The following is a 205,070-nucleotide window of genomic DNA, read 5'->3' on the forward strand; positions in this document are numbered from 1 at the left end:
ACGCTGTGCCATTTTGAAGTCAAAAGAACAAATATGACAGTACAAAAATACAGACAGTCATTCAATTCAAAATCAAAGCACTTTCCGCACCCTGTTTGTTACATGAAGCAGTTCTCGATGAATGAGCAGATGAGCAGAGCCTCCTTATCACCAACGGATCGAGGACGTCATGGTGGAATGCGCGCGTCGACTACAAACTAACACGCAAGTAGCATCCATTGACGAAAAAGAGATTGCCCCACGTAAATCCACTTAAATTCCAAGCTGCGACAGTTCCACAGTTTGGAAATGTGGGAAGAAACTGGAGTACCCGGAGAAAACCCACCGAGGCGCAGGGAAGAACATGCAAAGTCCACCAAGGAAGGCTGCAGCCGGAAGCGAACTGCGCACCTCTGCACTGTGAGTCGGATGTGCTAGCCTAGCGGCTAGCCAGCGTTTGCTCTTATATCCCATAATATTATTGAGGATGAAGAAAAGCCAGTGCGCTACGGACAAATGTAGATTTGCAACAACTCGTGAAAAGCAATTGTGATTATTATGAACATGAGACATGAGATATTTGGTAGTAAAGGGACAACATTGATGTATTGACCTCAAGGAGGGACACCGTGAAAAGCCTTCAAAAACGATCCAAAGGCTCTCTTCTACAATTAATACCGTTTAAGATTCGATAAATATATTTTGTCTTCTTCCTGTAGTTGGCGCTATTCATTCGAGATATGAAAGAAAGTGGCACTCTGTTACATGGACACTATTGACTGTTGACCAACAGATGTCGCTGTTGCTCAATTATAAAACGATGACAACGGTAGGGAGACTTTCTCTCTTTTTTTTGTCCGTATTACCACAATTTAACTCCATTTCTTTTTATGAATTTGTAAAATACTCCATCCAAGAAGCAACTTTCATGAGTTGAATAAAAACAAAATACAATTCATGGGATTCAATGCGAATTGGCGGACTTGAGCCATTCTCGCTCGCCCTTGTCTTTATTAGAAAGGCAACGTTTTATTTTCATTGCACGGAATCTCCGTCAAAGTTTCATTCTTTGTTTAAACAAACGTAATGTTGTCAAATGCGACTCGTTATGTGAACCCAACATTGGAATATGGCATCAGACCCATCCAAAATTAGACCTTAAATCAAACCACTAAATAAAAAACTACAATAATTTAGTCAAGTACACATTTATCAGATTAGATTCGCCTTTATTATATACATTGTATATACATTGACATTTCCTTCAGCATGTCGTGTGTGTGTGCGTATGTATATATAATGTGTGTATGTATATGTATATATACGTGTATATATGTATATGTATATAAAGCACCAATATGCATATTACAAAAGTAGGTACGGTAATATTGTCTCAGTATGCCCCATTGATCAGGCGTCGTTCTGAAGCATTCCAACTATGAACTTGAAAAATCACTGATGCACGTAAATAAGAGCAGTGGCTTTGGTCAGAAAATTGTGTGTGTGGGGGGGGGGGGGGGGGGGGGGCGTGTTGGCTGATTAATGAGGTCAAACAACGTTCACTTCTACCCTTAAATTTGACATCATATCATGCATGAGGTTTCCCTTTAGCTCTTCTGCTTTGTTAGCATTTCAATGGCAGACGCACATTTGCTATTTGGGCCTTCAATGGCCAATTTCGCTATCAATACAACACAGAATAGCACGCAATCTATACATACATACATAGCCTAAGTCAAATCATCAAAAGCGCTTATTCTGCACACTGCCCCCTCACCCCCGGACCGTGTGCCCAACATAATAAACAATAGCCCGAAATGTGCAATGTTTTCAAGGAGTGTAGAAATCACGTGAAATAATCATCATCATCATCATCATCATAATAATACGTCAGCGCCAACAAAGATTTTCTTTTCATGACTGTATTGTATGTTAACATAGCATTCGTGTGGGGGCAGAATTTTTAGGGGATTTTTTTTAAGAGCACCAGTTGTCCAAAGGCCATCTGTTTGCCTGTGTGTGTGTGTGGGGGGGGGGGAGACCCTCTCAGCAAGGGGTCAAAAGTGGGAGGTCACGACCCCTCTGACCCCACGGGATCGGAGATCATCAATCAACCAGAGGCTGGACAGAGCAGCAGGAGGGACATGTCTCTCAGACACACACACACAGTAAAACATCGTCTCCAAAAAGCAACGACGCTAATTGAAAGTGAAGATCCCAAAAATCTACAGTTTACGGTCTAAAATGTGAAGAAGGTATGTGTGCAAGTATCTTTTTCAGAGTGCATCATTCACTGCCATTCCCAAATTCATTCGCAAATTGAAAATGTGGCATCGAGCGCCATTTCTGAAATTTGTCCGGATTCTGTTTTCTTTTCATGCTTGGGTGCAGATAAAGTGCTAGCCATGGCCTCTTGCGGTGGCCATTATGGAGACGAGAGACGCTCAGCGCCTTGATGACTTTTTTTTTTTTTTTTTTTGCGGAGACATTTTTGCGCATCATCTGGCAGCGTACGAGTTAACGTTTGCGCTTAAAAATGTGCTGAAGCCGCTGATGACTGAAGACGGGTCATTTTGACCCAAAGGAAGAAAATGAGGCCGATAAAGTGCAGTTGTGCCCGACTGGGATGACATGGAGCGCCGGGTCGACGCCCAACGAGCTTCCCCCCACTCGGAACCTTCGGGTCCACCGGGGCACATTTTTCACGGCCCGGCTGTCAGTGGGCCGTGATTGGTTGGCTGGCCGGACAGATAGCCGATAGCCTCTGATTAATAGTTGGGGCCCGAGAACCTCCTCATTGATCAACGGGACAGGCTGGAGGAGGAGGACGGCGATCGGGGGGGGGGAGAGAAAAAGCATGCCTGTCGCTCTGCAAGTGCTGGCTGATAACCCCGATGTCGTGCGTGCGTGCGTGCGTGCGTGCGTGCGTGCGTGCGTGCGTGTCCTTATTTACAAGTATAGATGAACTCATTTGCTGCCAGGGTTTTTGTCATTGTCACTGGAATTCCAGGACCCACACAATATTGACTTTTAGGACGACATCAACAATCAATGGAGCATAAGAAACTTGAGACTCTCTTCTTTCATCACTAATAAAATAGTTAATTGCTAAGTTATACGAGCTTGAAATGAGGGTGGCTGTCCAAAATCCAATGCATATTGGTTGATATAGCACTTTAACAATAGCTGAAAGACAAGGAACAAAGTGCTTACATGTTGTCATATTATTTCTATTGAGGTTTTTTTTGACTTCAGGATGGACTGGCTGCCTCTCCAGCAGCTCCTGTATTTTGTTTTTCTGCTTCTTTCTTTGCTTTCCTCTTCCTTTCATCACTTTGCTGCTGTGTTACTTCCGGGTAGAGTGAACGCTAGCGCGAATGGCTGCCACTGCTTACCCACACAAAAAAAAGTTCTTATCCCGTGACTTGAGAGTTTTGAAAGGCGCTTCGTATTATGATTTATTTAAAAAAGGGACATGCTGCCCCTTGCGGAAAATAAAATGAAAACATTGCCAGAGGTCAGCCCAGCACTTTATCGGTACCTAAGCATGAAAAAACAAATCCGGTAATGGCGCTCTACGTGATATTTTCAATTCCCGAATAATTTCATGAATGGCAGTAAATGAGTTAAAAATGCCCCCCCAAAAAACACCCTAAATGCTATTTTTGTTTAACTTGAAATGTTCTGACTTTTCCTGGATTCTCCCCAACTGTAGAAAAACGGAAATGTCTTTTTTTTTATTCCAATTTCCAACGAAGCTGTCCCCCCCCCCCCCTCCCCTCATCGCACCTCAAAGCTTCATGAAGGCGCCGAGCGTCTCTCGTCTCCGTAATGGCCGCCATCCATTCACATCTTCTGGCCGCCATTCGATGAGATGTAATGCGATTAGACTGTGGCTCTCTCTCTCTCTCTCTCCACAACATCGTGAGCAGATCTTATTAGCGACTTTGGATTGATGAAGCTTTCCACTTCTCTCCTTTCATCTTCCTGTCCTCCTCCGTTCCCTTTTCTGGATCTTTCCATCCATCATCGGCAGGGTTGTCTTGGGCGGAAGCGCATTATTAATCCCGCCGTCCCATCTTTCTTTCTTTCACTCCTCTGGACGGATGAGACGCTTAGGAAGGTGGAAGGCGAGACGAGGAGGCCGGGCCGGGCCGGGCGAGGCTGGGGAACCCCACATTGCTTTTCATCATGTTTCTGGAGCATTGTGGCAAGCATTTGGATGCAGATGGTTTTTTTTTTCTTCTTCTTCTTCCCCCCCCATCGTCAGCCATTTCTTTGATGGCACTAAGCATCTGTTTCAGTGAAGAGATTTAATTTATGATCGATACTGCCAGTGATGTATTGATCGAACAGTACTTTATCGTCCAGGTTGCACTTTGCAGCCGCGTTGACCCGCAACGCATTACTCCATCACCATATACACTAAAAAAAAAAAAAAAAGTGGATTGAATTGAATTAGCCTTTATTAGTATCGCAGTGGAGAAATTGACATTTTCACAGCAGCAAAGTGATGAAGGGAAAGAAAAACAAAACACAGGAGCTGCTGGAAAGGCAGCCACTCTCGCGGCGCCATCTTGAAGTCCAAAAAAAACCCACAAAAAAACCTAAATAACAAAATTCAGGTAACATCCGACTTACGACCGAGTTCCGTTCCGACCAAACGGTCGTAAGTCAAAATAGTGGAAATCCATTCATGGTGTTGAATAGAGACTTGGAGGCTAAAGGACCGGCAAACTCCCCCCGCCCCCCATCTGGTGCCATCGCACGGTCGATTGCTGTGCGAGCGTGAGATGCTGGCCGGCTGGCCAAAATACGCGTCGCCGGCCCGCTAGCGCGTTGCGGTGCCAGGCGTAGAATTCAAATGCTCAAAAATAGGCTCTGTACAGAGGAAAGAAAGAGAAGCTGCAAGACACTTTGGAATTATTTCATTCAAACAAATCCGAGACAAAATATCATTGGCATTAGTCTCTCATTCAGATATTTTGAGGCCAGCAGAGAAGGGCTCGCAGGCCCCGACTGCGGAAAGCGTATCCAAAGTGCGCCTTTGACTCAATCGAACGCATCGGGACGTTGAATAAGTGGCGACCTTTTAGCCGCAAGACTCCCACAATGACTTCCAACAAACAATCGGGGAAAAGGAATCCGCTTGGGAGCAACGTTATGGGGTAAAGCGTCCGTGGCTGCGCACTGACAGGTAGATGAAGGGGCGTGATGGATGCCCCCCTTTCTCTCTCTCTCTCACCGCCATCCATCACGGCGGCCGCTTGTAATTGCGCCTGCGTGGGGGCTGCCGGAAGGCGCCTTCATCCATCTCCTTAACAACAAACAGTCGCGCGGACGGACGGACGGACGGACAGAAGGGAGACAAGTCTGAGAGCGTAAATAAGAAAAGATGGACGGCGGAGGAAAAGGTCAGCGCTTGAAAACAGTTTGCGGCGCATCACAGGCTACTTCAGGAGAAAGTCGGGCCCCAAATGTGTGCCCGTGTCGCCGGATGAGCCCGAAAGTGGAGAGGCTCGTAAAAATGCACTTTGTGGCCCTCCTTCCGGCCTTCGACTGCCCCTTAACTTTCCCCTTGCGGCTTTGCTTCCGCCATCTTGTGACACGCGAGCGCCGCAAGTGTCCTCTGATGTTTTTGGCCGCTCGTTGTGGTTCAGAGGTCACGGCGGCCATTTTGTCCAATTGGCCTCCGGGGGGAGGCCCTTTCGGCGCTACCTCGGCCGGCCCGTCCGTTATTCGCCCTCCGAGACTAAACGCAGACGCTTCTTGACTCGCCGGCTTTGCCCTGATTGAATGGATTCACATTGTCATTTTTGTGTCGACAGAGGCGGGCGCTCGGACAGCCCTGCAATATCCTTTGAAGTCCAAACACTCTGAAATCATAGCATTCACTAGAGCAACCATCAAATCAAGTCCCATAGGTAAGCATTACTCTCTCTCTCTCTCTCTCTCTATCATTTCTTTAATATCTTTTTGTTTGTTCATGTATGTAATAATTTAGTTATTAATTTGTTTATTTCTTGATTTGGTCCTCAATTTGTTTTTAACCACAACACTAATATGACTGATCAAAAGGCAAATCTGACTTTTATTCGTTTATTTCATCGGATGCGAAGCCGGCACCGTAATTCAAACGTGTTAAGTTTCAACACAACCTCATCGACACGTGTTGTAGCAAAGGTGCTTGCGTCCTCGCGTTAGAATCTAAAAGCGGGGAGGTGTCGTCCCATCAAAAACATGTTTTGACTTTGGGGTGTTTGGAACGTTAACCCGAGCTTGGGATTGCTTTCAATGGTTTGTCAGTCAACGTGGAAAGACTCGTAGAAAGGCAGAAAGAAAAGCACGAAGATGATCACAAATGACGAGCGACGGAGTCCAACAAAGGGCACCGGAAGTCAATTAGTTTGATGCAAAGTCAACAACTTTTGGGTTCGTGGCGCCGTCTCGGTGGTCCGGGGGACTCTCGCCGACCCCCTCCAGGCTAAAAAAGAGCCGCGGGCCTTTTTCTCCAAGCCACCCCGCGCACGCTGGAAGTTCACGCCGCCCAACGAGCCTTGGTGGCCCGGCAGCCGATTGATGTGGAGACCGCCCCCCCCCCCCCTGCTGGCCCCTCGCAGCAGGAGCGGACAAAGAGCGACGTTTTGAAACATTATGATGTAATGACAAGTCATTAACAAAACGAGAGGTTTTTTTTTTAACGCGTGAAGGTGATATGCCCCCTTTCTTCGCACCCCCCCCCCATGTTAGTGAAAATAAAACAAACACCACGAAAGGGAGGATCAACATTTGCGCTTCGTCATAATTCTTTTCACTTCCTGATATAAGCGGACAATAAAACAATTTGAAAGCTATTACGAGTCTTTCAATTCCACGCCAGAGAGCACACTTTCACTTTAGTTACGACAGTCGATGTATTTAGCAATTAGCTTCCTCATTAGCCTTTAAATTAAATCGGCCCCCGAGCACTTCAAAACATGACAAATTGCATCATTTTTGAATGAATAGGATGGACCAATCACTTGTGAAATAAATAATAAGACGAGGAGTTCTTCTTCTGGACAGAACAGCACGGGGATGATTTAAAAGAGAGAAGGAGTTATCTTGCAGAAGACGCGATTTAAAAAAAGGAGCAAGGGGTCTTCTCTGGCGTGATAAGCAAGAGGAGGAGGAGGAGGAGGAGGAGTAAAGGGCGAAAAGGAAAGCAAAAAAGGCGGAGGGAGGGATTGGAGATGAGTGGGAGCAAGAGACCCCGTCGCGTTTTGACCCTCGGAAACCTTCCGCACACCGCCACCATCATCACGCCTTCTCCCTTCTCCTCCTTCTTCTTCTTCTTCTTCTTGAGACTGAAAACACAATCGCTCATTCCCCACCTTTGACATTTTGCAGCCTGCGTGGACAACCGAGCACAAGGACGGACGGACGGACGGACGCTGGCTGGCTGACTGGCTGGCTGGCTCGCCGACTCTCTTTGGAAGCTTGCCGGTCTCTCGTCGGAGCCTTCCCGGCGGCACCGAGCATCCCGATCGGCTTGTAGCGGCGGCGAGAGGCGCGCCAGGCGGAGGAGGACAAGAGCTCAGCCTCTGCGACCTGGACTTCCGAAGACCACAACCGCCGGTCGGCCGGCTAGTTACCTTCAGGTGGATGATTTAATAGCGCTTTTTTTTGCTCAATTCTCTCGCGGTAGCCTTTGATAGCATTTCAGCCATGGAGGCGTTTAATGCCACTGTGCACACTGTAAAGCGCCCTCCACCACCACCAGCCCTCGCCCCCCCCCCCCCCCGTGGGATGCTATGTCTTTATTGACGAGCTCAAAATGCCATGTTTTAAAACATACAGGCTGTAAAATGGAAATACACTGGAAACATCCGAGCCGTTGTCGATTGTTTTCCTATTTCTTCCAGTGGCAAAGAGGCTGAGCCTGCCGGACTGTAGCCGGGCTGCGTATCATCATCTTGGGGGAAGGACCGGCTGGCGAGTCGCATGGAGAAGAGGGTATGTCCATCAGCCTCGATTTGTCTGTCCTTTTGTGTGACTTGTATTTTATTTGCGGTCACTTGCACCAACATTCAGCATGACCGCATGTGAAAACTTCATGAAGAAACTACGTAGTTCCGACTATCTACCTCCACCTGAAGGTTACCGTAAATGTGACCTTTGGGCCATTATTTTTTAGTCTCTTTTCCCCATGCTTTCTTTTCGATCTATTTTGATGTCAATTATGTCTGCTAGTCTTCAGGCATACACTTTATTTTGCGTTTTAAGCTCTTGTAAAGCGTCTTTTAGTGCAATGAATAGCGCTTTCAAATTAAATGTACAGTAAAGTCTCGTTATATCGATATCGGATATATCGATAGTCCCGGTTATATCGATATTTTTTCGGACTCCCTTGAATATCGATATAACGAGACTTTACTGTATTATTATTGTTGTTATTATTATTGTAAATCAGTATGATAGTTAAACCACTGGAGGATTTTTTTTAAACTCAATCACTGCCAGACAATGTGCAAAAATGTGTCCACACCAGTGCCAGGGTTATTGGCATTGTTACTTGAATTCCTGGACCCGCAGAATATTATATTTTAGGGCTACATAAATATTCAGTAGAGCATTAGAAACCTTAGACTTTCTTCAGAAAAAATGATATGGATCTGGAGTTATATGAACTTCAAATGAAGGCGACTGTCCAAAATACAATGCAATACATCCATATTGCTTCTTATAGCGCTTTACCAATATCCCGGTTGTGATTTCCATAGCACTTGTATTTATTTATGTTTTTTTTATTTATTGATAATTTTATCTGCAGTTTTATTTATGTGCTTGTTTTGTGACTGTAAAGTGTCCTTGAGAGCTTTGAAAGTCACTTATAAATTCTATTATTATTAATATTGGTGTGAAGGGATTTGATTCTGTTTTTTTTGTTGGGGGTGAAGGTAGAAAGTTGTTTGTGCAACTTGGATGTTGCCAAAATGCCCGCAAGGCTTGTCGATGGTGTGGGTGGGAGGCGAGAAGGGCCGCTTGTTCAACTCGCTAAGTAGGTCACTTTTTTGGCTACACTGATTCCGAGGAGAAGTGAGGCTGCGGGCTGAGACCTCACAGAGGAGGGGGGCAATTAAACACGGACACACACACACACGGAACATCAAACAGATTTTTTTTTAATAACAAAGTGTCATCTAGTTTTTAAGATGGCCAGCGATCATCAGTTGAGATAAAGATGACCACAAGCGTTTTTTCTTTCAATGTTCACTTCCTCAAAAGATCTTCTTACTGAATGGATCATTCTTCTTCATTTTTTGGAGTGGTTGTTTATGAGTTTTTCTTTCGACACTGGTGTATATAACGCTTTGAACTCATTGCCTGCCAGATGGTGTGCAAAAATGCTAGCACTCCAGTGCCAGGGTTTTTGTCATTGTCATTCCAATTGGCGGAACCCACAAAATATTGAGTGTTAGGACGACATCAACATTCAATGCGGCGGAAAAAACCTGAGACTGTCTTCTGTCATCAGAAAAAAAGAGTTACGTAATTACGCAATGATATGGGTCTGTTATAGTTATAGGAGCTTGAAATGAGGACGGATGTCCAAAATACACTACAATATACCATATTGATTTATATAGCGCTTAAACAACAGCTGAAGATGGAAAAAAGTGGAAAAAAGGGAAATGCTGCCCCCTTGTGGAAAAGAAAAACATTGACAAAGGCCATGACCAGCGCTTTATCGGCACCTAAGCATGAAAAAACTAAACGCAAACAAAGGAATTATTTTGCCGCCGCCGGCTGGCCCCACCAGGACCGGCCAGGACCGGAGCATCATCTGTTAAAATACCCCAATGACATGTCGCCGTGAAAATGTTGTGTTGCCTCTCGAAGGCCCACTTGTCAACCGCCCGTCTTAAGAAGGAGGGAAATGTGCGGAATTTGTCGTCTGGGCTTTTTGCGCTTTGATCCGCTTGACGCGCCGAAACCTGATCATGCGGGCTCATGCGTCAAGAGAGACGGACAGACGGACGGGCAATGGGATAGCGCCGCGTGTGCGAATGGCCAAGGTCCATAAAAAGTAGAAGGTGTCCGGGAGGGAGGGAGGTTTCTGGTTTGTGCTTTCTGCTTTCTGGGATCCCTGATTTGATCAGCCGTTGAGGACGGCGCATTCCCAAAGTGGGCCCTATTTTGGGGAGGCCTTGCGGATGGGCCAGTCAAGACATTGCCGTGTGGCAAACGGGCGGGCAACTTGCACCTGTGCAGCTGCAGCCAATTTTCATGAGATGAAAATCATCATCATACATGCGATGAGGCCTGTTGGAACATGGCCGTCCGTCCATCCATCCATCCATCCATCCATCCATCCATCCATCCATCCATCCATCCATCCATCCCGTGCCGTGCCGTGCCGTTCACGCCATCTGCGTCTCACGTTGGCTCTCTTTGATTGTTCTTGCGTCGCAGTATGAAGATGCGCCGCACTACTCGGGGACGGAGGGCCTGTCGATTGGGGTCTACGGGGATGAGGTCCGAGCACTTGCGAGCCCTCAGTACGGAGCCCCCATCCCCGATTCCCTCAAACATCACAAGGACCAGATCTACGGGTGTGTGTGAAATTCAATCTTCCATCCGATCGAAACACTTGCTGTTAGCATTCCTCGCGCATTAGCGTCCCGTCTGTGTTTGCCTGCCCTGCGCGACATTGACAGCTGTCACTTTCATCCGCACGATTTCTCGCACCTCCCGTCCGTCTTTGCCGTTTGTCGACTGTCAGCGCGTTGACGTGCGAGTATGTTAAGTGTTTGTCCGTCCGTGCGTCCGTGTGCGCAGCCACCCGCTCTTCCCGCTGCTGGCTTTAGTTTTTGAAAAGTGCGAGCTGGCCACCTGCTCCCCGCGAGATTCCTCCTCCCTGTCGGCCACGTCGCACCTCCCCGGCATCGCAAGTCACGGCGACGTCTGCTCATCGGAATCTTTCAACGATGACATCGCTGCATTTGCCAAGCAGGTGAGAGACGCGCACCGACTTGAAAATACAGCTGACATCCCAGTTACGACCGCCTTCCGTTCCCGCAAAACGCTCGTAGGTCGAAATCCATTCAAAATCACCCACGTGACAATTACAAGACAGGATCATTAGTATACCATGTCAATCTGTCAACGGTTTTTTTTTTAATTGAATACTATTATATAGTTCATTTATAAATTGGGTCACTTTTAGTGTCATTTTTATCACATTCTATTTCGTATTATCCATTCTTATTACTGTATAACCGTAGCTGCAATGTATACAAAACTGTTGACTGTACAGTTGATTTCTAAATGTTATACTTAGCCTGCTCTTCATGCTAACGGCTAAGAAGAGGTAACCCGACACAACCGCTGGGACTCAGGCGGACGCTGAAGGAAAAAAACCAGTGTGCAGCACTACAGATGTTGCCGTATCACCACTGTATTGACTAGTCACGCAGTAGATTGCTGTGCGAGTGCGTGGCATGCTGGCTGGCCAAAATTGTCGTACGTGTTGAAGGCTGCTTGCGCCTTGTGGTGCCAGGCGTAAAATCAATCAATCAATCAATCAATAAATCTGGCGGTCGTGGTCGTAACTCAGATGTTACCCGTATGTCCAAACATGAGCCGCCAGTCGTCAACTTGGGCTCATTTTCATGCTTGGTTTTGCAGATTCGTTCACAGAAACCAATATTTTCTTCCAATCCTGAGCTGGACAACTTGGTAAGAACATTTTTTCATCGGTCGACGAAACATCCCACGATACGTTGCAGCTGTCGTCATCTTTGGTTTCTTTCTAGATGATTCAGGCCATCCAAGTGCTTCGCTTTCATTTACTGGAGTTGGAGAAGGTTGGTTGACGATCCATTTTTTTTTCACCCTCATCATTTAAGATGAGTGCAGAGCAAACATTTTAGGTGAACTCATTCAACTGTCAGACCGTGTGCAAAAATGTGTCCACTCCAGTGCCAGGGTTTTTGTCATCGTCACTTGAATTCCAGGACCCACAAAAATATTGACAACATTCAATACGGCGTTAGAAACCTTAGATTTTCTTCTTTCGTCAGAAAAAAAAGAGTTCATTCCTAAGTTATGAGTCTGGAGTTATAGGATCTTGAAATGAGGGCAGATGTCCAAACCACAATGCAATACAATAATATGCGGAACTTGACGTGGCTTGGAATTGAAGCGGATTTCAGGAGGAAATCTCCTTTTGTCACCGAATGATACAGCTTTGTGTTTACTTTCAAAACTTGTAGCAGACGTGCACGTTCCGCCACGATGTCTGTGATCCACTGGTGAAAATGAGGCTCTTCTCTTTCATCTAGAACTGCTTGTCAGTGTTTGTCTTGTACTCAAACGTCATAGGGTGCGCGGGGAAAGTGTGCACAACAGTGCGTGTCTTTAATGTTCCTGCGGTTTCCCATTTTTCTTTGCGTCGACTATTGCGCGACTATAAGCGCTTTGTTACAATCGAACGGTGTCAATGCGGACTTGAGCGTGGCTGAAAGTCGGATGTTCTTAAAGGTGCACGACTTGTGCGACAACTTTTGCCACCGTTACATCACCTGCCTGAAGGGCAAAATGCCCACCGACTTGGTCCTGGACGAGCGGGACGGAGGCTCCAAGTCTGACATGGAGGACTTTCACCGATCCTGCACCACTTTGGCGGAACAGGTGAGATGTGCATGACGCAAAGTGACAACAACAACAACAAAGACAGAAGGAAAGGGAAACAGGATTGAGGGGCTCAACGGCTCGGCCTTTCATTTCACCTCTCCTGCTCTATTTCTCTTTCTCTTTCTTTCTGTCTGTCTGTGCAGAATGCGCCGTGGTTACGAGAGCCAGATGAATGTGCCACCACCCCTTTGGGGACACCCGGGACCTGTGGTCTGCCTTCGCACAGCACGGCGGACAACTGTAGTGATATAAGTGCGACACCATTCCAAAAAATAAGCAATCAATAAGTCGTTAGCTCAAGTGTCAGCCGAGAGTGGACGGGGACGGAAGTTGGATGTTGTGCCGTGTCTTTTGTCTGAGTTGCAAGTGGGCCGGCCGAAGCCTCTTTGCCTCGGTGGCCTTTCCTCCCGCCTAGTTGGCTCCTTGCTGTGATTGCAGGCGACGGCCTGGACGCCGGCATCCTGGACGCCGGCATCCTGGACGCCGGCGTGGCCTCCCCCAGCACGGGAGAGGACGACGAGTGTGACCGAGAGAGGCCAAACAACAAGAAAAGAGGCATTTTCCCCAAAGTGGCCACAAACATCATGAGAGCGTGGCTCTTCCAGCATTTAACGGTACGCCATCTTCAAAATCAACCTTGTACTTACGCTTTATCATTTGGGGAAACCATTACAATGCTTCATCCCCACATATCACTTTTTTCTGATGAAAGAAGAGAGTCTAAGGTTTTTTACGCTGTATTGAATGTTGATGTAGTTATAAAAGTCCATATTGTGCGGGTCCTGGAATTGGAGTGACAATGACAAAAACCCTGGCACCGGAGCGGCAGGAAATTCTGGACCGGTCACTTCACTTCACTTCACTTCAATTCAATTCATTGAATTAATGAAGACTGGCTCATGATATGAATACGCTTGCCACTCTATCATTGTGCAAGTGAAATAAATGGGCTGAGTAATTGTCAGAGCAGGCTGTAAGATTGCTAATTAGCCACTAAATGAGGCAGGTCAAATGTTGCTTCCCTTCAATTGGGCCGCTACGCGCATTTGCGTCTCTGTGTGTGTGTGTGTGTGTGTGTGTGTGTGTGTGTGTGTGTGTGTGTGTGTGTGTGTGTGTGTGGTGTAATTGCCCCCCTCCTCTGTGAGGCTGCCCAGATTTGTATGTTTTCAAAGGGTGAAAATAGGAGATCCAAGTCACGAGGATTTTCCAGACTGTCAACTAGTGGTGGCTGTCAGGGCTCGCAAGGCCTTCTCTGCTGGCCTAAAAATAGAATCTGAACCACAGACTAATGTGAATTATAATTTGTCTATCCTGGTGATGTTTTTTAGCTGTGTTGTGTGTTCTTTGACAGCACCCGTACCCGTCGGAGGAGCAGAAGAAGCAGCTGTCACAAGACACGGGTCTGACCATCTTACAGGTCAACAACTGGTCAGTGTGCTGCCCCATTTGAATGCTGGCTGCGCTTTTTCAATCATCACTCACGGGTAACATCCGACTTGCGACCGACTTCTGTTCCCACCAAACGGTCATCAGTGGAAATCCATTCAAAATGTTGACTGGAGACTTGGAGGCTAACGGACTGCTAAAGTGTCCCCCAATTGTCCCACGCGTTGCCGGCCTGCTAGCGCCTAGAATGAGCATTTTTAAAATGCGGTCCGGAGGTCGTGGTCGTAAGTAGGGGTGGTCCTAAGTCGAGCCGGTCGTGAGTCGGATGCGACCTGGAAATGGATCGTCTTATCTTTCCGTAAGCCATAAAAGACACATTTGCCATCCGCGTGGGATGGCTTGTCGTTGCTCAGCCGAGGAGATTTGGTCAAATAGTGGACGGGAGCAGGAATGACATGACATGACATGACATGACATCCAAGTGCTCTCTTTTCATGAGAAGGCCACGAAATCTAAACATCTAGCAGATTGAAAAGGGAGATGAAATCTCCCCACTAAGCATTTTCTTCCAGGAGCGGCCGGCGCTGCAGTAAAATGGACTCACTGGACCCACTTCGTAAACTTGAAGAGCAAATCAATATCCAATATTCAAATTAGTCACCGCAAATCAGTCAAGGGCACGCGGAGAAAGAATTGAAATTCCAATTGGGAGATCATTCCATCCAAACTATTGCTATAGTCATACCGGCTATAGTCATTGGCCTTTTTTCCATGTTATTGTTAAAGCGCTAATATGTATGGATTGTATTTTTGTACAGCCGCCCCCATTTCAAGCTCAGATAACTCCAGATCCATATAATAGTTAGGAATTAACGGTATTTTTTCTGATGAAAGAAGAGAGTCTAAGGCTTGTGAATGTCTATGTGGTCCTAAAACTCACGATGGTGTGGGTCCTGGAATTGGAGTGAGAATGACAACAACCCTGGCCCGTTTTTGCGCGCGGTCTGGCAGCTACGACAAAACCTGTTGATGTATTCATGTGACTGCGCAGTCATTCACGCTCGCACTCTCACACGTGAGGTGATCAATGGGTTGTCACAAAACTGGCTCGGGTCCAACGTTGATTGATTTCAGCGTCCGTGGAGGTGAAGTGCTCGTAAAGGGCAAAGGTGAAGCCTTTCTCTCTCAGCGCTTTTCCTCCCCAAACGGACCCGCTACATACATATCTTTTTTTTTCTTTTTTCTCTCTCTGTTTCAGGTTCATCAACGCCAGGAGGAGGATCGTTCAGCCCATGATCGATCAGTCAAATCGCTCAGGTTAGCCTTTCAGACTTAGCTAGCGTCGGTCGTCCATTTTGGCCGCGGCCTGAATTTGTGGCTACTTTGGCTCAAGGCGCCCCCTACAGCCCGGAGGGAGCGGCGCTCGCGGGTTACGGACTTGATGGGCAAGCCCACCTCGGCCTCCGAGCGGCAGGTAAGCCAAAAGGCGGCAGACAAATTCAAACGCGAAAACATAAAGTCGCAATGAAAACATATTCTCTGGACTGGAGCACCTTTTGACCTTTTGACCTTTTGGGTTCGGCTGCTGAAAAATGTTTTATCGTCACCGCCCGACCACGATTTCTAAACGACAAAATTAGCGCCGATGTTCGTCGTTGAATGTGGTGAACAAACCACACTTGTTTGTTTGTTTTTTTTTTTTCATGCTCGGGTGCCGATAAAGTGCTGGCCAGACCTCTGGCCATGTTTTCCCGTTCCACCAGGAGGCAGCACTTCCCTTTTTTCCCATGTTAGAGCTGTGTTCCAGCTTGAGCTGTTGCTAACGTGCGATCTCAACCACTATTTTGTTTCCAGCTCTGATAACTCCAGAGCCATATCATTTAGGAATTAACTCTTTTAGCGTAAGGTTTCCTCCACCGTAATATTGTGTGGCTGCCAGAATTGGAGTGACAATGACAAAAACCCTGGCACTGCAATGGACACATTTTGTCACACCGTCCGGCAGTCAATGATTTAATGCGTGTGGATTGAATCAATATTTTCCAATCATATCAATGTCGACATTTTAACTCATTCGCTGCCATTCACCAATTTATTCGAGAATTGAAAATATGACATAGAGCGCCATTCCCAAATTTATTTGGATTCAGTTTTTTCAAGCTCGGGTGCCGATAAAGCGCTGGCCGTGGACTCTGGCAATGTTTTTTTTTTTCTATCCAGAAGGGGGCAGCATTTCCCTTGTGTCCATGTTAGCGCTTTGTTGCAGCTTGGGCTGTTGTTAAAGCGCTACACAAACCAATATGGATGTATTGCATTGTATTTTGGACATCCGCCCTCATTTCAATCTCGGCTAACTCCGGAGCTTTATCATTTAGGAATTAACTCTAGTTTGGTTTCCTCCGCTGTATTGAATGTTGATGCGTTCCGAAAAGTCCAAATTGCGTGGGTGCTGCAATGACAAAAATGCTGGCAGTGGAGTGTTGAAATGGTGATCCCTCGTGTCCCTTGTGTGCCTTGCGCGCAGGTCTTCAAGGGCTGCCATCTCCGCAGGGGGACTACTCGGGGTCTCTGTTATCCCAAGCGGTCTACCCGGCCCACCCGGGACCTCCCGTCCGCCCGCACGCGCACCCCGCCGAGACCCTCCTTGCGCAAGGACTGGACATCCATGCACACTAGCGCTCGAGGGGCTCCGTGGGAGAGATGACAACAACATCCTATTGAAAGAAGCAACCAGAAGACAGTCACCTCAATGTAGCTCACTCGCTCGCTCTCTCTTTCTCCTCCGGTTGAAGCCATAGCTGTCTCCAAGTAAAAGTGCTTCCTGGGCTCTCCCATCACCTCCGGTGTGAGGAGAGCAACGCTTTAAAGGTTCACATCTCGCCTCCGCGTCTTGTTGGACCACCAAAAGAACAAAAAAGAATGCAAGATTGACTATATTGGTGGGCAGACATGTTTTTACACGACAAAGACATGAAGCGGATGCGCCTCCATCTTGTCATCATGCCTTCTTCATCAAGCCGTGTCTTCCTGCACAAGTAACCGCCCACAAAACACACACACACACACACACACACTTTTGCCCACCCCCCAACTTTTTATTTAAGGCTTACCTGAGTTTTGATTCTATTTTTGTAATTGATGCAAAGTTTGCCGGACGCTTGTTTGAAAGCTTCGTGCTCCTCCTTTTAGCATGAAGCTAAACACAATGAATGACTTCCAGTCTGCCATAACACTTCCCTCCTTAAGATGCCAACAGATGTACCTTGCACACACACACACACACACACACACACCCTTTTCAAGCATTAGCATCCCTGTTGCGTGTCACAGCAGTGAAAAGGGAGCCGCAGCCAAAGGACTCGAACAAAACACCCGATGGACGCTGCTCTGCAGCAAAAAAGAAGATTTCGGAATGAATCATATGGTCAAAGAATTAAACATGTTTGTTTGTTTTTGTTTGTTTGTTTTGGTACCACTTGTGGATGGCTCATCTTTGTGTGCCAACTTCACCGATTCACTCATTGACTGGCAAGCGATGTGCCAAAATGTGTCCGCTCCAGTGCCAGGGTTTTTGTCATTGTCGCTCAAATTCCAGGAGCCACAGAAGATGGACTTTTAGGGCGACGTCAACATTCAGTGCAGCGCAAGAAAGCTTCCACTTTCTTCTTTCATCAGAAAAAATACCGTTAATTCCCAAGTGATATGGGTTTGGAGTTATCTGAGATTGAAATTGGGGCAGATGTACAAAATACAATGCAATGCATACATATTGGCTTAATAATAATCATAATAATAAGAATACATTGGATTTATAAGCGCCTTTCAAAACTCTCAAGGTCACTTTACAGTCACAGGATATTTTTTTTTCTGCGAGTGAGCAGCGGCGGCCACACGCGCCAGCGTTCACTCAACCCGGAAGTAAAAAAAATACATGAAAACAATAATAAGAAATAATGTTTTGTACAAAGTGCCAAAATGACTTGAAATAACAATTTCAGTTCTTGAAATTGCACTTGAGTGTTCAATGCACATAAAAAGAAAAAAGCATCTTTTGACTAAAGATGAACACAAGGTTGAAGATTAAAAGAAGAAGGCAATTGGAAGCTGAAGCTGGAACAGAGCGTTAACATGGGGGGAAAAAAAGAAATGTTGCCCCCTTGTGGAAAAGAACACAACACAATCACTTCCCGGTTGAGTGAACGCTGGCACGTGTGGCTGCCGCTGCTCACCCGCAGAAAAACTAATCCTGTGACTGTAAAGTGTCCTTGAGAGTTTTGAAAGGCGCTTAGAAATGAAATGTATTATTATTATTAATTGACAGAGGCCATGGCCAGAGCTTTACCGGCACCCAAGCATGAAAAACAACAAAACCCAAACAAATTCAGGAATGGCGCTCTTTGTCATATTTTCAATTCTCGATTAAATGTGTGTATTGCATTGTATTTTGGACAGCTGCCCTCATTGCAAGCTCCTATAACTCCAGACATATCATTTAGGAATTAACTGTATTTTTTATGATGAAAGAAGAGAGTGTGATATTTCAAACGCTGCATTGAATGTTGATGTCGTCCTAAAAGTCCATATTGTGCGGGTCCTGGAATTCAAGTGACAATGACAATGACAAAAACCCTGGCACTGGAGCGGACACATTTTGGCACATCGCCTGGCAGTGAAGTGAAGGAGTTCATTGGAAGATTTGTCTGTCTTTGAGTCCAAACAAAGTCGTCACCCTTACTCGCTCAAGAAATGTGCGTTCAGCCCCCCCAAAAAATAGCCTGCCCCCCCCGACCTCACCCTGCCCCTTAGAGGGGCTTGAAATAGCAGGGGGGGTGCGGGGGGTCAGGGGTTGCAGTTCAAATTGAGGTCAACAGGAAATGACTCTTCTTGCTGGTAGCGAGGTCGCGACCTTGGTGCCCCGACACCTCCCATTGGCACTGACTTTTTGACCACCTCACTGCCGCTTGTCCCAATCCAAAAGTTTTGAAAAGGTCAGATGGGTTCATGTCAAAAATCAAATACAAAAAAAAAGAAAAGATTGTCCCTAGTTTTAAAATACAACAGACAGCTTGCCCTGAAAATCAGCTCATTTTATGGATTCTTTTTCGTTTTTTGCACGTTTTGTCACAAAAATTATGCATGGTCGTTTTTTTCAGATAAAAACGCCTTACTATACATGGTGGTTTTTTTGGGGGGTAAAAATGCCTTACTTTACATGCTTGTTTTTTTTCGGCCAAAAATGCCTTACTATACACGCTCGTTTTTTTTTTTTTTTTTTTTTTTTTTGCTAAAAATGCCTTACTATACATGGTCGTTTTTTTATGCAAAAAGTGCCTTACTATACATGGTTGTTTTTTTCGGCTAAAAATGCCTTACTATACATGCTCGTTTTTTTTTCAGCAAAAAACGACTTACTATACATGGTTTTTTTTTCGGCTAAAAACGTCCTCCTATACATGGTCGTTTCTTTGGGGGAAAAAACGCCTTACTATACATGGTCGGTTTTTTTTTTCAGCAAAAAACGCCTTACTATACATGGTTGTTTTTTTCGGCTAAAAACGCCTTACTATAATTAATGGTCGTTTTTTTGAGCTAAAAACGCCTTACTATAGGGCTCCGCAACATTAACATCTATTAGAGGAACAAAAAAAACATACAGTGTTCATGGTCGGAAAGTCTTTCGGCGGACGATATTTTATGACGGACAACAACACAGGCGAACGATTTGAAACCTGTCACGACGGGGTAAAAAAACAATTTCGAGGTTTACAACAAATGTCATTTAGATCATTGTGCTTGAAAGGATTCCGTAAGCGAATAAATGTCTGACACGCCAGGTAGGATAGCCGTGATTTCAATATTGGTTCTTGATACTCAGCGTTGTTTCGCTCATTTAGCTAATTGGCGAAGTGTCATTCGAAACGAGTTTCGCTTGAATGTTTGCTTTGCGTTCTTAGAGCCTCCTAATAACAAAGAAGAGGAGGAAAGTACACCGGAATCAAAGGTAAAATAATACCGATAAAGTCACCAGCTCTACTGTTGACAGCTCTACTGACAGGCAAATCTTTACGAAAATTGCGAGAACAGGGGGGAGCCAACTTGTAAGTCATTCAAAACAAAACATACAAGATATAAAACAGAACGTGTCCATCTTCAATCGCCGTGTGATGAGGGGTTCAGGCTCCAACATCGTCTTTTTCCGATGATCTCGATATTATGTAACGGACCACATATACTGTACTACAAAAATACGTAGTATTTGTGTTTTTCTGGTAGGAGCAATCTGAAGATAGCAGTGAGGAGGAAGCGGCTGGAAACTCCGAGAGTATGTCATTCATGTTTATTTCCTGCCTGTCAAACGTCATTGTCGTGAATTTATGATTTATAAACCCACGGTGAACATTATTTTCTCATCAACTATTTCTTGGCAATATTAATCATTGTTTCGTTTTTCAGTAACTATAATATGATATTTTTTCTTTGGCACAACTTTTTTTCTTTGAAATATGTTCTACCAATTACATAACATGAAGGAAAGAGAACTCGAGTAAGCGCACAAAGAGTACCGAAGCGTGTATTTATGACCCATTATCCTTCCAGTGGATTTCTTGCGCAACTTGTTCTCCCGCACTTTGGGCATTGGATCCCCAGAACAAGTTTTGGATGAGTTGACCTTGGAAGGAGTAGCCAAATACATTCTGAGTGGCAAATGTGAGTCTCGGTTTCTGCACTTTGCTTTCCCCTCAACCCACTGTTATAAATAGACTGACCGAGAGGAACTTCTTACAGGTAAAAACATCATCTGCATGGCTGGAGCAGGTATATCCACATGTGAGTATCCGACACACGTGGAAAGATAACGTGTAGTCGTATTGACCGACTATGGTGAGAATGTCCTTTAACTGGCGAAATGTATACAACCGCAGCGGCTGGAATTCCGGATTTTCGCTCACCCGATACTGGGCTGTATGCAAACCTGCAGAAATATAACCTGCCCTACCCGGAAGCCATTTTCCAAATAGATTACTTCAAGGTCAATATGTTTGTTAATATCCCTCTCATATCCCAATCGTATTACAGTCTATGTATTGGAGCAATAGATGTAGGTCTTTACTGACCCAATGTCCATTTTTCATTCTAGAAACATCCAGAAGCTTTCTTTGCCTTGGCCAAGGAGCTTTATCCAGGACAGTTTAAGGTAGAGCATAATAATGTAGAACGCTACCGAGGAGGTCTCCACAAATAACAAGAATGTATTCGAAATGGAGGTCACCAATATTTTTGAAGCTTCGAGCTACTTCAGAATGAGAATCAGAAAGCCTTTAATAGTCCCACAATGGGAAATTGTTCCCAAAAGAAACTTCTGTTGAATGCAAAGATGTGGCTCCGCGCACCACCTTGGTGAGCCCTTTTTCAATGACTTCAAATAGCTCAGCAATGAAATGGATTTTTTGTTCTCTTTTTTTTTGTTTTGTTTTGAATTCACTTTTGTATTAGCCGACCACGTGTCACTACTTCATGAAGCTGCTAAAGGACAAAGGCCTCCTAAGACGCTGCTACACGCAGGCAAGAAAATCAAGTCGCTCCCAATCTTTGCTGAACAAACGTCATCTCTCACCCCCTATTGACGATTTGGTGATCATTTAGAATATTGATACCCTGGAGCGAGTCGCCGGGCTTGAGAGTGGAGATCTCATCGAAGCCCATGGAACCTTTTTCACGTCCCACTGCGTCAAATTCACTTGCCGCAAAGAATACAACTTGGACTGGATGAAAGGTGAAACCTTTTAACATGATCAGAATTCACATTTAGCCTTTGGAGAAACGTCACCATTGTTGGGCAGCTGAAACTTCTTTGTTTTGTTTGTAGACAAAATCTTTTGTGATGATATCCCCAAATGTGAAAAATGCAACAGTTTGGTCAAACCAGGTCAGTTCATAAGGTGAATTTGTTTGAAAAAAAAAGTTGATTCAGTGCTACACTTTGGATGGAATGCATGTTCAAGGCTTATAGAAGTAACCTGTAATGGTTTGTCCTGAAAAATAAACATTGAATAAAATATATGCTCTATCAAGATATGTACATGTACCACTGGAGAGAATACGACATATGTTACGACAAAAGCGTTTGTATGTACCGTTGTTTGTAACTGGAATGTTCGTAAGTAGGGGAGCATCTGTCCATTTCTCTCATGGCTTTATCTTTTCTTTGTACCAAGATATTATCTTTTTTGGAGAGAACCTTCCTGTCCGTTTCTTCACATCGATGAAGATGGTGAGCTAGCAAGTATACATATTGTACATAAAATGTGTAGCATTGTGTATGCGCTCATGGCTTTTTTTGCTACTGCAGGATTTCCCCCGTTGCGATCTTCTCGTCATCATGGGGACGTCTCTGCAGGTCCAGCCTTTTGCAAGTCTGATTAACAGGTACCAGGGTTCGTCTTACATCAACGCAGACTCGATCGAGGAACTTTAAGGCAATCGTACCGCAATTTTCCGCTGTATAAGGCGCACCCAAAGATTGAGCATTGATTTGCTTCAAAAGATCACCCTGCGCCTTATAAGCAGGTGCACCTTATACAGGAGATGGAAAAAGGTTGAAAATTCACCATTCGTCGGGGGTGCGTGCGCCTTATACACACGGAAATAAATACTGTATTTTCTCTGTATTTGTTGACTTTGGGGCAATCTCCCTTGCTTTGTTCTTACTCAGGGTTTCAAAAAGCTGCCCGAGGTTGCTCATCAACATGGAAAAAGCAGGCCAGGTGAGCTTAACAGCGTGTGTCCTGAGTTGATGTTTTTCCGGGGACAACGGAGACGACTCGGCGTGCTTTTTTTGTGTGCACAAAAGTCATGAACTGAGCACCGTTTGGAAATTGACAAGCGCAGTGGAGCTTAACTCGTGCGTGTTTATCTTCTCGTTTTAATTGTGCGTCTGCTATTTATTTTTATTTTTTCAACAAAGTGGGTTTTATTTTTTTGGTGCGTGTCTGTGCAGCAGGCCGATCCTGTTTTAGGTCTCCTGGGTTTTGGTGGAGGAATGGACTTTAACTCGGACACGGCTTATAGGTAATATGATTGTGCGTGTCACGAATGAGGATCAAGGAAAAATAGCTCACATTCAAAGCAATACGTCTATAAATGGCCATATATGTACTGTATGTAAATATGGTTTTGACAAAAAATTCAATCTGCAAGCCAAAAGAAAAGAGTAACCCGACGAAATTTGAATTTGGATCAAATTTACTTGGCTTAGATGTTTCATGAGCAAAAGTTCCCTTGCAAATTGCAAAAACGAGTCAGGATCACAACCATATCCGCAATAATTATGTCCCATACTATTATGGACTAATAATACTAAAAGTGTCATTGAAAATGTATTGGCTTAGTACATATTTGTTTTGCAGCAGTGAGAAACGGTGTGTGCAAGCCAGGACAGTTTTCTTCTTCCTGCATAAATATCATCTCTTAATATCTGCTGTCTAACACCACCGCCTTGACCTCTGAATCAAATGGCCACGTTGCGGCAAAACGCAGCAATCATTGAAATATGCCGACATCTGTCCACAAATTCAATTCATATAATCACTCAGAACTATTTATATTCATGAGCGCATTATATTCCCGTGTGTAAGGCGCACCGGAATATAATGCGCACACCCAACGAACGAATGGTGGATTTTCAAACGTTTTCCATATGCAGTATAAGACGCACCGGATTATAAGGCGCACTTTCAATGAATGAAAAGTTTCCCAAATACTATAATATAGAAATATATCAAAGTTTTCCAAATATAACGGCGCCGCATTATAAGGCGCTACGATAGAGGCTGCGGCGATGCATTACAAATGGAGGCAGTCGTTGGAAGACCTGTTGCGGCTCAATATGACTTCACCTATGAGGCGTATAAGGTCGTCTTTGGATGGAAGAAAATCAAGGCTTTTGGGTGCGCCACTCATACGCGGGAAAAAGGTCATGGATGGATTGGGCGAGTTCTGCCAATGATATATTGTGGCCTTTTCTCCCTCGCCAGAGATGTTGCTCATATCACGACATGCGATGATGGCTGTATGGCACTCGCTGACCTGCTGGGATGGAAGGTAAGGCCAAATAGCTTGCTGTCTTTTCAACTCTTGTATTTAGCATTTCAACTGCTGTGTCTTTCCTTTCCTTTTGCTCTTTTTTGATACTTGGCGCCTTTGACATAACATCCCGTAACGACTGTCCATTTTCGTGCCAGCAAAATAAACTTGTCTCTTGTTGACAGGCGGAGTTGGAAGAATTAGTCAAGCGAGAGCACGCCAGGATCGACGGTCAGGAAAAGGAAGTCAAGTAACGGTCAAGCGCTTCATCACTAATGTAAGGAATCAACTTTTTGGAAGTCTCTCTCTGTATTGTGATTGGGATATTTTTTTTCGTTTACAGCTGAAAGATCCACTGCAGACCACCACGCTTCTTGTATTCCTCTCACCTGCCACGCTTTTGAAAATACAGGTCACATCCGACTTACGACCAACTCGACTTGCGTCCACTTACGTCGTGCTTATGATCACGACCTCCATTGAAAAAAAATTAATTCTATGGCACCGCAACGCCTCGTACAATTTTGGCCGAGCCAGCCGGCGTGTCACTCTCGTACAGCAATCGACCGTGCGATGGTTTGCCAGTCATTTATCCTCCGAGTCTCTAGTCAACATTTTGAATGGATTTCCAATTTTGACTTACGACTGTTTGGTCGGAATGGAACTCGGTCGTAAGTCGGATGTTACCTGGATGTCTTTTTTTGTGTGTGTGTGTGTTTGCCCTGTTGTTTCACGTTTGTTTCTTTAATTTATGTAACCATCTAATATATATATAATGGATAATAAAGGCATAGTGAGTGAGACAAAAGCCGTCACTTCGGATGAGTTAACGCAGTCTTAACTAAAAAAAGGAATGAAAACAAAATAATTGGCAATAAATGTTATCTTTGTTTAGCGTTTCTTCTGTCATTGAATTGTCGGGGCTACTTTTGGCCGGGGGTGTCAAACTCATTTCACGTGGTGGGCCGCGTACGCCTTCGGGAGATGACCATTAAAATGATGGCGTTGTCTGCGTCAAACAAGCAAAATACTGCGTCGTGCCCGTTTTGGTGTAAAAAACAACAACGAAAAGGACTATTTGTAAAAAGTCATTGATCTTTGATGAACAATATACTCATCCACTTTGAGATGAAGCGAGATTTAGAAAGAAAGAGTCATCGAGTCTATGAGCAACGCGCAGTCGAGACTTCCCATGCTGGGCTAACCACGTGTAGACGGAGGCCACCTGAACCGTTTGACAGGTTACGCCCTCAACAGCGCCACACGCGGGGGGGATAAAACATTCAGCGGCAAGGTTCTTGGAAAACAAACAAACGACAACAAAGAGCTTCCCATTTTAGTCTCTGCTGAAATCAATTGTGCCACGCGGAAAGGAAGAAAGGAATGACGTCACGTGGACACTTTTGCAAAGATACAAGTGCGAGTATGTCCGTGTGGACGGAAATGGCCTAAAAACATGTAAGTGCAAGTTTTCCTCTCCCTAAAATCTGAAAGAAGTCGATAACCAAACGTTTTTTTGGACTTTGTTGGCCATTTATGTGCATTCCCCAGGCCATCCGTGCAGTTCCGTGCAGATATCGCCTTTATCTCCAGGGAAAGTCCCAATCCACTTAATTCATCCCGTGGAGAGGAAGCGCGGCAGGAGATTAACGCTTCTGCAAGTTGTCAGAAAGCCTGGTGTCCAGATGCATCCTGGGACAGAGCGAAGGCCCGATCAACGCTAGCTGGAACTCCCGCTGGGGTGAGATCGCAAATGAACTCTTGGCCTTCTTTCATACCTGAAAACATTCAGTCCGCTTTGACAACACGTTTGCCGCTGTCATTTGCAATCTTTTACATGACAGCAAAATGTGTTGTTTCACTTTATAAGGGCTAAAACATCTCTCGCGCTCTGAAATAGTTGGACATAGTGGCATCCTTGCATTTAAGGCCTACGCCTGACGTCCATAAACATTTCTTCGGGAACAGCGTCACAACTAAAAGACATTTCATTAAAAACAACAACATGTCGACATGACTTCAATATGTTGGACAAAACATACCGCGTCCATGTTCAGTTTCAGAAATCGGGCGATTTTCCTGCTGTTAAAATAACGTGAGCGTTACAAAAGTGTCCATTGAAAGTAATTAAAACACCAAAATGCTGTCATTGTTTATTGATACATTCAATTAGTATAAAAATGTAGCGATATTTTTTTTTACATTTTCTTTTATTTCCCCTTACAAATGAACGCTCTGTATTGTGTCAATAGTTGCTTTATTAAGTGAGTATTGTGGTAAAAATTGGGAGAATCCTACATGCAGACGCTCCCCCGACTTATGAACAACGCTACATATGAACATTTTTGTAGTATACATATGTCGTATTCTCTCCAGTTGTACATGTACATATCTCTATAGAGCATATATTTTATTCAATGTTTATTTTTCAGTACGAACCAACACAGGTTATCGATGAAAAGGTTTCTTCGGCCGTCATCTGTACTTCTACAGATGAGATTAAAAATGCTCTCAAAGTGCGAAACACGCACAGTAGTTCCTTTTTTTTCTTTTTCCGGTTGCCATTGCGTTACTTTTGGTGGTTGATAGCAGAAGTGCTATTGAATGTCGGCGAGAGAAGAGGAGCACATAACCGGGTACGTTTTGCCTCCGTGTTATCAGGAATGAATTTGTCTAACGTAAAAGGTGTCAAACGGATATGGGAAAGTGATGACGGTAGAGATGTTTTGTCTTCATGTTGGAGGAAACCTTGCGGTGTCTGTGAACGCATTCGCTACTTGGTTGCTTTGAGAGGAATCGTCTCTGTTCCTGTTCGCCGTGAGCGCAAAGCCACTTCCTGTCTGTGCGCAAAGAACTACAAGATGCAAGCGAGTGGACATCAAAATTGATCTTGCTTGCACACAGAGCACATCATGGGCCAATGCAGTGATACCTCAGCTTACCAACGCTTTAGCTCACCAATTTCTTGCCTTACGAACATTACATTTGCCAGAATATATCTTGGCATACGAACCGTTTTTTGGCGGACGAACCAAACCACACACGTGAACACCAAAACGCACGGTGGAACAGCGCCAAGGTGGCGGGCGGGCTAGTTTTCGGCAACACTTTCCTTTGAGTGCAGATGTGGTCTGTTATCGAGTGGAGTACTTTTGCTATTGTGGGAGCGAAAAAGACCCCACCGCAGGCTAGTGTTGAGCCCAAGAGGACACAAAAGAAAATGATGGTGGAGCAGGAGAAGCAGATCATCAAAAGGTCCACCATTGCTACCATCCATTGACAACGACCATCGCAAAGGTCAATAAAACAACTTCATTATACAGCACAGTTTATTTCTTTAATTACAATACAATAGCACATTTATTATACATAAAATAAGGTATATTTTGTGTCGTTTTAAGGCTTATTTAGTAGAAAATTATCTTTTTGGGGACCAGGGAACGGATTATTCTCATTTTTAATGGTTCCTTGTGGGAAATAAACTTTTTGCCTTACACACACTTTCTGGGAACCAATTAAGTTCGTAAGCTGACATATCACTGTATAGCTTTTAAATAAATGTTAGCATTTTCAGATTGTTGCCCTTTTATTGGATTCGCCTTTATTAGTCTCGCAATGGAGAAATTGACATTTCACGGCAGCAAAGCGATGAAAGGAAAGGAAGAAGTAGAAAAACTAAATACAGGAGCTGCTTTCGTGGCAGCCATCTTGAAGTCAAAAGAACAAAAAAGTAAATAACAAATACAGTGATAGCTCATCTTACAAACTTAAGTGATTCCCAGAAAGCGTGTGTAAGGCGCAAAGTTTGTCTGCCAAGCATTTATTTCCCATAAGAAACCATTAAAAAGGAGACTAATCCGTTCCCAAGTCCCCATAAAGGCCATTCCCCACTAAATAAGCCTTACAACGACACGAAATATACCTAATTTTATGTATAATAAATGTGCTATTGGATCGTAACGAAAGAAATAAACTGTACTATATAATAAATGTGTTTTATTGACCTTTGTGATGGTCGTTGATGTAGTCTTGATGATATCCGAATGATGTTGCAGTGCTTTCTCGGCGATAATACCCTCACTCACACTGTCCCCTGCTAGCTGCTTTTCGTTCATCCGAATCAACACAAGTTTTTCGCCGTGGCGCCTGGTGGTTTGGTTCGTCCGCAGAAAACTGGTTCGTATGCCAAGATGATATTCTCGCAAATTTAATGTTCGTCAAGTGAAAAGTTTGTTAGCTAAAGCTTTCGTAAGCCGAGGTATCACTGTCATCTCTCTCTTGGAATTTCTTGGAACAATTTGACACGTTTGAACTTATTGTTACAGTAAAGTTGTTTTTTAGCTATCCCAAATAAAAGTGTTTGGTTAGGCCTTTGCATTTCCCGCTTTCTTTTTCTGTCAAAGTCTCGTCTTGTTTTCCGGGACTTGGCTCGCGTGGTGTTTTTCTATTCTTTGAGCAGGCGAGCGCCTTTAACTTTCACTTGTAACTGAATTCGTGGCACCATTTGAATGAAATCTCTTCCAACTGCTTCGATTTTGTCGGCGTTAGGGATGTGTTGGCTCTCTGTCGAAGAACTCGTCATTGGATGGACAACATGGCCGAGCGCAACCAAGATCGTCTTTTTCAGCTTGAACCTCGTAAGTCATTTTGCATCCTGGCAATTCGTGTGAATTTCCCCCTTTTCTTCTGCCGCATTGTGCTGTATAACACTGTATAAATAGATAGCGCCAGCAATGTTGCCACCATATTGGATGTGGCAAAATGGAAGAATCGTTGAAATATGCACAGATCTGTCCACAAATTCAATTGATGTCATCATTCAGACCTATTTATATTAATGACCGTATTTTCCGGTGTATTAGGCGCACCCTCAATGAATGGTGGATTTTCAAACTTTTTCCATGCGCAGTATAAAGCGCACCTATATTAGCTGCATCTTCAATGAATGAAGATGCAGCCTTTCCAAATATAATCTATCAATCGATCAAGGTTTTGTACCAGGGTCATCTTTTGCATAAAATGAATGCTTTTATTCACCGGAGGGTAATTTCACATTTTTTTCCCGTCTCATATTACTTGGGTCCTGCAGAAACACGGCTCAGCACAGCGCCTGATCAAATGTCTGATGGAATGACGCATAGGAAGCCAAATGACACCATGTGCTCCGTACAGGTACTGTCGTGCTTCAAAGTATATTTAGGTAAGAAAAAAAAGCTCAGGTGATCTCCAAATGGCTAAACTATAAAAACCAAGTGCGTGTTTGAGCCTCAAAAAGTACATTTGTCGTGTCCCTTGACAACCGAATAGCGATGTTATTTTCTTTCCATCTGATCAATGTTCTTCATTAGTGTCGATTTGTGTTTCTCCAGTTGACCTCCACCAACGGCGCTTTGTGTGTCATCAATCCGCTGTATCTCCATGAACGTGGCGACGACTGGCTTTCCCGTCAGGCGACAGGTTTGCGGTCCGCCACGCCGCCGTCAAATCCCGGCCGAGAAGGACGCCTCAGTTCCGCGGGAACGTGGGCCGCAGGCAGCCTGTTGAACAAAGCGGCCATTTCCTTGGAACAGGAACCTTTCGTTGCCCATTCGGAATCTTCACCTTTGGTTCTTTGTCACTTTTAATAAATGTTCTTTTTTCTCCTGTGATTTGTAGACTATGCAAGTGGATAATCAGCTTTTTAACCAAACAGCCCATTTATGAAGATTAAAAAAAAAACAAACAGAAATAGCTTAAGCGTTTGGAGTGCAGTCATTTGCTCCAAAAGTCCTTTTTATGTCAATTGAAATAATGGAAATATGTTTGATGAATGAATGAATAGATAAATAAATAGATAGATAGATAGATTGATAGATAGATAGATAAATAAATGGATGGATAATAATAATACATTTCATTTATAAGCGCCTTTCATAGATAAATGGATGGATGGATAGATTCGATAGCTAACTAGATATAGATTTGACAACTAGCTAGCTAAATAGAAAGATAGATTCGATAGCTAGCTAACTAGCTATCTGATAGATATAGTTTTGACAGCCATCTAGCGACATAGCTAGATAGCTAAATAGATTGATAGATTCGATAGCTAGCTAACTATGTAGCTGATTGCTATAAATTTTCTAGCGAGCTAGATCGATGGATTTGATAGCTAGCTAACTAGCTAGCTGATAGATATAGATTTGACAGCTAGCTCGCTACATAGCTAGGTGGATAAATGGATAGATAGACAGATCAAATGCTATAGTCGTGCTCAAAATGCTGAACGGCTGCACGTGGAATCGAGCGGTTTTTGCAATCTCATTTTTTATTATTCCCCCAAAAGCCGAATATCCCGAAATATTTGTGAACGATGGCGTTTGTGTTTCACTCTCAGGATTTTCCCGAGCCGAATCAGAAGAGTCCTGCGCTTCAATTCCATCTGTCCAAGGTGAGGTTGTCCTCAGGCGTTCCGCGTCCAAGAGATCCAGCCCGGGGAGCTCGGCTGGTTCCGCCGAGCTGCCGAGCGGCGACAGCCCGAGCCCCCAGAGCCCCGGCCGGGTCTCCCGGATCGAGGACGGACGGTGGCCGCGACCGGATCACAGGCCCTACTCCTTGCTCCGGCCTCCGTCGCCCGAGCTCGAAGAAGAGCGGGAGGACCAACCGCCGAGCCCCACCGAGCGGAACCCGTCCGACAAAGTCCTGCACCGCCTGTCGGCGGCGGGCCAGGTTCTCGGCAGCCTGGTCTGCCGGAAGAAGTGGCTGACGCGCCGCGTGCTGGAGCTGAGCAAGAAGAAACGCGGCTTGTTCGCAGATGGCGTTCGAGAATTTGCGGAGGTGACGACGCGGAGAGCAAATGATCCCGGGACCTTAACGGGGTCCGAGTTCTTACAGGAAGTCAGGTCGTCGCTTACTTTACTGAGAGAGACTCTGTCGCACTACCCCGATATCCGAGCACATCTGGACAGTATGAGCGACCTGAGTGACTCCGATATCGGCGAGTGAGCTCGCAGCGGGACTTTCTTGACTCTCAATGGCTCTTTGCCGCGAAACCTAAACTCTCCGTCTCGATGTGTCTTTCTTCAGACTCCCGCGTGGAGATGTCAGTGCATAAGGTGACCCTGAAGCCCGCGTCGCCTTGCATTTACTCTCGCATTCAGATCTGGCGCAGCGACGACGGCAGTCTGCAACGCTTGGAGAGCAAACGCCGCGTCTTGGAAGACAAAGACGTGGAGGCGCTGGGAGGAGCGAGCGGAGTCGGAATCCCGGACTCCGTCGCCCTTGAGCGGATCCGGCAAAGGTGGTCCAGGATGCACCGGGCCTACTCCCCAAACAAGAAGGTCCAGATTCTGCTCAAAAACTGCAAGAGCATCTACCGTAGCATGAGTAGCGGCGCCGGCTCAGGTAGCTTGCCCGTTACGCTTCAGGGGGGAATAGCGTAGCCGCCGCCGGCCAACTTATCGCCCAGGGTTTGTTCCAGATGTGCCGTTTGGAGCTGATGATTTCCTCCCTTGCTTGACGTGGGTGCTTTTGCGCAGTCAACTGCTCCATTTGCAGATAGACACCGACTACATGATGGAGCTACTGGACCCCGCACAGCTGCAGGGCGAAGGTCTCAAACAAACAAACCAACTCACTAGCTAACTAACAATCTTATTAACTAGCTTACTCACTAACTAACTAACTAAACAATGAACTCACCAAGTAAGCAACTGGGTGATGAAGTAACCAAGTAAGCAATTAAGTAACAAAGTAATGAATGTCCGAAATGCAGAGAAGGTCGTACGCGTGACGTTGGATCTGTGAGGCAGACGTGGACACCGCGTCACTGTCATTCGTGCAATCCATTTCCAGCATATGATAAATGCGCATCGTATCAATGTCCCGATGGACAGGTGGCTATTACCTTACCAGCCTGTACGCCGCCCTCTACTACATCGGCAGCTTTGGGCCACGCCTGGCCGCCCGTCAGCTTAGCGCGGAAGCCCAACGCTCGCTCACGCAATGGCATCGCAGGCGCACCCTGAACGGCAAGCCGTCCCGACGGAGCATTCGCGGAAAGATCTCTCCCGAGACGGCGGCGTGCATTTCCGCCACGCAAACGTTGGACGTGGAAGGAAGTGGCAAAGATGAGCCGGAGACGGAAAGCCACGCGGAGGCTGAAGATGGACGCGTCGAATAAGGATCGGGCGTGAGATTCCAAAGGTCAGGCGGGTTTCACCAAACCGCTTCCGGATTGGCTTGAACGACGCCAAACCGCCACATTCAAATTTGCCCCCAACCGCTCATTTTGAAAACAAATATTTACTGCTGCGTATGTGTACATTGATCAATCACGATATAATCGACAGCGTGTGGGTGTATCCAATAAATGCTCATCAATTACAAACAAACACAACACATGTGGAATCGTCTTCATGACCGAGCCAATCAAATTTGCCGAACGACACATCTGGCTTTTTGCCTGCATGTTGATGTCAAGCATGGAAACAGCTGGCGCACACACACACACACACACACACACACACACACACACACACACACACACACACACACACACACACACACACACACACACACACACACACACACACACACACACACACACACACGCAGGTCCCAGGTTCAATATCCCCTGCAAATTTGCCCATAGTGGCACTTTGAAATGATTTCTTATTCTTATTACAAAACAACCATGTAAGGGGACATCGAAAAAAACAAAAACAAATAACCTTTGCGAGAACTCGCAATACTTTGCATTCTCTTGCAAAACTTTGCGAGACTTTCAGATTGGGGATCCGTATATTCTGTATTCTATAATAGAAGACATTTAGACGTCGGGAAATGCACTGGTGTAGCTCAGTGGTTACTTCCCCAAGAATCAATTCTAACTCAGAATTCGCATCTTCTCCATCCCTTCGTGGGATCGAACCACGGGCGCAGTCCAGTGTTTTGATGACAGCGGTTTTGCATTCTGTCGCCAAAATTTCTGTGTCACGTGACGTCGAAACAGCTAACGTTGGCTAAATGTTAATAATCTTCTTTTCCTTTCTGCTTTTCCCCTCAGGGGTCGCCACAGCGAATCAATGTCCTCCATCTATCCCGGTTTTGTGCATCCTCTTCTTAATAATAATAATAATAATAATAATAATAATCATCATCATCATCACAATCACAATGATAATCATAATCATATATTTGATTTCCTTCCAAAATATTTCTGGTCATTGACGAGTCTCCCATTTCATGTTCAATTTTCTACCCTCCGAGGAAAAGGGATTTGGAGTATTCTATAATAGACCAATTTCTGACGTGCTCCACCGCGCTGGTGTAGCTCAGTGGTTACTTCCTTGAGAATCAATTCTAACTCAGAATTCGCATCTTCTCCATCCCTTCGTGGGATCGAACCACGGGCGCAGTCCAGTGTTTTCTTTTTCTTGTCTGTCTGTCTTTCTTTCTTTCTTTCTTTCTTTCTTTCTTTCTTTCTTTCTTTCTTTCTTTCTTTCTTTCTTTCTTTCTTTCTTTCTTTCTTTCTTTCTTTCTTTCTTTCTTTCTTTCTTTCTTTCTTTCTTTCTGAGAGCCAAATAATCGTGGCCATCTATTATTGGGCGTTAAGTCTTGTTGCGCGTTGTTTCGCTCCGTCTTCGAACCTAAATATCGATTGACGGCCATTGAAATTCGAATCGCCATCTCAAGAGTTTTTGCGAACAGAGCACACGAGTTTACTTCAGCGGTACATAGTTCCGTCCACCGTCAAAATGTGATTGATTGATTCGACGGCGATGGGATGCGTTTTTCAAGACCCTTCGCGTCAGTCACTCAACAGTGACTCTTATTGGTGGTTGTTAAACAGCGCGCACGTCGACTTTTGTCGGGTGCGCAGGGGCAGTACTCTAAGTTACTTTAGAAATGATATGATCGTAAAACCGGTGATACGCTGACATTTCGTCACTTTGAAGCTTTTGCAAACATAATTTGCCACGATAACAGCGACGTGCGTATCGATGTTATCAATGCGGTACAATGAAATATGCGGGGGAGAGGGACGGTGGCAAGTAAACAACGTGACGTCAGACCTACGTCACTTCCCCTCGCGCATGCGTCTCGTCATCTTTTACGCTGTTGATAAATGTTGCGGGAGGATCCAGACCTCGGCGTAAGTAGATCTTTGTTCGTCACCAAAATGGAGCCGACTTTGCATAGTCTATCGATTTGATAAGGAAGGAACTCTAGGCCGTTGGCCGGAATCGCTGCCATGTCCATTTATTTTCCACCGGGAAGGTCAAATGTTTTGGTAAACATCCGCAAAGAACCGCTGGGGCCGAGCATTGTAGACATCGGTCGGGATGTCGTCCGGCTAGCTAAAAAGCCAAACTTCCGCTTGTGAGACAGAAAGGACAACATGAAGTATTCATCATGTCCGTGGATTTGTGTTTTTTTTTTTTTTTTTTTTCAAATAACATGAACGTAAAGTGTGTTTGTTTGGTTTTAATGCGGCAGTATTTTGATCTTCAATTGCCTTCAACCATATTCGAGCGCGAAATCGAGCCTTTTTCCGCTAGGGCGAAACAACACCGCGCGCTTGTTTGTTTGGTCGTTTTTGGATCACGTAACATGGCCACGCAGCCCATTTATTTGTTCAAGTTGCATTTGAAGTCATCTATCTGTGGCTTTGATGTCCAACTCACGAACGCTCTCCACAGTGTGGCTGTGGGAGCAAGTGAAGGCGGTCTCCTTGTCCAGGACTGTCGCCAGAAATGAAGAGGTGAGTGGCACGAGCGTTCCTTGAAAGAAAAACAAAGCACAACGTCTTGAATACACTTGAATACAAAGCTTCGCCTCCTCTTGCAGCCAACAAAAAAGCCCCGATGCAGATGGGAGTACGACTGCCAACGAAGAAGGTGAAAGAAAGCCGCCGTTCGCAAAATATTGAAGTGCAATACCGTCGTTTGAATCATTCGAGAGCTGACTGATATTTGAATGTGTAAATTGGCCATACCCAAAACTCACTTGTACTCTTTGGCATTTGACTCAGCATGATTCAAACTTGATCTTTGTTTTATTTTTATTTTTTGGTGCTTTCTACTATCTTTGTGACTGCTTTATTTCCTGCGTATGATAGTCGTCCATGTTAAGCGCTTTGTTACAACTTCAGCCGTCTCATTCAAGATGTATTGTATACCGTTTTTATTCAAAGATAAAAAAAAGACATTTTTTTAATGTGTATGTGTGTATATAATGTTCAGATTCGTGTATTTTTTTCAGCTGTTTCCTTTTTGTGGGCATGTCCTTCCACAGGCTCAGTCGCCACTGCAGAAGATCCAGCTGCTATTGCAGCGATCCAATCTGCCTCCACATTCACGGAACAACCCATCAAATATTTATTCAAGACAGAAGGAGGAGTTGGACAAGTAGGACGCCGTCTTGTCATCCTCATCAAAATCCGTATTGGTTGTGATACGCTCTTGTTTTAGAATGTTTGACGTGTCAAGGATACGTTAAGGATAGAACGGCGCCCCGGTCGTTTGTATTTGCTTCCGGCGTCTATGTGGGGTTTGTTGAAGGGTCGTGCGACACTTTTCTTTTTAGGTGACGTACAGAGTGATCCAGGTGTCCGACAGCCAGTTAGAAGGTCAGGCAGATGGAGGTGCCGCAGTGAGTCTGGTCGCCGGGTTCCCTGCAACCACTCCGGCTGTCACACAGGCGAGTCAAGCCACATGATGTGCCGAGCTGTATCCTACACACTTGTACGCAATGTACGGGGATCCCGGACGTCCGCCGTTTAGCGCCATTCCGCCAAAGTGGTACTTTCTATTTTCATATACAAGTTCTTTTATTTCCGCATACGACCGCTAAAACCTTTGTTTTGGAGGGCGACAGGAGGATCGCAATGCAAAGCGCTTGAGTCGGCCTGCGTTCGTCGTGTGTTCTGGTCCGGGGAACTGGGCCGTAAGTCGGACGTTCCCTGGATAGATGTCAATATTTCATTTTCCCTTGGCTGGCATTTAACAAGGCGTCGTCAGAGCGCCTTTTTGCATCAATATCGTTATTGTGTGGAGCATCCTTTGACCTCCGGCGAGCTTTTTTTTCTCTTCAAAGCAAGAGCAAAAAGGATTTTGCTCTGAATGCTCCACTTTATTGTCAATTGTGCCTTGTAATCAATGTGGCTCCGACCTTAGGCTGTGTTCTCCCAGTCAGAAGCGCTGGAAGGAGATGGCACCGCTGAGACACAATACACGTACTATCCTGCCAGCATCGCTGACGCCACAACGGGAACCATGGTGACCACGGTGCAGGCGTCTGACACATTGCTCAGCCAGACCACACCCACGGGTAGATGCCCCCCCCCCCCCCACCCCAAAAAAAGATCCAATCAAAGTTGACATGTAGCCTATTTTCCGGTGTATAAGGTGCACCCGCGAGCCTTGATTTTCTTCCAAAGATGACGCTGCGCCTTATGCGCCTAATATGTGAAGTCATATTGAGCCACAGCAGGTCTCACAGCTACTGTCGGCACCCCCTGACCCCTGTCGAAGAAGTATTGCATCAGTCATGCGGGGCGGGGCGCCTTATATTTGGAAAACTTTGATAGACTGTATTTCTATATTAGATTTGGAAAACGTTTTTCATTCATTGAAGGTGCGTCTTATAGTCCGGCGCGCCTTCTATATGGAAAAAAAGTTTGACAATACATATTTTGTTGCGGGAGCGCCTTCAACTCAGAATCGGAATCAGAAAGCTTTTATTGGTCCCACAATGGGGAAATTTGCAACTCCGGTACGCCTTATATTTGGAAAACTTTGGTCTATTTATATGTTTTTATATGTACAAAATGCGTTTCATTCATTGATGGTGCGCCTTGATGATACTCCCGTGCACCTTATACACCGGAAAAAAAACGTTCTTCCAAATTTTTCAAATGCAAAATTGCACCGGATCCATTCTTCTTGAATCATGTGACAGACATTTATGATGATGATGATTCTTTTGTCCAGGGCAGCTGTATGTGATGATGTCACCCCAGGAGGTTTTGACAGGATCCAGTCAAAGGACAATTGCGCCTCGCACTCAAGCATACATAGCGTGCGGATCTATTGCTATTTGCCACAATGAACGTGTCGTGAGACATCATCTTACGGTCCATCCGGTGTCGTTTTCTAGGAAACAAGAAGCTCCTCGCGGTTCCAGGGACGAGAAACGTCGTGCGCAGCACAACGAAGGTGACCGATTTGGACGGCCATTTTGTATACGAGCGGAAGTGGCTTTGATGGTGAAAACTTGCTTCCGTGTCCCCCCCCCCCCCAGTTGAGCGCAGACGTCGCGACAAAATCAATAACTGGATCGTGCAGCTGTCCAAGACAATACCCGACTGCAACATTGATTACACCAAGACGGGACAGGTGGGCGGCTTTCTGTTAAATCCTCGGCGTCACAAACGAGTCCCGTTTATGACACGATGAAGGTAACGCCGAATCACTCTCTTCCCACTTGCTCTTGAAGAGTAAAGGGGGAATCTTGTCCAAAGCCTGCGACTACATCAAGGAACTCCGACAGAGCAACCTGAAGTTGGGGGAAGATCTCAGCACCCTTGATCCACTTCGGATTGACAATCAGCTTCTGCGCCAAGAGGTCTTTTAGGGGAGGGAGACCATAGCGTTCGGCGGGATACCTCAGTTTACCAACGCTTTAGCTCGCAACCTTTTCTTCGCCTTACAAACATGAAATTCGCCAGAATATAGTCTCGCCTGACCAACTAGTTTTTGGCGGACCAACCAACCACCACGCTGGCGGCGGACCGGTTTTCGGCGGATGAACACCAAACCGCACGGTCAAACAGCGCCACGGTGGCTGGCGGACTAGTTTTCTTTGAGTGCAGACGCTGTTTGTTATCGAGTGGTGTACTTTTGCGATGATGGGAGTGAAAAAGACCCCACCGCAGGCGAGCGTTAAGCCCAAGAGGACGTGAAAGAAAATGACGGTCGAGCAGAAGAAGGAGATCATCGAAAAACACCAACCCGGTGTGTGACTTAGCGTCCCAGTACCAGTACGCTAAGTCGACCATTGCTACGTGTGGCTAAGGGTGTTTCTGTGCTGTCTCAGCAACGGTCTCGGGCAATAGAAGAGGTTGAAAAACTTCTGTTGATTTGTAATTTAAAACAGATTCTTTACTTACAGTGTATGTTTTGCTATTTGAAACACAATTACAATACACTGTCTGTAAGTAAAGAATCTGTTTTAAATTAGATATCAAGTAGACAGGATGAATTTAATCCAAGCATTCTGTTGATTTGGATTAGCAAGCACGGCAACTTCACTCGGATATCGTCCAACCATCACAAAGGTCAATAAAACGACTTTATTATACTGTACACTTTATTTCTTTGATTTCAATCCAAGGGCACATTTATTATACATAAAATAAGGGTTATTTTGTGTCGTTTTAAGGCTTGTTTCGTAGTAGATTCTGTTTTATGGGGAACTGTGAACGGATTATTATATTAATGGTTTCTTATGGGAAATAAATGTTTGGAAGACGAACTTTTGGCCTTACACACACTTTCTGGGAATCAATGCAGTTTGTAAGCTGAGGTATCACTATTCATTGGCCTTTACTGTGAAAAAAAAAACAACAAAGTTCCTACCTGTGCTAACTGGAAGGTGCTTGACTGTGGACATGTCTTTTTTTTTCTCTCAGGTAGAAGACTGGAAGTCCAAGAATCAGATCCTGAGGAATGTGCTACGTCAGCACGGAATTGCGGGATCCTCCAGTACGGACCCGCAGTGAAGAAAACAAAAGCCTTTGAGGAGCATCTTTTGGAAGGGCCACAACAGCACTTGAAATACTTTGACGGAGACCTTTGAGGCTTGTCGAGCACGCATGATCCATCCATCAGGAAGCACCTTTTACATACGTATTTTGAAGGCTTTCAAAGTCCTTATTTGATGCCAAACATCACTGCGTTTCATTTGAAAGCGGAATACCTCCCTCGGCAATCTGTTTCAAAAAGTCCCACGTGATGGCCGACTGCGCTGGCCTTTTCCACACTGCACTTAGCAACCCGCAACACGTCCCGCCTTGTTTTATGCGCTGCAAGGACGGAACGTCGGCTTGCGCCAAACGCTTGTCACACTCTCAAAATGAAGCTAGCAGAGCGCCAACAGCACTAATAGCCTAATTGTTACTTTTAAACGCTCAATGTTGCGACACAAGCACTTTGAAATAGGAAATCATAACAAGTGCGGTGCGAAAAGGTTTCCGTGATGTTCCAGTGGCCACGCGCACTTCTATGTCGTCATAGGAGGCTTTGCATTCAGACACGTTAGCAAAGTGGCTTCATTTGAAAATCCTCCAAAGCGTCCATGTTGCTGGAACGCCTGAACAGAATGTGGCGATGGAAAAGCGCTTCTGGTTGGAAAGTAGTTTGCAGAGTTGATTTCTTCTTCTCAATCACCACGCGCCTTCCGTCGCATGGCCAATTAGAAACCTGCCGCTGGTTTGAGGACAAAAGGCCAACGCTGCCCCCTCGTGGAAGGGAAACAACGTTGCCAGAGGTCTGACCGGCGCTTTATCAAATAACAAAACCCAAACACATTCTGGAATGTTGCTCCACTTTTCGATCCCCGAATAAATTTGGGAATGGCAGCGAACGAGTGAAGGTCATGTTACTTTTAAAAATGTAGCTTGTTTACAAATACAAGTCGGGAAAAAAGTGAATTGTGATGTACTTGTTAAGCCCCTCCCCCCCAACAAAAAAAAGCTCTGTGAAAACTTAACGTCGAAAAAAAATGTCTGCGCCGGAACATAATGTAAACGTTGTGTAACAACTTATTTCTCCAGTTTTCTCCCTCTTCTTGCGTGATCCACTGTCTTTTTTATCCGGATTGATTTGTGACGGCGATGTGAGTTTGGATGACTTTTTGCCCCGTCTTCATATTTGCATTCTTCTTTAACGCTGCCTGCCGTTTTTTTTCGCCTCACGTGGACTGTAAGCACATTGTAGCCATGTAACTAACAGAATACCTGCAAATGACGACACTTCAATCCGGATCAAGTAGGTGAGCAGCAATAAAGGTGTTTGCTATCTTACTTTCACTTTTGTGTGTTAGACCTGATTTCTAATCACCTTGTGTTCAATGGAGACAAAATATCCTGTGACGGGGAAGTGTCCTTGAGAGTTTTGAAAGACGCTTAGAAATGAAATGTATTGTTATTATTATAATTAATACTATAATTATATAAACAAGCTATCTAGATGCCTATCTAGCTGTTAGTTATCACTTAGCTAGCGAGCTAGCTTTCTATCTGTTTGAGTTACTTTGGGGTTGAGTGAACGCCGGCGCGTGCGGACGCCGCTGCTCACGCACAGAAAAACTTGGCCTATGCCTGTAAAGTGACCTTGAGAGTTGTGAAAGGTGCTTGGAAATGAAATGGATTATGATTATTATTATAATTCAATTCCACACCCAGTATTATATTTAGAAAAGATGTTTGGTTTTGTTGATTGGGTGGTGAAACTTACTTGAAAACATGTCCATATTTGCAAATTCTCTGCCATCCACGAATTTATTAGGAAATTAAAACCCAATTTGGCAAATGTTGTCTATGGCGCAAATGTGGTCCTGGTCCCCATTGAGCGCCCAAAAATGTGGGAGGACTGTATGTGTTAGACTTGATTTCTCATCATAATAATCAAATACTAGGTTCAAATGGAGACAAAATATCCCGTGACTGTAAAGTGTCCTTGAGAGTTTTGAAAGGCATGCCGATGGTCACGCCATTGATTATTTCCTTGTTGTTTTTGTTTGGACGAAAAACAACAAGGGACGAACGCTTTGACTTGTACATTTGAGCACATGTGGAGGGAGATCGATCGTTCGACAAGAGTTCCCGGACCGGAAGCAATGAAGCGAGCGTGAGTGTCAAATAAAGCCCGCCTCTTCCTGTGCGGGGGCGGGCCCTAAGTCAAAGTCTGCGGTTCGACCGGAAGTAGTCGCACTTTCGCCCGCAGTCCGCCTAAAACCTCCTCGTGGCGCCCGAAGCGTCCCGCGGCACTTCGGCGTCGAGTCGTCCGTCCGCAGTCGCACCGAGCAAACGCCAGCCGGCCGGCCAGCCAAATGATTTGTGTCTTGCTGGTTGCCGGCCACGGCACACGTTTACAGACCGAAATCAAGGTCAGCGGGCGTTTCTGTTTGATAAGAGGGACAAAGTTCGGATGGTCGACGCGGACGCGGTGCGCCGCACTTTTTTCACAAGCTTTGTGAGGAATACGAGCGGCGGCGACAACTGAAATGTCCAAGTAAAAAGTGTTGAGATCTTCAGCGATATGCATGTGGGAGAATAAAGAGTCGAGATGGTCCTCTTGTTTAGATCATACAAGTAGGATATTTATTTGCCGGAGCACGGAGAGCAGCCGCTGCGCTCTTCGTCGTACGACAAGTCATACACATACACTGGTTTTGTCGCTGTTAGGTGTGGGGGGGGGGGGGGGGGGGGACATGTATACTGTACAGTGGGACCTTGGCTTGCGCACTTAATTGGTTCCCAGACAGAGTGTGTAAGGCGAAAAGTGTGTATCCCAACAAAAACAGTGGCCACCATTTTCTTGTTAGGAAAATGACACATCACTCATTGTGGTAGCTCCTTGTGTCTCCCGAAAATCGAATGCCAAGGGAAAATTTTCATCAATGTAACGTTCGTAAACCGAAAAGGTTCGTAATAGGTATGTATATATATATATATATATATATAAGTGGCGCGCCGTGCATGTCATTCCGAGGCCTTCAGTAGTGCTATTTTGCTATTTTTGCTAGCTTCGGAGCTGTCCAACCTTAATGATGTCCAACTTTCCTCGAAAGGTCGCCATTGATATGTTGCTCTTCCTATCCACAACAAGGCCTGATTATTTGTGTTTCCTCAAGCAGAATGACGAGAGCGGCATGTACAGCCACCTAATTGGTGTGCCAAAACCCTTACTTCCTGGTATTGGAGGAAAGAAGATTTTGGACTTTTGGTGGAAAACCATCAACTTGTAAGTCTCGGTGTTTTCAGGTTGTATTTGCAGCCATTTTGTTGTTTAGCCGACGTGTTGCGAAACGCATCCGAGTCTGTTTTGTCCTCAGGCGTCAGTTATTCACCGAGGTGTATCTCGTCACCAATGCTGACAAGTGAGTCAAGCTGAAGCTCCAATTTACCTTCTTCAAGAAAGCAGAAAGAGGGAAAATGGAAGCCGCGCTATGCGATCCTATTGTTTGATGGTCTCCTCTGATCAGATACAAGCATTTTGAGCGCTGGGCCACGGCCAACGATTTCCCGGTGGAAAACATCATCAACGATGGCAGCACCACCGAGGAGGACTGTCTTGGCGCTGTGGCTGACCTGGAGCTGGCCATACGGAGTCGCAAGCTGCAGGATGACATCTTTGTGGTAACCGCTTTGTCTCCAGTGAAAGAAAGAAAGAAAGAAGTATCGCTTCTATGCGGGGGGCTTGATTTGTTTCTTGTGTTCGCGCAGATTGCCGGAGACATGTTGTGTGGCGACCAAAACTTTGATATCACTCAAGTGATCCGTTTCTTCCGTTCAAAGGTGAAAATCGCTTCTTTCCAGTTCTATAATTCAATATAGACGGGTCGCATCCGGGTTACGCCCGCGGTCCCTTCCGACGGAACGCTCGTGAGTCGAAATCCATTCAAAATGGCCGACGTGACGTTTACGCGACAGGATAGTCTACCACGTCAATCTGTTGTTTTTAAGCAACATTTACACTTCATTTATAAATTTTTCATTTTATATTTGATATTATTGATTTTTAGGACCTTCTTATCATTTTATATTTCATATTAGCGATGTATATTTTATATTGAGATTTTATAAAGTGGGTTCAGAATACAGCTGTTGAAAAATCACTCTACCTGCTAACGGCCAGAAGAGGTCGCCCAACACACACTCGGACTCGGGCGGACGCTGAAGGAAAATAGCAGCGGACAGTACTACAGGAGACGGTATCTGCACTGTAAAAGTACAGTGCTCTTGACTGTAGTCACGCAGGTGATTGCTGTGTGAGTGTGTGACATGCTGGCTGTCCAAAATTGTAGTACGCGTCAGCGGCCGCTTGCGCGTTGCGCTGCCAGGCGTAGAATAAAAAAAAAAAACAGGTCTGGCGGCCGTGGTCGTAAGTACGAGTGGTCGTCAATCGCGGCGGTCGTAACGCGGATGTTACCTGTATTGTATTGTATTGTATTGTGTTTTGGCAAGGCTGCATTGAGGGAACCGCATTTATGGCACTTTGTGTTTTTGCTGAAGCCTGGAGAACTACTTATCTACTATGAGATGGAGGAAAGTGAGAAAAGCGACACGCGGGGCATTGTGGAAGTCTGTCCTGATTCCCATCGGTAAGCAGAAATGTGACGTTTTTCTTTAGCGTCCAAAATTGAGACTGGCCTTGAAATTTGTCTTGCAGGATAACTGCTTTCTGGGAGAAACCCCAAGAAGGACTCACATCTTCCCGTCTGGCCAGTGTGGTATTTTACTGCATTCAGAAAGAGACTGTGGCCTCGCTGTCGCAGTTGGCGAGTCACATGGAAGCCACAGACGGCTCCTTTGGAAGATTCTGGGTTGGTAACCAAACACGGTGCTTTTTCACAACGGCCATTGCCAATCGATTGCCAATCGACTCAATCTGCCATTACTCCGCTCCCCCCCAAAAAAATAAAAATCAGTGGCAGGCCGTGGATTTCATCGCTATGTCGGTATCAATCCAAAAAGGTCTCATCCCATGACTGTAAAGTGTCCTTGAGAGTTTTGAAAGGCGCAAATGTATTATTATTATTTATTATCAACCCAGATTGAAAAAAGTCCACTAGAGGGTAGCATTAACCAGGAAATAACTGACCCACCAAGTCCATGTTGAAAATGGTTTGACAGTAAATGTGCAAGCAAATCTATTTCTTCTCCTCCTTCAGCCATTGTGGCTTGACAAAACTGCCATTAAATCAACACAATATATTTGCTTATGCAACTCACTACAATAAAGTATGCTAGCTCTGGCCAGTATGCGCTTGTCACTTAGCGGCTTTTGATCAGAGCAGTTTTCGCAAACTGCGATTGGCTATTGACGAGCCGAGGTAACTTTGGAACCAAAGTTTTTCATCGTCACACAAGCGCATGCTGATGAAAGCATTTTTCTTACCCCCATAGGAGCAAATAGTCAACCAGAATTTGCTTGATGTATTTGGAATGAAGCTCCCAACTGGATTCCAGCTAATTGGACAAGTGGTATGTCTGGATTTAGGATTTTACAGTATCATGTAACTCATTCACTGCCAGACGATGTGCAAAAATGCGTCCGCTCCAGTGCCAGGGTTTTTGTCATTGTCACTCCAATTCCAAGACCCACACAATATTAAGTTTTAGGACGACATCAACATTCAATGTGGCGTTACAAACCTTAGACTCTCTTCTTTCATCAGAAAAAAAGAGTTAATTCCTAAGCGATATGGGTCTGGAGTTATCTGAGCTTGAAATGGGGGCAGATGTCCAAAATACAATACGAGACATATTGGTTGATATAGCACTTTAAAACAGCTAAAGTTGGAACAAAGATGGAAAAAACGGAAATGCTGCCCCCTTGTGAAAGGGAAATAACATTGCCACAGGTCATGGCCAGCGCTTTATCGGCACCCAAAAAGAACAAAACAAATTGCGAAATGGCGTTCTACGTCATATTTTCAATTCCCAAATACATTTGTGAGTGGCAGTGAATGAGTTAATCCTCCATTTTTTTGACGCGTGTATGTTTGTGAACATCGCAGGGTCTCTCAGATTACACCAAATGGCTCACCCGATTCTCAAACAAGCAACAGGACAAATCTGACCGACCAATCAGATGTCGCTCTTTTTCCAGGTTTGTATCGTAAGAGCTCCTTTTGACAGTCCGATAGTTGACCTCTGGAGAAAGCGTACGACAGCGTGCCCAGAGAAGAAGTGTGGCATGGCACGAGGAGGTCTGGGGTGACGGAAAAGGACGTCAGAGCGGCGCAAGACATGTAGCATGACTGGAAGACAGTTGTGAGGTGCGCTGTCGGTGTGACGGAGGAATTCAAGGTGGAGGTGGGACTCAGCTCTGAGCCCCTTCTTAGTTGCTATGGTGATGGACAGGCTGACAGATGACGTTAGAAGAATCTCCTTGGACCGTGATGTTTGCAGATGACATTGTGATCGGTAGCGAGAACGGGGAACAGGTGGCGGAGAAACTAGAGATGTGGAGATATGCCCTGGAAAGGAAAGGAATGAAGATCAGTCGAAGCAAGACGGAATATATGTGTGTGAATGAGAGGGATCCAAGTGCAAGAGTGATGCTACAGGGAGAAGGGATAAAGAAGGTGCAGGATTTGAAGTACTTGGGGTCAACTGTCCAGAGCAATGGAGAGTGTGGAAAAGAGGTGAAGAAGCGTGTCCAGGCAGGCTGGAGAAAAATGTGATGTCAGGCTTTCAGCTAGGATGAAAGGAAAGGTGGTGAGAGCAGCCATGATGTTTGGACTGGAGACAGTGCCACTGAAGAAAGAAAAGAAAGGAAGCAGAGATGAAGATGTTGAGGTTTTCTTTGGGAGCGACCAGGTTGGATAGGATCAGGAAGGAGTACATTAGAGGGACAACTCATGTTAGAGGCTTTGGAGAGAAAGTCAGACTGAGATGGTTTGGACCAGATGTCCAGAGGAGAGAGAGCGACTATCTCGGCAGAAGGATGCTGAGCCTTGAACTGCCAGGCAGGAGACCCAAGAGGAGCTTTATGGATGTGGTCAGAGAGGACATGAAGGTAGCCGGTGATGCACAAAAGCGGCTTATTTTATTGTGGTCCTAACTTTGTCTACTAACGACAGGATTGGATTAATGGGAAATCCGTCCGACTGCTTTCATGGGAAAACCATCGCCATGACGATCACGAACTTCTGGGCCGAAGTCACCGTGACGAAAAGCCAAAGTTTGGTAACGGAATCCGGCACACGCATTCGACGCCCGATTGGCACTGCCGCAATAACGAGGACCTGTCTCGGATCTTGTAGGTTCTCGTTCCGCATCCTCTCAACGACCCCACCGAGTTTGGAAGCTTGCAAGATTTGTTCAGTATCAGTCGGAAAGAGGGGTGCGTAGCGAAGCATTGTCATCACATTGAAGACGCGAGCGCACGTTTCTGATAGCGGCGTCCATGTTGACTCCGCCGCAGTTACTTTGGGGGCCTGCGGCTGCTGCAAGCCACCTGTAAGAAATTCTACCACTTCTGCTGCCAACAAGGGTGAGTCACACTTTGGACTTTGGATAGTCTCACAGTGGACACATTGACGTGAAGAAGTAGAAAAACAACATACGGGAGCTGCTGGAAAGGCAAAACAACAACAAAAAAATAGCACAAACAAAATAACATGACAACACAAAGACGCAGTCATTTCATTTTAAGCACTTTCTGCACCCTCTTTGTTGTCTGAAGCAGTTGGAGATGAAAAAGGAGAGAATCAAAGCGTCCTTTTCACTAGTGGATCAGGGACGTCACGGTGAAATGTGCACGTCTGCTTCAAGCTAAATGTTAAAAGCAAACACAAAGTGGTATTATCCGTTGACCCCGAGAGACGGTCTCACATCTCCTGCGTCAATTCCAAGCCGCGACATGACATTCCTCCCAAATCAAAAACAGTGCTGGCATGTTGGCGCTGCTGAAAAGGCGCAAAGTCTCCTCCGTGATGAATGGCTACAAAAAATCCTCATCCATTTCGCACAAAGTGACGACGCCGCAACAAAGCACACGTTGACGGCTGCCATCTCGGACTTCCATTTGGATCTTGACAACATTTAAGAGGCCGTTCGTTGCTGCTCGCATCGATTGCCGCTTCCCGTGTTGCCATTTTGATTGTGTTTCGTCTTCACAGCATCGCGTTGACAAAGCAGAACTTCACGTTGAAGTACGACACAAATATTCCACGACAAGTGGTGAGCTTTTTCACTCACGTACACCCCAGGAGAAAAGGAGGCCAGATTAACTCATTGGCTGCTATTCCCCAATGTATTCATTCGGGAATTGAAACCATTCCCCAATTTTTTCGGCTATTGCATCGCATTTTGTAAATCCGCCCCCATTTCAAGTGCAGATAACTCCAGATCCACATCATTTAGGAATGAACTCTTTTTTTTTTCTGATAAAAGAAGAGAGTCTAAGTTTTCTTATGCTGCATTGAATGTTGATGTAGTCCTAAAAGTCCATATTCTCCTGGAATTGGAGGGACAATGACACAAACCCTGGCACTGGAGTGGACACATTTTTTGCACATCATCTGGCAGTCAATGAGTTAAGGTCGCTTGATTATTAGATGCTACCTATAAGGCAGGTATGATAGTGATAAACTACAGTGATGATGATCAATTTGTGTTATCTCTGTACAGTACGTGCATGTGACTGAAAATAATGATGAACCGGAACAACTTACCAGCACAACATTAGTTCGCTGACGAAGCTTTTCGGATGAAGAGCTATAAACATTTGCATGCGCCTGTGTGTGTGTGTGTATATATATATATATAATATATAAAACCTCAATCTATATAACCTTTATATATGTAACATGTAACCTCTAAAGATGGAGGACACTGATTTGCTGTGGCGGCCCCTCGAAGGGAAAATCCCAAAGGAAAAGAGGAAGAAGATATATATGACATGTATACAACGTAACAGCAGTGTGAATGTAGCCTGCAAGTAGAATCTAAACATCCTTTTTTGCCTTTTTTTAAGGGCCTTGCTGGAAGCAGGTGAATATTTTTCTTTCCTTTTCACTCATTCAAATGGCCTACGATGAATGTTTTTGTTTTTTTTTGGTTGCTTTTCAATGGAATGCACGTTGGTGAAAGTAACGTGGTGGTCTGCTCTGCTATATTGTGTGCAGTGCCATCGTCTCAGCCACCCTGAAGTGTCTGATGACATTTTACAACCTGACGGATGATGTAAGGAAATCAGGCGTTCGTTTGTTTGTTCGTTCACCTGACGCCGTCTCAGTGGACGGCCAGAACCCGTCTGTCCGTCCGTCCGTCTTCATGATCCATGTCTTTGAAAATATCAACGCTCAAAACACTGTCACATTCAGCTCACAGGAAGCATTTTGTTTGTCGATTGAAATGTCTTTTTGTTATTGGTCGTTGTATCATTTTGATGGCAGCTGTTTGTTACCGCCACATTGACGAAAAATAAAGTGATGGGAGTCAGCAAATGAGCAACGCGCTTTCCATTGCAGGATCTCCCGAAGCCGATCCGAGCCAACTTCATTCTTGGCGTGGAAACGGACGAACTCTTCATCACTGCGGGCCTTCAAGACAGAGTTGCGCAGGTCACTCACTTGTCGCGTAGACGCCGCCTGCGTCTCCGTCTCACTACTTTTTGGCTTCATCGCGTCTTTTGATTTGTCGTGCAGGTCTACGAAGGTTTGATTTTTATGGACTTCAGCAAGAAGCTCATGGAAGAGCAGGGTTACGGTATTCACGTCACAGTACAGTAATTACTGCTTGACACGCTAGCTAGCTAGCTAGCTATATATTGGATTGGATTAGCCTTTATTAGTCTCGCATTGGAGATATTGACATCTCTCAGCAGCAAAGTGAGGAAAGGAAGAAGTAGAAAAACAAAATACAGGAGCAGCTGTAAAGGCAGCCACTCTTGCGGCGCCATTTTGAAGTCAAAACTACACCAAAAAAACTAAATAAATAATATAACACAGACGGACGGTCCTTCAATTTTAAGCACTTTCTGTACCCTCTTTGTTGTATGAAGCAGTTCTAGTTGAAAGAGGAGACAATCAAAGCGTCCTTTTCACCAGTGGACCGGGGATGTCACGTGCACGTCTGCTGCAAGCTAAATGAAAGCTAACACGAAGCTGTAGCATCCATTGACCAAAAGAAACTGTCTCACATCTCCCATCCCATGTAAATCCGCTTCAATTCCAAGCCGCGACCGGTCCGCATATGCATCTTATATATGAAAACATGGTATTGGTATAATATATCAATATTTTTGCTGTGCTGTTTTTCAATTTTAGGGAACTACATCTCCATGGATATGAGTGGCCTCCCTCTATTCTGGTTGGCCTACTTGAGTGACCCGAGTGACTCGGGGCGTATTCATAACAACGTCCGACGGCGCTGGCTCAATGGTAGGCCACTATTCTTCGGGCCACCAGGGGGCAGCATTTGCCTTTTGTCCATGTTAGCACTTTGTTCCAGCTTCAGCTGTTGTTAAAGCGCGATATAAGTCGATATGTATGTACTGTTTTGTGTTGTATTTTGTGCAGCTGCCCCCGTTTCAAGCTCAGATAACTCCAGACTCCATACCCAACTTAGGACTTTTTTCCTCATGAAAGCAGAGCGTCTCAAGTTTCTAACGCTGCACTCAATGTTGACGTGGTCCTCAAACTCAATCTTGTGCGGGTCCCGTCATTGGAGTGAAAATGACAAAAACCCTGGCACTGGAGTGGACGCATTTTTGCACATGGCCTGAGTTCATGTCGCGCGACTTTCGTACCACTTGTCTTTCTGCAGGCGATCCTGTCGTGGTGGAAGCCATGCAGACTTTTGCTCAACTGACTGATGAAGCGAGGTAAATCCAATGACCGTGCCGTCCGTCACGGAGGCCCAGCGGACGAGGGCAGGGGTCGGCGACACGCCTAGTGGCCATCAATGATTTTTTTTTTCACATTATGATTCAGAATTGATCTTAGTCTTACACCCTGGTGCTTTCCACTATCTTTGTGACTGCTTTATTTTCCGGCATGCGATAGCTGTCCATGTTAAGCGCTTTGTTGCAGCCACAGCTGTGGTTAAAGCGCTATAGCAATCGATATCTATTGTATTGTATGATGGAAACATGTTTGTATTTTTTATTTCACCTTCGCAGCGGTTAACAGAAACACTCGTTGTGCTCTCTCAGGGCGGCTTTCACACAAAAAGATTGGAATCGTCTGGCGCAACTCATGGATCGCAACTTTGAGCTAAGGAGGTCATCTGTCTTCTCTCATACACGAGTCGGATTGCCAAAGACAGTATTAACTCATTCACTACCGTTCCCCAATTTATTCGGGAATTGAAAAGAGTGTCATAGAGCGTTATTGGCAATTTTTGATTTTTTTTTTTTTTTTGCGAGGGGTGCCGATAAAGCGCTGGTCAGACCTCTGGCAATGTTTTTCCCTTCCACGAGGGGGCAGCATTTGCCCTTTTGTCCATGTTAGCGCTTTGTGACGGCTTCAGCTATTGTTCAAGTGCTATATACTGTAAATCAACATGTATTGTATTTTGTACATCCGCCCCCATTTCAATCTCATACAACTCCAGACCCATATCACTTAGGAATTAAGTCTTTTTTTCTGATGAAAGAAGAGAGTCTAAGGTTTCTTACGCTGCATTGAATGTTGATGTAGTTCTAAAACGGAATATTCTGTGTGTCCTGGAATTGGAGTGACAATGACAAAAGCCCTGGCACTGAACTGGACACATTTTTGCACATCATCCGGCAGTGAATGAGTTAACATCAAACAATGCGTCTTTCCACAATATGGCTGCAGTTTTTTTTTTTTTTTATTGTGTGTTTTGGCAAATACCAGCAAGCACCGAAGCCCAACATGTGAATAATAATCATCTATTTGATATCTAAGCGCCTTTGAAAACTCTCAAGGTCACACTTTGCAGTCACAGTGAAGTGGCGAGGGACGACAAAAGATGTTTCTTCTCAGTATCCGTGACGATAAGCTGAAAAAGAGTGCTGCCTGTCGAGCCGCGTGAATGATGTTGAGACTCTATCTGTTGCAGGTCCGTGTACACCGACGAGTGCCTCGGTCCTGGCAACCTCAAGATGGCGGCGTTAGCCAAGCAGGTATCAAGACATTTCCTCTCGTCATTGCTACTCTTTTGATTGGATTCCATTTCACCTTCTTTCTTGTCATGCTTTGTTTTTCCCACAGTTTGGCTCAGCTGTGAAATTACCCGGCAGCGGAGGGGCCGTGGTGGGATTGTGTCTCCACCCAGAAAAAATGGTAACAGAATACTTGAAATGTTCACATTTAGTCGGGAATTGACATGGAAAACATTTCCGAATTGCTTTTGGTTTGTCATGCTTGGATGCCGATAAAGCGCTGGTCAGACCTCTGGCAATGTTTTTTCCCTTTCGCAAGGGGGCGATATTTGTGGGTTTTTTTTTTCCTGTTAGAGCAGGGGTCGGGAACCTATGGCTCTTTTGATGATTGCATATGGCTCGCCGATAAATATTACATATTATAATACATATTGTCGTTTTTTTCGTCGTTCATTTCCCGTTGGGGCTGCAGTTGGCCGAAAGCGCCATGTTGATTGGATGATAGTGGCCGTCATGTTGAAACAGGTAAACGCCCAACTAGTGCACTTCACGCCCAACTAGTGCACTTCAGCGTGAAAGCACCGGAGCATTAGAGGAGAGAAAATGTTCTGATTCTAATTTGCAATGAAACAATACCATCGACGAAACAGTCGAATGTCAGTGACATTTTAACAAGCCCCATGTTAACGTTAGCATCGACATACTTCTGCGAGAAGTAGATTGCAGATAGCAAGTGTGGAAGCTTATGAGCCGTGTGCAGGCTAGCTAGCTAGCAGTAACTTCGCCTCTGGACCGGCAAATTGAATTTCATTCCGATCGTTTTCCTGGATTTTTACCAAACACGAGGAACGGAAAACCACCCATGTTAACGGTGAGTACTATCACAAAGTTATTTTAAATAATACATTCTGATATTTTGTTGAAAAGTGGCCGCGCGCGCGTGTGTACGCGAGCGTTTGTACGTGCGCGCACGCGTGCGTGTGGCTCTCGCTGAAAAACATTTCTAAATATTTTACTTTTATGGCTCTCTTAGTCAAAAAGGTTCCCGACCCCTGTGTTTGAGCTTTGTTACAGCTGCTCTATAGAAAGCAACATGGTTGTGTTGCATTGTATTTTGGACAGCCGCCCCCATATCGAGGTCATATAACTCCAGACCCATGTCATTTAGGAATAAACTGATGAAAAAAGAAAGTCCAAGGCGTCTAACGCTGCATTGAATGGTAATGTCGTCCCAAAAGTCCATCTTCTGCGGCTCCTGGAATTGGAGTGACAATGACAAAAACCCTGGCACTGGAGTGGACACCTTTTGCTACATGGTCTGGTAGTCAATGAGTTAAGGTCACTTGATTATTAGATGGTATGATGGTGATCAACGACAGTGATAATGATCAATTTGTGTTATGTCACGACAGTACGTGCATGTGACTGAAAATAATGATCAATCGTCTGCCGCTCAATGAGTTAAAATGGTGCATTGGCCGCATTGGCTCAAATGCAATCTAGCCGTCCTTAAAAAATTAGTTGAGTCAAAACAAAAATGTAATATTGTACTCGATTAACTGCGTACTGGATGAAACAATCCATCAATATGCGTCTGCCTGATTTTTGTCTGTCCCGATGTCCAGGAGCCGATGAGACGAGCGTTCCAAGAGGCCGGCTGTGTTTTCTGCGTCCTCACGCCGTACGACCCGACTGCCGGCGCTCAACCGTGAGTGTTAAAATGCTAAAGGACAAACGGGGGGGATTGGATTATGATCACAACCGCTCTGCCTAATCAATCAATCAGTCTAGCTAGCTAGCTATCTCTCTGTTTGTCTGTCTCCATCCATCGATCAATCTCCATCTCTATATAGTGATGTCATTCTCCAAACATTTGGCCCTGACTGCGATGCTTGGTTGATAAGAAAGGGATGAAAATGAGTGTCTCAAACGGCCTTTTTTTCTCCGCTAAAAACGCCTTCCTATACATGTCACTTCTTGTTTTGGTTCACGAAAAAAAGTAGTAGTATTTTGGCAGGGTTTTTATTTTGTAAACATCACTCCTTTCTATTTGCCAACCACATGATGCAATTGGACATTTCACGCCAGCATTGAGCATTTTTGTCGTGGCTTATCTTATTAAGCTCACAACATTCACCACAAATAACTTCTGAATGTCTTAAAGTCCATTCAAAGTAGTTCCAAGCTATGGCCTGTAGCATTGTAAGCCTCAACCTTCAAACGCCGATTGAATGATTGAAGATGTCCTTTTCCTTTGCGAGGCGCTTTCTGGCTGCCTGAATGCAAAATGGATTTGATGGAGGCGGGCGTGTTTCCGTGGCGATGGTCCAAATGGGCGGGCGGGCGGCCGGCCATTATCTGGCATCGTTGAGCTGTCGGGCCACAGTCAGGATCTCCTTGGCGCCTTTACTTAAGAGCAAGTTGGCCAGATCGGCCCCCAGGCGCTCGGCGTTGTCCTGCGAGGCGCCGCAGATGTTGATGGCCGTCACCCCCACACGCTGGACGCGCTCGTCCACTTCTTCCTGCCGCTAGAAAAAGACACAGGCTAAATGCCGCACGCGGGTCTCGACTCGTCCGCTTCATTCATTTGGGGTGTCTTCGTGGAGGACAGAGCGGTGCGTCAAAACAACAAAATGTGTCGGGGCTTTTGTTTTTCTTGCCAGGGGGTGCTGATAAAGCGCTGGTCAGACCTCTGGCCATGTTTTTCCCTTCCGCAAGGGGGCAGCATTTGTCCAACCAATCCAATATGTATTGAATTGTGTACATCTGCCTGCCCTCATTTCAAGCTCAGATAACTCCAGACCCATTTTAGGAATGAACTGTTTTTTTTATTATTTCGTGGCTAAAAGTGCCTGACTACTTTTCTGATGAAAGAAGAGACTCGAAGGTTTCTTGCACCGACTGCATTGAATGTTGATGTAGTCCTAAAATTCTGTGGGTCCCGCAATTGGAATGAAAATGACAAAAACCCTGGCACTGGAGTGGACGCATTTTTGCACATCGTCCGGCGGTGAATGAGTTCATAAAGAATTACTTTTCAAATGTGACGAGTAGCGTGCGCTTGTTCCACGAATGAGGATTAAGCGTCAAAATAAGTGACATAAACGGCGACCGACACACTTTGATTGGTCAGCAGACAAAAAGTCAACGTGAGGCCAAAAGTACCTTTTGGCTAGAAGCAATGCTGGTCTGCATGGTGTCCTTGAGAAAGTCCGAACCGTCCAAGCTGTACACGGCCCCCGTCAAGTAGAGCTGTGGACACGTCACATCCCACATTTGACAACCAAACAAAGCTTACTTCCTTGAGAGCAAGGACAACCGACGCCCGCGGACGAGTGGTGTCCATCATTTGTCAAATGACTTGGACTGAGCGTATTTGACCAAGATTCCAGCTCGTATAGCTCGTTGTGACGTTTTATAGTCAGGAAATGTTGTTTTCCACTTGATGACCACGCCTGGCCTGACGTGACGTCACGCTACATTGGAGTCCAGACGGCTCCAATTGATAAGGGAGGACTCCTTTAATCGATGGCAAACATTTATGCTTTCCTCTTCACAACTATTGGAATCAGATTCATAAGTGGCTGAGTAACAAGAAAGCATCTTGTCCCAATCTGAAGCCATTGTTTTGATTCTCCAGCAAGGCGAGACGTCCTGGCGTGACGTCACGAACAAGGGGGCGGGACCTTCTGAAACTCACAATTTCTGAGGTCATTTTTAAATAGTTTTAAGTGGTTTTGATTGGTGTTTTGCATTTGCCTGCGTGTTTTGGCTATTTTAGATGCTAGAAAACGTTTTTCTGACGTCAGTTAGGAAACAAAAAAAAAGTGGTGTCGGTTGTCCTTTATAATGTAATGTATTAGTATTATCCCAAAAAAAGTGTATGTATTTTCCATGGTATACCTGCGAGTCTTTCACCTCTGTGTGCACAGCCACGGGAACGCTGCAGCCTCCCTCCTACAATTATACTTGGATCAGGTGCATGTTGGATGCATATATACATATACAGATAACATCCGAGTTACGACCATGACTGGCAGACCCTCTTGTTTTGGTTTTTGTATTCTACGCCTGGCAGCCGGCAACGCGTACTACAATTTTGACCGGCCCGCCTGTCACGCAAGCGCACAGCAATATACAGTCGTTATACAGTGCAGATTCCGCCGCCGCCTGTAGTACTTACTGTCCACTGCTTTTTTTTTTTTCCTTCGGCGTCCACCTGAGTCCGAGCGTGTGTGTCGGGCGACCTCTGCTGGCCGTTAGCGGGGAGAGCCATTTTTCAACAGTCATAAAAATGTCTAATATGAAATACGTCTGTGTAAGCCCTCAGTCGTAGAGGAATGGTCCATCGATGAAAAGGTTTCTTCAGCCGTCATCTGGACTTCTTTCGAAGGTGTCGGACGTTTTGCCTCTTATCCAAGAAACTTTGTCAGCAAACTAAAGTCTTACTGGTAGTTTAGGCCCTATATATATATATATATCCCTACTATCCAGACATGGCGGTGCCGGACTCTGCTATGATAGGTCCCTGCTCTCAGGTTGGGGGGAGCGGCCGCTCCACCGATAGTTCTGACTAACGACTGGCCCGATTGCCCTATTTGAACTGATATCACCTCATCAACATAACTAAGCAGGCTATTGTGTGAACGATCCAAATTGAACCTCACCCCACCAGACCGCTTTAATGAAGGATTTAGTTGCTTGCTGAAAATGGCTTCTTTGACTCTTTGACCTTTCAAAGCATCGATGTTCTTTGGCTCAGATTTGAACCTCAATGAGTGCCTGCTAGCTTTTAGGTGCAAATGTACTGCCCATTGAGGCCCACTAGTATTATCCCTGCCATGTTGATCAAGTCTTTTTTGGAGAGTTTGTTGAGTCTCCCCAATGTAAAAAAGTATACCATTTACAGTAAACACTTTGGTATAATAAAAATCCATCATACGAAATATAAAATGATGAAAATGAGAGTGAAAGTGATCAATGAACAGTTTGGCATCTAATAGTATTCAATGGAAAACGTTGCTTAAAAGCAAGAGATTGACGTTGTGTATGATCCTGTCGTTTCAATGTCACGTCGGCCATTTTGAATGGATTTCAACTTAACGAGCATTTTGTCACAACGGAAGCCGGTGGTCACTGGGATGTTAGCCGTATATATGCGTGTGTGTGTGTGTTGTCAAGGAGTTTGACTGGACGTTGGACAGAAACGGCGGCGTGCCTACCAGGCGCCTGAGAAAGGCTCTCTCGGCGATGCAACGCAGCACGGTGTCGGTGTGGTTGAGCACCGCCAACATCTCCAGGAGGTCTCGGTCTTTGGCTCGAACCTCCACGGCCAGAGCGCCCTGGTTGGGGTTGCGGCGTTGCAATCACAAAGGCAAAATTCATCTCCAAAGTCATCATTTGCTTCGCACCTGTCCGACGGCGTACATGCAATCGTCGGGCTCCAAGATCTAGCAGAGGAGAGAGCGGATGCCGATCGATTAGACGGACTTTTCCAAAGGCACACATTTGACATCTCCAAGAAAAGATCGATGAATATTTCTTCCGATCAAGCGGAATAGCGTGATTTGCCTGTCAATCGGCGGACGTCACTGACCCCCCCCACACACAAAAAAAGGGACTCCTCAATGGAGGTGCAATTTGTACCTGGCCGATTCGGTTTTCCCATCCCATCCTCTTCAGGCCAGCCGCAGCAAGGATGATGGCGGCAAAATCCTCCTTTTCGTCCAGTTTCTTCAACCTTGTGTTCAAGTTTCCACGCTGGAGACGACGAACGAACGAACGAAGGCTTCAGGAAAACAAAGACATTGACCAATGGCCACAAAGGCATTTTCCCGCCTATGACTTTAGCTGCACTCGATCCTCTTTTTGACTGACGCGGTCAACGACATCCTGACGGAGCGCCGTGTTTCTCGCTGTAGTTGTACTGGACGTGCGTGCGTGCGTGCGTGCGTGGACAATTGAAAAGAGGATACGATATCTTTCAACTCCAAGTGGGGAAATCTCCTCTTCAACTGAGCAGCGCGACGCAGTGAACTGGTGCCGATCACGCTGCAAAAAAAGCAGCGAGTTGTTGCCTTTTTTTTTTCCCCTCCGCGCGAGCGCACCACACGACGAAGCGGCTCAGCTGAGGTGTACCTTTTTTCCGGAAGAGTCTCGAGCGTTTTCCCCACGTGTTTTGGATGCAGGACGACGGCGTCGTGCGGGTTTTCTCTCCTGAAAGAAACAAAAAGAAAACAACCCTTCATTCGCCGACTGACAGACCGTGTGCAAAAAATGTCTTTGGCCGCTTTCATTCCTTTGCTGCGGTGAAATGTCCATTTCCCCACTGCCAGACTAAGAAAGGCAAATCCATCCATCCAGTGCCAGGGTTTTTGTCATTTTCACTCCAATTGCAGGACCCGCACAATATGGACTTTTAGGACTACTTTTTTTCATCAAAAAAGGAGTTATTTCCTAAATGATATGGCTCTGGAGTTATATCAGCTTGAAATGGGGGCAGCTGTACAAAATAGAATACAATACATACGATTTATCAGTTTTATTTGTAGTTCTTTTTTTAGATCACAATAAGGAAATCCTGTGATATTGAAACATTGCATTAAAACATTCCCCCCCAAAAAATACGCACACACACACGACGTACTATCACACAGGTGTCAAAGTCGAGGCCTGGGGGGCCAAATCTGGCTCGCCTCATGATTTTATTTGGCCCGCCAAAGCAAATCAAACTTGTGAAATTCCATGCACATCTATCGAGCTAGCTAGCAAGCGAACGAGCTAGCTAGCTGGCTCCCTTTCTATTCAGCTAGCTGGCTAATACCTTACAATGTAAGGTGTGAAAGTCATGGCCCGGGAGCCAAATCTGGGCCGCCACATCCTATTATTGGAAAGCTTGCTGAAGTCGGAAGCAACATGTCAAATTGTCCCGTGTCAGCTGCAGCCACCGTCATTATTTTTGACTTGCACTTTGAAAACTAGCTATTCATCAATCCAATGGCTCCCGCAAATTCATAACAGCGCCCGAGAGGAAAGCGCAACTTTGAGCCCCGTGCGCTAAAGGAAGAGGTGCTAACTCACTTGAGCACAGCCGCGATGGTGAATCCTGGAGGCAGCGCGGTGGGAAGGTCCTTCAGCGAATGGACCACCACATCCACACTGCGGGACACAGAAGGAGGCGGCCGTGTTAGCCGAGCTCCATCTCCTTGTGGAATCATGCAACCGCGTTAGCCGCGTTAGCCGAGCTCCATCTTGTGGAATCGTGCAATCATTCACCAGTGTCGGCAAGGCTTTGAAGACTTGTGCTTCATCTTAAGATGAAAGCGCTTCTCCTTCATCCACCACTTGCTCGGGAACTTCATTCAGACAGTAATAATCATAATTTGATTTATAAGCGCCTTTCAAAACTCTCAAGGTCACTTTACAGTCAGAGGATAAGCTATTTTGTGGGTGAGCACACGCCAGCGTTCACTCAACCCGGAATAGCTCAATTAGATAGAAGGCTAGCTAGGTAGCTAATAGATAGCTAGCTAGCCAGCTATATAGCTAATAGATAGCTAATGATCCAGCTAATAGATAGCAAGTAAAGTGCTAGCTAGGTAAATAGCTAGATAGCTAGCTAGCCGAATAGCTCGATAAATGACATCCGACCCGGGTTAAAATAGTTGAAGGGATTTATTGTTAGTGGAAAATGTGGATATGAATATTTTTGGTGGAAATGTGGCTCACAACTTTTTTTTCCTTCTTTTTTGCCAGGTGTCAATTGAACAAGCATTAAGGTGACGCCAGGGTTATGGAGGTGGGCGGCGTGGCTCACCTATTCTTCTGCAAAGCAGTCTCCAATTCTTTGGTGAACAAACTCTTCTCTCCAATCTGAAAAGAAACAACTTCTTCAAGGAAAAGCTTTCTTCAGCGTCATCTGGACTTCTTTCAATGTGCCCGACATTTTGCTCTTTGGCAGCGAACAAACCTTGTGCTGGTAAATTGTTCCGGTTCATCATTAAATTCAGTCACGCGCACGTACACAATTTAGTCATGATCACCGTCGTTGATCACGATCATACCCGCCTTATCGGTAGCATCGAATAATCAAGCCACCTTCACTCATTGATGCCAGACAATGTGCCAAAATGTGTCCACTCCAGTGCCGCGCCAGGGTTTTTGTCATTGTCCCTCCAATTCCAGGAGAATATGGACTTTTAGGACGACATCAACATTCAATGCAGCATAAGAAAACTCAGACTCTCTTCTTTCATCAGAAAAAAAGAGTTGAGTCCCAAGTGATATGGATCTGGAGTTAACTGAGCTTGAAATGGGGGCGGCTGTACAAAATGCAATCCATCCATATTGCTTGATATAGCGCTTCAACAACTGAAGCTGGAACAAAGCGCTAGCATGGAGAAAAAAGGGAAGTGCTGCCTCCTTGTGGAATGGAAAAAACACTGCCAGAGGTCTGACCAGCGCTTTATCGGCGCATTTTGGGAACCGATGGCATTGAGGACGTTTTGACGACAAGCCTTACCTTGGATAAAGCTGTGTCAAGGATTTTGTCCCCGATGGTTGACATTGCCACTGAAAGAGAGAAGAGAGGAGAGCAAGCGAGCAAGGAAGGAGAATCAGAAGGCCTTTAATAGTCCCACAATGGGGACATTTGCAATCTACAGCAGCAACATTGAATGGGGCAGCGGTGTCAAGATAAAAACAGAGTCTTCTATGCATAATAGAAACGTCAAAAGACTGAAATGTATCCAAATGTTTCCTACAAACAAGTGAGAATACGAGTGAGAAGTATGAAAATAGAGGTGAGAAGTGGCGCTTCTTACCAATTTCCAAAAGGATGTCAGGGTGAAGCTCCTTCAGTTTTTCTGCAACGCTGTCCGTTTGAATGCGAGCCAACTATCAAACACGATACTTGGTGTGACTTTTCAATGCAACGCGGGCTTTCTTTAGACTTGCGGGAAACAGAAAGAGTGACGAGTGCTGGCCGTCATATGACCATCGCGAGCAATCGTGCAAAAATTACATGACACACCTCCATTACCTTGATCATTCATTGACAGTACAGAAAAAGCACAATGATAAAGAAACATTGTTTCCGGAGTGTTTTTTGCATTACGTAGGACAAGGTGGCATGGAAAAGCACAACTGCGCATTCTACTCGTGTGATGGAGTCATCATTTTCCTAACACGATATATTGAATTGTGGAGATGTGGTTCAATATATGAGGCAATCCAGTACCTGACTCTTGCGTGTCCCGATTCGGATGAGACGGCTGACTTTTCCATCCCCGTTCTACAACATTAAAGAAAGAATATTAAAGAAGCCACACGCTTTCGCAGCTGTTGCATCAATACACCTCATGTAAAACCATCATCTGACTTCACCGTAGTATACTTGAATTGTCCTTCTTCCATAATTCTGCTTGCGGACTGGGGAACCTATTGCCTGCCTGCCTGCCCGCTCTGCTGGACCTGCACTAAAAGCCTCAAGATGGTGAAGAGTAAGTCGTCTTGTGAAGAAGCCAAGCCAAGCCAAGCCAAGCCCAGCCCCCGTTCACAGAACCTCCGCCCTGACGCATCCCTGTTGCCGAGAGATAAGGGCCGCTCCATTGAGTCCGTTAGACGATGCGGGGAGTGGCCGCGGTCGCTCCCGAGCGTTTTGATACTCCTCAACGGCTACAAGGTGACTGAATTTCGGAATGCTTGCCAAGAAGACAAGAGAGGTTCGTACAAACGAGTCGGCGAATCAGCTCATTCGTCAATGATTCCTTTGGAAACAAATCGAGCGTTCTCCCCACAAACGCTGGCTGTCCATCATTTAACGTCACAGAAAAGCAAAACTCAATGAGACAAAGTTGATTCGTTGGAGTACATCGCGATAGCTTCGTAGTCAACTAAACAATTCACCGTGCACACATCAAAGGTGGGTGTCGACTGTTTTACGTAAGTCAAGACATTGTTTTACTCTTATTGTTATTTCGTCCAAATACATACACGATATATTCAAACGTTCCAAAAACTTCATCGTCTGCAGTCCATGTTTTGACCGACCGCCCCTTTCGATGTCAAGGACCAATGCGTGTCACGTAAACGATGACAGACGTAACCATTGGCCAATTGGAACGCCGCCTCTCGATTTTATACGGAAACGCTACTTGCTCGCCCGAAATTCTTGTTTTGCTAGTTTGCATCTACTCAAAAGTAAGGGATGAGCGCTTGGCGATCGATATCAAACTTACCGAAGAGATCGCCTCTTCCGTCATGGTGACGGCCCGCTTATCCGTGTTGCTTTTCCAAAAATTGCGGCGCGTTTAGCTCTACGCGTCGTCATTTATGACAGGAAATCCTTGAAAAGCCCGGCGCCCATTTTGCATCGCTCCCCTCGACCGGGGAATGTGACGTGTGGAAGCGTCTCGAGGTCATTTCCGTGTTTCAGGTTTCACTCGGAAGGCATATGTGAATGCGCTATCAATACGTCGCCTTGCGTTGGCAATTTTTAAACCTTCCTAACTTTAATCCATTGGATTATTCTTTCCCCCGTTTTCTCTGCATCTGCAGTGAAAATGGTGAAAAAGGTTTACGGTTTAAAGCAATTGGGGCATAATTAGAACTGAATCGTGACAGGCACATACGTACACTCAAACAAGTTTCATATGAATCAGTATCTCAGTAACAGTGTAGGATGCCTCTCCGGTGACGTGTTTTCGGTAAAGGGGATCGGGCTTGAAGAAGCCGCTACTGCTGACTCACTTTGGATTGACCTACCTCGGAAATCAGATTTTTTTTTAATCCAATATCCACACACAAAGTATTGCCAAGAGTAATGTTACGGATCGAATAAAATAGGTTGTACATTTAATTTTCATGAAATAAATCTAATTTAGTTTGAGATGCAGGTGTTTGTTAGTGGGGTATGGAATGAACTGTACGTAACATTGAAACAATGCCAAACTACACCAGCCAAACTTTCAACAGTAGCCAAAATGGAACTGTATAGTGCCACTTAGCAGTTTTTTTTTGACAACGATACTCGTGCAGCGTGTTCTACCGTAAACAAATTCCTTGTGTGTTCTACATACTTGGCAATAAAGATGATTCTGATTCTGATTCTACACCAATCCCTCTCTCGTTCAATTATCACGGTTTTAATGTAAAAAAAAAATAACGTTCAGGAAAAAAAACGCCGAATGACCCCGAGGTTTTGTACATGGCTGTAGCTTGATTGGTTCCCAGCGCTGACGCCACCCGACGACAGTCCTGGTCCCCATTAACCGCGAAAAACGAGGGATTGCCGTAGTGTGCACCCAATGGCAACCTCAGCTAGAAACAGGAAGTGAAACTTCTTTCCAACAGACCGACATTTCCATGTTTTTGTTGTTGTAAAAACGGTCAGAAAGTTACCAGATTAAGAGCTGTTACAAGAGGCCATTTGATTATTTTTTTAAAATCAAAACCCAAAAAGAAATGTAATCACTTGATTTCTTTGTCATCGTAAGAATCACCAGACGCCAGCGTTTTGCCGTGTGGGTTGGGCTAGCAGCGCTGTACTTCCGGTGGAGACGTGGCTCTGCGCTGCTGCCATCTTGACGCCAAGCAAGCAAGCAGGGCAAGCAAGCAAGCTAACGAGCCAACATCTTCGAGCCAGCCGCACCGTCTCACCTTGCCGTTCCGAGTCATTCAAAGGGCTGAAGCAAACACGACAAAGAAGCAGAAGGCCTCGGCTCTATAGAAAGCCAAGCAAAAATGGTAAGTGACTATCATCTGATCCATCGAGTGAAATACGTTCAGTTGAAGGCCCAACGAACGAGCTTCATAACATCAGGCTAAGCAGCACTTGCCTATCTCAATGCCGAATTCTACAATACGCGTTGAGTGATTATCGTTGACGCCAATTTAGTCGGAGTCATTGAAGCGGGAGTGTTGTGACCGAAAGAGCCTCGCAGTTGTGTGCTGACGTGAACTAGCTCCCATCTGGCTTTAGCTTTAGCTTTAGCACCAGCCGTGCTAACGTTGCCTGCTGCCAGTGCGCAGGATCCTGTCAGAAAGCCTTTCGAGATCACGTCACGTCACGGCACTATCCAGTCAACAACACGCACACTGCCAATGCCTTCTATTGTCTTGTGATTTTAGTTTTTATTATATGTGTGTGTATTTATCGCGGTTTGGTACGTCCCCATTGAGCCATTAAACACCTCTAAACTTGAGGAGTGCATTTCCCGATGTGGGCAATAACCATTGGTATGTTCATTCCTCTTTGATTAGAATGATATATATATATATATATATATATATATATATATATATATATATATATATATATATATATATATATATATATATGTGTCAACGGACAGTTAGGACGGCGGAAAAAATCATTGGCACCGCCCTACCCACTCTCGAGGACTTGCATACTGCAAGAATCCAAACTAGGGCGCGGAAAATCCTACTGGACCCTCCGCACCCTGCCCACCACCTTTTCCAGCTACTCCCCTCAGGCAGGCGCTACCGATCCATGCGCACCAAATCCAGCAGACATTTAAACAGCTTCTTCCCCCAAGCCATTAACTCTTTGAACTCTTTCAACAGTAGCCAAAATGGAACTGTATAGTGCCACTTAGCAGTTTTTTTTTGACAACGATACTAGTGCAGCGTGTTCTACCGGAAACAAATTCCTTGTGTGTTCTACATACTTGGCAATAAAGATGATTCTGATTCTGATATACCTTTAACCATATCACGTTTCTCAATTATTTCTATTTATTGCAGTCGACTATCAAAGTCAAAGTCAGCTTTATTGTCAAATATGCTAATATGCATGACATACAGCACAGATGAAATTAATGTCCTCTCGGACCCAGCGTTCAAGGCACTAATAGCGTGGCTAAAAGGACATAGAAATGACAACAGACTATACATGTAATTTCTGAATGTAAAGTGAGGTAGTGTCGTAATGCAAAAACAAACAAGAGAAAGGGTTGAAGTGGTTGATTGCAGAACCTCACGGGAGTACGTATGCCGCGGTTGTAGCGAGGTAGACGGAGACGACAAACATTCTATCTTCCTTCATCTGATAGTTGTCCACGCTAAGCGCTTTGTTCCAGCTTCAGCTGTTGTTAAAGTGCTCTGTGAATGAATATGTTTCGCATTGTAAGTGTTGACGGCGTGTCATCACAATGCTCACCGTGTGATCTTCAGGTGCTGTTGGCAGCGGCGGTGTGCACCAAGGCCGGCAAGGCCATTGTGTCCCGGCAGTTTGTGGAAATGACGCGGACGCGAATCGAAGGGCTCCTCGCTGCATTTCCAAAACTGATGAACACGGGGAAGCAACACACCTTTGTGGAAACGGACAGCGTCCGTTATGTCTACCAGCCGCTGGAGAAGCTCTACATGGTCCTGATCACCACCAAGAACAGTAACATCCTCGAGGACCTTGAAACACTCAGACTCTTCTCTCGTGTGGTAAGACCAGGGCTGGCTGTTTGACGTCAGCTTCATATCAATACGTTGACGTTAGGTTGGATTAGCTTCGGTCGCAGTGGAGAAATGGACATTTCACAGCAGTGAAGAACTAGAAAAACAAAATACAGGAGCTGCTGTCAAAGCAGCCGCTCTCGCGGCGCCATCTTGAAGTCGAAACGACAACAACAAAAGCTAAATAACAAATCAGTCATTCGGTCTTGAGCACTTTGGGCACCCTCTTTGTTGTATGAAGCTGTTCGAGATAAAAAAAGGAGAGGCTCAAAGCATCATTTTCACCAGTGGATCAGAGACCTTATGGTGGAATTGCACGTCTGCTACAAGCCAAATGTTGAAGCTGTAGCATCCGTTGACGAAAAGAAATTGTCTCACATCTCCCGTCCCACGTCAATCCGCTTCAATTCCAAGCCGCGGCCATTTTTTTTTTCCCTATCGTTGTCATCCATTTCTGATTTAGCTCTACGCTCCGCTTACTCGGTTGAGTTTTGCAAGGGTGTCCCCATGCGATCTGCAAAAGGGTCTCCATCCAAAAGCTCCAATATTAGCACTGGTTATGTGTCCATTTGATTGCGGAGAACGTCTTTGAAAGTGTGCCGTCTTGCTGAAATGATAGCAGCCGAGAAACTTTGTGGGCTCTTGGGAAGCGATGTCAGGTGACTCGGCTTGCGCCTCCCCAGATCCCCGAATACTGCCGCGTGCTGGAGGAGAGCGAAATCTCCGAGCACTGTTTTGACCTGATCTTCGCCTTTGACGAGATCGTGGCTCTGGGCTACAGAGAGAATGTCAACCTGGCGCAAATCCGCACCTTCACCGAGATGGACTCCCACGAGGAAAAGGTTTTCCGCGCCGTCAGAGAGGTACGTACGTTCCTTCGCCAAAAGTCAACTCGGGTTGATAGATTTCGTGGCAATGGCAATGGGAAAAGAAAAGATGCAACATTGAACTGCTCTGAACTGCGGACGATTTGTTGTCTCTGGTCAAGAACTATTGCTTGATGCGCCTTGCTCAAAAGACCTCTCAGAGATCAACCGAAAGCATAGCCAATGGGGAAATGGTGGGAACAACATTTGGCTTTCGTCAACATTCATCGTAAGAAGCCATTTTCCAACCATATTTTGAACTATGACCTTGACACCGGGAGCTGTGGAGGCCAGGATGATGTCGTGAAATTAATGGATCAAAATATGTGGTTTCAAACTTTTATTAGACTCGTGTGGCATCGTGAATACCACAATATCATCTAGCTAGCTATTGCAAGATAGCCAGCTATCTATAGGAATTTATGTGTTTGGCGAATAAAGTTTTTTTCCGACTCTTGAAAGTATGTGATCGACCGACCGACCGTTGTCAGACTCAGGAAAGAGAAGCCAAGGCTGAGATGAGAAGAAAGGCGAAGGAGCTGCAGCAGGCCAGAAGGGACGCGGAGCGTTCCGGCAAGAAGGGACCGGCCTTCGGTGGCTTTGGCAGCTCTGGCATGAGCGCCATCTCCTCGGTAACCATCATCGGGGAAAGCATCGTGGAGCCCCAAAAGCCCAAGATGGCGGCGGCGCCAGTCAGGTAGGCAAAATCGCCGAGCCGTCTTTGAAATGGCCGCCGTTGGTTTGCCGAACCGTTTGTCTTCAGACCGAGCGGACCGAGCAAGGCGCTGAAACTGGGGGCCAAAGGGAAGGAGGTGGACAACTTTGTGGACAAGTTGAAGTCAGAGGGCGAAACCATCGTGGCGTCCTCCGGGAAGAGAGCCTCGGATCTTTCCAAAGCTCTCCCGCCGCCGGCCAACGTGGAGAGGTTTGTCCAGAGACTCCACCCGGATCCAAACGGCGTCATCGCCGCCGTCGTCTGATTTGACTTTCCCTGGCCAGCGTCCACCTTCGCGTGGAAGAGAAGATCTCGCTGACCTGCGGGCGTGACGGCGGGCTGCAGAACATGGAGGTGCTGGGCATGGTGACGCTGCGAGTCACGGACGACAAGAACGCGCGCATCCGCCTCCTTCTCCTCAACAATGACGGCAAAGGATTACAGCTGCAAGTAGGTGCAAGTGCTAGCGTAGCGCGGACGGACGGACGGACGGACCATTTAGAAAGGATGGTGGAAAAGTGGACACTCACTCACTCACTCACTCGGCACAATGTCAATCATCTTTATTGGCCAACTGTGTAGAACACACACAAGGGATTTGGCTCCGCTAGAACACGCGACACGACTGGCATCATCCAAAAATTGCAAAGAGGCACCATACACTTTCCAGTTTCGAGAGTTAATGCGATGAAAGCCAACCCTGCCATCTAGCGGTGATTGATCACACTGAAATCATCAGCACGCTTTGATGACTGACTGATACTTGGTGTATGTCGACGTACTTTTGCCATTCGTTGAATGAGATGTGGAGCAGCTAGCAAGCGTGCCGTTGCCACCATTTGCTCCTTAGACACATCCCAACGTGGATAAGAAGTTGTTCACATCGGACGCGGTGATCGCCCTCAAGAACCCCGACAAGTCCTTTCCTCTCAACAGTGACGTCGGCGTGCTCAAGTGGAGACTACAAAGCACCGACGAGTCGCTCATACCTTTAAGCAGTAAGTCCTCGTCACGTCTGCTCACGTTGGAAAGCGCTCATTGTTGGCCTTCATTTGAGGCCAACAATTATTTGCTGGTCATTTTGGTCAACAATAATTGTTCGATTTATGTGCCAGACGTTAATTTATTTTTTTTGGTTGAGGGGGACTAGCTAGCGAACTGCATGCGAGTGTCGGTCTCGGTTGTCTTTCATTCCACACAGTTGTTCTCATCCTGTGACTATAAAGTGTCCTTGAGAGTTTTGAAAGGTGATATAGCTGGCCATCTAGCTGGCTACCTAGCTAACTATCTATTTGCTGTCTATGAGCTATCTGGCTGGCTATCTAGCTAGCCATCTAGCTGGCTACCTAGCTAAGTATCTATTTGCTGTCTATGAGCTATCTGGCTGGCTATCTAGCTAGCCATCTAGGTGGCGACCTAGCTAGCTATCTATTTGCTGTCTATGAGCTATCAGCTATCTCGCTGGCCATCTAGCTGGCTACCTAGCTAACTATCTATTTGCTGTCTATGAGCTATCTGGCTGGCTATCTAGCTAGCCATCTAGCTGGCTACCTAGCTAACTATCTATTTGCTGTCTATGAGCTATCTGGCTGGCTATCTAGGTGGCGACCTAGCTAGCTATCTATTTGCTGTCTATGAGCTATCAGCTATCTCGCTGGCCATCTAGCTATCTCCCAGAAAAAAAAGCCCAACTTATCCTGTGACCTTGAGGATTTTGAACGGCGCCTCTAAATGAAATGGATGAATATGAATGTGATGACTTGTCACTCAGTAAACTGCTGGCCTTCGGAGAGCGGCAACGGCTGCGACGTCAACATTGAATACGAGCTGCAGGAGGAGAGCCTGGAACTCAACGACGTGGTCATTACTATACCAGTGCCGTAAGTCGATCAAAGAACGCACGCCGAAATCATCAGTAGTATTAACTCGTTCACTGACCATTTATTTATTCGGGGATTCAAAAATGTGACGTGGAGCACCATTGCAGAATTTGTTTGAGTTTTGGTTTTTCTTGCATGGGCTGCCGCAGCGATAAAGCGCTGTTCAGACCTCTGGCAATGTCCACGAGGGGGCAGCATTTGCCTTTTTTTTTCCAACTTGAGCTGTTGTTAAAGCTCGACATAGACCGACATTGCATTGCATTTTGGACAGCCGCCCTCATTTCAAGATCATATAACTCCACACCCATATCATTTAAGAATTCGCTTTTTTTCTCCCCGATGAAAGAAGAGAGTAAGGTTTCTTACGCTGCATTGAATGTTGATGTCGTCCTCCGACTCCATCTTGTGTGGGTCCTGCAATTGGAGTGAAAATGACAAAAACCCTGGCACTGGAGTGGACTCGTTTTTCTTTGTTGTTGCAGTCAATGAGTTCCAAGAACTAACACGTGGCCGTACTTTGGCGTGTGTGTGTCATGACAAAGCGTGTGACTTGAAGCTGTTCCCCTGCGCAGCTCTGGCGTGGGCGCTCCTGTGATTGGCGACCTGGACGGCGAATACAAACACGACGGCAGGCGGAACGTCCTGGAGTGGTGCCTCCCCGTCATCGATGGCAACAACAAGACCGGCAGCCTGGAGTTCAGCATTAGCGGACAGCCCGATGACTTCTTCCCCGTTCACGTCTCCTTTGTCTCCAAACGCAACTACTGCGACATCCAGGTAGGATGGACTCCAAACCTGATTGGCTGGCTGGGACACATCAGCAACAAAAGACAAGAACCATTTAGGGAAGATAACGAGTGTTGCTAACTGATTACAAATCCTCAACGCTTTTGATGACATTTTGGCAAAGATAATCAAAGTTGATGACGCATCATTTGCTTTTTCAGACCACATCAAAAGAGATTGACGCATGGACTAAAACATACCCAGAATGAATGCCTTTTATCTTTGTCTCTCTGTCCCATCAGGTTGCCAAAGTGACGCACGTCGACGGAGACGCCGCCGTTCGATTCTCATCTGAGACCTCCTTTGTTGTCGATAAATATGAAATCCTGTAAGAATATTCTAAAAAAAAATAATAATAATAAGTGGGGGTACAAATAAAAAAAAAAATGGCCCATGAAAAATAGTCCAAATCTGCTCCAGAGACCGATTGACAATTCCTTCACTTGCCCATCCTGTAGAATATTACACGTCAACGGAATGACATCATCCCTCTGGCAAATGCGCGCGGAGATGGATGTGTGGGAAGAGCGAGGAGATCATCTTTAGCGTTTAAAGTTGACATTGTGCTACTCCAGCGAGCGGGCCGCTGGCTCGCATGGCGCTCAGTCTTGTCTGTCCAGCACTTGGGGGGCCAGTGGAATCAGCCTTCACTCCATTTGGCACAAATACTTGCAGTTGTTGTCTTGCAATAGTTTGATATGTGGGGGGGGTCTTGCTTTTTTTCCCCCACATGTCCTTAACTGCAGATTCTTTGGTATCATACGCAATCAAACTGTTCTCTCTGATATCTCACCCCCACCTCACGGGAGGCCATGTTGTTACAAAGGTTGCAGGTTGGACCTTGCCGCAAAAACAAATGCTCCAAATATTATATTCTCTCTGCAGTCATTTTTATTCAAACTGATTGCAACGTGACCTTTTTTATTTCCAACTGTGATGGTTTTTGCTGTCTACGTTGTCATCGTTTGAGATGGAAAAGCAGAGAGCCCTTTCAACCAGTCATGAATCCAACGTTGATCTTTTTTATAAGAGCCATACAGACCAGACCCCCTTTCACACCAAATGTCACTTTGTTTCCCCGTCGTGCCGGTTGAATCATATTGAAATGAACATTCAACGTGGGCCGCGCACAATGCAGCTCAAAATGCAACACCTCCCCCATCACTCATCACCCCACAACCCTAAAAAAGGCAAATACAGTAACAGAGCATTTTAAAATTGGGCCCTCCACATCCCAAACGAGTGTTCATATTTGTTTTCTGTTTTTTTTTTTTTTTAATATCTGACTAAGATTATTCAGAATGAGAATGTCTTTCTTGGTTTGTTTTTTCCACACAGACTCCCCAAATTTCAAGCAACGGTTGAATGGATGTGTTGGATTTAGAAATGAGTAAATCAAGCCTTTTTAATGACATTTCTGAAGGGGAATCGTGACATTCCATTGTACAATTAGGGGGGGACAGAATCTTTAATGTAATAAAATGTATTCTTGAAAAGTACACGTTGTGTGACTGTCAATTGAAATGAAAGTGATGAACCATTGTGAAAACTAAATTCCACAAACTGGTGATGGGCTGGCGAACGGAGTCTTCCCGTTGAGTCAGCCCAGAGGTGTTCGATTCTTTTTGGGGGTCTGGAAACACATTGTCATGACGCTTTCCTCTCGGGGGGGCCATCTTGAATTTCAGGAAACTGTTCGAATTGTGTCTGGCCCGGTTAAGGACGACGCCTCGTTTTGACGTCCAAAAACCTTGACAATCTGTTCGAAAAGACATAAATAAGCAAACGAATAACGTCACGTATTCATCTCGTTAACCGAAAGTAGATCAACTTTAATGACGTTGAACAGATTAGCGATTCCTCTCGCACTTTGAAACACGACGCGGAACCGGAAGTGATCCGTGACAAAATATTCAAAATAAAGCATTGAGGTTTTGAAGAAAAACATACATATGAAGGTTCGCATAGAAACGTTAAACGCCTTTACAAAACGAGACCAAATCAATGATGTTTTTTTGTCATGGCAACCAATGACTCAATATTGGCTTCATTTACAAGAACGTTTAATCTCCTCCACACTTTACATACAGAACGCACAACAAATGACTGAAGAACTAGTTTTGAAATCTGAAGTCAAGAACTAACTGTTACGGCGAAAGGCTGACGCGGTTCGTTTTATAAAATAAGTGGAAGGAGAAAAAGCAAGCAAACGCAGGACAGAGCCCGTGGTTCGAACTCCCGAGGGCGGAAACTCGGATCAATCCTCAACAAATACTTTGATTTGTATCAATTCATCTAAAGTTTTACATTTTCCGTTTAGACTCTAAACAGAAACTGTATCCTTGGCGTAGGAATGTGTAACGGAGTTGTGCACTTAATTAAATTATGAAGGAAGTGACGCAACGGCGCACAGTGTGGCACCATGTCCCGCCCATAGTTCCAGGACAATCTGGGGGAGCTTAATGGTGAGTCGCAATTTTCTGTTGGTCTCGATTAACGCGCATTTTCATGACAATATCTTATTTTGTTTCCCCTTTGTACTGTCTAGTGTTATCTAATTGGTTCCCTTATTCATTTCGAGTCCAGATTACTTTTTGTGTCATTATTTAATTCACGTTTTGTCGAGTGGAACTTTGAAGCACATGTGCTTCATAGTGCTTTTCTATTGCGCAGTTAATCACAAGACGAAACCCATGCGACTTCACCCATCCCTTCTGCCATACTGTGTTGCAGGTAATAATTGTTTCATTTCGTTTTTATTGAACAATATTTAGTTTGTTGTGTCGTGTTTCATTTGCCCGTGAGTGTTCATGGCGGGTTGAACTGTGCGCCATTACAAGCGCACCGCGTGATCTGCCGAGTCTCCGCCTATGATGCGTTCAAGCACATCGTGTAAATCACCACTATACGATCACACGTTGTTCATTCTGTTTTGTTACCTGCAATGTTTTGCATATTGAGAACAATCTGGAGGAGATTGTTAATCACAAGGCGAAACCCATGCGACTTCACCCATCCCTTCTGCCATACTGTGTTGCAGAAATAAAAGAAATAAAAAGACACATCCACGCGTCTGGTCTCATTAATACGGCAGCATCTGGAGATGAAGACAGTCACTGTTGTGACACCCGTCACAAATGGTAAAGACCCAGTCCTGTGTGTTCATTAAAAATACATTTTTTTAAATTCATTCTGTCATCGTCTGGTGCATTCCAATGAAACTCGAGACGTTGTGTTATGACCCGTAGAAGTCGCTGGTGAGTCACGCGTAAATTTAGACGTCTCTTTTTTAAAATATAACAGGGTCCCAGTTATCCCCAAAATAAATAAGGAAATGAAAGATTGACATAAAACACTGGACAGCGGCGGTGGTTCGATCGGGTATTGATTGAGTGGGAGACATAGTGGTAAACATATCCCACTGAGTTAAACCAGTGCAACCGCACCCGGAAGAAAAAAAAACAGCTGAAATAAGAGTAAGTTTCATGTTCAAAATGTACCGTTGCGTCTCGAACGGTTGGAGTCTAACCCCTCCTTTAGCGTGCGTATGTGTGCGGGACGGGGGACGTCGGCCTGTGAGGAGCCGACTCCAGTCGTTCACTTTAAAGAACCGTCTCTTAGTGCAGGTTCGTTCGCGAACGACACAGCAATGCTAACCGCTAGCACCCGAGAAGCATCTTGAGCAGTCAAACGGCTCGCTCGCGATTAAAACCAAAAACGACAGTTGGAATGGTGAACGCCTACTGATCCAAAAGCAAAGAGCACCGATTTGGTTCCCGAGCAAACGTTGTAGGAGACGCCGTCCCCACCGCGGCACAGCTTGATAGAAAGGGGACCGCTTGCCCAACTGGCCAACTTGTGATGCCACTTCTTCCAACTGCTAAGCCGGTTTCTTTCTTGGCAGCAAAGTCTTGTTTTGTCATCCGGAAAACCGCTCAGAAGAAAAATCCCGGTTGTTTTTGCTACCGTGGCATATTTGTCAAGTTCTAAAAAGAGTCGCTCACGGCAGATTGCAGACTGACCACAAAAAAGGAAGATCCGGCGAGACGTTGAACAGATGGCAGATAGATGCACTTGATGGGGGAGGAACCTGAAATGAGTCGAAGAGCACCCCTACTTACGACCGAGCGGAGCATCGCATTTTGTGAGCACTCACAAAAAGAGGCTGTGCCCATTTTCACTGCGAATGAACCGGACGACTAGCTTTGAAAAGGCTCTCACGGGAGGGTGAGGGCGAGGGTAAGGGTGAGCCCGACCGCCCTGTTGTTTTTGCCCCCCTCTTTTTTGGAGGGGCGGCTGAGTTTTGACCGGGAGTGAAAACGGCGCTCTCCACTCCGATTTGGACTCTGGGGAGGCCACTTGCGAACGGGTTCGCACTTGGAAGAGGGCAAAGTTGGCTTCCATCCCACCCGTCGGCAACTCAATCGGCGCATTTAGTGATCCTGCTGAAGAAGGTGCCATTCAAGGTAGGAGTATATGCTCACCTTATTTTTACTCTTTTCCTTGGTATAAGGCGCACCCCTCAAGAATGGTGTCTTTTCAAACGTTTTCCAGATATGAGGCGCAGCCGACTATCAGACGCACCTTTCATAAATGACATCTCTCAAATATCAGGCACACCACATGAGAAGGCGCTAAATGTCAACTTCTTCTTTTCCTTTTGGCTTTTCCCTTCTCGGGTTGGCCGCAGCAAATCGGTGTCCTCCGTCTTCAGAGGTTTGATTGGCGTGTTTGTTTTCATCCATGGCACATTTCTGATAGAAGCCACGCCACATCAGATGGCGCTAACGGTAAAGGGCAACAAAACACTCCGATTTTGCCATCATTTTCCTCTTCTGATGTCAAACACCAAAATAGAAATTGCAGCGTGGCATTGGAGTAATGTGGTATTTTTCTCAGCTCAAAAAGTTTGATCACAATACAATACATAATGATTTATATAGTGCTAGCCAGAGAACGAGCTAGCCAGCGGGCGAGCTAGCCGGCGGACGAGCTAGCTAGCGGATCTTGAAATGGGTCAGCTGTCCAAAATACAATGCAATGCGCACATCTAGATTGATATAGCGCTTTAACAGCAGATGAAGCTGGAACAAAGCGCTTAACATGGACAACCGTCTTGTAGAGAAAAGAAAGAATTTCTCCATTCTTCCATCTATTACTTTCTGGTGCTTTCTCCTATCTTTGTGACTGCTTTAGTTCCTGCATAGGATAGTTGTCCTTGTTCCAATAAGAAATGTAATTTTCTGAGATTCCTCCTTTAAAATGTTGATGTTCCTTTGAGGTTTTCACCAATATTTTAGCCTTCAATGTTTAGATTTTTCTTGAAAAATGCCAAATCTTCCCCTTGGAATGATGATGCCAAAAAAGGAAAAAGGATTTTGGTGTCTGCTGTCAATAGTTGCGAGACTCAAGATGACATGACATAGAAGGCGCAGCGGGCGGCGTGTACGCTCATCTTTGGAGGAAAGTCAAGGATTTGGGGTGCGCCTTATACACCGGAAAATACGCTCACTGTTTCCGGCAAGCCATTTGTCCTTTTAATTGTTGTTGATCAACAAAACGGCACAGAAGAAAATCCGCATTCTGCCCTACAACGCACAACATCCTGTCAAGTATTAGTTTTGCCATTTGTGCAAGAAAAAGAAAAGCTCTTGAAAGGTGCTGAAAGCGGAGAAAAGGATGTCTGAAAGCCAACACATTCTGTACGCCGCTGTGGAATTTGCTTTGGGTCGCCGTTCAAACATCAACAAGTCGACTTTGCAGCAAGGTGCTTTGCTTTCTCACACCTTTGTTCTTCTCACGCTTTCAAAAGCATTTGACACCCACATTCCACCCACAAATTGTTTGGGGACAAAATAATCACTCACATTTTGGAACCTTTTCTTTCCGACGTGCCAATTGGTCGAAATCCACACAAACGCTTCCATTAACTCATTCACTGCCATTCACAAATTTATTCGGGAATTAAAAATATGATGTAGAGCACCATTCCCCAATCTGGTTTTGTTTGTTTTTTCATGCAGGGGGTGCCGATAAAGCGCCGGTCATTGCCTCTGGCAATCTTTTTTCTTTTCCACAAGGGGGCAGAATTTCTATTTTTTGGTTTTTTTTTTTTTTCCAGCTTCAGCTGTTGTTAAAGCACTAAATAATAATAATAATAATCCATTTGATTTCTAAGGACCTTTGAAAATGGACACTTTGCAGTCACATGATGCTGTGGAGAAATGGTGGCATTTGATTCCAAAGTATGCCGTGAGGCGACATGGAGGCCTTCTCGCAGGCAGACCTTATTTCCTGGCGAACGCTACCCTCTAGTGGATTTGCAGTCAACCACACCGCACTTTTTAGATGAGTCGCAGCTGTCGCTGCAGTCAAAGTTGTGATCGTCATCAAAGAGTTATTAAGCGTCGGATGGATTCAGACGTAGCACCACTGAAGGCCTCGCTGTCAAATGCCCGGCTGAAACCAGTACCTTCTTCAACAGCCATTTTCAGCCTCCCCCGTGCGACTGTCATAAATCATGAAGCAACAGGAGGTCAACCAGAGGGTTGGAACGGATTGTGCTTCACCTGGAAGGTTCGGCCGTCTTGAACTTTTAGCCGCTTTGCAGGCTCACTCCACAAGTCGGGGTCAATTTGGGCTGCGGCTGCGTGATCTCAGGGCAACGTGCATGTGTTTACTTCAGCCACTCTCAAAGGAATGTGAAGAATGTCAGCAGAAAATGATTTCAGCTTTTGGTGAAAGTCACGACGGCCAACTTTGGCACACTTGTAGAGCGCTCAGCTCAAAATCAAGGAAGGAAACAGCAGTGCGCTTTCTATTTCGGTTCAGTCTGACGAGGGCAGACTAAAATAGCCCAGAATATTCTTTTTAAATGAGCTCAAGCATACAATTGCACACACGCTAGCTTGAATGAGCACATCCATAACACATTCGGGAGGCCATCAAAGACATCAATGTTTTTTCAGGCACGCTTTTGTCCATCGGTCTACCAATGATTCAGATATATTTCATTGCAGTGACGGACCGTCAAGGCCCGCGAAGCCTTCTCTGCTGGCCTAAAAATAATCTGAATTAGAATATTGTCCATGAATTCTTATTCAATAATTTCAAATTGTTTTTCGGCTTCCTTTCATTATTTTTCCCCCGTCGCGCTGCTTCCACATGTGTCTTCTCATATTGAAGCAATCACGTTTCAGCCATCATTTGCGACCAGGGTCACAAATTGACCTGGACGCCTTCACAATCCCTTCTGCAGGCCCCGTAGCATCAAATAAGTGTCAATCAAACTGTTGCTCTAACCAATCAGATTTGGAGTTGGCAACCCAAAAGAGGCACCGACGCCATCTTGAAGACGCTGGTCAACGTCAAGAGTTTTCGCAAAGTATGATTGACTAGTCAATAGCCAATACTGCCCCCCCTGGTGGAAGAGAAAAACATTGCCAGAGGTCTGACCGGCGTTTTATCAACCCCCCCCCCCCCCTTTCCAGCAAAAAAACAAAGCCCAAACACATTGGGGAATAGCGCTCCGCGTCATATTTCCCAAATACATTTGGGAATGACAGCGAATGAGTTAATTCATGACTGAGCAGACGAACAGTTATGGGAAAAAGAAAGAACTGAAAGTGTGTTGTACAGTGAAAATCAGTTCTCCAACTCCAACTTAGCGACTTGTTTCCAGAACTTGAGTTTGGATGGAGGACAACACAGGAGCTCTTTATTCAGAAGAATGAAGGCCTTGTGTCCTGTCCCCCACTTTGGGGCGAGGCCAACTGGACAGGAAAGCTGGCAGAGTTGATCTTGTTCCATTTACGGATTCATAAATGTGTGCAATGTGTGTGTGTGTGTGTGTGTGTGCGCGCGCGTGCACTAAAGACCAAAAGTAAACCAAAAGATTGAGAGGGAGGAGATCTCCAGCAGTCGCAGCAAGTAGACTAGCGTCAGAATGTGACACGAGTCCACATGAATTTTGCATGTTTTGACCGACACCACGAATGTGTATGTGCGTGTGACACCAGATGGAAAGGACTCAAGCTTCCAAAGCTTCTTTTCCCCATATCGGGGCTGTGTTTCTTTTTTTTTCCCATCGTGGTGAATTCGTCAGCAGTTTTGAATTCCATCTTTGTGCAGGCGTGGTCGCTTCGCGTTTGTCCGTCACGTCGTCTTCGTCAGGTAAAGTTGCCGCGCCGTTGACGCGCACGGGAAGATTGTTTTTGCACAATCCGCCGCTAAAGTTGTTTCTTTGCGAAAAGTGTTGACTTGGTACAGACACAACCATTGAAGCTAATCTGACCCCGAGGAGTCTTCCCGTTAAACCTTTCTGTGTACAATATCACTGGCGGGCCATGCATGTCACTCCTAGGCCTTCAGTAGTGCTACGTCCGATTCAATCCACAGCTGCGGCGTGGTGTGATTTACTACATGTCCACTAGAGGGTGTCATTAGCCGGGACATAATTTAACAACTACTGTCACGAAATAGTTCTCATTTTTTCCGATGAACATGTGGATTCATGATAACCTCCTAGAATTCAACATTCTTTGCTATTTTTGTAACTTCGGAGGTGTCCAACCTTCATGACGTCCATCAATTCTTGAAAAGTCAGTCTTGAAAATGGCTCGAAGAGTACATCTGCAACCAAATCCCTTTCTTCTACTCCTTCAGCCGTTTTGATTTTGGGTTGACGTAACCCCTATTAAATTGACACAAAAATGTCTTTGCTTATGCAGCTCGCTACCGATACAGTGTGTTAGCTCTGGCCAGTATGCGCTTATCACTAGTGGCTAGTGATACGTACTATGATTGGTTGGTGACTAGCTAATCATAGTTTGTGAAAACGTTTCCGGCGCCTTCCAGCAAGCATTGGGTCCCCAATTCAAAATCTGATTGGTTATAGCAACAGTTTGATTGAACTTATTTGATGCGCCAGGGCCTGCAGAACAGATTGTGAAGGCGTCCAGGTCAATTTCTGACCCTGGTCACAAATGATGGCTGAAATGTGTTTGGGAAGTTGGAATTGCGGGTGAGACACAAGTAGAGTTTAGATGTAGGTTTAGATGTGGTCTTTTTTTCCCCATTGTGGGACGAATAAAGCTTTTCTGATTCTGATTTTCTAAATCTATTGGGTGATGAGGCAGGAAGTGGTGACAAACAACAAGTTGAGTGTCCATCTTGATATTACTTCAAAGCAGAATTGAGTCAACGTTTCCAAAGGTTGATGAATATCCGCCCAGTCAGTGTCTTTGGGATCAAAATGGAGTCTGTGAGCCTTGGATCACTTTCCATGATTCCGAAAGAATGTCCCTCCCGCCATCGTTTTGCCGTCCATCTCTTGTCGTGATGTCATTCTCTTGAACTTCACTTGCGGTCAAACGTTCTCAAGATCGGCGAAAGGAATCAAAACGGTCCGGAAATCCAACAAAAACAAGCAGGCATCAATTGCAGCCCAGTTTTGTCAGCGCGGGACCGAGACGGGCGGGCGCTGCCTTCATCATGCGCCGCCGACAGGAAATGAGTCCTTGCTTTGTGCTCGCCACACAGGAAGTGGACACGTCGCGACGGTCATCTTCTTCCTCTCTCTGTCACCCATCCGTCCTTTCTGGACTACCAAACGAGGAAGTTGAAACAAAGAGACGTCGATATAAACGCCCACATAATCTGCGCAGCCAATCATAAACCAGCTCGGCAGATCGGCGCCGCAACTCGTGAGCAACACTTCAACATTTTCGGGCCCCGATTGGTCAGTCTCGGTGCCAGTACGCAGTTCGGCCGGAACAAGGTGACCAATACAAAATGTAACGTACTGTATCTGTGTCCAAACATTTTTCGACATACTGTTGCCGCAAAATGTTTGTCTGTACTGTAAGGTTGTAACTCGAATGTTCGTAATTGGGGAGCGTCTGTCAGTATCATTTTTAGAGATTACCAATCGTCGTTCTTGAAAACGTTGATGTTCCTTCGAGGGCATTTCGTGGCATTTTTTGCTAGCGTTTTTCCTAACTCAAATGGTCGTAAGTTGAGGGGTATCTTGTCAGAATGCTTCCAACTCCCCATTCTTTCTGAGTTGTGGTTGGGCTCCTTCTCTCTCTGTCTAAGACACCCAGACGCACACGCGCGTCCCTTACTTCCCGTCCTCTTGAAAGCTCCTTCCCCCAGCCAGCCAGGCAGCCAGGCAGGAATGTGGGTTGTCCGAGTTAAAGTGGAGCAAGCAGCAACAGGTCCACGTGGTGAGAATTTGACGATTGCGCTCTGCTCACCGTTTGAGACAAACGAGAGGCTCGGTCAAGGAATGGGAGAAACTGTGCTTCGAGGCCAAGAATTTGGACTTGGAGTTGTCCCGCTTGAATCGAGGTCACGCTGGCTGCATTGAGCCTGCTGCGGGTCAACCACCACCGTGACGGCGTCGCGGCATCGGCTGGACATTTAGAAGAAGAAGGTAAATCTCATCTTTAGTTGAGGACATCGTGTCGGGACCATAATTATCAAAGCTGAAGGCTCCCCCTTGATTTTTGTCCCCGTCCCGGATGAAGTCACGTGACTTGCGGGACTCTTGAAATGTGTTTTCTGATGAACGCTTCAACAGATCATCAAGTCTGTCTGGAGAGGAAATCTGGCCATGTTACAGTAGGAGGGTACTTTTTTTCATTGCAAAGATAGTTTCCATCCTGCTGCGCATCATTTCAGGCGCGCAAAGGCCTCAACTCTCATTCCTCCTTTGTAGCGACTGCGTCTTTTCTCACACTTTGCTTGCAACCACAAGTCACGTCAATGTTTTGGCACAAATATTGATTGAGCTCTTGGCAGATTCACACCACCTACACAAAGTCATTCACGGACCTTTATTCGGGAATTGAAAATATGAGCCCACTTGTTGTTTTTGGTTTGGGTGCCGATAAAGCGCCGGTCACACCTCTGGCCGTGTTTTTCCCTTCCACAAGCGGCAGCATTGCCCTTTTTTCCACGTTAGCGCTTTGTTGCGGCTTCATCTCTTGTTAAAGCGTTATAGAAACCAAGATGGATGTATTGCGTTGTAGTTTTGAAAACCTGCCCTCGTTTTGAACTCGGATAACTCCATACCCATATAACTTAGGAATTAACTTTTTTTTCTGATGAAAGGAGAGAGTCCAAGGTTTCTAACACTGTCGTGAATGTTGATGTAGTCCTAAAAGTCCATATTGTGTGGGTCCTGGAATTGGAGTGACAATGCCAAAACCCTGGCACCGGACTGGACTGGACACATTATTGCACATCGTCTGGCAGTGAATGAGTTAAAAATTGCTGACGTGATGGATGTAGCGCAAAGGGGATTTTGGGACATTGTATCAGTTTTTGGGTGTTCTCCTGGCAGGTTGCAAGAGAAAGAGCGGACTGAAGTGTGTGATTTGCAAGGTGTCATCTGGCGCCAGGGATTTCAATGAGCCTTCTCAGCGGCCACAAGAACCTGCAGCTAAATACCTGCCGCCATATGGAGACAGAGCTGAGCGGCAGAAATCGCATCTTAAGCGCTCAAGCTAGGAGTACACAGCGCTTTACAAAAATAAACCAAACCAAACATATGTATATACAGTAAAGTCTCGTTATATCGATATTCAAGGGAGTCCGAAAAAATATCGATATAACCGGGACTGTATATATACCCTGTTTATGTATATATGTATCGATATCGGACTATCGATTGCCTGGATCGGATTTGCCTTTATTAGTCTCGCAGTGGAGAAATGTACAATATATATGTATTACGTGACATATACTGGTGGATGTTCAAAAGATTAGCAATATTAATGATTAAGAGCGAATGGTCTGCAAAACAGATGTCACCTGTTGTTTAGATCAATCTTTTGTGGACACTAAAAGAGCGAATGAAAAGTCAACTTTGATTTCCCGACACAGGATATTGATGCGAGTCGAGGAGCCGCAAACGTCTCCATGGACAAGGACCGCCTGAACGCGAATATGCCCCAAAGTGGCTCGCACACTCGTCAGGTGTTAAAGGTGAGAGCGTGTATGGATCAGCTGTTGTTGAAACACTAGATCAACCAATACGGATGGATTGTATTGTATTTTGTACAGCCATCCCCCATTTCAAGCTGGGATAACTCCAGACCCATATCATTTAGGAATTAACTCATTCTTCTCTGATGAAAGAACAGAGTCGACGGTTTCTAACGCTGTTTTAAAGGGGTATATGTCCTCAAACTCAATCTTCTGCGGGTGCTGAAATTGGAGTGACAATGACAATGACAAAAACCCTGGCGCTGAAGCGGTCGAGCTGTTTTCAAAGTTGTGAGTGTCAATGCTTCTCATTGTTTCTCGACAGAGCAGTCCGCTGGATGTGATGGAGACTGGAAAGGGTTTGAAGTTCCAGGCTGAGCGTCCTCATCTCGTCAGCCTCGGTAGCGGACGTCTGAGCGTTGCCATCACTCTGCTGCCTCTACCTGAGGGTGAAGATTTTGCTCCACTTTGCCTTTAGCACGTCAACTTCCTTCCTTTACACAATATTCTTCATAGTCACCTTTCTATAAATATATACATGCAGCATATATACAGTCATACCTCAACTTACGAACGCTTTAGATCACAAACTTTTCGCTTGAGGAACACTAAATTCGCGAGAATAGAATCTTGGCATGCAAGAACCGAACCACACAGCGCCACGGTGGCTGGCGGACTAGTTTTCCGCACACCCTTTGAGTGCAGACGTGGTTTGCTATCGAGTGGAGTACATTTGCTATTATGGGAGCGAAAAAAGACCCCAACACAGGCTAGTTTTAAGCCCAAGAGGACACAAAAGAAATTATGATCAAGCGAAGAAGGAGATCATTGAAAAACAGGAACGAGGTGGGCGTTTGTGTGACTTAGCGTCCCAGTACCAGTATGCTCAATCGACCTTTGCTACGTGTGGCTAAGGGTGTTTCTGTGTTGTCAAAGCAACGATCTCGGGCAATAACAGAGGTTGAAAAACGTATTTATATTTGGATTCACGAAAAGCAGCTGGCAGGGGACAGTGTGAGTGAGGGTATTATCGCCGAGAAAGCACGGCAACTTCACTCGGATATCATCAAGAGGCAACGACATCAATGACCATCACAAAGGTCAATAAAACCACTTTATTATACTGTACAGTTTATTTCTTTAATTACAAATCCAATATCACATTTATTATACATAAAATAAGGTCTATTTGGTGTCGTTTTAGTCGAAAAGGATGTTTTATGGGGACCTGGGAATGGATTATTCTCATTTTTAATGTTGAAATTGTACAGGGGTCATCCATTCTCATTTTTAATGATTTCTTATGGGAAATCAATGTTTGGCAGACGATCTTTTGGCCTTACACACACTTCCTGGGAACCAATGAGGTTTGTAAGCTGAGCTCTCGCTGTATATGTCAATATAGATGTATGCATGTGTATGTATATGCATACACACACATACATATATATATATATATATATATATATATATATATATATATATATATATATATATATATGTATGTATGTATATGTGTATATATATATATATATGTGTGTGTGTGTGTGTGTGTGTGTGTATGTGTGTGTGTGTGTGTGTGTGTGTGTGTGTGTGTGTGTGTGTGTGTGTGTGTGTGTGTGTGTCTCCATATTGGGTGTATAATGCATGGTTGTTTCCCACAGGCCGTACAACTATAGGTCATGGTCCCATGGACATCAACATCCAAGGCCCCGGCGTGGAGGCTCAACATTGCTACGTGGACAATAGGTCAGGGGTCATCCTGTTGCATCCCTGCGGGAATCTGTGCGCCGTCGATGGACTCCAAGTGACGCAACCCATCCGCTTGTCCCAAGGTAAGATTCGACCTTTTCACGACTTTACATTTCCCGGATGGCTGTCCCTGTATGGAAGTGAGGCGGGACCACCTTTGCGAGCTTTTGGCAGAGGGTCTCGCGACAAAAACAAAACAAAAAATTGACTGCCTTGCTGTGGTGGAATTCTCTCTAAATGTTGTCACTTGAGATGATCTAGTCTGTTCTTTGAGATGAGGTCACTTTCTGCATTTTTCATCAGCGTAACAGTGACATTTTTGCCTGAAAGATCCCTTTTCCTTGCATTCAAAATGGCTCGCATTCACTAAAAGGGAAACCAAGCGCTTTTGGGAAGCACGTGCTGGCTCAGCGAGATGAGTGGATCAAAACTGCTCTTTTCAGTCGTTATCCACCACAAGGAGGTGTGGCTTATCCACTTAATTGCCATCTCATTCTTGCATTGGATTGGATTTGCCTTTATTCGTCTCGCAGTGGAGAAATGTACATTTCACAGCAGCAAAGTTATGAAACAGGAGTATTCAAAAAAAAAAAGGATGTTGAAATTGTACAGGGGTCATCCATTCATTCACCTTCGTCACGTCACATTTTTAGACGTTGACATCAGAGCTCGCTGCATTTCCAATTCAAATTGAAACACTCGTCGTGAGTCACTCCGCTTGCCGGCCCACTGAATCCCGCCCCCATTCCTCTCCTGGCCGACTCCCCCAGCGCTCTGCACGTCTTCCTCCTCCCCCGACAAGCCTCTGTCTGCGCTGATTCTGACTTGAGTTCAGTCAGTCGCAGGAGCTCCTGCTCGGATGACGAAGCCAATTGCCGCCCGTTAGACTCAAATTGAAAAAAACCAAACTGGGACTTTGAAGCCTTTGACGGTGTGGATGGATCCACACCCACCAAACAACCAGCGCGTAACAAGTGAACAAGTAAGATAGTCCAGCTGCTGTTGGGATCACTCCGACATCTGCAATCTGGTTTATTCTTATTATTTTTTGTTCAAATGGGATGATGGTGACAAAAGAAGGTGAGGGACATAAACACCGACGCCCTTCATTATTCCAGAAGACATTGGTGATGAAAAGCGCAAACGGGGAAACACTTTGATTCATTGGAACTAAAGTAAGTGCGTTTGCTTTCTCGGCTGTGGAGAAAAAATGCGACGCAGAACATCCATTTGATCTGCGTGCGTACACTGTACGGTATCGTTACAGGAAAACAACTTAGAACTGCACAAAGATACTTTTGAAATGGAAACATTCAAAATCAGAATCATCTTTATTGCCAAGTATGTAGAACACACAAGGAATTTGTCTCCGGTAGAACACGTTGCACTAGTAGCATCAGAAGAAGAATGGAGGCACTCTACACTTCTATTTGGACGACCGTTTAGAGAGTTAATGGCGACCGACGGGGGAAGAAGCTGTTTAAATGTCTGCTGGATTTAGTGCGCGTGGATGGCTAGCGCCTGCCTGAGAAGGTGGTGGGCAGGGTGCGGAGGGTCCAGTCGGATTTTCCGCGCCCTCGTTTGGATTCTTGCAGTGCGCAAGTCCTCCAGAGTTCCTATTTTAAAACCTCTAAGAAAATGGCAGTGTCTTGATCAAGTTAGCGGCATTTGCATTTTCTTTCCGACGCTGCCAAACTGGATCCCATTTGAGAATTTCAATCCTCCAAAAGTAGTTCAATTGGACGCTTGAAACCACACATTCTTTTTTTCCCGCCCAAATGAGGTTTGCTATTGTCGGAATGCAGTCATCCATCTTTTTTTTTAATCCTACTGTGCTTGCTCTGAGTTTACACGACACATATACACACACCGATAACCTTTATTGATCAAATACACACTTGGATTCAAAATGGGTGCTTAGCCCAGAATCCCTGCACCTGAAGCATGCAAAGCTTCCTCTGTCGACATTAAAATTTGGAGCGGGACATTCCATCATTGGTGACTTTTTTTGCCACAAATTGACAATTGACAACCCGCTCCGCTCCATTATTGGAATGTGCCATTACATTCTCAACTTTTTGTTTTCCCTGAAGTGGGTGGTTGTTGCGCGGCGCTCTTAAAAAAAGCACAGCAGCTCCTGCATGATAAAAATAACACACACAGGAGTGCGGTCATAAATTCGTGGAAGGGAGGACACCCCGCCGCACGCACGCAACAACTCCGCCCTCGGTGTTGAAAAGCGTCAGATGGAATGTTTACATGGACGCCTAATTGATGACAAACCATTAGATGAGATGAGCCTTTATTTGTCTCACAGTGGACACATTGAGATTTCACCGCAGCAAAAACAAAATACAGGAGCTGCTGTAAAGCCAGCCACTCTCGCGGTGCCATTTTGAAGTAAAAAAAAAAAGCTTGGAATTTTCTATATTGATCGTAATGATCACAAACGTGCTACGAATGATGATCCATTCAACACTTTAGCAGCAGTTTATACAATGACAGACAAAGTTCAGTCTCAAGAATGTAGTTAGTGGTCGACGGTACAGAAAAGGGCTGACGTCAAAGCGCACATTTCTCATTCCTTGGTTAGTCTGTCGTGTAGTCAAGTCGCCATCTCCTACGCTTAAATTCCACACCTCCGGAAAAGGCTTACCAAAATAAGAGCGTTTTGAACGTACTTCCTTCCCGAACTGCACGCGCCGGGCCATACGTCTATGGAAAATAAACAAACGAGGAGTAGCAGTCTGGGCCATTTCAAGCTAAGTAATCATCTTGTCGACTGCGTTATTGCATTATCGTTACATGTCACTCAATGAGGTTTTTCAGTAAGAAATTCACTGTTCGGTTGTACCGGGGGCCGATTTTTCCAAGTGTGTTCGAACGCATCATAGCTGCAGGGGGCGTGTGTGACGAACAGATAAGTTCCATGTGCTGGCAAGCTCGCTTGCTTGCTTGCTTTCTTGCTTGCTTCTTTTGATTTGATGAAATCACGTGTAACTTCTTAACCTTTCTTGTGACTCTAAGCAGTACAGTCGTCATTTGTTTTCCACTCAGCAACACGTTCAACTTCTCTCAAGTCTGAAACAAATTTGAGTCAAAGTGGTTGTGTGGAAATGTAACGTTGATGCCAGTTCAAACATCGCCCCCCCCCCCCTCGCGACCTCCAGACCTCCCCCCGCGTATGCACGTTCTGTTTATAGACGCTGAGCACACACACACACACACACACACACACACACACACACACACACACACACACACACACACACACACACACACACACACACACACACACACACACACACACACACACACACACGTGCTCCCCAGCACCTCCTGACATCAGTAGAGCTCACTGTCTCTGTCTACTGCGACCTTGCTATTCCTGGTTCCCACTGCGACCTCGTGACACAAGTCGAAACAAGCTTCACTCTTCACGATTGCGGCATCGAAAAGCGTTTTTGAAAGGGTCATACTTGCGTAACAAGCGTTTTTAGTTAGCATCCATTCCTGAGATGAAATGTTGAAAAGTAACTTAGTTGGGAACCAACTCACAAGCCACGTTGTAACAATTGCCCCAGGATGCAAATGAGGCCTGCGATGCATTGGAATAATGGATTTCATCGCTAGGCCTTCAGTAGTGCTATGTCTGAATCAATCCAGACTGAAAAAAAGTGTGGTGTGATTTACTACAAGTCCACTAGAGTGTACTGTACCATTAGCCAGGAAAAAACTGTCGTTTCTTGAAAAGTCCGTCTTGAAAATGGCTTTAACAGTAAATCTCCAACCAAATTCATTTCTTCTGCTCCTTCAGCCATTGTGGCTTGACAAAACCGCTATTAAATCAACCCCAGAAAATGATTTGCTTACGCAGCTCGCTACCGATACAGTGCGCTAACTCTGGCCAGTAAGCGCTCATCGCTAGCGGCCCGTGATCAGAGCAGTTTTCGCAAACTGTGAATGGCTAATGACTAGCAAAATGCAATTGACATCAGTCCGCGATTCAGATATTTTTAGGCCAGCAAAGAAGGCTTTGCAGGCCTTGATGGTCCACCACTGCACTACAACAAACCGAATTATGTCATTGCAGAAATGTATGAAAATAATGAAATAGCAGCACATGATCAAATAGAATTTTGAGATCAAGAAGTGCGTGGTAAGATCAACGTGTTTTGTAATTATCTTGCATGCGGTAAACACGACAAGATATAGACATAGATCAACGGTAGACGTCGCAACCGCAGACCGAGGTCCGAGGTGCGCATCGCCCCAATGAGCTCATAATGGATGGAACGCCCGTTCGCACCGTTTCGACCCCTTGAGACAAATATCCGGGATAGCGTTAGCGTGTTAGCAAGACTCGGACACTGGACACGATCTCTTCTAAAAGGACGGACGGCGCTGACCTGGGATGAAATGTTTTTGTTGCAGCATCTGACGGGCAGCCCGGCGGGGAGGGAAGAACTTGTGACGACAGTCAGAGGCTGAGCAGCAAGCCACGCAGACATTTTGCCCTGTAGCCCGTTAGCCTGGAAGGACTTATTGCAAACTACGTAGCTAGAATAAATGGCAGCCTGACTTTCCGTGAGCTCATTGTACTAGAATGCCAAAGCCTCCAAATGCTAACCGCCTCTGCTTCCTCACATTGAATCTTTCGTGCAAATATTCCCCGGGCTGATCCGTCCCGCTTGGTGGTTGGAACACAAAAATGTTCTTGGAGAGAAATTTGGGTCCGCCGACGCAGTCCAAATGGATCCGGACGCTGGTTTGTTTGTTTTTTTCGCCACACGTGGAGATCTTGGCATCAAGAGACCCAAATGCCGCCTGCTAACATTCTGACTACTCTGAAGTAGTCCCGTAAGCCGCAGGCGTCCGAGTTCCCGCCCGCCGTGTCATTTTATTCGGCCCGCCAAAGCAAATCAAATGTGTGCGATTCCATGACGCTTACTCAAATGGTCTCATGTCAACCAGAACAACAGTCATTATTTTTGACTTGTCATTTCAAAACTACCAGTCATGTGTTTGGAAACCGGCATACGTGCTGCAAATAAGCATCTGTTAATGACCCCACGGAGACCAATCAGAATCATCTTTATTGCCGAGTACGTAGAACACACAAGGAATTTGCCTCCGGTAGAACACGCTGCACTAGTACCATCAGAAGCAAAATGGAGGCACGATACAGTTGGATTTGGATGACTGTTATCGAGAGCGAATGGCGAGCGACGGGGGAAGATTTGGTGCGCGTGGATCGGTCGCGCCTGCCTGAGGGAGAGTCGCAGGAAAAGGTGGTGGGCAGAGTGCGGAGGGTCCGCTAGGATTTTCCGCGCCCTTGTTTGGATTCTTACAGAGTGCAAGTTGTGGAGATTGGCTAGGCCGCCGCCAAGGATTCAACTGTCCGTTGAAGTGGGATTTTGTCCATTTTTGTGGCGCACCAAACGCTGATGGAAGAACACGAGATGGATTCGATGACAGCCGTGTAGAAATGTCAAAACAAGTACGCGGTTGTAATATAGATTTCTGGTGCTTTCTACTATCTATGTGACTGCTTTCCTTCCTGTATATGTTAGCTGACCGCGTTTCAGCTTCAGATGTTGTTAAAGCGCTATATAAATGGATACGCATTGCATCGCATCGTACCTGAAATGAGTCACGTGTGACATTGTCGCACTCAAAGGGCAAAAAAAGAATTTCTTTGAGTTTGCTGACTGGCGCGTTTTAGCGTAGATGCGGCTAATGGCCGTTCACCTTGACTCAACCTGCCCTTGTGCGTGCGTCCTTGAATGTTGCCGTCGTTTGATTTGAGTGGCGTTGTTGTGTCCTTTGCGGCAATGATGTTGTCCTTTGTCCTGGAGATGTGCCAAGCGGCAAGCACTCGATCAACTGGATTTGCCTTGGCTTGATTGAAACACGGAGAGGCGACGGAAAGACGCCGCTCCACCTTATTCAGCATGAATGAAGATTGCGATCAATCATTTGCGGAGTGCTGAGGAAGGCATTGCTCTCCGCCACAATGCTCAGGCAATCCATTTCATGAGTGGCTGGCTGGCTGGCTGGGAGGGATCTTGTTGCGTGGCGCTCCTCGCTCCTCTCCACTCGTCGTCCTCCTCGTCCACAACTCAACACTGCGAGTCTGACGTGATGTCATGATTAAATGGCGACGTGTCCATTTCCCCCAATGGAAAGTGCCAGCAGTGAATTCGTTGCTTGCTTCAACACATTTCATTTCCTAGCGCATCTGGTTTCTTGCTGAGCTGGCTTTTTCACACAATGCTGATTGGCAAATTGCTGGAATGTCCGCTCATTAACTCTTTCACTGCAGTCCATTCCCAAATGTATTCGGCAATTGAAAATATCCATTTCTTTTGTTTTTTTCTTGCTGATAAAGCGTTGGCCAGACCTCTGGCAATGTTTTTTCCCTTTCGCGAGTGGACAGCATTAGCCTTTAGTCCACGTTAGCGCCTTGTTCCAGCTTCAGCTGTTGTTAAAGCGCTATATAAATCTATATGTACGTATTGCATTTTATTTTGGACAGCTGCCCCATTTTAAGATCCGATAGCTCATTCGCTAGCTAGCCCCTTTCGCTAACTAGCTCGCTCATTCGCTAGCTAACTAGCTCATTCGCTAGGTAGCTCGTTTGCCAGATTGCTCCTTCGCTAGCTAGCTCATTCGCTACCTAAAATAAAATGAAGAAGCGGGCCAGATTTGGCCCACGCACCGTGACTTTGACACCTGTCTGATAGTATGTGGCGTGTGCGTTTTTTTTTTTAGAGTAAAGTTTTAAATATCACAGAATTTACTTATTAGCAACAAAGAACTAAAAATAAAACTGATAAATCAATATGTAAGATATTTTGTAAAGCTGCCCTCATTTCAAGCTTGTATAACTCCAGACATTTAGGAAGGAACTCTTGATTTGAATCTAAGGTTTGTCGTCCTAAAAGTCCAGATTGTGCGGGTCCTGGAATTGGAGCGACAATGACAAAAACCCTGACACTGGAGAGGACACATTTTTGCACATCGTCTGGCAGTGGGGGACACCCTGAACCGGTTGCCAGTCAATCGCAGCGCACACATAAACAAACAAGCATTCACGCTCACACTTGTACCTTGGAGGCTAAACTGACAGTCATCATGCTAATCGTAGGCCAGTTATCCAAACGGCCATTAGCTCACTAAGCCCAAATTAGCTCACGAATACTTGCGCTTACTGTTGCTAAAGTACATCTTATCTTGGTCATCGGGAGGAGAGGCTTGCGGTGGTTTGTTGTGGTCGGGCTCATCCGATATCGTCTGCTTTGAAAAGCAAAGACATCTCATTAGGGAGAGGGAGTAGCCACAGGATCTTTGTGATCTTTGCCATTTCAACTTGTTGTTTATATGCTTCTACCTCAGCTTAACAACTTCATTGCTTCCCACAAAGTGTGTGTGTGTAAGGCCAAAAGTTTTTTATTATTATTTTATTTCCCATAAGAAACCATTGAAAATGAGAATAATCCGTTCCAGGGTCCCCATAAAACATCATTTTTGACTAAATACGCCTTAAAACGACACCAAATAGACCTTATTTTATGTATAATAAATGTGCTATTGGATAGTAATGAAAGAGTTAAACTGTACCGTATACTAAAGTGGTTTTATTGACCTTTGTGGTGGTCGTTGACGTAGTTGCCTCTTGATGATATCCGAGTGAAGTTGTCGTGCTTTCCTGGCGATAATACCCTCACTCACACTGTCCCCTGCTAGCTACTTTTCGTGAATCCAAATCAACACAAGTTTTTCAACCTCTTCTATTGCCTGAGACCGTTGCTTAGACAACATAGAAACAGCCTTAGCCACGCATAGCAATGGTCGACTTAGCGTAGTGGTACTGGGACGCTAAGTCACACAAACGGCGCACACCTCGTTGGTGTTTGTCGATGATCTCTTTCTTCTGCTTGACCGTCATTTTCTTTTGTGTCCTCTTCGGCTGGACGCTCGCCTGCGGTGGGGTCTTTTCACTCCCATCATAGCAAAAGTACTCTACTCGATAGCAAACCACGTCTGCACTCATGGGGGTGTGGAGAACTAGTCCGCCAGCCACTGTTGCGCCGTGTGGTTTGGTTCGTACGCCGAAAACTAGTTGGTGGCACGCCGAGATGATATTCTTGCAAATGTAATGTTCGTCAGGCGAAAAGTTGTTGAGCTAAAGCGTTGGTGGCCGAGGTCTCACTGTGCTCTTTCAGAAGAGTTTTGCAAAGATTCGGTCCTTTGAGGATCTCATGTCTTTGTTTTCATTAAAATCGCGGTGTTTTTGCGGGGACACTGTGAACAAAGGCTCCGACACAAGGAAGATTGTCTTTTGCTGCCGGCAGGGGGCGCACTTTTCATGAAGCCGCTTGGTGCGCGCTTCTTCCACCGACGCCCTTTTCCCAGCTATTGATTGAGAGGATATGCAAATGGCAGTGATGCATGAGTAGAACACAGTCTTCTTCATTCGAATACCGTACGCCAACATTCATAAACCAACAGAATGTAATGAATGAGTTGTCTTTCCATTTCCACCAACCGATGGATTTGTAACCTGGCTAATGAGCTCTTCTTCCCAAATGAGTCCAAGGCCGGATCTTCTACCTGAGGGTGACAGTTTAACGGGCTGTCTCCGTTCACCTCCGATTGACCCCAGATTTTCTGTGCTTCCGTTGTGGGCCTTGTGTTTGGCCAAGTTCTGCGTGACATTTTGAAATAGGATGACTTGTATACTGTCTATTCTCTATCACCCTTACAAAGTGCTCAGTGAATCTTTTGTCGTTTTCTATGCGTATCAAAGTGTACGCGCGGCCTGGTTTTCTCCCAGTTGAATGAATGAATTCTCTTGACGTTTGGATGTGCTCGTGTTCTTTTTTTGTCAGGCTGTATGCTGCGTTTTGGTCACTCGGCCTTTTTTCGCTTCAACCACCCCGAAGAAGCCTTGAGGATGAAGAGCACGCTGGCCTCGGCTAGCGACGTCTCCACAGGGAACTACAGACCACGTGCAGGTATGGGATGCTACTCACGAGGAGAGCGGCCCATTTGCCCACACAAACATCTTTCTTTTTCTGAACTCATTGACTGCCAGAAGATGTGCAAATTAACCATAATAATACATTTCATTTATAAGCGCCTTTCAAAACTCTCAAGGTCACTTTACAAGTTTTTCTGTTTCTGTTTTCACTCAACCTGGAAGTAACTTCAATAAAAAGCTAGATAGCTAGCCAGCTAGATAGCTATTTAGGTAGCTAGCTAAATGTAATCAACGTCTGCTTTTTATTTATTTTTTAATGTTGATCAGAATCAGAAAGTCTTTAACGGTCCCACAATGCGGAAATTTGCTCTTGAATTGATGGAACGATACAAATACGCCTGCTCGCAATGGAGCGCTACACAAGGAAGTGACGTACACCGGCGCCAGGGTTTTTGTCATTGTCACTCCAATTCCAGGAGCCACGGAATATTGACTTTTAGGACTCCATAAACATTCAAAGCAGCACGACAAACCTTAGACTCTCTTCTTTCATCAGAAAACAAGAGTTGATTCCTAAGTTATATGGGTCTGGAGTTATCTGAGCTCGAAACGGGGGCAGATGTCCAAATTACAATGCGATACATTTTGATTGATTTCGCGCTTTAACAACAGCTCAAGCTGTCACAAAGCGCTAACATGCAAAAGGGGAAATGTGTGGAAAAGAGGCGACGTTGCCAGAGGTCTGACCAGCGCTTTAAAGACACCCCCCGCAAGAAAAACAAATTTGGGAAAGCTGTCCATAATTGCGGTGTTTGTGTTTTGCTCTGATTTGATCTTGAGCCTTCCTCAAGCAACTTGCCAAATGGCGCCTGCGCAGAGTGGCCATTAAAAATGGCAACGGCGTGCCTTTTATTCTTGCGCCCAAACATTCCGACGTGCTTTCCGTCGCGGCCGCCTGCGCTTTTGTTGCCGCCGTCCTTTTAAATGCGGTCGCTGCCGACGAGGCCGTAGGTTTCCACAGGGCCTCGTGCGCGCATCTCATTCCTTTCCGGTCGGGCGCTGCGCCTGGAAAGGACGTCAGTCGAAGCGCCTCTTTTCTTCGCCACCTCAGCTATCGGGACCTCATCTGGGTCTCATTGCACTCCCAAGTAAGGACGGAAGCCGCGCCGGCTGCTCGGCGCGGACTTCCCGATGCCGTAATGAAAGCCTTCCGTTGTTTAGACAGCCGGCCTTTTTCCTTCATGAGCAGCCAATGAGATGAAGACACAGCGTCCCCCTCCCAGGATAATCCGTGCTTATCTTCTGCCTGTTTATAAATAAATGACGGCATTTGTTTACAAGCATCAGCGGAGAGAAAAAACACCCGATGTTGATTGTTATCCCACGGGCGCTGCGACGTTTTGCTTGGAGGCTTTTCAAGGCCTCAGATTCACTCCTTCATTCTTGCCATTGATTTGAAAGGAAACAAAATGAGGGCAAATCTCTCACCTGAGCAAAAGAGGGAGAGAGAACTAGCGTGACACATTTGGAAAAGCTCAAAGCGAGGCTGTCAACAACGTAGCGTCTTTTCCGCTGTATGAGGCGCACCCCCAATCAATGATGGATTTTCAAACCTTCGCACAAAATACATCACGTAGCAATTCGTGGACAAAATATCATGAACATTAGTCTGTGATTCTGATATTTTTAGGCCAGCAGAGAAGGCCGCGCAGGCCCACCGCTGTATAATTATCTCAGTTTTCCATATAAAAGGCGCACCTCGTTAGAAGGCGCTCCGGTCGAGGCCGGGGTGATGCACGACTTCTAAAATAAAACGGAGGTGGAATGTAAAGCCCGCGTTTTGAAAGGCGGAAGAGAGGCGGGTGGACCTTCGACATAAAACAAGAGTGAGCGCATTAATTTCGCAATTCAGCGAAATGTTGATCGTGCGAACCGCCGCGGCCCTTTAATAGTTTTTTTTAATTGCCCGGTGAGACGGAGGGTAACTCCGCGCTGTGTTTTTGGACGTCGAAATGAGATTCGATGACATTTACGGCCGAGTTCTCGTCGCGGAAAATGATTTGGTTTTGGTCACTTGACAAAGAGCGGCGCCTCAACCGCCGTCGCGAGCCCTCCTCGACCCTTAAAAAGAAAAGCAAAAGGTGCCATCGCACGTGCGCGCGTCCTCCGGGCTGCTCTGCCACCGCAGCCCGCGGGATGCGGTGGCAAACGCACGCTTTGTCGTCGACGGCCAAAGACTGAGCGGCTTGAATTCAGTCACGTGAGTAGCCTCCCGAAAAAAAGACGCATCGATTCGACCGCTTTTGGATTTGCGGGTTTTTTTTTCCGATGGGGACATTTTGGGGGATCTTCACGTTCACATCCAGTCAACCTGTGAGATCGCAGTGTAAGTCGTGAAGTGATTTCCGAACGAAGTTCGGAGTGCTGTCCAAATCGTGACGTCACAACCACACGGGCTTTCCCGAAGAGCTGCTTTTATTTGTTTTGTTTATTTTTTTTTTTTGCCACCCCTCGAATCCGTCTTTTTTTCTGCTTCCGCGCCCCTTTGACGTGCCACAAGCTTCCGCGCAGGTGTGACGATGTTGACGAGACGTTGTAACACGCGCGCAACAGCCGACCGACCGACTCTTGTACTTTCAATCTATTCAATGGCGACGCCAAGCTGAGCAATCAGAAGGAAGCTCCTCCTTGACGAGCTCGAGTCTTCGCTCGCCCTGCGGTGCCTGAGCGAGCTCACGCGTGATTTGGGGGTGCAATCGTGGACAGAAATGCAATATTTGGTGTGCATTTTCAACCTGCCTTCATGCTTTCGAGCAGGAATTTCACACCAAAAACTAAAAACAAATAAATTGCTTGAGGCTCCTGTCGAAAAATACACACATCAATAAGGATTGGTTGCGATTTGTGACACAGAGGTAACTATAGTGTAAATTACAAAAAGTCAGTTATTGAAGACATGGAACGAACACTTTGACTGCTGTCATCCAAATCACACAAAGGTGGCATTAATGAGTATTTATTTAGATAAATGTAGAAATAATCACCATTTTTGTTTTGACTTCAAGACGGCGCCGCGAGAGTGTCCGGCAGCTCCTGTATTTTGTTTTTCTACCTTCATTCCTTTCATCGTTTGCTGCTGTGAAATGTCAATTTCTCCACTGCCGGACTAATAAAGGCAAATTCATTCCGATGTTTTACAAGATTCGCAATTATAAACGCATCTCTTTGGGTTAAAAACAAACCAAAACCAAAACATTCTGTTCTACATTAGATTGTAAATGTTTTGACTTTTATTGATCCATTAGGGAAAAATAATCCTTCAAAGGTGACAGGGCGGCGTTTTCCGGTGTATAAGGCGCACCCCCAACGAATGGTGTCTTTTCAAACTGTTTTTTTCCATATATAAGGCGCACCGCCAATGAACGAACGAACAATGTTTTCCAAATAGAAGACATGAATATTTGAAGTTTTGTGAATATAAGGCATTACGAAGCGCTGGAATAGAGCCTGGCGTCGCGCACCACTTCTTCTGGGGGGCGTCGGTGTGTTGCCACACCTGTTGCGGCTCCATATAACTTCACAGATCAGGATATCAGAAAATCAAGGCTTTCTTTTGGCTGCGGAAAATACAGGACAGACATTTGATTTGATTTGTTAGCGTGTACTGAGGTAAGGCCTGAGAAGACCAATGTTAGAATGAAGTCAATGAAACATAAAACCTTGTACTTTTGACTCTTTTTTTTCCATTTGACCCGTTTCAGGCACGGAGAACCTGCTCAATGGGAATCATCAGACCGGCGCCACGCAGTCTTCCCAAGAAAGCGCCGAGAGAATCCAATCTGAGCACAGCGCCATTGTAAGCTCGATTGAGAAGGACCTCCAGGATATCATGGACTCCTTAGCCGCGGATGACTTGGAATCTTGCTCCGCCGAAGACAAAAAGCCTCCCGGGGAGCGAGCGGCGACTCATTGGCCCCTGATGGCGACGGTCAACGGCGGGGGCAGATGTTCGCTGTCCCCCGCGACGAGTCCCGGGGCCACGTCCGTGGGATCCAGCTACGACAATACATCTCCAGCCTTTTCTCCTCTCTCGTCGCCTTCGGCAGCCAGCAGCGGTAGCGCGGCCAGTCCGTCTCCCGGCGGAGCGCCCCCGGACGACAGCGTTTCTTCTCTGCCGCCAGTGCCCGCGCGCTCCTCTAGCTACAACTTCGCCACCGGCCATTCGCAACTCGCTTCACGGCCGCGGGCGAACTTGAACGGCGCCGCTCGGCAGGCGCAAGAAAGCCCCAGACCGCAAAGGAAGGTCTTTGGGGAGGCTCCGCCGAGCCCAAAACCGAATGGCCGAGGACCGCGGCGAGATGCCTCGGGGAGTCCAAGACAGACCTCACTTTTGTCTTCGGACGAATCTCTCGGTAGCAGAAACGTCGTGGCAAGCAGCCCCGCTTTCAATCCCAAATTCCCAACGTGTCCCTCCGTGTCCACGAGTCTGAGGACCGAGACAGCCGCGGTCCTTCACGAAAGGCCCGCGAGCCCTTTTAGAGAGCAGATGACCATCGATGACTCCGGCCCACCCGCGAAGGCCCATCGGCCTCCCCTGGATCCTGTGGTCCATATCATTCGAGGTTCACCATCCCGGCAGCCTCCGGAAAGCCCTCGCGCGGTTGGGCCAAACTTAGAAGTGAATGGTGAACGAGGTCACGTCAGAGAACTTCCACCTCTCAGTCCTTCCGTTGCCCGAAGAGGCGTTCCCGTACCGCCGGGAACGGTCCCGAGTACAACCTTGAAGACACCCGATAGCGCCACGGCTTTGGGCGCGCTGGTATCAGGGAGTCCCGGGCTTCCTCGTAAGAGCGGAAGCACAAGTGCGGATTCCGCCGGCGGCTGGGGAATGCGTGCCCGTAGTCCTTCGCCCGCATCTGTGACGATGGAGCGCGGCGTGGGAATTCCAAAGGCCAGCTTTGGCAATTCGCTTTCATCCGCATACAGTCTGGGTTCGCTGCCGGGCTCGTCGCCCCTTTCCAGTCCCAGGAGCAACAGGAAGATATCAACGGGGCGACCGGCGATGAGGGAGAGGAAGAACAGCATCTCGGAAATCAGCGACAATGAGGATGAGCTGTTGGAATACCATCGACGACAGAGGGAGGAACGACTTCGAGAACAGGAAATGGAGAGATTGGTGAGTGCAACTCATTCTTTGCTCTTGAATGTTCGCGGCGCTAATATTATCGACCGGAGGATTAGCAATGGCGGGCCGTGGATTTCGTAGCTAGGCCTTCAGTAGTGCTACTTTTCAGACCTCGCACGATTCAGACGGTCTGAATCAATCCTGACTGAAAAAAGGTTGCTGTGATTCACTACGAGTCCGCTACAGGGTGCCATTAGCCAGGAAATAACTCACTAACATTTCTTAATGATGTCCGTTTTTTCTTGCTAAATCCATCTTGAAAATGGCTCAGACGGTAAATCTGCAAGCAAATCCATTTCTTCACCTCCTTCAGCAATTGTGGGTTGACAAAACCGCTATTAAATCAACACGATATATTTGCTCGTGCAGCTAGCGACTGATACAGTGTGCTAGCTCTGGCCAGTATGCTCCTTTCTCTAGCGGCTTGTGATCAGAGCGGATTTCGCAAACTGTGATTGCCTAGTGACAATTTGAAATTGTTTCATAAGATTTCATGGACAAAATATAATTCACATTAGTCTGTGATTCAGATATTTTTAGGCCAGCTGAGAAGGCTTTGCAGGCCTTGACGGTCCATGCGAGTTAGTATATGCCAGAAAATGTGAGTGTGTTGCTATGGAGCGTTCATCTGATAGATTTCAGAAGAAAGTCCAATTTGTCCAAAGTGCAACCTTTCCACTTTGACGAAACATAAAGACAATTTTGACCAACAGTATTTTCCAATTTACAAATGTATGCTCGTTTATAATTATTATGACATGGTTCCCTAATTGTATGTCAATATTTTGTTTTTAAGGCTGATTCAAAGATATTTTATGGAAAGCGCAGTTGATAAACTGATTGTCCTGCATTTGACTTGGATGTCATGTCTAAATTCTTTGCAAAAGTTCACGCGGCGTTAAGCTAACATCACGGAAGCGTGAAGCTAACGTCACGGGAGCGTTGCGCATTTGCATCCTCGGCGCCGTCTTTACCCGTCGGTGGTAATTGATGGAGCGAAGGCGAGGAACAACACCAGGCTTCCGATTAAGGGAAGGGAGCCGCAAAAGGAAAATGAACGAGAGATGAGCGGCTGTTTGAGCGTTAGCCACTAATGCTAGTTCAAACCATCAAGTTTGGCTATTTTCTTCTGTGATGCAGCGGTTTGCACATCCCACTAACCCCGTGAGCTAAGTTGTCTGAGGCCTTACATGCTAAACTAGCTATTAGCTAGCTAGCTTTCTATCTATTTGAGTTACTTCCGGGTTGAGTGAACTCTGGCGCGTGTAGCTGCCGCTGCTCACCCACTGAAAAATTGATCATTTGACTGTAAAGTGACCTTGAGAGTTTTGAAAAGCGCTTAGAAATCAAATGTATTACTATTCTGATTATTATTGTTTGCCGGTAACATCTGTTGCGTTTACAAAGAGGATGAGTCAGAGGATTGGTCCCGTCTGTCACTGGGTTGTTGGCTAACCAAATTGCTTGCGACATGGAGCCTCGGGCTTCAGGGCGCCAAGATGTTCCCATAGTAACCAAATCGTTTGTTGTTTCCTCAGGGAGGGACGGGATACATTTTGAACTTATCTGCTACTGATTCGAAAGCCACACTTACAATGATATGTTTTGATGTGTGTGAATGCGATTGTGATCATCTCTGATAGGGTTAGTGTTCCAGTCGGCTGATCTTCTTGCGGGCAGCGCGACGGTCTGTTTGCTTGTAATTGACTGGCAAGCAAAGAAAGACGTCGTCGTCTTGTTTGGCTTCAAGTCAACATTTGCAGGATATACAGTTTTCCACTCTCTCAGACATTTATTCCACTTGCTTAAAGATACTTTAGATGCACTTTTTTAGCGGGTTTCAGTCTCGTATTTTCCACATCATAAATTACTCTGTAGTATAAGTCACACCACAAAACCATAAAATGCATCGTAAAGAAAGAAAATAAATCACAGTGGAGCATAAGTCACATCTTTTGACAGTCATTTATTTGTTTCAAATCCAACACCCAAGAGCAGACTTGCGCAAGTCTTGAAAGGCAAATGACAATAAAAATAACGATGAGAACAACAGACTGACTAAGTTTACGATGTGCTAATGTTACGTGGCGAACCGACAACGTGCCTGGTATATTCAGGTAACGTATTAAGAGTTATTCAGATAACTATAGCATAAACGATGATAGTTTTGACTTTATTTGAATTTTATTGTGCCGATGAACATTTGAGATTGCATGTGATCGTGTATTACTTCCGGGTTGAGTGAACGCTGACGCGTATGACTTCCGCTGTGACTGTAAAGTGTCCTCGAGAGTTTTGAAAGGCACTTATAAATAAAAGGCAATATTTTATTATTAATATTATGATAAAGAACACGCTAATAAGTTTGACAAACAATCACTGTCACTCCGCGGGAGTGCTTGAGCGCCCTCCTCCGGCTCAATGTGAAATGACATTCGGCCATGTTGAAATCATTTCAAGAATGAGTCGCTCTAGCCTCGTACCCCCGGTCAAACTATCAAAAAAAGACTTACAGTCTGGACAATATGGGGTGGGGTGTTCATCCTGAAAAATGTGCCAAAGGTGTTTGATCAGATTGAGTTCGTGGCTCTTTTAATTGTCAATCATTATTGTGTCGTGTATGGCATTACCGACATTTATGCTGTAAAAATATGCTTTTTAAGCGGATGGAAATCAGTCAGATTGCGCATTGAACTTGCTGCCCCTCAACTATAAATCTATCCATCAACTATGTGAAATACGTCTGAGATGATACATCTTGATGGCGGCACTGAAACTTCTTCAGATATGTCCGTACACTTTTCCTGTTACATTACGAGTTGAAGTCATTTTTGTAAGGCAGTTTTTAACACTTCGAGTTCAATTTGGCTCACGAGCAACTTTTTGTTCAAAACACATCTGCACATATTTTGTTTTTGTTGAACTTTCTTTCACCGCCTGCTTTGAAAAATGCTGTCGAAAGGTGAATTCCACTCGAGCTGCTGTTTGGAAATGTGTCCACTAGGGCGCGCTGTCTGACTGTTTACACGCACACGTGGCATTCCAGCAGCGACCTGCAAACGAAAGCTTCATTGTCGAAAATAAAGTTCCACTGGCCAAAACGTTCATTATATTAAATATGATATAAAAAATAAGGAGCACATAATGTAAGTGTATTTTACGTTTATGAAAGTAAAATGAACTAATGACTTTAACACAAGAATCAAGGCACTTGACATCCATCGCGAGCAAGCTCCCTAACTAGCTAGCACAATCGCTCCCAAGCTAGCTCGCTAGCTAGTTATCTCGATCGCTAGCTAGTTAGCTCTATTGCTAGCAAGCTCTCTATCTCTAGCTAGCTAGCTTGAAAAGTGAACACGGAATTTGACAAGTTTGATTTGCCTTTGCGGGCCGAACAAAATAATGTGATGGGAGCGTGCGTGGGTCGAACGTATATCTTGTCTATGCTGACGCCACGCGTTTCCTTTTTCCCAGGAGAGACAGCGCCTCGAGACAATCCTCAATCTGTGTGCTGAATACAACAAAGGAGACTGCGACACCTTGGACTCGCTCAGCTTTGGCCACACAAGTTTCCCGGCAGGCTTTTCAGATGGCTCAGCGCACGGCGCCTCCGTCAACCTTGGGGGAACCCCGACCTCAACCCTTTTGCGTCTTGCGCAGAGACAAAAGCAGAGCGACGAGGAGAACCCGAAGGAGGAATGTAGTAGTACAGAGAGCACCCATCAGGAGGTGAGGACATCTTGGCCATCAGACCTGCACAATGGAGACGAGCAGGTCAGACGGGAATGTGCAAAAAGCCGTCTAGCTATCTATTAGCTAGCTTTCTATCTTTTTGAGTTATTCCGGGTTGAGTGAACGCTGGCGTGTGTGGCTGCCGCTGCTCACTCACAGAAAAACTTATCCTGCGACCGTAAAGTGACCTTGAGAGTTTTGAAAGGCGCTTACAAATGAAATGTATTATTATTATTATTATTATTATTATTATTATTATTATTATTATTATTATTATTGGCTTACATTCTAACAGCAATTTCCGAACACAGCTTGGAAAAAAACCCATGAAAATACTTTTGTAAAATTGACTTTGTGCTCACCAACTTCTTTGATTCCAAAATGCATTTGTTGTGTTCAATGATGTCTGTTTCCATCCATCCATCCATCCAAAGGTGTATTAAACAAAATCAATGCATGTTAATATTGATGAGAGCTTCATCCATTGCGCGAGGCTCAATTCATCAAAAAAATATCGTTTTTGGGGTTATGTCAGTTTTTGTTCTTTTTTTCATGTTGGCTACTGTTGAAGCGACGCAAAATCAAGAGCTTTGCTATCTCTCTTCCCACAGCATGAAGATTTGGCCGCTTCCGATGGAATGGCGCTTGCTTACTTGGAGGAAGAGAGAATACGTGTTCTGTCGCGACTTGACCAACTCAAAACGCGACTAACGGAACTGGAGCAACAGTACCAAGAGTCCAAACAAGAGGTAGCCTGGAGCTAGCACTGCAAACAAATGCTGCTATTCAACTCAAAATACAACGGGTGAAGTCAGTCATACCTCAGCTCACAAACTTCATTGCTTGCCAGAAAGTGTGTGTGAGACGAAATGTTTGTCTTCCAAACATTTAGTTCCCATAAGAAACCATTAAAATGAGAATAATCCGTTCCCAGGTCCCCAGAAAACATCATTTTCTACTAAATGAGCCTTAAAATGACAAAAAAATATATACATTATTTTACGCGTAATAAATGTGCTATTGGATCGTAATTGGAGAAATAAACTGTACTGTATAATCAAGTGTTTTTATTGACCTTTGTGATGGTTGTTGATGTAGTTGCCTCTTGATGATATCCAAGTGAAGTTGCAGTGCATTCTTGGCGATAATACCCTCACTCACACTGTCCCCTGCTAGCTGCTTTTTATTAATCCAAATCAGCAGTTTTTCAATCTCTTCTATAATAATAATACCTTTTTTTAAGCGTCTTTCAAAGCTCTCAAGGATGGTAGCCATGGTGGAGTTAGCGTATTGGTACGGGGACGCTAAGGCACACCTTGTTGGCATCTTTCAATGATCTTCTTCTGCTCGATCGTAATTTTCTTTTGTCTTTTTCAGCTTAACACTAGCCTGCGGCGGAGTATTTTTCGGTCGCATCATAGAAAAAGGACTCCACTCTATAACAAACTACGTCTGCACTCAAAGAAAGGGGGTGACGAAAACTAGTCCGCCAGCCACCGTGGCGCTAGCTAGCTGTGTGGTTTGGTTGGTCCGCCGAAAAGTAGTTCGTCAGCCGAGACGATATGCTTGCAAATGTAATGTTCGTGAGGCGAAAAGTTGGTCAGCGGAGGTATCACTGTACATGATATGCATCGCGAGTCTTACAATTGATGGGCTAAAAGCTTTAGCTAATTTTGGGAGAAACATTGACAGATTTTTTTGCCCTCATAAATCATTGTGCAAACGCCATCAATGAAAAGAATACTACCTGTGTTAGTGAATGAAGCTTATTCACCCCTGTAGGCGGAAATGGAGCGTGCCTTGCTGCTGGGCGAGAGGCAGGCGGAACTGGACCAGATGGAAGGCGAGACGGACATCATCGATCAGCTGCAGCGTAAGCTGGATGAGCTGGAAATCGCCATCCAGCGAGAGAAAGACAAGGTACGGCTTATTTCACGCATCATTTTCATCATTCTGGACAAAGAGAAAAGACACACACACACACACACATCTTAGCCACACTTCCTATAGGCTGACCATTGATGATGTCATTGTTGAAGATGTTGCCATTCCGAAACACTGGCACGGCAATTTGGAAGACATTTGAAACGACTGGGAAAATGTGCTTGATTGAGCCGAAGCCTGTGATCAATGTGTGTGATTTGCCTCCTTAACATCCGTTAACACGCTTCTTTCAATCCACATGCATTTTTTTGGGATGCCGACCGACCTTGTCGGCCTTGTTTTCTTGTGGCAACTTTGTTCTTGTTCACACCCGCGTTGCAAATGGGGTTCGCAAGGGCATTCTCAAAGCTTTTACAGACTAAAAAAAAAAGCGGCATTTTCTTTGAACAGCTTATACGTTAAAACATTTCTGGGAAAAGCCAGGCGCTTATTCTTGTCAACTTCCTCTTTCCTTCTTTATTTTCATGTCCAAATCATCTTTGGCAAGGCGCACCCAAAAGCCTTCATTTTCTTCAGTCGATGATTTATAGAGGGGAAAAGCTTGAAAAGACACCATTCATTTGAGGGTGCGCCGTCGTGCCACTTGTGCAGTCAGAAAAAGCGATAATATGAAATGATAAAAACAATGCGAAAAGGTGAATATAACATTTGTACAGTAAACAGTTTGCTATACATTACAGGTAGAGGTATAAAGTCATAAAAATCAATAATACGAAATAGAAAATGATAAAAATGACACTAAACGTTATACAATGTATAAATGAACTGTAAACACTTTGGTATATAATAGTATTTAATGGAAAACGTTTAAAAACAATAGATTGACATGGTATACTATCCTGTCGGTTAAACGTCTCGTCAGGCATTTTTGAATGGCTTTTGACGTACCACCGTTTGGTTGTAACTGGGATGATACCTGCATATGGAAAAGCTTTGAAAATCCACCATTCATTTGGGAGTGCGCCTTGTACGCTACTTCTAATTCACTTTCAGGATGAAAAGCATCTCTGGAGAACACTTACTTGTGTTTACTGCTAACACGTTGAGCTTTTTATTAGCATGGCGTGAAATTTGAGCAGCGTGTCTTTCTCTCTCTCTCTCTCTCTCTCCACCGAGCCCAATTCCAAGCATCCATCATGTGTGCGGGTGTATGCGCTGTCTTTGTAGGCAAGGGCTAACGTTGAGGCTGAGCGTCAGGCCCTGCGGCGACTCCAGGAGGGCCACGCCGAGCTGAAGAAGCAAGTGCATAACTGTCCAGAGTCGCTGCGCCAACACTTGCAGGAACAGTTGAAAAGGGTGGGTCGGCCGGCGCTTCAGCAGCAAATGTTCCCGAATGGCCAGTGGAATGCTGGATTCTTTCTTCAAATTTGGCCTCACGTGCATGTTTGCGCTGCACTGAATGGTTGCTTGTGATCAGCATTTCTTCGGCAATTTGCAACGGCCGACTTCTGGACGTTAACCACGCACTAATCGATTAACATCAGTGGCGAGCCATCCGTTTCATCGCTAGGCCTTCAGTAGCGCTACATCTGAATCAAGTCAGGCTGGAAAAAAGGCTGGTGTGATTTACTACATGTCCACTAGAGGGTAGTAGTGGACTTGTGAATGTGATTGGTTAAATGCTTGAATAGGAAGCAGCGCAACATGGGAAAAGTGAACGGAAGCTGAAAGACAATTTGGAATGACGGAATTCATCAACAAAATACAATGAACTCATTCAGTGCCAGACCGTGCGCAGAAATGTGTCCGCTCCAGTGCCAGGGTTTTTGTCATTGTCACTCCAATTCCAGGACCCGCCGAATATTGAGCTGTAGGACGACATCAACATTCAATGCAGTTGCAGAGGTGTGACCCCTCTGCAAGAAAACAACCGGACCGGAACAAATTGGGGACTGGCGCTCTACGTCATATTTTCAATTCCCAAAATAATTTTGTGAATGCCGTCACGGTGGCGATTGAAGTCCACTTGTGTCCGTTTGTTAGGATGGAGAAGCCGTGGAAACGGGAAGCAAGAGATTTGAGGATCTGGAGTTTCAACAACTGGAGAGGGAAAGCAGTTTGGAGGAGGAACGGGAGACCGTCAGCCAGCAGTTGCTGCAGGAGAGGGCCGAGTACCAGCGCAGCGTGGCCGAGCGCAAGGTACGCCAGCACGCCCGCGTGCCAGATCTTCCTTCACACCATCTCACAAAGCCGACTGACTTCAATGCTCCCACCGCTTGACCGCCATCACACTTCCTACAACATTTTGCTCATTTCAAATGGAATTTCTGCGCGCGCGTTAGTTTGTCTCTTCATTTTTGATGTATTCATTTCTTTCTTCAATTATTCCTTCCCATCTTGATTGATTCATTCACTGATCGCACGCCATCTTCACGGTCTTGCGTTTGTCACGCTGCGCCCTGACCTGGTGTACCATGACCCGATTCAGGAGAAAGTGTCTTCTTTGGAGAAGCAGGCCAAGCAGTTGGGCCTGCAGGCATCTCAGGAATGTGAGCGTCTGGCCAAAGACTCCACCGTCGTCATGCAAATGCTACAAAAGGTGTTTTCCCCCCAAAAATCGGGGCTCACATTTCACTGCGTCCCCGTTGAATGACTTGACGACAATTGTCTTTGTCATGCAGGAGAGGGAGAGGCTCTCTGCTTTGGAACAGAGGTACCACCATTTCACGGGAGGAAAAGGCTTTCCAAAGTCCCCCACGGCCATGAGACAAGTAAGATTTCACATCCAAAAACTCCACCTTCTGTGAGTGACGATGACAAAAACCCTGGCACTGGACTGGACACAGTTTTGCACATCGTCTGGCAGTCAATGAGATAATGCATTGTCTTCCCACACACACCCTCTACTGGGCTGGGCTTGTCTTGCCTTGCGAAATTCCCTGCTGATATTTAGACTCTTACACTGCCTTACGACTGCTGCGTGTACGCACGCATATGTGTGTGTGTGTGTGTGTGTGTGTGTGTGTGTGTGTGTGAGGTCCCCATTAATCAGGTGTACCTGGTAATGATCGTGTGTGAATTATTTGAATACATTGAAATATCTTGAAATGTAGTCCCCACTACACAGGTAAAAGCGTGTTTTGTCCCCAAAAGACCTGGTCCAAACATGTCTTCTATTTAAAGGTGTGTATCAGCTGACAAAGGCACCGTATGCATGCATGCCTGATTTTTTTTTAAAGCTGTAAGTCTTTTGGGAAGGGCGGTCCCCATCAGCGATGAAAACGTGCGTGTGTGTTGTGGAAGGGCTGTGTGAAAGTGAGCCATTTGAGTGAAATGTACGGGGCTCCCAAGGTGGAGCCCTCTGCCATCTCTCCACTTCTGATTCTGATTCTGATTTTTCGACGTCTTTTCTACTGCACGTTGTAGGCATCAATATCACAAGCAAGAGTGTTTGTTTGGTTTGGTTTCCCCACGACTTAAAAAAGCGAAGCCCACGACAGTACTTGATTCACACTGCAGGGCAAATCCATTCAAAGCAAGATGAAGTGAAACAGAACAAGCGCAACATGTTCAAGTTGCTGCAAGAAACTGGGCCAAAGCAGTCCACATGGAAAAATGAGGAGAGCCAAATGGAAAACACTTTGAAGATAATATCGCCTCGCCGCTTCAGGGTATAAAGCCCCCCCCCCCCCCCACACACACTCCCCATCCCCTTTCAAATTGCTGCTGTGGACTGCAAATTTCCCCATTGTGGGACGAATAAAGCTTTTCTGATTTTGAAAGATGACGGTAGCCGATAAGGACATTTTCTTCACTTTCCTTCTTCCTTTTTAAATCAAGGGTGTCAAAGTCATTTTTTGTCCTTGCCAATTTGGGGAAGCCATCCCCTCCACATCTTTGACAGTGTAGAAGCCGCAGCGGAATATAAGGCGCAACCGCAATGAATGACATAGCGTCCTTTCCGCTGTATAAGGCGCACCCCCAACGAATGGTGTCTTTTCAAACATTTTCCATATATAAAGTACGCCGGCCTATAAGTTGCGCCTTATTGCCCGGTGCTATAAAAAGCCAGAGTACCGTATTTCAATGAATACGGAAGACGTTTTCCGACTCTCGTATCTAAATCTATAAAATGTGTCCAAATATGAGGCACACCCCATTATCAGGTGCTACACTAAACGCTGGGGTTAGGCACTATTTCTACGGGGGGAAATGGATGACTTGACATACAAGGCGCACCCCGTGTATAGGCGCAGGGTCATATTTGGAAGAAAATGAAGGCTTTTGGGTGCACCTTCTACCCTGGAAAATACGTTAATTAGTGAAGAAGTCGTTTTCAAATGTGAAGTGCCAAATCATGACTGTTATTGTGGTTGACGTTTTGGCCGTGACTTTAGCACGCATCGTGGCACTTGACATGCTTGATTTGCTTTGGCCGAGCGAGTAAAAAGGTGCGGCGGGCCAGACTTTGACACCTTTGGTCTCAATGCTTTCTAATCTCTGCAATGTTTTCTCTTGGACTGAGCCGTTGTCTTCACTCTGCCGCCGTCCCAGTCTGAGGGCACCAAAGTGGATTTGGAAGCGCGCTACCAGGAGCTGTCGGCCGGTTGCGGCCAGCTCCGCTCTCAGCCTCTGCCGCCCGAGCGGCCGTCGGGCCGCAGGGCCGCGCCTCAGGTAGAGGCTCGCTCTGCTATCTCTTTTCTAGCGCGCCGATCGTATCGGCGCAAGGTTGACCTTTGGCCTTTGAAGCCATTCGAAATAGCTCGACGGCCTGCGTTCCTTTCTTTCACATCCGGACCAAATGTCCTTGCAGGTGCAAACACCTCAGCGGCCCTCACGCTCAATTGTGGGCTCTTTGAGCGGGCGGAGCAAAGTACGGCTCCTCATCCCCATTTTGTGATTCTCGTCAGGTGTTCCGCTCCAAGCTTGAAAATGATCCGCAACAATCTTCTCCTCACACGGCCAATTGCGGAGCAGCAACTTTGGGCCGCGACGCAAGCTCCGAGGTAGGCTGGCTTCCTTTCTTTTTCTTGGTCAACGCCTTCTCCTTCCTCATACTCGACAATCTTCTGAGGCTATGTCCTCCGCTGTCCTTTTAGAGCCCTCTTCTAAGCCCTAAAAACTCGAGCAGCCTGCCCAGGAACCTGGCTGCCACCCTGCAGAGCATCGAGGCCAAGAGGCAGCTGGCGTTGCAGCAAAAAGGTAAACGCGCCGTATAGACGAGCATTCCGACCAGAGTGTCGCCTCTATCTTGGAACGTTCAGTTGCAGCTGAAGAAAAGTGATGAAAGGAAGAAGTAGAAAAACAAAATACAGCAACTAGTCCCACACAACAGCCGAGTATTTGTATTTCCCGTATATTTCGGGTGAGAAATTCACAGTCACGGAGTACAAGAAAATGACGAGCGTATGTAGAAGGCGCAGCCGAAAGCCTTCATTTTCTTCACATCTGACCTCAGTCAGTGAAGTCATATTGAGCCACAACAGGTCTGGCGACCAGTCGGCAGCCGGCGTGATCTTATAATGCGGTGCGCCTTCTCTTTGCAAATCCACCATTGATTGTGGCCGCGCCTTCTACTCTGCTGCGGCTTCTTTCCATCTGTCTGTCTTGTCGCTCAATGTTCAGAAGGTCGCGCCTCCAGTCAGCCGCCCGCGGAGGGAAGATCGGCAGGTAGCCTTTGAAAGCGCGTCACCTCCAAACTACCACCTTGTCTGATGTGACGAGCGCACCCTTAACCGTACCCAAAGCTTGCGATTGTGCCAAAGATGAAAAGGTTTCTTCGGGCGTCATCTTTCAACGTGTCGGATGTTGCGCTCCTCATCCGAAAAGCTTTGTCAGCGAACTAAAGTGACGCTGGTAACCCCGGGCCTACGCATATCCCTAATGGCCAGAGGCGGGGGTGCCAAAGCTCTGCTTTGATAGGTCCCTGCTCTAAGGTTGGGGGGAGCAGAGGACGACTCCCTGCACTGATCACTTCTATTGGCCTGACTGATTGTGTTCTAGGACTGGTCCTGATCGCTCCATTCGCCCTAGAAATCACCTCATGACTAAGCCTACGTGGTAACGATCTAAGAAGTCTGTTGGAAGCACGATCCAAATTAAACCTCAAAGCACAATTTTGACAAAAAAAATGGCTTCCTTTACTCCCCGTTCAAAGCATCGATTTTCTGGAGCTAAGATTTTAACCTTACCTTCGTCGGCTACCAGCATAACTTTAGTTGGCTGACAAAGCTTTTCGGATGAGGATCGAAACGTCCGACACCTTTAAAGAAGTACAGATGACGCTTGAACAAACATTTTCATCAATGTTTATCTCCCAAAGATGATTTTTTTTTCAACTTCTCAGCCAAAGTGGCTCATTAGGGACCATTTTTTTCTTCCTAGTGTTGAACGACAGACGCTCCCCAACTTACCAACATTCGAGTTACGACGTTACGGTACATACGAACATTTTGGAGGGTACTGCATGTAGAAAAATATTCGGACAGATAATAATAATAATTTTATAAGCACCTTTCAAAACTCTCAAGGTCACTTTACAGTCACAGGATCAGTTTTTCTGTGGGTGAGCAGCGGCAGCCACATGTGCCAGCGTTCACGCAACTCAAATAGATAGAATGTTAGCTAGCTAACTAGCTAATAGCTAGCTATCTAGTTAGATAGCTAGCTCGCTTGCGATTGGCTGCGTAGAGTATGTGGGCGGGGAGGAAATCCCTCCTCCCAGTTGATGCTCGAGGACGACGTGATGCATAACAAAAAGTCATGGCTGCTTTAGTAATGGCTTCCTGAAGAGCCAAGGATATATGTCGTCGTACTACAGTAGCCATGAATTTGAATTGATTTTCCGACTGTTACAGCGTTTTCTACTTTCCCGGTCAGCGTTTGACTTCAACATACATTCCATACAAAATACAGGTAACTCACGACTGGCTCGACTTGCGACCGCCCGTACATACGACCATGACCTCCAGACCCTATTTTAAAAATTGGAATACTACGCCTGGCACCGCGACGTGCAAGCAGGCCGGCAACGCGTAAGACAATTTGGGCCAGCCAGCCAGCATGTCACTCTCGCACAGCAATCCACCGTGTGATGGCACCAGAGAGAGAGAGAGGGGGGGGGGGGGGGGGGGGGGGAGTTTGCCAGTCATTTAGCATCCGAGTCTCTATTCAACATTTTGAATGGATTTCGACTTACGACCATTTTGACTTACAGCCGTTTGATCGGAACGGAACTCGGTCCTAAGTCGGATGTTACCTGTATAGCACAGAAGCCACTTACGACCACATCCACCTTACGAACGACCGCTGGGAACATATCTCGTTGGTAAGGTGGGGAGCGTCTGTAGTTGAACGTAGCTGTTTTTTTGGGTGTCCGCTCACATATGCCTTTGACTTGATGTGGATGCCTGCTAACTGCTACTGGCTGTTTTGCTAGCAGGAGAAAGGGATCATTAAGACTGCTTAAAAGCCCCATCAATCCAAAAAAATGGTATTTTTCAGGTCAGCAGGTGATTGAAGAGCAGCGCCGTCGTCTGGCCGATCTCAAGCAGAGAGCGGCCCAAGAGGCTCGGTGCCAGTGGGACGCTCTGCACGCCTCGCGCGGCTCGCAGCCTCACCTGGCGGCCTCGGCAGGCCCCCCTCCTCTGGTCCAGCACTCCATCCTGCACCACCGGCCGGCGTCGGCCGGAGAGCAGCCCTACGACACGCTCAGCCTGGAGAGCTCCGACAGTCTGGACACCAGCGTGTCCGCGGGCAACAATTCCGCCTGCTCGCCCGATCATTTGTCCAGGTAGCCACCGTGACACTTGGATTGCCATTAGCCATTATTAGCATCAGAGTGGAGAAATGGACATTTCATAGCAGCAAAGTGATGGAAGGAAGAAGTAGAAAAACAAAATACGGGAGCTGCTGTAAAGGCAGACACTCTGGCGGCAGCCATCTTGAAGTCAAAACCACAACAACAAAAAAGCAAATAGCAAATAGTGTGACACAACACCATTTTTGTATTTACCGTCTATTTTTGGTGAAGAATTCACAGTCATGAAGTACAAGAAAAGGATGAGCGTATTTTCCGGGTGTATAAGGCGCACCCAAAAGCCTTGTTTTTCTTCCAAAGATGACGCTGCGCCTCATACGCCGCGCGCTGCGCCTTCTCCTAGGTGAAGTCATATTGAGCCACAACATGTCTGGCGACTGCTGTCAGCAGCCGGCGTGATGCGCCTTCTTACAATGTGCTGAGTCTCATATTTGGAAATACAGTAAAGTCTCGTTATATCGATATTCGAGGGAGTCGGAAAAAATATCGATATAACCGGGACTATCGATATATCCGACCCTGTTTGCATGTAATTTTATCCGTGCGTGCATAGAAATAGTATCGATATAACCGGGACTATCGAAATATCCGATATAACGAGACTTTACTGTATATTGTATTTTGAAAACTGTTTTCATTTATTGAAGGTGCAGCTTGTAGCCCAGTGAGCCTCGATGTGGAAAAAGTTTGAAAAGACAGCATTCTTTGGGGGTCCGCCATATACAAGGGAAAATACGCTCCTCATTTCCCAGCTGAATGTGCACAAGCGGTCTGGCCTAGTGGAAGTACAAATCGGACGCGACCTCCTTTTCTCCAATCGAAGCGGGGAAAAAGCATTTCTGCGCAGGCTTGTTTTGAAGAAAGAGAAAGAAAAGTTTGTAAATGATTGATGATCTCCGACGCCATGTTTTTCTTTATCGCCGCCGCAAGTGTGGGAGGAACGGACGCGCCGAAGATGGACGAGATGGAGAAAATGCTGAAGGAGGCCCAGATGGAGAAAGCCAAAGTGATTGAGTTTCGGGTAGGTGTCACCACAATCGGCCTGATTGATCACGTTTTGACGTGACCGGATCAATCGGGAGCAACCATTCAATGCTGCCATCAAGTCATTCACTTCCTTTTTGAACTCCTTGACTGCCAAATCACGTGCAAAAAGGTGTTGACTGCAGTGCCGGGGTTTTGCTCATTGTCACTCCAATTCCAGCTGAAGCTGTAACAAAGCGCTAACATGGACAAAAGGCTAATGCTGCCCCCTCGTGGAAGTGAAAAACATGGCCAGAGGTCTGGCCAGCGCTTTAGCGTGAAAAACCAAAACCCCAACAAATTGGGGAATGGCGTCACACTTTTCAAATCCCAAATAAATTGGCAAATGGCAGCGAATGGGTTCATTGACTTTTTCACCACTTGATGACATCATTGTCGCTCATACGTCACGGGGTTAAAATTGCCGTCTGGAACAAATAATAATAATAATAATAATAATACAGACGACTCCCCTACTTACGAACAAACATTTTTGGAGTAACGTATGGAGTATTGTCTCCAGTTGTACATGTACATATCTTGCTAGATCATATACGTATTTTATTCAAAGTCAGCTTTCTTGTCAAATATGCTAAAACGCATGACATACAGCACAGATGAAATGACTGTCCTCTCTGACCCAGCATGCAAGGCACTTAGAATTACTTTCACAAACATAATAAACATGAAAACGCCAATTTGCCGGGAGAGATTCAATGTATATTTGTAAGTATAAACTAATACAGGTTAGTTATACAAGCCTTAGACATATTTATATAAGCCTCCAACATACATTCCGTACAAGGCGCACCGTATAGCACCGAAGCAACATACGAACAAATTCACCTTACAAACGACCGTTCGGAACGCATCTTGTTTGTAAGTTGGGGAGGGTCTGGAATAATAATCATAAAGCTAATAGTTACAAGTTGATTTATACGTGCCTTTCAACAACATGTAGGAACAGGAGAGCTTTGCTCGCCATCAAATGTTGGAAGAAGAGCGCAAGAGGAGGGAAGACGCCGAGAAAAGACTGCAGGATGAAACGCTCCACCGACAGCAGCTGGTGGAGAAGGAAGTCAAGTTGAGGGCCAAGAACTTGTCACAGGTCTGGAAAAGTCTTTCATGGAGCCTACTTTCCAGTCTATAAGGCGCAAGGCAAAAGCCAAAGATGACCCTGCGATTTATACGCCCGATATGGGAAGTCTTATTGAGCCAGAACCGCTCTCGCAACTGATGACTCCCCCTTGTGTCCTCCGTACAACAAGTGGTGCGCAATCCACGCTGGGAGATGCAAAACATAAGCACAGCCTCTACGCTAGCGCCTTATAATGCGGTGCGCCTTATATTTGGAAACATTTTTTTTTTTTTCAATTTATATATGATACATACTTTATCTGGAAAACTTTTATTTTATTTTTTTCTTGAAGATGTGCCTTATATGTGTGAAAATACACCATTAATTGGTGGTGCGCCTTTTACACTGGCAAATACGGTACTTGTAAATTATTTTCATGATGAAAAGGAGGCTTCAAGAACACCGACTCCACAAAGTAGTCCATGACCCCAGCCTCTACTGATGGGCCTTATAACCTTGCCCAACATTCCTAACATGGATTCTCTTCCCATCTCAAAAGACACACATTTAAAATGGCATTTATCTCGAGTTTCTAGTTACAATTGTAGTTTATTTATTGCATTCTATTTTATTTATTATAGTACCTATGCTTGTCTGTGACTGTAAAGTGTCCATGGGAGCTTTTATTATTATTATTATTATGATTATAAAGTGGTGCGCCTTCTATTTGGGAAAAGGTCTATATTTATAGACTGTATTATATCTTGAAAGCATTTTTCATTCACTAAAGGTAGCCCTTATGGATTGTTGCGCCTTATATATGGAACAAGTTCACTGGGGTTGCGCCTTCTACTTTGGTGCACCTTATACGGCCGCAAAGCCGTTAATCCTGTAAAAATGGAAAAAGACGGACGGGCGGGCGGGCGGGATGAGTTTGCGTCCATTTTTGCCGGCCGGCGGCGTGATTGGCCTTTGTCTTGCGCACGTGTCCAGGCGCGTCCTATGACGCGTTACCTGCCCATTCGGAAGGAGGAGTTTGACCTGCGTGCGCACGTGGAGACGTCGGGCCACAACGTGGACGCCTGCGACCACGTCATCCTGACCCAGAAGATGTGCAAGGGCTACCTGGTCAAAATGGGAGGCAAGATCAAGTCGTGGAAGAAGCGCTGGTTCGTCTTCGACCGCCTCAAAAGGACCTTCTCCTACTACGTCGGTAAGAAGCGCTAGATGTTCCGTCAAATGGCCGCCGTCTCCATCCCAATCCATCCATTTCATCATCCGCTTCATCAATACGCCACATCGCCCCCTCGTGGGAAACACATCTTTTAAGAACCAAAGAAGGGCCCGAGATTGGGAAGACCGTTTTTCTTTCCCGGTGTATAAGGTGCATTTTCTTCCAAAGAGGACCCTGCGCCTTATACGCCGCTTGCTGCGCCTTATATGCAAAGTCATATTGAGCCCCAACAGGTCTCGCAACAGCCACTGACTCCATTTCCGCCCGTAGAAGAAGTAGTGCGGAACCCCAGCCTCTACTGTAGCGCCTTAGAGTATTGTGGTGCGCCTTATAGTGGGAACCTTCATTCAAGGTGTGCCTTATACACCTCTTATATATATATTATACACTTATACTCTGGCTTTTTATAGCACCGGGATACCTGTTTTGCTAGGCCGCAGCGCGGCAGTGTCGTATACACCGTTGCGACTTATACAGCGGAAAAGACGCTATGTCAATCATTGATGGTGAGTCTCATCGTCTGGTGCGCCTTATATGTGGAAAAGGTTTGAAAATCCACCGTTCATTGGGGGGTGCGCCTTATACAGCGGAAAAGACGCTATGTCATTCATTGTCTGCCAGTTGCGACAAGGCGAAAGAGGTTGCGGCACGTTTTGATGGTGTCTCGGCTATCGCGCAGAGCCAGCCACATTTTGCTCATAAAGTGCCTGCTGTTTTTATGGCTAATATTGACAGTGTCTCTCCATTTTTGGGGCTCTATCAAAAGACATCCTTTTTCCACCTTTTCTTGACAGGAAGGCGGTTGAGTGTTAACAAAAGGAAAGGGCAAGAATGTCCCAACAGGACACAAAGTGGCCACTTGCTTGTGGAAATGTTTTCCCAAAGGCAACGTCCGTGAAATGACAATAAACAGCGTGGCATGATGTCACCCCGGTGCGCAATCATTAAGCTTTGATTCATTCAATGGGGAGGGACACCGCTGCAAGTCTGGCAACTATTGCAGAGGAAGGGAAAAAAAACAGAGAAAGAAACAAGCCTCACGTTTGAAAAACCATTGGGGGTGCGCCTTATATTCCGCTGCGCCTTATACGATATCTTTGCTTTTTTTTCCCGGTTGAACACTTTGTTGAACGACTATAAAAGGCATGCTATAAAAGAATGCCTTGAAAATGTGGATGTCAGACGTGGACATGGCAAGCGGACGCAGACTTCGGGTGCGCCGCATTGCCAATAATCTGCCGTCGTGAGCTGCGGGACACGCGCGACATTGAAGTCCTCTCAAGGTTCCGCTTGAAGCCTCTTCAAGCGCCTCCTGGCGAGATTCGGCGGCGGCGCCGCTCTGCGATTGAGATGCATCACTTGCCGACGTCTCATGACCTTGAACGCAAAGTCAAGGAGAAGTGACACGCCCACCTGGCCAGGGCAGGGAATTCCCGCCAACGTCCCCACCCGCCGCCGCCGTGACGAAATCCTTCCATGTCAATCGAAGGAGACGCAAACGAGAGGCCATTTTGCTGCTAAGCAGGTCATTAGCGCCGATTTGGCGATTCCTGGAAATGAAGCGGCGGCGCATCTCGCATCTCCGAGCGCTCTTGGAGCCGCCTTGCCGAGTGGCGCCGGCGGCTAGAAACGGGGTGCGGAGTTCCCCCCTCGCTTCCTTGCTGATGAAACCAAGTGCAAGCGTGTAGCGCAGGGGCGGAAGACGCCCGTCGTCCAATCGCAAGCGATCTAGCGAGCAAGCGGCCTGCCTTGCAAAAGAGAGACGACGCTCAAGTGCTGCGCTTGGCATTTCTCAGCCAACCGGCTCGGACCGCTTGTTTGTTTTGTTTTGTTTCTTTATATAAGGTGCCGCCGGCTGCAACTCAAAAGTCGCCATCTGATTTGTTTTTGTCCTTTAGACAAACACGAGAGCAAGTTGAAGGGGGTCATCTACTTCCAGGCTATCCAAGAGGTTTATTACGATCACCTCCGCAGTGCCAGCAAGGTATGCTTCCGATATCCTTTTCCTTCTTTCTTCTTTCCATTCCACCGCCACTTGCGCACCCCATTTTTCTTTTCCTCCACTTTGGCACATTTGGCTTGGGACAGCCCTCCCTTATAGAGGAGATTTTTCAACTTGAATCTGATAAATGTATGCATCCACAATGCGCCTTATATATGGAAACGTTTTGAAAATACACCATTTTTGGGGGGTGCGCCTTATCCTCCAACGCACCTCATACACCGGAAAATATGGTATGTCATTCATTGAAGGTGCGCCTTTTTCATTTGGTGCGCCTTCTATTTGGAAAACGTTTGAAATGACAGGATGTGATGTATTGTGTGTGTGTGTGTGTGTGTGTGTGTGTGTGTGTGTGTGTGTGTGTGTGTGTGTGTGTGTGTGTGTGTGTGTGTGTGTGTGTGTGTGTGTGTGTGTGTGTGTGTGTGTGTGTGTGGTTTAGAGCCCCAATGGCACGTTGACGTTTTGCGTGAAGACCCACGACCGCCTGTATTATGTGGTGGCGCCGTCAGCCGAGGCCATGAGGATCTGGATGGACGTGATCGTCACCGGCGCTGAAGGCTACACTCAATTCCTCAACTGAGGACGCACGTGGCCAAAAATGTTCTTTCTTTTCGGCAGGGACTCCCGACACGACACGCATCACCACCGCCACCGCATTTGGAGTTGACTTGCGTGTTGTTGTTGTTTTTTGGAATCACATGATGTCACGGTGTCTTCACCTCCACCCATTGAAAATGGGAGCTCCTGAAGTGCACGCAAACACACCCGCTTCTGTCTAGAAAGCAAAATGGACACTTGACAAAGCTTTTCTATCTTGCCAAATGGACATCTTTTGTATTCCAATTTTTATTTTTTTTTGTAAACGCGCCAAACGGCACTAATTTCCGTATTTATTTGAGCTGGCGCATCTGCAGCCGAAAGGTACACTTGTCAGTCCAAATGTCTCTGCATCGTCATCCACATCATTCAGCGTCTTGTTGAAGTTGAAGGTACGCCTGTTTTGCTTCTGGGTTCTGGAAAGCGACGAACGAGCCCAACCGTATTGACATGATAAAAGTGGGCGGGGCTGTTGGCACTTGTCAACCTCACTCGCGATAAACTTCCAACACAACAGGGTGTCAAAGTCATTTTTTTAACACCGGCCTCATTTGAGTTCTGATTTCCTATCTATCGATCGATCCATCTGGCTCTCTAGCTATCTATCTTTAGCTAGCGAGCTACAGTATCTATCTAGTTAGCTAGCTAGCAACAGTATCTATATCTCTAGCTAACTAGCTAGCTACAGTATCTAGCTGGCAAGGCTGAGAAATCATCTCTGTTGATATGATGCTGATGTTGTCTGTATATAAAGCAAAAAAGATGGCTGGTTGGAAGTATACGGTTGAAATGAAACACTACAAAGATCATTACGTTCATTATTGTTGTCCATTTCATTTCACGATTGTTAAATGTAAACATGTACGGTACCGCCGTGATGAGTCTTGTCTCTTTTTGAACACTGCCTGCCGTCAGACATCCCGCTGCACCCAACGCCGAGCGTCCAGAGAGACAAACTACCAAGCACAACTCGGCCGTCGCCGACATCAAGGTCCAAAAATCAGTCAGCAGGTACTTGAGCTAAAATGGCCCGAGACATTCCTGAGCCGGCCGGACTGTCTACCGGCTGCACAGGCTGCACAGGCTATGCTTGTTCTTGCTGCAAGATGAGATCTTGCTCATTGTGGAAAGGGCCAGTCTACGCCCAGAAGGGCTCCAAATGGCTTCTTTCTTCATTAACTCATCCACTCCCAGACAATGTGCAAAAATGAGTCCACTCCAGTGCCAGGGTTTTTGGCATTGTCACTCAAATTCAGAGAATACTGAGTTTTAGGACGACATCAGCAATCAATTCAAAAAAAATGAGTCACTCTTCTTTCATCAGAAAAAAAAGGTATTTCCCAAGTGATATATGTCTGGAGTTATATGAGCTTGAAATGAGGGGGGCTGTACAAAATACAATCCAATATTGATTTATATAGCTCTTTAACAACAGCTGAAGTTGTAACAAATAAAGGAAATGCTACCCCCTTGTGGAAGGGAAAAAACATTGCCAGAGGTCCGGTCCGAGCTTTATCGGCACCCCCCCCTCCTTTCACAAGAACAACTCAAGCCTAGAGAACTACGTAAACATTCAATTCAGCTTAAGAAGCCGTAGACTCTTCTTTCATCAGAAAAAAGAGGTACTTCCTAAGTTATACGGGTCTGGAGTTAGATGAGCTTGAAATGGGGGCGGCTGTCCAAAATACAATGCAATACATACATACTGTATTGGTTGATATAGCGCTTGAACAACAGCTGTAGCTGAAACAAAGCGCTAACATGGAATAAAGGAAATTCTACCCCCTTGTGGAAGGGAAAAAACATTGCCAGACGTCTGGTCAGAGCTTTATCGGCACCGAAGGAAGAAAAAAAAAACCCCGAACTAATTTGGGAAAGGCGCTCAATGTCATATTTTCAATTCCCAAATACATTTGTGAATTGCAGAGTTAAGAGTTAATTCATAAATGATATGGGTGTGGAGTTATCTGAGCTTGAAATGGGGGCAGCTGTACAAAAATACAATCCATCCAGATTGATTTATGTAGCACCGAAGCTGTAACAAAAGGCAAATGCTGCCCCCTCGTGCAAGAGAAAAAAACATTGCCAGAGATCTGACCAACGCTTTATCGGCACCCGTCGCAAGAAAAACCAAAGCCCGAACAAATTTGGGAATGAAGTTTCCCGCACTTGGTTCCATATCTGATGACATTTTACCCAAAATAAAATCCCCCCCTCCAATCTTATTCCTGATGAAAGGAGTGCGCCGAGTGGTTCTTTTTCCAAGCCGCCGCACTAAAAGTTGCGCACCCCCCACGCGCTTGTGAAAGCCCTTTCACGGTGTCCTAAAGCTCGTCGCTGCCCACAGCAATCATCAAACGGGAAGGCAGAGTTGTTATCGCAAAGGCAGGCGAGTGGCGTTCCCAAGCAACCCGACGCCACGCACCAATCGGCTCGGCGCGTCAGCGCAGCGCAGGGCATGGCCTCTGTTGCGAGGCGGCGTGGGCATCTTGACGCTGATCCTGGGAACCGTATTTGGAATTTGAAATGTACCGCCGATAAAGTACTTGCCGCTTTTTCAAAACGTCCCTTGTTGGCTGACATATTTTGTTCCCTCGACGTCGCCCATAAATTGGAGCCACTTTGCACCAACGACAAAGTTTTGGTGTTCATTCGCCGAAAAGTAGTTTGTCAGCCAAGACTATATGCTCGTCAATTTAATGTTCCTGAGGCAAAGAATGTGTGAGCTAAAGCATTCGTAAGATGCTTTAGCTGGGTAGGAGGAGAGGCAACGTTGCATGGAGCCGTGGTTGGACGATAAGCATCGGGTAAAAGGTCCTCGGGTCAAAAGGTCAGAGGGGCTTGGCGTCCACCGTCTCAACCGGTCACACCCGCTCATCCGGCTGACCCATCTTCAACAGTGGCGCCAATAATGATTTCGGCCCCCCGGGCAGCCACTGGGATTTCAACACTTGTTGGACCCGAGTGGATGGAACTGCTCAACACTCAATTAAAAAAAACAACAACAGTCAGCATCAAAATTAGACATTTTGACTTTTAACAGCCATGCGAAACATTTTCACTCGATGAATTGTAGTGAACAAAGATGGGATTTTTTTTTTGACGCGTTCATTCAGATCATTGATTGATCTCAGATCCGATCAAAGCCCAAAAATGTCAAATGATAAGATTGGAATAGCCTTTATTAGTCTCGCAGTGGACAAATGTACATTTCATAGTCGCAACGTGATGGAAGGAAGAGAAAAGGAAAGGAAGAAGTAGAAAAACAAAATACAAGAGCTGCCGTAAAGGCAGCCACTCTTGCGGCGCCGTCTTGAAGTCAAAAGAACAAAATGACACAGCACAAAAGACACAGACAGTCCATCAATCTTAAGCACTTTCTGCCCTGGAAAGTTCTGGACAGAACAACCAGAAGCACTAAATCAACGAGATAGCAAAGTGTTCGACTTTAGATGGTGGCAAAACCTTAAAATGGCATCTCAAGCCAACTTGTGTCAGTTGAATATGATCAAACTTGCGAGGCCTCGTCAGGAGTCTTTCTGCTGAATTGTGTTCAATTTGCTGACTTTTCATGCTAGACGCTAAGAGATGGGACAAAAATCCCTATTAATCCGATGTTTTTTTGCATGTAGGCAGGCAAATTATTTTTGGTCAGATAAACCTGCATCCTGGAACTCATTCTGACCTCAGATTCGGCACACTTGTCATTCTGGTTCGGCCACCGCACACATTTCTACACCCTGCTGATTGAAGGTCAGTCGCCTCACCTCCTCATATCTCTAAAGTTGACCCAGAATCTGAGCTGGAAGGTCCGGTTTGGACTTTTGGGGAGTAAAACCCGTTTGGGGAATGTTGGGGGCAGTGTTCCTGAAGCTGGGGCGTGTATAAAAAGGCAAAGGCCAAAAGGTTTGAGTCAGTGTTGCAGAGCACCGGTGCAGAAGGCCTCACCAATCCGTCTGAAGCAACGCGCCGTGTCTGGTCCGCAAACATGGCACCTGTCCTGCACGCCTTGGCTGTCCTCCTCGTCTCGGCCTGGATGCAAAGTGCCTCCTCGGCTCATCTCAATGAAACGTAAGTAAAGACCATCTGGACATTGGCCTCGACTCATCTGTGGACGCAATCTTTGATGTTGGCCTACTCTTCCTCTCCGCGCAGAATCTTCGCCGTGACCGTAAGCTCCCAAGTGAGAGGCGGGTCGCAGGAAACTCTGTGCGCCCTCATCCAAGGACCCATCGAGCCCGTCGCCTTGACTATCACTCTGGCCACGGACACTGGTAGCGCCGTTATCCTGGAGAAGGCAATCGATGAGGACTTTTACCACTGCCTCAACTTTCAGGTGCGTTGTCATTGACCCAAGTGTAAATCCGGGAGCCCTTCATGCCTTCATGTCTTTCCTTCGCCAGTTTACTCTCTCTCTTGTCTTGTATATGTGTCTGTGTGCGTGTGTTTTCCTCGGTGCCGTAGGTCCCGGCAGTGCTCCAAAGTACTGTGGCAACCATCTACATCACAATGAAAGGCGAGAGTTCCACCATGGAGAGGGAGACCAAAATCCTCATTGAGCCTCCTGAGTTCATCCACATTGTCCAGACCGATAAAGCCGTCTACAAACCCGGGCAGACCGGTACGTATCACCGCAATCGGTCCAACTGCTGAGAGTTGAGCGGCTGCTTTGGGGCAAGGCGGGAACGTTGAATCTGTTCTTCTTCTTTTCGTTTGGGCTTTTCCCTTCAGGGGTCGCCACAGCGAATCAGTGTCCTCCATCTAACCCGGTTTTGTGCATTATCTTCTCTCACACCAGCTACATTCATGTCCTCTTTGACAACATCCATAAACCTCCTCTTAGGTCTTCCTTTCGGTCTTCTGCCTGGCAGTTCAAGGCTCAGCATCCTTCTGCGATATAGTCACTCTCTGTCCTCTGCACATGTCCAAAGCACCTCACTCTGACTTTCTCTCCAAAGCCTCGAATATGAGTTGTCCCTCTGATATACTCCTTCCTGGTCCTATCCAACCTGGTCACTCCCAAAGAAAAACCTCAACGTCTTCATCTCTGCTACCTCTAGCTCTTCTTGAATCAATTCAAACCCCAAAAGAGGCGATGAACCGGGCGATTCGTTGGACATTTTGGTCTTTTCCGGCCCTGGATATTCCACCATTGTCTTTTCTCATTTCTTGCTTTTCTTGACAGTGCGGTTCCGAATTGTTTCCATGGATGTCAGTTTCCTCCCCGTGGATCGCCTGGTAAGTTCTCAATCCGTTTTGAAGCCACTCCACACCAATTCCAAGAAATTTCCCAGTCATGAGTCTGACCTGTCTCTTTGTCCTTTTTCAGTACACGGTGGTGGAGCTCAAGGTAAGGATCCTATTTTGAGCCGCACCAACAACTCAGGTTGTGTAGCCATCAAACAGTGCACAAGTTCTTGCAGTAAAAATGTCTGGTCGCTCCCTCGGAAAGTCTGGTTTACTCTGTTTGGGAAGTAGTCCGACCGCATTTGCGCCATGCTTGCTTTTACAGTTGAAATGAAAGGTCACGGATCTTCAAGTCATCTGGGTGATGGTCACTGGCAAGTCGATGAGGACAAAGGAGTCAATCGGCTCACTTTTGTCTTTGGTCTGTCTGTCCACGTAGGACCCCAATTCCAATCGGATCGCCCAATGGTTGGATCAATCTGTTTCGGCCGGAATCCTCGATCTTTCCCATCGCATGATTGAGGAGGCAACGCACGGAACCTACGTTATTTCTGCCACCACGGACAAAGGAGAGAAAATCTTCCACAGCTTTGACATCAAGCAATACGGTCTGTTCTCATTGCGACGCACTCTACCCTCTTATTTGGGTTCATGAAGATTTATTCTTGTTCTTTCTTTAGTTTTGCCCAAATTTGAGGTCACTGTTCAACTCCCAAGTATCGTCTCCATCTTGGACAAGGAGGTCTCATTCCAAGTTTGCGCAAAGTAAGTGTTGTAAAACATAGTGAGCTAATTTGACCATCGTCCGTCTTGTCTGTAGTCTGCCATGTTAATGTACGAACAGCACTCGCCATTGCTGCGCGTAAAGAATAATACCGTTCAAAATGTCTGATTGCTCTTATCTTTTGCTTCTCCGGTCAGATATACTTATGGGAAGCCGGTCGTTGGTTCGGTCAAGGCGGAGTTTTGTCGGAAAGTCCTCACCTCTACCTGGTTTTTTGGGTCTCGGCCAAACATCTGCAAGACATATAAAATGGCAGTGAGTAGCTGACCTGGAACTCATATCGTCTCTCCATTTGCGTGAATCCACGAACTGCGTTCATTCAAAGAAATGAACCCTCTTTCAGACCGATCGCAGCGGCTGCATGAAGCAAACGATGAACACGGCAGATTTCAGCATCACCAAATTTTCGTATGAGGATCGTTTTTTGCTGAATGCTGAAGTGGAAGAGAGTGGCACCGGTAAGCCGGTGACCAGCTTTTATTTGTCCCCGTGTGACTGATCCTACTTGATGAGCGCTTTGAACCAATGATGCTATTTCCCATTTAGGGCTGACGCTGAAAGGTTCAGGGCAGACACCGTTCACCGACGTTATCAGAACGGTCACTTTTGAAGATGTTCCCGAAACTTACAAGCCTGGCATCGCATTTCTGGGAAAGGTACTCACTCTTTTCCAATTGCTATGAAAGCCATCATAAGTACATGTTCAACCAATGAGCACTCCAAAGGGCTTCAAGTACACTGCAGTCCAGATTTGAAGGACATGTAAAGAACATGTCACATATCAACTCCAATTTTCTTGAAAAGGATTTAGTACATGAATAGGAGAACTTTGAAAAGGAAATCAACCCCCCCTCCATTTTCATGACTTCAAATTTGGCATTTAAACATTGAAACAGATTACCGTTGTTTGGATTCCTTCGAAGGGGGAGGCCATTTTGCCACTTGCCGTCAACAGAAAAGGACATCACAGATTCTCTGGGCTTGGGTTTTTCTTACGGGGGGTGCCATTGTAGCACTGGTCAGACTTCTGGCAATGTGTTTTCTTTTCCACAAGGAGGCACCATTTCCCTTTTTTTCCACGTTGGCACTTTGTTACAGCTTCAGCTGTTGTAAAAGAGCAATATAAATCAATATTGGATTGTATTTTGGACAGCTACCCTCATTTCAAGCACATATAACTCCAGACCCATATCATTTAGGAATTAACTCTTTTTTTTCTGCTGAAAGAAGCGAGTCTAAGGTTTCTTAGGCTGCACTGAATGTTTATGTTGTCCTAAAACTCAATATTCTGTGGAATAGTCAATGAGTTAAGGTATATCCATCCAAAACCATTTATTTTTTTAAAAATTTTTTTTGCAGGTCAAATTGACGGATCCGGACAACAAACCCGTGGCCAATGAGCCTGTGTACTTAATTAGCCCCAACTCTCTGACTATAAAACTCATCACAAACTCAGAAGGCATTGCCTCCTTTACACTGGACACCAGCCACTGGAGCAAAAGTGTCCACCTCAAGGTTTGTGACAAATTAGCTTTTTGTCGGCCTGCCGTTTGTTGTTTATTTGTTGAACCGACACAGTCTGAGGCTAAATAAGTCCAAATCGGGGGGCAAGAGGTGATCGTCTAATGCAGGGTGGTCAAAAATTCTTGATAGAAGTTCCTGTCGTCATGCCCAATCGTCAAATTGTGATTGGCTCAGAGATTCACTGGTGTTTAATTTTTGGTGTTAACAGTTCACTTCCAAACTGGACCAAGACAAGCCTCAGCTCGGGGAAAGTATACGGAAACCCAAGTACGGCTCAGCCGATCTTGCCGTTCATGTCTTCCACTCAAAGAGTCAGAGTTATCTGAAGCTCATTCAGGTTAACGAGAAGATCTCCTGCGACAAAGACGCCGTAGTACATGCTCGGTACATCATCCAAGGAGAAGAGCTGAAGGAGGGACAGGAGAACTTGGACTTTTTCTACTTGGTGAGTCCAGTTGATCTCTGTCCTGGCAACTTCACAAATTTGAGCACCTTCTCAGAAGCACACTGAATACACCCGTTTCAAGTGTGTGTGTATGTGTGTGTGTGTGAAAAGTCACCATTAACTTTGATTCCATTTGTGCTTCTTAGGTAATGTCCAAAGGAACAGTTATGCAGCACGGCCGTCTCTCAAAGGCTGTTACAATGGGCTCAGGTGAGCTTTCAATACAATACAATATAATACAATACAATACATATTGATTTATATAGCATTTTAACAACAGCTGAAGCTGTAATTAAACGCTTAACATGGACAGCTATCATATACAGGAAATAAAGCAGTCACAAAGATGGCAGAAAGCACTAGGGAGTAAAACCAAGAGTCGAAATCATGCTGAGTCAAATACCAAAAGGTACAAGTGAGTTTTAAAGAGGCGGATTTTACAAATGGGCAGCGAGGGGGCTTGCCCAATGTTCAGTGGCAGGTTATTCCATAGAGTGGGACCAGCAATGGAAAAGGTGCCCTCTCCCCTGAGCCTCCGTTTAATTTTTGGGACATCAAATAACGTCTGGTCAGCAGACCTGAGGCGTCGGGAAGGTGTGTAGGGGTAGAGGAGCGAGGCCATTACAAGATTTGAAGACAAATAATAAGACTTTGAAAATAAGGTTACGCCAGAGTAGGAGTTACAGTATATGCTCCCTATTACAAGTACCAGTCAAGAGGCGAGCAGCAGCATTCTGGACCAGCTGCAGACGCTTCATGGAGGATTGGCTGACTCCAAAATAAAAAGTGCATTACCGTCATTGAGCTGAGATGTGACAAAGGCATGAATGACTATTTCAAGGTGCTCCTGGGAGAGGATACGTTTTATTTTAGCCGGCTACCGAAGATGAAAGAAGCTGGATTTAACAACAGCACCAATTTGTCGGTCAAGTTGAAAGTCACTGTCCAGTTTAAGACCCAAGTTTGAGACTGTTGACTTCAGATAAGGAGCCAGGGGGCCCAAGTCTACAGGAAGATTTCATTTTGAACGCTTTCATTGTGCATAGCTTGTAACAAGCTACGCTGGTTTCCTTTCACATTTTGTTCTTCTGATGGATGGATGGATTGGGTTTTCATTCTTCTCGGCAGTTTTTACTTGCCAATTAAACGACCTTTCTAATGTGATTCCAAAGCAGAGCCATGATTTTTTTTTTCTCGCTTCGTTTCATTCCGCCATGTCTTGTTCTTGCCTCTTGTCAGTGAACAAAGGGGAGGTGGCCATCCCCCTCCATCACGTGACGGACCTGGCGCCCTTTGCTCAGGTTGTCATTGCCACAGTGTTGCCTGGTGGTGAGGCTGTAGCTGACAGCGAGGACTTCCCCATCCAACTCTGTCTCAACCACAAGGTTGTACCTGGTATAAAACAACAGATGATTTGGAAATCACCACTGACCTCAACCCTTGTCATCTGATTAGGTTTCTCTGAAGTTCCCAACCATCCAGCAGCTCCCATCGGAGAAAACCACATTCACACTCCAGGCTCATCCTGGCTCTCTGTGCTCCGTTCGAGCCATTGACCAGAAAGTCCTATTGCTGCAGTCAGAGAAGGAAATCACGGTTGACTATGTAAGACAACTTCTACTTCAAACCAAAACATGCATCGACTCTATTTCTATAAATATGAAGAAAACACATTGTGTCAATGTCAAGGTTGCACAGTAGAGCACCATACTCCAGACTGACAATGTTCATGGTTGCTATCGACCCATATATAAGGTCCACTGTTTGATCTTTCACTTGGTGTAGGTGTACGATCAGTTGCCTGTGAAGACGCTGTCGGAATACCCATCTGAGATTGAAAAATTTGAGCCCATTCCCTGCTCTCCTGGGGGCATACCAATCGCTCGCGATGAGATTCTGTTTGGACTGCAAAGCAAGCCTTCACGTGATTTTGAAAAGGATGACGTTTACAACATCTTCAAAGTAAGGCTTTGGACGTTACACTTAAACTACTGACATTGACCGTCGAGGAAAAGATGTCTTCAGCCGTCATCTGTACTTCTTTGAAACTGTCGGACGTCAAAGAAGTACAGATGACGGCTGAAGAAAGCTTTTCCTCAATGGACCAGTCCTCTATGACTACACAGACGTACTGACATTGACCTGTTTTGTTTTTAGGGGATGTTTGTTTCGAGTCTAAATAATCTGTAGAATAAGAATGGCCCTTTTAATTTGATAATTGTGCTTTATTTGAAGTCATTTTCGATCTAATGAACACGATGGTGGTGATGTGTTTGCGTATTTGCTTGTTTGAGTGTTAGAAGTGTGAACGTTGTAGACTTCTAGGCATGAGGCCCCTGGTCTTGTCCAACGAGCAGTAGTAACCTGCACTTAAATCGCAGGCTAATCAATGCCACGGTTTCTGTTTTACCGAGACGTTTTGGGAAATTCAACCGAAAATGCAGAATGTGACAGTTTCCTAGTGTACCAAGCAAGCTTTATCATTGATGAGATGAATGTCATTCTTGATTTCAGGCGATTGGACTCAAGCTAGTGACAAATTCGGATGTGAAAAAACCCGACAATTGCCGACCTAGGGATTCGGACTTCAGTGGAGGTAGGTTTGCAACAGTAAAAAAAGAGAAAATGAGGAGAATTGCTGTATTTTTATAACGTCAGTAAATTGATCTTCATGGGCGATGGCGTAGATGGTGAGATGAGCACCGCCAGGATTTTGGTGAACTCTTCTGTGTTACCTGAAACCAAGGAAGAGACCGTGAGGACATTCTTCCCTGAAACGTGGATCTGGGACCTCGTTCCTGTCGGGTAAATCTGTTCAGATGGCAAATTGATGGCAACTTTCTTGAAAAGTTCCTCCGTCAGGTCTGAGCTCAAAGCAACTTGGTGTGCCTGCAATGCCTTTGTGTGTTTAGAGACGAAGGGACAGCGAGTGTGGAGAAGACCATCCCAGACACGATCACCAAGTGGGCCGCTGGCGCTTTCTGCATCTCATCTGTGGGCCTCGGCGTGGCGCCCACCACGGCGCTGACTGCCTTCCAGCCCTTCTTCGCCAGTCTCGTGATGCCTTCCTCCGTCATCCTTGGGGAAGCGTTTACTCTCCAAGCCACGGTCTTCAACTATCTCTCCAAGTGCATCGTGGTAAATATTAACAACGAATTCATGAAGTAACCTTTTGGATAGGATTCAAAATGATTTTATTTGGTTCTTGGATGGAAACTATGATCTCTACTGCAGTCGTTTGCTTTCTAATTCTGGCCAATCTGTGACTGTGTCTGCAGGTGAAAGCGACACTGGATGAGTCGGACATGTACTCCTTCAGAAACTGCGAAGACTGCCAATACAGCGTTTGTCTATGCAGCGAGGAGAGCAGAACCTTCACCTGGATTGTCACTCCAGCCGCCCTCGGTAAGAATAACGACATTGCGTCATTTTGCATCTCACTTTGACGACCATGATTGTCAGTGGATCGTTTGTCAGGTAGAATGTTGGACTGAAGATGCAAGTCTTCGCATGACCTCTAAATCAAACTGTTTGTCTTCACTCAGGCCAGATTGATCTGAAAGTGAGCGCCGAGGCCTTGAAGACCAGCGAGCTGTGCGGCGATGAGGTGGCTTTCGTCCCTGACATGGGCCGAATTGACACGGTGGTCCGCAGCCTACTGGTGGAGGTCAGTCCCTGTCAGATGATCCAGATCCTTCCTCACATGACTTCTCTCTCGACTGGCGTCGAGTAAGCTTTTATTTCTGAATCCGTCGGAATTGGTTGGAGCCTGCTTTGAGACCGTCGAAATGCTATGTGTCGTTGAACTCAACACGGGTGAACGGACAATCTCAGCCTCATGGAGACCCCGACGCCATGTCTAATATGTGGGGGGGGGGTCTGGCTTTTTGTGTTGTGCAATCAACTCCAGTGGAACATTTTCCATGTTGGTTTCTCTTACAGTCTGAAGGAACGCCGCAGTCAGTCAGTCACTACGCGTTGCTCTGTCCTTCAGGTATGGTTTTGCAAATCCAACTTGTTCAGATACAGTTTAGGACCTCTTTTTGAGAATTTGATCGATAAAATGTTGTCCTGATGCCGTCATATCAGAAACAGGGTTTGTCATGATCCAGATTTACTTTGATTTCAGAAATCAGCGTACAGGATTTCTGAAGTTTTTGAGGAACCCAAACAGTCACTCTTATAACTTTGGAATCCACAATTACTCCATCTTTTCTTCACTCTTCAAGAGTCGCCCAGTTGACATTTGATTCTCCAAAAAAGAAACCGATCCAATGTAACTTGTTGAAACGCTCGTACTCTAGTCGAGTCTCATCTGATGGGAACAAAATTTGCTTGGAATTTGGAAAATCCTATTTTACCGGTCAAAAGATTGATCAGATCCAATGGTACAATTCATCTCCGTCTGTCTCTTTTGGATTGAAAAATTTAGATCCTATTGAAACTTGAGAGACTTTGATGTCCAAATGATCTTTGTCATTGAAATCACATGAAAATTGCTGCTATTTGGAAAGTGGTCAGAAGACTCAATCGCGCTTTCTTTTTGCATTTTTTTTTGTTGCCAGAGGGACCAGCGGAAAAGAACATCTCTCTTACGTTGCCACAAGCGGTTGTGGCGGGATCTGCCAGAAGTACCGTCTCTGTAGTTGGTAAAACAACTTTCGTCCCTTGTAGCTTTTTTTGTCTTTTCTTTTGACTTTATTCTTATTTATTTTTTCCTTTCTTCACTTCTTTTTCCAGCTATCCATCTATCTCGCAGGCTATCTAGCTAGCTATCTATTTGCTATCTATTAGCTATTTGGCTGGCGAGCTAGCTATTTAGCCAGTTACCTATTAGCTACATAGCTATCCAGCTGGCTGGCTATCTAGCTAGCTATCTATTGTTATCTATTAGCTAGCTAGCTAGCTTTCTATCTATTTGAGTTGCTTCACCCGCAGAATAACTTATCCTGTCACTGTAAAGTGACCTTGAGAGTTTTGAAAGGCGCTAATAAATTAAATGTATTATTATGATTATTATTATCAATACCTCTTGTTCGCAATCTTGAACTCCATTTTCAAAGTACTCTTCTGGAGATTTTTCTTTGTTTCTTTATTTTTGCTCAAAGGTGACCTGATGGGCCAAGCCATCAAGAACCTGGACAAACAGCTGCAGAGGCCATTTGGCACCGGGGAGAACAACATGTTTCGCTTTGCCCCCAACATCTTCATTCTCGACTACCTGAAAAGCACCGGTCAACTGACTGATGAGATTCTTGACAAAGCAACGCACTACCTCGAGATAGGTGAGTGAGTCTTCATTCCTACTCTCAAAGAGCCCAATAAAATGCAAGCGAGCGAACCGTTGGGAAAGTAAGATGGCAACAAGTCAATGACTCCCTGACCACCAAGGCTGTACTCGCTTGCTACTTGGTTCATCATTTCTGAAGACGCATGGCTTGCAGTCATCAATGGATGGCTAGTTTGATGCTCTTTGTGGGTTTTTGTGGTTGACAAAATAAGTCTTAAAATAGCGCAGCCATGCCGGTTGGAATCAAAACACTTCCGGCAGAGTACGGGTTTGGTGTGTTTGGTGTCTCCATCTCGACCAGGGGTGTCAAAGTCATTGTTTGCGGCGGGCCACATTGTAGTGACAGTTTCTTCTCGAGGGCGTTCATGTTTGATTTGTTCGGACAAATGTGCTTTGTTTTGTTTTGCCGGGCCTCGACTTTGGCACCTGTGATCTGCAATGTGTAATTGTGCATATGTCTGTGTTTCAGGATATGAAAAGGAGCTCCTCTACAAGCATGACGATGGCTCCTACAGCACCTTTGGGAACACCGACGCATCTGGCAGCACCTGGTCAGTGGGAAAGCCGTGGCCTTCGTCCGTGCTTTGTGTCACCCATTTCCAATGATTGGCATTCTCCATCTGTCAATCTCCTCAGGCTGACCACCTTTGTGATGAAGTCATTTGGTGGAGCGAGGCATTACATCTTTGTGGATGGCAAGCACATTTCAGATGCCAAAATGTGGTTGTACTCAAAGCAAGGGAGTGACGGCTGTTTCCAATCCATGGGCAACCTCCTCCACAAAGAATTGAAGGTAATGACCATTCTAACGGGATGCTGCTCCACAGGCTTGTGCAAAATTGCAAAGAGGCACTAGACACTTCCATTTGGGTGACTGGGCAGAGAGTTAATGGCGACCGGGGAAGAAGGTGTTTAAATGTCTTCTGGATCAGTAGCGCCTGCCTGAGGGGAGTCGCTGGAAAAGGTGGTGGGCAGGGTGCGCAGGGTCCAGTCGAATTTCCTGCGCAAATATTCGTTTTATTGCTCCTGTCTGTTAGTTGCGTATTGCAGTCCCGATACAAGAAGTCCGACCGATCTTTCACAAATGCACGGTTTCGTGTCTCTTCAGGGAGGAGTGAGTGACGACGTGTCCCTCACGGCTTACGTGGTTGCCGCCCTGTTGGAACTGGACTCCGACATTGACGTGAGTGTGACGTCACTGCCATTTTGGAAGCATTTGACCGACAACCATCTTCATTTTCAATGTGTGACTATGGATGCAATATGTGGACGTTTCTTATTGACAGTCGACATGTGTGTCATTTGTCTGGAGTGTGTGTCATTTCCCCGTTAACGTGAATTTTTACTGAAAAAGCAGATTGACTTATCTGAAAATGTTTGGAAGCCGACCATTACCGACAGACAAGATCCACCTTGCAGTCGTTTTTGTGACTTCCCAATTGAGACCGCTCATATTTTTTGCATGTGTTCTGTGACAGGATCCTGTGATCCAGGGGGCTCTGGGTTGTCTGAAGGAGGCAGCCGGCCATCTCGACAACTTGTACACCAAAGCGCTGATGTCCTACACCTTCACCCTGGCGAGGGATGAAGAGATGAGGCTGAAACTCATCACCTACTTGGACCAGAAGTCCATTACAATTGGTACACCATCATGTGACTCTGTTTTTGCTCTTGGGCCTCTTGAAGTCACCAATCCACAGTCATTCCGTGATCCACGTTGATGTTGTGGCAGGGAGAACGCGCCACTGGCACCAAAAGCACATCTCTGCGGAAGGATTGGATCCTCTGGAGGTGGAAATCACCTCGTATGTTCTGCTGGCGCTGGTCTCCGGCCCTGCCCTGCCTGATTTTGGACTGGACTACGGCTCCGACATCCTGCGTTGGCTCACGCAGCACGAAAATTTGTACAGAGGCTTCTTTCTCACGCTGGTAAGCAAAGCGGGAGTCTGGAGACGGTTCGAGCATCCGGGCAGACGATTTTGACGGCGTTCGCTTGCGCTCCTCAGGACACGGCGGTGGCCCTCCAGGCGATGTCGAAATACGCCGCTGCCATGTACAGCGTTGAGGGCGAGACCACTGTGACGGTGACTTCGTTAGGAGGTCTGAACAAGGAATTCATGGTGGACCAGAGCAATCGGCTCCTGTACCAGGAGGAGAAGCTGAGCGACGTCCCTGCAGAATACACCATTAAAGCCGAAGGCCAGCGCTGCGTTCTGGCACAGGTAAGTTCTCATTATGGCAACTTTGTAAGTGACATCTTACAGCCGCGGGCTACCTTGTAGTTCAGGTTTCCACTTGGGATGGGGGGGGGGGGCTGGGGGTTATGAATTTGGGGGAAACCAGTAATGTGTGTCATGCCCTTCACATATTACATAGAGAACACAGAGCAAATTCATGAATAAGTAGTTTTTAAATTTTAAATCAAGAAAATGACTGTAATTGTGGTTGACATGGGGCAATTTTACATTTTGGATCAGACTTTATGGAATTTCACAAATTTGCTTTGCTTTCGCGGGCCAAACCAAATAATGTGGCGGGCCAGTTTTGGCCCTCGGGCCTTGACTATGTCACCAGTGGTCTAGTTTAATGCGCGATTGAGATGGAAGTGTGGTGACAGATCACACATTGTTCCTGTGCCCCCTTGCTAGATCTCCACGCATTACAACATCCCCCCACCTGCCGATTTTTCGGTGTTCAAAATCACTACGGAGACCACTTCCAAGTGCAACGCCAGCAAGCCAGAGCTCCACCTCTCCGTCGGCGTCAGGTAAGCGTGCATGCATGTCTCCGTCTCCCCCTATTGGTCAGTCATGTGATGAAATACGATTTGCGTCCAAGGATTGCTAATGACTCTCTGGCATTTGACAGTATGATTCAGATTTGACTCCCTGGTGCTTTCTACTATCTTTGTGAATGCTTTCTTTCTCCTGTATAATACTTGTCCATGTTACAGCTTCAGATGTTGTTAAAGTTCAGAGTTGAAGAGACATCGTTTTGTGTTTGCAGTTACCAAGGTCGGAGAGAGGAGACCAACATGGTCATCATGAACATCAAACTGCTCTCTGGACACGCTTTGAATCAAAGCTCCCTGGAGGCGGTAAATCCCGATTTTTGTGTTTGTTCTACTCTCAAATATTCGTTAGATCATATTATATAGTTGTTATGCAGTATCACTTGTTCCCATTTGAACTGCGCTGATGAGTTTACTGTGTGATGCTCCAGTTAAGCAAAGACGAATCGGTGAGGCGTGTGGAAGTGGAAGACGGTTATATCAACATCTACTTGGACGGGGTATGTATGTATGAGCTTTATGTTTCATCTATATCATGTCCTGCCTTGATATTTGATATGCTATGCTCGATATCAATGGAATCGTGTTGCAGTGCCTTTACGCTACCACCACCACCCATGGATGCAAATTGTTTCACTGAGATAATAATAATACATTTCATTTATAAGCGCCTTTCAAAAGTCTCAAGGTCACTTTACAGTTACATGATCAGATTTTCTGCGGGTGTGCTGCGGCAGCCACATGCGCCAGCGTTCACTCAACCCGGAAGTAACTCAAACAGATAGAAAATTTGCTAGCTAGCTAATAGATAAGCAATAAATAGCCAACAGACAGAAGATCAATTTGGAGGATAATTGTCCTCTTACCTTGTCAAATCTGTTGGCCGCCCGATGTTCTGTCTGTTGACTAAAACGTCAGTCCGATATCACGTCGGGGTCGCCCTTTTTTTCCTCCGCATGTTCGTTAATATCCGACGATGAGTATTTTGGTCACCCAAATAAAGGCTGGAGTCGATGAACAGTACCTTCGAAGGGTTTATTTGCAGAATATTCCGGACGCACACCATTTGCAGACGATGGCTGCATGATCACGAGTGTGTCCACATCATGGACGCACAACATATTTATTTCATCAGAAGGGCGCTATCAAGGCTATGGTGTGACACCGAGGCGGCATTCTTTCTAAACAATTCCTAGCTTTTATCAGTCTGTCTCCAGAAAGTAAGCAGTGTGTCAAGGTTAACAGATGGCTCCAAGAATCAACTTGGTTTACTCTACGTATCAGAAGGTCTAGAGTAAATATGGCGGAAGACGCACATCATGACATATCATTGAGAAAGCAAAAATGAGCAAAATCCCATGGCAGAGGCTTAACTCAACAAATTCTCTTGAGAAAGAATCCTTCAGTCTCTCGCCAGCCCTTCTCAGTGGCGTGTATTTTGTGTTGGCAGCTGGAGAAAGAAAAGACGCTGGTTTACGAGATGACGCTGGACCAGGAATCGCTGGTGGAGAACCTGAAGGCGGCTGTGGTGAAAGTCTACGACTACTACCAGCCAAGTAAGATCCCCTTCCGACACATTTTCCAAAGGAATATCGGCTTGGAATCTCAAACAGCCTCGTATCCGACTTTTTAACAGGCCGTATTCTTCTTATATTGATATGATTTGATTTTTATTTGCAGCTGAAGTCGCCATGGTCGAGTACTCATCCCCCTGTGAGGAAAGTGAGTCAACGGCATGATATACTCCATTGCAAAATGAAGAGACACACACACACACACACACACACACACACACACACAAATCAATGATTGATGGTGACAATTGGATTGATTCATGATTTATTTTGTGTCCTGTAGAAGAAACAGTTTCTTCCACTGAAGAGCCATGGCGCATCTCGGACTGGCTTCACAGGTTCCACTCTCATTTTCATTTGAAATTTAAGCAAATTAAATGATTATATGATTTCATACCGCGCCCCTGGACGTGCCATGGTACAAGCACCAACATCCATCAAACAACAGAACATGTCCATTTTAATAGGTTGTCTTTCCATGAACTGATAGATTTGTAACCTTGGCTAATGAGCTCTTCCTATTAGTCCAAGGCCAGATCTCCGACCTACACGAAGATGACAGTTTAACAGGCTGTGTCTGTTCTCACCTCAGATTGACCCCAGATTTTTTCTGCTTCCATTGTGGGCCTTGTGTTCAGCCAACTAAGCATACAACAGCATTAAACTTTTAACGATGATAACTTAGTCAGACAGAGAAATAACCCAAATTGTGTTTGATTTGCAGGTCACGTTTTCAACGAGACTTAAGTGAACATTCAGGAGACGACTCCGATCCGGAAGATCAGATGTTCATTTGACATGTCGACGTCTTTTTTTTCTTCTCTTTTCTTTCCTTTGGTGTTTGGATTTTAAGGGAATCGCAGTGATTGCAAATGATGTACTTTCCCTCGCTGTGTTGCTTTCTTTTACCGTAAAATCTGGACGGATTTCATTTATGTAGCTAATGCCTCGACCCTGGAACATCTTTTCACATGTCCAAGCCACCAAAACCAAGAAAATCTGACGGCGATCTGGAACTGCCTTCATGAGGATTGACAAATCCATCTTTTTTGACTGACAGTGGAAGAAGATGCAGCATTTTTTTGCGTGGGGGAATGGGGTGCGTGTTTTTAAAGACGATGAAGCTCATCACAGCAGTCATGTAAACTTTGAATTGTCATGTAATAAAAATGGAACACAAAAAAAGAAAATAATGATATTGTTGTGTTTCATTTCAATCCTGTTTCCATTCTGGCACAGAAAACCCGACAGGACCCTTTGCACCCTGCCCACCACCTTTTCCAGCGACTCCCCTTTAGGTAGGCGCTACCGATCCATGCGCACCAAAATCCAGCAGACGTTTAAAGCGTTCCTTGAAAAGAATCCATATTTGAGCTTCAGAGTTAAGCGGCGGTATCTTTCTTTGCTCCATAAATTGGGTTGTCAAACGAACTAAACACTCAAACTTAACTCTTCTTCTTCTCCTCACGATTACACAAGCTCATTAGCATCAGCTTCCAAAGTGTGGCCTATGAATATTTAATCCTATGATTTCATGTTTACAGCAAATTGTTTAACTTGCAAGATGATGCAACTGAATGCACATCTTACAAAAGCTCCGGAACAACAATCAAGCTGGAAGGCGCCAGCCGCGTATTTCCCAACAAGTGTTTAGGGAATGGGGTGAGAAAAAAAAACAAAAAAACATCTCAACTCCAGTCGAGCCTTTAATCATCGTCTTTGATCCTTTTTTGCAATGGAATGCGTGTGACGTGGTGACTGCAAGGCTCTAATCTCAGTCCATACGGGCACTTTCCGCTCTCTGAATGGAAGCCACGGATTCATGCTTTTTTTTTATCCTGACATCGGTGCTAGGGACGTTTTTAAGGAGGAGCAGCTTCTTGACTGTCACTGGAGAAGGCCTGTCTCACTTTGCTGTGGGAAGGCGCTGGAAGAACTGTGAGAAGATGAAATAACATTTCTGGTTGTTCCTCCCTTGGCAATTCAACATGGCCGATCACAGGTGAGGTTTGTTTTGCAGACAACAAGAGAGCAAATGTAAATCTGCCCACAGATACATGGAGAGAGAAAAAACAGTGACGGCGAGTGCATGTCAATCCTCGGCCTTCAGTAGTGCTACGTCTGCGAGCGTGGTGTGATTTACTACACGTCCACTAGGGGGTGCCATTAGCCATGAAATACTGTAATTAATAATAATAATAACAATAATACATTTCATTTCTCAGCGCCTTTCAAAACTCTCAAGGTCACTTTCCAGTCACAGGATCAGTTTTTCTGTGGGTGAGCAGCTGCAGCCACACGCGCCAGCGTAAACTGTCGGAATTCTGTTGGAATTTTGACTCAGGAGACTGTGGTTTCATGATAACCTCGTAAAATTGCAATATTATTTGCTATTTTTGCTAGCTTCTGAGCTGTTCAACCTTTCTTAATGATGTCCATCTATTTTTGAAAACTCAATCTAGGAAAATGGCGTTTGACAGTATACAGACGCTCCCCACCTTACGAACAAGATATGTTCCAAGTGGTCGCTCGTAAGTTGGGGAATGTCTGTACATCATTCATTATACTCCGGTTGGCCTTGTACAGTCCACCGGAAAATCTGCAAAGAGGATAATTGATAGCGACGAGATGGATCAGAAAGCCACGGATGTCTTCCTTGAATATTGCTCATCATGGACGACCACCAGCGCTGCTTTGTCAGCAATTTGCAGCCATGGAGTTTTTCAATCCCAATACTTGCTGCTCCAATTTAGAAGGTCTGCAGCTTCTCCGTAGATGGCTTGACACAATTGAATGACAGCTGTGCAGGATGGCCCTCATGTGAGATGTGAGATTTCAGTGGAGATCCCTTTTTTCCTGTTGTTTGAGGTGTCGGTCTTGTTAGCGTTGTCCACGATGAAAGAAACTAAGTACTGCTGTCAAAGAATAACTAGCGAGCAAGACATTGTCCCATCTCATCCCAAAGCATCCTTCAAGGAAATGTGATGAGGATGGATGGCAGTAGAAGGCCAAATGGCAACTTTGGGAGGCAATTATTTCATCCTCAAGTGAGAGGGAGGCAAAAATGAGCCATGGTTTCACCATTTTAATGGCTGGTGATATTTTGAAGATGGTCTGTTACGCCAACGCTACATGATGGGGAATAGAAGAAGAAGAAGAATACATTTCATTGTGTGATGTCTCGAGAGGCTTGGTCCTGGAGGGGGAAATACATTCCACTAAGATGGTTTCACCCAGAGAGAGTTTTGGCCCCATCTGATGGAAGGCGGCAATCCAAACCCCACACCTGTGGCTGATCCTGGCTTGATTGGCATGCATGGCTTTTAAGGCCAGAGAGCCTCTCAGTGTGCGGCGGGGAGACAAGCGCCATTGTTGGCCTCTGTGGAGAAACACAGAGAAACTCGTTGCCAGTTGGGACCGTAGCACGGAACACCGGATTTGGACCCTTGCTAATGGTGGCTAGGCTACCTAGGAAGGACATCAAGAGGGGTGAGGCCTAGAAACACATGGAGAAGAACTCCGTCTTCAGTTTCACCTCAGAAGAGACTTTATTATGATTTAAGAATTGGAAGGGACGCTATTCTTGCCTTTGTTGCTTGTGAATTCCGCCTGAAAGCCTTTATTAAAACCTTTGTTTGCATTCAAACCTGTCGCCATTTGCGCTCCTTGTCCTGCCCCGCTGAGAGCTAGCCTCTCATGACATCACAATTTCGAAGCGCCTTTCAAAACTCTCAAGGTCACTTTTCAGTGACAGGATATTTTTTCCTGTGGGTGAGCAGCGGCAGCCACACGCACCAGCGTTCACCCAGCCTAGAAGTAACTCAAATAGAACGAAAGCTAGCTAGATAATAGATAGCCAGCTAACAGACAGATAGGTAGCCTTAGCTAGATAGCCAGCTAATCATGTCTGGGAATATATATTTTTGGTTTTCATTTGTTAATGAAACTACCGATTTTCCTCCACTTAAAAGTGGAGGAGAGGACGTACTCTACCTTTATTTGTCTCACAGTGGAGAAATTGACATTTCTCAGCAGCAAGGTTATGAAAGGAAGAGGAAAGAAAGAAGTAGAAAAACAAAATACAGGCGTGGCTGGAAAAGCAGCCACTCTCGCAGAGCCATCCTGAAGTAAAAAGAAAACAAAGAACTAGATAGCAAAGACAAAGATTCATTCATTCGTCAGCACTTGCTGTACCATCTTTGTGACATGAAGCACTTCTAAATGAAAGTTGCTCAATATTACTTCACATGTAAGGCGCACCTGCAAATAATGCGCAAGGTCAGCTTTGGGGTGCGCCGAACACACAGGAAAAGATGGTAACGACTTTGTGTTCTTCAACTTCTTTTTGCACTGTAATTTAGGAATGTCTCCATCGTGAGCCAAATCCAACGTTTTCTTCTCTAATCTTAGTTTTTGAAGCCCATGGCCTGAACGTTGGTGTCAAATTATGAGCAAGATGATCCGGCTGGAGCTCCAAAAAGGAAAGTAGAAAAAAAAAACATCTTTGGCCAATAGAAACGATCCAAATGCTCATGCAAATGCATGGCAGCAGGCCAGTGCACGACTGCAGCTTGAACTTTTTTGTTGTTGCAGGGTAAACACCGGTGGGAGTGTTCTCGTCACAAAAGTTTGTCGAGAACGTGCATCGGTGTCCGAGGGGCTCCAGTGCACAAAGCTTCAGTCCAGTCGGAACGAGGCAACGACCGTTGTGTGCTGCCGCTGTTGCGCCAACATGTCAGCTGTCCTCCACATTCTGCCCATTTTACTTGCAGCAATCTTTTTGCAAAGCGCCTCGTCGGCTCATCTCAATGACACGTAAGTCAAGCCGATCAATCTTCAGCCCAGTTGACTCTTCTCAAATCTCCGCCAGCACGATATTTGGATGAAATGATTGATCGTTCAATCGTGATCACTCCGCATTTTGACCATAACGATGTTTTTGTTGTTGATTTTTTTTTTCGTCTCTTCGGCGTGGTCGGATCGACCGTTTGCATTGCCGAGTACTGCTTCAACGTCGCCATGTGGAAGATTGATGTTTCCCACACAACAGCAAATATGCTCTCTATTTCTCGTGCGTGCAATGATTTAAGGCGCGTGTCAAAGTCAAGGCCGGGGGGCCGAACCTGGCCCGCCACATCATTTTATTCGGGGCGAATCCCTAACTTCATAGGTGTCAGTCATGCTCATCTATTGATCTAGCTAGCGATTGAATTAGCTAGCAAGCAAGATAGCTCCCTTTTTATTCAGCTAGTTGGCTATTCCCTGACATCATTTGTGTCAAAGTCCAGGCCTCGAGGGCCAAATCTGGCCCACTACATCATTTTATTCAGCCCACAAAAGCAAAATTGCGAAATAATTGACCTGTTTTGTCATCGCCTGTTTGTTGCCTAGAAAGCTGTCACAGTAAAAATGAAAATAAATTAGATTTTAAGTTGGTTTCAGTCTTTAATTCATACAAAACCACGTTAGGCCCAGCAAATCATGTTCCACTTGAGTTGTTGTGTAACATAACTTTTCTGTCTTGTTTTTTTTTTCCCGGTCGGTCCATGTAGCCTCTTTGCCGTGACGGTGAGTTCCCAGGTCGGAGGAGGCTCCCAAGAAACCTTGTGTGCCCTCATCCAGGGGCCCACCGAGCCCGTCGCCTTGACCATCACTCTGGACACGGACGCTGCCAGCGCCGTTATCCTGGAGAAGGCCGTCAAACAGGACTTTTACCAATGCCTCAACTTTCAGGTCTGTTTGTTGACTAGCTTTCCGACCGTCCGTCCGTCCGTCCATCATTATGTAGCTAATGATCCGGCCGACTGGTGCCATGACTCCGACTATCTGCACATGGAGTTATTATGTCACCGAAACAAGCTTTGCTACTTTTAATTGAGGGCCCAAGTCACCCCAATAACTCAGTGATAATAGATTTTGATGATTATTATTATATATGTTTTTGCGCCCCTCCCCTCCCTGAGTTAAACACTCCCTCTATCAGAATGGCTGTGGCATTTCTCGACCTGCAGCTCAACAAAGGCTGCTTTCTACTTGAAGGCCAGAAATGTACCTGCATTGCTGTGGAAAAAGCAGAAAAATCCCTCCTCCTCAACTCTTAGTCGCTCTCCACACAAACACGCAGCCTGAGACATTTTGGAAGCTGTGACTGCCCCTGCTTATGTAACAACAGCTAAATTTGCCTTGTCGCCAAACACCACAAAGCAGATGCTGCAAAGTACGCAGTGATTTTTAGCCTTAACCTTGTGGACTGCTTTGTTGCTACAACACACAAGGCCTCTTGGAAATACAAGATTTGTCCAAATTTCTCATTTCATAATAATAATAATAATAATACATTTCATTTCTAAGCGCCTTTCAAAACTCTCAAGGTCACTTTACACTCACAGGATAAGTTTTTCTGTGGGTGAGCAGCGGCGGCCACACGCGCCAGCGTTCACTCAACCCCAAAGTAGCTCGCTAGCTAATAGATATAGTCGCTAATAGATAGCTACCTAGCCAGCTAGATAGCTAAATGATAACTAGCTAGACAGCTAATAGATAGCTAGGTAGGTAGCTAGCTTGATAGCTAGCTAGACTGTCATAAGTCTTCTCTTAAAGACCAATAATAAGTCAGCGATACCACAAGTACATCTGAGTTAAAAAAAATTACTTGCTTAGTACTTAGACACTTACTTACTTAGACACTTACTTAGTACTTATGACAGTCTAGCTAGTGATTTTGCCTCAGCTGTAATATCGGATTTTCCGCACCTTCAGTGAACGGCCTATTTTTAAAACTAATTTCCATATAAAAGGCATTGAAATGCGTATAAAATCAAATAGAAACGATAACAATGCCTGCAGTAGTGTTGTGCATCCACTAGATGGCGTTACACTAAAGATAATACAATTCAATGCAGCTTTGGTTATTTTGTCCCCTCCCTCAATTTCCAATCTATTTACTGTCGTCTATGTGTGTGTTTTTTTTTTTGTGGGGGGGGGGCACTTTAGGTCCCGACAGTGCTCAGGAGAACTGTGGCAACCATCAACGTCACAGTGAAAGGGGAGAGCGCCACCATCAACAAAAAGACCAAAGTCCTGATTGTGCCTCCCGCCTTCATTCACATTGTCCAGACTGATAAACCCGTCTACAAACCCGGCCAGACCGGTACGGATTGCTACAATCCAAATATTCAAAGTCGCAATGTCATACTTTGTTGCTATGCAACCATTTCTCTTTTTGCACGTATAAAAAAAATGCATTTAGCGTATTTTCTGGTGTATAAGGCGCACTGGAGTATAAGGCGTACCCCCAATGAATGCTTTTCAAATGTTTGTCAATTTTTTTTCCGCATATAATGTGCACCAGACTATGAGTCTTCGATGAATCAAGCAAGTTTTCCAAATATTATCTACAGTACAGTGATACCTCAGCTTACGAATGCTTTAGCTCACAAACTTTAAATTCGCCAGAATATCAACTTGGCATTCGAACTAGTTTTCGGCAGATGAACACCAAACCACACAGTCGAACAGCGCCACGGTGGCTGGCGGACTAGTTTTGTCACCCCCTTTCTTTGAGTGCAGACGTGGTTTGTAATCGAGTGGAGTACTTTTGCTATTATGGGAGCGAAAAAGACCCCACAACAGGCGAGTGTTAAGCCAAAGAGGACAAAAAAGAAAATAACATTTGAGCAGAAGAAGGAGATCATCGACTTAGCTGTCCCAGTACCATTACGCCAAGTCGACCATTGCTACCATCCATTGACCACTACCATCACAAAGATCAATCAAACGGCTTTATTATACTGTCCAGTTTATTTCTTTAATTACAATACAATAACACATTTATTATACATAAAATAAGGTATATTTTGTGTCGTTTTTAAGGCATATTTAGTATAATATGATGTCTTATGAGGACCTGGGAACGTATTATTCTCATTTCTAATGGTTTCTTATGGGAAATAAATGTTTGGCAGATAAACTTTTCGCCTTATGCACACTTTTGGGAACCAATTAAGTTTGTAAGCTGACGTATCACTGTCTAATACATAAGTATACAAGTTTTTACTGTCGCACCTTATAATGCAGTGTGCCTTATATTTGGAAAACACATATTTCTATATTATATTTGAAAAACGTTTTTTCATCAATTGAAGGTGCACCCTATAGTCCAGTGTGCCTTATATATGGAACAAAGTTTGAAATATACATCATTCATTGGGGGTCGGTGCTTTATACATATTGAGCGCGCAAAAAAAAAAAAAAAAAGTAGTTTTCAAATCTGAAGTGAAGAATAGTGACTGTTATTTTGGTTTATATGGGACAATTTGAAATATTGCTTTGGACTTTAGCAAGCAACATATAATATGGTTAGCTTTCGTTGACCGAAATAACTGATGTTTTGGGCCAAATGTGGCCCCCGGGCCTTGACTTGGGACACCTGTGCTGTCATGTATCAAACACTCTTTGTTTGATTGTCCATCTTTGTTGACAGTGCAATTCCGAATTGTTTCCATGGATTCCAGTTTCATCCCGGTGGAGCGGCTGGTAAGTTTTCACTCCATTTTTGTCGTTTGAGTGATTGTTAAAAGGGATCGAACAGGGAACTTGGTCTTTTTTTGTGCCAATGTTAAAAAGGAGCCACTGTTGGTGTTGTGGAGAGTGAGTGGGAGGTTGAACAGAGGGGCTGTTTGTTGTTTTTTTCAGGGCGGCGCGCGTGCGTGCGTGGGTGTGATGCGCGCTGTGGACTCGTGTGATAAACATGCTGTCAGAGTTCATTTGCCTCATCCTCCATTTGACCCAAACATCGCAATCAATACAAGCTCAAGGCCTTTTCCATCTGTCAGAAAAAGATCTGCCGTGCACGTTGAAGATGTGCCAAAACCAAATACGTCGACTGCACTCTTATTTGTTTCCCTTTATTTTACCACATGCTGAATGTGACGATGGAGTCTGTCCTTGTTTTTCCTTTTAGCAGCCAGCTAACAGCCAGCTAACAGTGATTGTGATGTTTTAGGACAATGGTCAGGGTAGCTTCCAAAAAGCCTAAGACACCCTGAATCGCTTGCCATCCAATCGCAGGGCACACAGAAAAAAACAACCACTCGTGCGTGTTTTTGGAACGTGGGAGGCAACCGGATGATCCGGAGAACACCCACGGAAGTACAGGGGAGGGGGGCATGCACACAGGGAGGCCGGTGCAGGGATCGAACCCACGAACTTTGCACCCTGAAGTCAACGTTCTAACCACTCGCCGACCAGGTCGTTTAAATATTGGATGGAATGTTTTCAATTCTGATATTACTAAAAGCAATCCAATAGAATACTCATTCACTGCCAGACGATGTGCAAAAATGTGTCCACTCCAGTGCCAGGGTTTTTGTCATTTTCACTCAAATGGCATGACCCACACAATATTGAGTTTGAAGACGACATCAACATTCAATGCAGTGTAAGAAATCGTAGACTCTGTTCTTTCATCAGAAAAAAACAGTTAATTGCTCTAAAGTTGTATGGCTTTGGAGTTATATGAGCTTAAAATGAGGGTGGATGTCTAAAATACAATCCATATTGATTTATATGGCGCTTTAATAACAGCTGAAATTGAAGATGGCGGCATGTACTAATGGCATGTTTGTTCTTTTTTAGTACACAGTGGTGGAACTTCAGGTAAGACATTTCCTTATGGCTCCAACATCGGCAAAACACATTGGGATGAAAATGTAAGCTTTTTTTTATTCGACAACAATCAAAGCTGGAATTCCCACTTGGAATGAATGACAGAATGTAAACCCAAAAAACATCTCCAAGTTTTCTGGCGACGCTCACTTGCAAGTAAGTCCACTTTTGTCTGTTTGTCCACATAGGACCCCAATTCCAATCGGATCGCGCAATGGTTGGATCAATTGGTTTCGGCGGGCATCCTCGATCTTTCCCATCGCACGATTGAGGAGGCGACGCAAGGAAGCTACCTTATTACCGCCACCACGGACAAAGGAGAGAAAATCTCCCACAGCTTTGACATCAAGGAATACGGTCTGCTTTTATTGCCACGCACTCCACCTTCTTATCATGAGGATTCATTCTTGTTTTTTTTTTTCTTTAGTTTTGCCCAAATTTGAGGTCACAGTTCACCTCCCAAGTGTGATCTCCATCTTGGACCAGGAGGTCACGCTTAAGGTTTGTGGCAAGTAAGTCTTTGAATCTGATTCCATTTGCTCATCCTCGTTTTTTTTCATGTAAAAAGCTATCTTCCAACTAGCCTTGAAAGTCGTGCTATTGCAATTGAATGCACTTCATTTCTGAACAGCAATCACAAAGTAACTACCTTAGTAGCGTATTTTCCAGTCTATAAGGTGCATTTAAAAGCCTTGATTTCGTGCCTTTTACGCAGGTACGCCTTATATGTCAGCGGCCACTGACTCCCCAACCTCAACTGTCTGTAGCGCCTTATGATGTCATGTACTTTATATTTGGAAAACTTTGATCTATTTATGCATTATATTTGAAAACCTTTTGTCATTCATTGAAGGTGCGCCTCATACTCCGGTGCGCCTTATATATGGAGAAAAAAAAAATTTCTTGGGGGTGCGCCATATACACCGCAAAATCCGGTAATAATGAAGAAAATAACTTGTGCTACTGCGTGCAGATACACTTACGGAAAGCCAGTTGTTGGCTCAGTCAAGGCGGAGTTTTGTCGGAATGCTTTTCGCTTTTACTGGCATGCCAACATGGAGACAAAAGTCTGCAGGACGTATAAACTGACGGTAAGTCCTTTTGTGTCAAAATCCAACTGCATTCGTCTAAAGTACAGGCGTCCAAGTCAAGGCCCCGGGGCCAAATCTGGCCCGCCAACATCATTTTACTCGGCCCACAAAAGCAAATCAAGCATGTGAAATTCCATGATGCTTGCTAAAGTCCCAAGCAAAATGTCAAATTGTCTTGTGTAAAGCACAATAAGAGTTATTATTCGTGACTTGTAGTCCATCTTCAATTTGTTTCGCCTTCTGGAAGATATGAAACATTCAAATGGCTTCCCCAAATTTTCTTCCAGACGGATCTCAGCGGCTGTGCAACAGAAACAGTCAACATGACAGATTTTGCTCTTAACAAAAATACGTATGACGATAGTTTTGTGGTAGATGCTGAACTGGAAGAGCACGGCACAGGTAAGTGTCCCAAATATTTGTCTTGTCATCTCCATGACTTGACAACCAAGTGATTGTCCTCTTTGCCATTTAGGTGTGACCTTGAAAGGGTCGGGGCGCTCACGCTTCAGTGCCATTATTAGAAGCGTCACTTTTGAAGATGCACCTGAAGCGTACAAGCCTGGAATCCCATTTGAGGGAAAGGTCGGCACTCTTTTGCCACAGTTGTGAAAGCCAACATGAACTCATTGACTGACAGACGCTCGGCAAAAATGTGGCCAGTGCAGTGCCAGGGTTTTTGTCATTGTCACTCCAATTCCAGGACCCACAGAAGATTGAGTTTAGGACAACATCGACATTCAATGCAGCGTTATAAACTTGACACTCTCTTCTTTCATCAGAAAAAAAGTTAATTCCTAAATGATATGGGTCTAGAGTTATCTGAGCTTGAAATGAGGGCGGCTGTACAAAATACAATGCAATACATCCATATTGATTGATGCAGCACTTTAACAACAGCTGAAGCTGTAAAAAAAACGCTAACATGGAAAAAAGGGAAATGATGCCCCCTTGTGGAAGGGAAAAACATTGCCAGAGGTCTGAGCAGCACTTTATCGGCACCCCCGCCATAAACCGATCAAATTTGGGAATGGTGCTCCACGTCATATTTTCAATTCCCAATCAATCATCAATGTTGAGAGTGGCAGTGAATGAGTTCAATGGATGCCAAGCAATGAGCCAAAGGACACATTGCAGCTTCAAGCAGCGAGTCGTCCCTCCAAACTCTCGCCAATTTCTTGACATTTGGTCCTCTTTCCTGTTTGCAGGTCAAAATGACGGGTGTGGACAAAAAACCTGTGGCCAATCAACCTGTGTACTTCTTTGCCCCCGACTCAGTCAACTTCACACTCACCACCAACACAAAAGGCGTCGCCTCCTTTTCTTTGGACACCAGCCACTGGACGGGCAGCGTCAGCCTTAAGGTTTGTGACACATGACGCCAAGCCATTTCGGCGAGGAGCTACACTGACACCTCTTTGGCGGACCAACCAAACCACACAGCGCCACGGTGGCTGGCGGACTAGATTTCCACACCCACTTTCTTTGAGTGCAGACATGGTTTGTTATCGAGTGGAGTACTTTTGCTATGATGGGACAGAAAAAGACCCCCCACAGGCTAGTGTTAAGCCCCAGAAGACATTAAATAACATTATGGTCTAGCAGAAGGAGATCATCGAAAAACATGAACAAGGTGTGCGTTTGTGTGACTTGGCGTACCAGTATGCTAAGTTGGCAATAGAAGAGGTTGAAAAACTTCTGTGAGTGATTAATGAAAAGCAGCTAGCAGGGGACAGTGTGAGTGAGGGTATTATGACCGAGAAAGCACGGCAACTTCACTCGGATATCATCAAGAGGCAACGACATCAACGACCGTCACAAAGGTCAATCTTCTTCTTTTCCTTTCGGCTTTCCCCTTCATGGGTCGCCACAGCGAATCAATGTCCTCCATCTAACCCGGTTTTCTGTATCCTCTCACAACAGCTACCTTCATGTCCACTTTGACCTTCCTCTCGGTCCTCTTCCTCTCTGTCTCCTGTCTGGCAGTTCAAGGCTCAGCATCCTTCTCCCGATATAGTCACTCTCTCTCCTCTGGACATGTCCAAACCACCTCAGTCTGACTTTCTCTCCAAAGCCTCTAATATGAGTTGTCCCTCTAATGTACTCCTTCCTGATCCTATCCAACCTGGTCGCTCCCAAAGAAAACCTCAACATCTTCATCTCTGCTTCCTTTCTTTTGTTTCTTCAGTGGCACTGTCTCCAGTCCAAACATCATGGCTGCTCTCACCACTGTTTTATACACTTTTCCTTTCATCCTAGCTGAAAGCCTGACATCACATTTTTCTCCAGCCTGCCTGGACACGCTTCTTCACCTCTTTTCCACACTCTCCATTGCTCTGGACAGTTGACCCAAGTACTTCAAATCCTGCACCTTCTTTATCTCTTCTCCCTGTAGCATCACTCTTGCACTTGGATCCCTCTCATTCACACACATATATTCCGTCTTGCTTCGACTGATCTTCATTCCTTTCCTTTCCAGGGCATATCTCCACATCTCTAGTTTTCCGCCACCTGTTCCCTGTTCTCGCTACCGATCACAATGTCATCTGCAAACATCATGGTCCAAGGAGATTCTTGTCTAACATCGTCTGTCAGCCTCTCCATCACCATAGCGAATAAGAAGGGGCTCAGAGCTGACCCCTGATGGAGTCCCACCTCCACCTTGAATTCCTCCATCACACCGACAGCACACCTCACAATCAGTCATCAATCTTACAGTCATGATGCATGTCTTGCACCGCTCTGACATACTTTTCTGTCACTCCAGACTTCCTCATGCAATACCACAGCTCTTCTCTGGACACCCTGTCATACGCTTTCTCCAGATCTACAAAGACACAATGCAATTCCTTGTGACCTTCTCTGTACTTCTCTATCAGCATTCTTAAAGCAAACACTGCATCTGTCGTACTCTTTTTTTTTTTTTTTTTTTTTTTTTTTTTTTTTTGCATGAAGCCATACTGCTGCTCACAAATGTTCACTTCTGCTCTTAGTCTCGCTTCAACTGCTCTTTCCCAGAGTTTCATTGTATGGCTCATCAACTTTATTCCTCTGTAGTTAGTACAACTCTGCACATCTCCCTTGTTCTTAAAAATGGGCATGAGTACACTTCGTCTCCATTCTTCAGGCATCTGTTCACATCTAAGATCTTGTTGAATAACCCAGTCAGGAACACGACCACCACCTCTCCAAGACACTTCCATACCTCGATTGGTAAATCATCAGGCCCGAGTGAGTGCCTTTCCCCCCCTTCATCCTCTTCAGCGCTCTCCTCACTTCATCCTTGCTAATGTTTGCTACGTCATGGTCCACAACAGTCGCGTCTTCTATTCTTTGTTCCTTCTCATGTTCCTCATTCATTAATTCTTCAAAGTACTCTTTCCATCTTGCCATCACACTACTGGCACCTGTTAATCCATTGCCATCTCTATCCTTAATCACCCGAACCTGCTGCAAGTCCTTACCGTCTTTGTCCCTCTGTCTCGCCAGCCTGTAAAGATCAGTCTCGCCTTCCTTGCTGTCCAGCCAAGCATACAAGTCATCCTTGGCCTCTTGTTTGGCCTTTGCCACCTTTACTTTAACCGTGCACTGCATCTCCTTGTACTGCTGTCTACTCTCGTCCGTCCTCTCAGTGTCCCACTTCTTCTTTGCTAACCTCTTTCTCTGTATACACTCCTGCACCTCCCCATTCCACCACCCAGTCTCCTTATCTACCTTTCTTCCACTCGATACACCCAATACTTTCCGACCTGTGTCTCTTTTTGTGTTCGCTGTAGTTTGCCAGTCATCTGGAAGGACCTTTTGCCCACCCAGTGCTTGTCTTACCTCCTTCCTAAATGTCATGCAACACTCTTCCTTTTCCAACTTCCACCATTTTGTCCTCACTTCAGCCTTTGGTTTCTTCATCTTCCTCACTGCCAGCGTCATCCTACACACCACCAACCTATGCTGTCTGGCTACACTCTCACCAACCACTACTTTGCAGTCACTGATTTCTTTTAGATGGCGCCGTTGACACAAAATGTAGTCTATCTGTGTACTTCTGCTTCTACTCTTATAGGTCACCCTATGTTCCTGTCTCTTCTGAAAGAAAGTATTCACAATAGCCATTTCCATTCTCTTAGCAAAGTCAACTGCCATCTGTCCTTCAGCGTTCCTCATCTGGAGTCCAAACCTGCCCATCACCTCCTCATCATCTTTGTTTACTGCGCCAAAATGTCCACTGAAGTCTCCACCAATTACAACTCTCTCCCTTCTCTGGATGTTCTGTATGACTTCAAAGTCCAACCAAAATTCCGTCACAAAGGTCAATAAAACGACTTTATTATAGTGTACAGTTTATTTCTTTAATCACAATCCAATAATACATTTATTATCCATAAAATAAGGTCTATTTTGTGTCGTTTTAATGCTTATTTCGTAGAAAGTTATGTTTTATGGGGACCTGGGAATGGATTATTCTCATTTTAATGGTTTCTTATGGGAAATAAATGTTTGGCAGACGAACTTTTCGCCTTACACACACTTTCTGGGAACCAATGACGTTTGTGAGCTGAGGTATCACTGTACTTGATGACAGAGTTGATTGAGTTGACCCTTAATCCAAAGTCGTGAGTGGCTCCGAATGTCATTGTTGTCTTGTTTTGGTGTTAACAGGCGGCGTCCAAAGCGGTGGATGATGATGAGCCATATGTAGCAGATACACAGAAACCCGAGTACAGGGCAGCCTACCATAGCGTATCGGCCTTCTACTCCAAGAGTAGTAGTTTTCTGAAGCTCATGCAGGTCGGCGGAAAGATCTCCTGCGACAAAGACGCCACCGTACGAGCTCAGTATATCATTCAGGGACAGGAGCTCCAAAAGACACAGCAGAACTTGGACTTTTTCTACTTGGTGAGTTCAGTCGTTGTCAGTGTTGGCAACTTCCATCTGGACTACAAATTATTTGTGTTACTGCGTCAACAGCAAATGGAATTCACACCCATTTCAAATGTCAGTGCGTGTAAACGGACACTTTGATTTGATGTGTTCTTAGGTGATGTCTAAAGGAGCAATTGTCCAGCATGGCCGTCTCCCAGTGGCAGTTACAGTGGGCACAGGTCATCTCAATCAAATTCATTTCATTGTCTATATACTGTATAGTGTGTGTGTGTGTGTGTGTGTGTACATATATGAAAACGTACAATAATATGAAATGGGACATGATCTTGGCACTTCTTAAATATACCGAATGTGTCAGACCTTTCTCTCCTCATCCGAAGAGCTTCGTCAGTGAACTAAAGTTATGCTGGTAACTCTGGCCCTATATCCCGAAAGGACAGAGATAACGGTACCAAACCTCTGCTCTGATAGGTCCCTGCTCTAAGGTTGGGGGAGTTGACGACAGTGAGGTTCAAATCTTAGCTCAAGAAAATCCATGCTTTGAAAGAGGAGGCAAAAAAGCCATTTTTTGTAAAACAGCAAAACCCTTCACTAAATCGCCATGGTGGTTTAAGGGTTTAGACCGTGCTTACAAGATACTTCTTATGTAGCAATCAGAGCCAAGTAGAGGTAATCAGATAGGAAAAAAGAGATTGGCAGATGAGAGGTAATCAGAAAGAACAAAAGAGATTGGTTCATTAGGGATCTATACAGGTCAACTTGAGTTCAGCACAACTTGGGTTCGCTGATGAAGCTTTTCGGATGAGGATCGAAATGTCCAACACCCTCAAAGAAGTCCAGATGACGGCTGAAGAAACCTTTTCCTCCATTGACCACTCCTGTACGACTGAGATACGACGTTTAGCTTGGTTTATTCTATTGTTTGGGTGTGAAATCTGATTTCGAATGTCATTTGATTCAGTCCAAATCTTGTTTTTACCTCACGTCAGTGAACAAAGGGGAGGTGAGCATCCCCCTCCATCACGTCACGGACCTGGCGCCCTTTGCTCAGGTCGTTCTTTACACGGTGTTGCCTGGCGGCGAGGCCGTGGCCGACAGCCACGACTTCCCCATCCAACTCTGTCTCAAAAACAAGGTTGGACCTGAAGATCAACGTTGTCCATGGTGTCAAACAACAGATCATTTTGACAGCAAGCCATGTGTTCTGATCAGGTTTCTGTGAAGTTCCCAAGCATCCAGGAGCTCCCAGCGGAGAAAACCACCTTGAAAGTGCAGGCTCATCCTGGCTCTTTGTGCTCCGTTCGAGCCATTGACCAAAGCATCCTTTTGCTGCAATCAGAGAAGGAACTCACGGTTGGCTATGTAAGACAAAATCTACTTGAAACCCAAACATCACTCCCCACCCTTGTTTAGATGCTAATTTCAAAAAAATTGGACCAAACAAGTTTCAGGTTTGAAATGTGTCTCTCTCTGCCTTTGACACTTCTTGTTGAACATTCTGCCTTTCTACCATTGTCCCAAAATTCAGGTTTCATCTCTTATGTGCCAATGGACAATCGGCGTCAACAAAGACTCTCTTAGATTAGATTACATTAGTCTTTATTGGTCTCTCACTGGAGGAATTGACATTTCACAGCAGCAAAGTGATGAAAGGAAAAGAAGTAGGAAAACAAAATACAGGAGCTGCTGTAAAGGCAGACACTCTCGCACCGCCATCTTGAAGTCAAAACAACAAAAAAGCAAAATAACAAATAATGGGACACTACACAAAAGACACAGACAATATTCAATTGTAAGCACTTTCTGCCCCCTCTTTGTCGTATGAAGCAGTGCGAGATGAAAGAGGAGAGGATCAAAGCGTCCTTTTCACCAGTGGTTCAGGGACGTCATGGTGAAATGTACAAGTCTGCTACAAGCTAAAGGTTAAAAGCAAACACGAAGCTGCAGCATCCATTGACCAACACAGATTGTCTCACGTTTCCTGCTCCCCGTCAATCCGCTTCAATTCCAAGCCGCGACTGTCCCCCCCCCCCAAAAAAAAAAAAAAAAAAAAAAACAAGACTCGTGAGAGCACTCGCCAGTGGCTGCCTACTTGGCTGCCATCTTGGACTTCCTCTACATCGTTCAGTCATCAAGGAATGGAAAAAAACTTGTGTCCACACAAAATGTCATTTCAACATTTTTTTTTGTAGTCATCCATCCCTGCTTCTTCATAAATGTGATTTTTTTTTTTTTTTTTTTTATTTTTTTTTTTTTTTTTTTTTGTGCTCCGACTGATTTAGTGTTTTTTTTTTTTTTTTTTTTGTGCTCCGACTGATTGCAAATAGTGTGTTGTGTGTGTGTGTGTGTGTGTGTGTGTGTGTGTGTGTGTGTGTGTGTGTGTGTGTGTGTGTGTGTGTGTGTGTGTGTGTGTAGGTGTACAACCAGCTGCCCCTGCAGAAGCTGTCAGGATACTCGGACGAGATTGACGATGATGAGCCATATCCTTGCTTTCCGGAGCCCATCCCAGAGGCTGAACCTGAGATGTTGGTGGATGTCGACCAAGGGCGGAGCAAGCGCTCACATTATTTTGCACCCACCACTCAAAAAGATGATGTTTTCAGCATTTTCAAAGTAAGACTTTGGACTTGACACTTAAGCAGGTTGAATCAAGTCTCACTGACATTGGCCGGCGTGGTTGTATCTTATCTGTCGCTTCACAAAAATGGACTAAATCCGACTTCAACGGACCAAAAAAAAATCATTGTCACCGCCCTCGCCACTCTCGAGGACTTGCACACTGTAAGAATCCAAACAAGGGCGTGGAAAATCCTACTGGACCCACCGCACCCTGCCCACCACCTTTTCCAGCAGATTTTTCAACAGCTTATTCCCCCGTCGGTCACCATTAACTCTCTAAGCAGTCATCCAAATCCAACTATCTAGTCCTCCATTTTTCTTCTGAGGATACTAGTGCAGCGTGTTCTATCACAGACAAATTATTTATGTTCTACATACTTGGCCAATAAAGATGATTCTGATTCAGAATCTGTGACCTGAATTTTAAGTATCTTAAATATATTATTACATATGTCATTGTTAAGTGTTAAGTGGGAACTATGCTACTCAATTCTGACGTTCAGTGTATTAGCCCATAGCTATTGCTATTTAGGTGGCTAGCTATCTATCTAGCTAGCTATTTTTAGCTATCTAATAGCTGGCTAGCTAACGTTCTACCTATTTGGCCATCTAGGTGGCTAGCTATCTAGGTAGCTATATGTTGGCTCGGTATCTTTCGATCTATTTACTTCCGGGTTGAGTGAACGCAGGTGCATGTGGCAGCCGCTGCTCACCCACAGAAAAACTTATCCTGTGACTCTAAAGTGTCCTCAAGAGTTTTGAAAGGTGCTCATAAATGACATTTATTATTATTATTATTATGATTATTATGATTATTATTATTGGAAGCTCATTATAAGGTCAAAAAGGTCAAAATAAGAAGTCAAATAAGAAGATGAGGATTTTGTTCTCACTTGTAAATGTATTTTTCTTCTTTCAGGCGATTGGAGTCAAGCTTGTGACCAATTCGAATGTGAAGAAACCTTACGACTGCCAACAACATAAATTTGGCTTTTACTATGACGGTATGTTGGCTCTTGGTATGTACCAATCTATACTACTTTGTCACATTGTAGCACAAGTTGCTTTATCAACTTCTCATCAGAGTACACATAATTTTTCTTTATTTTTTAATGAATGAAATCATTACAGCGACGCATCTGAAGTCCACCGTGTATAATCATTCTCATTCTTCTGGGGAGCTTGAAATGCTTTGCTTTGTTGTGCAGGTTCCAATATTTGAACTGCGAAAATGCAACACAAATACTGTGCAGTCATACCTCAGCTTACAAATGCTTTAGCTCACAAACTTTTCGCCCTCAGCAACATTAAATTCGTGAGAATTTAATCTTGGCATAGAAACAAGTTTTCAGCAGACGAACTAAACCACACCGCACCACGGTGGCTGGCAGACTAGTTTTCGTCACCTACTTTCTTTGAGTGTAGACGTGGTTTCTTATCAAGCGGAGTACTTTTGCTATTATGGGAGCGAAAAAGACCCCACCACAGGCTAGTGTTAAGCCCAAGAGGACATAAAAGAAAATGACGGCCGAGCAGAAGAAGGAAATCATTGAACAACACCAACGAGTTGTGCGTTTGTGTGACTTAGCTGTCCCAGTACCATTACGCTAAGTTGACCATTGCTTCCTTCCATTGACAACTGCCATCACAAAGGTCAATAAAACGACTTTATTATAAACTACAATTTATTTCTTTAATTACAAAACAATATCACATTAATTATACATAAAATAAGGTATATTTTGTGTCGTTTTAAGGCTTATTTAGTAGAAGATGATGTTTTATGGGGACCTCGGAACGGATTATTCTCATTTCAATTGTTTCTTAGGGCAAATAAATTTTTGGAAGATGAACTTTTCGCTTTACACACACTTTCTGGTAATCAATTAAGTTCATGAGCTGAGGTATCACTGTACCTCCATATAAAAAAAATCGGCATCCGCTGTTTTCAATGTGCCACTGGTATCGTTTTCTGTTTATTCCAATGAAGTAAGTTTGTTTTTTCAGATGATTCTGGTTGATTCCAATTAGCTCATTCACTGCCATTCCCGAATGTATTCGGGAATTGAAAATATGTCCGATAAAGCGCTGGTCAGACTTGTGGCTATGTTTTTCCTATTTACACGAGGGGGCAGCATTTGCCTTTTGTACAGCCGCCCCCACTTGCACCTCATATAACTCCAGATCCATATAATTTAGGAATTAACTCTTTTTTTTGGATGAAAGAAGAGAGTCAGGTTTCTAACGCTGCATGTAGTCCTAAAAAGTCAATCTTCTGTGGGTCCTGCAATTTAATTGAGAATGACAAAAACCCTGGCACTGGAGTGGAGTTACCATATGCTTTTATGTGTTAGTAGCAGACGTGGAAGATGCCCCGGTTTCCATGGCCTTCAATGTGATGCGGGTCTCTGGTAAAGACGGTGTGGGGAAAACTAAGGAGGAGAAGAAGGAGACCATTCGGACATTCTTCCCAGAAACGTGGATCTGGGACCTGCTTTCTGTTGGGTAAATGTCTTCACGTGGCAGACCATCGTAACATTCTTTAAATATGAATGTTCCTGCTTCAAGTAAGCTCTTGATGTGCCTTGGTGTGTTCAGAGACGAGGGGACAGCGAGTGTGGAGAAGAGCGTCCCAGACACCATCACCAAATGGGCCGCCGGCGCCTTCTGCGTGTCGTCGGTGGGCTTCGGCGTCTCAGCCACTACGGCGCTGACTGTCTTCCAGCCCTTCTTCGTCAGTCTCACGCTGCCTTACTCTGTCATCCGTGGGGAAGTGTTTCCTCTCAAAGCCACCGTCTTCAACTATCTCTCCAAGTGCATCGTGGTAAATATTTACGAGGCATTCAAAAAGTGACCTTTTGGACAGGATTCCAAATGATTTCATTTGGTTCTTGGATGGAAAGTGGCATTTGGACTGCTTTCTGATTCTGGCCAATCTGTGACAATGTCTGCAGGTGAAAGTGACACTGGCTGAGTCGGACATGTACTCCTTCACAAACTGCCACGAGTGCCAATATAGCGTTTGTCTTTGCAGCGAGGAGAGCAGAACCTTCACTTGGATCGTCACTCCAACCGCCCTCGGTATGTCAATGACCACATTGCCTCATTTTGCCCTCCTGCGGCTCACGTTGACGACTGTACTATGACCTTCAGTGTATTCCTCATTACATTCTGGTATTTAGCGTAGTTCCCGGTGTATAAGGTGCACCCGCGAGCCTCGATTTTCTTCCAAAGATGACCTTGCACCTTATACGCCCCTCGGTGTGCCTTATATGTGAAGTCATATTGAGCCACAACAGGTCTCGCAACTAATGTCAATCGCCAATGACTCCATTTCCAGCCTCTACTGTAGCGCCTTATAATTTGGCGTGGCTTATATTAGGAAAATATTTATAGATTTCTATATTATATTTAAAACACTTCTTCAGTTCAAAATAGAATTACCATATTATCCGGTGTATAAGGCGCACCGTAGTATAAGGCCCACCTCCAATGAATGACAAAAGTGTTTCAAAATAATATAGGAATATGTATATCAGTTTTCCAAATACGAGGTGCACCGTAGTATAAGGCGCACCCCAATGAATGACAAGTTTAAAAAAAATTATATATATTATATCAAAGTTTTCCAAATATAAGACGCACCAGAGTACGAGGCGCACCCCCAATGAATGGTGTATTTTCAAACTTTTTTCACATATAAGGCGCATTGAAGTCTAAGGCGCACCTTCAATGAATGAAAAAAATGTCCAAATATAATTTATAAACGTTTTCCAAATGCAGGTAACATCCGACTTATGACCAGCTCGACTTACAACCACCCGTACTTAGGACCACGACCTCCAGACCCTATTTTTTAAAATGTTAATTCTACGCCTGGCACCGCAACGCGCTAGCGGGCTGGCAACGCGCACAACAATTTTGGCCAGGCAGCCAGCCAGCATCTCACTCTGGCACAGCAAACGACTGTGTGATGGCACCAGAGGGGGAAAGTTTGCGTGTCATTTAGCCTCCGAGTCTATATTCAACTTTTTGAATGGATTTCGACTTGCGACCGTTTGGTCGGAACAGAACTCTGTCGTAAGTCAGATGTTACCTGTAGAAGGCACACCACATTATAAGGTAGAGGCTGTGGTTACGCAATAAATCTTCGACGGGGGGTAAATGGAGTCTGCAGCTGCTGACAGAGACTCAATATGACTTCCCATATAATGTGCACCGGCGTATAAGGCGCAGGCTCATCTTTGGAAGAAAGTCAAGGCTTTTGGGTGCGCCTTATACACCGGAAAATACGCTATGTTACAATTGATACGAGGTAAGACAAAAAGAAGTGAGTGAAAAGGTCCAACTTTTAGTCAATTGAAAGGGAATGACGTGAATGTGAAAGCAAAACAAGGTGGATTAGGGTCCAAAGCTGAGGAGGTTTAATCGCCCCCGTCAAGCAGTGGTGAGGACGAAGGAGGCTTTCCGGAGTGTCAAATGGTGCCGCTCCATCTCCTCCTTCCCTTCTTCTGCCAGCCTCGCTGACAATCGCTTGTACTCACACGTCAGGTAGCATCGCTGATGAAATACTTGGAAAGTCTCTCCCACCGGGGCTGATCTCCACTTGGCCTCACTGTGAACAATTTTGGGCTGCCAATAACACCGAGGCGAGCTCCACATCATTTTGCTATGGCGGAGAGTGTGGAAGGGAAGGAAACACGGGGGGGATTCATGACTGAAATCTGGGACAGGAAGTGAAATTCAGAGGGGGTGCTGGGGATGTAGGGGTAACCTCCAAAAAACAAATGAGTCCTGAAAGTCGTACATTGTCCATTTTTTGTAAACTGGGATTGGCCTGGATTAGCCTTGCAGTGGAGAAATGGACATTTCACAGCAGCGGAGTGATCAAAGTATGAGGAAAGGACAGAAAGAAGTAGACAAGCAACATAGAGGAGCTGCTGTCAAGGTAGCTACTCTCGCAGCGCCATCCTGAAGTCATAAGAACAAAAAAGCAAACTAACAAATGTGACACAACACAAAAGACACATACAGTTATTCAATCTTTAGCAGTTTCTGCACCCTCTTTGTCGTATGACGCAGTTCGAGATGAAAGAGGAGAGGATCAAAGTGTCCTTTTCACCAGTGGATCAGGGACGTCATGATGGAATGTGCACGTCTGCTACAAGCTAAAAGTTGAAAGCAAACACGAAGCTGGAGCATCCATTGACGAAAACAGATTGTCTCACATCCCATTTAAATCCGCTTCAATTCCAAGCCGCGACCGGAGACTGTTCAACAGCACCGACTTTTCCGCTGAACAAAGCGGGGCTGTGAAAAAGCTGACCATGACAGATGCAAAAAAGCACAATGGCCCCTGAGCTGTCCAGCGATGACATTCAAATGGCACCGACGTTCCTCAAAAACAGTGCTAGCATATTCACGACTGAAGACACACGTCTTCACATGTCCTCTAAATAGAAGTACAGTGATACTTCGGCTTACGAACGCTTTAGCTCACCAACCTTTTGCCTTACGAACATTAAATTCACGAGAATATCATCTTGGCATACAAACTAGTTTCCGGCCAATGAACCAAACCACACAACGCCACGGTTTTATTATTATACAGTACAGTTTAATTCTTTACTTACAATCCAATGGCACATTTATCATACATAAAATGATGTATATTTTGTGTAGTTTTAAGGCTTGTTTAGTCGAAAATGATGTTTTACGGGGACCTAGGAAGGGATAGTTTGTGAGGTGAGGTATGACTGTCCTTGTCTTGACTCAGGCCAGATTGATGTGAAGGTGAGCGCCGAGGCCGTGAAGTCCAGCGTTTTGTGCGGCAACGAGGTGGCTTCCGTCCCCGACGTGGGCCGCGTGGACACGGTGGTCCGCCGCCTACTGGTGGAGGTCCGTCCCTGTCACATGATCACATGACTTCTTCTTCTTCTCTCTGGGCTGCCGTCCACTCAGCTTTTCTTTTGGAATTGTGCAATCCACTGCAATGGAAACATCCTCCGTGTTGGTTTCTCTTGCAGGCGGAAGGAACGCCGCAGTCGGTCAGTCACAACGCCCTCCTCTGTCCTGCAGGTACGGTTTTTGCCAGACACCATTTTGAAACTCTCTGTTTTTGATGCATTTGAAAATGGATTCTTTGGCCGCTACATGAAATATCACCGTCATTTGCTAACTCTTTTTCCATTCTCTTTGTTGCCAGAGGGACCGGTGGTAAAGAACATCTCTCTCCTCATGCCAGAAATGTTTGTTGCCGCATCTGCTAGAGCCACTGTCTCTGTTCTTGGTAAAAAGAAATAACTAGATCGATAGATAAATAAATAAATACAGTGATGCCTCGGCTTACAAACTTAATTGGTTCCTAGAAAATGTCTGTAAGGCCAAACGTTTGTCTTCCAAACATTTATTTCCCATAAGAAACCATTAAAATGAGAATAATCCGTTCCAGGGTCCCCATAAAACATCATTTTCTACTAAATAAGCATTAAAACGACACAAAATATACCTTCTTTTACGTATAATAAATGTGCTATTACATTGTAATTAAAGAAATAAACTGTACTGTATAATAAAGTCCTTTTATTGACCTTTGTGATGGTCATTGATGTTGTTGCCTCTTGATGATATCCGAGTGAAGTTGCTGTGCTTTCTTGGCGATAATACCCTCACTCACACTGTCCCCTGCTAGCCGCTTTTCATTAATCCAAATCAACAGAAAGTTTTCAACCTCTACTATTGCCTTAGACAACACAGAAACACCCTTAGCCACGCATAGCAATGGTCGACTTAGCATCCTGGTACAGGGACGCCAAGTCACACAAACGCACACCTCGCTCCTGTTTTTCGATGATCTCCTTCTTCTCCTCGACCGTCATTTTCTTTTGTGTCCTCTTAGGCTTAACACAAGCCTGAGGTGGGGTCTTTTTCGCTCCCATAATAGCAAAAGTATGCCACTCGATAACAAACCACATCTGCACTCAAAGAAAGGTGGTGTGGAAAACTAGTCCGCCAGCCACCAATGTGGTTTGGTTCGTCCACCGAAAACTAGTTTGTATGCCAAGATTAAATTCTCGTGAATGTAATGCAAGTAAGGCGAAAAGTTGGTGAGCTAAAGCGTTGGTAAGCCGAGGTCTCACTGTAAATAAATAAATGTTGCTCACGCTAGAGAAGAGTACTTGTACCACGTCTCTTGCGAGACCTGTCCGGCTTCTTTGATTTGATTTTTCTTGCTGAAGGTGACCTGATGGGCCGAGCCATGAAGAACCTGGACAAACTGCTAGCGATGCCCTATGGCTGCGGGGAGCAGAACATGTTGCTCTTTGCCCCCAACGTCTTCATTCTCAACTACCTGAAAAGCACCGCTCAACTGACTGATGACATTCTTCACAGGGCAACGCGCTTCCTCCAGAGTGGTGAGTCTTCGATGGCCACCACGGAAGGAAAAAAAAAAACAAGATCAGATCAGATTTCACAATGGAGAAATTCCCAATGGACAAGTGCACGTGTGTGTATGTTGCAGGATACCAAAGGGAGCTCACCTACAAGCACGACGATGGCTCCTACAGCGCCTTTGGCAAGAGCGACGCGTCAGGCAACACCTGGTCAGTGGTCAATGATTAGCATTAGCAATTTCAAGGGATTAGTACACTGATACCTTGGCTTACAAGCTTAATTGCTTCCCAGACAGAGTGTGGAAGGTGAAAAGTGTGTCTCCCAAAAATTCATTTCCCGTAGGAAACCATTCAAATGAGAGGAATCCGTTCCCAGGTCCCCATAAAAGGTCATTATCTACTTTGTAATTTTCTAAGCCTTAAAACTACACAAACTATACGCTGAGGATGTGCTCTATGTGAACTGGTTAAGCATGGTGCGAGGAGGACTACTGGCTTTGGAGTTTTACACTCCCGAGAACAAGAACTGGAGACAGGCTCACATGCAGGCACGTTTTATGATCCGGCGTGTGTTGCTGGAAGCCGGCGAGGGTTTGGTGGGCCTGAAGGAGACCACGGGACCCCACGGGAGACCAATGGAAGCCTGACGTTCGCATCACACTAGACAGAAGCGAGAGAAACACTGTTTTGCTCTTTTGCAACAATCGGAAATCTTTTTTCATTTTGTGCTTAGTTCACCGTGATGGAATCACTCAAAAAAATGGCAGTACAATGGTGGCAATAATCCCTTTTCTGACTTTATTGATTGTAAAACATAAAGTGGTGCAACATTTCACCCTTTGGGGTTTTTATATGATTATATTGCAGTTGGATTTTTGTAATTCCACCATGGAGGAAAGTTGCATGTTGGCGATGTTCATGAAGTCATCTTCACACTTTGAATTTACTGTCAGAAAAATATTTGCCTTGTATCTGAGCTTGTCACCGATGTCACTGCTGGATGATAATCGGAAATGACCAAAACAAAAAAACTCAATATGAGAAGAAATGACGCAACAGCTACATCATCAGATGTTTGTGAACATTTTCAAGTACTTGCTGCTTTTGTTTTATTCCGCTTCCAAGTTGACACTTCGTTTGATAGGAGAGTCAAAATGGCAGCCGAGCAGACAAATCCAAATCCAGCCGTTTACTTTCGGGGGGGCTGCAGGCGGAAAATGCCAACATTTGCTTCAAATGTGCTTAAAGCGCATCGCCTGGGGAGGATTGGACAAATGTTTATTCATGTATTCATTTATTTATGTTTCTGGCTGAAAGGGATGCTGGGAAGTTTGGCACTTGGTGCGTACGTACGGGGGTGGCTGTTGTCGGAACAACCACTCAAGTGTCCCATCACCTTATTATTTGCAACAAAAGATGTGACGGAACGGCTTGTGTATGTTGCGTTGATGAAATAGGACTGGGCAAAAAAAAAGGCATGTGAAGAAATAGTAACTACCGTATTTTCCCGTGTACTTAGGAACTTAATTGGTTCCCAGACAGAGTGTGTAAGGCGAGAAGTGTGTATCCCCAAAATTCATTTCCCATAGGAAACCATTCAAATGAGAATAATCTGTTCCCGGGTCCCCGTAAAACAGAGTTTTCTAGTAAATAAGCCTTAAAACTACACAAAATATCCCCGAATGGAGTGGCCACTTTCATCAGCATTAAACACTTGATGAGGAACGCAGCCTTCTTCTTTCACCATCTTGACAAATGGTGCTTTCTCTGCGATCATTTGACCTGGTTCCGCATCAATTGTGTTCTGTTTAGCTTTTTGCATCAAGTGTACAGATGGCTTGCGCGGGTTATTTGTGGAGCCTGATTGATGGGATATTTTAACCTTGCAGTCTACACTTTGCCTTTGAACTATCAATAAAGTTGAAACGAGTCCAAATTTCACTGTTTTCTATCTCTTTTCTCTCTCTGTCTGTACCCCCCCCCCCCCACTGCTACCTTCTTGACCAATCAGGTGGCTTTAACCAAAGACTGGGGGCGGGGAATAGAAGACAAAAATGAGTGGGCTGCCATTTTCTTGTTAGGAGAACCTGCTCATTCGCGAACGACACATCGCTCATTGTAGTAGTAATAGTTCGTATGCCAAGGTTAAATGTTCATCAATTTAACGTTTGTAAACCGAAAAGTTTGTAAACCAAGGGGTTGGTAAACCGAGGTATCACTGTATATTTGAATATTTTTTGCTTGTTGTAACAACAAATCCTGTAGTTGTCACACTGTTGTAATATTGAATTGATGTTAATATTTGCTGCTGAAAGTTGTTGCGGCCCCTCGGTTGGATTGAGCTCAACTCTTTTCAGATCACACACAAGCTGCTTGCGCAATGATTCCAAAATTTGGGCTTAGCGCCACAGGCACTTTCTTCTTTGTGATCTTTTGAAATGTCTCTCTCTCTCTCTCTCTCTCTCTCTCCATCTCTTGATGTGTGGATGTCCTCAGGCTGACCACCTTTGTGATGAAGTCGTTTGGCGGCGCGAGGTCGTACATCTTTGTGGATCCCAAGCACATTTCCGATGCCAAAAGGTGGTTGTCCTCCAAGCAAGGGAGTGACGGCTGCTTCCAATCCGTGGGCAAACTCTTCCACAACGGCATGAAGGTGATGGTGACAATCGGTCCGCTCACACACGATGACCAACCCCACAGTTGACAACCACGATGTGACGGCGACCAATCGATTGTGTGTTAGCATTTGTCTTTGATTGCAAGTTGAACTCATTTGCTGCCATTGCCCAATTTATTCAGTCATTGAAAAGTATGACGTGCACCGCCATTACCTAATTTGGTCGGCTTTTGTTTTTTATTGCTTGAATGCCGATAAAGCGCTGGTCAGACCTCTGGCACTGTTTTTTCCTTTCCACGAGGTGGCAGCATTTGCCCGTCGTCCATGCTAGCGCTTTGTTCCAGCTTCAGCTCTTGTTAAAGCGCTATCTAAACCAATATTGCATTGTATTTTGGACAGCCGCCCCCATTTCAAGCTCATATAACTCCAGACCCATATCATTTAGGAATTAGCTCTTTTTTTCCTCATGAAAGAATACAGTCTAAGGTTTCTTACGCCATATTGAATGTTGATGTCGTCCTAAAAGTCAATATTCTGTGGGTCCTGGAAAATAAATCAATATGTATGTATTGTATTGTATTTTGTACAACCGCCCTCATTTCAAGCTCGTATAACTCCAGACTCATATCATTTAGGAATTAACTCATTTTTTTCTTATGAAAGAAGAGTGTCTAAGGTTTCTTACGCTGCATGAATGTTGATGTAGTCCTAAAAGCCAATATTGTGTGGGTCCTGTAATTGGAGTGACAATGACAAAAACCCTGGCAGCGAACGAGTTGATGTCTGAGGAGCAAAATGGAATCTTTGATTGCTTCTTTTCATGTCTCATCAGGGAGGAGTGAGTGACGACGTGTCCCTCACGGCTTATGTGGTCGCCGCCCTGTTGGAAGTGGACGCCAACGTTGACGTGAGTGAGACGCCACGCCCCTTTGAGGGGCTCCAGTGCACAAAGCTTCACGCCACGCCCCTTTGGAAAACATCACGTTTAGCCGCCTCTTCATTTTTAGTGTGCGAATGTGGCCATGTTGAGGTCAGTCCCACCTTTTTAGCTGTGATTTTAGCCTTTGTTGGTTTTCTGTCCTCGATATCAGGGCTAGCAAAGTCTTTTTTTGTTGCCAGATTTGGCCCCCAGGCCATGATTTTGACACCTGTGATGTCAGGGATTAGCCAGGCAGCCGATTAGAAAGAGAACTAGCTAACTAGCTCGTTCGCTGGCGAGTTTGTTCGCTAGCTAGCCTGTTCGCTAGCTAGCTCGATAGATGAGCATGGAATTTGATTTGCTTCCGGCGACCGAATAAAATGATGTGATGGGCCAGATTTGGCCCCCGGGCCTTGACTTTGACACGTTTCTTTGCGTGTGTTCCGTCACAGGATTCTGCGATCCAGGGGGGCCTGGATTGCCTGAAGAAGGCAGCCGGCCGGACGGACAACTTGTACACCACGGCGCTGATGTCCTACACCTTCACCCTGGCGAAGGATGAAGAGATGAGGCTCAAACTCATCACCTACTTGCACCACAAGTCCACCACAACGGGTACATTTCAAATTGTTTTTGCTTTTGGACCTTTTCAATTCACCAATCCACACTCATTCTGGTTCGGATTGGATTAGATTAGATTAGCCTTGATTAGTCTTGCAGTGGAGAAATGAACATTTCACAGCGGCAAAGTGATTAAAGGAAAGAAAGAAGTAGACAAAAAATACAGGAGCTGCTGTAAAGGCAGACACTCTTGCGGCGCCATCTTGCAGTCAAAATGGATGCTAGGGCTAGGTGTTAGCTTTCGACATTTAGTTTGTAGCAGACGGGCACATTCCACCATGACGTCCCTGCTCCACTGCTGAAAAGGATGCTTTGATCCTCACCTCTTCATCTAGAACTGCTTCATGTCACAAAGAGGGTACAGCAAGTGCTGAAGAATGAATGACTCTCTATTTTATTTAGTTTTCTGACTTCGGGATGGAGTGGCTGCCCCTCCAGCAGCTCCTGTATTTTGTTTTTCTACTTCTTTCTTTCCTTTCCTCTTCCTCTCATCACTTTGCTGCTATGTTACTTCCGGGTAGAGTGAACGCTGGTGCAAATAGTGCCACTGCTCACCCGCACACACACACACAAAAGTTCTTATCCCGTGACTGTAAAGCGTCCTTTTCACCAGTGGATCAAGGACGTCATGGTGGAATGTGCACGTTTGCTACAAGCTAAATGTTGAAAGCAAACATGAAGCTGACCAAAAGAGATTGTCTCACATTTCCTGCCCCATGTGCTGTAAATCCGCTTCAATTCCAAGCCGCGACCGATCCACAGAAGCTCTTTTCTTCTGGTGGCTGGCTCCACCCAGCCTTGGACTGTCCAACGTGACAACGGTGAAAATGCTGAAATTACATTCCTTCCATAGCACATTGGTGCTACCGAAAAGGCGCAGTCTCCTCCTTGATGAATGTCGTGGGCAAAAATGTTGATAAACAACAAAAAAAGCAAAGGTCGTGAGAGCACTTGCTCATGGCTACGTACTCGGGCGCCATCTTGGACTTCCATTCCGTGATCCGCGTTGATGTTGCGGCAGGCGGAAGGCGCCATTGGCGGCGAGGGGGCGTCTCTGGGGAAGGAGTGGATTCTCTGGAGGTGGAGATCACCTCCTATGTGCTCCTGGCGCTGGTCTCCGGGCCTCCCCTGTCGCCGGATTTCGGACTGGACTACGGCTCCGGCATCGTGCGCTGGCTCACGCAGCAGCAAAATCCCTACGGAGGCTTCTCTTCCACCCAGGTAAGCGAAGCTGCGAGCGGGAGTTTGGAGAGGCTTTTGACGCTTGCCCCCCTCAGGACACGGTGGTGGCCCTCCAGGCGCTGGCCAAATACGGCGCCGCCACCTACAGCGTTGAGGGCAAGACCACGGTGACGGTGACGTCCTTGGGAGGTCTCCACAAGGAATTTGTGGTGGACCAGAGCAATCGGCTCCTCTACCAGGAGGAGAAGCTCAGCGACGTCCCTGGAGAATACGCCATCGAAGCCGAGGGGCAGAGTTGCGTTCTGGCACAGGTACACAAGCAACGTTTCGGGAATTGGATTGGATGGACCTTTATGCGTCTCGCAGTGGAGAAATTAACATTTCACAGCAACAAAGTTATGAAAGGAAAGAAAACAAAAGACAGGAGCTGCTGGGAAGGGATCCATCAACTCTGGCCGTGCCATCTTGAAGTAAAAAACATACAACAAAAAAACGAAATAACAAATAATGTGACATTCTTCAGCACTTGCTGTACCCTCTTTGTGACATGAAGCAGTTCTAGATGAAAGAGGAGAGGATCAAAGGGTCCTTTACAGCTGTGGATCAGTCAACCTGAAAGGTGTTCCTTGGTTGTTCCTTTCCAGATCTCCATGCATTACAACATCCCGCCTCCTGCCGACTTTTCCGCCTTCAATATGTCGGCCAGCGTCATGTCCAAGTGCAAAGCCAGCAGGCCTCAGATCGTCCTCTTCGTCCATGCCAGGTACGGCGCTTACAATCAAGCATCAAATGTCTTTTCGCACCATGACATTGTACTTAACTCATCCACCGACATTCACCAATTTATTTGGGGTTCGAAAATTGTTTGGCTTTTGTTTTTTCATGCTTGGGTGCCGATAAAGCGCGAGCCGTGGCCTCTGGCAATGTTTTTCCCCTTCCACAAGGGGGCAGCATTTTCCTTGTTTTCCATGTTAGCACTTTGTTGCAGCTTCAGCTGTTGTTCAAGCGCTATATCAACCAAGATGGATGTAATGTTTTGTATTTCGGACAACCGCCCTCATTTCAAGCTCACATAACTCCAGAGCCTTTTATAATAATAACGACTTTATCATACAGTACAGTTTATTTCTTTAATTACAATACAATCGCACATTTATTATACATAAAATAAGGTCTATTTTGTGTAGGTTTAAGGCTTATTTCGTAGAATATTGTGTTTTATGGGGACCTGGGAACGAATTATTCTCATTTTCAATGGTTTCTTATGGGAAATAAATGTTTGGCAGACGAACCTTTTGCCTTACACACACTTTCTGGGAACCAATCAAGTTCGTAAGATGAGGTATCACTGTATATGTTTATATAATATATTTGGAAAATGTTTTTTGTTTTGTTTTTCATTGATTGGGGGTGTGCCTTATACTCCGGTGCGCCTTCTGAAATACGTTCATTTAAAAAGCCAACGAGGCTGGAAAAATCTGTCTGACTCTCGTTGATTTTCAAGACTTGCTGTTCAAACCATAGCATCTCAGATATCGTCGTTTTCTTCTATTTTATTTTGAAAATGGAGGCTTATACACCGGAAAATACAGTCGAATATCTTTTCATTTCATTTTATGATTTGACTAAAGTTGTGGAGAAAGCATTGCGTTGTTTTTTTTCCAGTTATCAGGGCAGGAGGGAAGAGACCAACATGCTCATCATTAACGTCAAACTTTTGTCTGGGCACGTTTTGGAGAAAAACTCTCTGGAGGATGTAAGTTGCCATTTTGTCTTCTTCTTCTTTGTCACCTTTGATCATTTGAACCACGCCGATGGCGCTTCACGCTGTCCTCCTCCAGTTAAGGAAGGACCGCTCGGTGAAGCGAGTGGACCAGGATGAAGGTTATCTCAACATCTACTTGGCTGGGGTAAGAATTTCTTTTCAATGTTTTGGATTGAAAGATGGAAATCAGCGCATTCCCATCGTCAAAATTCACATTTAGCATCTACAAGGACAAACGTAGCCATTCAAGACCAGCCCTGGTGGACTTGAGCAAGACATCTTCTTTCAGTGGGTGTACATTGGGAAAAGTAGTCAACAGCCAGAAAGATGGATATTGTGGCAATCTTCCAATCCGATATGAAATTTGTACGACGTACGTGTTGATGTTTGCAGCTGAAGAAAAGCGAGAAGGTGCTTTACAGCCTGACATTGGAGCAGGACGTCCCTGTCAGGAACCTGAAAGCAGCCGTGGTGAAAATCTACGACTACTACCAGACAAGTAAAATCATCCACCGCTCCATTCATTTCCTTTTTTTGTCATGTCACAAATGTTCTTATTCAAGACACTTTTTAGTCTCTTTAATTTATATGTATTGGTATGTTTTGTTGCAAAACTTGAATTTCCCTTCTTGGGATCACTGAAGGATGATCTTGTATGCAGGTGATGTGGCAGTGACAGAGTACACTTCGCCCTGTACGCAAAGTAAGTACAGTACATGGATCTTCTTGAAGGGAAAATGTGCTCTCTCACTCTCTCTCTCTCTCTCTCTCTCTCTGTGTGTGTGTGTGTGTGTGTGTGTGTGTGTGTGTGTGTGTGTGTGTGTGTGTGTGTGTGTGTGTGTGTGTATGCTGTGACGTTTTCTTTCCAGGTGATGTTGTCAACCAGCTTTAAATAACCACGGAGGGAGGAGCCAACTCAGATTGATATCTGGAAGCCGATAAGTTCATCCAACTTTCTTTCTTTTTCTTCCGATGTTTGTATTTTGTGGGAACGCCCGTGATTGCAAATGGTCTTCCTTCCCTTTCTGTGTCCCTTTCTTTTCTAAATGTGAAATTTCACGTGTTGGTTCTCGCTGCTGCGCGCCAACACTGGAAATGTTGTCATATGTCCGCCTCACTGGAAGCAAGAAAGTCTGACTCCTCCGTCACTCTTTCAACAGGCTTGACAAATCCATGTTTTTTTTCAACATAAATTAGCAGATGATACATTTTAAAAATTCATTTTTCAACAACATTGTGTTTGTATGGTGTGTTTGTAAGAAGCTCAAAGTCGCCATGAGAGTAATGTAATTGTTCTGAAAAATAAAATGGACAACAATCAAGAACAAAACGCCATTGGAGTCTTTGATTTCAAAAGTATATTTCCACCTATTTTTTGATATTTTATATTTGTATAATATTGACACCATCAGCATTTGCGCTCATGCATATGCGGAATGGTTGCAGCTTGGAATTGAAGCGCATTGCTGATGAAAGCGGCCTTTTTTGGAAAAAGATTTCGAAGCAGATTTACATGACGCAGGAAGAGAAGTCCGTCCCTAGGAATAAGCCTATGAAAGATCGGCTAACCGATAGGCTAACCCTCCTTCCTACAGTCCTTATGGAATGTGACTCTTCCTCCCACCTGCTCCCACTCCATTCCATCAAGCCATCACGACCATCACAAAGGTCATTAAAACCACTTTATTATATGGTACATTTTATTTCTTTCATTACAATCCCATAGCACATTTATCGTACATAAAATGAGGTATATATTGTGTTTTGTTTTAAGGCTTATTTAGTTGAAAATGATATCTATGGGAACGGATTATTCTCATTTTAATGGTTTCCTATGGGAAATGAATGTTTGGAATAGACACTTTTCGCCTTACACAGACTTTCTGGGAACCAATTAAGTTCATAAGCCAAGGTATCACAGTATATGTAAAAATGTTTGAAAATACACCATTCATTAGGGGTGTACCTTATACAAAGGAAAATATGGGCGACCCCCTTCAACTTGCTCTCGTGTTTGTCTAAAGGACAAAAACAAGGGGGAAAAAAATCAGATGGCGACTTTTGAGTTGCAGCCGGCGGCACCTTATATAAAGAAACAAAACAAAACAAACAAGCGGTCCGAGCCGGTTGGCTGAGAAATGCCAAGCGCAGCACTTGAGCGTCGTCTCTCTTTTGCAAGGCAGGCCGCTTGCTCGCTAGATCGCTTGCGATTGGACGACGGGCGTCTTCCGCCCCTGCGCTACACGCTTGCACTTGGTTTCATCAGCAAGGAAGCGAGGGGGGAACTCCGCACCCCGTTTCTAGCCGCCGGCGCCACTCGGCAAGGCGGCTCCAAGAGCGCTCGGAGATGCGAGATGCGCCGCCGCTTCATTTCCAGGAATCGCCAAATCGGCGCTAATGACCTGCTTAGCAGCAAAATGGCCTCTCGTTTGCGTCTCCTTCGATTGACATGGAAGGATTTCGTCACGGCGGCGGCGGGTGGGGACGTTGGCGGGAATTCCCTGCCCTGGCCAGGTGGGCGTGTCACTTCTCCTTGACTTTGCGTTCAAGGTCATGAGACGTCGGCAAGTGATGCATCTCAATCGCAAAGCGGCGCCGCCGCCATCTGCATTTCAATGGCGCCGCCGCCGAATCTCGCCAGGAGGCGCTTGAAGAGGCTTTAAGCGGAACCTTGAGAGGCCTTGAAAGGGCTGAAAGCCAACACGCGCGTGTCCCACAGCTCACGACGGCACATCAATGGCAATGCGGCGCACCCAAAGTCTGGGTGGAGCCCAAACGATCCGCTTGCCATGTACACGTCTGACATCCACATTTTCAAGCTTTTCAAGCGTGTTTTGAGGCCACATTTGATTCCCATACAAGCTTTTTGTTCCAGTCATCCATTTTAACACGCTGACATATGACATGGAGGAAACTAACTGATCAAAAGGCCACTAAAAAAAGGCAGTGAATCGTTCCTCCTCATTGATCCTGGTCGGACCAAAACATGCTCAATCACGCAAGCCAATATTTGCCCCAAACGCTTTTATCTTGAGTGAGAAGCTGTGAACACAGTGTTAAGCGGCGAGCTTCCTGCAGCGAAGGCTTTTTGTGACACGGCGCGCAACCTGCTTGCTGCAGATGGTCCCCAAATGAAAACGGGCAAATCAAGTCAATGACTGGCGAGGGAAAGAGCAGCTTGGGAAATGGCGCCTGCCTGCCTGCCTGCCTGCCAGCGCTTTTGTCTCTTTGCCAGACTCAATTTGTCATCAAATGGCTCAATGGGATTACACTGATACCTTGGCTTACGAACTTAATTGGTTCCCAGAAAGTCTGTGTAAGGCGAAAAGTGTCTATTCCAAACATTCATTTCCCATAGGAAACCATTAAAATGAGAATAATCCGTTCCCATAAATATCATTTTCAACGAAATAAGCCTTAAAACAAAACACAATATATACCTCATTTTATGTACGATAAATGTGCTATGGGATTGTAATGAAAGAAATAAAATGTACCATATAATAAAGTGGTTTTATTGACCTTTGTGATGGTCGTGATGGCTTGATGGAATGGAGTGGGAGCAGGTGGGAGGAAGAGTCACATTCCATAAGGACTGTAGGAAGGAGGGTTAGCCTATCGGTTAGCTGATCTTTCATAGGCTCATTGCCTCGGGACGGACTTCTCTTCCTGCGTCATGAAAATCTGCTTCGAGTGTGTAAGGCCAAACGTGTGTATCCCAAAAATTCATTTCCCATAGGAAACCATTAAAATGAGAATAATCCGTTCCCAGGTCCGCATAAAACATCATTTTCTACTTTCAAATTTTCTAAGCCTTAAAACCACACACAATATCTCTTATTTTATGTATAATAAGCCTGCTATGGTATTATAATGAAAGAAATAAACTGTACTATATAATAAAGTGGTTTTATTGACCTTTGTGATGGTCGTTGATGGCTTGGTGGAATGGAGTGGCCGCTTTCATCAGCATTAAACACTTGATGAGGAACGTAGCCTTCTTTCACCATCTTGAGAAATGATCCCTTGTAGGTGCTTTCTCTGCGATCATTTGACCTAGTTCCTCATCAATTGTGTTCTGTTTATCTTTTTGCATCAAGTGTACTCTGCCTTTGAACTATCAAAGTTGAAACCAGTCCAAATGTCACTGTTTTCTATCCCTTTTCTTACTCTCTCTGTCATCTGCCTGTCTCTTTAATGTTTAACCCTCCTCCCCCCACTGCTGCGTTCTTGACCAATCATGTGGCTTTTACCGAAGACTGGGGGCGGGGAATAGAGGACAAAAAAAGCTTTTCAGCCTTTTTCGGCTGCCATTTTCTTGTTAGGAGAATGGGCTCGTTTGCAAACGACACATCACTCATTGTGGCACTCTGTGTGTATCCCAAAAAATAGTTTGTATGCCAAGGTTAAATTTTCATAAATGTAACGTTCGTAAACCGAAAGGTTTGTAAGCCAAGGGCTTCGTAAACCGAGGTATCACTGTATTCACAATGCTTTAGTTAGTAACTCAATCGCTGCCATTCAATACATTTATTCGGGAATTGAAAATATGTCGTCGAGCGCCACTCCCGAATTTGTTCGGGTTTGTTTTTTCATGCTTGGGTGCCGATAAAGCATTGGTCAGACCTCTGGCGATGTTTATTTTCCACAAGGGGGCAGCATTTCCCTTTATTTACATACATACATTACATACGGGGGGCTTTTTGATGAGCTCGATGGACTCATTTAAATGTGTCCAAGGGACTCACGATCAGCACACGTTGTCAGACATGGAAAAGGCAGCGGCAAAATCCTCCTCCAGTGCGTCGCAAAAAGACAGCGAGAGGCGCCGCACGCCCATCGCCGATGTTCGAAGGAGACGCTTGCGCCTCCGGGCCTCGCTCAAGTCGCTCAAGCAAAGCCTTTTGTTTCATTTTTGACACCAATCTCTTCACAAGACTGTATTCCAAAAGCGCGGGGGACAAAAATAAATCCACACGGGTGGCGCAGCAGCGGGCCATGAGCGCCATTGCCGGCAATTTTCGTCACAGACGAAATGAATGTCACACAGGGGCAGTTTGACCATTTCAAAATTGGACTCAAATCAACTCCAATTTATGAGAATCAGAGAGAAAAGACAGAGTCAAAGTCATCCTATTTCAAAATTTCATGCTCTTTTATGCTTAGTTGGCCGAACACAAGGCCCACAATGGAAGCACAGACAATCTGGGGTCAGTCTGAGGTGAACAGACACAGCCTGTTAAACTGTCATCTTCAGGTAGAAGATCTAGCCATTATTTGACAAACAGCTCCATGCTGGTAAATTGCAACGTTGTTAGCTGACACAAGAGTCGTTGAGTAATGTGAATTTCTCCACATGGAAAGTCATCGGGGTTGTCGACGCACGTACGTACTCCTGCTTGAATTTCCACCCAGGGCGACAAAATCCAATCGTAGGCTTCCATTCAGCAGGAAGACATTTCATGAAGGGCAGCCATGCTGATTGTGTCATGTCTTCAAAGAGCAAAGCTGGAGCAATCCTTTTCCTTTTCCAGCACGTTTTTCAATCTCGTCAAATGAAGCCACATGATATCAAATAGGACAGACAGGACTCTTTTTTTTTTAGTTCCTTTTCAGGCACAACAGATTTTTTTGGTGTTGATTTTTCTCACAATTTATTGGTAATTTAAATGATTGTTTTTAGGTTTTACTGCATTAATTAATTAATTAATTAATTAATTAATTAATTAATTTGGTTGTATGCATTTATTGGCTCATATATTTATGTATTTGTTTATTAATTTATGTATTTATTTGCTTATTTGTTTATTTAGTTGAGTGTTTTATTTATGTATTTATTTATATCTATATTTATTGTATTTATTTATTTGGCCAGTTATTTGTTTTTATTTATGTATGTATGTATTTATTTATTTATTTATTTATTTGTGTGTTGATTGCTTGCTTGATTGATTGATTGATTCATTCATTCATTCATTCATTCGCTCATTTATTTATGTCTTTATCTATTCTATTTATTTATTTGCTCAGATATTTATTTGCTCAGTTATTTATTTATTTAATTACTTATCTGCTCAGTTATTTATTTATTTATTTTTAACCAAACTTTTCTTCCACACCCAATCAGTCATAGGCTGCACTGAGAGTAATTGACGATTTTTAATTTGAATGAATGTGAATGATTTTCTGGCTGTGTCAATGTCGCGTGTGTTGTGACACGCACGCACGCTAGCATGCTAGCTTGTCTCTCTCAGCCATCTCACTTGCAGTCCACTGATGATATCAAGACAAGACCGTGTGGAGTGTCTATCAATGGGATGGCACTCCTATTTGATCTTCTTCCACACTCCCTCATCGCCAAAGTCTAATTAGCACCATGTCACAATCTAACATTGCTGTTTAAAGTCATTCATTTGACTCAAGAGTGCCAGTGTAAATGAAGGCTTTCCTGATTAGGAGGCCTTATTTTGCTCCCGCTTCCCCATCGCAGAGATGCGAGGAGAACAAAGCTTTCTCTCCTCACGGAACACTTAGCAAAACAATAGGCCAGCCATCATTCAAACACGCCTATGCACAATTCCCTTTTTTTTTTTTACTCGTCACTACCAGACCATGTGCAAAAAATGTGTCCAATCCAGTGCCAGGGTTTTGCTCATTTTCACTCCAATTCCAGGACCCACAGAATATGGAGTGTGCGGACTACATAAGAATTCAATACAGTGTAAGAAAACTTAGACTCTCTTCTTTCATCAGAAAAAAAGTTATATGGATCTGTAGCTTAATTGGATTGGATTTGCCTTTATTAGTCTCGCATTGGAGAAATTTACATTTCACAACAGCAAAGTGATGACAGGAATGAAAGTAGAAAAACGAAATATATACGAAATATGAGCTTCAAATGTGGGCGGCTGTACAATATACAATAGAATACATATAATAATAATAGCAACACATTTCATTTATAAGCACCTTTCAAAACTCTCTAGGTCACTTTACAGTCACAGAAGAAATTTTTCTGTGGGTGAGCAGCGGCAGCCACACGCACCAGCGTTCACTCAACCCGGAATAACTCAAATAGATAGAAAGTTAGCTAGCGAGCTAATAGCTAGATAGCCAATAGATAGCTAGCTAGATAGCCAGCTAGATAGATAGCAAATAGATAGGTAGGTTGGTAGGTAGATAGATAATAGCTAGCTAGCTAGAGAGTCTGCTACGTAGATAGCTAATAGATAGCAAATAGATAGCTAGCTAGGTAGCCAGCTAGCTAGCCAGCTAGCTAGATATGTAGCCTGCTCGGTAGCTAGAAGGCTAGCTACATAGCCAGATAGATAGCTAGATAAAAAAGAAGTTAAGAGAGGAAATGGGTTTTTATCGTGCTTTAACAACAGCTGAAGTTGGAACAAAGTGCTAACATGGAAAAAAAGGAAATGCTGCCCCCTGGTGGAAAGAGGTCATGGCCAGTACTTTATCGGTACCCAAGCACGAAAAACAAAAACCCGAACAAATTGGGTAATGACGCTCTTATGTCATATTTTAAATTCCCAAATAAATCGATGAATGGCAGTGAATCCGTTCATCCTTCTTGTTTGTTTTTGTCACGGTTTGCAAGGTGGTGATGGCGGGTGCGGATCCCAAAAAGCAGGCAGGAGGGAGCAGGAGGTTGTTTGACAAATTGTACTAAAATAAAGTCAGCAGGAACAAAATGTAAAACATCAAAATCATCTGAATGGAAAAAATACAAAGTAGCAAAAGAAGACCAAAAGTAAAAGTCTGCCAAGGTTAAACAAACACGTACACAATGCATGCAGCCAACAAGCAGCAAACAATGAACCGACACCGGATGGTCGTGCCGGGTGTCCTTTTAAGTGTCAGTGATGAAACGACCAGCACCTGCGAGGCTGCAGGCAGGGCTGACGTCGCTACCTGTTGGTCGCCCTTCAAGGGGCTGCTTCCAGAAGTCCCAACAGAGGTCCACTCGCCTGCACCTGCACAGGTGCTGGTCGTCCCGATCAGATTGGCGACCAACGGGTAGCGACGTCAGCCCTGCCGGCAGCCTCGCAGGTGCTGGTCGTTATAATCACTGTCACTTAAAAGGACACCCGGCACGACCATCCGGTGTCGGTTCATTGTTTGCTGCTTGGTTGCTGCATGCATTGTGTATGTGTTTGTTTAACCTTGGCGGACTTTTACTTTTGGTCTTCTTTTGCTACTTTGTATTTTTTCCATTCAGATGATTTTGATGTTTTACATTTTGTTCCTGCTGACCTTTATTTTAATACAATTTGTCAAACAACCTCCTGCTCCCTCCTGCCTGCTTTTTGGGATCCGCACCCGCCATCACCACCTCGCAAACCGTGACAGTTTTTTTTAATTCTGCTCTAACTGGAATGATTGTAATAATCTGTTTCAAACAAAGTGTTGGACTATCGCAGCCGAAATGGCTTGTCGGCGGCTCTGCAAGTTGCCAAGTCTTGTAAAAAAGCTCACGCAAAGCTGGATTGACAAGAAGCAGCTGCTGATGAAATGATGGCGTAAGGCTTGCCAACGCGCCACACTGGAGTGGAGTGGAGTGGAGTGGAGGACCCACTGCCTTTGCCTTTGCCTTTGGCCATCTGCGCCTTTCAAGGAGGGTGGAGGGAAGGGAAGGGAAGGGAAGGGAAGGTCTTACTAGCTTGTACACTACCACGCACGCATGCAAGGGAGGGAGGCCAACATGCCACAAAAAGCGCACGGAAAAATGACATTCACGTTGGAAGAAATCGTCTGGACTTTGATCAACTGCTCATTGACACATACCAAATGTCATTTGCCGCTATTTTTTCCAGAGGAACTTTTTCAAAAATACATTTTAAAAGATGATTTTTAATACAAGGTGATTTGTAGGGGAAATACTTTAGATTAGGACAATGTTTATGGATCATTTTTATTTATTTATTAAAATCACGGTGATTTGTCAGGAAAACTGGTTAGATTAGTAATATGTTTATGGACAATTTTTATTTTCTATTTATCATTTATTTTTAATCACGGTGATTTATAAGGGAAACAGTTTAGATTACAATTATGTTTATGTTTATTTTGTATTTTTTATTTTTATTTTTTTATTTTTTTAATCCAGGTAATTTGTAAGGTAAACAGTTTGGATTAGAATTATGTTTCTGGACAATTTGTATTTTTTATTTTTATTTATTTTATTTTTTTAATCAGGGTGATTTGTCAGTGAAATAGATTAGATTAGAAGTGTGTTTATGGACAATTTTTATTTATTTATCATTTATTTATTTTTAATCAAGGTGATTTGTAAGGGAAACACTTCAGATCAGAATTATGTTTATGGGTAATTGTTCAGTTTTTTTTTAAATCAAGGTGATTTGTCAAGGAAAATAAATGCGGTTAAAAGTATGTTTCTGGGCATTTTTTTTACTGCAGATGATTGGAGGAGGGTAAAACACCCAAAAGCTTGTAAATGAAGCAAGGCACGCATCTCTCCGAGCCGCTCTTCATTCTCGAGCTTCCAAAGTCACGCCTTGAAGTTGACGGAACAGATGGGATGCTATTTTCTTGCAGGGGTATTGCACGTAGCACCCCTGTTCTTTTTCTCCCACACCCGCAATGATTAGCAATTAATGCCAGACTAAAGAGGCGCATCATGCATAATAAAAAAGTGCACCCTTGGCAAAATATAGAAAGACGCAGACTGTCAACAATGGAGGCTAGAAGAGCTCAGAGGAGGGGGGGTGCAAAAGACATCGTGGTAGGGTTGCCAAAAAGATGTTTTTGGGGGGTAGGGGGGTGAGCCAGGGTTGCCTATTACTATAGCAACAGGAAGACTCGGGTGCTTCAATCAGCTTTTGCTTTGCGGGGGAAGCTTAGAAGAAGCTTAGAAAGTGGATCCAGGGAGCACGCAGAGCAATCCTGCTTTTACTAATGAGCAAAGTGAGACTTGTTTGGCTTCGGCCATCAACCTGTCTGTCCTTCCCCCCCAAAATGCCCTTGAGGCGCCCCGAGGGTCACAAGATGCAGAGACGGAGCTGACAACCCGGCAGCTCTTGGGGAACTGGGAGAGTGACCGTGCATTTCGATAGGCTTAGCTTGGATGTCTTTTTTTGGGGGGGTGTCATTGGAATGACATTTTAAGGTCCATAGTAGTAAACAAAACCAGGAAGACAACATAACAAGATGAAGTAAACCTGACTGGGTGAAACAAACAATGACCTGACACTGAATGGTCATACCGAGGAGTCCTATTAACGCATTGACTGCCAGACCCTGTGCAAAAATGTGTCCACTCCAGCGCCAGGGTTATTGGCATTGTCACTCAAAATCCAGGCCCCGCAGAAGATTGAGTTTTAGGACGACATCAACATTCAATGCAGTGTAAGAAAGCTTAGACTCTTTTCTTTCCTCAGAAAGAAAGAGTTAATTCCTAAATGAAACGGGTCTGGGCGGCTGTACAAAATACAATGCAGGACATCCATATTGGTTGATGTAGCACTTTTGCAGGTGGAGTGTGTTGGAATTCAGTGCAAGAGTGTGTGGACAAAGACATTGATTTTGAGACTCCAGCACTCGACGCATGTTTGCCGTTTGGAACAATCTAATCAAACACCCCCCGACCCCCTAAAGCCCCCCCCCCCCTCGCTGGGCCTGTTCAGTGTTGACGTCCTATTCGAACGGAACCTGACTGGCGGGGTCAACAAGGTGGATCCATCTGGAGAGATGTTCAGATGACCTTTGAGCCCCAACAAGCTTCCAGCTTGACTTGATATGACAGCTAACATGTTTTTTCTTCTTCTTTTGGAGCAATTTAGATGGCTAAGTGATTTGGGTGTGAATGGGGAAAAAAGGCAAAGGCTGCCACCTGGGTGACGTGGTCTCTCCAGAGTGTCCTGGCTCGTCTTTTGCCAGTGGGTCATGCCCGGAACACCTCACCAGGAAGGCATCCAGGAGGCATCCTGATCAAATGCCCCGGCCACTTCACCAATCATGGCATTACAATCAGAATAATGTCAAAAAAAATATTACATTCAAAACTAAATATGTCAATATTTTTTTGAAAAAGGAAGCAAAACAGATATAAACCATTTTGAGAGGGGGAAGTGTTTGTTAATCATATGCAGCCATCATTTTAGCAATTTTATATTTTGAAACTTGTGTATTTGGCCCTATCTCCTATTCCACCATTGCTTGCTCATTCATTTGAACCTGATCGTTAATTTAAAAAAAAAGAAGCATCAAATTAAAGAGACTTTTAATAAGCTCAGGTGTAATAGCTGTTTAATTATATCTGACTAGGATATTCTTTTCTTAGTTCCAGAACACATTTGTCCCTGGTTGGTGCTCATGCGAAACGATTAGCAATCAGTGTAAGAATGATGCTAGGCCAATAGAATCAAAACAAACAACAAAAAAGTTGGTAGTTTAAGCCAATGGTGAGACCGCAGTGAGAGTTGAGAGCCCCTTTGCACCCCCCCCCCCCCGCCCGCTCATCTGATGCAACAGGGCTGCAACTAAAATTACACCTTCACGCTGCAATCGCTGTGTCCTTCCGCCGAGACGCACGAAAAATTAGTGCTGCCGTCTGACCTGCATGCAATCCACTTTTACGCACAATACGCGTGGCATAGTCCAACATGACAAACGATGACGTGCATTGGATTTGTTATTTTTATTTAAAAGGAACACTTTTTGTTGTGCTGCATGACACTCTTCCGCTGTGAATGTTTTTTTTAATTTGTAATTAGTTATTAATTTTTACTTTTCTTTCAGGCGTCAATGCAAAATAAAAAGCATGTAAAGCAAGAAGCGACGAAGTGAGTGGAAGTCTCTCGGTAACGGGAAAATCCCGACGAATTGATGACGTCAGAGACGGACGACTCTGGAATGTGCGGAGTGATTTGATGAAATGTGATGCGGTCGGGTCGGGGCGTTTGGAGTTGTTGAAGTAAGCGACTTGAAAAGTTTGTGTCTTCAAGTGTCTAATATCGCTTCAGCAACAATTGCAAAAAGGGAAGAGAGATGGCTTTTTAAAACGCGGCTTCGTCTCCGTCGTCCTTCTAAACCGTGTTCAACGCACTTGACAACAGACGGAACGATGGGGTAAGTGGAACTTTTTTTCTGGGGGTAGGGGGGTCACTTAGCGGTGAACACCAATGTTTACTTTTTGTTCAGTTTAAATTGACTTTTTACTAACAAACTATTTATTTTTGGATTGCTTTGATATAAGAATGTCATTTTAAACTTTATTTCCACGATTAAATTGGATATTGTTGCTTCAGGTAAAATGATCGATCAGTCATGTTACGCAACATCATGATCATTGTCATAAAAAAATATTAACGTTATAATTTTGTAATTGTTTTTTTTTTTTTTTTTTTTGCTTTTTTTAGTTAGTACATTTTCTATGGAGTGTAAAAATCACTGTGCTTACTTTTTGGGGTGTTGTTCCACAAACTGCTATTGTTCATTTGTTACAATGACATAAGTGACGATTGTTTTACTTCATATTTTCTTTCCAAAACTTTTTCTTCACGTGTTAAATTGTGCATTGGCTTTAAAAAACGTTATTTACATTCAGTTTTTCGTGTAATTCATTTTATTTAATTATTTGTTCTGTAATAGTTGTATTTATTCTGTCATATCTGAAAGACAAAATGTTTTTTTTGTTTGTTTTTCAGGTCTTCAGGTGTTTCCTTGACCACTTCATCCATCAATTGCGCAATTGGATCCATTTCACAATTTAATCGCGGCAGACGCGACAATGGCGGCGTCGATCCTTCGCCGGAAAATTCCTCCCGTTTTCACCGCCGGACTCGGCGTTCTCCCTCTCCGGCAGGCTAGCCCCAGCCAATCAGGACGCTCGACGGGGGCGGAGCAAGTGGAAAGGCGGCGTTTAATTGGTGAGTTTTTCGGGCGAGAGGCTTTTTTATTTTTCCACATCTCGAGATCGGCGCCGCAGTGCAGCACGGGACTAATGTCGTACAGTGAGTACAGCTAAGTGGATTGTTTTTTTTATCCAATGCAGACGATGCTGTTCAATCATTTTCAGATGATCGGTTAGTCGTTGGATTTTATTGGGAGTTCTTGTTTTTTGATTTTTTTTTTTTACTTTTGCTTGATTTCAACGTGATTGATTTTTTTTCTCCTTTACATGATGTATTTTTTTGTGTTCATTTTTTTTTTACCGAAATTGTAAAGGAATGAGATTTGATTGACCTGAATGTTTGTTTTGGTAGGTGATGGTCACTCCGATTGGATGACGGAAAAAGTTGACCTGTCTTCATTCGCGTCAAGCGCAGAGTCGTCGTCTCCCAGCTCGTCCCTTCCGCCCTCGCCGTTAGAACAAGATGTCAAGGTGCCCTCGGACCTGGAGGTCATGACCTCTCTATTGCAGGAGGAGCTGGCCCAGCTGGAGGACTACTTTCGCTGCGAGTCCACGTCGGCCGCCGGCAAGTTGGACAAATCCTCCAAATGCGACAAAGGCGGCCCGGCGATGAGCTCGCAGTCTTACTACCAGTTCCCCTACGCCTCGTACGGGGCCCCCCAATCGGACGCCGGCCCCGTGGTGGTCACCCTGGCGACGGGGGATCTGGACCTGGCCGGTTTCTGTAGCGCTCCGGCGGCCCGATCCAAAATGGCCCGCCCGGCGCCGTACAACTACCACCACCACCGTTACCTCCACAACGGCGGGCGGAGGATCCACGGCGCCGAGTCGGCCAAAGTCGGCGAGGACGGCGGACTTGATTCGTGGGGCGCCAGAGCAAGTTACGCGGGAAGCGGCGACTTTTCCCTCAACCACTATTCCACCTTGAAAACGGTGAGCAAAAGCGGCCTGGCCGGCGTCAAGAAGGTGAGAGAATGCGCGTTGTCGTTGAAGGAAGAGGAAAGCTATTGTTTCTCCGAAGGGATGTTTTGCAGCGAAGAGATCGCCCGAAGTTTTTGCTCCTACGACGCCCACCACAGGCGCGAAGCTCACAACCTGAAGGTCAACGCAAGTTACGACAGCGGCGGCGGACTGGAGCTCCTGCACTGCGCCAAAGACGCCAGTGAGACAATGATGGCCGCCGACGGCTACTTCCACCCGTCGGCGGGCGACGGCGAGCCCTACCACGGCTTGGGCGTGGACCTGGAGCAGCCGTCGCAAGGCCCGGAGGCCGTCCAGCACGCCCACTACCTCTACCCCCAATGCCTTGCCGAGCAAAGTTACCCGTGTTTGTCCCGAGGGGAGGGCGAGGGGCCGCCGCTGGGCGCCCCCATCCACAGGCTCAAGGACGAGCCCTGCGCCATCAAGTCGGCCGCGCTGGTGGTCGGGACCGCCGCCGCTTTGGACTTCAACACCGGCGGCGAGAGGAAACAGAAGAAGAGGGATCAGAACAAAACGGCTGCTCACAGGTAAAGCCCCAAAGTCGCCCGCTCACTCAAATCTTTTCATTATTACCCAATGTCAAATGTTGGCGTGGAGTTTGTTTGGTGCCAAAGGAAAGTAGCCTTATTATCACCTTTCAGATCATCCTGAGAGACACCCTGAAACGTTCCATATTCCTTATTATAATAATAATAATTAATAATAATAATACATTTTATTTAGAAGCGCCTTTCAAATCTCTCAAGGACACTTTACAATGACAAAACAAGCACAATAAAACCACAGATACATTATCAAAAAAGAGATAAAACAACACGGAGAATGTGATTTTGAAGAGGTGGGTTTATAATAATTCAAAAAAAAATATATATATATATATAAATATATAAATAATATAAATATATATATATATATATATATATATAACTGCAACTTTCGCAATGCTGATGAGGGTCGTTATGCTGATGAGGTGATACTGGGGGGAGTGGGTGTAATAGGCCAATCGTTAGTCAGGAATGTAGGAACAATCAGTGGGGCCACAAGGGGGGGGTCCCGCGCCCCCCCAACCTGAGAGTAGGGACCTATCATAGCTGTGTCCGGCGCCACCAGGTCTGGACATTAGGGATATATAAATGGGGCCGATACGACCAGTCAGACTTTAGTTCGCTGACGAAGCCTCTTGGATAGGAGGCGAAACGTCCGAAACCTTCACTTTTGTACAGATGACGGCTGAAGAAACCTTCTCATCGATGGACCACTCCTGTACGACTGAGAGCTTACACAGTGGGCGTAATGGGTTCTTTTTTTTTTTCTTGAATATGATTCAATTTTCGATGTGAGGCAAGCAAGCAAATGTAAGTGGGAAACCTCCTTTGGTGTGCAGGTACAGGCTGCGCAAACGGGCCGAGTTGGATTCTCTGGAAGAGGAACTTCATGGACTGGAAGGGCAGAACAGGGAACTTCGCGACAAGGCCGAATCGGTGGAAAGAGAGATTCAGTACGTCAAAGATTTGCTCATCGAGGTGTACAAGGCTCGCAGTCAGCGCCTCAAACAAGATGGCAGTGCCTAAAACAAAACAAAAAACAAGTCTGCTTCCAACAAACTGGAGGTTGCATGGTTTTCGTATTTCAAAAAAAAAAGTGGACTTTGATAATCTGCCATGAGAAGAGCAAGAAACAAAACGCTTCCATCAAGAACAACAAGAAAAAAAAGTCAATCAAGCCTTAGTGACGTGCTTTCCAGAGGAGATGCTGAACTTGTCCGTGACCACTGTGACCCCAATTCAACTCACAAGCCTTTTTATCATCACTTTTCACTTTTGCGCCTGCGACTGAGAAAAAACACAAACACACACACATACACACATACACGCACACACACACAGACACACACACATTGGTAGCATTAAGGCCGAGTTGCACAAAATGATATATATATATACAGTAAAGTCTCGTTATAGCGATATTCTCGTGAGTCGGAAAAAATATCGATATAACCGGACTATCGATATATCCGATCCTGCGGCATGTAAATTTTCTCCATGCGTTCATAGAAATAGTATCGTAATAAGCATTACTATCGATATAACCGAACGTGGCTTTACTGTGTGTATATATATATATATATATATATATATATATATATATATAAGGCGCACCGGACTATAAATATCTGAAAGTTTTCCAAATACATATATGGTGCAACGGAGTATAAGGCCCACCCACAATCAATGGTGTATTGTCAAACTTTTGTATTATATTGTTTTGTGAGTATAAGGTGCACCTTCATTGAATGAAAAAAGTTTTTCAAATACGTATAATATATCAAAATTTTCCAAATATAAGCAGACCAAATAATAAGGCGCTACGGTAGAGGCCGGGGTTATGCACTACTTCATCTATGGGGGGTAGGAAATAAAGTCAGTGATTTCTGACAATAGTTATGGCTCAATCTGACTTGACATATAAGGCGCACCGATGGGCGTATAAGGCGCAGGGTCAACTTTGGAAGAAAAGGTTTAGAGGGCACCAGAAAATACGCTTGTTTGAAAGGCCACATTTCGATTGATGAAATACTAAAATGATTTCTAACCTCATCTATCATATTGTGTGGAAACTATGATGGAAAAAAGATGAAAGTATCTGCGGCGATGCATATATTTATTTTTTTAAGTGTCATAAGGCGCAGGATGATCTTTTGAAGAAAATCAAAGCTTTTGGGTGCACCTTATATAGCGGAAAATACGGTGGTCTTTGCTTTAAGATGACTAGATTCCTCAAAAGCAATGCCAACATACTCTCTTCAACCTGCAGAATCATGAATAGGAATTTGTATTGTTCAATTATTGTGTACTGTATTTGCACTTTTTATAAAGCCGCTGAAATAACCAATAATGCATGTTTGATTTTTTGGGGGGGCAAGAGCATGTGTCAAGGCATTGTTCCGTTTTACTGCATGACTTTCAGCTTTCAATCTCATCCAATCAAGATTTTTATTATTATTAATATTATTATTTTTTGCCAGTGTGATTCATACTCAGGTTTTACTTTCAGAGAAATGCAAAATAATTCATTTCCCCAGCTGAATTCTTCTGCTTTTTGTTTTCCTCACTGAATTTTGCGGGGGGGAAAAACTAACACGCAAGAATAAACTCACAATGAGTGTAAGTGGACCGAATGGTTGATATTGATCACATTTGATATTAGTGAAAATTCAGGTCCTTTTATTTAATGAACGTCCATGTCAGGAAATGATTCATCAGGTGAATTACAGCCAAATAAAAGCGGTCATGTCATTCATCCCTGGCTCGGACTCTATTTATGTATGTATGTATGTATGTATGTATGTATGTATGTATGTATGTATGTATGTATGTATGTATGTATGTATGTGTGTGTGTGTGTGTGTGTGTGTGTGTGTGTGTGTGTGTGTGTGTGTGTGTGTGTGTGTGTGTGTATGTACGTCTGTGTAAGCTCGCAGTCGTACAGGAGTGGTCCATCGATGAGAAGGTTTCTTCAGCCGTCATCTGTACAAAAGTGAAGGTTTCGGACGTTTCGCCTCCTATCCAAGAGGCTTCGTCAGCGAACTAAAGTCTGACTGGTCGTATATAAATGGGGCCGATACGACCAGTCAGACTTTAGTTCGCTGACGAAGCCTCTTGGATAGGAGGCGAAACGTCCGAAACCTTCACTTTTGTACAGATGACGGCTGAAGAAACCTTCTCATCGATGGTGTATGTATGTATGTATGTAAGTGTGTGTGTGTTTATTTATGTATGTATGTATTTATTTATTTATTTGTTTGTTTATTTGTGCTCTGGTATGACCTCTGCCATTGACCTTTTGCAGTCGGACCACATCTTTGTTCATGATGGCTGCATTGTATTTTTTGTCGCTGGGCCATTTTGGGCCGGATCAAAGCGTCACCTTTCAATTGCGCAGCTTCACATCCTCTCTTTTTCTTTTTCCGCACAAGTTGACAATTTCATTTTACACCCAACAGTCTGTGTGTGTGCACGCAAGTGTGTGTGTTTTAGTGAAGTCTCTTGGTATCTGTCGTAGCCGTTGAAGGCCTTTCAAGTGCATGAGGCAATCTGGCCCAATTCTTTCATGAAATGCAACGTTTGGACCGTCAGGATGAAGAAACGGCCTGACGGGGAATGACACGCCAAGTGTCCATGTTTTTTATTATATATATTTATAGAGTGACTCCAAATTGTGGTCATAACGTAAGGGGCAAGTGTACTTTATTTAATTTTACTTCACTGTATTTTTAGAGCACTTTAAAACTACCATCGTTATACAGTATACAGCAAGGGTGTCATATTCCTTTTTTTCCTTTCTTTTTTTTTTGCCGCAGGCCAAATTGTAGTTCTGGTTTCCCGCCGGGGGCTGTTATGAATTTGAGGAAGCCATTTTACACATGTTACATATCAATCACACAATAAATGAATGCATAGCTAGCAATGACTGTTATTGTGGTTCCAAATTTGACATTTTTGTTCAGATTTTGGCACTCATCGGGAATTTCACAAGTTTGATTTGCTTTTTGCGGGCCGAATAAAATGATATGGCGATCCAGATTTGGGCCCCGTGCCTCAAGTTGAACACTGGTCATGTAAAGGATTAGCCAGCTAGCTGAATATAAAGCTCAATTGCTTGCTCTAGCTAACTCGATAGATAAGCATAGAATAGCACAAGTTTGATTTGCTTTCGCGGGCCCAATAACATGATGTGGCGGGCCAGATTTCGGCCCCCGGGGCCTTGAGTTGAGTCAAAAGATTGATTGGCACATGCTATTGATTGATCGTACAGGGAGCCAAAAGACACGTTGATTGTCGGAGTAATCATCTTCCAAAAGCCAAAGCGGATCCTCCTCCAGCAGGTGTCCCCCTCAGCATAGGAACTAACAGTTAGTTACTAACTCATTCGCAGCAGCTTGCCGTTGGGGCTGCAGTTGGCGGAAAGCGCAATTTTGATTGGATGACACTGACCTAGAATGGCCGAAAGCGCCATGTTGATTGGATGATAGTGGCCGTCATGTTGAAACAGGTAAACGCCCAACTAGTGCACTTCACGCCCAACGAGTGCACTTCAGCGTGAAAGCACCGGAGCATTAGAGGAGAGAAAATGTTCTGATTCTAATTTTTAATGAAACAATACCATCGACGAAACAGTCGAATGTCAGTGACATTTTAACAAGCCCCATGTTAACGTTAGCATCGACATACTTCTGCGAGAAGTAGATTGCAGATAGCAAGCGTGGAAGCTTATGAGCCGTGTGCAGGCTAGTTAGCTAGCAGTAACTTCGACTCTGGACCGGCAAATTGAATTTCATTCCGATCGTTTTCCTGGATTTTTACCAAACACGAGGAACGGAAAACCATCCATGTTAACGGTGAGTACTATCACAAAGTTATTTTAAATAATACATTCTGATATTTTGTTGAAAAGTGGCCGCGCGTGCGCGTGTGTGCACGCGAGCGTTTGTATGTTCGCGCGCGCGTGCGTGTGGCTCTCACTGAAAACATCTAAATATTTTACTTTTATGGCTCTCTTAGTCAAAAAGGTTCCCGACTCCTGAACTAACTCATTCGCAGCAGCTTGCTTGGAATGACAAAAGAAATTGCTATTTTTTGATGTATACCTGCGCCATATCACTCACAAACACGCACATATATTTGATGGAAGAGCAAGGCACTGGGCGATATGATGCAAGAAGCAAAAAAATAAGAACAAGGGTTTTGTTTTGTTTTAATGTGGGCGGGGGAGGATTTACGGTGCACATCCGGTGGTGGTGGCTGAGCATTGTCACAATGGCCTGCAGGCTGCAGCTCTCTCAAGCGATGTTTGGAGCAGCGAAACGGCTTCCTTTTCATTGTAAGCGGCCGCATGGATGTGGGTGGCGTTTGGATGAATGCTGGCTGGATTCAAACAAACAAGTCTGCTTATGAGAAGACAGACGTCACGTTTCTAAAAGCATCTCTCAGACCATGAATAGAAATCTACGCCTGTTTGATGAAAAGGTTCACTATCAATAACGATATAGTGTACGAATATTGTTTGGCGACAGTCAGAGGAGGTCCCATGATGTCCAAATTCCATCGACATTCTCCTTTTTCAATTATCCATTTAATGTTGTCTTTCTGTTTCGAATACGTCAGCCCCTCTGTGTGTCTTTTGGACAGACGCCCTCATTTCAAGCTCATATAACTCAAGACACATATAAATTAGGAATTTAATCTTCTGAAGAAAGAAGAGAGTATAACGTTCTAACACTGTATTGAATGTCTATGTAGTCCTAAAACTCAACATTCTGTGGGTCCTGCAATTTGAGGGAAAATGACAAAAAAAACGTGGCACTGGAGTGTAAACATTTTTGCACGTATTGTAGTGAATGAGTTAATTAATTTATATTTAGCCACACAAAATGAATTTAAAATAAATTACTGGTGCGCTATTATAGACCAGATGCAGTTGTTTTGTTCAGCGGACTATCATTTAGTGACCTGTCTTTTTTGGAGATAACCTAAACTCACTAAACATTCAAATAGCAATACGATATTTATATTAATATTTAAAGCCCTGTAAAAAGAATAGGGGAGTCATTTCGATAAAACGGTCGCAATATAATTTTTAAACTCTTCACATTTACGGCTCAAACTACCAAAATACAAGATTGTGGCGACACCTAGCGGATAAAAATTATAACATCCTCTTCGTAACCTATATTTTTGACCTTCGTCGGTTTCCGTCGAATAAAATGGCTACCTCTTTGGGGGTAAGTTACCCTCCCCGATTATTAATCTTTCTATTTTGTTTTATTTTGAATTGAGTCCAAATTATTTATCACATGTTTATATTTTACTTCGAATTGCACGTTTACTGACATTTTTTTAACGTTTATGCTCCGTTTGCCGCCGAGGTGGTGGCGTCCTGCTCGCTCACCTCGTTTAAAATAGACTATCGTGCAATGTTTTTTTGTTTAATTTTTGCTGCAACGTGTGTCGTTAATTGTGTGCATAGCAACTTATTTTCCACACGTTTGCCCACTAGTCTCTACTCGGGTGCTGTCACCGGGCATCATCTGGGTTCTTAGTTGCTTGGCGACCTTGGAGCTCCAGCCCTGCGTGTCCGCCTCCCATGCACAGAAGATTGTTCCTCTACCTCACTCAGCGTTTCTATGATTTCGATGTGCTCCTCAGCTGGAGGTCTCGCATGAAAAGGAGAAGCCTGCTAAAAAAAAACAGGTGAGAAAAAAAATGAACTTGTTTTCATCAGGGGGTGGCCACAAAGGCACTGGAAGAGTCACAAGAGCCATACAAGTTGGGCATTTTATAGGATCAAACAGTTGTGACAATGTCTTAAAAAAATTAAGAAGTTGTGAACAATGTAGTGAAACGTGACGCATGCATATTCAAATTGAGAAGGTCACATGACGTTGTTGTCTTCAGGTTCAGTATGAAATTTCATTCCAAAGTATTTTCTGAATCCTGAATCAATGTCTTTTGTCACAGTTACTACAGCTTCACGCGAGGCCTTTACGGTGTTGACATTGCAGCAGCCTACTTTGTGTTGTGTTTAAAAGGAGGATTTCGGTAAGTCTGTACTATTTTCTTTGTTTTCAAAAGGCTCTTTCTGTCCTGTGAACTGTGTATATATGATTTAAAAAACGTATAGATGTTCGAAATTATTTTTAGGTCTCATCCTTCTAATTCATTCTGCGACTTTCACTGTTTGGGAGGCTATATTGTTGGTTCCCTTTCATCATTGAAAGGAAACCTCATAATATTCACTGAAATAACTTGTATCTGACAACATTTACATCAAGCCCCCCATAAGCCCATTGGCCAGCCAGAACCTTCTAAATGAGACAAAACTGGAGATTTTTGTCACCTTCTTGTTGCTGTATGATCTAAACCAGACCTATAACATACAATTTCATGACTTAGTAGGGGGAATTTTTTTCTGAAGGCCTCTTTGCATGTCCATTGTACTTTGTCAGATTTGTTGGCCATTCAGAATGGTTCCGTGCAGACCATCAAGGCAAGTTCAATTGGGACTTCTTGAAATACAAAGACACACCTCTTGAGGAAGTAGACATGAGCCATACCATCATCAACTACACTGGACTGTCCAACTTGGGTACTCGTCTTTAGATGTATTTTCCCAATTGCGGTATTTAGCATTTTCATGTACTATAATATTTTCCTGACTTATGTGGTACTTTGTGTACAGTGATACCTCAGTTTACGACCTTAATTGTTTCCCAGAAAGTGTGTGTAAGGCGAAAAGTTTGCCTGCCAAATATTTATTTCCCATAAGAAACCATTAGAATGAGAATAATCTGTTCCGAGGTCCCCATAAATCACAATTTTCTATGAAATAAGCCTTGTTTGTCATAGTCGTTGATGTAGTTGCCTCTTGATGCTATCCAAGTGAAGTTGCTGTGCTTTCTCGCCGATAATACCCTCATTCACACTGTCCCCTGCTAGCTGCTTTCCGTTCATCCAAATCAACGGTGGTTTTTTAAACTCTTCAATTGCCTGAGACCGTTGCTTAGACAACACATAAACACCCTTAGCCACACGTAGCAATGGTCAACTTGGTGTACTGGTACTGGGACGCTAAGTCACACAAAGGCATACCTCGTTCGTGTTTTTCGATGATCTCCTTCTTCTGCTCGACCGTCATTTTCTTTTGTGTCCTCTTCGGCTTAACACTAGCTTGTGGTGGGTTTTTTTTCGCTCCCATAATAGCAAAAGTGCTCCATTCGATAACAAACCATGTCTGCACTCAAAGAAAGAGGGTGACGAAAACTAGTCCACTAGCCACCGTGGCGCTGTTCGACCGTGTGGTTTGGTGTTCATCAGCCGAAAACTAGTCCGCCAGCCGCCGTGTGGTTTGGTTCGTCCTCCGCAAACTAGTTCGTCAGCCAAGACGATATTCTCGCGAATTTAATGTTCGTAAGGCGAAAAGTTTGTGAGCTAAAGCGTTCATAAGCTGAGGTATCACTGTATTAATTTGAGCTTCATCAGTGTGATTGATACTGGTTGTGTTTTCAGCGACGCAGCGAACTTTGCGGACTCTGTCCGTACGAGGATGCTCCGAGGTGGATGACTGGTTCTTGGCGAGGCTGCATGTGTTCCAGGACTCTCTTCAGGAGTTAGACATCTCTCATTGTCCACAAATCACCCCAGGTGGCCTGGCTGCCCTGAGAAACCTCAAGTAATTCATGCCCACGGGAAAGACCTTCATCTAAGTTCCAAATGTCAATGATGACTCCTGTTGTGTGACATGTTCCTATTTTTTTCATATTGCAGAGGACTGCGTCGTCTGAATGTGTCATCCCTTCCACGGATTTCCACACCTGGCTTGGTGATCATCCTCCTCGAGGAGATGTTGCCACAATGCGAGGTCATTGCGTCTGGTTATGATCACAATTCAAAGCCGCAAGAAGTTGAGGAGGAGCGCAGTCAAGGGTGAGGGGGTGGGGGAGCAGATTGTATTGAAAAATAGGAACAACCGATTTGAATAAAGAACAAGTCCTATCAAGGATCTTTGATGGTTCCCACCATATGAAATTGTTCAAATTGGATGTACAGCACTACATGTGTCATCTTTATTTTTATCTGGAAGGAGAATTTTGTCTATTTGAAAATCAAGTTTTCAAGTCAATTTGTTTCAAAACTGTATATATAGTAGGTTATCAATAAAGACTGATTTGATGTGATTTGATTCATTCTATTATTTGTAAACGTGCTACCTGTGAGTCTTTAGGCAAGTGGCGCTATACCTTATAAGAGGTACCCAACACCCAACAAGTCTTCTTTCAGAAAAAAAAAATCCTACAATGTAGTATCGCGACAATCACACGTTGACTATTGACCAAACTAAATTGACCAATTAACTTCAAGTTGGCACAGTGAGAGGGGATGCCTTTATAGCAGGGTCCTGTATTTTGTATTTCTACTTCTTCATTTCCTTTCCTCTTTCATCACTTTGCTGCTGTGAAATGTAAATTTATCCACGGTAAGACTAATAAAGGCTAATCCATTCCAATTATTATGGAGGACACTGTACTCCACACACATACCCTTAGAGAAGAATAGGGAGAAATTCGGGGCTTCAGTGCCTTGTTCAAGAAAATGAATAATGTATACAGGAAAATATAACAATCATTTTAATATCAGTCAAAACGGGGTAATAAAAACAGCAATTCTTGTGAAGGCTCATAATAGGTAAAAAGGCCTATGCAATCATTTGTCTATCATAATGTCGATCTAAAACGTTCTATCTACAATCTGAAAACGTACAAATGAACCTGAAAGCCTGTACTCGGCTTTACAACTGACTGCAGATTGAGAGGAAGTAAAAGACGAGAGGAAGAAGAAAATGCGCATTTGCGCAGCTTTTACATTCAGTGCGGAATCTATTTTTATTGTGACGCTTTTTGGCGTGTATTTGAATATGCATATGTCTTCACGTTTTATATCTTGTATTATATACATGATATCCATATTATTTTTTCTTCGATGTCCCCTTAGGGCAGGGGTGTCAAAGTCATTTTTTGCCGCGGGCCACATTGTAGGTATGGTTTCCTCCCGAGGGCCCTTATGAATTTGGGGAAGCCATTAGAATGTTTAATCCGATCCACATATTACATATAGAGCACACAACAAATTAATAAATAACTAGTTTTCAAATCTGAAGTCAAGAATAATGACTGTTATTGTGGTTTATATCCAAAAATATGAATAAATTTTGGTTAAGAATTTAGCAAGCATCATGGAATTTCATGCGTTTGATTTGCTTTCGGGGGCCGAAAAAATAGATGTGGCGGGCCGGATTTGGCCCGCGGGCCTTGACTTTGACATCTGTGCCTTAGGGGCTCCGTACCTATTCCTTTTTGGAGGGGGTGGAAAATTGAAAATCAAATGGAAGACTCAACAATGAGCAGAAATATTTTAGAAGGACATTAAAAATATTATTATTATTTGTAACACTTAGCCAACGTTGGCTGTTTCTATGTCAAGTCACAGAAATTTTGGTGCCAGTAGCAGTTAAGGAAGCAGCAACCACGACTGGGTGTAGACGTGTTTATTCCAACAGCTAACAAGTGGATCTGGTTCCAACATACAAAATGCAGAGAAATATCTTAACATAAACACGCTCCCTGCTATGCACCTGCTGGGTGAGATGCCTGGTCCAATTTGTTTGCCACCTGCTAATTGCCTTATTTTAATATTCAACCTTGTGTTAGTCCTGAGTAAAATGATGCTTGGTTTTGCCATTTTTTTTTATGTGCATTTAACATAGAAGACCTTAATTGGTTCCCAGAAAGTGTGTGTAAGGCGAAAAGTTTGCCTGCCAAATATTTATTTCCCATAAGAAACCATTAAAATTAGAATAATCTGTTCCGAGGTCCCCATAAATCAATTTCAAATTTCAATTATATTTTATTTAAATTGTTATTGAAAGTAATTTTGGCAGCGACGGCAGATATTTTACAAAACATTTTCACCCCCTTGGTGTTATTTTTAATTTTGAAATTATGATGCATTCTTGCTATTTCCCCCAAGCCACTAACTCTTTCAACAGTAACCCAAATAGAAGTTTCTAGTGCCTCTTTTTTTTGATGATGAGACTAGTGCAGTGTGTTCGACCGGAAACAAATTCCTTGGCAATAAAGACGATTCTGATTATACTCAATCCTGAACATTTAGGTCCGAATTTATGATTTAAGGCTCTTGAACCTAAATAAAAAGGCTACTTTTATTACGGTTCTTTATGATTAAATTAATCATTAAACTATTCTTTTACAATGAACAAAACATCATATTGCAGTCAAATTAAGACGAGTTCTAACTATACGGCCTGTTGTCACGTTGTGGTTGGCGACCAATGGGTGACACCGTCAGCCCGTCTGCAGCTGCACAGGTGGAGGTCGTTTCAATCAGTGGCAGTGAAAAGGACTCCCGGCACACCATTTGGCATTGGCTCATTGGGCTTTCTTCACCCTGTCAGGTATGAGTCATCTTGCATGCAGATTTGAACTCGTGGTTTTCTTTGACAATTTGTGCTCTTCTTTTCAGATGACTTTAATGTTTGAGGATTTGTTCCTGCTGACTTTATTTGAGTCCAATTTGTCAAATACACCCTGCTGCTCCCTCTGGACTGTTTTTTTTTTTTTTTTGGGCGGGATCCGCCGCCATAACCACCTGGCAAACCTTCGATAAAGCCTGTACTCGGCTTTACAACTGACTGCAGATTGAGAGGAAGTAAAAGACGAGAGGAAGAAGAAAATGCGCATTTGCGCAGCTTTTACATTCAGTGCGGAATCTATTTTTATTGTGACGCTTTTTGGCGTGTATTTGAATATGCATATGTCTTCACGTTTTATATCTTGTATTATATACATGATATCCATATTATTTTTTCTTCGATGTCCCCTTAGGGCAGGGGTGTCAAAGTCATTTTTTTGCCGCGGGCCACATTGTAGGTATGGTTTCCTCCCGAGGGCCCTTATGAATTTGGGGAAGCCATTAGAATGTTTAATCCGATCCACATATTACATATAGAGCACACAACAAATTAATAAATAACTAGTTTTCAAATCTGAAGTCAAGAATAATGACTGTTATTGTGGTTTATATCCAAAAATATGAATAAATTTTGGTTAAGAATTTAGCAAGCATCATGGAATTTCATGCGTTTGATTTGCTTTCGGGGGCCGAAAAAATAGATGTGGCGGGCCGGATTTGGCCCGCGGGCCTTGACTTTGACATCTGTGCCTTAGGGGCTCCGTACCTATTCCTTTTTGGAGGGGGTGGAAAATTGAAAATCAAATGGAAGACTCAACAATGAGCAGAAATATTTTAGAAGGACATTAAAAATATTATTATTATTTGTAACACTTAGCCAACGTTGGCTGTTTCTATGTCAAGTCACAGAAATTTTGGTGCCAGTAGCAGTTAAGGAAGCAGCAACCACGACTGGGTGTAGACGTGTTTATTCCAACAGCTAACAAGTGGATCTGGTTCCAACATACAAAATGCAGAGAAATATCTTAACATAAACACGCTCCCTGCTATGCACCTGCTGGGTGAGATGCCTGGTCCAATTTGTTTGCCACCTGCTAATTGCCTTATTTTAATATTCAACCTTGTGTTAGTCCTGAGTAAAATGATGCTTGGTTTTGCCATTTTTTTTTATGTGCATTTAACATAGAAGACCTTAATTGGTTCCCAGAAAGTGTGTGTAAGGCGAAAAGTTTGCCTGCCAAATATTTATTTCCCATAAGAAACCATTAAAATTAGAATAATCTGTTCCGAGGTCCCCATAAATCAATTTCAAATTTCAATTATATTTTATTTAAATTGTTATTGAAAGTAATTTTGGCAGCGACGGCAGATATTTTACAAAACATTTTCACCCCCTTGGTGTTATTTTTAATTTTGAAATTATGATGCATTCTTGCTATTTCCCCCAAGCCACTAACTCTTTCAACAGTAACCCAAATAGAAGTTTCTAGTGCCTCTTTTTTTTGATGATGAGACTAGTGCAGTGTGTTCGACCGGAAACAAATTCCTTGGCAGTAAAGACGATTCTGATTATACTCAATCCTGAACATTTAGGTCCGAATTTATGATTTAAGGCTCTTGAACCTAAATAAAAAGGCTACTTTTATTACGGTTCTTTATGATTAAATTAATCATTAAACTATTCTTTTACAATGAACAAAACATCATATTGCAGTCAAATTAAGACGAGTTCTAACTATACGGCCTGTTGTCACGTTGTGGTTGGCGACCAATGGGTGACACCGTCAGCCCGTCTGCAGCTGCACAGGTGGAGGTCGTTTCAATCAGTGGCAGTGAAAAGGACTCCCGGCACACCATTTGGCATTGGCTCATTGGGCTTTCTTCACCCTGTCAGGTATGAGTCATCTTGCATGCAGATTTGAACTCGTGGTTTTCTTTGACAATTTGTGCTCTTCTTTTCAGATGACTTTAATGTTTGAGGATTTGTTCCTGCTGACTTTATTTGAGTCCAATTTGTCAAATACACCCTGCTGCTCCCTCTGGACTGTTTTTTTTTTTTTGGGCGGGATCCGCCGCCATAACCACCTGGCAAACCTTCGATGAGAAGGTTTCTTCAGCCGTCATCTGTACAAAAGTGAAGGTTTCGGACGTTTCGCCTCCTATCCAAGAGGCTTCGTCAGCGAACTAAAGTCTGACTGGTCGTATCGGCCCCATTTATATATCCCTAATGTCCAGACCTGGTGGCGCCGGACACAGCTATGATAGGTCCCTACTCTCAGGTTGGGGGAGGCGCGGGACCCCCCCCTGTGGCCCCACTGATTGTTCCTACATTCCTGACTAACGATTGGCCTATTACACCCACTCCCCCCGGTATCACCTCATCAGCATAACGACCCTCATCAGCATTGCGAAAGTTGCCTAACCTGTTTTGCCTGAGCAGGCTATTGTATGAACGATCCAAATTGAACCTCACACCACCAGACCGGTTTAATGAAGGATTTTGTTGTTTTATAAGAATCGCCTCTTTTACCCCCCTTTCAAACCATCTATGTTCTTTCGCTAAGATTTTAACCTCATTGTCGTCAAATGAGTGGTTAGTAGCTTTTAGGTGCAAATGTACTGCCGATTGAGGCCCACTAGTATTATCCCTGCGATGTTGATAAAGTCTTTTTTTGAGAATTTGTTGAGTCTCCCCAATGTACTGCTCTTTACAATTTTCATTCTTACAATGTATGGAATAAACTACATTACTTTGTTTTTCATTTGGTAGCCTATCTTTTGGATGCACTAATTTTTGCCTTAACGTGTTTATCGGTTTGAAATAAGTAGGAATTTTATGTTGCCAAAGGACTCTTTGTAATTTTTCAGAAACTCCTGCAATGTACGGTACTGCTACTCCTCTCCTTTTAGAATCTTGAGAATTATTGGTTTCGTTCGCTATTCTTTCTTTCTGACATTTGTTGAATGACCACTGAGGGTACCCACAGTTAGTGAGTGCTCTCCTGATATGTTTTGACTCCTTTTCTCTACCTTCAGTGCTAGTTGGTATTAGTTTAGCCCTATGCTGGAGGGTTCTGATAACTCCTAGTTTATGTTGTATATATGTTGTATATGTATATGTTGTATTTATGTTGTATATATGTTGTAGTTTATGTTTCTTAGCGAAAGAACATAGATGGTTTGAAAGGGGGGTAAAAGAGGCGATTCTTATAAAACAACAAAATCCTTCATTAAACCGGTCTGGTGGTGTGAGGTTCAATTTGGATCGTTCATACAATAGCCTGCTCAGGCAAAACAGGTTAGGCAACTTTCGCAATGCTGATGAGGGTCGTTATGCTGATGAGGTGATACCGGGGGGAGTGGGTGTAATAGGCCAATCGTTAGTCAGGAATGTAGGAACAATCAGTGGGGCCACAGGGGGGGGTCCCGCGCCTCCCCCAACCTGAGAGTAGGGACCTATCATAGCTGTGTCCGGCGCCACCAGGTCTGGACATTAGGGATATATAAATGGGGCCGATACGACCAGTCAGACTTTAGTTCGCTGACGAAGCCTCTTGGATAGGAGGCGAAACGTCCGAAACCTTCACTTTTGTACAGATGACGTCTGAAGTAACCTTCTCATCGATGGACCACTCCTGTACGACTGAGAGCTTACACAGACGCACCTGGCAAACCGTGACACCAGTACTGTCGATAGCATTTTATGGTGAGTGGTTTCTCAACAGATGGCTCTTTAAATTAACTAATCTTGTATTGTAAAATGAATCAGCCATTGTGATTACATGAGCATCGAAAAAACAAGCTTGTGTGCAATTTGTGTAATGGGTGACGCCGTCGGCCCTGCCTGCAGCTGCACCGTTGGAGGTCATTTCAATCAGTGGCAGTTAAAAGGACTCCCAGCCCACCATTTGACCATTCGGCATCGGCTCATTGGGCTTGCTGCACCCTGTCAGGTACGTTTTATCATTGCTGGGGTGAGGCGAGTTCCCAATATTCAGCGCAGGTCTGTATAACCCAACAATAAATAATTCATTGTCCGTTCAATCATCATGAACATGTCTGTATATGCCTCCCCAGCGGCGGTGGTCAGATGGGCAGCTTCATCGAGACTGACGGAATGCTGAACAAGATGCCCGTCGGCGACAGAAAGTGTATGTGGTTGGCGGTGTGCAACTCTTCCTGATGAATGAGTAGTAATAGATTTTATTGTCAGCGCCTTTCGAAGCTCTCAAGGACACTTTACAGTCACAGACAAGCGTAGGTACTAAAAGAAGTAAATAAATACATAAAAAATAAATTAAATACAATAAATAAAATACAATTATAAATAGTAACAAGAGAGCGACACAGAAAATGCCATTTTTAATAGGTGGGTAGTAAGGCCACCTATCTCGTAATCCGGGGAAACCAGGGAATGTCAAAGCTTGCCCCTCAATGGCCACTGTTCTGTCTGTTTTCTTGCTGTCCCCGGATGAGCACATCTCTTTCAAACAATCAGGATCGTTCAAATGCTGGCTGATGAGCTGATTGTTTGACTCTGGTGTGTCCCACCCAGGGAAGTTGGACTATGAAAGGACAGTGGTCGAGTGCCAAGTTGGGACATCCTCTGTTTTTATGGATCCCGGATTCGCGCTGGGGTTTGCTTTGGGTTTAATGTAGAATTCACGCATTATACCAGAGATTTATAATCATTTAATTTACAAGCGCCTTTCTGAACACCCAAGGACATTTTACAATAAAATCATGATTGTGTAAAGGGGTTCGAGGTTTGATTAGGAAGCCGGTTAACCGGTTTGACTGTTAGGCAGCTCGGTTGCTGTGGTACGCAGCATGGAAACACAGATGGAACACAGATGAATTTGTCCGTTTCATGTACGTAGAGGTTTTGAGCTCTACTCACATTCATCAGAAAGAGTTGAGCACCACTCCTGCTGAGATGACCTACCTACATTCGGTGCAGGTCCGTATAACCCCTAGAAATAAAAATAAATATCTACAATGTTAACCCCCGTAGTTTATGAAATCAATGTTGACATGACTGACGTTTATGCCTCCCTAAGAGCTGATTTTCAGATGAGCCGCTTCATCGCGACTGACGGAATGCTGAACAAGATGCCCGCCGCTGACAAAGTGGTCGTGGTTGGCCGTGTGCAGATCTTCCTGATGATGAATGAATAATGCCACCTAACTCATAATCTGCAAACCCCTGAAACCAGGTAATGTCAAAATCTGGTCCTCAATGGCCGCTGTCCTGTTCGTTTTCTTGATGTTCCAGGATAACGTTAATGCTGGCTGCAGGCATTCGGCATGCTTGACCCATTGCTGGGGTGAGGTGAGCTCCCAATATTTAGTGCAGTTAAGTATAATTCATTGTGCATAAAATTGTCATGAATAAGTCTGGTTATGCCTACCCCAGTGCCGGTGTTCAGATGGGCAGCTTCGAGACTGACTGAATGCTGAACAAGATGCCCGCCGGTGACAGAAAGGTGTGCAGCTCTTCCTGATGAATGAGTAGTAATAGATTTTATTTTAAGCGCCTTTCAAAGCTCTGAAAGACACTTTACAGTCACACACAAGCTTAGGTACTTGAATAAATACATAAATTACAATTATACATGGTAACAAGAGAGCGACACAGAAAATGCAATTTTAAATAGGTGGGTAGTTAGGCCACCTATCTCGTAATCCGCGAACCCCAGAAACCAGGGAGTTTGAAAGCTTGCCCCTCAATGGCCACTGTCCTGTCTGTTTTCTTGCTGTCCCAGGATGAACACATCTCATTCAAACAATCAGGATCGTTCAAATGCTGGCTGATGAGCTGATTGTTTGAATCTCGTGTGCCCCACCCAGGGAAGTTGGACTATGGAAGGACAGCGGTCGAGTGCCAAGTTGGGATACCCCCGTTTTTATGGATCCCGGATTCGAGTTGGGGTGTGCTTTGGGTTTAATGTAGAATTCAGGCATAATATCCGAGGTTTATTATAATAATAATTATAATACATTTAAAAATACAGGCGCCTTTCTGATCATCCAAGGACACTTTACAATAAAATCGTGATTGGGTAAAGTTAAGGGGTTCGAAGTTTGATTAGGCAGCTGGTCAACCGGTTTGACTGTTAGACAGCTAGGTTGCTGTGGTACGCAGCATGGAAATTAAGAACACAGATGGATTTGTCAGTTTCATGTACGTAGAGGTCTTGAGCTCTACTCGCATTCATCAGAAAGAGCTGAGCACCACTCCTGAGATGACCTACCGACATTTGGCACAGGTCTGTATAACCCCGAGAACTCAAAATAAATATCTACAACGTTAACCCCCGTAGTTTATTAAATCAATGTTGACATGACTGACGTGTATGCCTCCCCCAGCACCGGTGGTCAGTGGGCAGCTTCATCAAGACCGACGGAATGCTAAACACTATGCCCCCCGGCGACAGAAAGTGGACGTGGTTGGCGGTGTGGAGTTCTTCCTGATGAATGAGTAATGCCACCGAACTCTTAATCTGCGAACCCCTGAAACCAGGGAATGTCCAAACCTGATCCTCAATGACCGCCGTCCTGTTTTTCTTGATGTTCCAGGAGCACGTTAATGCTGGCTGCATGCATACAGCATGTTTGACCCATTGCTGGAGGGAGGTGAGTTTCCAATATTCAGTGCAGGTCAGTATAATTCATTGTGCATTCAATTATCATGAATACGTCTGTTTATGCCTCCCCCAGCGCCGGTGTTCAGATGGGCAGCTTCAGCGATACTGACGGAATGCTGAAAAAGATGCCCGTCGGTGACAAAGTGGACGTGGTTGGCGGTGCGCAGCTCTTCCTGATGAATGAGTAATAATATATTTTATTTTAAGCGCCTTTCAAAGCTCTCAAGGACACTTTACAGTCACAGTCAAGCATAGGTACTCTAATAAATAAATTAAAAATATATAATGCATAAAATACAATTATAAATGTTAACAAGAGAGCCAGACAGAAAATGCAGTTTTAAATAGATGGGTAGGAAGGCCACCTATCTCGTAATCCGGGAAACCCAGAAACCAGGGAATGTCGAAGATTGCCCCTCAATGGCCACTGTTCTGTCTGTTTTCTTGCTGTCCCCGGATGAGCACATCTCTTTCAAACAATCAGGATCGTTCAAATGCTGGCTGATGAGCTGATTGTTTGAATCTGGTGTGTCCCACCCAGGGAAGTTGGACTATGGAAGGACAGCGGTCGGGTGCCAAGTTGGGACACCCCTGTTTTTATGGATCGTGGATTCGAGTTGGGGTGTGCTTTGGGTTTAATGTAGAATTCAAGCATTATACAGGAGGTTTATAATAATACATTTAATTTACAAGCGCCTTTCTGAACACCCAAGGACACTTTAAAATAAAAACAATAAAATCATGATTGGGTAAAGTTAAGGGGTTTGATTAGGCAGCCGGTTAACCGGTTTGACTGTTAGGCAGCTAGGTTGCTGTGGTACGCAGCATGGAAATTAAGAACACAGATGGATTTGTCAGTTTCATGTATGTCGGCCTTGAGCTCTACTCGCATTCATCAGAAAGAGCTGAGCACCACTCCTGCTGAGATGACTTACCTACATTCGTCACAGGTCTGTATAACCCCTCGAAATCAAAATAAATATCTACAATGTTAACCCCGCAGTGTATTCAATCATCATGAACAAGTCTGTTTATCCCTCCCCCAGCGCCGGTGGTCAGATGGGGCAGCTTCATCGAGACTGACGGAATGCTGAACAAGATGCCCGTCGGCGACAGAAAGTGTATGTGGTTGGCGGTGTGCAGCTTTTCCTGATGAATGAGTAGTAATAGATTTTATTTTCAGCGCCTTTCGAAGCTCTCAAGGACACTTTACAGTCACAGACAAGCGTAGGTACTAAAAGAAGTAAATAAATACATAAAAAATAAATAAAATACAATTATAAATAGTAACAAGAGAGCGACACAGAAAATGCCATTTTTAATAGGTGGGTAGTAAGGCCACCTATCTCGTAATCCGGGGAAACCAGGGAATGTCAAAGCTTGCCCCTCAATGGCCACTGTTCTGTCTGTTTTCTTGCTGTCCCCGGATGAGCACATCTCTTTCAAACAATCAGGATCGTTCAAATGCTGGCTGATGAGCTGATTGTTTGAATCTGGTGTGTCCCACCCAGGGAAGTTGGACTATGGAAGGACAGCGGTCGAGTGCCAAGTTGGGATACCCCCGTTTTTATGGATCCCGGATTCGAGTTGGGGTGTGCTTTGGGTTTAATGTAGAATTCAGGCATAATACCGGAGGTTTATAATAATAATTATAATACATTTAAAAATACAAGCGCCTTTCTGATCATCCAAGGACACTTTACAATAAAATCGTGATGGGGTTCGAAGTTTGATTAGGCAGCTGGTCAACCGGTTTGACTGTTAGGCAGCTAGGTTGCTGTGGTACGCAGCATGGAAATTAAGAACACAGATGGATTTGTCAGTTTCATGTACGTAGAGGTCTTGAGCTCTACTCGCATTCATCAGAAAGAGCTGAGCACCACTCCTGAGATGACCTACCGACATTTGGCACAGGTCTGTATAACCCCGAGAACTCAAAATAAATATCTACAACGTTAACCCCCGTAGTTTATTAAATCAATGTTGACATGACTGACCTGTATGCCTCCCCCAGCACCGGTGGTCAGTGGGCAGCTTCATCAAGACCGACGGAATGCTAAACACTATGCCCACCGGCGATAGAAAGTGGACGTGGTTGGCGGTGGAGTTCTTCCTGATGAATGACTAATGCCACCGAACTCTTAATCTGCGAACCCCTGAAACCAGGGAATGTCCGAACCTGATCCTCAATGACCGCCGTCCTGTTTTTCTTGATGTTCCAGGAGCACGTTAATGCTGGCTGCATGCATACAGCATGTTTGACCCATTGCTGGAGGGAGGTGAGTTTCCAATATTCAGTGCAGGTCAGTATAATTCATTGTGCATTCAATTATCATGAATACGTCTGTTTATGCCTCCCCCAGCGCCGGTGTTCAGATGGGCAGCTTCATCGATACTGACGGAATGCTGAAAAAGATGCCCGCCGGTGACAAAGTGGACGTGGTTGGCGGTGCGCAGCTCTTCCTGATGAATGAGTAATAATATATTTTATTAAGCGCCTTTCAAAGCTCTCAAGGACACTTTACAGTCACAGTCAAGCATAGGTACGCTAATAAATAAATAATGCATTCATAAATATAATGCATAAAATACAATTATAAATGTTAACAAGAGAGCCAGACAGAAAATGCAGTTTTAAATAGATGGGTAGTAAGGCCACCTATCTCGTAATCCGGGAAACCCAGAAACCAGGGAATGTCGAAGCTTGCCCCTCAATGGCCACTGTTCTGTCTGTTTTCTTGCTGTCCCAGGATGAGCACATCTCTTTCAAACAATCAGGATCGTTCAAATGCTGGCTGATGAGCTGATTGTTTGAATCTGGTGTGTCCCAGCCAGCTCTTGATTACGATCCTGATCATTTGATTCTGTTGTGTTGCACCTTGGACAACTGGAAATCAGGGAGGACTTGACAAAATATAACCTAATTTGGAACACTAAACCCTAATGTCCCAAACTAAAACTCTAAAATACAACCGACTACTCGCACTAAACTCAAAATACGTATCCTCAAATTGTCAAACATAAACTCCGAACACCCCAAATCACCTCACTTTAAATCTCTAGAATTTTACTTTGTTAATTCCGGGTTGAGTGAACGCTGGCGCGTGTGGCTGCCGCTGCTCACCCGCAAAAAATATCCTGACTATAGTGTCCTTGAGGGTTTTGAAAGGCGCTTATAAATTAAATGTATTAGTATAAACCTTACCCACTTCTCGAAAAAATGACAATAATACCGTAACAACTTAAAGATTAGCCTAAAGAGATAAATTCCAGATCTAAAATACTTGGTCCCTTGACGTCCAAGTGTCCTTCCTGTTTTGCATCTGTTCAAGGTTTAATACACCTAAATCAAATGATCAGCTCATCCGCCAGCTCTCAATTACGATTACGATCCTGATCATTTGATTCTGTTGTGTTGCACCTTGGACAACTGGAAATCAGGGAGGACTTGACAAAATATAACCTAATTTGGAACACTAAACCCTAATGTCCCAAAGTCAACAAACTCTAAAATACAACAGACTACCCGCACTAAACTCAAAATACGTATCCTCAAGTTATCAAACAAACTCCGAAAACCTCAAATCACCTCACCTGACTAAAGTGTTGGGTTTTGAAAGGCGCTTATAAATAAAATGCATTATTATTAAAATTATAAACCTTACCCACTTTTGAAAATGACAATATGTAATATGTCCAAGTGACCTTCCTGTTTTGCATCTATTCAAGGTTTAATCCACCTAAATCAAATGATCAGCTCATCAGCCAGCTCTCAAATACGATCCTGATCATTTGATTCTGTTGTGTTGCACCTTGGATAACTGGAAATCAGGGAGGACTTTTGATAATCATAATTTCACAAAACTAAGCAAATTTGGAACAATAAACCCTAATGTGCTAAAAAAAATCCAACCAACCGCTCAATCCCTAACCAATAGAAGCTACTAATTTCATTCTTAACAAATGCTGAACCAAATCACCCTAGTTTAAATATAGTATCATCCTTGCCCACTTCTCGATAAAATGACAATAATATCCTAAAAACTTGAAGAGAGAAATTCCAGATCTAATAAATACTCGCGCCCTCGACGTCCAAGTGTCCTTCCTGTTTTGCATCTGTTCAAGGTTTAATACACCTAAATCAAATGATCAGCTCATCAGCCAGCTCTCAAATCCGATCCTGATCATTTGATTCTGTTGTGTTGCACCTTGAATAACTGGAAATCAGGGAGGACTTTTGATAATCATAATTTCACAAAACTAAGCAAATTTGGAACAATAAACCCTAATGTGCTAAAAAAAAATCCAACCAACCGCTCAATCCCTAACCGATAGAAGCTACTAATTTCATTCTTAACAAATGCTGAACCAAATCACCCTAGTTTAAATATAGTATCATCCTTACCCACTTCTCTCAAACTTTCTACAATAGCCTAAGCGTAAGATTAGCCTCAACAGTTTGGGCTGTCCTTCCTGTTTTGCACTTATTCCAGGCCTCAACCCCAACCTCTATCACTTCAGCCTAAACTCCTACCCATACTGCCCCTCCCTCCCCTTCCAATGGTGGCTAATAAAGAATCTCTTTTCCCTCCGACCATCCAGTTCCTGTCCATTTTTCAATGCTGCTCCAACTGAATAAAGATGTGTCACAATAAAGTTTTCTGTGTCCATGGCTTTTATTACTCTTTTTATGGGGGGTAGATTTGGCTTAGGTCCGAGGCAATTGGAGTTTACGCTTAGGTGTGGTGGCTTAGGGATAGTTTTCTTCAGGTGTCGCTTTTTTTTTAATTCTATTTTTTTCACGCTTAGAAGTTTAGTTTTCTTTTTTTTTTTTTTTCAGGTTTAGGAGTTTAGTTTTCAGGCGTCTTTATTTTCAGGTGTCTTTTTTTTTTTTTTTTTTTTTTCAATTTATTTTTTTTAGACATCGTTTTTACGTCGTTTTTTTTTCATGTCTGTTCTTTTCCACTTCGTTTTTTTCCATGTCTGTTCTTTTTAAAAAAAATTTAATTGTCTTTTTCACTCGGTCTCTTTTTTCACTCTGTCTCTTCCGCCCCCCTTTTTTTTCTATTTTTTTCTGTCTTTCTGTCTTTTTTCCCCTCTCTTTGTCTTTTTTCCCCTCTCTTTGTCTCTCTCTTTTTTCCCCCTCTCTCTTTTTTTCCTCTCTTTTTTTTCCCCTCTTTCTCTTTTTACTCTCACTTTTTCCCCCTCTCTTCCCCCCCGCTTTCTCTGTCTTTTTTTTCCCTCTGTCTTTTTCCCCTCTCTCGGTCTTTTTTCCCCTTTCTCTCTTTTATTCCCCTCTTTCTCTCTGTTTCTCTTTATTCCCCTCTTTCTCTCCCTCTCTCTTTTTCCCCTTTCTTTCTCTCTCGCTCTCTTTCTTTCTCTCTCTTTTTTTTCCTTTCTCTTTTTTCTTTTTTCTTTTTCTCTCTCGCTCTTTTTTTTTTCCTCTCTCTCTCTGGTTGGGGTTGGGGGTTAGGGTTGGGGGTGGGGTTGGGGGTTGGGTTAGGGGTTGGGGTTGGGGTTGGGGTCGGGGTTGGGGTCGGGGTTAGGGTTGGGGTTGGGGTCGGGGTCGGGGTTTGGGTTCGGGGTTTGGGTTTGGGTCGGGGTTTGGGTTCGGGGTTAGGGTTAGGGTTAGGGTTAGGGTTAGGGGTAGGGTTTGGGGTAGGGTTAGGGTTAGGGTTAGGGTTAGGGGTAGGGTTTGGGGTAGGGTTAGGGTTAGGGTTAGGGTTTGGGTTTGGGGTAGGGTTAGGGTTTGGGGTAGGGTTGGGGTTGGGGTTGGGGTTGGGGTTGGGGTTGGGGTTAGGGTGAGGGTTAGGGTTAGGGTTAGTTAGGGTTAGGGTTAGGGTTAGTTAGGGTTAGGGTTAGTTAGGGTTAGTTAGGGTTAGGGTTAGTTAGGGTTAGGGTTAAGGGTTAGGGTTAGGGTTAGGGTTAAGGGTTAGGGTTAAGGGTTAGGGTTAGGGTTAGGGTTAGGGCTTAGGGTTTAGGGTTAGGGTTAGGGCTTAGGGTTGGGGTTAGGGTTAGGGTTGGGGTTAGGGTTGGGGTTGGGGTTGGGGTTGGGGTTAGGGTTAGGGTTAGGGTTGGGGTTGGGGTTGGGGTTGGGGTTAGGGTTAGGGTTAGGGTTAGGGTTAGGGTTTGGGTTTGGGTTTGGGTTAGGGTTAGGGTTAGGGTTTGGGTTTGGGTTGGGGTTTGG

General features: G+C 44.8%; 12 protein-coding genes and 1 long non-coding RNA gene across 41 annotated transcripts; 12 read left to right on the top strand and 1 right to left on the bottom strand.

Annotated features, from left to right (window-relative positions):
* Positions 1-6,775: 6,775 nt before the first annotated feature.
* Positions 6,776-17,510, top strand: meis3 (myeloid ecotropic viral integration site 3). Its single transcript, XM_089013376.1, has 13 exons — positions 6,776-7,619; positions 7,884-7,974; positions 10,435-10,574; positions 10,801-10,975; positions 11,650-11,700; positions 11,778-11,828; positions 12,505-12,654; positions 12,801-12,909; positions 13,096-13,271; positions 14,009-14,085; positions 15,302-15,360; positions 15,437-15,517; positions 16,568-17,510. Exons 2-13 carry the CDS (start codon positions 7,963-7,965, stop codon positions 16,717-16,719), a joined length of 1,233 nt encoding a protein of 410 aa, XP_088869502.1. The 5' UTR covers positions 6,776-7,619; positions 7,884-7,962; the 3' UTR covers positions 16,720-17,510.
* A 2,218-nt stretch (positions 17,511-19,728) lies between these two features.
* Positions 19,729-25,021, top strand: sirt2 (sirtuin 2 (silent mating type information regulation 2, homolog) 2 (S. cerevisiae)). 3 transcript variants are annotated; one of them, XM_089013983.1, is made up of 17 exons: positions 19,729-19,877; positions 19,998-20,044; positions 20,317-20,365; positions 20,641-20,751; positions 20,830-20,871; positions 20,967-21,073; positions 21,182-21,238; positions 21,538-21,606; positions 21,688-21,817; positions 21,911-21,970; positions 22,260-22,315; positions 22,394-22,470; positions 22,757-22,808; positions 23,042-23,112; positions 24,078-24,144; positions 24,312-24,403; positions 24,470-25,021. In XM_089013983.1, exons 1-16 carry the CDS (start codon positions 19,862-19,864, stop codon positions 24,378-24,380), a joined length of 1,080 nt encoding a protein of 359 aa, XP_088870109.1. In that variant the 5' UTR covers positions 19,729-19,861; the 3' UTR covers positions 24,381-24,403; positions 24,470-25,021. The 3 variants fall into 3 exon arrangements, with proteins under 3 accessions (XP_088870109.1, XP_088870110.1, XP_088870111.1); XM_089013984.1 differs by having other exon boundaries at positions 23,045-23,112; XM_089013985.1 differs by lacking the exons at positions 23,042-23,112; positions 24,078-24,144; positions 24,312-24,403; positions 24,470-25,021 and adding an exon at positions 22,895-22,941.
* A 1,669-nt stretch (positions 25,022-26,690) lies between these two features.
* rinl (Ras and Rab interactor-like) lies at positions 26,691-32,586 on the top strand. 2 transcript variants are annotated; one of them, XM_089013980.1, is made up of 8 exons: positions 26,691-26,762; positions 28,675-28,763; positions 29,216-29,298; positions 29,496-29,583; positions 30,503-31,102; positions 31,192-31,509; positions 31,586-31,717; positions 32,001-32,586. In XM_089013980.1, exons 1-8 carry the CDS (start codon positions 26,731-26,733, stop codon positions 32,285-32,287), a joined length of 1,629 nt encoding a protein of 542 aa, XP_088870106.1. In that variant the 5' UTR covers positions 26,691-26,730; the 3' UTR covers positions 32,288-32,586. The 2 variants fall into 2 exon arrangements, with proteins under 2 accessions (XP_088870106.1, XP_088870107.1); XM_089013981.1 differs by lacking the exon at positions 26,691-26,762 and adding an exon at positions 26,777-26,943.
* A 1,618-nt stretch (positions 32,587-34,204) lies between these two features.
* usf1 (upstream transcription factor 1) lies at positions 34,205-40,198 on the top strand. Its single transcript, XM_089014070.1, has 11 exons — positions 34,205-34,261; positions 34,809-34,870; positions 34,957-35,006; positions 35,404-35,516; positions 35,695-35,808; positions 36,285-36,438; positions 37,101-37,188; positions 37,267-37,325; positions 37,411-37,505; positions 37,606-37,734; positions 38,801-40,198. The coding sequence occupies exons 2-11, from the start codon at positions 34,863-34,865 to the stop codon at positions 38,888-38,890; spliced, it is 900 nt and encodes a 299-aa protein (XP_088870196.1). The 5' UTR covers positions 34,205-34,261; positions 34,809-34,862; the 3' UTR covers positions 38,891-40,198.
* An 876-nt stretch (positions 40,199-41,074) lies between these two features.
* Positions 41,075-59,005, top strand: gkup (glucuronokinase with putative uridyl pyrophosphorylase). 2 transcript variants are annotated; one of them, XM_089014564.1, is made up of 24 exons: positions 41,075-41,277; positions 42,028-42,134; positions 42,226-42,270; positions 42,376-42,529; positions 42,617-42,688; positions 43,406-43,494; positions 43,563-43,716; positions 44,300-44,377; positions 44,914-45,005; positions 45,982-46,087; positions 46,165-46,244; positions 46,326-46,394; positions 47,023-47,083; positions 47,880-47,896; positions 48,031-48,088; positions 48,376-48,468; positions 48,553-48,613; positions 49,174-49,287; positions 49,673-49,730; positions 50,061-50,129; positions 50,936-50,999; positions 51,088-51,159; positions 52,604-52,686; positions 58,734-59,005. In XM_089014564.1, exons 1-24 carry the CDS (start codon positions 41,221-41,223, stop codon positions 58,753-58,755), a joined length of 1,875 nt encoding a protein of 624 aa, XP_088870690.1. In that variant the 5' UTR covers positions 41,075-41,220; the 3' UTR covers positions 58,756-59,005. The 2 variants fall into 2 exon arrangements, 1 of the variants encoding a protein (XP_088870690.1); XR_016117243.1 differs by lacking the exons at positions 49,673-49,730; positions 50,061-50,129; positions 58,734-59,005 and having other exon boundaries at positions 52,604-52,669.
* LOC148888867 (porphobilinogen deaminase-like) lies at positions 52,982-169,542 on the bottom strand. Of its 4 annotated transcripts, none has more exons than XM_089014567.1 (15): positions 169,522-169,542; positions 60,363-60,422; positions 60,217-60,270; positions 59,801-59,873; positions 59,500-59,546; positions 58,795-58,850; positions 58,059-58,136; positions 57,117-57,194; positions 56,954-57,029; positions 56,625-56,738; positions 56,390-56,428; positions 56,201-56,320; positions 54,882-54,935; positions 54,144-54,230; positions 52,982-53,506 (listed from the first exon to the last, which is right to left on the bottom strand). In XM_089014567.1, exons 2-15 carry the CDS (start codon positions 60,390-60,392, stop codon positions 53,333-53,335), a joined length of 1,080 nt encoding a protein of 359 aa, XP_088870693.1. In that variant the 5' UTR covers positions 60,393-60,422; positions 169,522-169,542; the 3' UTR covers positions 52,982-53,332. The 4 variants fall into 4 exon arrangements, with proteins under 4 accessions (XP_088870693.1, XP_088870692.1, XP_088870695.1 ...); XM_089014566.1 differs by having other exon boundaries at positions 59,500-59,549; XM_089014569.1 differs by lacking the exons at positions 60,363-60,422; positions 169,522-169,542 and adding an exon at positions 61,217-61,376.
* On the top strand, positions 62,505-70,194 carry LOC148888868 (coatomer subunit delta-like). Its single transcript, XM_089014565.1, has 10 exons — positions 62,505-62,723; positions 64,173-64,436; positions 65,132-65,311; positions 65,806-66,011; positions 66,078-66,239; positions 66,314-66,479; positions 66,880-67,027; positions 67,801-67,909; positions 68,482-68,686; positions 68,938-70,194. The coding sequence occupies exons 1-10, from the start codon at positions 62,721-62,723 to the stop codon at positions 69,025-69,027; spliced, it is 1,533 nt and encodes a 510-aa protein (XP_088870691.1). The 5' UTR covers positions 62,505-62,720; the 3' UTR covers positions 69,028-70,194.
* phldb1b (pleckstrin homology-like domain, family B, member 1b) lies at positions 70,610-116,847 on the top strand. 15 transcript variants are annotated; one of them, XM_089014547.1, is made up of 23 exons: positions 70,610-73,161; positions 80,585-80,686; positions 81,012-81,135; positions 82,351-82,521; positions 91,333-91,458; positions 95,186-96,600; positions 100,084-100,383; positions 100,953-101,090; positions 102,124-102,261; positions 103,453-103,581; positions 104,269-104,424; positions 104,714-104,824; positions 104,907-104,996; positions 106,780-106,899; positions 107,136-107,231; positions 107,325-107,427; positions 107,851-107,895; positions 109,729-110,017; positions 110,975-111,065; positions 112,029-112,175; positions 113,139-113,358; positions 115,278-115,363; positions 115,821-116,847. In XM_089014547.1, exons 2-23 carry the CDS (start codon positions 80,621-80,623, stop codon positions 115,959-115,961), a joined length of 4,302 nt encoding a protein of 1,433 aa, XP_088870673.1. In that variant the 5' UTR covers positions 70,610-73,161; positions 80,585-80,620; the 3' UTR covers positions 115,962-116,847. The 15 variants fall into 15 exon arrangements, with proteins under 15 accessions (XP_088870673.1, XP_088870671.1, XP_088870672.1 ...); XM_089014541.1 differs by lacking the exon at positions 70,610-73,161 and adding an exon at positions 76,665-76,867; XM_089014543.1 differs by lacking the exon at positions 70,610-73,161 and adding an exon at positions 76,668-76,867 and having other exon boundaries at positions 100,084-100,338.
* LOC148888870 (alpha-2-macroglobulin-like protein 1) lies at positions 116,869-135,144 on the top strand. The gene is made up of 38 exons (XM_089014557.1): positions 116,869-116,989; positions 119,611-120,049; positions 120,134-120,314; positions 120,443-120,599; positions 121,164-121,216; positions 121,308-121,328; positions 121,605-121,773; positions 121,846-121,930; positions 122,087-122,204; positions 122,293-122,407; positions 122,496-122,605; positions 123,309-123,464; positions 123,682-123,918; positions 124,065-124,128; positions 125,158-125,303; positions 125,374-125,523; positions 125,704-125,880; positions 126,433-126,514; positions 126,606-126,723; positions 126,831-127,056; positions 127,197-127,323; positions 127,464-127,585; positions 127,861-127,912; positions 128,484-128,567; positions 129,027-129,203; positions 129,678-129,759; positions 129,845-130,001; positions 130,317-130,391; positions 130,687-130,849; positions 130,941-131,137; positions 131,215-131,430; positions 131,857-131,975; positions 132,215-132,305; positions 132,431-132,499; positions 133,450-133,555; positions 133,680-133,721; positions 133,857-133,911; positions 134,298-135,144. The coding sequence occupies exons 2-38, from the start codon at positions 119,967-119,969 to the stop codon at positions 134,368-134,370; spliced, it is 4,455 nt and encodes a 1,484-aa protein (XP_088870683.1). The 5' UTR covers positions 116,869-116,989; positions 119,611-119,966; the 3' UTR covers positions 134,371-135,144.
* a2m1 (alpha-2-macroglobulin 1) lies at positions 138,190-167,661 on the top strand. Of its 5 annotated transcripts, none has more exons than XM_089014558.1 (36): positions 138,190-138,388; positions 139,126-139,306; positions 140,567-140,723; positions 142,056-142,108; positions 143,210-143,230; positions 143,428-143,596; positions 143,667-143,751; positions 144,213-144,330; positions 144,618-144,732; positions 144,806-144,915; positions 145,539-145,694; positions 148,987-149,223; positions 149,366-149,429; positions 150,201-150,346; positions 150,424-150,573; positions 151,627-151,824; positions 152,750-152,849; positions 154,185-154,335; positions 154,429-154,654; positions 154,785-154,911; positions 157,607-157,728; positions 157,857-157,908; positions 158,036-158,119; positions 159,069-159,245; positions 159,353-159,434; positions 161,721-161,877; positions 162,674-162,748; positions 163,213-163,375; positions 164,403-164,602; positions 164,659-164,874; positions 165,208-165,326; positions 166,229-166,319; positions 166,405-166,473; positions 166,722-166,827; positions 166,990-167,031; positions 167,198-167,661. In XM_089014558.1, the coding sequence occupies exons 1-36, from the start codon at positions 138,306-138,308 to the stop codon at positions 167,218-167,220; spliced, it is 4,425 nt and encodes a 1,474-aa protein (XP_088870684.1). In that variant the 5' UTR covers positions 138,190-138,305; the 3' UTR covers positions 167,221-167,661. The 5 variants fall into 5 exon arrangements, with proteins under 5 accessions (XP_088870684.1, XP_088870686.1, XP_088870687.1 ...); XM_089014560.1 differs by having other exon boundaries at positions 154,188-154,335; XM_089014561.1 differs by having other exon boundaries at positions 152,750-152,834.
* Positions 169,543-178,220: 8,678 nt separating the features above from the next.
* On the top strand, positions 178,221-183,492 carry atf5b (activating transcription factor 5b). The gene is made up of 4 exons (XM_089014352.1): positions 178,221-178,427; positions 179,006-179,227; positions 179,564-180,719; positions 181,577-183,492. The coding sequence occupies exons 2-4, from the start codon at positions 179,089-179,091 to the stop codon at positions 181,761-181,763; spliced, it is 1,482 nt and encodes a 493-aa protein (XP_088870478.1). The 5' UTR covers positions 178,221-178,427; positions 179,006-179,088; the 3' UTR covers positions 181,764-183,492.
* A 3,442-nt stretch (positions 183,493-186,934) lies between these two features.
* dmac2 (distal membrane arm assembly component 2) lies at positions 186,935-189,925 on the top strand. The gene is made up of 6 exons (XM_089013814.1): positions 186,935-186,973; positions 187,249-187,442; positions 187,710-187,790; positions 188,198-188,337; positions 189,258-189,420; positions 189,516-189,925. The coding sequence occupies exons 1-6, from the start codon at positions 186,956-186,958 to the stop codon at positions 189,676-189,678; spliced, it is 759 nt and encodes a 252-aa protein (XP_088869940.1). The 5' UTR covers positions 186,935-186,955; the 3' UTR covers positions 189,679-189,925.
* Positions 189,926-196,348: 6,423 nt separating this feature from the next.
* LOC148888874 (uncharacterized) lies at positions 196,349-203,359 on the top strand. 4 transcript variants are annotated; one of them, XR_016117238.1, is made up of 8 exons: positions 196,349-197,452; positions 197,535-197,568; positions 197,653-198,505; positions 198,606-198,717; positions 198,816-198,872; positions 198,957-199,833; positions 199,930-201,162; positions 201,247-203,359. It is a non-coding gene; the product is annotated as an uncharacterized LOC148888874 (long non-coding RNA). The 4 variants fall into 4 exon arrangements; XR_016117237.1 differs by having other exon boundaries at positions 196,349-197,568; XR_016117239.1 differs by having other exon boundaries at positions 196,349-197,196; positions 197,297-198,505.
* The last annotated feature ends 1,711 nt before the right edge of the window (positions 203,360-205,070 follow it).

Source organism: Hippocampus bargibanti, linkage group LG14, assembly GCF_051943395.1.
Source record: "Hippocampus bargibanti isolate YZ-2025 linkage group LG14, ASM5194339v1, whole genome shotgun sequence".
Classification (NCBI taxonomy): Eukaryota; Metazoa; Chordata; class Actinopteri; order Syngnathiformes; family Syngnathidae; genus Hippocampus; species Hippocampus bargibanti.

Excerpts from the sequence above, each read along its gene's own strand:
- meis3 (XM_089013376.1), top strand. Across the intron at positions 15,361-15,436 it reads CGATCAGTCAAATCGCTCAG|GCGCCCCCTACAGCCCGGAG; the intron begins GTTAGCCTTTCA and ends CTTTGGCTCAAG. Across the intron at positions 15,518-16,567 it reads CCTCGGCCTCCGAGCGGCAG|GTCTTCAAGGGCTGCCATCT; the intron begins GTAAGCCAAAAG and ends CCTTGCGCGCAG.
- sirt2 (XM_089013983.1), top strand. Across the intron at positions 20,366-20,640 it reads AGCGGCTGGAAACTCCGAGA|TGGATTTCTTGCGCAACTTG; the intron begins GTATGTCATTCA and ends TTATCCTTCCAG. Across the intron at positions 21,607-21,687 it reads TAAGACGCTGCTACACGCAG|AATATTGATACCCTGGAGCG; the intron begins GCAAGAAAATCA and ends GTGATCATTTAG.
- rinl (XM_089013980.1), top strand. The coding sequence starts at position 26,731 with ATGTCGGCGAGAGAAGAGGAGCACATAACCGG. Across the intron at positions 28,764-29,215 it reads TCTTTTTCAGCTTGAACCTC|AAACACGGCTCAGCACAGCG; the intron begins GTAAGTCATTTT and ends TGGGTCCTGCAG. Across the intron at positions 29,584-30,502 it reads GCTTTCCCGTCAGGCGACAG|GATTTTCCCGAGCCGAATCA; the intron begins GTTTGCGGTCCG and ends TTTCACTCTCAG.
- usf1 (XM_089014070.1), top strand. Across the intron at positions 35,007-35,403 it reads TACGACTGCCAACGAAGAAG|GCTCAGTCGCCACTGCAGAA; the intron begins GTGAAAGAAAGC and ends GTCCTTCCACAG. Across the intron at positions 37,189-37,266 it reads CGCACTCAAGCATACATAGC|GAAACAAGAAGCTCCTCGCG; the intron begins GTGCGGATCTAT and ends GTCGTTTTCTAG.
- gkup (XM_089014564.1), top strand. The coding sequence starts at position 41,221 with ATGATTTGTGTCTTGCTGGTTGCCGGCCACGGCACACGTTTACAGACC. Across the intron at positions 51,160-52,603 it reads GTCTCCACCCAGAAAAAATG|GAGCCGATGAGACGAGCGTT; the intron begins GTAACAGAATAC and ends CCCGATGTCCAG. Across the intron at positions 52,687-58,733 it reads CCGACTGCCGGCGCTCAACC|GTGTCAATTGAACAAGCATT; the intron begins GTGAGTGTTAAA and ends CTTTTTTGCCAG.
- LOC148888867 (XM_089014566.1), bottom strand. The coding sequence starts at position 60,392 with ATGGAAGAAGGACAATTCAAGTATACTACG. Across the intron at positions 54,936-56,200 it reads GAGCCTTTCTCAGGCGCCTG|GAGGGAGGCTGCAGCGTTCC; the intron begins GTAGGCACGCCG and ends GTATAATTGTAG. Across the intron at positions 54,231-54,881 it reads CAGAGGTGAAAGACTCGCAG|CTCTACTTGACGGGGGCCGT; the intron begins GTATACCATGGA and ends ACGTGTCCACAG.
- LOC148888868 (XM_089014565.1), top strand. Across the intron at positions 64,437-65,131 it reads TCAGACTCTTCTCTCGTGTG|ATCCCCGAATACTGCCGCGT; the intron begins GTAAGACCAGGG and ends GCGCCTCCCCAG. Across the intron at positions 65,312-65,805 it reads TTTTCCGCGCCGTCAGAGAG|ACTCAGGAAAGAGAAGCCAA; the intron begins GTACGTACGTTC and ends GACCGTTGTCAG.
- phldb1b (XM_089014545.1), top strand. The coding sequence starts at position 76,658 with ATGAATTTTGCATGTTTTGACCGACACCACGAATGTGTATGTGCGTGT. Across the intron at positions 106,900-107,135 it reads GCCGCAGGGCCGCGCCTCAG|GTGTTCCGCTCCAAGCTTGA; the intron begins GTAGAGGCTCGC and ends GATTCTCGTCAG. Across the intron at positions 115,364-115,820 it reads ACCTCCGCAGTGCCAGCAAG|AGCCCCAATGGCACGTTGAC; the intron begins GTATGCTTCCGA and ends TGTGTGGTTTAG.
- LOC148888870 (XM_089014557.1), top strand. The coding sequence starts at position 119,967 with ATGGCACCTGTCCTGCACGCCTTGGCTGTCCTCCTCGTCTCGGCCTGG. Across the intron at positions 125,524-125,703 it reads AGGAAATCACGGTTGACTAT|GTGTACGATCAGTTGCCTGT; the intron begins GTAAGACAACTT and ends CACTTGGTGTAG. Across the intron at positions 133,912-134,297 it reads ATCTCGGACTGGCTTCACAG|GTCACGTTTTCAACGAGACT; the intron begins GTTCCACTCTCA and ends TTTGATTTGCAG.
- a2m1 (XM_089014558.1), top strand. The coding sequence starts at position 138,306 with ATGTCAGCTGTCCTCCACATTCTGCCCATTTTACTTGCAGCAATCTTT. Across the intron at positions 142,109-143,209 it reads TCATCCCGGTGGAGCGGCTG|TACACAGTGGTGGAACTTCA; the intron begins GTAAGTTTTCAC and ends GTTCTTTTTTAG. Across the intron at positions 165,327-166,228 it reads GTCCTCTTCGTCCATGCCAG|TTATCAGGGCAGGAGGGAAG; the intron begins GTACGGCGCTTA and ends TTTTTTTTCCAG.
- atf5b (XM_089014352.1), top strand. The coding sequence starts at position 179,089 with ATGGCGGCGTCGATCCTTCGCCGGAAAATTCCTCCCGTTTTCACCGCC. Across the intron at positions 179,228-179,563 it reads GGAAAGGCGGCGTTTAATTG|GTGATGGTCACTCCGATTGG; the intron begins GTGAGTTTTTCG and ends TTGTTTTGGTAG. Across the intron at positions 180,720-181,576 it reads AACAAAACGGCTGCTCACAG|GTACAGGCTGCGCAAACGGG; the intron begins GTAAAGCCCCAA and ends TTTGGTGTGCAG.
- dmac2 (XM_089013814.1), top strand. Across the intron at positions 187,443-187,709 it reads AGCCTGCTAAAAAAAAACAG|TTACTACAGCTTCACGCGAG; the intron begins GTGAGAAAAAAA and ends CTTTTGTCACAG. Across the intron at positions 188,338-189,257 it reads CACTGGACTGTCCAACTTGG|CGACGCAGCGAACTTTGCGG; the intron begins GTACTCGTCTTT and ends TTGTGTTTTCAG.